This window comes from Martes martes, assembly GCF_963455335.1.
Source record: "Martes martes genome assembly, chromosome: 15".
Lineage (NCBI taxonomy): Eukaryota > Metazoa > Chordata > Mammalia > Carnivora > Mustelidae > Martes > Martes martes.
Genome location: NC_137903.1, coordinates 40,357,111 through 40,584,411, shown reverse-complemented (window position 1 = coordinate 40,584,411; position 227,301 = coordinate 40,357,111). Strand labels below are relative to the sequence as shown.

Below are 227,301 nucleotides of genomic sequence, written 5' to 3'. Positions count from 1 at the left end.
GACTTATTTATTAAATGCACACCTTTTGCATGTAACCATCCCTCAGAACAATGTTCTGACCAAACATGCTTAAACATGTACTAGCAGCAGGCTTCTGGGGGAAAGGATGATACACATCCAAGAAGCTCGGCAGCTGGGAGCACCCAGTCCACTCAGGGTGGAACTCCGCCTGCTTCTTTTTTCTCTTATCTCTCCTTCTGCAGAGATCACCTGTAGTTAATTAGATGATCCCTTTAAAATGTTTACTCAACCACAAATCCTATACTACTTGATCAGACATATCTTGCTTATCTGTAATCTCCTTCAACTCCTTTGTTGATTGCTGTCTTCTATCTAATAAATTCGGGACTGGGGAGTCGTTTGGGGCAGCAGTCTTCTCAACTGCCAGCCCCTGCTCAACTGCCAGCCCCTGCTCCCTTTCTCTTGTAGCTGACTTGTTTGTGCCTCATTCTTGTGCCGTTGGGAAGCAGCAATTGCATGCCAAGTACTACTCTAGGCTTAGGGAATACGGTCACGAATGAGATAGACAACATCCTGAAGCTCTACTGAGGACTTATGTGGTTATGGTGGTTCACTTTCTAATTACTCAGTACTAACCAATGAAAAAATCAGAGAAAATCTAATGGAGACTGTGGAGAAAGACTTCCTCCCATTTTTAGAAGAGCTGTAGGAAGAGATTGCGTGTTTTTTCTCTGGCCATTGTTGTGTCTGTATGTGATACCTGGGACCACTGCAACCATTTCACAAACACGAGGGAATCCAGAGGAGAAAGAAGCTAGACAATAAAGATGGCAGAACGTAGAGACTGAAAGAATTTGGGTCCTTGAATGTCATTTTTAAAAAAATGATTTATTTACTTTAGAGAGAGAGTGGGGGGGAGGGTCAGAGGGTGAGGAAGAGAATTTCAAGCATACTCCCCAGTGAGTGCAGAGCCTGACTCAGAGCCTGACTCACGACCTTGGGATCATGACCTGAGAGGAAATCAAGAGTTGGGCACTTAACTGACAGAGCCACCCAGGCACCGCTTGAATGTCATTTTTAAACTTCTCATCTTCCCTTGCCCAGAAACTTCCTTATTGTTGGACATCTGCTTATGTGAGATAATAAATTTCACATTGTAAAGTGAGTTGGGGGTTTCTATTACTTGCAGCCAGAAGCATACTAATTCATATAAAAGAATATAGACAAAAAACAAGTAAACAAATAAGCAAAATAATTTCATTAGGTGGCAAATGCTCCCTAAGAAGATAAACAGGGTGATGTTACGGAGAGTGACTTAGTTGGGGAAAGGAGAGGTTTACTTTTTTGTTTTTATTAAAAATGTTTTATGTGAGTATAGTCGGCACACAATGTTACATTAGTTTCAGGCATACAACATAGTAATTCAACATCGCTATATATTATGCTGTGCTCACCACATGTGTAGCTACCATTTGTCCTGTTCAGTCACTTTCATTGTACCACAGATTATAAAAGATCTGTTATCCTGCAGATGGATATTTTGACTATTTCCAGTTTTGCCTATTGTAATGCGACAATGTAAATTCTGGCATATGCTCCCTTGTGTACATCTGTAAGGGTTTCTCTAGGATAGGAAGTATGAGTAAAATGGCTGGGTTGTATGCTATGTATATCTTCAACTTTACTAGCACTAGCCAAATTGCTCTCTAAAGTGGTTGTTTTGTTTTACAATAACAACTACTACTATGCCTGCTACAACTACTAGCAAATACTTACGTAACATGAACTACATGCCAGACATTGTTCTAGGAGCTTTTCTTAACTCATTAATACACACACTAGTCCTCCTGAGTTAGGATCTATCATGTTATCATCATCATCATCTCGATGTTTGATGTTAACGAACTTGCTCAAAGTCAGGGTAAGCTAAAGAGGCAGAGTCAGGACTTGAGACCATATACAATGGCTCTGGAGTCTGTGTTTTCAGCCGCGGTGGCATGCTGCCTCTCCTACTAGCAGAGTGTCAAGGTCCTTGTTTGTCTACCTTATCTTATGCTTGGTGTTTCCCAACTTTAAATTTGTTTTGCCAATCTGATGGGTCTAAAATGGTAATTCACTGTGGTTTCGATGCACTTTCCTCTGATGGCTAGTGCAGTTAAGGCATCTTTTCATATGTGTGGCTGGCATTCAGCTTTCTCTTTTATGAATCGCCTGCTGTAACAAACATCTTCAAAGGTGATCCTTAGATTCGTTCATAACATGAGAAAATGATAATGAAGGAGGTATTAAAATATAAGGAGTGCTGCTAAGCAATGACTGAACTTTCAAATCCTTAGCTAGGATAAGAGCAGTTCCTCCTACTTTTGTAAAGCTGTGATTCATTCTCCAGCCCACTATGATCTGGTTTGTGCTTCTGCTAACTCTGTTTCTTTTTAAAGTGGAGGAGTTTAGTATGAATCAACCCTTTCTATATACATCAAGGCCTAGAGAGCTCCATTTAGAAATACGAGTACAGGGGCACCTGGGTGGCTCAGTGGGTTAAGCCACTGCCTTCGGCTCGGGTCATGATCCCGGGATCCTGGGATCGAGCCCCGCATCGGGCTCTCTGCTCCGCAGGGAGCCTGCTTCCCCCTCTCTCTCTGCCTGCCTCTCTGCCTACTTGTGATCTCTGTCTGTCAAATAAATAAATAAATAACATCTTAAAAAAAAAAAAAAAGAAATACGAGTACAAAAAACCTGGCATTTGCAACAACTGGGGGATTTTTGCACCCTCAATAAGTGTGCCCATGGGGAGACTGCATTTCTTTTCTTTTTTAATTTTTTAATTAATTAATTATTAATTTAAAAAGATATTTTATTTATGTATTTGAAAGAGAGGGAGCACAGCAGGGGCAGGAGCAGAAGGAGAGGAACAAACAGGATCCCCACTGAATGGGATCCTGAGATCCCAGGACCCTGGGATCACGAGCTGAGCTGAAGGCAGATGCTTAACTGACTGAGCCACCCATGTGCCCTGGAGCCTGCATTTCTAGTTGAAAATATCCTAAAATAGATATTTATCTGGACTGGGTATGAGGCAGTAGCAAGAGCCAAACAGTTCATCAAGGGTTGCTTATAGTCTTTCAAAAATTAGAAATTACACATTGTTTGCTGTGTATAAAATGTTGTGCTTGGACCCAAGGTTCAGCAGTAAACAAGACGCACAGGTTTCCTTGTTTTATGGAATTTCCATTCTTGCAGAAATATTCTACAACTAAACCATCAGTTGTGCAATTAATTGTTTAATTACTGGTGGAATAATTGTCTGAAAGAGACCTACCACATGCTAAAGAAACTATGTAGTAAGGAGCCCAGACCTTGTCTAGAGGATATGGGGAGGTGGGGTGGGCAGTCTCTAAGATGGCTCCTGTCTTAGTTCCGGCTGCCACAACAAAGCACCACAAACTAGTGACTTATACAACAGAAGTGTATTTCTTACAGTTCTGGAGGCTGGGAAGTCCAAGATCAAAGTGTTAGCTGATTTGGTTTCTATCGAGTTTTCTTCCTGGATTGTTGATGGCTGTCTTCTCACTGTGTCCCTAAAGAAAGATAAAAGGTTGGGGGGGGAAGAAGGTAAGGGAGAGCTCTTTTCTGGTGTCTCTTCTTATAAAGACATGAATCCTGTCGCATTTGGGCCCTACCATTATTATCTCATTTAATTTTAATTACCTCCTTATTGGCTCTATCTCACAATGAGATTTAGAGCTTCAACATAAGAACTGGGAGTGGGAGTGAGGCACACAGTTCTGTCTATAATAACCCCCAATGTTCTCTGCCTCATGGTATTCATGCCCTTGTGTAATTTCCTTATTTGAGGGTAGGCGACACCTAGTAACTAACAAATAGAAGACAGTAAACGTAATGAAATGTCACGTTCAGGATTAGTTTGCCAAAGGACTGTAGCTTTGGTTGCAAATGTCATTTCACTCTTGCTGACTGTTGGCCAGAAGCCTCTATCATTTCCTTGCCATGAGAACCTCTCCATAGGACACCTCATAATACGGCAGCTGACTTCCCTCAGAACAAGCAAGTGATTGAAGCTCTCAATCCAATTGCCCATGAGGAGCTGAATCTTGCCATCAGCAACATGAGTGAGCTTGGAAGAAAATCCTTTCCCAAATGAGCCTTCAGATGAGATTGTAGACTTTGCCTACAGCTTGAAAGCATGAGAGACTTTGAGGAAACAGCATCTAGCTAAGCCATGCCTGGATTCCTGATCTACAAAAGTTGTGAGATAATACATGTTTGTTTTGGGGGGATATATTTTTAAGGAGCAAAAACATTTTTATGTTATAACTAACGCAAAAGATTTCCCTGAGGGTGTGCCCCTTCGGCTGAGACGTGAAGGATTATGGGGGTTACTAGGTGGCAGAGCTGGAAGGGAGGAGGAGTGTTCTCAGCAAAGACAATAAAGCCAGAGTGGCAAGGACAACTTGGGCAGAAGTGCACTAGAGACAGTGGCAGGAGACAGAGCTGGCGAACTGGGAAAATGCTTTGGGAAGTTCAGGAACAACGCAGGAGGACGGAGCACAAATCAGACAACAGCAGAGCATCTTCCCAGTTCTCTAGATGTATCCACAGGGTAAGAGGGTGGGACAGAGGAGAGCACTGTTATGGGTGCCAAGTCCCAGGGCTAATTCTGTGATCTCAAGCAATCACTTGGTCATTCTTGTCTTCAGTTTTCTCAGATAGAATTTGAATTCTTTACAACTCTCTGTCAAGGTTTATTAGTTAAATGAAACTATAAGACACTCCTGAAAGAAACAGAAGTAACCCCAAGCAGGTAGAGAGACATTCCATGTCATTAGATAAGAGGACTCAAGTTCACAAAGATGGTAGTGCTCCATAAGTTAATTTATACATTTAGTGCAATCCAAGTAAGTCACCGTCAGAGTTTTGACAGAGCTAAATAAACTGATTATAAAGCTTATATGGAAGAACAGACATAGGCAAATACCTAGAAATAGTCTAAAAATAGAAGTGGCAAAGGAGTAGGCTAACCCTGACAGATATTACTAAAGCATGTTCTGAAACTGCTATAATTAAAACTGTGGTTTTGGTGTATGAACAGACAGACAAACTGAGCAGGGTAGGAAATCCAAAAATAGACCCAAGAAATATAGGAATTTAGTATGTGATAAAGGTGGTTTTTCACATACCACCTTTTATATGGACTGTGATTATGTGACTATGGCTTAAATGATGCTGACAGGGGTGCCTGGGTGGCTCAGTGGGTTAAGCCTCTGCCTTCTGCTCAGGTCATGATCTCAGGGTCCTGGGATCGAGCCCCACATCGGGCTCTCTGCTCAGCCGGGAGCCTGGCTCGCTGCCTGCCACTCTGCTTACTTGTGATCTCTCTCTCTGTCAAATAAATTCTTAAAAAATCTTAAAAAAAAAAATGATGCTGACACAGCTATGGAAAAAGACAAAATCCATATGGAAAAAGACAAGATCTATTCCATATAAGGAACTACATCCCCTGCAGTCTCACCAAAGGCCTCTTGAAGACCCCATGGGAATCTTGGAGGCTAGGATAGCCCTTCAGAATTGTCACATGTTGGGGTGAAGAGCTTGGGTCCTTTATACCCCACAACAACCAGATTATCAGAAGTCTAAATGCAAATAATAAAAGCATAAAAATAGGACAAGAAAACATAGATGAATTTCTTTATTAAGAATGGAGAAAAACTTCCCTATGACTCAAAATCTAGAGGCAAAAAGATTTATAAATTTGTATTTTAAAATTTTCCATGGTGTGGGTGGGTGCCTGGGTGGCTCAGTGGGTTAAGCCTCTTCCTTCAGCTCAGGTCGTGATCTCAGGGTCCTGGGATCTCTGCTTGGCAGGGAGCCTGCTTTCTCCACCCCCCCACCCTCTGCCTACTTGTGATCTCTGTCTGTCAAATAAATAAAGTCTTTTAAAAAAAATTTCCATGGGAAAAATATTACAAGTGAAGTAAAAAAATGACATGAAAAATATTAGCAGTACATATCACAGAAGATTCATAACCAAATATATACATGGGAAAAAACATATAATATAGATAATTAGGCAAAATACATGAACAGGCAGTCCTCAAGAAAAGAATGGCCCTTAAACATTTGAAAATATGTTCACTCTTGCTGATAATAAGAAAAATGCACACTATAGCTATATATATATAGCTATATTATATATAATATAAAATATATAATAAAAATATAAAATAAAAATATAATAAAAATGCACACTATAGCTATATATATAGCTATATTATATATAATATGAACAAAACATATATATATATTAGCCTATATGTATTAGCATTTACCCTCTGACCCAGCAATCCTGCTATCCCAAGGAAACACTTGCAAAAAAAAAAAAAAGTTATACATAAGGTTATTAACTGCAGGATTCTTTGTAACAGGAAAAGAATGGAAACAACCACAGAGCCTCTCAGTAGGGGACTGATTGAATGAACAATGGGATACCCACATAATGAGGATTATGCAGCTATAAAAAGAAACGAGGAAGATCTTGGAACACTTACATGACACTTCTTCAGGATATATTGTTAAGTGAAAAAAACTAAGTGCGTGGTGTGTATAACATGATAACTTTGATTAAGTAAGGCGTGGAAATATGATATGTAAGTGTATGTAGGTGTATGTGTATTTATATATTTATATATATATATTTTAAAGATGTATTTATTTTATTTGAAAGAGAGAGAGAACATGAGCAGCAGAGGAGGAAGCAGACTCCCTGCTGAGCAGGGAGCCCAATACAGGGATTGATCCCAGGACCCTGAGATCACGATCTGAGCTGAAGGCAGACGCTTAACCCACTGAGCCACTCAGGCGCCCTGATAAAGTGAAACTTAATAAAAATGGTTGGCTAGAGGAAAAGGAGATAACAGAAAGGTTAGGGATAGAAGTCAGATTTCTTTGAGAGTATTGCATTTTATATTTTAATTTATTAAATGCTTTTTTTTTAAAGATTTTATTTATTTATTTGACAGAGAGAGATCACAAGTAGGCAGAGAGGCAGGCAGAGAGAGGGGGGGAAGCAGGCTCCCTGCTGAGCAGAGAGCCCGATGTGGGGCTCGATCCCAGAACCCTGGGATCACGACCCGAGCCGAAAGCAGAGGCTTTAACCCACTGAGCCACCCAGGTGCCCCTATTAAATGCTCTTAATAACTAAAAATTCATTTAAGTGAAATCTACTTTTATTTAAATAAAATTTTATTATTTACTTAGATAACATTTTTATTTCAATAAAATTAAAGGCATTTTATTTAAATGTGTTCAGTAATTTCAAAACAAGATTTAATTGGGGAAAAAAAAGCAATATCTGAATACTGAAAAACAGATGGATGGAGCTGCATGTCAAATTGACGGCATATAGTGAGCCGTGTAACACGCCCCCCGGGCACCCTTCAGAAATGATGGATGTAATCCACCAGTCACTGGAAGTGCTGTGGACAGACAGATCTCAGCTGTTAGCCTTTTATGGGAAGCACCCTGGTGGAAGAGAGCTGCCCACCCAAGGCCTTCCTCCCTTCCAGTGATAGCCTTAGCCAGTGACTAGTTGATACAGGGGTATAAAGACACAGCTCCCTTGCCCCATCTTGGGACAACTCTGAGAGACCATCCCAACTACAGAGTTCCCCAGAGAGTCTGCACAGGCCTTGGTTGAGATAGCACTGTAGCCTAACTTCTCTCTCTGACCTGCTTCCTTACCTTTCTTTCTAGGTCTTGATCCCAAGTCTAATTTCCTGCATGCCAAACTCCATCTCAGAATATGTTTCTGGAGTAGCCTCACAATGACAGTTGGCACTAGGAATGTCAGGAGTGGTTTAGGAAGCAGTAAGAAGACAGGATTTTTGGTGTTGGAGCACCAGCTTGCCAGGCTATTAGAGATATATACTCACTGGTGGTGGAAAGAAGGTAATTAGTCCCTAACACAACAGCAGTGCAATTGTGAAAACCTCCACTATTAGCAAACTTGTGTATTTCAGTGGGAGGAAACATTCTTATGGGTCCAATGTATCAGGTGTTAGAAATATACAGAAGAAATAGGGGTGGGTTGTGGCTAAGTTCATTTGATGTCATCTGATGAAATGCAGAGTAATTAATTATCTATTCAAAACAAAGCATGAGGGGCGCCTGGGTGGCTCAGTGGGTGAAGCCTCTGCCTTTGGCTTAGGTCATGATCTCAGGGTCCTGGGATTGAGCCCCGAATCGGGCTCTCTGCTCAGCAGGGTGCCTGCCTCCCCCTCTCTCTCTGCCTTTCTGCCTACTTGTGATCTCTGTCTGTCAAATAAATAAAGTTTAAAAAAATACAATAAAAACAAAGCAGGAAAACCAAAGGATTTCCTAGGTAACAAATATGTTCTCATCTTCTGCAACTAGAGGGCAGGAAAATCTCGAGACCAGTTCCAGGACTTAATCATAAGAGCAGCGGAACCTATCAGCAAGTCTGCTGTGCCAAGAACAGGGTACTAGTTGGAAAGAGTGGGAACTTGACATATGGGATGAGGACATCTGGGTTCCTGCACCCCAAAATATTTAATTCCCAAAGATTCCTGAACCTTTTGAGCCAAAGAAGTGGCCCCCTCTTCCCTCAGGCTAATGTTCCTTCCTTGCTGTAGGACAACATGAACCCTTTGAAGATCAGCCCTATCTTCCCTTGTCTAGGCTTACCAGTAGGCTAGTAAATAGAAATAAGGCACTAAGTTACCCAGCTGGGAATACATTAGGCCTGATAATGTAGGAAAAGTACAATGTATACCCTGAGGAGCTCAGGATATGGAAGAATCCACATGATGACAAAGTAAAAGGGACTGTATCCCAGGAGCTCAGGATCTGGGTGAGTTTACATGGGACTGAGTTCTGGGGATACTGGATCTGGGGAGACAGAATACAAAGTTGAACAGGGGGGTTAATTAATTTTGAAGCACTCTGCTGGGATACAGAATTTAACCTGGCAACGATCTCAGGAGATGGTGCAAACATGCTGTAGAATGGCTTCATAAGCATGGAAAGTGATGACCCATACTAAGTGAAGGAAAGGTGCCAGAATTTCCGTGGAAGGCAGTAGAATAAGAGATCAAGAAGTTCAAAGAAGGGGCGCCTGGGTGGCTCAGTGGGTTAAAGCCTCTGCCTTCGGCTCGGGTCATGGTCCCAGGGTCCTGGGATCTAGCCCCGCATTGGGCTCTCTGCTCAGCGGGGAGCCTGCTTCCTCCTCTCTCTCTGCCTGCCTCTCTGCCTACTTGTGATCTCTCTCTGTCCAATAAATAAATTAAAAAAAAAAAAAGAAGTTCAAAGAAATGAGCATGCTACAGTCAATATCCTATGTAAACCCAGAAGACCCACCAAGCAATTATATTCTATGGGAGGGACTGAAGGACAGACCATTTACCAAAGTAATAAGGAAGGTGCTGTTGAGAGGGGTACCCAGAACCATTAATAAATTCAGTATTGGCTCTCTTCTTGTCAACCAGATTGACGGTAGGAGATGCTGACACAGAACTGGGCTCCCTGATTACGGTGAGGATGTCAGGATGGCCCCATTTCCCTCATATACAGAAGAGAGGCTAGATGATAAAACTTAATCATCAGAGGCCAGGTAGATACAATTATTATAATGAGCAGCAGGGTCAGAGTGGAAGGAAGGCATCTATAAGAGTTAGAGAAATGGTTAGTCTCCAGCTGAGGCATAGGCTGAGCTGATGCTGCATGGTCTCAGGTCCCAGTGTAAGTCACATTGTTAGCATAGACTTTTGCAGCACGGTGTAAGGGCTCCAGGTAAACAAAGCCAGGCAGTTCTTTCCAAGGGCTTAGAAGTTACCTCCCAGGAGCTGAGGGAAAAGGGCCAACTTTTCTGCCCAGCACTTTTCATCCACACATACCTGCCTAATCTGTCGTACTAACTTTTTCTCCCATCACTTTTCATCCACATGCACCTGCCTACCTCTGTCTTACTCACTTCAGACCAAACTGGGTGTCTGAGCGTTGCTGGGGAAGATCACTCAACTGGACAGATTGAGCGAATTCATAGTCTTCAACCTCAATCACCTCTTCAGTGCAACAAAAGTGTTTACTTGTTTTGACAAATCTTCATGCTATTCTCACCCTTCTCATGCCTTTCTCCCTCAGTTTAAGCATTCTTAGTCCAAGGTCATCAAGCTGGGTTTAATTTTTTTTTTAAGATTTTATTTATTTATTTGACACAGAGGGACAGCTAGCACAAGCAGGGGTAGCGGCACACAGAGGGAGAGGGAGAAGCAGGCTCTCTGCGGAGCAGGGAGCCCAATGTGAAGCTTGGTCCAGGACCCTGGGATCATGACCTGGGCTGAAGGCAGGCGCTTAACCAGCTGAGCCACCCAGGTGCCCAAGCTGGGTTTTCTTTGACCATGAATTCCATAGGATGAAAAATTAACTGCATCCAAGCTTCTATTACTTTTTTGCACTTCAAAATTAGAAGAGCAAATAAAGTTCCTCCTATTTGAGGCCGTCATTCCATAGATATTTTAGCCCTTTACCCTTCCATTTCCCTTAGGATTTTACTTCATTGGTCATCTTTTTTCTTAATCTCCTCTTTTAGCAAGTTCCTTGCTGTCACACTATAGATACTCTTAGGCTTCTGTGATCCTCTCTCTGCCACAATATCTCCCTTGATACTTTGTATTCCTTTAACAACTGAGCCATTTCTTATTTCTCAATGTCTTATTGGAATTTCTCAAAAGAACAGCAGATCTTCTCGACCATCACTTCATTTCAATCATTGTTGTTAAACCAATTACGCTGATGTTATGTCTGACAAATGCCAAACCTGTCTTACATTAAAAATAAAGATACTTCCTGCAAGGAGACAGTTTTCTTAAAAAGCTTTTTATTCTACCTTCTTCAAAGCTAGAATATTCTATTCCTAGTGGTCTACTTCCTAATCTCCCTCCTTCATTCCTCAGTCCACTGTACTCTTGATTTTTGTCTATTACCCTTCACTAAAACTGATCCCATAAAGGTTACCCCGAAGTGCCAAATCCCATTGTCATTTTTTTCCCCAAGTCTTTCTTGAAACGATTTCCTTGGCTTCTATGCTGCCACGCTTACCTGGGCCTGTTCATTCTCTCCCTATCTTCCTCTGCCTACTCCTTAACGTTCCTGTTCCCATCGCTTGCCCTTAGCACTCTGGTCTTTTATGCATCACCTTGGATAACTCTTTGAAGGTTTTCAATAACATTTATATGCCAATGACCCCCAAATCTATATTTATATTCCCGTCTTGTCTATTGAGCTTTTTTTTTTTAAGATTTTTATTTGAGGAGAGAGAGAAAAGAAGAGAGCATGTGACGATGCACAGGCACAGAGAGAGGCAGAGGGAGGGAAAGCATCTCGAGCACATTCCCCGCTGAGCTCAGAGCCTGGTTGGGGAGGTGGAGGGGCTAAATCCTACGACCCTGAGATCACGACCTGAGAGCATGACCTGAGCTGAAACCAAGAGTCAGACGTTCAACCAACTGAGCCACCCAGGCGCCTCTATTGACCTTTAGATTCAAATGTATGTTGGCTGGAGGTACACTGATATTTCTGCCTCTGCTTGTCTAAGACTGCACATCATCCTGATTCAAACCCTCTCTCTGAATTAGAAGACCCCTAGCCACCTGGTCACCCAAGAGAAACCCAGGAGTCACCCTGGGCTTCTCTTCGTGCCTGTTGTCTTATCGTCCTCCAAACTGTTCTCCATATTGCTGTCTGACCTCTTCCAATCCCTTTAACTACATCTCCTGCCTCTTTCAACCACATATCCTTGGCCTGTTTCAATCCACATATGCATTTATTTCTCTATTTTGTGACTCCATTCTTTTTTACAAAAAAAAATTTTTTTTTGGAATGCTTTTTCCCACTTCTTTGCCTTTGGAATTTCTATTTACCCTTTGGTTTTGGATTTTCATTCTGCCATCCTCTATCATATTATTTATTATTCTGAACATTGGATCATTCGTTAGGTGTGCCTTATAGGGCTATAGTTAAGTCACTGACACAAAGTTGTTAAAATGGAGAGGGTGAGAGAGTACTAGAGCATCCTGCTAGAAACCTGTCTCCAGGTTAACATTGATCCTCTAACTGATAATATTCATGCACAGTTTTTCATCTATAAGCAAAACACCTACCTGCAGTTTTATCCTTTCCAACTTTCATTTTGGGAATTTATCTCGATGGACAGCATCTTTCTAAAATAAAGCCATACTATATTTCCCCCTTTCCATATTATGAGACATTGATGTTACAAGTAACAGAAATCTAATCCTTTTTTTGATTACTTAGAAAAAAGTAGTGTTTTAAAAGATTTTATTTATTTATTGGACAGAGAGACAGAGAAGGAGCAGAGGGGAGGGGTATAGGGACAGGGAGAGGCAGACTCCCCACTGAGCAGGGAGCCCAATGCAGAACTCAATCCCAGGACCATGGGATCATGACCTGAGCAGAAGACAGACACAACCAACTGAGCCACTCAGGTGCCCCTATAAAAAAGTAATTTATTGTAATAATTGAAAAAAGAATAAAAATGGGTTCAGGCATGTCTACTTCCACTTTCAATCAATTTGGAAACCTCCTGCCCACTATAATTTCCTGGAGCTGACCTAATTTTGAGGGAGCTTAAATACTGTTTAACTCATCTGCTCCTTAAGCCATTTGTACACCAGGACTTCATTGTCATATCTGGACCTCCATCATTAGTACCCACAGGTTGTTGCTAAGATTTGTCTCTTCTGCATCCATTTGGCCCCTTTAGATCTAATGGCTCTCTTCAATATTCTCATGCCAAACTTGGGGGGCAGGGGATGGGAGTTAGAGAGGATCAGAAAATTTCTCTACTGGACCTGGGCCACTCCTGTGCCAGAATTCTTCTCAGCAAGGCTGTTTCTCACCTGGTCTGCCTAAATGAATCATGCAGTTGTTTCTGACACGGAGTTGAGCAGAGAATAGGGCCCCTTTGCTTTTAGGTTTCTCGGACCTACTTAAAGTCTTCCCATCCTTTCTAGCATTCAGAGCACTAAAAATAATCTTTTATGAATTCTATTTAACTTTCAATATTGGAATCCATTTAAGACTTTCCATAAACAGTTGTATTTGAGAATTCTTCACACCCAATGAAGACAAATTAAAAACAGATTCAAGCGCAATCATGCATCAGAAGTCATCTCCCATCCACATGCTATCCAGACTATGAAAAACATAGTACATACATATAACATATTAAAAGTGAAATACCTAAAATATCTTGCTCTTCCAACAACTTCAGTAGGAAATGAGTGCTTAGTAGAGCAAATGTGCTATGTGTTGATTGCAGGAGTGAGCTAGCAGATGACAAAATTTCTAGACTATTGTTCCTATCTATAATGTCAAACTCTAATATTTTGACTATTACAATTACTTTGAATAAGAGAAATCTAATAATTAAATTTTTTTCTCAAACTTATTTTTTATTCCAGAAGTTCAGATCTATGGTAGCGATATTTCACTTGGATCTTAAGCCAAATATTTATTTTAAAACTAAGCTATTCAGCCTTCAGCTCAGATGTTCTGAGCTCTTCTAAAATATTACCTCCTCCTTAACTACTTCCTTGTAGAAATCGTAAATAAACAAATGCTTTCCTTCACTCATGAATCAGCTCCAAAACTTCCCGGTCTTCCCTCTGTGATTAATGCGGAGTTATATAGTTTCCGGGTAAGCGCGGCACTGTTCCACTGTCTCCTTTTGATGCCCCTGCTCCACCCCTTCCCATCCTCCCTTTTAAAACGTTGTCTGTTTTGGATTTTAAATTCCTCAAGCAAGCTAGATACTAATTTCCTAGGCCCTTCCACTCCTGACATAGTTGGCACTTGTGAGTTCTCAGGAAACGGACTTGGTGACAATGACCATAAACCATAAGAAAAAGACTTCAAACAGCCTAGAACATTAAGCAAGCTGTCGGTTATATTACAATGTTTCGTAGTTTTCAGAACGCATCCTCGTATTTCTGGAAAAATTTTTTAGTTCAAAAGCCAAAGATAAGGGGCACCTGGGTGGCTCAGTGGGTTAAAGCCTCTGCCCTCGGCTCAGGTCATGATCCCAGGGGCCTGGGATCGAGCCCCGCATCGGGCTCTCTGCTCAGCGGGGAGCCTGCTTCCCCCCCCACCCCCGCCCTCTCTGCCTGCCTACTTCTGACCTCTCTCTCTCTCTCTCTCTGTCAAATAAATAAAAAAAATCTTAAAAAAAAAAAAGCCAAAGATAAGACTTAAGACGGACCTGCAACCAATGCGCACGCCTTATTTTCAAATTTTATTTTTTAAACTGTAGAGTACATACAGCCCATACGGCAGAAAATTTACGAAATAAAGAACCCCCCCGCCCCCACCCGAACGCAGCGATTTAACGCAGGGGGATGAATTCCTCTGGGTTTCCTCCCGCCCTCTCGACTCGCACCTGCCGACCTCGACCCTCGCGCGCCGCCGGAACCGCGGCGCTCGGGGCGGTGCTACCGCGCGCGGGTGCGCCGTCGCCATGGTAACCGCGGAAGTCGGGGGCCTGGGGAGCGGTGAGTCGGGGTCTCGCGCAGAGGGCAGCGGTGGGCGCTCCGGGTTGGGTCGTGGTGGGGTGGGGAGAGGAATGGGCGTCTCGCCGTGTGGCCGCAGGGGCCGAGCCTAGGGGAGTGGGCGTCAACCGCGGCGTCTTCAGGCTTTGCCTCTGCCCAGAGCTTTGCAGAGCGGCTCCCGCCCCGCGGGCAGCCTCGGAGATCCCCGAGTGTCCCCCAGGGATTCGGGCCGGAAGGCGAGCTCCGCTGTCCAGAAGTGACTGGTGTCCGCCCCGCCCGGGCCTCTTGGGACTGCCACTCTGCGCTTCCTCAGGCCTTCCTTTGTTTAACCCCAGAGGCCCAGGGCTGCTCTTTGGGGCCCCCTCCTTGAGCTGGGACTTAAAATCCTCGAGGGGCCACGTTTTTTTGAAGAAGAATTCAATTAGCTTAAAAGGGCCTTAAGATCTATTCATCATAACGTCGAGCTTGTCTGCCTCCTTGCCCTTTGTGTCAACTTCTCATGACCTGGGTTGCCCTTCTCGTTTTAAGACTCCTACTCCTCCATCATGGGGTGTCCCCACTTCTGGGGAGCCTTTTCCCAACCTCTTCGCTGCCAGTCTAATTTAAGTGTCCAGTGTCTTTACTCTCAGAGTGCTCTTTGCTTGTAAATCCATTATATCCCTGTCTAACCGTCATTGCTGATTTACTGGTGGCTTCCCCAGTGGACTGGGGAATGGCCTACGGGGTAGGACCGTGGCTCCTGTGATGTTCTATTATTAGTGCCTTAGCAACCTCAAATGAGTTCGCACTTCATGGTTAAAAGGAAGAGTTTGTAGCCCTGCTTTCCAACACGAATTAAGTAAAGCCGAGCAGGTGCTGTTCTCATTTCATGAATAAAGAGTGAGAGTTCAGAAAAGTCACGTGATTATTAAATACCAGAATTAGGACTAAAGCATGGGCCTTCTGACTCGCAGACTGCTCTGCCCTGCCTTCATAGTTCCAACCCTGTCTCCCCTCTCTGTGCTTCATTCTCTATGAACTTTTGGTTATAGGTACCTGGGTTGCAATTTTGATTTATGTTGTAACTTCTATGGGCAAAGAAAATAGAATTTATTTTTGTCTGTAACCTAGATTCTTTTGTGAGCCCTCACTCATTATCAGGAAAAAAATAATTAAAATGTTCAGTGGTTTTAAAGTTTAGACACATCTGTAACTGGCTTCTTTGTCAAATGTTTAATTTCTCTTATGCAAAGATATTTAGGTTCTCAGATAACTTGTCCCCTGATACTGTCCTTGAGGTGGTGTTCTGGTGTGTGGATATATGGGGATTCACGAGACTTTTGGGCAACTGTCTGAGGTCCCTTTGTCATGTTCGAAGTCATGTACCTTGTGAACAGATCTCTCCTGGTTTGATCAGTGCCCTGAACCTTCTGTGACTTTCCTTCCACTCTGGTTCCAACGGCCCCTACAAGAAGACTCTGCCATTTCTGGATCTCATCCATGTCTTAGAACAGTGGTCCTCAAACTTTTTGGTGCCAGTACTCCATTACACGCTCAAAAAATTACTGATCTGAAAAGCTTTCCTTTAGGTGGGTTTTATCTAGCCATAAAACGAGCATTAAAAATATAGTAAGAATTAGAAATTAAAACTGAGAATTAAAAACATGTTACTTCTTTTAACAATAATAATAATTCTATGTTAAATATAAATTACATATTTCTTGTGGAAAATAAGTATTTTCTAAAACAAAAATATTAGTGAGGAAGTAGAGTTAAACATTTTCAGTATAGGTGTACCTCGGTGGTTCGGTCGGTTAAGCATCTGACTCTTGATTTCTGTTCAGGTTGTGATCTCAGGGTAGTGAGATCCAGCCCTGTGTTGGGCTCTGTGCTCAGTGGGGAGTTGGCTTGAGATTCTCCCTCTCCCTATGCTCACTCTCTTTCTCTCTCAAATAAATAAATCTTTAAAAAAAAACATTTCAATATATAGAATATTGATAACAGGAAGGAAGGAAAAGCTATGTTATTATGATCATCCTATTAGTACTTATAGTCACAGTAAAAATACTTTAAAATATTCTAAAACGTCTATGTTATAAGAAGAAAAAACCATAAAGAATAGAATTCTTTGCTCTATCTTCAAAAAAAAAAAAAAAAAAAGAACAGTATGATGAAGGACACAATCAACAATAGACCACCAAACATATGACAGAAGAGTTTACTTTTTTCCTCCAGCTTACATGTCTTTTAAAAGGAGGGCTTAAGGATAAATGCCCTGGAAGGCTTCATTTTGCCCTTTTATTTTGGAAAGGCTGATCTCAATTTAGTCTAGATTTGGAGTAGAACAGTCTTGTAGGTTTGACCATAGACCAGGGTGACTTAAGTGCTAGGACTTTGTCCTAGTCCAGTGGCTCTTAAAGTATGGTCTGAGGATTCCCTGGGGGTCCTTACGACATTTTTCAGGGAGTTCACCAGTAAAGCTATCTGCATATTCATTCTTACAAATCATTTGTCTTTGTATTCTCATTCTCTCACGTGTTATGGTGGTTTTCTGGAGACTCAATGACAGTTGCTATCACAACATCACACATCATGGGAATGAACGCAGAAGCAGGAATTTGAACCCATCTCTTTTCTATTAAGTCAGACATTAAAGGGATTTGCAAAAATGTAGAATAACACCACTTTTCTGATCAAATTTTCCTTGTAAAATATATTTTTCATAAACTATAATTTGTATGTTAACATGTAATTATTTTAACATGAACTAATACATACCTTAAAGATTTTTAAGTTTTAATTTCTAATATGGTAAATGTTTTTTTCTAATATGGTAAATACTGATAGATATAACCCACATAAAAATTTTGGGGGCTCTCCATTTTTAAGAGTGTAAAGAGCCCTGAGATCAGGGAATTTGAGAAATGCTACCCTAATCATGTTAATTCTGGGCTGATATGGAAATTAAGCTCCATTCAAGGGTATGTGAAAGTAGCTTTGAGTATTCTGGCTTGAATCATATTTCCAGATTTGATCTAGTTTATTTATCAATCTCTGAATTAACTTGGGACCACACTGATCTCTAGATGCAAAATAATCTGTCTGTAATCAAATGTTTGGTGGTGGTAGAGTAGAAAATAATTTACTCACACCATGCATAGGACAACTGTGTATTAAAGAAAAAGAAAAAGTAATAGTATTACCATCTTTTCTTTTATTTCATGAATGCTCTTGCTGGAGGAATTATGACATAATGACGATGATAGGTTTTGTTTCCTGAGTGCTCACCATGTGCTTGGCATAGGCAACATCAAATTTATTAATTCTTAGAACAATCCTACAAACTAGGTCTAGTGGTATTCCTACAAGAGATTAGGTAAATCACCCAGTACTTATGCAGCTAATAAATTGCAGGACTGGATTGTAAACTCAAGTCTTTTTGACTCCAAAACCCATTGTTCTTGGCTGTGAAGAGCAGCAGTAGGAATCGCAAGCTTGATGTTAAGAGTTAATTGAAAAACATACTTCAAGAATTGTGGTAAGTCTGAAAGGGACACAAGAGAAATCTAAGGCTTGATCCTTGCCCCCATCCAGTTTATAATCTAATTAAGTAAATGTCTTCTGTATTTGAAACAAATATAAAATAATATAATACCATACTTGGTAACTTGTATGTTATAGACTACATATAATGGCCTTTGAAGATCATAGGAGGAAGAGGCCCATGTGCATTCTAGAGAGGAGTCAAGGAAAGTTTTAGGAAGAAAATAGGTTGATAGCTTGGCCTAAATAGGATTTGGATAGTAGGAATGGAGGAGGAAAAGAAACATTATTCTAGACCTAGTAACAGGAATATATATGAGATGTAAATAGGATTTTCTCAGTATCTTTAAGGTCTCCTGTCTGGGCCCCCACTAGGCCGGTGAGGAAAGGCATTATAAGCATATTCTGCCTCTCTTCTCTAAGGTTTGAATATGGATATCTATAGTGGATACGTTCCAGAAGATCACACTGTTATTAATAGGGTGACAAAATAACTTATTGTGTGGTAATGATAGACACCTTTGAGAGTAAGAGAGGGTGCTATTAAAAATTACAGCAGGGGAACAGATGGAACTGGAACTGCCTTGGGCACATTGAAACATACGTCACCCAAGCTATTAACATAAACACATGCTGTCTAACTTCTGTTAAATTCTCTCTTGTTGATTTCCTGGTATAGTTCCATAGAGGTTATTCAAAACTAATGTTTTTTCACAGTGTGGCTTGTATCAGTTTGGTGGGTGGCACCAGCCTTAAAAAATATAATGGGAATAGGGATGCCTGCCTGGCTCAGTTGGTAGAGCTTGCGACTCTTGATCTCAGAGTGCTGAATTTGAGCCTCACGTTGGGTGTAGACATTACTTAAAAAAATGAAAACTTTGGGGCACCTGGGTGGCTCAGTGGGTTAAAGCCTCTGCCTTCGGCTCAGGTCATGATCTCAGGATCCTGGGATCGAGCCCCGCATCGGGCTCTCTGCTCAGCCGGGAGCCTGCTTCCCTTCCTCTCTCTCTGCCTGCCTCTCTCCCTGCCTGTGATCTCTGTCAAATAAATGAATAAAATCTTAAAAAAAAAAAGAAAAATTTTAAAAATATAATGGGAATAAAGACATCAGTGTATTATATATGGTAAGGATAAATGGTATTTAGGTTAATGATATACATGCAAGTATATCCCATATATGCAGTGTACCCAGGACAAAAGTGTTCAAGTGTCCATTACCACTGATAATAAATTAATTGGTTGGTTAACCTATTAGTAGAAGATATATATATATGTATATATATATATAAATATATATTTACATATGTAAAATTGAAAGAAGATATCATAAACTAATATATACTATATAATGTATAAAAATTATTTATATATACTATGTATAATACAATATATATGTAAACAGTATATATGTGTTTGGACAGGACAGCCACCTCATGGTCCAAATTAGCTGTGCAAGCGCTAGCAATCATGTCCAATCCAGTGAGAAGGAACCACACTTTCCTAGAAGTTGCATACTACATGACGATTTACATCTTAGGTCTCCCATTTGGACATATGGCCACATCATGTTGCAGAAGAGACTGGGAAGCAGTTTTATTCCAATATAAATATTGGTTTTTTAAAAATGTGTGGTTAAAAAAAGAGTAGGGTTCTGTTCCTAAAGAAAGGGGAGATCCGATTTTAGGGACGACAGCTGTGTCTGAGTACTATATCAGGGACTCGAATGATCATGCAGAGCCTAGAAATGAGCAGGAACCAAGGGAGCTCTGGAGAGTCAGACCACAAGAACCACAGCTTGTTCTCATAGCAGGAAGTTTGATCAGTACGCCCTTGAGTCACTGTGATGAATGACCTTCAACTAGCCTCATATTCCTGTGTCCCCTGTTCAAGTGTCAAGATCCTGGTCCCTTATTTTATTTTTTTATTTTATTTATTTATTTATTTATTTATTTTAAGATTTTGTTTATTTATTTGACAGAGAGAGATCACAAGTAGGCAGAGAGTCAGGCAGAGAGAGAGGGGGAAGCAGGCTCCCTGCTGAGCAGAGAGCCCGATGTGGGGCTCGATCCCAGGACCCTGAGATCATGACCTGAGCCGAAGGCAGAGGCTCAACCCACTGAGCCACCCAGGCGCCCCCTGGTCCCTTATTTTAAAAGCTAAAAAAATTTAATCCACAGATACAGAGAACAGATTGGTAGTTGCTAGAGGTAGAGTTAGGGGTAGGTGAAATGGGTAAAGAGGGTCAAAAGGTAAAAATTTCCAGTTACAGGATTAATACGTTCTGGGAATGCACTGTACAGCATAGGGACTATAGTTAACAATACTGCATTGAATTAAATACAATACTGTATTGTATTATTGTATTTGAAAGTTGCTGAGAGATTAGATCTTAAAAGTTTGCATCACAAGAAAATGTTTCTTAATTATATGGGTGATGGATGTTAGCTGTGGTAATTATTCTATAATAGATATATAAATCAAATTATTATGTTGTATTAATTAAACTAATACAGTGTTATATGTGAATGAAAAAATGAAATGATTAAAAACAACAGCAGAAAGCATCAAGATCCTAGGATTGAGCAGCTGAGTGGCAGAGCCTGATTTATACTTTTGTCCCCAACCTTGTGCTGAGACGGAGAGGAGGAGGATCTTGCTTCTGTGGCTTATATAGTGGAAAGTTAGCTTTGTCTTCCACTAGAAATCTCTAAAATGGTGATTGGGATTCTTTAAGAAGGGGTGTGTGTGTGTGTGTGTGTCTGTCTGTCTGTCTGTCTGTGTGTATGTTGGGAGGGTGGAGAGTTAGATGCTAGCACTCAAAAGGATTATAAATTTTTTCTATATTTATCCTGTAAAATGAAGGAGTTAAATGAAACGGTTTCAAAGATCAGCCTTAGGGGGCGCCTGGGTGGCTCAGTTGGTTAAGCATCTGTCTTCAGCTCAGGTCCTGATCTCAGGTCCTAGGATTGGGCCCCCGCATTGGGTTCCCTGCTCAGCAGAACCCTGCCTGCTGTTCTGCCTAATTCTGCTCACTCTTTGTCTCTCTATCAAATAAATAAATAAAATCTTTTTTTTTAAGATTTTATTTATTTATTTGACAGACAGAGATCACAAGTAGGCAGAGAGGCAGGCAGAGAGCCCGATGTGGGGCTCGATCCCAGGACCCTGGGACCATGACCCAAGCTGAAGGCAGAGGCTTTAAACCACTGAGCTACCCAGGTGCCCCAAATAAATAAAATCTTTAAAAAAAAAAAAAAAGAGAGATAAGCTTTGGGCCAAATCTTATGGTGGGGTCATGGCTGATCGGCTAACAACTCCCATTCCCAACCCCGTCTACCTTGTTTGCTTCTATTATAATAGAAATAATAGAGATATAATAATATAATAGAGGAACTTCCTTTTTTTTTTTTTTTTTTTTGCTTCTTTTAAATATAGGGATACAGTTTGGCCTCTGTTAGGGGTTGTTAGGAAAGATTTTATTTGGCTTTCCTTTTAAAAAGATGGATGGCATAGCTATCCTCTCAAGGATTCCCTCTTTTGCCTGCCACAAATGCAGATGTGATGCCAGGAGTTATGACAGCCCTCTTGTCACTATGAGGCAACAGCCATGATATGAAAGTCTTACATAGTATGGTGGAATAGAAAGATAGAAAGAGCTTGCGTGTGTATTTTTGAGCTGCTAAACCATCTCCACCTTTACATTTCTTGTTATGTGAAAAAATAATCTTTTACTTTTGAAGGTCAGTCTTATTATTTTTCTGTTATCTGTTATCAAGGAATTCCTAACTTCAACAGCTTACAAGTATACACATTTAGTGAAGGTAGAGATTAATGTAGGGCTATGGTAAATAGAGATATTATTCTAATTACATTGCCCTTCCTTCTGACTTCTGAATGGCCAAATCTTGCCCATTTTTTATGGCCCACCTTAAACGCTGTATATTTTACTAAATATATGAATCTATTTATCCCATTTCCTGTGTCTTCCCCCTACCCTCCTGCCACAAACATGATCCTGAATCTTCTATTGCATCTTGCTTTTCTTCTTTTTTTTAAATATATTTTTTAAAGATTTTTATTTATTTTATGAAGAGAGAGGAACACAAGCAGGGGGAATGAGAGGGAGAAGAAGGCTTCCTGCTGAGCAGGGAGCCTGACACAGGGCTCCATCCCAGGACATCAGGATCATGACCTGAGCCAAAGGCAGACACCCAATGACTGAGCCACCGAGGGGCCCCTGTCAGCTTTTCTTCTTTTTTAAAAAATAGTGTTACTGAGTCTATTTGCATTCCTAAAATGTCAATTTTAATTGCTTTGAACTTTATAAAAATATATCTTGATATATATAATCTTTTTGGATCTACTTTTTCCCATTAATATTGTATTGCTAAGATTTATTCATTCATATTATGTGCTTCAGTTATTTACTGCTGGGTGACAAGACACCCCCAAACATGTAAAATAGTGCACGTGCATTATCTCCAAGTTTCTCTGGCTCAGGAACCAGGGCACAGCTTAGCTAGATCTTTCACTTTGGCATCTCTCATGAAGCTACAATCAAGGTGTTGCTAGTGACTGTGGTCATCTGAAGGTTAACTGGGGCCGATCCGTTTCCGAACTCATTCAGTGGTTGTTGGCAGAGTTAAGTTCCTCATGAGCTAATGGACTGAGGGCTTCCATTCCTTACTGGATGTTGGCCAGAGTTGCCCTCTGTTCCTTGAAAGGTGACCCTCTCTGTCATACTGCATGAGAAGAGCCAGGGAGAGACTACCAACAAGACAAAGTCACAGTCTCCTATAACTGAATTGTGGCAGTGACATCCCATCACTGATGCTGTATTCTCATTAGAAGAAAGTCACTGCATTCAAGGGGAGGGAATTACACAAGGGTGTGAATACCAGGAGACAGGGTGAGAGTCACTGGGAGCCATGTTAGAAGCTGCCTACCACAGGGTGTCACTATAATTTATTCATTTTAACTACTATATACTATTTTGTGTGACTTGCTACAGTTTATGCTTCTGTTCTTGGGCTTCATTTTCCTGCCCAGGATTTTTGTTGCTATGAACAGTGATGCTATGAACATTCTTATACATATGAAGGGGACTATGCTACTCTTCTCTGAATCATTACCAATTTAATATGTGTTCTGCTAGATTGAGCACAAAGAATTCCTTGATTAATTGTGCCTGGAATTAATCTCATCCCTTCTTATGATACTTAGTGCTTGTTACCTTTTATCACACTTATTTTGTGCATGTCATATTTTCTCCCTTAAAATAGTAAGTCGTTGAGGGCAGGAATAAATTTGATTCTTCTTCATAATTTACATAGTGCCCACACAGCACTTAGTATATTAGTAAGCTTTTAGTAACCATCACTGAATGAATAATTCTATCTAAATGTCATTGCCTAAGTTTTAAAGTTTTAATCTGGCTCCGGTTAATCCCTCTGTATTTCTCACTTTTCCCCAATATGAACCTTGTTTAGGGAGGTGACTCTCTTTTGCATTCTCTTTCAATCTTTTCCTGATAAATCTAGCCACGTTGATCTGTTTCTTCTTCTGTTCCTGTTGAATTTACTGTTTACATCACACATTCAGCATTTTAGTGTATATTCAGGCAGTGTAGTGACTTATAGTAGGTTCACAGTAAACTCTATTGATTCTATGGATGAAATGTCTTATTCTATAATTATTTTCAACCAGTTAAGTATTTTTATCCCATCTATATTGTCAGTTGACTGATGAAATAAGCAGATAAACAAATACTGATTAGTTTGAGTAGATTACTATTACTTTTTCTTGGCCTCAGGTGTTTTTGGAATTAATGGAGCCAGAAGGACCTCCAGAATCAGAGAGTTCAGAAAAAGTATTTTTCTCACAGCAAGAAGACGATGAAGAAGAAGAAGATGAAGAGGAACCAAAAGAACCAGAGGAAACAGTCCCTCTTAATCCCCTCTTACAACCTGCTCTCACAGGGGATGTAGAGGGTTTGCAGAAGATTTTTGAGGATCCTGAGAACCCTCATCATGAACAGGCCATGCAGCTACTCTTGGAAGAAGACATCGTTGGGAGAAATTTGTTGTATGCAGCTTGCATGGCTGGGCAAAGTGATGTGATTAGAGCTTTGGCAAAATATGGTGTGAATCTGAATGAAAAAACCACCAGAGGTATTTTGTCTTTTTCGCTCATCAGTATTACTTATGACTATATAAAGACACTATGTACTATCCCTAAAGCTGGATAAATTTGATGTGCCTGCTCTATGTTTTGCATATATTATATATGCATACATATATATGCATATGCGAGTATGTGTATACATGTTGATAGAGTATTTTATAGTAAAGTACACAGACTTAATGCTTTTTTTTTGAGAGAGAGCGAGCCTGCATGTGCACGTGTGAGTGGGAGGAGGGGGGAGGGGCAGAGGGAGAGAGAGAATCTGTTTTAAATTTAAATTCAGTTTAATTAACATATTGTATTACTAGTTTCTGAAGTAGAATTTAGTGATTCATCAGTTGCGTGTAACACCCAGTGCTCATTACATCACATGCCCTCCTTAATGCCCATCACCCAGTTACCCCATTCCCCCATCCACCTGCCCTCCAGCAGCCCTGTTTGTTTCCTAGAGTTAAGAGTCTGTTATGTTTTGCCTCCCTCTCTGTTTTCACCTAGTTTTATTTTTCCTTTCCTTCCCCTCTGTTCCTCTGTTGTGTTCCTGACCTTAGGGGAAAAGCTCTGTTTTTCCTATCGAGGAGGATATTCACTGTGATTTTTTTTATATGGCTTTTATGATATTGAGGTATGTTCCCTCTATCCCTACACTATGGAGAGTTTTTCTCAAGAAACCATGCTATATTTTGCTAAGTGCTTTTTTCTGCATCTATTGAGAGGATCATATGGTTCTTGACTTTTCTTTTATTAATGTGGTGAATCACATTGAATGATTTGCAGATGTTGAACCACCTTGCAGCCTAGGAATAAATTCCACTTGGTCGTGGTGAATAATCCTTTTAATGTTTTTTTTTTAAGCTAGTATCTTAGTGAGAATTTTTGCATCCATGTTTATCAGGGATAGTGGTCTGTAATCTCCTGTTTGGTGGGGTCTTTATCTGGTTTTGGGATCAAGGTAATGCTAGCCTCATAGAATGAATTTGAAGTTTCCCCTCCATTTCTATTTTTTGAAACAGTTTTAGAATAGGTATTAATTCTTTGAATATTTGGTAGAATTCCCCTGAGAAGCCATCCAGCCTTGGGTTCTTGTTTGTTGGGGGTTTTTGATTACTGATTCAATTTCTTTGTTGGTTATGGGTCTTTTCAGGTTTTTTATTTCTTCCTGTTTCAGTTTTGGTAGTTTATGTTTCTAAGAATGCATCCGTTTTTCCAGATTGGCTAATTTGTTGGCATATAATTGCTTATAGTATTCTCTTATAATTGTTTGTATTTCTTTGGTATTGGTTGTGATCTCTCCTCTTTCATTCATGATTTTATTTATTTGGGTCCTTTCTCTTTTCTTTTTGATAAGTCTGGCTAGGAGTTTATTGTTGTTGTTGTTGTTTTAAGGATTTTTTTTTTTATTTGAGAGACAGAGACAGATCATGAGCAGGGGAGAGGAGGTGGAGGGAGAGGGAGAAGCAGATACCCTGCTAGGTTGGGAACCTATTGCAAGGCTCGATCCCAGGACCCTGGGATCATGACCTGAACTGAAAGCAGACACTTAACTGACTGAGCCATCCAGTCACCCTGGATTTTATTGATCTTACTAATTCTTTCAAGGAATCAGATCCTAGTTTTGTTGATCTGTCCTATTATTTTTTTATTTCTATGTCATTGATTTCTGCTCTTGCTTTATTATTTCTCTTCTCCTGCTGGATTTAGGCTTTATTTGCTGTTCTTTTTCCAGCTCTAGATGTAATGTTAAGCTGTGTATTTGAGACTTTTCTTATTTTCTGAGAAAGGCCTGTATTGCAATATAGTTCTCTCTTAGGACCACCTTTGTTGCATCCCAAAGGTTCTGAGCTGTCGTGTTTTCATTTTCATTTGCTCCCATGGATCCTGGTTAACTCATTCATTCTTTAGTAGGATGCTCTTTAATCCCCATTTATTTGTGGTCCTTCCAAGTTTTTTCTTGTAGTTGACTTCAAATTTTAAAGTATTGTTGTCTGAAATTTTGCATGATATAATCTCAGTCTTTTTATACTGGTTGAGATCTGATTTGTGACTCAGTATGTAATCTATTCTGGAGAATGTTCCATGTGCACTTTGAGAAGAACGTGTACTCTACTGCTTAAGGATGAAATACTCTGAATATATGTAACAGAATATATCTGCTAAGTCCATCTGGTCCATTGTGTCATTCAGAGCCCTTGTTTCCTTGTTGATCTTCTGTTTAGATGTTTTGTCCATTGTTGTAAATGAGGTGTTAAAGTCCCCTACTATTATTATATTATTGTCAATGAATTTCTTTAATTTTGTTATTAATTGATTTATATATTTGGCTGCTCCCAAGTTAGGGGCATAAATATTTACAATTGTTAGATCTTCTTGTTGGATAGACACTTATGATATAGTATCCTTCTTCATCACTTATTAGTCTTTGGTTTAAAATCTATACAGATGGCTACTCCAGCTTTCTTTTGATGTCCATTGGCATGATAAATGTTTCTCTACCCCCTCACTTCCAATTTGGAGGTGTCTTTAGGTCTAACATGAGTCTCTTGTAAGCAGCATATAAGATGGTCTTGGTTTTTTTTTTTTTTTTTAAATCCATTCTGATACCCTATATCTTTTGATTGGAGCATTTAGTCCATTTACATTCAGAATAATTATTGAACGATACGAAGTTAGTGCCATTGTGTTATCTGTAATGTCACTGTTCCCGTAGATTGTCTGTGTTCCTTTCTGGTCTTTGTTAATTTTGGACTCTCTCTCCACTGAAGGGATCCCCTTTAATATTTCTTGCAGGGCTAGTTTAATGTTCACAAATTCCTTTAGTTTCTGTTTGTCCTGGAACCTCTTTATCTCTCCTTCTATTCTGAATGAGAGCCTTTCTGGATAAAGTATTCTGAACTGCGTATTTTTCCTGTTTAGCACATTGAATGTATTTTGTCAGTCCTTTCTGGCCTGCGAGGTCTCTCTACACAGGCCTACTGCTAGTCTTAGGTTTCTACCCTTGTAGGTTAAGGACCTCTTGTTCTGAGCTACTTTCAGGATTTTCTCTTTATCTTTAAACTATGCAAGCTTTATTATTATATGTCAAGGTTTTGACCTATTTTTATTGATTTTGAGGGGTGTTCTCTGTGTCTCCTGGCCTTGAATGCCTGTTTCCTTCTCCAGATTAAGGAAGTTCTCAGCTATAATTTGTTCAGTTAAACCTTCTGTCCCTTGGAAAGAGAGAACCTTAAGCAGGCTCCACACTCAGCACAGAACCCACTGCTGTGTTTGATCTCACGACCCTGAGATCACAACCTAAGCTGAAATCAAAAGTCAGATGCTTAAGCAGCTGAGCCACCCAGGCGCTCCCACAGACTTCACTCTTAATTAGCTGTATGACTTGGGTAAGTTACCTAATCTTTTTGTGCTTCTGTTTCTTCATCTGAAAAATGGGAGTAATAGTTGTATTTTCCTTACAGGATGTTGTAAGGATTAAATAAGACAGTAAATATAAATATCTTATCATATAGTTGACACATAGTAAGGTGATATACAGTAATTACTTAATAATAATATTGTTATCTCTTTCCTTTGAAGATTTTTTAGTTTTGCAGTCATGATCTAATTAGCTCTTTTTATTCAGTCACTTTTTTTTTTTCAATTGCAAATATATTACATGGTCATTGTAGAAAATAAAAGAAAATAATGACATACAGGAAATAGAGAATATACATTTTCTTCATGCTCACATGGAATATTTAAAAATATTGATCACAAGTAAGTCCATAAAGTCTTAACAAATATCAAAGGATCTACAGCATGCAGTCTTCGTTCTCTGATCACGATAAAATAAGATTAGAAAATAGTAACAAAAAGATAACTGAAAATCCCCTGTAATTTTGGAAACAAAAGCATACTTTCAATCATCTGTTGGTTACAGAAGATACACTAGAACTTATGAAATATTTAAGTGACAGCATGATCACTTTATGTCAGACCTGTGGAATAAAACTAATTAAAATTCTAACTTAATACATATATTAGAATATAAGAAACATTGAAAATCATAAGCAAGGCATTTAACTCAAGAAGTTAGAAAAAAAGAACAACTGAGTAATCCAAAGAAAGTAGAAGAAAAATAGGAAAAAAGTAGTAGTGAAGTAATGACATTGAAGATAAAGAAACAATAGAAAGGATCAATAAAACCAAATCTGGTTTAGTGAAAAAGACAGAGTTGATAAATCTTTGATAATATTTGATAATTTTTGGTATTTGATAATATCAGAGAGGTAGAAAGCATAAATAATATTTAGAATTTTAAAGGGTGGAGAATACACACAGGAAAAACTAAGACTTAAAAAATCATTACATTCAGGTGCCTGGGTGCCTCAGTTGAGCAACTGCCTTTGGCTCAGGTCATGATCCTGGAGTCCCAGGATTGAGTGCTGCATTGGGCTCCCTGCTCAGCAGGGAGTCTGTTCTCCCTCTGACCCTCTCTCCCCCTATGCTCTCTCTCATTCTCTCTCTCTCAAATAAAATCTTTTTTTAAAAAAATAATTACATGGGCGCCTGGGTGGCTCAGTGGGTTAAGCCGCTGCCTTCGGCTCAGGTCATGATCTCAGGGTCCTGGGATCGAGTCCCGCATCGGGTTCTCTGCTCAGCAGGGAGCCTGCTTCCCTCTCTCTCTCTCTGCCTGCCTCTCTGCCTACTTGTGATCTCTCTCTGTCAAATAAATAAATAAAATCTTTTAAAAAAAAAAATAATTACATTACATAATGTAATTACATTACATAATTACAATAATTACATAGACTGATGAATGAATAAAGAGGATGTGGGGGGTGTGTGTGTGTGTGTGTGTATGCATATATATGTATATATGCAATGGAATACTACTCAGCCACCAAAAAGAATGAAGCCTTGCCATTTACAATGATGTGAGTGGAGCTAGAGTGTATTATGCTAAGAGAAATAAGTCAGAGAAAGATAATACCATATGATTTCACTCATATGGAATTTAAGAAACAAAACAGATGAACAAAAGGGAAGGGGGGAGAAAGAGAGAAAGAAACAAACCATAAGAGACTCTTAACCATAGAGAACAAACTGAGGATTGATGGAGGGAGGGGGGTGATGGGTATTAAGGAGTGCACTTGCGATGAGCTTTGGATATTATCTATAAGTAATGAATCATTGAATTCCACTCCTGAAACCAATATTACACTATATGTTAACTAACTAAAATTTAAATAAAAATTTGAAGAAAAATTCATTAGAAAATATTATAAATAATTTTATGACAATACATTTGAAAAGTTGGATGAAATGGACAATTTTCTTATAAAGTATAAATTACCAAAATTAATTCAAGAAAAAAATAGAAATCTTGACTATATCAATGGTTATTTTGAAAAAATAAATAAGTAATAAAAATAGGCATCTCTCCCCTACCCCCACCTAACTCTGGGCTCAGACGTTTTAAAAGGTAAGATTTACTGCACTTTTAGGGAAAAGGTAATCTCTAATTTTTACAATGCTCACGGAATATAAAGAGAGTTGTAAAACTGCTTAACTTATGAGAGAAGCAACTTTTATAGCAAAACGAGTTAAGGACAGTAGTAGAAAGGAAAATTATAGGCCAATCTCATTTAATAACAAAGATGCAAACATCTTAAGTAAAATACAAATTAAATCTAAGATTGTATTTTATAAAATGTAATATACTAGGTTGGGTTTATCCCATTAAGGAGAGGTTGATTTAACATTAGGAAAAAGATTAGTGGGGTGCCTGGGTGGCTCAGTAGGGTCCCAGGGTCCTGGGGTTGAGTCCCCCAATGGGCTCCCTGCTCAGTGGGGAGCCTGCTTCTCCCTCTCCCACTGTCTGCTGTTCTGCCTACTTGTGCCTACTTGGCTCTATCTCTCTGTCAAATAAATAAATAAAATCTTTTTAAAAAAAGATTAGTATAAGTGACTATATTAAAAAACTGAATGAACAAAAGCACTTGATAATTTCAAAAGATGTAGAAAGTCTTTTGAAAAAAATCTTGCATTCAGCCACGATGAATGCTCTTAGGGAAATAGAGATAGAAGAAACCTTCCTTAATTCCTTAATTAAGGCTCTCTATCAAAAACCTGAAGCAAAATACCTTGTATTGAATCTTTATTTTTTATTTATTAATTTTTTTCAAAGTAGGGCATGAAGCCCAATGTGGGGCTTGAACTCATGACCCTGAGATCAAGACGTGAGCTGAGATCAAGAGTTGGACACTTAACCACAGCCACTCAGGCACCTCAGAATTGAATCTTTAGAAACATTCTTTAAAGTCAGAAATGAGGGGTGCCTGGATGGCTCAGTAAGTTAAGTGTCTGCCTTTGGCTCAGATCATGAGATGGAGCCCTGTGTGAGGCAACCTGCTCCCTGCTTAGTAGGGTGGTTTTCTCCCTCTCCTCCCAGCTTGTGCTTTTTCTCACTATCTTTCTTGCTCTCTCTGTCTCTCTCTCAAATAAATAAGTAAAATCTCTCAAAAAAATAAAGTCAGAAACAAGGCTATGATATTCACTATCATGACGTTTTTTTTTAAAGATTTTATTTCTTTGTCAGAGAGAGAGAGAGAGAGCGCGTGTGTGCACAAGAAGGGGGAGACGTAGGCAGAGGGAGAAGCCCGGTCCCTGCCAAGCAAGGAGCCCTATATGGGACTTGATCCCAGGACCCTGGGATCATGACCTGAGCCAAAGGCAGACACTTAACCAACTGAGCCACCCAGGCATCCCTATCATGACTTTTATTAATGATTACAGTGGGAGCCCTAGCAAGTGCAGTAAGATAAGAAAAATAAATAAGAGACGTAACACAGTACTGTGCTGGAGCTGGCTTTTACGAGCTCTTGCCAGCTGATTGTTGAAATTTTAGGGGTTTTGTAAATTGGTTGACGTCACTTTGGTAGGTTGAAGTTGGCCGTGTTAAGAGTATATATCATGGAAATCGCTAATGGTACAAATCAGGGCTTTTCCCCCAGAGAACTAGTGGTAAACATTCACCAGCAAACTGCTGGATATAAGGATTTGATTGGAAGAAATAAAACTCTCATTATTCATAGGGATACAGATTTAAATCCAAAGGAATCCACTATTAGGACTAACAGAATTTAATTTAGCAAGAATATGGACATAAGATCAATACCCCAGATCAGTAGCTTTCTGTGTACCATCAACAATCAGGAAATGTAATAAAGAAGCATTCATTTTGAGAAATTTCTTGGAAGTACCCAATTGTGAACTTGATAGTGTAATATCAAAAGTAAAATGTATCGTAGTAGACAGTTGCTTATTTTTTCTTACATCCTCAATAATCTCACGAACTCATCTTTTCACCTTGTGATCTACCTTCTGATGAATTTTTAAAGTTCTTTATGTCTTCTGATTTTTTTATTTGAATAAACATTGATGCAAGAAAAATAAAACAGGAATTAAACAAATCACAAAATTATATATAGTAGGGTGGTGACATGTAAGCATAATATGTTTTAAAGACCCAAATGTGTAAATACCACTATCACATAGAATGAATATATATAAATTTATAAATAATATATATAAGTAACATAAAATAACTGAAGTAGAAAAGAAAAAAGGAAATGTAATAAAAATACAAATCTTATTCACAGCAAAACTATACAGAAATTAGGACTAAATCTGACAAAAGAATTGCAAGACATTTATGGCAAAATGTTTAAAACATTACTGAGTTACATCAAAGAAGACCCAAATTGTGAATGTTTTACACAGTGAGACTGAATATCATAAAGATGGAACTTACTTCCAAATTAATTTATCAATCTAGTTAATATCACATTAGGTTTTTTAAAAATAGAAACTAAGAAGCTGACCCTTAATTTCAGTGGGGAAATGATGAAATATTTAATGTGTGGAGAACGGTGGTTATTAATTTGGAAAAAAATTAGATACATTATACCATGCACGAAAATCAGTTGCAGGTTTATGCAAGATGTGAATGTGAAAAGAAAAAGCTTCGAACTTTGTGAAAGATAGAGGAGGACCGTTATAGTCTTGAGATATTATTCAATATCTTAAAAGAAGACATAAGAACAAAATCATCAAAAGAGAAGAGATATGTATTTTATATATATAAATTTAAAATTCTATGCAAAAGATACTATAAAACAAAGTGCCAAGATAACACACAGTCTACAAGAGGATATTTGTAATATCTTTTCAACCCACAAAGGATGTATCTACTTAAGATCGTCTACTAATTAATAAGAATAATTGAACCCAATAGAAAAATAGAAAAAGGATAGGAACAAGCAATCAATTCATGGAAGAGAAATGTTGATGGCCAATAAGTACATAAAGTGTCAACTTCACTATTAAAAATGCAAATTTAAACAATGAGTTATCACTATTCACTTGTTAGATTGGTAAACATTTTAATATCTGGGGACACTTGGGTGGCTCGGTTGGTTAAGCCGCTGCCTTTGGCTCAGGTCATGATCCCAGGGTCCTGGGACTGAGTCCCACATTGGGCTCTCTGCTCAGCGGGGAACCTGCTTCTCTCTCTGCCTCTGCCTGCCACTCTGCCTGCTTGTGCTCTCTCTGTCTCTCTGACAAATAAATAAAATTTTTAAGATAAACACATTTAATATTTCCATATGCTGTAAGAAAGTGGCCTAGTTTTCATTCTTTTGCATGTCGCTGTCCAGTTTTCCCAGCACCATTTGTTGAAAAGAGTGTCTTTTCCATTTGAACATTTATTCATTCCTGCAAATTAATTGCCCATATACTGTGGGTTCATTTTTGGGTTTTCTGTTCTGTTTTATTCATCTATGTGTTGATTTTTGTGCCAGTACCATACTCGGTATTTTTGTTTGTTTGTTTGTTTTTTAGATTTTATTTATTTATTTGACCAACAGAGATCACAAGTAGGCGAGAGGCAGGCAGAGAGAGAGGAAGGGAAGCAGGCTCCCTGCTGAGCAGAGAGCCTGATGCGGTGCTTGATTCCAGGACCCTGAGATCATGACCCGAGTGGAAGGCGGAGGCTTAACCCACTGAGCCACCCAGGCGCCCCACACTGTTTTGATCACTACAGCTTTGTAATATAACCTGAACTCCAGAATTGTGATGCCTCCAGCTTTGCTTTTCTTTTTCAAGGTTGCTTTGGCTATTTGGGGTCTTTTGTGCTTCCATACAAATTTTAGGATTATTGGTTCTAGCTCTGTGAAAAATGCTTTTGGTGTTTTGGTAGGGATTGCTTTAAATGTGTAGATGGTTATGGGTGGTATAGACGTTTTAACAATATTGGTTTTTCCAACCCGTGAGCATGCAGTGTCTTTCCATTTCTTTGTGTCATCTTCAGTTTCTTTCATCAGTGTTTTATAGTTTTCAGAGTACTGGTCTTTTACCTCTTTGGTTAGGTTTATTATAGGTATCTTACAGTTTTGGTACAATTACAGTGGGATTGGTTCCTTGATTTCTTTTTCTGGTTCTTCATTATTGCTGTATAGAAATGCAACAGATTTCTGTATGTTGTTTTGTATCCTGTGACTTTACAGAATTTGTGTATCAGTTCTAGCAATTTTTTGGTGGAGTCTTTAGGGTTTTCTACATAGAGTATAGAGTATCATGTCATCTATATAGAATATCATTCATCTGCAAACAGTGAAAGTTTGCCTTCTTTTGTGCCAATTTGGATGCCTTTCATTTCTTTTTGTTGAGTGACAGTAGACATCCCTGTTTTGTTCCTAACCTTAGAGAAAAAGCTCTCCATTTTCCCATTGGGAATGGTATTAGTTAGGGTTTTTCCTTTTTTTTTCCTATGAACATATAATGTATTATTTGCTTCAGGGGTACAGGTCTGTGAATCATCAGTCTTACACACTTCACAGCACTCACCATAGCACATACCCTCCCCAATATCCATAACCCAGCCACCCTATCCCTCCCTGCCCACTCCCTAGCAACCCTAGTAATCCTGAGATTGAGACTCTTATGGTTTGTCTCCCTCTGGGGGTTTTTCTTATATGGTTCTTAATATATTGAGGTATGTTCCCTCTAACTCTACTTTGTTGAGAGTTTTTATCACGAATGGATGTCGTACTTTGTCAAATGCTTTTTCTGCCTCTATTGAAAGGGTCATATGGTTCTTATCCTTTCTTTTATTAGTATGGTGTATCACATTGATTGATTTGTGAATAGTGAACCACTCTTGCAGCCCAGGCATAAATCCCACTTGATTCTGGTGAGTAATTCTTTTAATGTACTGTCAGATTTGGTTTGCTAGTATTTTGTCGAGAATTTTTACATCTGTGTTCATCAAGGGTATTAGCTTGTAGTTTTCTTTTTTGGTGGAATCTTATCTGGTTTGGGTATCAGGATAATGCTGGCCTCGTAAAATGAATTTAGAAGTTTTCCTTCCATTTCTGTTTTTTGGAATAGTTTGAGAATAGGTATTAACTCTTTAAATTATTTAATTTTTTATTTGACAGAGAGAGAAATCACAAGTAGGCAGAGAGGCAGGCAGATAGGAAGGGAGAAGCAGGCTCCCTGCTGAGCAGAGAGCCCGATGTGGGGCTCGATCCCAGGACCCTGGGATCATGACCTGAGCCGAAGGCAGAGGCTTAACCCACTGAGCCACCCAGGTGCCCCTAGGTATTAACTCTTTAAATGGTAAAACTCACCTGTAAAGCCATCTGGTCCTCAGGTTTTGTTTGTTGGGAGATTTTTATTACTGATTCAGTTTCTTTGCTGGTTATCAGTCTGTTCAACTTTTCTATTTCTTCTTGTTTCATTTTTGGTAGTTTGTATGTTTCTAGGAATTTGTCCATTTCTTCCAGGTTGTCCAGTTTGTTGGTGTAAGTTTTTCATGATCTTCTTCATAATTACTTGTATTTCTGTGGTGTTGGTTATTATTTCTCCTCTTTCATTTGTGACTTTATTTATTTGAGTCCTTTTCTTTTTGGTAAATCTGGCTAGAGGTTTATCAATTTTATTAATTTTTTCAAAGAACCAGGTCCTGGTTTCATTGATCTGTTCTATTGGTTTTTTTTTTTTTTTTTTAGTTTCTATATCATTTACCTGCTATAATCTTTATTATTTCCTTCCTCCTGCTGGCTTTGGGGTTCGTTTGTTGTTCTTTTTCTGGTTCCCTAAGGTGTAAGGTTGGATTGTTTGAGATTTTTCTTGCTTCTTGGGATAGGTCTGTATGGCTATATACTTCCCTCTTGTGACCACTTTTTTTGTATCCCAAAGGTTTGGAACAGTTATATATTCAATTTCATTTGTTCCCATGTATTTTTAAAATTTCTTCTTTGATTTCCTAGTTGACACATTCCATGTTTGGTAGCATGTTGTTTTGCCTCTGGGATCAAGCCCGGCATCAGACTTCCTGCTCAGTGGGGAGTCTGCTTCTCCCTCTGCCCATCACCCTGCTCTTGTGCTCTCTTTCAAATAAGTAAAATCTTTTTAAAAAATTAACATCCTTGAGATTAGTTTATAACCACTTCCAACTAATGTTGAGTGAGAAAAACTGTAATAGCTAAAAAAAATTGTATAAAAATGTCTTGGTGATACCATTGATACACTTGGAAAAATTAATGTTTCATTTGAAATTTTCATGATTAATTAATTACATTTCTTTATTTTTATAGTGTGTGTTTTTTTACTCTTAATTTTTTTTTAAGATTTTATTTATTTATTTGTAAGAGAGCACAAGCAGGGGGAGCGGCAGGCAGAGGGAGAAGCAGGCTCCCCCTGAGCAAAGAGCGTGATGTGGGACTGAATCCTAGGATCCTGGGATCATGTCCTGAGCCGAAGGCAGATGGTTCACTGACTGAGCCACCCAGGCGTCCCAATTTTTGTCAGTTTTATCTGATAATTTTTATGGCTAATAGAATGAAAATCTATTCTTAACATTTCTATTTCATACTTGGGCTTTTTTTGATATCTTTTGTTTGTACATTTTCATAAATATATTAACATTAAAGTGTATTAAGTAGTTTCACAGATTAAAAAAATGAATTCTTGGGGCACCTGGGTGGCTCAGTGGGTTAAGCCTCTGCCTTCAGCTCAGGTCATGATCTCGGGGTCCTGGGATCGAGCCCCGCATCGAGCTCTCTTCTCAGTGGGGAGCCTGCTTCCCCCTCTCTCTCTGCCTATTTGTGATCTCTCTCTGTCAAATAAATAAATAAAAGCTTTAAAAAAATAAATTAAAAAATGAATTCTGAACTCCATTTTATAAAATACCAGTATTAATACTAAGTAAACATTAAATTTGTACTGGAATTACTTTATTCCATTACTGTGATTACTATTTTAGGTCAGAAAAAAACAGCATATGCAAAGTTGTAGAGGATGAAACATGATTTGGGGAATTCAAAGAGTCTGGTACTGGGGTGGGAGGCAGGTTGTGAGAAATATTCTAGATAGGTGAGTGTTTTGCTCCATGGCCTATTATTTGTTTTTGACTCATCATCCCTGTTCCTGGACTTTGACCTCACCATATACCTTCATTAACTTACAGCAACCTTGAGAAAAGTACTTATCTTCTCTGTGCTTTTGTTTTCTTATAAAGGAGAACATGCTAGTACCTACTTCATAGGATGGTAATGAGTTCATAGCTGTGAAGCATATAGAACGGTGCCCACATAGAGGAAAAGATTCCTTTTTCTGTCTGATCTTTTGCCTTACTATGAACTACCTGCTCAGTTGACTCACTCTGTATTCAGTAACCAGTAGTCCTCCACAAAGAGATTATTTTTTCTCTCAGAATTGACCCCAAGCCTTCCCAATTCCATTTATGGTACCATTCTTCCTACTGGGATTTCTGTCATGTGGCCCTCTGTATACCTCACCTGAGATCCAACACTCATTGCCAACATTATGGGAGAACTTTAGGAAAATCCCTTTCTCTTCTGGTTACTTTTGAAATCATCTTATTTAAATGTTTTTCTTCTGGGAAGGCAGTGGGGTTAATGTACTACAAGGATCTGTGTGTTTCTCTCTAGAAAACAGACCATCCCCAACAAGGGGAAAAACATGTAACGGTGTTTTTAAAACATCCAAATTTTTTGTTAAAAGCCTCTGTTTAGAAATCTTGTTTTCTTGTTTTTAAGCTATGTATGTTAAATAGGAAAAGAAAATTAGGTGTTACCAGTGGTGTGGAACTTCATCCTTGAGAAAAGCAATATAAGGAGCCAGAGCTCATTTGGAATGGCCTCTTGCTCATGCTGCAGTGTCTTGTTTGTAGACAGTGTCTCCCACCTCCAGCAAATAGGGGCTCTAGACCTTTTTGGCTCATTGAAGACTTCCATCTTCAGGCAGAAGGCAAGAACAATGAGGGTCATATCAGGGTATTTCTCTCTCTCTCTCTCTCTTTTTTTTTTTTTTTGTAGAGGATAAAGGCACAGTGAAATTCTTGGGCCAGTTTCTATCTCTTCATTTTTGAAATTTCTCATTTGCTGTGATATTAAGAAAAAAAAAAAGTTGGGCCAAAGAGGAGAGGTAATTCCAATTTGGGCTGATCTTGGAGTAGTTCACTTGATGCTCCTTTTGATTCCCTTATTAACCCTTCAAGCTACGATATCCTCAAGACAAAGGTAGTTTACAACCTCGTGTAAAACAGACCTGGGATTGTGGGAATGTGGCAAGTAGGGAGCCAAGAAGAGGTTTCTGGAAGGAAGTGGAGGAATCACGATTCTTTTTCCCTACTCTACTCAGTGGCAAGCATTTAAGTACAGTTTCCTACTCCTTACAAACCCTTTATTTGGCAACAGACCTGGGTTTGAATTTTGCTTTGGCTACTTACTACCAGTGTGGCCATGAGCAAGGGATAACCTCTCTGACCTTCACTTTTCTTTGTGTCTTTTAATGGGGTTAACAGTACAGACCTCAGAGGTTCTTGAAGGGGTTGAATCAAGTAGTAGTACATAAAGTGCCTGGTACATAATAGAGTCAACACATCAGTTCATTCTTTTGCTCAGTTCTTCTTGTGTTAGAAGTACATGCTTCTTTGGCCAGTTAAATGAGTCATAAATACATCCTGTGGGTAAGTTAAAAATAAGGAGGTTTTGACTTGATTGTTTTAAACCAGTGTGAAAAAATTTTAATTATGCCTCCCTTGTTTATCACCCTCCTAGTAGGTGCCATGGCAAGTCTAAACAACAACTTTCTAATTTGGTGAGTCGTGATTTCAGTTTTAATTCAAATGATTAATTTTCAAACCAAAGGCATACACAGTGATCATAATTCATACGATTGCATTAACAATAATGCCAGTGTAATTAGAGTTTGCTGAAAGTCCCTTAGACTAGAGTTGTGGGTCTAATTGTGTTCCAAAATAGGTTACTTCTGGGGAGGTTGCTGTCTTCCTTTTTAAAAGGCGTTGAAGAGCTCAGACTTAAGGCTACCTGTGTTGGTATCTTGCATCCATCATTCACTGGCTGCATTCCTTGGGTAAGCTTCTGGACCTCAGTTTCCTTCTTAACTTCTCTGGGCCTCAGTTTCCTTATCTGTGAAGTGGAGATTATAATAGTTCTGACATCAGGTTTTTTATGAACTGAATGAGTTTACTATGTATAAAGAATGTAGAATAGTGCCTCGCTCACAGTAATTGTTCAAGAGTTGATCTTCATTATGATCTTCTGTTCAGTAAAACAAGCCTGAAACAATATAGCCTATTTGACCTGACCATCTTTATTCTCTTGTTAGGTTACACACTCTTACACTGTGCTGCAGCCTGGGGCCGTCTGGAAACTTTGAAAGCACTGGTGGAGTTGGACGTTGATATAGAAGCGCTGAATTTCCGGGAAGAAAGAGCTCGAGATGTTGCTGCTCGGTATTCCCAGACAGAGTGTGTGGAATTCCTGGACTGGGCGGGTAAGGAAGCCCCAAGGTAGTAGTGTAACCAAATTAGCGCGAGTTCTCACGCCTTGTTAAGTCACAGATAGAAACTACCCCAGGTGAGCTGTCACATAAACGAAACTTTATTTGCAGCAAATACGGAAGAGAACTTCCAAAGCTGTGACTCCCCAAGCAAGGGTACTGCAAAAGGACTGAATGATGGATTTTTTCCCCTATGAGTTATAGGTTATACTATCAACAAATCAAGAGATAATTAGCATTTTCAGCTTTTAAAAAAATTTTTTAATTCCAGTATTGTTAATATGTTGTATTAGTTTCAGGTGCACAATATAGTGATTCAACACTTCCATACAACACCCAGTGTTGATCACAAGTGCACTCCTTCATCCCATCACCTGTTTCACCCATCTCCCCCCTCACCACCCCTCTGGCAACCATCAGTTTGTTCTCTATAGTTAAGAGTCTGTTTTTTGGTTTGTCTCTCTTTTTTTTTCCTTTGTTCATTTGTTAAATTCCACATAGGAGTGAAGTCATATGGTATTTGTCTTTCTCTGACTTATTTCACTTAGAATAATATTTCCTAGCTCCATCCGTGTCATTGCAAATGGCAAGATTTCATTCTTTTTTATGGCTGAATAATATTCCATTGTATAAAAACCACGCCTTTTTTTTTTTTTAAAGATATAGGTCTTTTTTTTTTTTAATTAACATACAATGTGTTATTTGTTTCAGGGGTACAGGTCTGTCATTCATCAGTCTTACACAATTCACAGCACTCACCATAGCACATACCCTCCCCAATGTCCATCACCCAGTGACCCCATCCCTCCCACCCCCCTCCACTCCAACAACCCTCAGTTTGTTTCCTGAGGTTAAGAGTCTCACATGGTTTGTCTCCCTCTCTGGTTTCATCTTGTTTCATTTTCCCCCCTCCCTTCCCCTATGATCTTCTGTCTTGTTTTTCAAGCATTTTCAGCTTTTATCAAGTTTTATTTGCACATGTAATCACGGCTGCTGATAGTGTGTGAAATCTGCTTTTTTTTCTATTTTGCTATTGACCTCAAACATTGTACTCAATAGAAACCGTACGTATTGGAAGTTAGTTGATTGACTAATTTCTGACAATTTCATCAATAATTTCTTATAAGGATATATGTATGCTATATGTTCAGGGCCATTTTCTGAGAGACTTAGGCAGAGTGGACCATTCCTTTTTTTTTTTTAATGGTGTATTTGAACCATATATTGCCTTCCCTGGTAGATACAGTTATAATAATTAAAAATGACTTTCCAGGGAAAATTATAGTGCTAGAAGTCAGAATAGCAGTTATCTTTCTGGCAGGAAGGGAATTTCTAGGATGTAGTGTTCTTTTTCTTGATCTGGTGCCTGGTGTGTTCATTTGTGAAAGTTTATTGAGCTGTAGATTTATAATTTTTGCACTTTTCTGCATGAATGTTAATGCTGCAATCAAAGGTCAAAAAGCTATGTTTTATTTTGAATTTTAGTGATTTTGGGGGTTAATTCATTTCCACAGCCATGTAGAACATAGCTTAGGGATTCCAGGGAGATAATACCTGTGTAATTATGAATGTATACACACATTGGTTAAAAAACTAGTATTTGTGAAGTTCCTGGCATTCATTTCGCATGGTTCTCTTGCATTTGTGCTCAGCAAGCATTTATTAAATGTCCACTACAAGTATAGCATTGTTGCAGGCACACCTGGTTGTTCCTGCCCTCTGGACATTTGTTAGGTGGGGGATGATAAGCTATAGACATAAAAATATCAGAAAGCCTACGAAGAAGGGTTAAAATCAGCAGGGGATGTGGTCCATGCCATGGGGTGGTCAGAGAACGTGAAGTTGGAGCATGTTGGACTGGAGCTAGGCCTTGGAGAATGGGTGGGATTTTAATACATGAGAAGGGGACAGGGTGTGAACACACCCTGAGGGCTGGGAATGAGAGTGGCATATCGGGGGACAGGGATGAGATTGTCTTACTAGAATATTAGCAAGTCATAATTTGCAAAGGAGGACTACAGCACAAGTGGAATCATAAAAGCGAAAATACATAGGTACTTCGCTGGAATTCAAATACTGGTGTCTCCATTTTGAAACCTATGTGACCTTGGACAAGGTACTTAAATTCTTCATACCTTAGTTTTATTTTCCAGAAAAGGAAACCAATAATAGTTCCTACCTCTTGGGGGTTGTGAGGAATGAAATGAGACGATACAAAGCACTTCCCGCAAGACCTGGTCTGTGATTAGCACTTGAAAAATACTACCTTGTTATTACAGCCAGTTAAGACCCTGAAATGCCAGGCTAACGTGTTTTCATTTCATTTCTATTGGAATGCTGTCAGGACAAGTCTCTAACTTTCCCAATTGCTAGCCACAACTCCCCCTTTGCTGGCCTCCAGGCATCCTGTTAAAGCCTGTCTACTCCAATACCTACCCCTAAAAGGGTCTCCTCCATACTGTTGAAAATTCCACTATCAGAGAGCAATTGCTTTGGATTTTTGGGTTTTGGAGACCTTTCAAGAGTTTTCATTAAAAGAAATTTGTATCAGTGTTTTCTTAGAGGGAATTGGTTGACAGGTCAGAACTCTGAAAGGACGGAAGAGACATTTTTGGAGATGCAAGAGTAGGGTTGTGCTAAGGGAGAATGGAAGTGAGGAGGAAAGTCTGGAAAGTGGACTCATAGATAATGAGTTTTATTTAATAATATTTAATAATATTTTGATAATTTAATAATTAATATTAAATTTGATTTAATAATTAATATTAAATTTGGTTTAATATTAAATTTAATATTTAATAATAATTTAATAATAATCTAATAATTTAATAATAATTAAATAATTTTATTTAATTTTATTTTATTTAATAAATTTATAAATAAATTTATAAATAAATGTTATTTATTTAATAAATTTAATAATCCACAATCCCAGAGCAGGCACTATTCTGTTACTTGTAAAGACTATAGAGTTATATATTACTGTTTCGAGAATTGTTTTTTAAAAATTTTAAAAGTTTTTTTTTTTCCCTCCCCCTTATATTGATGGGAGGTATGTTACAAAGCTGGCATGTTTTTCTGGCATTTTTCAACATGTTTTAAATAAAATCTTCTATCCTGGTCTCAGATAGGTCTCCCAATTTTTTTGGAAAATATGGTAACCATACTTATAAAAATTGAGGTGGCTGATCAACAAAAGCCCAGAGTACTTTCTAAACACTGAGGTATCTCATCAACCAAAGCCTGAATTTTAAAAGTGTTGATACTTAATCATTTGTCATAATGAAAATGGAAAAATTTATACTTTAAAAAATTATCCTATTTCTTAATATTTCCATACTATTTTAGCAATCTGATATGGGAACCTAAAGTCTCTGTGTGGCCAAAAAAATCTACTCAAGAAAGTGAGAAAAAAATCACTAATTAACTAATTAATTAATTAAAAGTAGCTTTCCATACCCAGGGTGGAGCCCAATGTGGGGCTTGAACTCATGACCCTGAGATCAAGATCTGAGCTGAGATTAAGAGTCAGACGCTTAACCAATTGAATCATGCAGGCAACCCACAAATATTTTTTAAATCAGATTTATTGAAACACTTAATCAAGATTCTATTCTACATATTGGTTAATGATTAATTATTTAATACACTAAAAGGAAAAAACACTTAAATATGAAGAAGTAATTGTATACAATCTTTTTCTAGTAAGTATGGATGCCTTTTTAGCAAAAGTAATTTTTCAACCCATACTTCTTTGGAAAGATTCAGTGAAGTATGTGATAAAAAAATTACAAAGGCTCTCGAAGAACCATTTTTATCCTTGCATGAGTTGTTTCAACAGATTTCTTATGTAACCTCCATGTTGGACTGGGCTACATTTGCATACAGATGGGTCTAGTATCCTCTGGCTCCTTCTTCACTCTTCTTCTTCTTCAGTTTTCCGTACTTGACTTTCTTAGCTGGAGTATGCTGGGACATCTGATTCAGGTACTTGGTCATCATTGATGTTGTGGCCACCAGCCGGCAGAGTATTTGATCAATGTCATAGATGGACGGATTTTCCAGGTCATTAACAAATTTATCTGAGGAGGCTGGTTTTTTCAGCTAAAAGAAGACAGACAGATGATATTACAGATTTTTTTTCCTACTGTAATTCAAATTACATTTGTTTTCTGGATATGTACACTTAAACTCTAAACACTACATATGATTTATCTATACAAAAGAAAGGTTACTATAAAAGAAAGGTGTGAGCGCAGAAGAAATGCTCTTTTGTATATGATCTCATATAAGATTACAGTGATCATTATCATGATCAGCGAGCATTTAATATGTGCTTTTTATGGTTAGAGCATTCTGCTGAAAGAAATTACTTGAATATTAGTAGAATATTTTCCTTTACTAACATATCATCAACGTGCATCAACATATAATGCAATCAAATCCTAGTAATGTCATAAATATCTAATTGTTGTGAAAGTCAATGAGCTTTTTTTTTTAAAAGATTTTATTTATTTGACACAGTGAGAGAGAGCTCACAAGTAGGCAGAGAGGCAGGTAGGGGGTGGGGGAAGCAGGCTCCCTGCTGAGCAGAGAGCCTGATGCGATGCGGGGCTCGATCCCAGGACCCTGAGATCACGACCTGAGCCGAAGGCAGAGGCCCAACCCATTGAGCCACCCAGGTGCCCCAGTCAATGAGCTTTTAAGATTGCCTCAAAATACAGTTCCATTGGCAAAGTGGGAAATTAGTTTAAGAGCACCATTTCCCAGAATATTATCCTTACCTTAGAAATGAGTTTGCAGTCTATTTAAAAAAGAAAAAATAATACATGACAACTTTGACATACTTAGCTTTCTTAGGTAGTTCTGCAAGGGACTTTACAGATCCCTTGTCCAGACACTTCATTTATGGGTGAGACAGCAAAGATTGAGTGACTAACCTATGGGCCCAAACAGATAACTTCATCTCTTAACCATTCTATTCATTGTAGCTCATTACATTCCTGATATATTTTGTAACTTGAGAGGATGAACTAGATTATTTTAAAGACTTTCTAATTCAATACACATTATTGAACCCCAAGTATGTGCAAGACAATGTATTACATGTTTGGGGGTGAGTGGGGGGAGCAAGGAGATGTTACAAAGAGGAATAAGACATGGTACGTTCCCTCAAAGAAGCTGATAATCTTATGTTTTAAAGTCTATAGTATTTACAACTATTACTATTTGCATCACTAATTCACCTTTTTTTGGTGTTTTTTCCATTTCATCCACAGGTAATGCACAGATAAAACAGACAGTATTAAAAAGAGAGCTTGTACTAAAATATAAATGAGATGTAAAGAACCCTGAAATAGATCCATATTAGCAAAACTGCAGCATAGTTTGTCCAGAGGGTAAGGTAGACAGTGAGACGGAGAAGGCTTAACTTTCAGATAATGCATTTCTTCTGGAAAAATCTCCCATCCAACCTTTGTCCAGATAGTTCCATCACAAATGCAGCAGCTCTCCCTAAGGAAGCAGATAAACAACAGAGAAAAAGTTAGGGATAGTCCTTGAATGGACATCTTTCTGAATTGGGGAAAAAAAAATCTACAGCCAAAAAATTGGTCACAGAGCAGGATCACTCTGGGATCAGTTAATATGGTGCTCCACTGGAAGCATCGTCAGCATAATATACACTGAGGACCATTATAACATCATCAGTCATAGTGATTCAGTAGAGATTCAGTGATGTCATAAAGGACCACATGAGAACAAAAAGGTGTCATCCAGCCAATTACTGGGTTTCTTTCTTACTTACTTTTTTTTTTTTTTTTAAGATTGTATTTTTAAGTAATCTCTACACCCAGCATGGGACTTGAACTCACAGCCCCAAGATTAAGACTTGCATGCTCCACCAACTGAGCCAGCCCGGCTTCCCTACTGGGTTTCTTAGGGATGTTTTTCCTTGCTTTTCATCAGAATGTTTTGAACTTTTTCCCTTTCCTGAAAAATGAAGACTTTCCTAATTTTTGCTTACTAATAACTTCTGTAATCACATTAACAGATTTTCATGGAAATAATTTACTTATATCTCTTCCAAGCCTTCTGAGGTATGGCAGTTTTATATCTCCTTAAAAAGTTGCTAGAGCCATACCTTCCACACAATTTAGCATCTGCTTCTGTTTTTTTTCACTCTTCCCTTCAAATAGCTAAGCAAAAATTGAGTTCCAACCGTCTTTTAAATTATATCCCTATGGTGGCAATGTGGTACTGTCCGATAGCGAGTGAGGGGTGGGGAATTTGGCATGGAGTATGATAAAAAGAGAAGACATAAATCCTGCCTTTAAAAAGCTTACTGTCTAGAGATAGAAGCGAAAAATAAGGTCAGAAAAATTGTAAGACAGACTAAAATGAGAGCTAACTCAAATTATAATCATGTAACAGTTGAGAGAGCAATGAGCTCTACTTGGGAGAATCAGAAGTTTCACAGAAGAGTATTTGAGTCAGCTTGGAAGAATGAATAGAATTTTGGGGGTGCCTGGGTGGCTCGGTGGGTTAAGCCTCTGCCTTCAGCTCAGGTCATGATCTCAGAGTCCTGGGATCAGGCTCTCTGCTCAGTGGGGAGCCTGCTTCCCCCTCTCCCTTTGCCTATCTCTCTGCCTACTTGTGATATCTGTCTGTAAAATAAATAAATAAAATCTTTTTTAAAAAATGAGTAGAATTTTGGAAGATGGCAATGTCAAGAGGGCATCTTAGGTTGAGGAAACATGATAGAGAAATTCTATGTCAAAATTCATATAATAAATATTTATCGAGTACCTCTATGTGCTAAATACTCTTCCAGGACCTGAGAATATATGTACAACTTGGCACAAAACAGAATCTTTATGTTCCTGACGTTTACTTTCCGGGAGGAAGACCCATAAATTTATGTCAAAATCTATAAATCTATGGAGTGCTTTCAAGAAAAGTAGAGCAGCAAGGGGGTTATGGAGTCTCCAGTAAGGGAATGAGTGAGTGTGCGTTCCCTTAGAGAGGGCGAGCTGGAAAGGCCTCTCTGATAAGCAAATGTCTGAGCAGAGACCTGAGGAACTGAGAGAGGGTGAGGTTGGCAGGCGGGGATGTTGCTCTGTAAATAATGGTTAAACTCTCCAGATGAATGCTGGAAGGGATGAAGCTAGCTAGACAAGTAGTTTGTGGCTAGATGGGTGTTAGACGGATCTGTGTTTTATTCAGTAGTCAGTAGGGGGTCATTTAGAGAATTTTGAGGAGAGGAGTGACATCATAATAAACTTACCCAGTGCTTTACTCTGTCCCAGGCACTGCGCCAAGACACTTGCATGCATCATAGTACATTTTGTTTAGTTCTTATGACAGTTCTGTGAGGACTGTACTATAATACTTCCCTTTTATAGACGAAACTTAGAGGTATTACTGTGTCTCCCCCACCCCCAACTCATATGTTGGATACTAAGGCCCGGAGTAATAGTTTCAGGTGGAACCCTCACGAATAAGATTAGTGCCCTTGTAAGCATTCCCACAGAGCTCCCTGGCCCCTTCCACCACGTGAAGGCATAGTGAGAAGGTGCCAGCTATGAAGGAAGAGGGCTCTCCTCAGACTGCAGCCATGTTGGTGCCTTGATCTTGGATTTCTCAGTCTCCAGAACTTTGAGAAATGAATTTCTGTTGTTTATAATCTACCCAACCAGTGATGTTTTGCTATAGCAGCCTGAATGCCTTACACAGGTTGTATTAAGATGAAGCTTGCAATATACTCCTTTCTCTACCAAACCACCCCAAATAAACATGTGCTCTCGGTAAAATCAGTGCGCTTATTATACAAATGCAGTTTCATGACAAGTTCTTCAGTCCTGTCTTCTAATTCCTCCATCCTGTACTGGAATTCTGGAACTACCACTGCCTCCAAGTTACCCATAGTGTAGCCAAAATCTAGACCTTGGATTCCAGTTTAGGGAACTAATTTTGCTTGTAGCATGAATGATGAGTTTGAAGCTGTGAAGGGCTGAAAGCAAGGATACTAATTAATTGGTCCCTGTACATTAATACAATTCCTGGAGCACCTGGGTGGCTCAGTCCATTGAGTGTCCAACTCTTGATCTTGGCTTGGGTCTTGATCTCAGGGTCGTGCATTCAAGCCCTGTGTTGAGCCCAGCACGGAGCCTACTGAAGAAACAAACAAACAAACAAAACCCCCCAAAACTATTCCAGACGTGGGTCTGAATTTGACCTCTCTTATTATGTCCACTTTACAGATAGACAAATGAAGCTTAGGAGTTTGTTAGGTAGTACAGATGACACAGTTGAGTATTACAGTGATTTTTTTTTAAGTTTCTATTTCAATTCCAGTTAGTTACCATGCAGTGTAATATTAGTTTCAAATATACAATTTAGTGATTCAACACCTCCACATAACACCCAGTGCTCATCACAAGTGCCCTCCTCAATCCCCATCACCTTTTTCACCCAGTCCCCGCCCCCGTAACCATCAGTTTGTTCTCTATAGTTAAGAGTCTGTTTCTTGGTGTGCCCCCCCTTTTTTCCCCCTTTACTCCTTTGTTTTGTTTCTTAAATTCCTCATAGGAGCAACATCATATGGTATTTGTCTTTTTCTGATTGACTTATTTTGGCTTAGCATAATACTCTCTAGCTCCATCCACATCCTTGCAAATGGCAAGATTGCATTCTTTTTTAAGGTTAAATAATATTCCATTTTATATATATACCACATCAGAATTGATGTCCTTCGGTTGATGGACACTTGGGCTATTTCTGTACTCTGGCTGTTGTAGATAGTGCTGCTATAAACATCAGGGCGCACATATCCTTTGAATTAGTGTTGTTGTATTCTTTGGGTAAATACATAGTGCTGCAATTCCTGAATTGTAGAGTGGTTCTAGTTTTGACTCTTTGAGGATTCTCCATACTTACCCCAGTGGCTGCCCTGGTTTGCCTTCCCACCAGCAGTGCAAGAGGGCTCCCCTTTCTCCACATCCTCGTCAACACCTGTTGTTTCTTGTGTTTTTTATTTTAGCCATTCTGACAGGTGTGAGGTGATCTCATTGTAGTTTTGATTTGTATTTCCCTGATGATGAGTGATGTGGAACATCTTTTCATGTGTCTGTTGGCCAGCTGGATATCTTCTTTAGAAAAAATGTCTCTCCATGTCTTTTACCCATTTTTTCATTGGATTATTTGTTTTTTGAGTGCTGAGTTGTATGGGTTCTTTATATATGTTGGATACTAACCCTTTATCAGAGATGTCATTTGCAATTATTGTCCCCCATTCCACAGGTTGACTTTTAGTTTTGTAGTTGGTTTCCTTCTCTGTGCAGAAGCTTTTTATTTTGGTGAAGTCCCAATCCTTTGTTTTTGCTCTTGTTTTCCTTGCCTCCAGAAAAGAAAAGAAGTTGCTGTGGCTGATGTCGAAGAGGTTACTGCCTGTGTTCTCTGCTAGGATTTTAGTAGTTTCCTGTCTCACATTTAGGTGACAGTTATTTTGAAGTTATTTTTGTGTGTGGTGTAAGAAAGTGGTTCAATTTCATTCTTTTGCATGTTGCTGTCCAGTTTTCCCAACAGCATTTGTTGAAGAGACTCTTTTCTATTGGCTATTAATTCCTGCTTTATTGAAGATAAATTAACCCTATAGTTGTGGGTTCATTTCTGGGCTTTCTATTCTGTTCCATTGATCTGTGTGTCTGTTTTTGTGCCAGTACAATACTGTTTTGATCACTACAGCTTTGTAATATAACCTGAACTCCAGAATTGTGATGCCTCCAGCTTTGCTTTTCTTTTTCAAGGTGGCTTAGGTATGTGGGGTCTTTTGTGGTTTTATACAAATTTTAGGATTATTTGTTCTAGCTCTGTGAAAAATACTATTGGTAGGGATTGCATTAAATATGTAGATCACTTTGAGTAGTATAGAAATTTTAACAATATTTGTTCTTCTAATCCATAAGCATGGAATGTTTTTCCATTTCTTTGTTTTTCATATTCATCTCTTTCATCAGTGTTTTATAGTTTTCAGAGCACTGCTCTTTCACCTCTTCGGTTAGGTTTATTCCTAGGTATTTTATGGTTTTTAATATAATTGTAAATGGGATCAATGTCTTAATTTGTCTTTCTGGTTCTTCATTATTGGTATATAGAAATGCAGCAGATTTCTGTATGTTGTTTTTGTAACCCATGACTTTACAGATTTTGTGTATCAGTTCTACAGATTTTTGGTGCAGTCTTTTGGGTTTTTTATATAGAGTATTATATCATCTGCAAATAGTGAGTGTTTGGCTTCTTTTGTGCCAATTTGGGTACCTTTCATTTCTTTTTGTTTCTGATAGCTGATTCTGATATCTGATAGCTGATTGCTATCAGTGTACTGATAGCACTTCCAGTATTATGTTGAATAACAGTGGTGAGAGTAGACATCCCTGTCTTGTTTCTGACCATGGAGGAAAAGCTCTGGTTTTTTTTTCCCATTCAGAATAATATTAGTTGTGGGTTTTTCATATATGGACTTTATTATGCTGACATATGTTCTTTCTAACCCTACTTTGTTGAGAATTTTTGTCATGAATGGATGTTGTACTTTGTCAAATACTTTTTCTGCATCTATTGAAAGGGTCATATGGTTCTTATCCTTTCTTTTATTAATGTGGTGTATCACATTGATTGATATGTGAATATTGAACCATGCTTGCAGCCCAGGAATAAACCCCACTTCCTTTATTCACAGACGATTCCACCAAACATTTAAAGAACAGCTAATACATATTCTTCTCAAACTATTCCAAAAAATAGAAAAGGAAGAAAAATATCCAAAAGCATTCTATGAGGCCATGATTGGTGAATGATTCTTTTAATGTACTGTTGGGTTCAATTTGCTGTTGAGAATTTTTGCATCCATGTTCATCAGGGATATTGGCCTGTAGTTTTCTTTTTAGGGGAGTCTTTTTCTGGTTTTGGTATCAGGGTATTGCTGGCCTCATAGAATGAATTTCAAAACTATTCTTTGTAATAGTTTGAAAAGAATAGATGTTAACTTTTCTTTAAATATTTGGTAGAATTTGTCTGTGAAGCCGTCTGACCCTGGACTTTGGTTTGTTGGGAGATTTTTATTATTGATTCAGTTTCTTTGCTGGTTATCAGTCTGTTCAAGTTTTCTATTTCTTCCTGTTTCAGTTTTGGTAGTTTATAAGGTTCTGGGGATTTATCCATTTCTTCTAGGTTGTCCACTTTGTTGGCACATAGTTTTTCATAATCTTCTCTTAGGATCGTTTGTATTTCTGTGGTGTTGGTTGTTGTTTCTCCTCTCTTGTGCGTGATTTTATTTGGGTCCTTTTTCTTTTCTTTTTGATAAGTGTGGCTAGGGGCTTATCAACTTAGTTAATTCTTTCAAAGAACCAGCTCCTGGTTTCAAAGAACCAGCTCCTTTCCATTGTTTTTTTTTAGTTTCTATATCATTTATTTCTAATCTTTATTATTTCCTTTCTTCTGTTGGCTTTGAGCTCTTTTTCTTGTCCTTTCTATCCTTTAGGTGTAAGTTTAGGTTGTTTATTTGAGATTTTTCTTGCCTCTTAAGGTAGGCCTGTATTGCTATATACTTCCCTCTTGTGATCACTTTTGCTGCATCCCAAACCTTTTGGACCATTTTGTTTTCATCTTCATTTGTTTCTAAGTATTTTTAATTTCTCATTTGATTTCATGGTTGACATATTCATTGTTTAGTAGCATGTTATTTAAGCTCCATGTATTTGTGGACTTTTCAAAAAAAAATTTTTTTTTTGTGGTTGACTTCAAATTTCATAACATTGTGGTCAGAAAATATGGATGGTATGATCTCAGTCTTTTCGTACTTGTTGAGGCCTAATTTGTGACTTAGTATGTGATCTGTTCTGGAGACCATCCCATGTGCACTTGAAAAGAATATGTACCCTGCTGTTTAGGATGGAATGTTCTGAATATGTTTGTTAAGTCCATGTGGTCCAGTGTGTTCTTCAAAGCCATTATTTCCTTTTTGATTTTCTGTTTAGATGATGTATGCATTGATGTAATACAATATTATTGTATTATTATCAATTAGTTCCTTTATGTTTCTTTATTATTTAATGTATTTGAGTGCTCCCATACTGGATGCATAAATGTTTATAATTATTAGATCTTCTTTTGGGATTATCCCATTTATTATGATATAATGCCCTTCTTTATCTCTGTTACAGTCTTCATTTTAAAGTCTAGTTTTCCTGTAAAAGTATTGCTACTCTGGGGGCGCCTGGGTGGCTCAGTGGGTTAAAGCCTCTGCCTTCGGCTCAGGTCATGATCCCAGGGTCCTGGGATCGAGCCCCACATTGAGCTCTCTGCTCAGCGGGAAGCCTGCTTCCTCCTCTCTCTCTCTCTGCCTGTCTCTCCACCTACTTGTGATCTCTCTCTCTGTCAAATAAATAAATAAAATCTTTAAAAAAAAAAAAAAGTATTGCTACTCTGGTGTTCTTTTGACATCCAGTAGCATGATAAATGGTTCTCTATCCCTTCACTTTCAATCTGCAGGTAAAAAATGAGTCTCATGTAGGCAGCATATAGATGTCTTGTTTGTTTGTTTTCTACTCTGTGTTTTTTGATTTGAACATTTAGTCCATTTACATCCAGAGTAATTATTGATAGATATGTACTTAGTGCCATTTTATTACTTGTTTTGTCATTGTTTCTGGAAGTATTCTCTGTTCCTTTCTTGTCTTTGTCACTTTTGGTCTTTCCTTTCTACTCAGGGAGTTCCTTTTAATATTTCTTGCAGGGCTGGTTTAGTTTTTGTTTGTCTGGGAAACTTTTTCTCTTCTTCTCTTCTGAATGATGGTCTTGCTGGGTAGAATATTCTTGGCTACAGATTTTTCCCATTCAACACTTTGAATATGTCATGCCACTCCCTTCTGACTTGCCATGTTTTTCTTGAGAAATCTGCAGCCAGCCTTATGGGTCTTCCCTTGTAAGTTAAGGATTTATTTTGTCTTGCTGCTTTTAAGATTTTTTTCTTTATCACTATATTTTGCAAATTTAGTTACAGTATTTTTGGTGTTGGCCTGCTTTGGTTGATTTTGATGGGAGTTCTTTGTGTCTCTTGGATCTGGGTATTTGTTTCCTTCCCCAGATTAGGGAATTTTTTTGCTATTATTTCTTCAAATAAATTTTCTGCCCCCTTTTCTCTCTTCTTCTTCTGGGACTCATAATACAAATGTTATTACTTTTTATGAAGTCACTCAGTTCCCTAAGTCTATTCTCATGTTCCATAATTCATTATCTCTTTTGTCCAGCTTCCTTATTTTCCGTTATTTTGTCTTCTGTATTGCTAATTCATTCTTCCTTTTCTTCCAGCCTGGTGTTCATTGCCTCAAGCCTGTTTCTAATCTCAGTCATTGCAATTTCATTTCTGACAGATTCTTTTTAACTCTATTATTTATGTGTGATGGGTCTCCCTGAAGTCTTCCATTCTTTTCTCAAGTTCAGGGAGTATCCTTATGATGCCTTAAATTCTCCATCAGGCACGTTACTTATATTTGTTTCATTTAGATCTCTATCCATAACCTTATCTTATTCTTTCATATGGTCTGAATTCTTCCATCTTAGCACTTTGTTTAAGTCTTTTCTGCCTCCTCCCACTCCCCCTCCTCCCCCTCTTCCTTCATCACCTCCTTCTCCTTTCTTCTTTTCTTCTTCTTCTTCTTCCTCTTCTTTGTGTCTTCCTCTCTCGCTTTAGTTGTAGAATTTGTTCAGGTTCGTTTCTGGGAAATTTAGTATGATCATTACCTACTTGTGTCTGTGGGACAAGATGAGCCTACAGTCCCCCTATCCTGCTTCCATCTTCCTCTGTAGAGTGATCTTTTTAACTCTCTCAAAAACTCCCATATGGACTTTCATGAGACTGTATGATGATCATGGTAGGCTGGATAATGGCCCCCAAATATACCCAGGTCATTAACTGGAGTCCATGAATGTTATAGGGCAAAATGGACTTTGCAGATATGATTAAGGATTTTGAGATTGAGAGATTATCCTGGATTCTCCTGGTGGACCCTAAGTGTAATCACAAGTGTCCTTACAAGAAGGAAATAGATGTTTGACACGAAGAGGAGAAGGTGATGTGACTGGAAGCAGAGAATGGCATGATGTACTTTGAAGGTGTTGGGAGGGACCACAATCTGAGGAAAACAGAAAATTGCTGGAAGCTGAAAAAGGCAAGGAATAGTTTTTCCCCTTCAGGCCTTTAGAAGGAGTCAGCCCTGTCTGTGCTTGACTTTAGTCCAGTGAAGTCAATTCAGACTTCTGGCACCCAGAAATGTAAAAGAATACATTAGCGTCTTAAGCCATTAAGTCTGTGATAATTTATTATAGCAGCCATAGAAAACTAAGACAGATTTTGGTACCTGGAATTAAGGTACAGCTATAAAAAATATCTAAAAACATGGAAGCAGGGACGCCTGGGTGGCTCAGTTGGTTAAGCAGCTGCCTTCGGCTCAGGTCATGATCCCGGCGTCCTGGGATCGAGTCCCGCATCGGGCTCCTTGCTCGGCAGGGAGCCTGCTTCTCCCTCTGACTCTGCCTGCCACTCTGTCTCCCTGTGCTCTCTCGCTCTTTCTCTCTCTGACAAATAAATAAATAAAATCTTTAATAAAAAAAAAAAAAAAACATGGAAGCAGCTTTGGAATTGGGTAGTGAGTAGATGGAAGAATTTTGAGGTGCAAAATAGAAAAAGCTTAGATTGCCTTGAGCAGACTGTTGGTAGAAACACAGACAGTAGAGATGCTGCTGGTTAGGGCTCATGTTATTGGAAAACAGAGGAAAGACAACAATGGCAGAAAGCTGAATTGTGTCCTGTCCGTATATCAAAAGCAGAATTTGTAAGTGGGGAACTTGGACCTTTCGCTAAAGGGATTTCCAAACAAAGTGTTGAAGGCATGACCTGGTTTCTTCTTGTTGCTTATAGTAAAATGTGAGAGGGGAAAGATATACTGAGGAAAAAAACTGTTATGTAAAAGAGAAATGGGACTTGATGACTTGGGAAATTCTCAGCCTATCCAGGTAGCAAAAGTGCTAAAATTAGGAGATTCACTGTTAGGAAAGTGTGCTCTGGAGAAAAAGCAAGGATGTGGCTGAACAGTGTTTTGTGGGTGCTGAAGAGATTGGGAATGTTACTCATGGCTTCCCTCAGCCATCTTAGCAGAAGCGAGAAATAGAAATAAGATTGTCTAAGAAGGACCCATGGAGGAGCCTGTTGTTTAACGTAATGAGTCTCTGTGGCTTGCAGGGAGACTCGCAAGGTTTTTGAGAATGTTATACCAGTAGGAGCACTGTCAGTTTGAACAAAAGGAGATGAGAAAACAAAAAGTAAAAAGGCTGTTTGGGGCACCTGGCTGGCTTAGTTGGTTAAGCATCTGGCTTTGGCTTAGGTTATGATCTCAGGGTCCTGGGATAGAGCCCCGCATCGTGTCATCAGGCTCCCTGGTCAGTGGGGAGTCTGCTTCTCCTTCTCCCTCCGCTGCTCCCCCTGATTGTGCTCTCTCTCTCAAATAGATAAATAAAATCTTAAAAGAAAAAAAAAAAGGAAAAAAGGCTGCTGGACTCCCAAAACCCTACAGGCAGGAAACAGACTGATGAGGCTATTCAGCTGTGAACACATGCTACCTTTCCTTAAAAAATAAAATGACTCAGTCTGGAGCGCAGGCCAAGAGGATGGAGACTTCTGCCACATAGGATTATTCCTAGGTCTTGACATCTAAGAGGATTTGCCCTGTGGGATTCCAAAATTGCTTGGGACTGGTGACTCCTGTTTTCCTTCCACTTCCTGCCTTTCTGAATGGCAGTGTCTACAACTCTTACACTGCGTCTGTCCCACCATTGTGTTTTGGGAGTAGAGAACTTGATTTCTAGTTTCACAAGTCTGTAGGTGGAGTGGAATTTTTACTCCAGGATGATGGATCTCACCAAAGTTTCACCCATAGCTTGTTTAGATGATTTAGATAATGAGATTTAAGACTTCTGAGTTGATATTTTAGATGAGCATTTGGACATTGGGTTGATGTTGTAATGTGTTGAGATTTTTGGATGTTGGGATGAGGTAAATGTATTTTGCATGTGGGTTAGATGTGAATTTTAGGGCAGGCTGTGATGAGCTGAAAAATGGCTACCAAACATATCTAGGTCCTTATACCTGGAAACTGTGAATGTTATTTCATATGGCAAAATGGATTTTGTAGATCCTTCAGTCAAGCATGGGGAGATTATTCTGGATTATCAAGGTGAGCCATAATGTACTTTGAAGATGTAGGAAAGAGCCACCAGTCATGGATACAGGCTACCACTAGGGCAAGAAAATGGGTGTTCCTCTTAGGTCCCTCAGAAGGAATCAGCCCAACACCTTGACTTTAGCCCATTGATACCAATTTTAAACTTCTGGATTCCAGAACTGTGAGAGAATAAATTTGTGTTGTTGTAAGCCATCAAAATCTGTGGCCACTTGTTATAGCAGCCACAGAAGGTAAATACACCAACCTTCAAATTAATTTGGGGCTTATCTACAATTTGCAATATTCAGTTGTTCCATCTAGGAATATGGTAAACCTTTCCATTTATTTGAGTCTTTTATTTCTCTCAAGGTGTAATTTTATTCAAACAGGTTTTGCAGATTTTGTGATGACTTTACTAAGGGTGCTATAGTGAATGGCATTATTTTAAACACTTGAAAGAAGGAAAGACAGGAAGAAAGAAAGAAAGAGAAAATCTGGGTGCCTAGCTGGCTCAGTTGGAGGAACATGCCCCTCTTGATCTCAGGGTTATAGGTTTGAGCCTCATGGGTGTAGAGATTACTTAAATAAATAAATATTTAAAAAAGAGAAAAAATATTTTTGAGTTTATTTTGAAGGACCACAAAGGGTAAAAGCAAGTGACAGCTTATTTATTGGAAATGAATTTTTGTTCCTTTCTCTAGAGTAGATATTTTAATGGAATATGGTCTCTTTAGGATTAGGTGTCACATTTAATATTTATTTGTCTTCAAAATTTTAGCATCATTTTAGGAACACAATGAATGTCCCAAAGTGCTATGCTAGTTAAGTATTATCTACTCAAAATTCAATGAAACAACCTTAACAAATCTTCTACACACATTTTTTTAAAATTTTTTACTTTACTTGAGAGAGAGAGCAAGCAAGAGAGAGAGAATGAGCCCGGTGGGGGGGGGGGGTGGGGGAAGGGGCAGATGTAGGGGAAGAAGCAGATTCCTCACTGAGCAGGGGTCCCAACATGGGGCTCAATCACAGGACCCCAAGATCATGACCTGAGCTGAAGGCAGACACTTAACCAACTGAGCCACGCAGGTGCCCATTCTATTACATAGTCTTTATAAACTCCGGATATATAATAGTACCTTGTAAATAATTGAGCGTATTTTTTAGTCTTTGTCTTACTATTGTGCATTTTATTGTCCTGTTCCTTCAGAGGCAAGGCTGGCTCTGAAAAAATATATTGCAAAGGTCTCTGGAGCTGTTACAGACACAGAAAAGGGACCAGGGAAGCTCTTTAAGGAAGACAAGGTACTGCATTGTGATTATTGTTCGTTCTGAAGTCTTTTGAGATTTTTGCCTTCCATCTTTAATTTCTATACCAATACTCTAGAGGTAGGTGGTAGTCCTTACTGCTGTCTTGTCCCTCCCTTCCAACCTTCCTCCTACCTTCCTTTCCTCCCTCCTTCCTTCCTTTACTCCTTCCTTAGTAAACTACTAGTAAGAAATAGACTGATAAAAATTAAATGAAATAGTATTAAGGAGTGACATAGAGATGTATGTACTAAGTATCACACTCAATAGCATGATACTTTTTCAAAAAAATAAATTTATTTATTTTTTGAGAGAGAAAACATGAGCATGCATGAGCAAGGGGGGAGGGGGCGGGACAGAGGGACAGGAAGACAGAGTCTTAGGCAGACTCTGCATGCTGAGTGGGGATCCTGATGCAAGGCTCAATCTTACAACCCTGAGATCACCATCTTGAGATCATGACCTGAGCCGAAATCAAGAGACAGGTGCTTAACTGAGTCAGCCAGGCACCTGAACTTGAATATATTTTTTAAATGTATTGTTGAGCGGGAAAGAAAAATCAGGAAAGACTACAGAGATTTTCATAAACTTCAAGACTAAGCAAAATAAAACTGTATTGTTTAGGGATACCTACGTATAGCATAAAACTATTAAAAAAGAAAGCAAAGTTATAAGCACAGATTGTCAATATCTCTTGGAGGAGGATTGGGAGATGAATTACAGGCAGGGCACAGAAATAGCATTATTCTGGCAATGTTCTGGTTATTCTGTTGATTAGTGGGGTCTACTGATACTCATTTCATTAAGTTTTGCTTTAAAACTTACATATATATCATATTTTAGTTTCTTTGTATACATACATTGCATATTCAAAGTTTACATAATGGTAAAAAAAAGATACACAAATATAAGGAGAGCTAATTGTAAAGCCAACTTCCCACATTTAACATATGCTAAGTTCTGCATATAGAGTAGTTTATTGCTTTGGATATACACTAAAATAAGAAAATGTGCTCCAGGTACCAGAAATGTGTTTTGGTTTTAAATTCTCTCTCTCGGGGTACCTGGGTGGCTCACTTGGTTGGATGACTTGATTTCAGCTCTGGTTGTGATCTCAGGGTGGTGGAATGGAGTCCCACATAGGGCTCCTCACTTAGTAGGGAGTCCACTTGAGATTCTCTCTCTCTCTCTTTGTATGCCCCTCCCCCTGCTTGGGCTTGCACTCTCTCTCTCAGATAAATAAATCTTTAAAAAAATAAATTATGTCTTGCATTTCTGTGCAAGATGTTCTGTGAATTCCTTGTAACTTAAAATTCTGATGAAAAGGAATTACCTATTGCTCAGAATGTAATACATCCCCACCTCTGAGAACATGAGAAGTTACACATTTTACTTGTGGTTTGTAAAACACTTTACAAAAATCTCTTTTGAGACCAACAAAATATAGGCAAGATTCCATTAGAATCTATTGGATTCTAATTCCCAGCTATTGGATCTGGGAAACAAAAATTTCCTGCCACAGACAGTATACCTTGTCTAACAAGTTACTATAAAAGCTTTTTTAATTTCAATTTTTAAATATTTTGTTATTTGAACTAGAAAATACTGTGTACATGTAGTAATAATTAGAATAAAATTGAAATGCCTAAAGCAAACTTAACTTTCTTTCTTCCATTTCCAGTCTTACTACCTTACCCTGTGGTTCTGATAACAAGCTTGTGTTAATTTCACCATACTTGTCCCATCACTTCTATAAACATATGTATGCACACATAAACATACATACGTTTTATAAGGTTTTGTTTTTATATCAGTGGGATTACATTATACATTTTATTCTTTTTTTAAACTACATATAATTCCTTAATTTGCTTTTCTTTCTTTTAATAATATATTATGAACGTCTTTTCAAATCCACTTGATTCTACCTATGTCTGCATATAGTACTGCTTATTTAATAATATTAATATTATTAATTAATTTAATAATATTTAATAATATGGCCATACAATAAAGCATTCATTTCTCTTTCTTATTACTAACCATAGAACAAGTAAACATCTTATTTTTTTTAAGACTTTATTTATTTATTTATTTATTTGACAGACAGAGATCATAAGTTGGCAGAGTGGCAGGCAGAGGGAGAAGGAGAGGGAGAAAGAGACTCCCTGCCGAGCAAGGAGCCTGATGCGGGGCTTGATCCCAGGAACCTGGGATCATGACCTGAGCCGGAGGCAGACACTTAACTGACTGAGCCGTCCAGGGGCCCCCAAGTAAACATCTTAAAGCAGACACTCAGTTTGCTGTGCATGGGCAGAGTTAGCTTTGCAGTGCAAACTGAGACGTTTTCAGTGAGGTGGAGCTCTTCTGGAATTTCTTGCACTTCCTCTCCTCTGAACCATCTGAGAGGGAATAAAATGGATGGTCATACCATCCATCTGTTCTTCTCCAACCTTTGCAAACACTTCTCTTTATCACAGGGCCCACTGAAACTAAAGAATTAGGGAGAGGGTATACACTGGCTATACACTAGACTCTAGATTATGAGTTTTATTATATACAACATTCCACTGATGTTAGAGCTGTGTGTCCAACATAGCAACTACTAGCCACATGTAGCTGTTTTAAGCTAGAATTAATTAAAATTAAATCAAATTAAAAATCCAGTTCCTCAGTCAGACTAGCCCCTTTTCTAGGACTCAATGGCTATAAATGTCAAATGGTGACAGGTTTGGACAATGCATATAGCACGTTTCCATCATCCTAAAAAATTGTGTTGCACAGTGCTAGTTTGGAGATACTACAGAGTTTTATTTTCCAATAAACAAAAAATAAACTCTTTGTTTCTGTCTGTAGAATACTATCCTCACTGCATGCCGTGTAAAAAATGAGTGGTTGGAAACCAATCTGGAAGCTTCCATTAACGAGATTTTTGAACAGAAACAACAATTGGAAGATATTGTGACTCCTATCTTCACAAAAATGGCAACACCGCGTAAGTTTTGCATGAAAGTGGTTTGAATGTCAGAAAAGATGAATATGAGGTTCAGTGTTGTTATTTCTGAGATACTTTGATTCAAACAATCTTCATTAAGTAGCCATTAACCTTTTACCAGCACATATACAAGTATGAACTCCCTAGGTTTGTTATTAGTTTCAGTAGTAAGAATAACTAAAAATAATAACTGAATTATTTTTGCAGAGAATGTCTAATACTAATCTTACTATTGTCACCATTACTCATTGTTTAATTTTATATAATTTACTGTGCCTTTGATTTTCAACTAGGAAGGCGTGTCCTCCTAGGAGATAGAGTGGCAGAATTTGAAAAAACACTTTCAGTTTTATAACTGTATTTTGGTAAAGCCTGTTGGGGGAATACTCTTCTGTCCCTGGGGAGGGTGCACTATCAGAATCTTGGTGGCAGGCATACCTAAGAATTTGTAAAATATCAGCTTTATTGGGATATAATCCTTAGACTATAAAATTCACCATTTAAGAATGTACAAGTCAGCAGTTTTGAGTATATTCACAGAGTTATATAATCATCACCACCATCTAATCTCAGAACATTTTATCACCCCAAAAAGAAACGCTATTGGCAATCACCTCCCACCTCCTACGAGCCTCCGGCAACCACTAATCATTCCTATTTCTGTAGTTTTTCCTGTTCTGGACATTTTCACGAATCATACAATCTGTTGCGTTCTGCGTCTGGATTCTTTCATTTAGCTTATTGTTGTCAAGGTTCCTCCATGTCGGAACATGTTTCAGTGTTCTTTTTTTTTCCTGAATAATATTCTGTTGTATGGATTCAAATTTATCCATGCATTAGTTGGTGGATATTTGAGTTTCCATGCTTTTGGCTATTATAAATAACAATGCTATGAACTTTTCTGTACAAACTTGTGTGACTGCTGGTTTTCATTTCTCCTGGGAGAATTGCCAGGCTGTGCCTAATCATTTGAGGAACTGCTGAATGTTGCCAATAGTCAGTATATGTGAAGATTCCATTTTGTCCACAACATCATCAACATTTGTTATTGTCCTTTTAAAAAAATTTAGCCATCCTAGTGGGTGTAAAGTGATACCTTAATGTAGTTCAAATTTGTATTTCCTTAACTACGGATGATGTTAAGCATCTTTTTATGTGTTTATTGGCCATTTGTATACTTTCTGTGGAGAGGTATCTATTTGAATCCTTTGTCCATTTTCAAGCTGGGAAGTCTTTTTATTGTTGATTTGTAATTGTTCTTTATGTATTTTGTGGAGTCAAGTCCCTGATCAGATATATGCTTTGCAAAGATTTTCTCCCATTCTGTGGATTATCTTTTCATTTTCTTGTGTTCTTTGAGACAGAAAAGGCTTTAAGTTTGAAGTCAAATTTATCCGTTTTTCCTTTTGTTGCTTATGTGTGTCATGTCTAAGAAACATTGCTTAAGCCAAGGTCACCAAGATTTACTCCTTTTTTTTTTTTAAGAGTTTTGTAGTTTTAGCTCTTTTCTTTTAGCTTTATGGTCCATTTTGAGTTATTTTTCATATAGGATGTGAACTCATTCTTTTGAATGTGGACATTCAGTACCTAAGATTTTTTTGTTTATCAAAAGGTGCTATGGTTTTTTAACCATATGGCAGAATATCCCTTGCTGTCTTTACCCAGTATCTGTAGAGCTTATGCATAGCCCATGCTAGTCCCCTGAAGGGAGACAGAGGCTTTACACTGTCCTTGTCTGTAAGCAGCCCACCACCCAGTTTATGACTGAGCGTGCATACCTGAAAAGTTAAACTCAGTGCTGTGTATGTTCAAAGATGCCTAAGTATGAAGTGGAAGCATCATGAAGGAAGGGGAATTGCCTGAACGGACGGGTAGCAAGCGTGGAATATGAAGGGGATTCTAGAATGAAAGCCCAGTATGATGATGAAACGTTCAAACACGGGAATAGAGAAGTGGCCAAGATCCATTTGGCTGATTGTGGTTGAGTCTGTGAGCAACAGTAGAAAACAAAGTTGGAAAGTTAACTGGTGCTTACTTCATTAAAAGTACTGAATTATAAGCTTGGATGTTTGGTCTTTATTTCCAGAGGGTTGCCATTAAAAGCTTTGGGTAGCAGAGAAGAGGAGTTTAGTAGGGGAGAATACTATGGCTTTCCTTATAAAATGGCTGAAGAAGAGATTAGAGGGAGTGAAACCAACACAATCCAGGAGGGAGATGAGGCCTGAATTACTGATGGTACCGTTTGGTTCCCACTGTCTCCCTCTGGTCCACCACTGCCGTTAGCCTGGCCCGTAACCCCTCCCTGCTTCCCTTCCCATCTTCCAGGAAGATCACCTCAACCCCCACGTCTCCTACATGCCCTCCAAGCACCCAGTATCTTACACTTTCATGTTATAGAAGTGTTAGGTCTTGATGGAACCTCTGAAATGCCCCCCTCAGTTTACAGTGAAGAAAGTGAAGACCAGAGAGGGCAAGCAGTTTATTCAAAGTTATCCTATTCATAGCAGAATTAGGAAGAATAATACCAACTCTATGGGAAATGTGACTTCATAGCTTTAAATATTAGAAAAAAGAGAGAGAGAGAGAAATGGGTAGGGGAAAATTCTTGACTTGACATAACACCAAGGCTTAATTAATGACTGGTTCAGGCTGGGGCATACTCATTTATTTCATGCCAATTACTTTTAAAAATGGCTTCATTTTTATTTTATAAGACAAACTAATTGAGTGTAATTTTAAAATCTGCTTCCTTTCAGGTCATGTGAAAAGTGGCAAATCTGTAGCCTAAGCCATGGTCAGAAAAGAAGTCAAGATCATACCTTCTACTGAACATATATTTTATAAAAGACCACGCTTCCTTCTAGTATTTATAAAAGCAAACTTAATATGCCAACTGAAGTTAAGAAAATCGATGTGGGGTTTTATAAAAAGGTTTAAGTATGAAATTAAATCACCCTTTTTAAAATTTTACCCTATTCAGCATGCTTACATCCAGACGCTCTGGCCTTGCCTCTGCCGCAAGTGCAGGACCGTGTGAGTCCCACATGCTCTTTCCAGAGAGCACGCGGGTGCAAATCACTCACCAAGGCTCTCCGCAAGCCCTTCCGTCTGCACAGGAAACCTAACAATTTTCTGTGTAACTGAGGCAGGACATTTCCATTCAACTGAGGAATTCTATTAAAAAAAAATAAAGAGGGGCGCCTGGGTGGCTCAGTGGGTTAAAGCCTCTGCCTTCGGCTCAGGTCATGATCCCAGGGTCCTGGGATCGAGCCCCGCATCGGGCTCTCTGCTCAGCAGGGAGCCTGCTTCTCTCCCGGCCTCTCTGCCTGCTTGTGATCTCTGTCTGTCAAATAAATAAATAAAATCTTTAAAAAAAAAAAAAAAAAAAAATAAAGATGTATTAGTTAGGAAAAATTCGTTCTTCCTCTCTCAAAAGGAAACTATAGAACGCCATTCTAGAGCAATGAAATAATAAGCTATTACTTTTCACATCCAAATGAAAATTTACCTGTGAGGCGGCATTTAGTCTGTTAGTGAAACCTTGTTTCTTTATCTTTAACTTCCACCTCCTTGGTCTCTCCCTTTCTCCCTCTCTTTCTACACACACACACACACACACACACACACACACACTCATATTTAGATTTACCCTAATCTGTAGGTTTGGCGATATAGAAATTTTAGCAGGACTCCATGGTATCTTTCTTTCTGTTCTGTTTTATATTTTTTAGGTTTTAAATATCACTGCTGGTTTCATGTTAGTGATTTGGAATGTCTTTTTTTCCTAATTTATCTGAAAGCCCCTGAACCTCCCATTATTCTGATTTTGTGAAAAAGTTTTCTAGAAAGAACATAGAAACCCCTATTTATTTGTTGTCCTTATGACTTTCTTTTTTGTCCTTCCCTGAAAGCTGGTTTTTCCTTATAGAGGGGAAAGAAAAGAAATAAGGAATTTAGTAATTCCTTGTCGGTTGACACTTTCTCAACCATGATTTTTTTGTAACACTTTTAAATTTGTGTCACAGATTTTTAAGTTTTGAGATCATTTTTATGCATGAGCACTTGAGTTTCAGTTGCCTTAAGCAAAAGAACAGGGCAGTAACTGTCACTCCCCTCTGGTAGGCCCGGTGGTGTTTTGGGAGCCCTACAAAGGAGGTGGTTCTGTGTTTGCTCCGTTTGCACTACAGCAATCTGGGACAAGGCTAGTTGCCATTTTTACTCTTTCTGCTCTAACTCTCTGTTTTCTGAGACTTGCTCTTGAGTATGACGTGACTTCCCAGGCATGTGGTCCTGGTAATTAGGGGAGGATTCCTGAATCTCACTTCAGAGATTCCTAGGTGAGACTGAGGCACTTACAGAGATTCTGGTACAAAGTAAACCCCTCTCTCCTTTATCTTTCAGTCCTTATGTTCAAACTTCCTAAAACTTTTAGTGTATATGGTCATGTTGTCTTTTGGAATTCCTTGATTGGCACCTTTATGTCATTTTGGTTCCTTTACTACTTCTTTTTTAAATTATTTATTTATGAGAGAGAGAGAGAGTGTGCGCACAAGCACAGGTTGGGGGAGGGGCTGAGGAAGAGGGAGAAGCAGGCTCTTCACTGAGCTGGGAGCCTGATGTGGGGCTCAATACCGGGACGCTGGGATCGTGACTTGAGCCATTGACAGACACTTAACTAACTGAACCACCCAGGTGCTCTTGGTTCCTTTACTTTTTTTTCTTTTTTAAAGATTTTATTTATTTATTTGACAGAGAGAGAGAGAGATCACAAGTAGGCAGAGAGGCAGGCAGAGAGAGAGGGGGAAGCAGGCTCCCCGCTGAGCCGAGAGCCAGATGTGGGCCTCGATCCCAGGACCCTGACACCATGACCCGAGCCAAAGGCAGAGGCTTAACCCACTGAGCCACCCAGGTGCCCCAGTTCCTTTTCTTTTTTAACAATCTCCTTTTCTAACACCTTCACTAGTTTTTGCAGTCTGAATGTGCTTGTATCCCCCAAAATTCATATGTTAAGACCTAATGCCTAATGTGATGGTGTTAGGAGGTGGAGCCTTTCGGAGGTCTCGTCTTATGAAAGAGACCTTCAAACAGTTCACTTGCCCCTTGCACCATGCAAGGTTATAGTGAAAAGACATGCATCGAGGAGATGGTCTCTCACCAGACAGTGCATCTTCTGGCACCATGATCTTGGACTTCCCAGCCTCTAGAACTGTAAGAAAAAAATGTTTGTTGTTTATAAAGTATCCAGTTGATGGTCTTTTATTATAGCAGCTTGAACCAACACGCCAGCTCCTGTTCTTCATCTTGCCTCCAGCAACGGAAACTTCTCGAAAGTCAGTCCTAGCTTACAATTTTATATACCAGTTATACCTCAATAAAGCTGTAAAAAGAAAAAAAAAAAAAAAAACAATTCTGACCCTTGGCAAAGAAGTCTGTAACTCTCCACCCCATGACCTTCTCTGTTCCCAGTGTTAGGTTCCCTCCTCCTTTGGGGCACCCATAGTGCTAATAGCTACATATATATTCTATTTAATCATTCACGTTTGTCTCCCCATGTGAATTGTGAGCTTTTTGAGGGTGGGGGTTATGTCTTGTTTTTCTTCATACCTTAAGCGCCTCTAAGATAGTAAGTTAATAAATAACAGTTGAATAAATTCTCTTTTGGTGCTACCTTATTCCTGGAGCTCACTAGTCTTCCTTCATTTACAGAACTTATTCACCTTTTCTAAAAATGACTCCTGAACTCTCCTCTGCATATCTTGTGTGTGCCAGTGCCCCATTTCTACTCCCACTCTCCCAGTAGACCAGCCGCATGTACACACAGCATCATGACTATGTATCTAGTTTTCCCCATAACTTTCTATTTTCTGACCTTTACCTTGGATTCCACACGACTTTGTAGTCTTGTGAACCTGGTGATTACTAAGGGATTCCTGGATCTCACTTCAAAGATTCCATTGATGTGAGGATCTGAGTTTTGAGAGCTATAGTACTTCTTGTGATCTGTCATTGCATTGAATTATATGTATATTCATAGGAGAGTTAAAACACCCTTGTGTTTTGAGTTTGAACTGTTACAGGTAGCTGCAGATGTTTTCTGAACACCCACAGAGTAATTTCAGTTTGCTTACTAGTAAATTAAATCACATTATTTGAGAAGGGGTCAAGCAAAGGCTAAATTCAGTGCTGTGATAAACTCTAGACAGTGGTTTCTGAGACTTCTGTATTTTCACTGGAAAAAAGGTGAAAAAATGGAGGACACTGAAATGACATCACTAAGAAAACAACTACTATCTGCTATCACTGTTATTTAATAAGAAACATTTTAACATCAGAAAAGAAGCAAAGGTATGATTCATTGTAAGGCTCTGCCCTTTAAATTGAATAAATTAAGCTTTATTATGGACTTTTATATTTTTCTCATTTTGCCATGTATGCTGGGACTTTTGTCATGAATCACCACTGGTTTATGGTCCAGCCTTCGAGAACAACTGTCTAGACCGAGCTGAACCAGACAGAATGCTATTTAGGTTAACATGATGTCCCGAGTTGTAAAGGACTGACAATATATTGACACTTGACCTGTGATACATTATATTCTCCAAGTTGGCCACATCTCCTGCCCCACATGTTCTTCTTACAATGTGGTCATGACCTTCCTCACAGAGTGGTGGGTCTCTGTTTTCTCCTCTTGAATCTGGGCAGGCCTGTGATTATAGTGGAAGTAATACTATGTGATTTCCATAGATCATAAAAAGGGATGCAGTCTCCAGCTAGTTCTTTTAAGATGCCCAGTCTTGGGAACCAGTCTGTATGGAAGGACCCATGTGGACAGAAACTGAGGCCCCAACCCGAAGCCCTGTCTGAGCTCCAGCTATCAGTCCCTGCCAACCTGCCAGCCGTAGGAGTGAGCCATCTTGGAAGTGGATCCTCCAATCAAGCCACCACAGCCAATGCTATATGGAGCAAAGAGAAGCCTTCTCTGTTGAATCCTGTCAAAATTGTAGATTTCAGCTAAATAAATGATTGTTGTTGTTTTAACCTACGAAGCTTTGTGTCTGTTTGTTACGCTGCAATATATAACATACCAATTTTGGACTCTGGAAGTGAGAAATGGATGTAACAAACCCTAAAGTATGTGGTATTGCCTTTTTGGGATTGGATGACAGACAGAAGCCCAAAGGGTCTAGAAGAGAGTGTCAGTGAAAGCCTGCAGAATGTTTAAAGGCCCCTCGAGGTGATTAGTGGGAGTTATAAGAGAGGAAAGTGATAGTAGAAGCTGGAGAAAAGGGACCCTTGTTAGGTGATGGTGGTAAGTTCAATCACACTGTTGTCTAAGTAATGAGCTTAATGATCATGCTAAGGATTTTCCTAGATAGTAGTCAACTGCCACTCGGCTTCTTCTACTGCAATATGTGAAGAGAGATGAGCTGAAAAGAACAGTTCAGTTTTCAAATGAATATTAAAAGAAATATAATGCAGCCAGTACTCACTGGGTTTAAAAATAATATTGTTTCTCATGCCTAGCCTTTCTAGATGGCAAAAAGTTCTCAAACTAGGAAATGGATTCTCAGAAAAGATAAGAATCTCAGGTGGGATTGTGAGGTCATAAGACCTCAGAGATATCTAAGGTGGTGCCTCCTGGAACTTCTGAGCCTTGAGATAGGCTTTATCAGTGCATCTAGGAAGATGACCTCTATCTGCTGGAGGCAAGCGTTGTCATAGCTAAAGCAAAATGCAAAGAGAATAGCTCTCTGTCAATTATGGTGTATATCAAGCTTAGAAACCATCTAATTTGCCCTATATGAGTCCTGTGCCCATTCCTGAATCAACTATTACGTAGGGGGATGAGAAAATATGACTAACCAGCCTTGTCTCAGCCAGATAATATAGTCTATTTTCAGAATATGCGGTTGGGGGAAACATATTGGGCAGCCTCTCAACCCTCAGCTCTTAAAGCTATCATAGTCTATTCAGCTGGCTCTACCAAAACTGGTGAAATATGATTTATTATTGCTTTTCTTTGAGTTCTATGGGAAAGATTATGAATTAAAGAAATTTGATTATCTCTATATTTTAGTTATATTCTATCTCTAGAAGAACTATGTAATCTAGAGCCAACTACGAATTTTGTCCAATTTTTCTCAAGGTATGAAGATTTTTCTAAAAGCCATGGAGAATCCGAATTTTGAAATGTAAAGCTTCATGAGACTTTCCTGTAGGGTCTAGGTGACCCAAGTGAATCTGAGGGAACAGCAGGATAGAAACTAGATAGAAGGTGAAAGGACATTACTCAAAATGATGTGAAAGCAGTTGAGAGAATTCAAGGTGACCAGCGGTACAGATAACATAAAGACGAAATGGGAGAAAGAGTAGTGAACTTGATAACTAGGAAAGTTAAGGGCGGGCATGGGAAAGAGAAGGAATGGGTATCTCAAGAGACAGCCTGTGAATAAGATGGCTTTATTGGCTGAATGGTTTAAAAGAACCATACCAGACAACAACAAAATGCTGAAGGAAAAATTTTGGAGAATGGTATATGGGTACCAAATGTGGTTGCTTCAATCAGGGCCAGACATAGAGCTGTTGACTAAAACTCTTTAGTTACAAGTAGGAATTGGGACTTTGAATTGAAATGTTCTTTGATATATAGTAATGGAGAAGATTGGTTATAGATTTTGTAATCTCACTGCTGTGGTACTATTCTTGGTGCCCTAGGGAAGAGTATTATACTAGTATGACATAAGAATGAGTAGAATTTCATTGTCACAAAACAACCTCCTTGGAAAGAAACTGTAAGTTGATTAGCTGTTCATTTGTTTAAATTTGTACCGTGTTTTTAGTGATTAGATTTGAGGCAAAAATATTTTAATTTTGGCATCACAGAATTTGGGATACGTTTGTCCTCCTGTGAAGAGTGAGTAATGTTGTTTCTTCAAATTAAGGGCCAAAAGTGAGAAATTCCCATCGAAAAGGAGAAATAGGTAGAAAAAGAAAAAATGGGAGAGGAGGAATGAAAAAGTCAGATGGGAGAGCAGGTAGTGTTGAAGAGGATTAGGGCCAGAGAATGAAAAACAGAATATATATTTAAAAAACATATAAGAGGATCTTCCGTCTACTTGGTGAATGACCATTTCAACTATTATGTCAGGCAAAGAAAATCAGTTAAAACAGTTGTGGGTGAAGAGACAGCTCCAGGATTAGGAAATGCAAGCTTCTCTGGAACTGGATCACTTAGCTGCTTCTGGGTTGGGGGTGGGGATGTTGTATGTAAGCCAATCAGAGTGAAAGTAAGTTGGCAAGCAACCAATGGGACTTAGGCATGGAAATGACTTTGGGTGTGATATCAGTTGGCAGTACTGTCCCTGGCAAACAGCCAGTAGAGCTGAGCATTTTTCTTTGTGATTTTCAAGAGTCTTCATCTTGATTTCAACTCTGAACCAGCTTAGCCTTGGAAGACGGTAACTCTGGTCTTGGTAGTTTGGAGAACTTGATTTGAGCGTGATTGCTGTAATGATAGGTGGGGATGGCAGGAGGTGAGGATGCCAATGACGTGAAGGGCTATTTGAGAGAGAGGTGAAGTGATTTGAAGATGTAGCATTTTGAATTTCATTTCTGGCCCATTTCTGCTTCACACCAGAATCATTGTGGCTTGTAGACCAAACAAGTACAAAACAAAGGACCAAAGATTACTGGGGATACTTCAGGAACCTCTAGGAATTTTTAGGTTAAGGTTATATGCAGGGAAACATAAACCCGAATGAGTCCTTCTCAGGACCACCACGTAGATTTTTGCAGGCTATGTTCTGCACAAGGACGCCAGCTGAGGGTAGGTACTGGGACTGAAATCAAACCTATTATTTATGTGCCAAGCCACATGCCCTGTCATCGGGAAGGGGAACTTTTTCTAATTCACTTAAAGGCATTGTATGATAAAACCACAATTTTAGTCTTTTCCTTTGTTTTTAGGTTATTCATCCCACTTCTCCATCCCAACCTTATCTGGTATGACTCAACTTTGACCTCATTTCCCATTTGGAGTTTGGAGGGGCCCAATAGAGGGAAAAAGGGACATGGGACTGAAGTAGTAAAGGGGAATTCCAGAATGACTTGTACCCATAGAGGAAGAGGTACTGCTCAAAAAAAGTTCAGTTGATCGAATATTATGGAGAGCGTATTATGGGCCACATACTGTGTGCACAGCCTTAAGGAAAAATAATATCCAACCCTGGGCCTTGAGAAACTCACTATTCAATGAGGAAGGCAAGCACACCACTCATACAATGGTTACGTGCAGAAATCAGTGCTGTTGCTCCCCCAGTATATGTAGAAGTGTGGAGGAAGAACTACTAATGCTGCTCTTGGTGTTCCTATGACATGCTCTTGGAGCAAGAGGTAGAAAGGAAAGTATCAGTGTGTGCTCCGTGGCAAGAAGAGAGGTGCTCAGATCCGAGTGTGGTGCCATCTTAGGTAGAAGGAATGTGGATGCCCTGCTCATTTTCTTCTTTTTTTGCGTATCCTAACAGGTTAGTCTGTGGTGGTGAAAATAATAACTCCTATGTAAATTCATCAAGTTAGGACTGAAAAAAAGCAATGCCAAACACAAACTCTTCCTCCTGGATGCAAAGAGAAGGTAACAGACCTGACTTACTCTGTGGGCGCTCAGCCACCTACACCGTTGTAAATGGGCATTTCCTGACGCTTGTGTGTTCCATTGTTGTTTTGGGAGGTAAGTGCTTGTTTCTAAATTTCATCTTTCCTCTGCCCTCTGAACCTTTCTCAGGGCAGAAAGCTATCACAACGTCATCAAAAGAAGTCTGGTGGAACTGTAAGATGTGAGTGAACACTGGCAGGGTAGCTTCATTTAATTATCAGTAGCATCGGGGCACCTCGGTGGCTCAGTGGGTTAAAGCCTCTGCCTTCAGCTCAGGTCATGATCCCAGGGACCTAGGATCGAGCCCCACATGGGACTCTCTGCTCAGCGGGGAGCCTGCTTCCCCCCCTCTCTCTGCCTGTCTCTCTGCCTAGTTGTGATCTCTCTCTCTCTGTGTGTGTCAAATAAATAAGTAAATAATAAAATCTTTAAAAAAAAATTATCAGTAGCATCAATACTATGTTCCTTCCTTCAGTGGCATGTGCCGAGCACAGCAGAGTGGTAGGCAGAAGGGGAGTCAGACAGTCCTTAACCTCAAGGAGTCCTCTCACTGGGAAGACAGGAATTATGATGCGATGGGGTTGGTATAACTGTCCAGTGGTGGCCCGGAAAGCCTCCTGCTGCCTGCCTGCCAGGGCCAACCTAACCAACATGTATCTGGGATGAGGAGAGGGTGATGGGGGCAAATAGGACCCAGACATTTGTTCCACAATTTGCACAGTTGTTGTAATTAGTTTTGTCCATTTTATTATGGCTTTTGATGTGATTTTACTTCAGGGAACATCCCCCGACTCCAACCCCTAGTGGGGAATTAGGAGAGACTTCACAATTAAGGGACTCTTCGATGATCATTAAGAATTCAATAGGAGGGGCGCGTGGGTGGCTCAGTGGGTTAAGCCGCTTCCTTCAGCTCAGGGTCCTGGGATCGAGTCCCGCATCAGGCTCTCAGGGAGCCTGCTTCCCTCTCTCTCTCTCTCTCTCTTTCTGCCTGCCTCTCTGCCTACTTGTGGTCTCTCTCTGTCAAATAAATAAATAAAATCTTAAAAAAAAAATAGAATTCAATAAGAGGGGTGCCTGGGTGGCTCAGTGGGGTAAGCCTCTGCCTTCAGCTCAGGTCATGATCCCAGGGTCCTGGGATCGAGCCCTGCATCAGGCTCTCTGCTCAGCAGGGAGCCTGCTGCTCTGCCTACTTGTGATCTCTCTCTGTGTGTCAAATAAATAAAATGTTAAAAAAAGAATTCAATAGGAATGGTGAATGATAGTCACATGGATGAAATACCAGATTGAAAAACACAGGTACTTTATTCTCCCAGTTCAATGCTAGTGATGAGGGAGAACTTTCTAGTCCTTTTAAAACATTTTTCTTCGGGGGAAAAAAGGTCAGCTGCTTTAAAATCCTTTCTGGAATTGGGAAGACTATAAAGAAATGATGAAGCAAACACTCATCTTCCATTTTACTTGTCAGAGAATAAAATCACACACTGATGACGTTGGTCCCCTGTGGTACTAGGAGGTGCTGGTGACCGTGAATCTCACCAGCTCTAGATCCTTAATGATTACATCGAGATAAGTGCTCAGCAGTAAGGGGCATTGCAGAAATAGTTGGAGAAACATTTCTTCAGCCCTACACAGAAGAAGTATTCAATAAATATGCACTAATTCAGCTAGAAGACAGGAAATGCAGAATCTGGAATGCCAATGAATCTTGCCCTAGGCATAAAGTGATCGGATTATAGTCCATACATTGCTTCTGGAGGGAATGAGCTGAATAATATCGGGCAGAGGAGAGAGTGGCAAGGTAAGAAAATGCACGTAGACAGAGAGTAACACAGGTCTCCTGTGACATGTCTGGTGAAGACAGTTTTCCCTCTAGTTAGAGCTCAATTGAAAGTATTTCTGGCTTTTAGAAAAACTACAGAATATATGTTGCTGTAGTTTAGGATAAGTTATTACTAATAAAAGGTATACCAGGTAGATATGATGTTTGACTTTTTGTAATCTCCCGTCATCAGATCCATAGATCCTCTTGTACAGTGATCATAATGTGCCTGTCAGTGGGCAAATGGGAGATTGTTGGAACTTCAGTATTTTCCAGATTCACCTGTAAAAGAAGCTTCATTATGTGTTTCTCAAGAGACAGCATTTGTAAGAGCTGTCAATTGTTTTTTATATGATGTGACACTCAGGAAGTTTAAAATGAAATAGAGAAAGGGGATATGAAATGTTTTGAAACTATACATTATGTCTAAATAACACATACATGTATTTCTTCAGGATTTTTGAGGACCCATTTAAGGCGTTCCGAAGTCACTGTCTTGATAATTCTTTCAGCGTCAGGATTTGTGATAGGACAACTGGCTCACAGTTCTGTTAAGGTATGTATGTACCTTATGTATGTATGTACGATAATAAGTTAGTAAAGAGCAAAGACCAAAATCAAGGTCCACTCTCACCCCATCCGTGAATGTATGGAATTAAAAAAAAAAAAAAAGGAACAGCTGGTGTTCCTGGGTAGTTCAGTTGGTAAGTGTCTGACTCTTGATCTCGGGGTTGTGCGTTCGGGCCCTGTGGTTGTGCTCCACACCCACCTTAAATAAAAAAATAAAAATTAAAAAAAAATGGGAACAGCTACTGAAAAAATTAATTTGGTATTATAAATTTTGAAAATGAAAAACCATATAATAAAAGACATATAAATTAGAGGTCCTTAAGATAAGACATTAGTATGGAAGTGAGTAAAATTGAATTGCATTTTGGGTTCTGCTTTGGGAGCCTCGCTCTTGTTTCTTTCCCATGTCTGTACACAGGCTTCATCTGTGCTATTGTCTGCAACACAATGCAGATAATGATAATGTGGAGGCATTATCAAAGGCAGCTGTTATTGTCATAATGAAACATGGTTACCCTTTCCTAACTGCTAGATCCAATTCAAAGTGTGTCATATAATATATAATACAGATACAAGAAAATTTTTCTTAATTTATTAACTCTGGATTTCAAATGCATAACAGTGTGATCAATAACAATTTGTCTCCACTTATTTTTTTATTTTTTAATTTAAAAAAAAATTTTAATGGAGATGATGCTTGTATCTGTCTAGGATTTTAAAAGCCTCTTGTTACTCTTCTGAAACACCCGCATTACTAGGAACATCTTTTGAGTGTTTACTATATGCCAGGCTCTCTTTAAAGTATTTTGTGTTTATTAATTTATTAACTTATTATTCATTCTTTTTTCCAGTTAAAAATGGAGCTGTTTAATTTAAAAAATGTGTTTTATTTGAGTATGGTTGACACACCATGTTACATTAGTTTTAGGTATACAACATAGTGATTCGACTTCTCTCTGTGTTATGCTATGCTCAACTTCTTACTAATTCTTGAGTTAATTCATTCACCTTCACAGAAACTCAGTGGAAGTAGGTATTCGATACCATTTTACAGATGAGGAAACGGAGGCACAGGGAGGTTAAGTAATGAAGAATAAAATATTAGTTGAGCCAAAAACTTTTAAATGTACAACCTTCATGATTTATGTCTTACATATACAATATTTGCTATTATCTATGTGTTATTTTTCTCTACTTGATTCACTGAAGGACTTTATTATTTTCTTTAAAGATTGATTTATTTATTTGAGAGAGAGAGCACCAGTGTGAGGGAGTGCAGGAGACAGGAGGGCAGTGGGAGAGAATCTTAAGCACACTCCCGACTGAGAGGGATCCAACCTGGGGCTCAGTCCCACAACCCATGAGATCCCAACCTGAGCCAAAACCAAAAGTCAGATGCTCAACCAACTGAGCTGCCCAGGCACCCCAACTCACTGAAGGAGAAATGAAAAATCTTAAGCAAATGTTTGTGAAATCATAAGTACCTGTGCAAGTTTCTCTTTTCTGTTTCTTAATGCAAATTAGAATGAATATCTAAGAGTCAAATAAAAAAATACTTATCTGTGGATACCTAAAGTCATGTCAGGGATCACCAGTGGCAGGGGTATCACTTGTGAAAATGCTGATTACAGTACTTATCACAAACAATGTTTATGTAGCCCAAACTCACACAATTCTCTGGTGAATAGAGGACTGTACATGTAACTCATCTGGACAGTCAGATCAAGAAATCTACAAAACCCTCAGGACTGCTCTTGTAGATAATTGCTCATTAGTTGCAGGTTAGAATATACTAAAACTTACAATGATTGATATCACATCCATTTCTAATACCTCAAATTACCTAACACTAATTTTTAATACCTCAGAATGGCAGCCAACTAATTTCTTATTTGTCATTGTTACTTTAGGTGTACCAAATTGTCTACCCTCTTCTAAGAACACCAAGTTATTCACTTTATTGTTATTTTGCACCTATAATTATATTTATGGCTGCTTTGGATGTGGACTTTTATATCCTCAAGAATGTGTTTTGGCAGGTAAGGACACATTTAAAAAAATTATGGTCAATCTTGCTTGCTTATTTATTTATTTATTTATTTATTTGACAGAGAGAGAGGGGGAAGCAGACTCCCTGCCCAGCAGAGACCCTGAAATCATGACCTGAGCCAAAGACAGAGGCTTAACCCACTGAACCACCCAGGCGCCCCAATCTTGCTTATTTATGTTAGCAGAAAATATGTTTGTCTATAAAGAAGATTAATTTTCATAAATCTCACAGTTTAGTTGTTCTATCCTTATTCTATGAAACCACTAATTAAAAGGGAGTGAGGGGGAGGGAAAAGGAATAAATATTTGCTGAGTGACCACTATGATGAGGCACTGAACAAGTATCTTTACTTTGTATGTAAACAAATTACAGTTCAGAGGTCACAAACAAGGCTGATAAATGGCAGAACCTAGATTCTGATCTCCTATCTGACTTCATCTCAAATATATCAATAGATTTGCCTGTTGTCACTGCTGACATTGTTTTATTTGTGGCTTCTCTTAATCATGGCTTGTCAGATGATTTTACTTTTTCTTTCAAAGAACACATTTTATTTTCTTTAGTTTTATTCTGTACTTTTTCTAACACCTTGAGTTAGAGGCTAGTCGATTGATGTTTAGCTTTCTTATTTTTTGTATTTTGTACACTTAAGGTTTTAAATTTTGCTGTAACTACTCTTTTAGCTTCACCATGTTTTGATTTTTAGTGTTTTTTGGTTTTGTTTTGTTTAGAGAGGCGAGGGGAGTGCACACACACCTGTGGGTCTACACACATGGCACTGGGGGAAGGGCAGAAGGAGAACCATAAGCAGGCTCCACGCCCAGTGCAGAGCAGCAGGGGGCTCTGTCTCCCAATCCTAAGATCATGACCCGAGCAGAAATCGAGTCGGATGCTTAACCAACCGAGCCATCCAGGTCCCCCATGATTTTTAGTGCTCTCATTATCATCCCAAACCTACCTAAAACTTTTGCTATACTTTTTCTTTGGCCCGTTAATTATTTTTTTCCCTATGTGTGGAAGAATTTTGTTTGTTTTATTTATTTATTCTTGAAGTAGAGTTGACATACAATATTATATCAACTTCAGGTGTATATCCTAGTGATTCGATAATTATATGCATATGAAAAGCTCACCATGATAAGCGTAGTTATCATTTGTCATCATACAAAGTTTTACAATATTAATGACCATATTTCCCATGCTGTACTTTTATCCCTGTGACTTATTTTATAGCTGAAAGTTTATACCGTTTAGGCCCCTTCTACTATTTTGCCCATCCCCCACCCCTTTCCCTTCTGGCAACATTTAGTTCATTCTCTGTATTTATGAGTCTATTTCTGGCTTTTGTTTATTTATTTATTTTTATTTGTTTGTTCGTTTGTTTTAGATTCCACCATGAATGAAATCATACAGTATTTGTCTTTTTCTTACAGACTTATTTCACTTAGCACAATACCCTCTAGGTTCATCCATGTTGTTGCAAATGGCAAAATTTCATTTTTTTATGGCCGAGTCATAGTCCTTTAACTATATGTGCCATATCTTTATCCATTCATCTATCGATGGACACTTAGGTTGCTTTCATATCTTGGCTATTGTAAATAACGTTGCTATAAACAGGGATGCATATACCTTTTTGAATTAGTGTTTTGTTTTCTTTGGACAAAAATACCTAGAAGTGAGATTACAGGATCTGATGATACTTCTAGTTTTAGTTTTTTGGGGAGTCTTTATATTGTTCTCTAGCTTAATAAAAAATAGAAATTAAATAAATAAAGGGAAGAAAGAATGAGAAGCAAAGGTAAATGCAAAGTGCAAAATTATATTGAGAAACAAGTCCAAATCTATTTCTTTTTATTTTTTATTTTTTTAGATTTTATTTATTCATTTGATAGAGAGAGAGCACAAACAGGGGGAGTTGTAGACAGAGAGGGAGAGGCAGGCTCCTTACTGAGCAGAGAACACAAGACCCTGGGATCATGACCTGAGCCGAAGGCAGATGCTTAACCAACTTGGCAACCCAGGCAGTCCTATTCCTTTTGCTTTTTTATTTTTTTTTTTTTTTTGCTTTTTTAAAACTAATTTTTAATTTATGTTTTGAAGCAGACACTGCTGATTGCCTATCTGATATGCATTCTCTCTTTCTTTCTCATAACAGAAACTTACTAGATTTTGCTTGGTATGGTAATGGGCCCAGCGTGAATTATTCTATTTCCCAGCAAGTGGTAGCTGGGTAGCCTCAGAAAGAGAGTGTGACTAGTGAAATATATACAAACATCTGTTGAATAAGGCTTCTAGAAAGCACTTAATAAGGGGCCAAATTGGGGCCAAATTGGGGCTCAGTGGGTTAAAGCCTCTGCCTTCAGCTCAGGTCATGATCCCAGGGTCCTGGGATCGAGCCCCGCATCGAGCCCCACATCAAGCCCCACCTCGGGCTCTCTGCTCAGTGGGGAGCCTGCTTCCCCCTCTCTCTCTGCCTACTTGTGATCTCTATCTGATAAATAAATAAAATCTTAAAAAAAAAAAATAAGGGGCCAAATCAGCCAGAATGTGCTTTTTGCCCTTTGTTTTACCTCTCTTTCTGCCTAGAGCCCTGTAAATCAACACTGAGGAAACCAGGCAACATTTCACACAGAAGCAGGAAAAATTGGCATTCCATTTTAAGAACATTTTGATATTGGGAACTATTAAGCTGGACTAACAAAGAGAAAGATTAGTGAATTGCTCTTGTAACAATAAGATAGAATCTTTTTTGTTTGGAAGGGATGATTTCTTTGAGGCAGGCAACCTAGAATACCTTTTAAAGTTATTTTTCATAGTAGTCATATAAAATATATAACTAAGATCTGATTCTTCCATAAGTAAATGCAGCCATGCCATCTTTAAATGTTGAATCTAACTGTTATGAATTGGTTTCACAGGTCTTGTTAACAGGATTAATTAGCTTTGTTGTGTCATTCATCATAATTGGATACGTGGTTCTGAAATTCAATAGGGATTTCTGGGATTTGCAGTCTTCCCTACTCTTTAGCATGACCCTTGGCATGACAGATCCTATTCATTCTGTGAATTCACTGAAAACTATCGGTATGTCAGATTTATTTCTCTCTCTTACTTTGGAGATATAGAGATAAGTTAATTTTTTTTATTTTGGTTTTTCTTTTCTTTTTTTTTTTTTGCATGAATTATACATGCAGCAGAGTAGATATTTATACTATTTTTCTTGGAAATGGGACATTGATGGACTTGAAAGATGCCATGCAAATAAGGCAACCCAAGATCTGGGATAAATAGCACCAATTATAATCTCACAGAATTTTTTCAAGAAGAAAAGTAACTTTTCTAGAAGGTGATAAAAATTAGCATTCTTATTCCACTCCACTGAATTCTAAGTCTCAAGGTAGAAACTCTGCCCTATCCTCAGTTAAAGTTTTCCAAGGTCTTGCTACCTTTTGTTAGAACTGCCTCCCTTTCGATGTGCACTCCACTATTACTATTTAACATAGTACTGGGAGCCTTAGCCTTAGCAATCAGACAACAAAAAGAAATAAAAGTTATCCAGATGAGCAAGGAAGAAGTCAGACTTTCAGACTTTAACTCTTTCCAGATGACATGAAACTCTATGTAGAAAACCCAAAAGACTCCACCAAAAAAGTTGCTAGAACTAATACATGAATTCAGCAAAGTTGCAGGATATAAAATCAGTGTGCAAAAATCTGTTGTATTTCTATGTACCAATAAGGAAGCAGCAGAAAAAGAAATCAAGAAATTGATCCCATTTGTAATTGCACCAAAACAATAAGATAACTAGGAATAAACCTAACCAAAGAAGTAAAACATCTGTACTCTGAAAACTACAAAACACTTAAGAAAGTAATTGAAGAGGACACTAAGAAATGGAAAAGCATTCCATGCTCATGGACTGGAAGAACAAACATTGTTAAAATGTCTATACTTCCCAAAGCAAGCTACACATTTAATGCAATCCTGATCAAAATAACACCAGCATTTTTCACAGAGCTGGAATAAACCATCTAAAATTTGTATGGAACCACAAAAGACCCTGAATAGCATCCTGAAAAAGAAAAACAAAACTGGAGGCATCACAATTCCAGATTTCAAGCTCTGTTACAAAGCTATAATCATTAAGACAGTATGGTACCAGCATAAAAACAGGCACATAAATCAATGGAACAGAATAGAGAGCCCAGAAATTGACCCACGACTATGTGGTCAACTAATCCTCAACTAAGTAGGAAAGAATATACAATGGATAAGAAACAGTCTCTTCAACAAATGGTGTTGGGAAAAACTAGACAGCAACATGCAAAAGAACAAAACTGGACCACTTTTTTATACCATATATAAAAAAAACTTCAAAATAGATGAAAGATTTAAATGTGAGACAAGAAACCTTCAAGATTCTAGAAGAAAACACAGGCAGAAACCTCTTTGACTTTGGCCATAGCAACGTCTTCCTAGACACATCACCAGAGACAAGGGAAACAAAAGCAAAAATGAACTACTGGGACCTCATCAAGATTAAAAGTTTCTGCACAGCAAAGGAAACAATCAACAAAAGGAAACCTATGGAATGGGGGAAGATTTGCAAATGACTTATCTGATAAGGGTTAGTATCCAAAGTCTATTCAGAACTCAACAGCCAAAACCCAAATAATCCAGTCAAGAAATAGGCAGAAGACATGAACAGACATCTTTCTTTCTTTCTTTCTTTCTTTCTTTCTTTCTTTCTTTCTTTCTTTCTTTCTTTCTTTGACAGAGATCACAAGTAGGCAGAGAGAGAGAGGGAAGCAGGCTCCCCGCCAAGCAGAGAGCCCAAAGTGGGGCTCGATCCTAGGACCCTGAGATCATAACCTGAGTGGAAGGCAGAGGCTTTAACCCACTGAGCCATCCAGGTGCCCCTGAACAGACATTTTTCCAAGGAAGACATCCAGATGGTTAACAGGCACATGAAAAGATGCTCCATCTCACTCATAATCAGGGAAATAAAAATCAAAACCACAATGAGATACCACCTCACACCTGTCAGAATGTCTAAAATTAACAACACAAGAAACAACAGGTGTTGAAGAGGATGTGGAGAAAGGGGAACACCCTTACACTGTTAGTGGGAATGCAAACTGGCACTCCGGAAAACTGTATGGAGGTTCCTCAAAAGGCTGGAAATAGAACTACCCTAGATGCAGCAATTGCACTACTAAATATTTATCCAAAGGATATAAAAATGCTGATTCAAAAGCATACATGCGCCCTGATGTTTATAACAGTATTATCAACAGTAGCCAAATTATTGAGGGAGCCCAGATGTCCACTAACTGATGAACGGATAAAGAAAATGTAGTATATATACACAGTGGAATATCATTCAGCCACCAAAAAGAATGAAAATTTGCCATTTGTGACAATGTGGTGGAACGAGAGTGTATTACACTAAGTGAAATAAGTCAGTCAGAGAAAGACAAATACAGTATGATCCCATTCATATATGGAATTTAAGAAAGGAAACAAATGAATACATGGGAATGGGGGGGAGGGAGAGAGGGAAATAAACATAAGAGACGCTTAACAATACAGAACACCTTACACCAGTTAGAATGGCCAAAATTAGCAAGACAGGAAACAACGTGTGTTGGAGAGGATGTGGAGAAAGGGGAACCCTCTTACACTGTTGGTGGGAATGCAAGTTGGTGCAGCCACTTTGGAGAACAGTATGGAGATTCCTCAAGAAATTAAAAATAGAGCTTCCCTATGACCCTGCAATTGCACTATTGGGTATTTACCCAAAAGATACAGATGTAGTGAAAAGAAGGGCCATCTGTACCCGAATGTTTATAGCAGCAATGGCCATGGTCGCCAAACTGTGGAAAGAACCAAGATGCCCTTCAACGGATGAATGGATAAGGAAGATGTGGTCCATATACACTACGGAGTATTATGCCTCCATCAGAAAGGACGAATACCCAACTTTTGTAGCAACATGGATGGGACTGGAAGAGATTATGCTGAGTGAAATAAGTCAAGCAGAGAGAGTCAAGTATCATATGGTTTCACTTATTTGTGGAGCATAACAAATAATATGGAAGACAAGGGTAGATGGAGAGGAGAAGGGAGTTGAGGGAAATTGGAGGGGGAGGTGAACCATGAGAGACTATGGACTCTGAAAAACAACCTGAAGGTTTTGAAGGGGAGGGGGGTGGGAGGTTGGGGGAACCAGGTGGTGGGTATTAAGGAGGGCACGGATTGCATGGAGCACTGGGTGTGGTGAAAAAACAATGAATACTGTTACGCTGAAAAGAAATAAAAAATTAAAAAAAAAAACAAGTAAAATTTAAAAAATAAATAAATAAATTGGGGGATATATTTTCTAAAAAAAAAAAAACAATACAGAACAAACTGAGGGGTGATGGAGGGAGTTGGGTGGGGGGTTGGGATAGATGGGTAAAGGGTACACAGGAGGGCACTTGGGATGAGCACTGAGTGGTATGTAAGTGACGAACCACGGAATTCTACTCCAGAAACCAATATTGCATTGTATATTAACAAGTAAAATTTGAAGATTTAAAGCCACACAAAAAATTTTTAAAATATATACACCAGAAGAAGAAGGAGGAAAGGAAGAGGAAGAGGAAAGAAGAAAAAAGGAACAAAATGAAGAGGAGGAAGAAGAACAGTCTCCTTTTGAACCAGCTACCTTTAAAGCAGGTAGTGGAAGTGGGTGTAGTTTACTTAAAAGAAATGGGTAGGAACATAGTTGGGCAAAAACATGTTCAACAATAGCTAATTCCCAAGAGGGTTTCAAGTCCTGCAGTACTTCCCTCTTCTTGGGTAAAAGATGATTTTACTCTGAAACATCCCCCTGTTGTCATGTTTTATTAACACAGCAGTAAAAACATGAAATGATTAGATGCTACGGTTTCTGTTTTTGACTTGAAAATATTTTCCTAACCAATTTTAAGGTATTTATATTGAGTGGAAATATATTGCCTTATGATTGGAATGGGAAACCTCCAACCTTGCCCACAAGTGGGATTCCCAATTTTATACCCATTTATATGTGCAGTTGGGAAAACATAAGTTTTAAGACACTTTTGGTAGTGATATCCTAAATTGTCATACTTCTCAAAGAGTCTCATCCTGTCTCTTTCTTTTTTCTCTCACTCTTTTTTCTTTTTTTCTCTCTTTTTTAAAGTACAATTTTACCCTATTTTCCCTTCATCTGCCTTTCTCATTTAGTCATTTGTATTTGCCAGCTGTTTTATTAATCTCATTTTTTTTCTGCTCCCTTTTCTGAAATCTCATGACTGTAAGTGACTATGAACATTATTTATTGCAGTTTCTATATCCAATTTTTTTTCAAAAAAGAAGTATAATAGAAAGTTTTCTATTTCTTTAAAAGAAAACTAGTGAAGCTATTTAGCTCTTAGTTGATATTTCTTTTTTTTTTTAAAGATTTTATTTATTTATTTGACAGAGAGAGATCAGAAGTAGGCAGAGAGGCAGAGAGAGAGAGAGAGAGAGAGGAGGAAGCAGGCTCCCTGCTGAGCAGAGAGCCCGATGCGGGACTCGATCCCAGGATCCTGAGATCATGACCTGAGCCGAAGGCAGAGGCTTAACCCACTGAGCCACCCAGGCACCCAGTTGATATTTCTTTATGTCAGTAATGCTCAAGGTGGTATGTGGATTCTGGATCCAATAACATTTTTTCCTTGTAAAACAAATTTTGGCTCATTTTTAGGGGGGATATCATTCTTATTTATGGTATTCACAGAGTCATCATTTAGACTCTATGTGTGAATTAGATAAATGGTCCTTTCTTCAAAAACAGTTCATTTCTGTCATAATACATTAATTTTTTTAAGGAAAGATAGTTTTGCCACGTGCCTAAAATTATTGTAATACACAAAACTACAGTTCCTATAAGCACTTGAATAGTGCTTCTTTTCTTTTTTCTTTTTTTGAATAGTGCTTCTTCTGATGTGGTGCCCTTGTGCCGTGTAAACTCTGCAGTTTCAATGGCCTGAGCCACTGCAAAAAGTAGTGGGTGTTCACATGCAAGAGAAAAGGAACTTGTTGGGGCACCTGGGTAGCTCAGTCATTGGGCTGCCTTTGGCTTAGGTCATGATCCCAGGGTCTTGGGATAGTGTCCTGCATCGGGTTCCTTGCTCAGCGGGAAGCCTGCTTCTCCCTCACCCACTTGCCCTGCTTGTGTTCCCTCTCTCACTGTCTCTCTGTCAAATAAATAAATTAAATCTTAAAAAGAAAAGAAAAGAAAAGAAAAGGAACTTGTCTATTTATTACCTGTTTGAAAAGAATGCACTGGGCTGAAATTTTTACTTTCAAACAAATCTGGAATACGTCCTTATAAAGGAGTAATATGTTAAGTTTTAGTATGATCTCAATTGAGGAAAAAGTTTATTATAAGCTTAGAAAAAGACCTCAACATTAAGGTTGTATCTGAGTTGTGAAATTGTACGTGGTTTTTGTTTTATTCTTTCCTTATCCAAATTTCACAATGAATTAGAGAACATAAGTTAGTTCCACATTAAGCCAATAAAGAATGCGGAAGTAATTCTTGCAGTATTTTGCTATTAAACACTGTAAGTCAAGGTCAAAGCTTCATACTGGGGCATGTGGGTGGCTCAACCAATTAAGTGTCTGTCTTCTGCTCAGGTCATGATCCCAGGGTTCTGGGATCCAGCCTCAGATCAGGGCTAAGCAGGGAGCCTTCTTCCTCACCCTGTTCTTTCTTGCACTCTCTTTCTCTCTCTCAAATAAATAAAATCTTAAAAAAAAAAATCTTCATACTTCAGACCTCATATTTTACCTATTCCTGGTTGATTCACTGAATTTGGTGAAGGATGAAAGGATTTCATGACCAACTGAACCAAATGTGCCAATAGCTTCTACACCTCTTTGACCAGTATTTTTGTGCCTTCTGTCACAGTGAAAGCTAGCAACAGGTAGTAAGCTGACGATTGGTTAGCAGCCCTCCTGGGAGTTTCCTGGGTGTGATTTGAAACTGACTCGCATACATGGAGGGCAGGGAGAGACTAAAGCAAGAGGCAGGTCGCTGCAGGTTAGTAGTTGACAGTTTTTGTAAGCAAAAGAAACTTACGTACAAGGCTTAGCTTGGGCTAAGATGAAACATCCCTGCACCTGTCCACCAAATCTGGAAAGTTTATCTAGAGAAGTTCCCTGGGTCCAGTCACGTACACGGTGCAGGTGTTCTGAACACCACATCACTATCTCAAGGCTCTGTCCTTGGAGCAACCTCTGGGAGCAGGAAAGGCAAGTGGAACTCACATTCCAGGGACAGGGGAGGGGCTGAAGGGCCTTCAGTCACGCAGGACCAGGTCTCGGGTCAACTGCCAGTCATATCTTCTTGGTGGTTTCAAAGAAGCGGGAAAATATAACCCATAAAGCGTACAAAAAGAGTAAGTAGAGGGAGTAGTGAGGCAGACGGTAGAATTAGTAGACAAAAACATTAAAGCAGTTATTGTAACTGTATTCTATATGTTCAAAAAATTAGAGGAAAGATTAAGGCTGGGGTAGAACTTACTCCTATCAGCAGTAAAAACTACCCAAAATGAAGCACACGGAAAGAAAGACTAAGAGAAGTGAACAGAACATCCGTGAGCCACTGTGGGACAACTTCATGTGGCTTAATATCCAAGTCCCCCAAAGAGAGGAGACGGGAAGAAAGAAAAAATATTTGAAGAAATAATGAATGAAAAATTTCTAAACTTGATGAAGATTTTATAGCCACAGATTTCAAGAAGCTCAACATACCACGAGCCCAAGAAACAAAAAACTACATCATGGCATGTAAAAATCAAGTTCCTAGAAAGCAATGATAAAGAGAATAACTTAAAGGCAGCCAGAGGGGGGGAAAGAGACACACTATATGCAGAGGAACAAAAATAATAATGACTTCTTTTCAAAAACAATGCAAGCCAAAAGATGGTGGAGTGACATTGTTAAAGTACCAAAAGAAAAGCTTGGAATTCTCAATGAGAATATCTTTCAAAAGCAAAGGTGAAATACAACTTTCTTAAACATATTGAAGTTGAAAGAATTTATCACCTGCAGCCCTGCACTATTAAAAAAAAAAAATGTTAAAGGAAGTTAGGCAGAGAGAAACTGGCATTAAATGGAAATTTGGATCTACGCAAAGCATCAGGAAGCACTGTAATTGGCAAACGTGGGGAAATATGACTTTTTTCTTATTTTAAATCACTTTAAAAGATGAAGTTTAAAGCAAAAGTGATAGGAATCTACTGTGGGGTAGATTTATCTGCTCCCGCATTCTTTGTGTATGGTTTCCACTCTCAGGATCACAAGTTGGTGATTAAAATTCTGGCCATCACATTCCACATTTCAGGTAAGAAGAGGAAGAAGAACAAGGGACAAAAAGATGCTCCTTTCAACCAAGTCACCTCTCCCTCCAAGAAATTTTCTTGAAGTTCCAGTTGGTGACGTCCCCTTATTTTTATCTCAGTGGGCACTCTTAGAAGCCCAGGCTATGAGGAAAAGTGGTCATTTAACAGGACACATGTTACCCTGGATAAAACCAGTATTGTTACCAAGATCAGAGGATGGATACTGGTTGAACAAGTGCCAGTCACTCTCATCCTATATCTGTATATCACAGAGCAATTAGTTTGATTATATTTACCATTACACTAAGCTGTTTGTGAATGCTAAGTACCAGTAAGATTTTGTATTTAATTTTTATTAACAGCTTTATTGAAATATAATCCACATACCATAAAATTCATCCTTTTAAACTACCGGGGCGTGTGGCTAGCTCAGTCAGTAGGGCCTGCGATTCTTGATCCTCAGGGTCATGAGTTCAAGCCCCATTATAGGGTATGGAGCCTACTTAAAAAGAAAAAATTTAAAAATATTTAAACTGTGGATTTCAGTGACCTATATTTGCAGAGTTATACAACCGTCATCACTATCTAATTTTAGAACATTTTTATCACCCCAAAAGAAATCTCCTAGCCATTAGCAGTCACTTCTCATTCTTCCATTTGCCCAAACCCTTAGCAACCCTGAGTCTGTTTTCTGTCTATGGATTTGCCTATTCTGGACATTTCATGCAAATCAAACCATACAACATGTTTTCCATGTTTGGCTTCTTTTACTCTGTATAATGCTTTCAAAGTTCATCCGTGTTGTAACATGTATCAGTTAGTACTTCATTCTTTTCTGTGGATGAATAATTCAATCGATTATTATGAATAATGCAGCTATGAACATGCATGTACAAATTTTTGTGTGGACATGGGTTTTCAGTTCTCTTGGGCATATATGTCTATGAGTAGAATTGCTGGGTCATCCTTTGTACTTCTTTCTTTTTTCCTTTTATTATTTGAGAGAGAGAGAAAGTGTGTGTGTGTGCGTGTGTGTGCGTGCACGCATGCGTGTGTGTGCACATGCGTGCACCAGGGGAAGAGAGCAGGGCAGAGGGAGAAGGAGAGAGAGAATCTTTATTTATATGTCAGAGAGAGAGAGAGTACACACAAGCAGGCATAGAGGCAGGCAGAGAGAGAGGAGGAAGCAGGCTCCCTGCCAAGCAAGGAGCCTGATGCGGTACTCGATCCCAGGACCCCAGGATCATGACCTGAGCCAAAGGCAGCGGCTTAACCAACTGAGCCACCCAGGCGTCCCGGGAGAGAGAGAATCTTTTTTTTTTTTTTTAAAGATTTTATTTATTTATTTGACAGACAGAGATCACAGGTAGGCAGCGAGGCAGGCAGAGAGAGAGGAGGAAGCAGGCTCCCTGCTGAGCAGAGAGCCCGATGTGGGGCTCGATCCCAGGACCCTGAGATCAGGACCTGAGCTGAAGGCAGAGGCTTTAACCTACTGAGCCACCCAGGCGCCCCGAGAGAGAGAATCTTAAGCAGGCTCCACACCCAATGTGGAGCCTGATGCAGCGCTTGATCTCACAACCCTGAGATCATGATCTGAGCCAAAATCAAGATTGGACACTCAACCAAAGGAGCCACCCAGGCACCCCTGTACTTATTTCTAAAATGTGATTTTTGTGGAGTCTATTCATGTTTACTCAAGCTAAATATTGTGTCCTGAGAAGTGCTCTGTCTCATTCCAAAACTCAAGCATGGTTCGTGGCTGTGGACACTTCAAAGAATGCTCTTGTTCTGTTCCTTTATCATTGGAGAGATTAAAAATGGTGATTGTGGGGTACCTCGGTGGCTCAATGGGTTAAGACTCTGATTTCGGCTCAGGTCATGATCCCAGGGTCCTGGGATCAAGCCCCACATTGGGCTCTCTGTGCTACGGGGAGTCTGCTTCCCCCCTCAACCCACCTGCCTCTCTGCCTACTTGTGATCTCTCTCTCTGTCAAATAAATAAATAAAATCTTTTTTAAAAAATGGTGATTGTGATTGTCTCACAGACCGATCCCAGTCATGGCTTTTTTGGTTTTTGTCTGACATATTCATTCTCTTCTATTTTTGTGTTTCTTGTGCAAGAGCATCATTTTCATGTACCAAATTCAGTTATATTTTTTATTTCCCTTTCCAGGTATTTCCAAAATGTATACTGATATCATAAGAGGAGAGTCAATGATCATTTGTAGCTTCACATCCATTTGTTTTGGAGTATTTCGGAGCAACAATCTCCACGAGGCTGTATTTACAGGTAAGAGCATCTTTTTTGTCTTATTTTCTAAAAATCATTCTTTTATGATGCATTTCAGTTCACACTGAAATTAAAATATATTAAAGGGTGCCTGTCTGGTTTGACCAGAGGGCATGCGACTCTCTATCTCAGGGTAATGAGTTCGAGACCCATGTTGGGTGTACAGATTACTTAAATAAATAAAAAAATCTTAAAAAAAAATAAAAATAAAGTCAAACACATTCAAGATGTCTTAACTTTACTGCTTTCTCTATACTTTACTTTTGGACCAATTAAAATAGCATATCAGATAACAAGAAAATAATTACCATCTATGTGTTTTCTTGGACAGTAAGGGGTAAAGTGTGTTATAGAAATCCATTTCATCTCTTTCCTTCACACCCGAACACACACAGGCATACACATCATCTGGCTCAGAGTAACTTCTTGCCTGGATCAATCCGGATCTCAGTGAACGGATATTAAGAGTTGGCCTGATCCTGACTTGAGCCTGCGGGCGAAGGCAGAATGTTTCTGGCAGCACTGCAGAGTCAGGTCCTAGAAGCCATAATAGATTCTTGCGGTTGAAGTTCACTGCTTTGCAAGGTTTCCAGATGTGGTTCTACTAGAAGAGAAAGCAGGCAGGGGAGTCACAGCATGAAAAGGGAAAAGGTGACCTCCTGATCGATGATAGTTTTAGGAGAGAGGAGCTAAAAGGAGGAAGAATATTGGTGATAAAAGGGCTTTGCAGGACTTCTCAGTAGGGAGCTACAGGCATTTGGGGTGGGACAGTCTGTTATTTAGGACTACCCTTGGCATTGCCTGAAACCTGCTCACTCCTGCCACTGTTGCCCTCACTTATTGTGACTATGGGAAATTCTTCTTCTCCATTTCCCAAATGCCCCTGGGCTGGGGGCAGGGGTCACAAATAGACAGCAGGTTGATGGGGACTCTGGGCATGATTTGCTTGGCCCTAACACAGTTGTAAAAAATATGAATTCGGATGTCCTTTGGTCAGACATTCACTCCCCAGTTTGTCACAGACTTTTCACATTTATGCTCCCTGCCTGGCTTCTGAGGACATTCGAGTCTGCTGTCCCCGGAGAAGCGAACCTCCAACAGCAGACTGTAAGCGAAATACACCCCCCAGAGTGTCTGTTTTGCCAGGCTTTCCTGGGAAGCTCCCACGTGCTGAAGAACAAGGCCCCATTCAAAATCTCAAAAGCAAACCAAAGTGCATAGACCCAAATGCCATCCGTGAAAGAAATGAAAACTAGAGTTCAACTTCTTTTTTTTCTTATTTTCTTTTTCCAGAGTTACATATAATCTTGAGCCTCTGCTTGGACATCTTGGGAAGCATAATATGTGGATATTCGTGTGCAAGGATCATTCAGTTTATACTGACTGACCTCTTTAGCAATACACTTACCAGTGTCATTCTTTGCATTTCAATGGTGTACATGACTTTCTACATTGGTAAGGCAGAAGCAGATACAAAAACTGCTGTCCTTAAAGGGAATTTTATATATCTTTGGTTTTCATTGATCTTGAATCCAGTTGCCTCTTCTCATTTGCTTCCTCCTTGTGATGGCCCCTCTGTGCATCTTGTCATATCATCCTTCTACCACTTCTAGCTCTTTCCCTGTCTCTCCTAAGGTCCCCTTAATTCCAAGTCCACATCCCTTCCCTCTGTATTTCTTCTCCATGTAAATACTCTGTTATTCTTTTTGAGCTCCACCTTTTGACCTTACTTTTTTTTTTCAAAGATTTTTATTTATTTATTTGACAGACAGAGATCACAAGGAGGCAGAGAGAGAGAGGGGAAAGCAGACTCCCCGCCGAGCAGAGAGCCTGATGCGGGACTTGATCCCAGGACCCTGAGATCATGACCTGAGCCGAAGGCAGAGACTTAACCCATTGAGCCACCCAGTGCCCCTTGACCTTTCATTTAATCACCAGCAGTCCCCTGCAAGAGGAATCAGCATTGAGCTGATTCCTGTTCTGACCCTTAGCAGCCCATTTCTAAAATGAGTTTGCTGGGAGAGATGCCCCTGACATCTTTCCAGCCCAACCATCTTTCATTCAGTGGGTACCAGACTGAGGAGACTGTAGGAACGGCAGCCTTTACCAGCGGCTAGGAGGCAGGGAAAGAGAGGGAGAAATCAGGTATACCTGTGTCTGGAAGAGAAGCAAGGAGTGAAATAATCGCAGGAAGCAGAGTGCCTAGCCCTGCTAGCCCGGCAGTGATCATTTGTTGGTTTAGTCTAGTGAGATGGGCAGTTAGAGTTTTTACTGGCCTGAAGGAGGTAGCCAGTCCCCAAGAGCTGTAGTAACTGCATCGAGACAGTCAGATCTTGCTTCTGCTCTCACGCCACACAGTAGAGCAACTTGCATCTGGGAAAGACCCAGATATCAAGAGCTTAATTACTCCTCCTGTCACCTCCCATTACCTAAAAGTGCTACTTCCTCTGTAGGTAAATGTAGGTAAATGGCCACCCAGGAGCCTTCACTGAAGGGTCATTTCCTTCTTTCTTTTTTCTTCCTCCCTCCTTCCCTCCCGTTCTTCCTTCCTCTCTTCTTTCTCCCTGTTAACCTTTATGGATGCCTTAAATATCTGAAGGGAAAATTTTCAAAATTAATATTTCCATTTCTTCTACTAGATCATGGGTTCCTTGAGGCGTGGAGGCTGTCTTTTATTCAACTTTTTATTTATTCTCTTCTCTGTGTGTCTCCCCCCCGCCCCCAGCCAGGCCCAGTGCTCCCCATATGCCTGAAAGTAATTTAACACATGTTGGTCAAATAAACTGATGCTAGGTCTTGAAGAGCTTTGGAGTTAGGCAGACTTGAATTCAAACCCCAACTTCACAGTTTATTAGCTTGTTGACCTTGGGATTTTACTCACCCTCTCTAAGCTTTAGCTAGTTTCCTCATCTATAAAAGTGATATAGAGATACCTAATTTATAGGGTTATTATTGCTGGCACCAGCGAGATAATGGGTGTTAGGTGACTTGCTCATGCTGATGTGCTGGAGACAGAACTTACCTCCTTGCAGGAGCTGATGGCACATATGTCTTCACAACTCTGTGCAGGCAGCATCATTTGAAATTGGCCCTATTGGGAGCATTTACACCATGGAAATTGGCAGACATTACCCAGCAGGGATTGATTGATTTTTTTTATTATTTTTTTTATTCATTTATTTTTTTACCTCCAGAGAGCTGATTTTAACATTTACCAGCTCGCCACTGGACTCAAGTTAGGGCAGCCAACAAATGTTGGTTCCTTTCCACTTTCCTTCTAAAAGATGGAGGTGCTTCCAGTCAGTGGTTGGAAAGCCTGGAACAGATCCTTCCTTTTAGTCTCAGAGGGAATCACTGCTGAGCCTTGATGTTTGGACCTCTAGCCTCCAGAACTCTGAGACAATATAATTCATGCTGTTTAAGATAGTTTGTGGTACTCTGTTCCAGCAGCCCCAGAAACGGATAGTCCTCTCTCCTCCGTTGCATTTTCCTCTGCTTCAGAAATTAAAGAAACACTTTGGGCAGTCCTTTCCTCTTATATTTAATAAGTTCCTGGCAGCAGAAGTCAATAATAGACATGTTATCAGGAGAAGTTCCATTGCAAGAAATTCCATTGTCAAACATAGATAAAATTCTAATTCACACATTCTCTAATGTTACATTTCTGTTATGTTGCCTAATTCTGCTTTCTTCCCTCACTAAGGAACACTCAGCCAACTGGCTTAAGTCCAGAGAACATCTGATTAAAGTTAGAGCATCACCTCTTTGAGCATGTGCAGTAATTTCCTTTTTTGTCTCAATTGTGTTCAAGTCATGAAATCCGGACCTCAAGAAATCACTTGTACTAGCACATTCACTCTTTTTCATGAAACAGAACAAAAATAGCACAGACATTGCCTCACAAAGGACACAAGGCTTCAGGAACATTGTTTGGTTGACAGGTAGTACAGTTGAAAATATTAACGTATCAGCCCATGGAAGAAAATTTGATGGAGGGGACAAAAGGCACTTGAAGAGTCAATGTATAATTCATGAGACACGGTGGGTTTTATAATAGTGTAGGCCAGAGGTATACCTCTTGCTTATAGAAGCAAGAGGAATATTTTATCGATGTGATTCAGAATTTCTGGGGAATGGAGATAATGAAGAGCAGAAAACTTTTCATTAGTTTTATTGTTTTAAAACTCCTACAAACAGTGCCTCCCCTTCCTCCTCATGTCAGTGCTGATGGCTCCACTGTCTCTTCACTGTCATCGTTGGTCTAGGTGATAAATGTCAAAATTCCACCATTATCCAAATGTATTTGGATAGAAATAGATAGTTAGAAAACATCCAGTTGTCAATCCTGTTGATTTTAGGGAAAACAATCCCCTTGATTTTATGAGGAGGACCTTCACTTTTTCTACACCAGAGAGAGGAGGAGAGAGACAAAGACTGAGAGAACCACTTGTCTACAGCATCGATTTTCTGTGATGGTTTTCTCCATTGAGTCAGAAAAACTATACAAGTCTATTTTTAACTACTCAGCTTTATGAAGATGAAAATTACTTCCTTTATTACATGGTCCATGACTTTTTCCCCTTCAGAACATTTAAAATACAATTGAATAGAATGGCATTTATAATTTTGTAAAAACTTTGTCTAATTATAAAAGTAATACATACTGATTATAGAATTTTGGAAATATTCTGAAAAGTTAAAGAAGAAAAAAAATCACCTACATACCAGTGTTATAAATTAGACCATGGACATGTTTTGGTGTATGTCCTCAGCCTTTCAAAAAACACATGGAAACATACATACATATGTTAATGTATGCCTTCATAGTATGCAACATTGGGATTATACTAAATAGGATGACATCATTTCTAAAATGAAGTTATTTACTGGTTTCCTCATAGCAGATGTTGTCTCTAAGTACTGTCTGTTACTGAGAAAGACTTATGATGAGCTTCAAAATCCAGTAATACTAATTATAGGAAAGTGGAAATAAGATTTCAAAAGACAGTTTCCCTATCCTCATAGTTCCCAGCACTCCTGGTTTTACTGTCCTTGGTTATTTATATTAAATTCAGTTAGAAATGTAGGTAAAACTAAATAAAAAGTGGACTTAAGTGATTAGATAAACCAAAGGCATAGTAATAAAATAAATATGGAAAATATTGAAAAAAATAAAATTTAAATAAACAGTATTAATTTACTAAGCAATGGCTTAGTAAATAGTGACTGTATAAAGTGAATGTATAAAAGCATAGTCATAGTGACTATCACGCATTCATTGATTTAAAAGTGTGCCAAGCACTTTTCATGTTATTTAGTTGAATCTGCACAACTCTGTGGAGCATTATTCTTTTACACCCATTTTACAGATGCAGGGATGCTAAGAGAGAAAAGGGAGGTCACATTCCCAGAGCAGCCAGCTCTACCCTGCTCCAAAGTGCTTCAGCTCTTAGTGTCTATTATTTAATACACACACATTTGTTGGCAGGCTATCTGTGGCTGTTGTTCTGCTACGACAGTTGAGTTCCATTGTGGTGACAGGGGCTGTGTGGCCCGCAAAGACTGAATATTTACTCTCTGATCCTTTACAGATGAAATTTGCCAACCCCTGATCTACAGGATTAGGCCGATCCTTGGAACAACTTTCCAAGCACTGTGACCCTTAAGTCTCTCACCAATTTCTTCACTCAAGATAAAGTACCTTAGTGTGCAGATTTGAATGCAACTAATTTTACCCATCTTTTTCCTCCCCAGTGGAACTTTTGGGAATGTCAGGAATGGTTGCGTTAGTCACTGTAGGACTGAATTTAGACTCCTTAAGCTTTAAACCGAGGATTGAGTTAATAATTACTAAGTAAGTCTCCTACTGTGTGCTTGGTATAGATATCATAGAAGTTTTGTGCTTAAGTGGTTCTGCCTTCTTGGATACATAAGACACCCCTTTTGTAACTTTTTTCTGCCTTTTAATTCTGAATTTTACTACTGGTTATATTTGAAAGCACTTAAGGTACCAACAATTATTGACATTGATTGATATTCTTTTGTTACAAATTATGTAGGTGTGGCTCAGAGGCTGTGGTCTTCTTATACATAACTCTGATAAAAATTTACTTTGGATTGTGAGAAATTTAAAAAATACCTCATTCCTTTGTTTCCTTCATGACATCTATGAATGGCAGCATCCTAATATGGGAAGAGCTGGAGAAGAAAAGTAGCAGAAAGATGCCACACCAGCCAAACTCTTACCTGCCCTCTACATTTGGTAATGCAAGGTGTCATGTGACTATCTCTGCATGGAGGGAAAACCATTTGCCTGTCTTCTCAGATAAATAAATTAGGCTCTGCAGAGAGCTGTACTAAATTATAGGATTGTTTCAGAATTACTTCATAAGTGCTAGCCCAGTATAGATCAAATGAAAGCAAATGCTAAAACAAGAAGCCATAATCCTGAATTTTCCCAGGAAGATTCATTTTTTTAAACATAGACGACTATCCATGGTTCTGAAATTATGGTCTGTCTCCTTTTTTGGTGTTTAAAACATTCTTTCTTTTATGAAGTCCCAGTGATAGAACTTCTCTTGGCAAAATTAAAAAATTGGCACCTGTAACTCTTTTAATGTTGTGTCTATGTGAATATGACACTTGTCTATGGCCATACCACCCTGAATGCACCCAATCTCGTCTAAATATGACAATTACCTGGTTTTTAGACTCCAAAAGCTTGGGGATAAACAGTTCATAGAACTTTTTGTCTGAAATTTGGACAGTTTCCTGGGCTCAGTCATGCTGTCTGTCAGCATCACTATATATTACTCATCGTATTCATTTAATTGTTTATGCTTGAACCTGTTCAACTTATCCTTTCTTAATGTCTACTGTGACCTGGATGTTGTATCTCAGTTTGGGGCTACATAAGTAAGTCCCCTTCTCAGAAGGCACTCATTAAGTGATTGGGCGTGTTTATGTAAGAAACCGATATGAATCATTATATGTTTATTGAGATCCTGCTATATGTACGGATTTTTTTTTTTTTTTAAAGATTTTATTTATTTACTTGACAGAGGGAGAGAGATCACAAGTAGGCAGAGAGGCAGGCATAGAGAGAGGGGGAAGCAGGCTCCCCGCTGAGCAGAGAGCCCGATGCGGGGCTCGATCCCAGGACCCTGAGATCATGACCTGAGCCGAAGGCAGAGGCTTTAACCCACTGAGCCACCCAGGCGCCCCTATATGTACGGATTTTTTTTTAGGTCCTGTGGAGACATTTGAAAAAGTATTCTCAGTTATTCCATCATTTCTGAATTACAGACAACTAAGCATTGGGGGCTGGGAGGACCTCAAACCCTTCCTTTCTCTGAGTTCTGAATCTAATGAAGCAGGAGATGGGAATCAGATAGAGAATCAGACCATCTACTTGATGGGTGTAATGCTGTGTCACAGAACATGGTTTTCCTCTGAAGCCAAAATGAGGCTTCCTAATGCTGCTTTCCAAATGTAGATCTTGGGATCCACCTGTGAAGAGGCTGGTTTGTGGAACAGGCACACTCACCTAGTTAGCTGAAAGGGAGAGTTCCAGTGGAGGGGCCCAAGAGGAGGCGATCTGCTTATAGAAGTCAAACCTGGAGTGGGTGCAAGCATGTCACCACATGGTACCACAACAGCTCTAAGCCCGAGCCATTGTGTTCTGTCTACTCAGTAAGACCCTGGGGACAGGCCAGGTGTATAGCTATATGGAAAGCAATACGGGTGATTCTAATTCACTTGTTGCTTAACGAACCATGGTGGTATAGACAATTGGCACTGTAGGGATTTAAAGGAGGGTCACTTCCAATGAGAGTGCTTAGGATGGTTTTATGAAGAACATGGGATTAGAGTTAGCCTTATGAGATTTTTAGGAATTCAGTAGATGGGAAAGCAGACAGGAGAGATTTTCAAGGTAAGGGACTTTCAAGCAAATCATGAAGGAAGAAATCCTGCAGAGGACAGTGAGGTGATCCAGTCAGATGTTGAAAAGTCAAGGTTAAGTAGGTGGTTCTGGGCTTACCTGTGGCAGACCCAACAGTTTGATATGATGCCAGCTAATCTCAGCAAAACTGTCACATCACCGATCGGGGAAGAGGTGGAGAGCTTTATTTTTCTGCCTCGCTCCTCCTGTTCTCTGAGAGGCAGCCCACGGGCATGGTGTGATGAAGAGTATTGGAGAATATGGAGCCGGGTGGATTTTAGTTCCAACAAAATACTTTTTTTTTTTTTTTTTTTTTGGGAAAGAGATCACAAGTAGGCAGAGAAGCAGGCAGAGGGGAAGGAGGGGAAGCAGGCCCCCTGCTGAGCAGAGAGCCTGACGTGGGGCTTGATCCCAGGACCCTGAGATCATGAACTGAGCTGAAGGCAGAGGCTTAACCCACTGAGCCACCCAGGTGTCCCCCAACAAAATACTTTTAAATGTTGATTGCAACAGTGCTTGGAGGCAAGGACCTCTGCTAAGACAAGAATGATAGATACGTGATACATACTTTTATGCAAAAAGGCAACTATTAAAAAACCCATTGCTTAAAATGTGATTTATTTTCCATTCATCCAAGGTTCCTAATAATGTTTTCAGCTGTATTCCAACAATTATTATATACTTTCTTTGGTATTATAATCGGATGTGGAGAAACCAAGTATTTAAAATTTCACACTGTGGTTTTCTTGTTCATCTTATTTGCAACAGTAAATTTTGTAAGGTAAGAATTATATTTTAAAGTTTGCTTCCTTGACTTAGGTTCTTAAGCCCAGAATTAGCATTGGGAGGTAGTGAGTGATAGCAAGAAGAGTTCTGCATGTGACGTCAGAAAACCTGTGTTGTTTCAAGGTCCTGACAATAGCTTGCTGTGCGACTGGGGGAAGTCTCTTCACGCTTCATAGTTACATCTAGAAAAGGAGAAGGGGCAAGGATAGCAGCAGCAGCATCGTGACCCATGAGCTTGATAGAAATGCTCACTCATGGGCCCATCCCAATGTATTGAATTGCATCTCTAGAGATGAGATCCAGGAAACTGTTTCAACATGCTTGTTAATGTTTGTGCAACACTGGAGTGGGTTAATGGCTCTTAACATTTTTGTTGACTTTCATCCTTATTTCTATGATAAAGCCATTTATTAAGCACCTACCATGTACATTATACTATTAATACCAGTACAATCTTATGAAGTAGGTGTTATTGCATCATTTCACAGATGAAGCCCAGAAAGGTTAAAAACTTGCCTAGAGTTACCCAATTTGAAGGGCAGAATTGGGGTTTATTATTTTTTAAATGATTTTATTTATTTATTTGAGAGAGAGGGAGGAGCAGGCTCCCCAGTGAGCAGGGAGCCTGATTCAGGGCTTGATCCCAGGACTCTGGGATCATGTCCTGAGCCAAAGGCAGACACTTAACCAACTGAGCCACCCAGGTGCCCCCAAAATTGGGATTTTTTTAATAATATTTTTTATTTTTTTATAAACATATAATGTATTTATTAGCCCCAGGGGTACAGGTCTGTGAATTGCCAGGTTTACACACTTCACAGCACTCACCATAGCACATACCCTCCCCAATGTCCATAACCCCACCACCCTCTCCCTACCGCCCTCCCCCTGGCAACCCTCAGTTTGTTTTGTGAGATTAAGAGTCTCTTATGGTTTGTCTCCCTCCCGATCTCATCTTGTTTCATTTATTCTTTTCCTACCCCCCAAACCCCCACGTTGCATCTCCACTTCCTCATATCAGGGAGACCATATGACAGTTGTCTTTCTCCTATTGACTTATTTCACTAAGCATAATACCCTCTAGTTCCATCCATGTCATCGCAAATGGCAAGATTTCATTTCTTTTGATGGCTGCATAGTATTCCACAAAATTGGGATTTAAATCTGAGCCCATGAACATGTTTTCTTTTAAATGCCTTTGCCCACTCATGGTAGTTGTGTCTTTGATAAGAATTCATTACAGTGTCATTTCCACTGAGGATAGACCTGGCCAAGGGAGCTTCCTTTATAAGAGGTTCTCAGGGGACATTGCTTTTGCTGACTCTGAAGGCCCTGCATGCCACTCAGATAGTCACTCTCACACACAAGGATGTGTGTGCAATTTACACTTCTTTGTACGATGAAAGCTCGCGTGCCAATTGAGACTGGTCACAGAATATGAAGAGAGAATATGATGCACATTGTTTGGCTCAGCTACACTTCTGGTGTCTCATTTCATCTTCATAACAACACTAGGAGATGGGAATTTTATGGATGAAAAAACTGGCCAACAAAGGCAAAGTACCTTGCCCAAAGTCAAATGGCTCGGGAGTGCCAGAGATCTGAGGTGAACTGTTGGATCCACCTGACTAGAGGAAAGGATAGGAAGGAGTCATCCTTAGGGGCCCTCAAAATATGGGTGGGCTTTTCATAAGAGACTTGTTGAGAAAAACATTGTAGAGGATGAGCCAAACTAAGGCCTGGCCACGATAATTATTGCTAACATGTATTGAATGCTGACCACATTCAAAACATCATTCTAAGTCCTACGTATGTTGCCTCATTTAATCGAGTCTTCACAATAATCCTTTGAGGCAAGTGTACTTATTATTATATATCACCTCCACTTTACAGGTGAAGAAACGGAGGTTTAAAGAGGTTAAAGAGGGTGCCTGGGTGGCTCAGTTGGTTAAGCCACTGCCTTTGGCTCAGGTCATGATCCCGGAGTCCCGGGATCGAGTCCCGCATCAGGGTCCCAGCTCCATGGGGAGTCTGCTTCTCCCTCTGACCTTCTCCCCTCTTGTGCTCTCTCTTACTCTCTCTCTCACTCTCTCAAATAAATAAATAAAATCTTTAAAATAAATAAATAAATAAGTAGGTTAAAGAACTTGCTTAAGTTTACATGGTTAGTAAAAGCAGCCTCAATTTGAACCCAGGTAGACTGACTCCTGAGATTTTGCTATACTGCCTTTCTGTTTTTGATATCAGGAAATGATATGAGTTGTTCTATTTTGGCTGGACTCCATGGTATTTCACAGAAAGACCATTTAGTAAGGCTGAAAATGTTGGTAAGAATTACTTTGCAAGGCAGAGGATTTTTCTCAAATTAATTATATATGTTGCAGATGGTAATTGCAGATTTTCTGTTTCTCAATGATAGAAATTCTCTAAACTGTCTTGTGAAATTCCCAGCTGAGCAACTGATACACATATTTTTTGAGGCTAAGAACATGTCAATTTTATTTCTGCTGAAATCTCCTTTGAGGGATAGTACTGATATTCTTTTGGTGCAGATCCCCTAAATACAGATTCTAAATTTTTGGTAGAGGGTCTTATAGAAAAATGATCTGTAGACACTTGTGGAGAGCATAGCATAATAATAGAGTTGTGGAATCACTGTGTTGCTCATAAAACTATCATTAACGTTGTGGGTCAACTATTCTCAAATAAGAAAAAAGAAGAGAGGGGCACCTGGGTGATTCTGTCAGTTAAGCGTCTGACCCTTGAGAGCCTAGGTCATGATTTTAGGGGATTGTGAGATTGAGCCCAGTGTCAGGATCTGTGCTGGGCATGGAGCCTGCTTGAGATTTTCTCTCTCCCTCTCCTTCTGTCCCTCCCCACTCTAAAAAGAAAAGGAAAGAAAAATGTTCTGTAGAGAAAAAAGGCACAAATTGAGATTACTTATGTGACATTTAGTTTATGAGTCTCATGGGATCTCAAGAAGACTTTGGTTAAGCCATTTACTAATGTGCCTACAATAATTTTTCCTTTTTGACCATCATCTGCATGTCCTCTTGACCCAATTTCTGAATCTAGTCATGGCCCTCCATGGAATAGATGAGCTTGTCAATGTTTTTTGAAGAACTTTCTTTCAGAAATTTACTACCCAAATTCAAATAGTGCCCAATAGTGTTAATAATAAATCCTTGTAGGGGTGCCTGGGTGGCTCAGTGGGTTGGGGCCTCTGCCTTCGGCTCGGGTCATGATCCCAGGGTCCTGGGATCAAGCCCCGCATTGGGCTCTCTGCTCAGCAGGGAGCCTGCTTCCTCCTCTCTCTCTGCCTGCCTCTCTGCCTGCTTGTGATCTCTGTCTGTCAAATTAAAAAAATTTTTTTGAAAAAAAATCCTTGTATTTGTACAAAACTTCTAGCACTGTTTTTCAAGATATGAGTATTATATGCAAAATTTAGACAGTAGATTTGATTTGTCCCAAAAAGTTTGAACAACTTGTTAATAAACTGATTATTTTCTTTTTCCTGAAAAAAATCTGATATGAAATGTAGTATTCAACCATGAATAACATTGATACGTCAGGTGTGATTAATAAAAAATTTTTTTTCTTTCCACAGGTTGCTTACTGTTGTGTTAGTGAGCCCCATTCTGATGCATGCAAATTATGAATATAATTGGAAATGGGGAATTGTTATAGCATGGTCTGGAATTAAAGGAGTTTTTAGCTTACTCCTGGCTCCTGATATTCATAATCTGGCTGAAAAAAAAATAGAGTCACCACAATTGGTAGGAAAAAATTGTATCTCATATTTATTCATACTGACTCATTTTTATTTATTTTGTAGTACTTGTCATAGTTCCCAATAATAGAGCTAACCATTTTTTTGAAGTTTTCATTTAAATTCCAGTTAGTTAACATACAGTGTAATATTAGTTTCAGGTATACAATTTAGTGATTGAATATTTACATACAATACCCATCAGATCAAGGGCCCTGCTTAATCCCCGTCACCCCTTTTACCCCCCCCCCCACCTCCCCTCTGGTAATCATCAGTTTGTTCTCTGTAGTTAAGAGTCTGTTTCTTGGTTTGCCTCCTTTTCTCTCCTTTTTTCAACCTCTTTGTTCATTTTGTTTTTTAAATTCCACATATGAGTGAAATCATATGGTATTTATGTTTCTCTGATTGACTTATTTTGCTTAACATTATACTCTCTAGCTCTATCCATGTTGTTGCAATGGCAAGATTTCATTCTTTTTTGATGGCCGAGGAATAGTCCATTATATATATATACCACACCTTCTTTATTCATTTTTCATTCGATGGACACTTGGGCTATTTCCATAGTTTAGCTATTGTAGATAATGTCGCTATAAACATTGGGGGCCATGTATCCCTTTGAACTGGTATTTTAGTGTTTTTTGGGTTAATGCCTAATAATACAATTGCTGGATCATAGGGTAGGTCTATTTTCAGCCTTTTGAGGAACCTCCATACTGTTTTCCTTAGTGGCTGTACCAGTTTGCGTTCCCACCAAAGTGCAGGAGGGTTCCCCTTTCTTCATATCCTCACCAACAGCTGTTGTTTCTTGTGTTTTTTATTTTAGCCATTTTGGCAGGCGTGAGGCGATATCTCATTGTAGTTTGGATTTGTATTTCCCTGATGATGAGTGGTATGGAGCATCTTTTCATCTGTCTCTTAGCCAGCTGTATATCTTCTTTGGAAAAATCTCTATCCATTGTCTTTTACCTATTTTTTAGTTGGATTATTTGGGTTTTTGGGTGTTAGGTTGTGTAAGTTCTTTATGTATTTTGGATACTAATCCTTTATCAGATATGTCATTTGCAAATATCTTTCCCCATCCTTCTCCTATAGGCTGACTTTTAGTTTTGTTGATTGCTTCCTTCCCTATGCAGAAGCTTTTTATCTTGATGAAGTCCCAGTCCTTTATTTTTGCTCTTGTTTCCCTTGCCTCCCGAGACATAGCTAGAAAGATGTTGTTATGGCTGATGTCAAAGATGTTAGTGCCTATATTCTCCTCTAGGATTCTAATGGTTTCCTGTCTCATATTTAGGTTTTTCATCCATTTTGAAGTTATTTTTGTGTATGGTGTAAGAAAGTGGTCTTGTTTCATTATTTTGCATGTTGCTATCAGTTTTCCCAACATTATCTGTTGAAGAGACTGTCTTTTTCCCTGGAATATTCATTCCTGCTTTGCCAAAGATTAATGGACCCTATAGTTGTGGGTTCATTTCTGGGTTTTCTATTGTGTTCTATTAAGCTATGTGTCTGTTTTTGTGCTAGTACCATACTGTTTTGATCACTACAGCTTTGTAACATAACCTGAACTCCAAAATTGTGATGCCTCCATCACAGTTGTGATGCTTTTCTTTTTCAAGGTGACTTTGGCTATTTGGGGTCTTGTGTAGCTCCATACACATTTTAGAATTATTTATTCTAGCTCTGTGAAAAATGCTGGTGTTATTTTGATAGGGATTGCATTAAATGTGTAAATGGCTTTGGGTGGCATAGACATTTTAACAATATTTATTTTTCTAATACATGAGCTGGTTATGGTTATGGTTGTGTTTATTCCTAAGTATCTTAGAATTTTTGGTGCAATTGTAAATGGGATTGATTCCTTAATTTGTCTGCAGCTTCATTATTGGCGTATAGAAATGCAACAGATTTTTGTACATTGTTTTTGTATTACAGAATTTGTGTAACAGCTCTTTTTTTTCACTTTTTTAATTTAAATTCAATTAGCAAACATATAATACATCATTAGTTTTTGATGTAATGTTCAATGATTCATTAGTTGCGTGTAATACCCAGTGCTCATCATATCACTTGCCCTCCTTTGCCCATCACCTAGATACCCCATCCCTTCACCCACCTCTCTTTCCACAACCCTCACTTTGTTTCCTGGAGTCAAGGGTTTCTCATGGTTGGTTTGTCTCCCTCTCTGATTTCTTCCCATTCAGTTTTTCCTCCCTGTCCCTATAATGCTCTGTGCTATTCCTTATATTCCACAAATGAATGAGACCATATGATAATTGTCTTAAAAATATGGAATGCTTCATGAATTTGCTTGTCATGCCTGCTTAGGGACCACACTAATCTTCTTTGTATTGTTCCAATTTTAGTATATGTGCTGCTGAAGCAAGAACTCATGTATCAGTTGTAGCAATTTTTTGGTGGAGTCTTTGGGTTTTCTTTTTTTTTTTTTTTTAAGATTTTATTTATTTATTGGACAGACAGAGATCACAAGTAGGCAGAGAGGCAGGCAGAGAGAGAGGAGGAAGCAGGCTCCCTGCTGAGCAGAGAGCCCAATGTGGGGCTCGATCCCAGGAGCCTGGGATCATGGCCTGAGCCGAAGGCAGAGGCTTTAACCCACTGAACCACCTAGGTGTCCCAGTCCTTGGGTTTTCTATATAGAGTATCATGTTGTCTGCAAATAGTGAAAGTTTGGCTTCTTTTGTGCCAGTTTGGATGCCTTTCATTTCTTTTTGTTGTCTGATTGCTGTGGCTAGCACTTCCAGTATTATGTTGAATAACAGTGGTGAGAGTAGACATCCCTGTCTTGTTCCTGACCATAGAGGGAAAGCTCTCCGTTTTCCCCACTGGGAATGATATTAGCTGTGGATTTTTCTTTTATGGCTCTTAACAGATTGAAGTATGTTCCCTCTAACTCTACTTTCTTGAGGGTTCTTATCATGAATGAATATTGTACCTTGTCAAATGCTTTTTCTGTATCTATTGAAAGGGTCATATGGTTCTTATTCTTTTATTCTTTTATTAATGTGGTCAATCACATTGATTGATTTGTGAGTATGGAACCACTCTTGCAGCCCAGAAATAAATCCCACTTGATCATGGTTAATGATTCTTTCAGTGTACTGTTGGATTCAGTTTGCTAATATTTTACTGAGAATCTTTGCATCCGTGTTCATCAGGGATATTGCCCTATAGCTTTCTTTTTTAGGGGAGTCTATCTGGGTTTTGTTATCAGGGTAATGCTGGCCTCATAGAATAAATTTGGAAGCTTTCCTTCCTTTTTTACTTTTTGGAATTGTTTGAGAAAAATAGGTATTAACTCTTCTTCAAATGTTGAGTAGAATTCACCTGTGAAGGCATCTGGCCCTGGACTTTTGTTTGTTGGGATATTTTTTATTACTGATTCCATTTCTTTGCTGGTTGTCAGTCTGTTCAAGTTTTCATTTCTGCTTATTTCAGTTTTTGCAGTTTATATGTTTCTAGAAATTTATCCTTTTTTTCCAGGTTGTCCATGTTGTTGGCATATAGCTTTTCATGATCTTCTCTCATAATTGCTTATATTTCTGTAGTTTTGGTTGTTATTTCTCTCTCTCATTTGTGATTTTGTTTATTTAAGTTCATTTTCTTTTCTTTTTAATAAGTCTGGCTAGGAGATTATCAATTTTATTAAATTTCTCAAAGAACCAGCTCCTGGTTTCATTGATCTATTCTACTGTTTTTTTGGTGTTTTTTTTTTTAAGTTTCTGTATCATTTATTTCTGTTCTAATCTTTATTATCTCCTTCCTTCTGCTGGCTTTAGGCATCCTTTTTGTTCTTTCTCTAGTTCCTTTAGGTGTAAGGTTAGGTTGTTTGAGATTTTTCTTGCTGTCTTGCTATATACTTCCCTCTTGTGACCACTCTTGCCTCATCCCAGAGGTTTTGGACAGTTGTATTTTCATTTTCATTTGTTTACGTGTATTTTTAAATTTTTTTTCTTTGATTTCCTGGTTGACCCATTCATTGTTTAGTAGCATGTTGTTTATGTATTTGTGATCTTGCCAAATTTTTTTTTCATGTGGTTGACTTTAAGTTTCATAGCCTTGTGGTCAGAAAATGTACATGGTATGATCTCTATCTTTTTGTACTTGTTGAGTTCTGATTAGTGACTTAGTATGTGATCTGTTCTGGAGACTGTTCCATGTGCATTTGAACAGAATATGTATTCTGCTGTTTCAGGATGGAATGTTCTGAATATATCCATTAAGTCCATCTGGTCCAGTGTGTCATCCAAAGCTATTGTTTCCTTGTTGATTTTCTGTTTAGATGATGTGTGAATTGATGTACATGGGATGTTAAAGTCCCTTACTATTAATTGTATTATTATCAATTAGTTCCTTTATGTTTATTATTGTTTTATATATTTGGGTGCTCCCATGTTGGGTGCATAAATATTTACAATCATTAGATCTTGTTGTATTATGATGGCGTGCCCTTTTTCATCTCTTGTTAGAGGCTTTATTTTAAAGTCTAGTTTGTCCATATATATTTTTTTAACAAAAACAAGATAAAATTATTTATTTGTAACACACCCCAGTCTCCATCACTTCAGCACAGCATAGGAGTAGAAAAGAGCCACAACTATAAACATCATTTAGTCTAAGGCAGAACTTTATGCCTCCCTGAATAGCAAGCCCATCTCTCCCCAGAATCCAGCCCAAAGCCAAACTGAACACACAGGCAAGCCCAGAATGAAGTTGGCCCCAGGTCTCAGAACAACTCACCCTTTCCCCATAGCCCTTCAAGCTTCCTGCCTGTAACCTGTAACTTCTAACCCTCCACCCCCAACTGGGCCAACTCCTAACCTCTGAGTCACCAGAGGGCTTTCTTTGTGGGATAATTAACAAGGTTTTAAGTGTTATAGAAACAATGCCCTGTGAAATCCATTGTTGCCTGAAAATTCAAAAGGATTCCCCCATTCATAATCCAGCAGTGGCAGCTCTTCCTCTCTTCACCATAGATGCAGACAGTTTTAAAGTGATTATTCTCACAGCTCCATACTCAGGGTTTCTTATCGACTTTATTAAAGGCTATTCTCCTCACCCCAGGGTAGGAAGGAATCCCAGGTATTTTCCCCAGGTTCAGAGACTGAGAGGAAAAGCCCTGATATCTTAGAAAAAGATTCCTTCTGCTTCCTTCTGAAGATTTTGGAGATTATTGTATAAATATTTTTAAATCAATTTGAGAAAAATTAGTTTTAGATTCAGAGGGCAATGCAAGCACAGAAGCTTGCATGAGGTAATAGTTTTGAGAATACAGGAGGCAAGATAGAAGAGTATAAAATCTCAGGTGGGTTTCTTCACCTAAAATTTTCTAGAAAGCCTCAAAAGATGGATACTAGGAGGATTTCACCTTTGCAGGTCTTGGTAAGGCAAGTCCAAAAGTTCTACCATCTTGGACTGGTGACTTTTGACAAGGTCACAAAAACAAAAACAAACAAACAAACAAACAAACAAAAAACAACAACAAGAAAGCAGGGCATCTTCAGAGGAACATCTTTAAGGGCTCTGGTTAGTGATAGCACTACTCTGGCTTTCTTTTTACATCCATTTGCATGCTAAATGTCTCTGTACCCCCTCACTTTGGATCTGCGGGTGACTTTAGATCTAAAATGAGTCTCTTGTAGCCAGCATATAGATGGGTCTTGTTTTTTCTACCCATTCCAATACCCTGTGTCTTTAAATTGGAACATTCAGTCCATTTACATTCAGAGTAATTATTGATAGATATATACTTAGTGCCATTTTATTACTTGTTTTGTCATTGTTTCTGGAGATGTTCTCTGTTCCTTTCTTGTCTTTGTCACTTTTGGTCTTTCCACACTCAAAGATACCCCTTTAGTATTTCTTGCAGGACTGATTTTGTGGTCACAAACTCCTTTAGTTTGTTTGTTTGTTTGTTTGGGGGTTTTTTAAAAAAAAGATTTTGTTTATTTATTTGTCAGAGAGAGAGAGGGAAAGAGCATAAGCAGGGAGAGTGACCGGCAGAGGGAGAAGCAGGCTCTCTTCTGAGCAAAGAGCCTGATGCAGGACTCGATCTGAGGATGCTGGGATCATGACCTGAGTTGAAGGCAGCCGCTTAACTGACTGAGCCACCCAGGCATCCCATCCTTTAGTTTTTGTATGGGAAACTTCTTTTCTCTCCTTCTCTTCTGGATGATAGCCTTGCTGGATAGAGTATTCTTGGCTACAGATTTTTCCCATTCAGCACTTTAAATATGTCATGCCACTCCCTTCTGGCTTGCCGTGTTTTTGTTGAGAAATCTAGAGTCAGCCTTATGGATCTTCCCTTGTAAGCTAAGGACTTCTTTTGTCTTGCTGCTTTCAATAGTTGTTTTTTTATTATTATTATATTTTACAAATTTAATTACATATGTCTTAATGTTGGCTTGCTTTGATTGATTTTGATGGGAATTCTCTGTGTCTCTTGGATTGGGATGTTTGTTTCTTTCCCAAGGTCAGGGAAGTTTTCTGCTATTATTTTTTTAAATAAATTTTCTGCTCCCCCGTTCTTCTATAATGTGATTGTTATTACTTTTGACAGAGTCACTCAATTCCCTGAATCTATTCTCATGTTCCATAATTCTTTCTCTCTTTTGTTCTGCTTCCTTATTTTCCATTATTTTGTCTTCTATATCACTTATTTATTCCTCTGCTTCTTTCAGCCTTGTGTTCATTGCCTCAAGCCTGTTTCCAAACTCAATTACTGCATTTTTCATTTCTGACAGATACTTTTTAAATTCTATTATCTCTGTGGTAAGAGTCTCCTTGAAATCTTCTATTCTTTTCCCAAGCCCAGTGAGTATCTTTATGATTGTTGCTTTAAATTCTCTATCAGGCATGTTACTTATATCTGTTTTGCTTAGATCTGTGGCTGTGACCTTATCTTGTTCTTTCATGTGGGATGGATTCCTCCATCTGGACATTTTGTCTAAGTCTCTGCTTTCTTCTCCATGTTAGAAAAGCCAGTTATGTTTCCTGCTCCTGAAAGTAATGGCTTTATGAAGAAGAGGTCATAGAGTGTTTAGGGCCTGGCACTTCAGAGAGTGTCTGAGGCATGCTGTGTGCACTCTGCTGTTATGTTTGACTGCTGTATCCTCAGGCCAGGTGTCAGCAGAGACTCTCCTTGCCTGCAGTGGGCACTGTTTGGTCCTTGGCCAGAGAGTGGTGAGTTTTAACTAGGTGTGCTCTGGTCTATTTGTTAAAAGAGACCTGATACTACTTCTACTAGAACTGAAGTCCAGCAGAACTCTGGTCAGGAGATATGGTATGGGCAGGGATTTCTGCTGGCCTTCTGGGGAAGCGGCTGGCCATGTTGGGACAGAGGCAAGCCTTTCAGAGAGCAGGTGTTCCAGAGAACGGGGGACTTGGTGTAAGCATCTTAGGCAGCCACTGTGGGCACTGTGCTGCCTCCTGAAGGTGACTATGTGTATGCTGAGGGGCAAGGGAGGGATATGGCACCTGCTGGCTCCTTTGTCTCCAGAGAGAGGTAAGAATCCTACCTCTCAGGTACATGCTCCAAGAAGAGTGAATGATCTCCCTGCTGTGTGCCCCAGGCATTCTTCAGATGCTATTTCCATGCCACCTGCCCCCCAGGTTATTTGTCTGTCTTCTCTCCAGGAGTAGGGCAGGTTCCTCAGGGCTCTATCCCAGCCAAGCCGGCTGGCCTTTAAAACTTGTCTGTAAGTCCCACTGGTTGCAAAAACTCACAAAAACCAACCCCTCTTGTTTTCCCAGCCAGTGGCTTTAGGGAAGTGTTCTCCTTGTGCATTCCCCTGTGTGCCTCTCTCTCTCACCTTTCTCCGTGACCAGGACTCCCTCCCTTCCGCAGCACTTGCCATCTGTTTCTTCCCCAAACCACCTCTGTGTACTTCCCACTTTCCTTGATGTGGTTTCTTCTCTTCCTTTAGTTATGGAGTTTGTTCTGTCAGTCTTCAGGTTGGTTTCTGGGGGGTATTTAGAATGATTTGATAGTTATCTAGTTATGTTTATGGGGACAAGATGAGCCTAGGGTCCTCCTACTCCTTCATCATCTTCTCTTCCTTCTCCCAAAGTTAACCATTTTTTTAAAAGATTATTTATTTATTTATTTATTTGACAGAGAGATAGAGAGCCCAAGTAGGCAGAGTGGCAGGCAGAGGGAGAGGAAGAAGCAGGTTCTCCACGGAGCAGGAAGCCCAATGTGGGACTCGATCCCAGGACCCTGGGATCATGACCTGAGCCAAAGCAACCTTTTAACCGACTGAGCCACCCAGGCACCACCAAAGTTAACCATTTTAAAAATTAGATATGAAAAATGCGTTCTTTTAAGTAGAAACGAACTTTCAGAAGAAAGTTTATGTTGGCAGTATGAAAGGGACCAACAGTCAAGAAGTGGTTAATGGTGTGGGAATCAGATAGACTTGAGATCAAATCCTGGTTCTACCATCACAGGCTGGGTGACCTTGGGCAAGTTTCCCAGATTTGTAGAACCTCAATTTCCAGTTGAAGATTGAGATGATACTTAGTAAAATACCTGCCACTTAGCAAATGCTCAATAAATATTACTCTCCCTCAAAGCCTTTTCTCCATAGGCTAGCTGGTGGATTTCTGGGCAATCTGATGGTGGCAGTGTCTGTGGTACCGAGACTCTAGGGAAGATCCAAAGAGCCCAGTGCATCTGCTGACAGTGTTAGGGCCCCTCGTCATTTGTGACTATGGTGGGAGCTAGCTGGAGAAGTTGATAAAAGTTGCTAGAAATCCCCAGGACATCTCCAACCACCTCCCAGTCAGATGAATTCCAAGCCTGCTGCTGGAGGGAGAAAAGCCACTTGAATAATGTGAATTAAGAACACCTGCCCACCTCCCAAGGAACTTTAATCTACAAGTAGATGTACAGGGTTTCTTGATATTGGCTGATTTCTAGCTCAGGGTTTTCTCTTTGTCATTTTGCTCCTGTTCCAGAAGACTCCAGCAGTACAATATTTAAAAAATTTCTTTGGGGAATCAGTTATCACCCTCTCCATCTTGCCTGTAGAGACATCAAAACAAAGAAAATAGCATGTTAGAGGAAGAACTCGGGTGCCCTAACTCCTCCTAAAGGAAGAAGTTCTTTTTAAAATGGAGTATTATATTCCTTACAGTCTTTCCTGAGGATCTGCACTTCTTATCTATAGTTATCATGTGGGAATTTGGAGTTCAAACTAACCAGTGGTTTTGTAGAGATTTAGGGTCCTTTCATGCCCCAAAGGAAAAGTATCATAACAAACATCTGAGCTCCTTCAATTATCTTTTGTGCAAGGAATCAGCCTAAAACCAAGTCAATGGAATGCTAACATTGGAATATCATTTACAGTATTTCCCAAATCTATCTGATGTTACACCAATCCCTTTAGCACCACTCCCTACCTGCACAATCAGAACCTTCGGGGAAGAAACCTGGAAGTCGGTATCTTTTAGATGTACTTCAGGTGTTTAGTGTTGTTAGTCAAATTTGGGAAACACTCTCCAAAAGACATACTACTTTTAACTCCAGTTTCCAGTGAAGGGCACTGGGGCTCAGAATGGTTAAGTTAACTGACTCCAAATTACATGGCTAATAGGGGCAGAGCTAAGACCTGCGAAAGTGATCGTATGTTTGCTTCTGCACCGTGCCTCTCCAGACCCCATCATGGTTCCTGCAGGTTCCTTCCGAGCCTCCTGAGGAGCTGTAGTAAATGCTGGTGGCAGATACCCTTTCCCCTCCTGCTGTGTCACCACTGCCTGCAGTTGCTGGGTCCCCACCCCGCCCCCCGGCCCTGCAGGCTCCAGAGCTGTGTCTGTGATGCCTACCACCTTGCTGGCTTTGCAAGGTTGCTGCCAACGGTGGAGAGCTCTACGATCAGTGTTCTTATCCCTCCCAGAAATTATAAACTCTTTTCCCATTCACATTGAAAACTAATTTCTCCTCCAGTGTATTATATTCAAACAGTGTCTACAAAACAACCCTTTTGCCTAAATTTACTTCTCAGAAGTAGGATTAAAAATGTGGATTAAGAAAGAATTTTGTTGATGTTGGTTAGTTGAACAATGATGCCCTTTGGAGAACTTATTCATTTTTTGGTTCTAACTACTTGTGTGTTTTGTTTTTTAGTTTATATTGTATGTACAGGTAATATCACTATTGACTATGGGAATAAATTCGTACATGATGACTCATTCAGCCAGGACATTAGGTAAAGTAAATCTGTCTTTCATTAATTAACTGGGGAAGATAATGCAAATAGATTATTGTTGGGGGTCATAAGGACATTTCTCATGAAGTTCAAGGAATTGACTATGAAATCATTCATTTTCATTCACTTATTACTTATTGATGCTGTATTAATTGGGGGTATTGGTTCAGCCAGTTTAACAGAAACCACATTCACAGTGGCTTAAACAAGATAGAGGACATTCTTTCTCCACCCCCTACCTAAATGTCCAAAAGAGTGGGATAGTTCTGTTTCTCTTTTGTTTCTCCTCCATTCCCCGGGGTGTTGTTTTTGTCTGCAGGGTAGAAGTTGGCTCACTTCAATCCAACCGACTAGACAGGGGAAATGAGGAGATAGGTGGCGATGGAGGGTAAGCCATTTCCTTTTAAGGGCAGAATCTAGAAATTGTATGCATCATTACCACTCACATTCCATTGGCCAAAATTTGGTCACATAGTCATTCATGGGTAATAGAAGCTGTGAAATATTATCCCTATATTATATTATATATTATAATATATAATATATAATAATATATAATATATAATATTAATTATATAATAATAATATATTATATAATATATATTTAATAATATATATTTAATAATATATATTATATAATATATATTATATATTATTTATATATTATATTATATTATATTATATTATATTATATTATATATATTATATATACCATCATTACACACAGTGTCCCACAGAGAATACAGTAAAGTTAAGCTAAACATTTAAAACTCATTTTAACTATGAGCTCATTCATGCACAATTATGAAGAGAGAACAATTTTATTGAGATGTAATTCCAAGTGAGCAGACTAAGTTCACCCGCTAATTAAATTCTTTTGGGGGGCACCTGGGTGGTTCTTTCGGCTAAGCATCTGCCTTTGGCTCAGGTCATGATTTTGAGGTCCTGGAATCAAGCCCTGCATCAGGCTCCCTGCTCAGTAGGGAGTCTGCTTCTCCCTCTCCCTCTGCCTGCCACTTGCCCTGCTTGTGCTCTCTCTCTCTCTCTCTCTCTCTCTCTCTCTCTCTCTGTGGAATGAATAAATAGAATCTTCAAAAAAAAAAATTAATTCTTCTTTTCAGTGAGTGAGCCTCATAGCTGTAACTTCAAATTCATACCTCAAGAAAATACAAACGGCTACAATTTTTGGAGCACGTAGATTTGCTGGCCAGGAAACAGATATACTAAATTTGAGGGATCTCTATTGCAGTGACCTTTTTACTTAAAACTTTTTAAATTTTAAAATTTTTATAAGAATCAGATGGAGAACTTGTTCAGTTGCAAATTCCAAGGCCAATCTGATTCTCTAGGTATGAGGTGAGCCAGGGAATTTGCACAGATTAATAGGCAGCCTTCCTACCTGTAGAAGACATGAGTAATTTCTTATACTTCAAGAAATACTGATTGGGGACCTTGAAGTAACAAGTCACATCTCTCGCTAATGGAAATGGAAGGAAACTAATAAAGCATTCCTTAGCAGCTGAGTCAGATAAAGTAGAGCTCTGCAGCCAGAAGAAACAGATAGTTGGATAATTTTCTGGAAGACTTTGGACCAAAGGTTGTCCTTGCTCTAAGCACTGTGGTTTGGCTGTGCAGGTGATTCACTACAGCAACAAGATTTCGCACTTGCAGGATTTTGCCTCTTCTTGCAGTCTTCACTGTATTCTATTAAGACACTTGCTTTTTTTTTTGGTCATAGGTTTGTGTGCTATTTCCCTCCCAAGGCAAATGGCCATGCAAAATGCCATTAAGCACATTCAAGAGATAATACAGAACACAATCACACTATTCAAAACAGAAAAAATTTTGACAAATGTTAATTGGACCTTAGTAGAAGAAAAAACAAAGATTGAATACAACTTTCCTGTGAGTTGATACCCGGCAAAAAAAAAAAAAAAAAAAAAAAAGTCCTCTTCTGGGTCTGCCTCTCTTGCCTCTCTTATAAAGAAATTTGATCCTGCAAATGAAATGTCAGAAAACTGAGGATGGGGGGATATATTTACTAGCTTTGCTATCTTGGTGAAAAGACTTTGAATTCTCTCTAAAGAGAAGGTCTTAGTTATCTAGGTTTATTTGTCAAATAGAGGAGAATTGGTATTTTTACACACTGGCTGATTTAGTAACTATGAATGGCCTCTGGCAAGCCCCTGTTTCCAACCATTTGAGGAGCTGAGCGATTTGTCCTCACGTTATTATAAAAAGCAGAGAACACAGGTTGCTTCAGAGAGCAGTCAAGCATAAGTAGGTTTGGGGAGAATCTGACTTGCAAATCTCCCAAATGAATTGTTACTTTACCACAGTTAAAACCCACATTTTTCATACAGAGAGTGAACCCAGTTATACATATCCCTTCATGATAGCAGTTCCGATCAGAGTTATTTGAATCTTTGCTGAGTGAAGTGTTTGGGAGCTCCTATGTATTTTAACTTATTTTTAATTTAATCTAATTATGTTTTTAAACTTAGTCTGATCCTTATTATGTTTCACCTGATAACAAAGAGGAGGAGGAGTCCCCAACAGAAGAAGTTTTAATAGAAGAAGCCAGATTGCATGTCGCTATAATCCAAATGGTTGGTATAGTTCACATAATCTGCTTTTTATTTATTTTTAATTCTTATTTCTTATTTCTTAAATAATGCTCTTATTTCTGAAATAAGGCTTCCAGGTGACTGGAAAAAAATGTTTTCACCTTTTGATAGCCTATTGTTATTAAAGTTTGTTTGCTTTTTTAAAGTTAAAAAATAACAATAAATGTCTTAAGCTTTAAGTTCAAGTCACCTATCTTATTATTCTGTTTCTAAGTCTAGTAATTTTTAGCAGTTGGCTTTTGAGGGGTCTTTGAATAATCTTTGGTGCCCTTTATGTACTTATCTAACTGAACATCTTCAAATATCTGAATCTACTTTTGTAAATTTAATGTATTTGAGTTTCTTTTATATAAAATTCTCTTAAGTGCTTTTTTAACTCTTGCAAATCTAATACATTAAAATAAAACTAACGAATCCAAAATTCTCTTAAATATTTAAGATTTAAGATTAAATGTTTTAATATAAGGAAGATTATATTTTAAATAAATATACTTGTATATAATTATATATTATATAACATATTAAAATTATATTAAAATGAAAAATTATATATTATATAACATAATTTAAAATAATTTTATGTTATATAATATATTAAAAATATGATTACTAGGTAAAATCAAGTTTAAATCAATTTATCAAATTGCACATTTTAAATTGGGGTTATAGTCTAATAGAACGCATTTTATTCAATATTACAAATACACAAAAATATGCCCATATATTATGTCCAGAGTACATTTTTTTAATTTAATTTTTTAAAATTTTTTATAAACATATAATGTATTTTTATCCCCAGGGGTACAGGTCTGTGAATAGCCAGGTTTACACACTTCACAGCACTCACCATAGCACATACCCTCCCCAATGTCCATAACTGCCCCCCCGGCCCCCCTCCCCCCAGCAACCCTCAGTTTGTTTTGTGAGATTAAGAGTCTCTTATGGTTTGTCTCCCTCCCAATCCCATCTTGTTTCATTTATTCTTTTCCTACCCCCCAAACCCCCCATGTTGCATCTCAACTTCCTCATATCAGGGAGATCATATGATAGTTGTCTTTCTCCAATTGACTTATTTCGCTAAGCATAATACCCTCTAGTTCCATCCATGTCGTCGCAAATGGCCAGATTTCATTTCTTTTGATGGCTGCATAGTATTCCATTGTATATATATATATATATATATATATATACCACATCTTCTTTATCCATTCATCTGTTGATGGACATCTAGGTTCTTTCCATAGTTTGGCTATTGTGGATATTGCTGCTATAAACATTCAGGTGCACGTGCCCCTTTGGATCACTATGTTTGTATCTTTAGGGTAAATAGTAGTGCAATTGCTGGGTCATAGGGTTGCCCAGAGTACATTTTTAAAATTTTATTTTAAAACTTGCAATGAAGAATTTTCAACATATACAAAAGTAGATATAATGCTATAATAAGTCCTTATGTACCCATCACCCAGCCTTAAAAACCAATATGACTAACCCTGCCTCATCAGCAGCCTCATTCACTACTCTACCTTCCATATTAATTTAATACAAGTCCCAGATATATTCTTTCATCTGTAAATACTTCAGTATGTATCTCAAAATTTTAAAGCCTTTTAAAAAAACATAGTAAAATATTAATATTGTACCTAGAAATTAATAATAGTTCCTTAATAATAATAGTTCCTTAATCAAATACCGAGTCAATGATCAAATTTCCAATTGTCTTGTTAATGTGATCAATGTGTATTTTTACAGTTTACATACATATATTTAAAAATTTATTTATTTAATTTTTAGAGAGAGAGAGCACAAGAGTGTGGTGGGGACCAAAGGGAGAGGGAGAGAGAGAGAATCTCTTGTAGACTCCCCGCTGAGTTTGGAGTCCAACTTGGGGCTTGATTTCACAACTCTGAGATCATGACCCTGACATCACGATCCTGAGCCAAAATCAAGAGTTGGACCCTTTACCAACTGAGCCACCTAGGTGCCCCTCACAGTTTATACTTTTAAATTGAATCTGTATTTGTATTTGTAAAAATTACAGTTACATTTTAATTAATGGATATGCCCTTTAAGTCTCTTTAACCTATAAATTCCTTCCTCTCTTTTATTTTTTCTTTTGAAGAACGTATTTCTCCTTAATACAAAAGAAAGTAATAATACTATATTTTCCCTTTTTAAAGCATTTCTAAGCTTAATTTAAAATTCTCAGAGTTTGAAAGTTTCTTACCCAGAGCAGTATAGTATGGTCACAATTTGTTTGTAGAGCCTCCATTAAGAGGTGGTGCCTATATCCCTCCCTGCTACCCCTACCTCATTGAATTTGGGCTGTTCTTGTGTCTTGTTTTGACCCATAAAATGTTTCAGAAGTGACTTCAGGAATGTTCTGGAGCCTGTGCTTCGAGAAGATTTACAGTTTCCACTTTCTTCTACTCTGGATACCAACCTGTGATTATCATGTGAGGAAACTGGCTTGCCTCTGAAGAATGAGATATCACATAAAAATAAACTGAGACATGCAATCAAGAGTTGGTACCCTACTACCAGACTTGTAAATAGGGCCATGTTAATTCAAAAAATAGACCCAACCTCTCAATGGTGGTGGGTTAAGCCTCTGCCTTCGGCTCAGGTCATGATCTCAGGGTCCTGGGATCCAGCCCTGCATCGGGCTCTCTGCTCAGCGGGGAGCCTGCTCCCCCCCCCCCGCCTCTCTGCCTACTTGTGGTCTCTGTCTGTCAAATAAATTTTTTTTTTTTAAATCTTAAAAAAAAAAAAAAGATGCAAAGATCTTGCAACCATATTTTGTTTGTTAGTTTTTTCTTGAATGCTTCCCCCCACTCAGTTTTGTTGAGTAATAACTGACATACATTGCTGTATCAGTTTAATGCACACAGTGTGACAGTTTGATTTACATATATTGTGAAATGATTACCACGGCAGGTTTAGCTAACATTCATCTTCTCCATATAGATACAAGAGAAAGAAAAAAAGAAGAAAAGGAAAACAAAATTTGGATATAACCATATTTAATATATCACTGTGTGCTTGCTGGCCACAAATAGTTATATCCGTCCTATACACAAAATACACTCATCCTTTTCTAAGAGCCCCCACCACCACGCACACATACCAAGCTTCATCCTATTATAGTGTCAGACTCAAAGTCCAGTATCTCATGATCTGCATTTGGTCTAAGTATGCTGAGGCTCCTGACCGCATCTCTTTAAGTATGATTCCTCTTGATCTGGACAGCTATGAACTAAGAAACGAGTTATCTGCCCCCCACCCCACTCCCCAACATTTAGTGCCAATCAACAGACACTTCTGTTCAAGAAAGGGGCTAACAGGAAGTCCTTATGAATCACTGGTCCACGGCAATTCTGAAATCCAGCTGGGACTATGCACCAGAGCACCTTATTCTTTACATTGCCACAGGAAATAATCTATGTTTGTGCTGACTGGCCTGTTCAGCCTGATTTCTGTCAGTTGAAACTTGGGATGTTTTTATTCATTGAGGATAATTCCTGTCTTCCTTAAAAACGTGTGTGTTTTCAACCAATCTGATTATAGTCAGATTGGGCCACATATTTTCAGACGGGCCACATGTCTGAAGATGAGTCTAAGATAAGAAAGCCTTCTGTCTGCTTGAGAAGACAGACTGACTGCCAGCTTTAATCTTTCAGTGGACTTAACAAAGGGTCTTCAAGCACATCCTTTATTTGATCTTTGAACCCAAAGGCATATTTTACTGTCAGCACTCTAGATTCGATCTTTACTTTTAGGTCTTTTGCCAGCTGGAGAGACTGCAGATGAGAGAGTTTAGTTAGCAACCTGGCAAATCATGGACTCTAATTTTTCTCTAATTTCTGCTGTAGAGTAAACTGTTTCTCTTTGGTTTCTCTCTCTCTTCCTGTACTTTGTCATAAGTAGCTTAAACATTGATAGTTTTAGTATTTCTTGAATATTAGAAATCTAGAAATACTCTTAGCTGCCAGATTCATAAGTTCATTGGGCACATTTTTCACCTTCCAAGGGGCCTCAGGTAACAGTATTGCCCACTGTGGTGCCTCTTCATTAGCACGGCTGGCTCCCTCCTGTACCTTAAATCAGTTTTTGCACTGCTCTCTGACTCTACCCACCCCTTAGTCCCAAAGCTACTGTCACATGTTTTAAGCTTTTGTTAGGGAGGCTCTGCACAATTGATACTGATTTCCATTTTGGTTGGCCTTTGCTCTATATCAAACCAGACCAAAATTTACAGGCTTAAAACAATGGCTTATTATGTCTCATAGTTCTGTGGATTGGCAATCTGGATGATTCTGTCATCAGTCTTGGCTGGGAGCATTCGTGTGTCTGTGGTCATCTCATAGTCAGTGGGACTGGAGGGTCCAGAATGTCCTCATTCAGAGATTTGGCAGTTGATGCAGGATGTCTTTCAGAGCACTTTGGTTGTCTTCCATATGGCCTTCTATTTTCCAGTAGAGTGGCCTGGGCTTCTTCTCAGCATGGTGGATTCTGGATTCCAACAGGGTAAGAGGAGAAGCTGCAAGGCCTCTGAATCCTATGTTCTGGAACTTGAATAACATTATTTTTATTCCCATTCTATGAGTTAAAGCAAATCACAAAGCTAGTCCGGAGACAATGAGTGAAGAAATAGACTCCCTTTCTTGAGAGAAGCAATAGGGTCAGTTGCAAGGGGGCATGGACACAGGAAAGCATGGATACATCGGGGCCATTGCCATAATGACCTACCATATTTACTTTTTTTAACCTAACAAGCCCATGTAATGACCACTCCCACTCCCATTTTCTCTCTCTCTCTCTCTCTTTTTAAGTAGGCTCCAATGCCCAACAAGGAGCTTGAACTCATGACCTGAGCTGAGATCAAGAGTCCAACACTTTTTTTTTTTAAGATTTTATTTATTTATTTGACAGAGAGAGATCACAAGTAGGCAGAGAGGCAGGCGGCGGTTGAGGGGAAGCAGGCTCCCCTCTGAGCAGAGAGCCCTATGCGGGGCTCAATCCCAGGACCCTGAGACCATGACGTGAACCAAAGGCAGGAATTAACCCACTGAGCCACCCAGGTGCCCCAAGAGTCCAACACTTAACCAACTGAGCCATCTAGGCATTCTTCCATGTTGTCTTTTTTTTTTTTTAAGATGTATTTATTTATTAGAGAGAGAGAGGGAGGAAGAGTGTGAGCAGTGGAAGGGGCAGAGGGAGAGGGAGAGAATCTTCACACAGACTCCCCACTGAGCATAGAGCCTGAGTGAGGCTCAATCCCAGGACCCTGAGATCATGACCTGAGCCAAAATCAAGTCTGATGCTTAACTGTCTCAGTCACCTAGGCTCCCCACCAGGCTCCCCACCTGTCTTTTAATGGCTTTTCTGAGAGTGCTCTCTACTGGCATTCCTCCTATTTTTTGACCCCTTTCTTTCTGGTCTGTTCCATGAACTCCTCTTTTTATCTCTTTAATGTTAGTTTTTCTTAGAAGAGCTAACTCTCTCCATCATTTTTACCTTACAATCTCTCCATCCTTCTTCTCAGCTGCACTCACAGTTTTAATGCTATCCATGGATGCTCCTCAAATCTGTAATCTTCCTTCCAAAACTCTCAGTACCATGCCTTGAGACTCATAAATTCAAGTGGCTAGATATCTCTTAGACTTATCACTGGTACCTAAATCCCCTTGAACTCATCCTCTAAAACCTGCTCTTGTAGTCCTAGTTTCAGCGAATGAGCTCATTACCCCTGCGATCAGTCAGGTCAACCCGATTTCTCCCTCTTTTTCCAAGCTCTATCAATCTTACCTTCTAAATATTTATCAAATATCCCCCTTTCCATTCTTGTGTCTATTAATTTAGGACATTATAACCTCTTGCCTAAATAATAACCTTCAACTGGTCTTCCTACCTCTAATATTTCCATTATCAAATCACAGTGACTTATCTAAAAGACAAAGAGAACTATACCATCTTCCTGCTTAAAATGGCTCCTCAGGTCCTACAGCATTTTCCAAAGTGAGTTCTAAAGAACACTTGCTCTACAGAATGTTAATAGTAACTGCATAACAACAAAAGAAGTTTCCATGCTCAAATTTTTTTGGGAAATGATAGTTTAAAGGAAGTTAAATGGATATTATGGAACCCTTTCTAGTAGAATATCTCAGAATTTTTAACATACTGATACGTGTCAAGACTCTGTAAAAGGGAATATTGAATATTCCCACCCCCACTTCCTCACATAGCACATTTATGATGGGGGTAGTGGTGGTGGTGGTGGTTAATTCTAGTAGTATCTCACAAGATTAGCTTATTATCTTCCAGGAAGAGTTTATCTATGAGATCAAGTCTATATATAAGTACAGGGTCTTTTGTAATCTGACCCGTACCCATTTCTCTAAGTGTTCTGTCACCATTCTCTGCCCCACAACTTGTCCTTCCTTTATGGCTCTCACCATGCTGTTTCTCATCTTTGTGAATGCACTGATGATGCCGCTCTCTGCTCACCTCCTTCTCCACTCTGCTCCCCCACCTCCATTTTTCATTTGGATAATTATGCTCCTCTTTAAAACTCAGTTGAGGTGTCATCTCTTTCAGGAAGTTTTTTCTGACCCCACCCCATATCAAGTTTAATTAATGCCCTGTAGTTATTTTTATCCTTTCACATTTACACCCTGTTTTACAGGTCTATGTGTCTAATTTTCCCCCTTCCTCCACTTGGCTATGAACTCCTTAGAGTATATCTGCAGTGCCTTGGCATGGGGCTTGGAACCGAGTAGACATTCAATAAACAAATTTAATTTAAAAATTCCATCATAACAGTAAATCGTAATTTTCTTGAGCCAAACCTTTTCCTGGATGGGCAGGACTGAAGATACTATAGGTGTAATAATTATATATGTGCTTTAGAACTGAACTCTGGGACATAACTTCTCTTACAGTGGATGTCTTCCCAGGGCTATCAAGAAAGCCTACAAAATGGAGATATCTGTCAACAGCCTCAGTGGTCTTCAGAATAAGGAGAGCCTGGCCATTGCCCCTCCACCCTTCAGAATCTAACTTCAGAGTTCATGTGCTTTATCTACCCACAAGTTATGGGTGGATCATTTTCCTATTTCCTGGAAAAAAAGCTGGTGAATAGATGACTATTACCTCAAGAAATAAGTAGCATGAATTCCTTGTTTTTCTGTAGTGACTAGCATCCTTACAATTGCAAAACTTGAGAAAATATGCTAAGTGCAGTGGAGTTTGGAAACAACATTTATAAACATGGGTAAGCAAGAGTACCTTGTCAGCATCAAGGAAGTAAGTTTAGGCAGTAGTCTTAGAAGGTAACTTTAATCTTTACTATTAGTGGCACCTAAAAGGTGTGATTTTTCTCCTGAATTTAGTTGGGTGGTTGACACAAGAATACAGTCTACTTATATTTATAAGATGTTTTATAGAAGCCTCATGGTAATCACAAAGAAAAAACATACAGTAGATGAAAGATAAAGAGAAAGAAATTAAAGCATACTACTACAAAAAATAAATCACAATGGATGTTGGTGGGGAACAAAGGAACTAAAGAAACAGTCAGAAAGCAATGAACAGAGTGGCAAGAAAAGTCCTTATCTATCAACAATTACTTTAAATGCAAATGCTTAAATTCTCCAATCAAAATACAGAATGGATGAATGGATTTAAAAAACCCAGATCCAACAATATGCTGCCTACAAGAGACGCACTTAAGGTTTAAGGACACATAGAGGCTGAAAGTGAAGGTTTGGAAAAAAGATCCCATGCAAATGGTAACCAAAAGAGAGCAGAAGTGCCTATAGTTATATCAGTTAAAACAGACTTTAAGGCAAAATTGGTCTATGTGTCTAAGAAGGTCACTATACAGTGGTAGAGGTACTAATATATCAAGAAGATATAACATCTGTAAATATATATATCCATACCACTGGAGCATCTAAATATTTCAAACAAATATTAACAAAACTGAAGATTCTTGAGAAATAGATAGCAATAAAATTATAGTAAAGGACTTCAACATCCCACTTTCAACACTGGCTAGATAATACGAATGGAAAATTAACAGGGAAACAGTGGATCTGAATAATACTTACAGATCAAATAGACTGACAGACATATATAGAACATTCCATTCAATACACCAAAATACATATTCTTCTCAAGTTCACATGGGACATTCTCCACGATAGATCATATGCTGGGTCACAAAGCAAGCCTTATAAAATCTAAGAAGGTTGAAATTATATCAAGAATCTTTTTCTTGGGGCACCTGGGTGGCTCAATGGGTTAAGCCTCTGCCTTCAGCTCAGGTCATGATCTCAGGGTCCTGGGATCAAGTCCCACATCGGGCTCTCTGCTCAGCAGGGAGCCTATTCCTCCTCTCTCTCTGCCTGCCTCTCTGCCTACTTGTGATCTCTCTCTGTCAAATAAATAAATAAAATCTTCTAAAAAAATCTTTTTCTTTATATCATTATAAAGATGGCATAAAACTAGAAATCAATGGTAAAAATAGTGTAAAACTAGAAATCAATAACAGGAAGAAAACTGAAAAATTCACAAATGCATGGAAATTAGACAACACACTCCTGAACAACCAATGGGTCAAGGAAGAAATCAAAAGGGAAGTCAGAAAATATCTTGACAAATGAAAATGAAAACACAATGTATCAAAACTTACAGGATGCTGGAAAAGCAGTTTTAAGAGGGAAATTTATAGTGATAAATGCCTACATTAAGAAAAAAGGAAGACCTGAAATAACCTAACATCACACATCAAGAAATTAGGAAAAATAACAATTTGTTCTTTGGGCCCATTTTTGTGGGACTAAAGTTAATAGAAAGAAGGAAATAATAAATCTTCAAGTATAAATAAATGAAATAAAGACTAGAAAGATAATGGGGAAAAATTTAATGAAACTAAGAGTTGGCCTTTGGAAGTATAAGCAAAATTGCCAAAACTTAACTAGAATAACCAATAAAGAATGAGAACTCAAAATTATAAAAAAGTAGAGACAATACAAACTGACATCACGGAAATACAAATGATTGTAAGAGGTTACTATGAAGAGTTATAAGCCGAAGAGCTAGATAACCTAGATGAAATTGATAAATTCCTAGAAATTTAGAGTCCACCAGGACTGAATCATAAAAAAAGTAGAAAATCTCAGCTGACCAATAATGAGTAAGGAGATTGAATTAATAACAAAAACTTCCCACGATCCTCTTAATAGATGCAGAAAAAAACATTTCACAAAATACAGCATACTTTCATTTTTATTTTTATTTATTTTTCTTTTAAAATTTATTTAATTGTCAGAGAGAGAGACAGCAAGAGAGGGAATGCAAGCAGGGGGAGTAGGAGAGGGAAGAGCAGGTCCTGCCAAATGGAGCTGGTTGCGGGGCTGGATCCCTGGACCCTGGACATTTAATGACTGAGCCACCCAGGTACCCTTTCTTCTTTAAAAAAAAAAAAAAATTATTTATTTATTTGAGAGTGAGAGAGCACAAGAAGGGATGGGGGAACAGCAGAAGGAGAGGGAGAAGCAGGCTCCCCACTGAGCAGAGAGCCAGATGTGGTGCTCAATACCAAGACCCTGAGATCATGACCTGAGCTGAAGGCAGATGCTTAACTGATTGAGCCACCAAGATGCCCCTACAGCATCCTTTCTTGATAAAAACCCTGAAGAAAGTAAGGATAGAAGGAATATACCTCAACATCATAAAGGCCATATACAGGGGCACCTGGGTGGCTCAGTGGGTTAAGCCTCTGCCTTTGGCTCAGGTCATGATCCCAGGGTCTTGGGATCGAGCCCCACATCGGGCTTTCTGCTCAGTGGGGAGCCTGCTTCCCTTCCTCTCTCTGCCTGCCTCTCTGCCTAATTGTGATCTCTGTCTGCCAAATAAATAAATAAAATCTTTTAAAAAAAATAATAAAGGCCATATACAGAAGACCCACAGCTAATATCATACTTAATGGGGAAAAACTGAGAGCTTTTCCCCTAAGGTCAGGAACATGACAGGGATGTCCTCTCTCACCACTCTTGTTCAACATAGTACTGGAAGTCTTTGCCTCAGCAATCAGACCCCCCCCCAAAAAAAAAAAAAAATTAAAGTCACCCAAATTGGCAAGGGAGGAGTCAAACTTTCAGTCTTTCCAGATGACATGAAACTCTATGTAGAAAACCTGAAAGACTCCACCAAAGAATTGCTAAAAGCGATACGTGAATTCAGCAAAGTCACAGGCTGTAAAATCAATGTACAGAAATCTGTTGTCTTTCTATACACAAATAATGAAACAGCAGAAGGAGAAATCAAGAAATCAATCCCATTTACAATTGCACAAAAAAACCATAAGATACCTAGGAATAAACCCAACCAAAGAGGGAAAAGATCTGTACTCTGAAAACTATAGAAAACTTATGAAAGAAATTGAGGAAGACACAAAGAAATGGAAAAGCATTCTATGCTCATGGATTGGAAGAACATTGTTAAAATGTCTCTCCTACCCAAAGCAATCTACACATTCAGTGCAATCCCAATCAAAATAACACTAGCATTTTTCACAGAACTAAAACAAACAATCCTAAAATTTGTATGGAACTAAAAAAGGCTCCAGATAGCCAAAATAATATTGAGAAAGAAAAGCAAAGCTGGAGGCATCACAATCCAGACTTCAAGCTCTATTACAAAGCCGTAATCATCAAGACAGTATGGTACTGGCACAAAACAGGCACATAGAGCAATGGAACAGAATACTGAACACAGAAATGGACCCACGACGCTATGGTCAGCCAATCTTTGACAAAGCAGAAAAGAATATCCAATGGAGAAAATACAGTGTCTTCAACAAGTGGTTTTGGGAAAACTGGACAGCAACATGCAAAAGAACAAAACTGGGCCACTTTTTTATACCATACACAAAAATAACTTCAAAATGGATGAAAGACCTAAATGTGAGACAAGAAAACTATCAAGATCCTAAAGGAGAACACAAGCAGAAATCTCTTTGATTTTGGCTGTAGCAACTTCTTACTAGACACATCATCAGAATCAAGGGAAACAAAAGCAAAAATGAACTATTGGGACTTCATCAGGATAAAAATTTTCTGCACAGTGAAGGAAATAAGCAACAAAACTAAAAGGCAACTGACAGAATGGAAGGAGACATTTGCAAATGACATATCTGATAAAGGGTTAGTATCAAAAATCTATAAATAATTCATCAAAATCGGGACACCTGGGTGGTTCAGTCAGTTAAGACATCTGCCTTTGACTCAGGTCATGATCCCAGTGTCGTGGAATCGAGTCTGGCATCAGCCTCCTTGCTCAGCAGGGAGCTTGCTTCTTCCACTGCCTGCTGCTCTCCCTGCTTGTGCTCACAATCTCGCGCTCTCTCTCTGACAAATAAATAAATAAAATCTTTTTAAAAAATAAAGAATTCGGGGTGCCTGGGTGGCTCAGTGGGTTAAAGCCTCTGCCTTCGGCTCAGGTCATGATCCCAGGGTCCTGGGATCAAGCCCTGCATCGGGTTCTCTGCTCAGCGGGGAGCCTGCTTCCTCCTCTCTCTCTGCCTGCTTCTCTGCCTATTTGTGATCTCCGTCTGTCAAATAAATAAATAAATAAATCTTTAAAATATAAATAAAAAATAAAAAATAAAGAATTCATCAAAATCAACACCCTCCCCAATAAATGATCCAGTTAAGAAATGGGCAGAAGAGGTGAACAGACATTTCTCCAAAGAAGACATACAGATGGCTAACAGACACATGAAAAAATGCTCAACTTCACGCATCATCAGGGAAATACAAATCAAAATCACAATGAGATACTACCTCACACCTGTGAGAAAGACTAAAAATTAACAACTCAGAAAACAACAGATGTTGGTGAGGATGTGGAGGAAGAGGAACCCTTTTGCACAGTTGGTGGGACTGCAAACTGGTATAGCCATCTGGAAAACAGTATGGAAGTTCCTCAAAAAGTTAAAAATAGAACTACCCCATGACCCAGCAATTGAACTACTAGGTATTTACCCAAAGAATACAAAAATGCTGATTTGAAGGGGTACATGCACCCCAGTGTTTATAGCACCAATGTCCACAATAGCCAAATTATGGAAAGAGTCCTAATGTCCATCAACTGATGAATGGATAAAGAAAATGAATATACATCTACAATGGAATATTACTCAGCCATCAAAAAGAATGAAATCTCACCCTTTGCAATGACGTGGATGGTGCTAGAGTGTATTATGCTGAGTGAAATAAGTCAGAGAAAGACAAATATATGATTTCACTCATATGTGGAATTTAAGAAACCAAACAGATGAACATAGAGGAAGGGAAGGAAATAATAAGAACAGATAGGGAGGCAACTATAAAAGACTTCTAGCTATAGAGAACAAACAGGTTTGCTGGAGGGGAGGTGGGTAGGGGGATGGGACAAATGTGTGATGGTCATTAGAGAGGACATTTGTTGGGATGAGCATTAGGGGTTATATGCAACTGATGAATCACTAAATTCTACTCCTGAAACTAATATTACACTATGTGTTAACTAACTCAAATTTAAATAATATCAAAAATAGTAACCTCCCAACAAAGAAAAGCACAGGACTAGATGGGTTCAGTGGTGAACTCTAATAAACATTTTTTTTTAAAGATTTTATTTATTTGTCAGAGAGAGAGAGAGTGCACACAAGCAGGCAAAGTGGCAGGCAGAGGCAGAGAGAGAAGCAGGCTCCCTGCTGAGCAAGGAGCCCGATGTGGGACTCTATCCCAGGACCCTAGGATCATGACCTGAACTGAAGGCAGCAGCTTAACCCCCTGAGCCACTCAGGCATCCCTCTAATAAACATTTTTTAAAAAATATTTTTATTTATTTATTTTTAGAGAGAGAGAGAGAGCAAACAGGGGGAAGGGTAGAGAGAGAGGGAGAGAATCTTAAGCAGATTCCCTGCTGAGCATGGAGCCTGACGTGGGGCTCAATTTCATGACCCTGAGATCATGACCTGAGCCAAAATCAAGAGTTGGACACTTAACCCACTGAGCCACCCAGGCACCCCCCTACCAAATGTTTTAAAGAAGAAATTTATGCCAATCCTTCTCAAAGTCTTTCAAAAAATTGAAAGAAGGGGACACTCCCAAACTCAAGGACACTACAAGAAAAGATAAATAAAAGTCAATACCCTTAAAAAATACGGATGCAAAAATTCTCAACACAATACTAGCAAATGAAATTCAACAGCACATTAAAAGGATTATGAACCATGATAAAATGGCATTTATCCCTGGGATGCAAGGGTGGTTTAATATCTATAAATCAGTCAAATAAGGGCGTCTGGCTAATTCAGTCGGTAGAGCATGAGACTCTTACAAATCAGTCAAATACCACATTGGTAGAATGAAGGATAAAAAATAATATGATTTTCTCAATAGATGCAGAAAAAACATTGACAAAATTCCACACCCTTTCATGATAAAAACTCTCAGCAAATTGTGTACAGAAGAAATATACCTCAGTATAATGAAGACCATATGCAACAAACCCACAGCTAACATTATACTCAATGGTGAAAACTTGGAAGCTTTCCTCCAAGATGACAAACAAGACAAGGATGTCCACTCTTACCACTCCTTTTCAACGTAGTAGGAAATGTTCTAGTCAGAGCGATAGAAAGGAAGGAATAAAACTGTTTGCAAATGACATGGTCTTATATATAGAAAACCCTAGGGGGCGCTGCGTGGCTCAGTTGATTAAACGGCAGCCTTTGGCTCAAGCCAGGATCGCAGTATCCTGGGTTTGGACCCCAGAAGGGGGCCCTCCCTACTCAGCAGGGAGTCTGCTTCTCCCTCTCCTTTCGCACCTCCCCCGATTTATGCTCTCTCATTCTCTCACTCTCTCTCAAATAAATGAATAAAATCTTAAAAAAAGAGAAAACCCTAAGGAGTCCACCAAAAAAACTGTTAAAACTAATTAATGAATTCAGTAAAGTTGCAGAATACAAAATCAACATACGTGTATTTAAATATATTAAAATGCATTCTGTGATAAAGAATTAAAGAAAATAATCCCATTTACATAGCATTAAAACCAATAAAATACTTAGAAATAAATTTAACCAAGGGGGTGAAAGATCTATAGGCTGAAAACTATGTGACACTGATGAAAGTTACTGAAAAAGACACAAATAAGTGGAAAGATATGTTCATGGATCAGAAACATTATTATTAAAATGCCCATATTACCTAAAGCCATTATAGATTCAATGCAATCTCTATCAAAATGCCAATGGCCCTTTTCACAAAAATAGAATAAACAATCCAAAAATGTGTATGAAATCACAAAAGAACCTGAAGAGCCAAAGCAATTTTGGGAAAGAACAAAGCTAGAGGCATCACACTTCCTGATTTCAAATTATACTACAAAGCTATAGTAACCAAAACAGTATAGTACTGGCATAAAAACAGACACATAGACCAACAGAACAGAGCTGAGACCCCAAAATAAAACCATGCATGTGTGGTCAACTAATATTTGACAGGAGAGTGAAAAATATCAATGAGAAAAAGTTAGCGTTTTCAATAAATTGTGGGAAAACTAGGTATTCACATGCAAAAGAATGAAATTGAGCCTCTATCTTATACCACTTACAAAATTAACTCAAAATGGATTAAAGATTTAGATATAAAACTGAAACCATAAAACTCTTAGAAGAAAGCATAAAGAAAAAGGTACTTAACATTGGTCTTGACAACCAATTTTAAAAATATATTTCCAAAGACACATGGAACAGAAGCAACTGTAACTAAAAAAGCTTCTGGACAGTAAAATAGTCAACAAAATGATAATGCAACCTATAGCATGGGAGGAATTATTTGCAAACCATATGTCAGGTAAGACGTTTAATATCCAAAAAATGTAAGAAACTCATAAAAGTCAATAGAAAAAAATGCAAATAATCTGATTAAAAATAAGTAGAAGACTTGAATAGACATTTTTCCAAAGAAGACATGTGGTCAACCACATGTAAATGTACTCAACATAACTAATCATCAGGGAAATACTAATCAAAACTATAATGACAACCTACAGGATGGAAGAAGATACATTGCAAATGACATATCTGATAAAGGGTTAATATCTAAGATATATAAATAACTTATTTTTTTTAAGATTTTATTTATTTATTTGACAGAGAGAGAGAAATCACAAGTAGGCAGAGCCTCACGCAGGGGTGGAGGGAAGAAGTTTCCCCACTGAGCAGAGAGCCCAATGTGGGGCTCAATCCCAGGACCCTCAGATCATGACCCAAGTCCAAGGCAGAGGCTTAACCCACTCAGCCAAACAGGCGCCCCAATATAAAGAACTTATAAAACTCACCCCAAAAAACAAATAATCCAATTAAAAAATGGGCAGAAGGGCACCTGGGTGGCTCAGTCGTTAAGCATCTGCCTTTGGCTCAGGTATGATCCCAGGGTCCTGGGTTTGAGGCCCATGTCGGGCTCCCTGCTTGCCGGGAAGCCTGCTTCTCCCTCTCCCACTCTCCCTGCTTGTGTTCCCTCTCTCTCTCTGTCAAATAAATAAATAAAATCTTTTTTAAAAAATGGGCAGAGGACATAACAGACACCTATCCAATCTTAAGACATACAGTTGGCAAATGGACACATGAAAAGATGTTCATCATCACTGATCATCAGGGAAATGCAAATCAACAGAAATATTACCTCACACCTGTCAGAATGGCTAAAATCAACAACACAGGAAACAACAGGTGTTGGTGAGGATGTGGAGAAAGGGGAACCCTCTTACACTGTTGGTGGGCATGCAAACTGGTGTGACCATTGTGGAAAACAGTATGGAGGTTCCTCAAAAGTTAAAAATAAAACCACCCTCTGATCCAGGAAACGCACTACTGGGTATTTACCCCAAGAATACAAAACCCTTAATTTAAAGGGATACATGCCCTCCTATGTTTATAGCAGCATTATTTATAATAACTAAGATATGGAAGCAGCCCAAGTGTCCATCAATTGGTGAATGGATAAAGAAGTGGTACAACGTTGCAATGACGTGGATGGAGCTGGAGAGGATAATGCCAGTGAAGCAAGTGAGTCAGTCAGAGAGAGACAAATACTATATAATTTCACTTATATGTGGAATTTAAGAAACAAAACAAGCCAAGGGAAAATAGAGAGAGATAGAGACAAACCAAGAGCAGAACTGTAGAGAACAAACTTGGGGGGGGGGGGGGGGACATGAACGTAATGGTGATGGAGATTAAGGAATGCATTTGTGATGACTGCCGGGTGACCAAAATAAAAACTTGAAAAGGAAAGTATAATGAGATATCACATCACATCTGTTAGACTGACTCTCCCCCAAACACAGGAAATACATGTTGGCTAGGATGTGGAGAAAAGGAAGCTCTTGTGCACTGTTGGTAGGAATGTAAATTGGTAATGTCACTACAGAAATTGATATAAACATTCCTCAAAGAATTAAAGCTAGAACTATTATATATTCTAGCAACCCCACCTCTTGGTATATGTCAGAAGGAAATGATAATAGGATCTCAAAGAGACCCATGTACTTCCATGTTTCTTTCAGCATTATTCACAATAGCAAAGACATGGAAAAAACCTAAGTGTCCCCTGACGGATGAATAAAGAAAATGTTATCTTTTATCTATCTATCTATTATCTATCTATCATCTACCTATCTAATGGAATATTATCCAACCACAGAACAGCCATCTGTGATTTGAGGACCTTATGCTAGGTAACATAAGTCAGACAGAGAAAGACAAATACTGTATGATTTCATGTATGTGTGGAATCTAAAAAAAAAAAAAAAAAAAAAGCCAAACTTACAGAAACAGAGTGAAATGTTGGTGTCCAGGGGTTGGGAGGTAGGGGAGTGGAGGAGATATTAATCAAAGTGTACAAACTTTGTTTTAAGTTATAAGATGAATAAGTTCTGGGGCTCTAATATACAGCACGGTGACTATAACAATTCTATATTATATACTTGATCGTTGCTAAGAGAGTGGATGTTAAATCACACACAATCACACACAAAAAAGTTGTAATTATGTGAGGTAATGGATGTGTTAACTAATCTTGTCATGTAACCATTCTGCAATATATACAATGTACAAATCATCACATTGTACGCCTTAAACTTACACAATGTTATATGTCAATTATATCACAATAAACCTAGCAAAAAGAAAAAACCCACAATTTACTTTTCTCTCTTGGTAGTTTTTTAAGAGGGTGAGATGATTAGTTAACCTTTGAATTAATACTTTGCACTATCCTGCTGCAGAAAGATGATGCTATGATGCTATTTCTATTACCGAAGAAAACTCTTTGACTTGTACAGATTTTGAGTTTCTGAAGCTAGGAAACTTGGTATCTTTTATTGCATCCAGGATAGGACTTTGCAAAAAATGAATATTCAGTAAATATTTAAATTGAATGAATTTGGGGGTTTTTTTGCTGCTACAAGATTTTTCTGGTAAAAGTATATTTTCCTGTAATGAATTCAATAATAATAATGAGGCCTATGTAAAGGTAAAGCAGAATATATTATGTTATGTATTTTTTTGGTCCTTTTTAATGTTTGTTTAAAATTGTGTGTTTAGAGCAGCTTTGAAAAACAGTGTTATGATGGAATCCTCAGTGTAGAGGCAGCCCGGATATTAATTGGTGCAAGCAAAAGCTATTGCCCCATCCAAGGAAAGTAAGTATAATACTTCTTAAATTGTTATTTCCAGAATCAAATGGGTATATGGTAGAAAAAAAAATCAAACTGAGAGTTAAATATCCAGATTGATCAATCTATTTATTTCACCTATCTCCATCCATCCATCCATCTGTCCATCTATCCATCCATCCATCCATCCATCTACTTATTTTACTTATTTACATTTTTCCCCTGAAGGTCCATAACTTTGGTGTCATTAGGAGATTCTGGTGGAAGATCTGACTACAATGTAATTAGATAAGAGACTAGGAGAGCCATGAAAGACAACCTATGTAATTTCATACACTGTTGTATTTATCTTTTCTTTATATCATATTTACTAAGTTACTGGATAGGGTAGGTAGGGAAGCCTGGAACCTGCCATTAGTCAGGGGCAGCCAGTCTTGAAGGAACTGATCCTTCTGATGGACCTGGGAGATACAATTAAATTTGATGGGAAAAGTTCAAGTGTCTTGGAGATATGTCTATATCCGGTCATAGTCCTGGCAAGCATTCCCTAATGCGTGATCCAAGACAAAGTTTGTGGGAGCAACAATGATAGGAAATCCTGCCAGGTGGTAGTCACATTTCAGCAGTCTGATAATCTCTCTGGGAGATCTAACATCAGTTCCTAAAGTTTGGGATGGGTGAGGCCTTCAGGGCCTTGGAGAGGCTGGAGCTAGGGAAGGCATGACTAAGGGGAGCTTGATTCTGAACCCCAAAGAACTGGTCTGGAGAAACTTTAATTATGTTCTATGTCAAGTCAAGAATGGTTCCAGGAGCAAAATAAGTCAATCGGAGAAAGACAACTATCATATGATCTCCCTGATATAAGGAAGTGGAGATGCAATGTGGGGGGTTTGAGGGGTAGGAAAAGGAAAAATGAAAGAAGATGGGATCGGGAGGGAGACAAACCATAAAAGACTCAATCTCAAAAAACAGACTGAGAGTTGCTGCGGGGAGGGGGAACGAGAGAGGGTGATGGGGATATGGGCATTGGGGAGAGTATGTGCTATAATGAGTGCTGTGAAATATGTAAACCTGGCGATTCACAGACCTGTACCCCTGGGGATAAAAATACATTATATGTTTATTAAAAAATTTAAAAATTAAAAAAAAAAAAGAATGGTTCCAGGGACAGACAGCAGGGGTTTCCTGTACATGGCCATGGGTGGGTTGATAGATCGATATAGAGGTTCAGGACAGAGCCTTTTTAATATATATTTTAATATAAAAGGGAGTTCCCTTTTTATATTTCCCAGAAGTATAGCACTTGATTTTTATTTTAACATATATGTATATTTTTCTCTGTTAGATTCATGAGTATTTACGATGTTTCAACTTATGTAAGAGCTAGAAGTTGGCTTATGAAGTTTAAAAACATGTTAACTGTCTTGGAATATCATAAAGATAAGGCACCTCTTTTTCTGTATGGGTAAGTACTATAAACCTTTAATAGCAATATACCTAAAAATATAACTGCTTCTACCCTGTCAGCATTGATTACATTGTTTCCTTATTAAAAAAAGTAATTAATATCATGGTCAGCTCTTATTGATCAAGTGGTGAGGGAAGGAGCAGAGCACTTGCATCTCTCTCTTTGTTGAGTTGTTTGAGCCACTTTGTTGATACCTCTGTTAGGGAGTGAGTAGGAAAGGAGAAGCAAAGACTGGTCATGTTTGGACTCTTTTAAGTGGTAATTGCCGTATCTTAGGGTCATAGTACAGTAGACTGCTTTCATGTTCTTCTGGGTATAACATTGAGCAGGGAGGGGAAAGAAACATCAAACTCATGGCCTATATTTTCCTCTCCATTTCATCTGTGCCATGGGACAGCTCTGTTGATATCCATAACTAGGAAAAACACAACAGGGCCTTAATAATACCTGTAACCAATTTTCCAAATTATTGCAAGATACGGATTTACTTAACTTGTGAAGTTTTACTTCACTTATTATGAGTTGTGAAGTTATATACTTTTTAGAGCAGGAAGACAAAGTTTTTCTATTAACAAAAGATATAAAAATGAGAAATATGAGAAAAATTCATGCTACTAAATTTTAAGTGGGCGCTGACATACCTTTCATAACAAATCCTGATAATTTCTTAACTTTTCCCCATGTATTAAGTTTAAAGAGAAATATAAGGAATTAAAACCCTAGGGTCTTGACATATATGTAGATAACCACTTTTTGCTAGGCTCTACTTAAGATGGATTGGAAAATTAAGAAAGAAAAAAAAATACAGGGGCACCTGGGTGGCTCAGTGGGTTAAGCCTCTGCCTTCGGCTCAGGTCATGACCCCAAGTTCCTGGGATCGAGCCCCGCATCGGGCTCTCTGCTCAGCGGAGAGCCTGCTTCCCCCTCTCACTCTGCCTACCTCTTTGCCTACTTGTGATCTCTGTCTCCGTCAAATAAATAAATAAAATCTTTTTTTAAAAAATACATCATGGTAATTACTCAATAGAGTATTTTTTCCTGTTCTTACTTTTAAGTGATGCTGATGTTTTTCTTTGTATTTATTTGTTTCTTGCTTTTGATGAATGAATCTTTGCCTTGTTTCTTCTGTGCTATTAGCCTTGATTTTAAAAAATGATCCCCATCCTAATTAATTAATAAGAGCTACATTTTTATCTTTCTCTTTGATGATTATAATATACAGAAAGTATGCTTTAGGTTTCTGCTTATTTATTTTATATTTTTATATTCTTCTTCAAATTAATGTTAATGATTTGTTAAAGCAAATGTTGAACTTCAGATCTCAGTTGTTATATTTTTAAAGTGATCTAACATTTTATTGATCTCTTTTTTCCCCAGGAATAATACATTTCTGCTTTTTGTACATCACATAGTATTTTCAGAAGAATTTGAATATGCGGGACATGTTATAACAGTAATGTACATTTATCCTATGATAATACATCTGTGGCCAATGGCAAGAGAGTTAAATGTGTCAGCACTTTTATCAGTAAACTACTATTATGTATTTTTATACATATTTCGAACAGCACTGAAGGTACTATTTAAAATAAGATGTATCCAGTGAAAAGAACAATTCAGATATCTTTGAATCTATCTGTGTCATATTGAAATAATTTGATACTAGAAGCCATTTGAAGTAATAGTTGATAGGATCCTGGAATTTTAGTAATCTTCTTTGAATTTTCTGAGTTTAATAATGAAATCAGTATAATAGTCATGGTCTTGGGTATCAGGTAAAATAAGTATCATTAAAGCGGAGAGAATCCCAAAGACATGAAGAGAAATGGGAATCCAGATGGAAAATACAAAGAGTTATTTCTCTCAAATACTTTCTGTAATGATGCAAAAAGCAAGTAAGTGAATAAATCCAAACGGGTTTGCTAGGTCCTTGTCATAAGATGAGAACTGCTTTTTAGGATAAATTGTTTGAAGATGATTTGTCAATGTTACTGTTTTCATATTTCATTATTAATAGTGTTGCAATGACTCTGTTTATTGCTATTTTTAATTGCTTGTTTCCAGCATTTCAACTTCATTATAGGTTATAAGTGAATTATTTTAATAAATAATAATAAATAAAAGATTATAAATGAATTATTTTTTTAAAAAATTTATTTATTTATTTGACAGACAGAGATCACAAGTAGGCAGAGAGGCAGGCAGAGAGAGAGAGGAGGAAGCAGGCTCCCCGCTGAGCAGAGAGCCCAATGTGGGGCTCGATCTCAGGACCCTGGGATCATGACCTGAGCCGAAGGCAGAGGCTTTAACCCACTGAGCCACTCAGGCGCCCCATAAATGAATTATTTTGAATCAAATTATGATTTTGATGTTGGAGATTAAAAAAATTTTTTTGAATTCCAAATGAATAACTTAAAACTCAACTTTTGGAGTACAACTCATTTGTAGTTGAGGATTGAAGTGTTAATTTTGAAGACCCATCCCCTCCCCCATCTTTGTATAGGTGCTATGAAATAACATACGTTCTGTTTGTCTTCTAAATAGATAATAATTTTGAAAAGGAAGTATTTTGATCAATATTGGAATACTTTGGACTTTCTTATCGTGCTTCTTGGAATCATTGACCTCTTTTGTTTATACTTTGTCAAACTGAGACCAGACAACTTTGTTCTTATTCAGATTACAGTAATACTGGGATATTTCAGAATAATTAGGTTTATTCCTTTCATTAAGGTAAAACATCACGCTTCCAAATTTTTTTTTTTTCCCCACACTGTTAAATGTGTTAAGAAACCTCATTATTGGGGAGGGTATGTACTATGATGAGTGCTGTAAAATGCGTAAACCTGGCGATTCACAGACCTGTACCCCTGGGGATAAAAATACATTATATGTTTATTAAAATTTAAAAAAAAAGAAACCTCATTATTTTGAAGGAAACAAGAGAAGGAGCTGTCTTTCTGGAATGCTGTCTCTATAGGCGTCTGCCTGGTTTACCCTCTCAGCTTCTCAGAGAGAACGCCTTCCCTGACCACCCTGTGTGAAATGACAACCTGCTCCCTGGCACATACCAGCTTCCTGACCCCCCTCCACCTGCTTAAGGTTTAGCTTTTCCTCATAGCACTTACTACCTTTGAACTGTTGTGACACGTACTCTCCATGAGGCAGCGATCTCTGTTTTGGTCACTGAGGCAACCGATGGCTCTAGAATGGCGCCTAGCATATAGTAAGTTCTTAATCAAATATTTGTCGAGTGAAAGAATGAAAATGTTGGTGCCACTTGAAGCACGGTGACTCAGAAACAAGCTCTCCGGGTTTTAGTAAAATTTGCTCATAAAGGCCTAACCGTGCCAAAGCATGAAAATATTTTCTCTACAGGCCACTTCTATATTGCATACTGCCTATGGAACTTAATTCCGCTGTGGCCTTCAATCTCTGTAACAGCTACTATTCCTTCTTTCCACAGTTTTGATTCTGAAGGTAGGTTTTCAGATTTCCAGTCAGCTCTTAAACATCCTTTCTTCCAATGAAGTAGCCTTATATAAGCTTTTAACTTGGGAGCTTTAGGTGGTTTCATTTGCCACTCTATTTTTTTGTGTGTGAGTTGTTTAATTCCTATTATGTCGAACAAGTTTATTGGTATCAGTTGAAGTTATGAAGGATTAATGTTAAAAAAAACAACAACAAAACTGCTGACAACACTGGTGACCAAAGAATCCTCTATTATCTTTCTCCATGAAATTTCATAGTCCTCCTAAAGGCAGACTTGTTTGAATGCTCAGACTTGCACTTATAGACTTTATTGTCAGTTCCTTCCTTGATTCTATATCGGTGTTACCAAGCTTTGGTGTTCAAAAGCGTTACTATACAGAGTTGTATATAAAAAATGTTGTTTTAAGGGGTAATTTTGATCATTAGTGATTTTTGCTTTTTTTTTTTTAAGTTTATATTTACTGATTTGACAGACAGAGATCACAAGTAGGCGGAGAGGCAGGCAGAGAGAGAGAGGAGGAAGCAGGCTCCCCACTGAGCAGAGAGCCTGATGCGGGGCTCGATCTCAGGACCCTGGGATCATGACCCGAGCCGAAGGCAGAGGCTTTAGCCCACTGAGCCACCCAGGCGCCCCGATTTTTGCTTTTTTGAGCTTAGAGCCAAGGGTCCACATAAGGCATAACCCTTCCATAACACAAAGTACGCTAGAAATCAGGATGTGTAGTATGAGGCTGCCTTAAAATGGAAGGGAGAAGCTTCTTTGGTAATCAGTTTTTATATAGAGATTGATCGCAGATGAAGGTAAAATAATTATTGTAGAAGTAATACTTTGTGAAGAATCTCCCTGAGGGAAGTAAAGAGTGTGAACCAGTTGCTACTTCTGTCCAGCACTTTGACAAATCTCCATGAAATATACGTAAGGAATTAATATAATCAGGATTAACTTTTTCTATTGAGCACTTACTATGTTCCAGGACTGTGCAGAGCCCTTTACATACATTATTTAATGAAATTATTGCAATAGCCCTGTGAACCAGGTGTTCCCACTACGTAAAGTCAGGTGCTCTAATAGCCAGTCTCAGCGCAGTGTGACTTTTGAATGCAATCTATATTGGAGAGCTTGGAAGAATATTGGAGATTTTTACTTTAGATCCTCTTAGAAACAGCTCAGGGGACCTCAGTGCATCATGGAATAACACTTTGTAAAAATCCCCTTTACTATCTCTCCCTCTAACCAAAGTGACACAACCATAATAGCATAATAGCAGCTAAAAATCTCTTCTTTCTCTGCTCTTGTAATTCCTTTGCTATGACGTTATTTTGCTCTTCTCACCTTCCTCTTCTGTGACCTGTTTCCTCACCATCTGCCTTGCATTCTGACCTGATTCTGTTTCTGTGATTGACTGTATCGGTTGTGAGGGGCTGCTCCATTGGACTTTGAGTACTTAAATATTATTTAAGTACAGATGAGGAGACAGAGTCCTCAAGGTCACAAGTAACTTCCTCAAGGTCATAGAGCGGTGAATAGGAGAGCTAGTACTTAAACCTCAGTAAATTTGTACTTAAAACTCCCTTCTCTTCAATCACTACACTCTCTTGCCTCAGCTTATGATTTGAGAAATTTCGAGCTAAGAAGTATCTTTAATATCCCATTTTCCTTATCTTGCAAGTCAAGAAACTGAGGGGCGGAGGGATGATTGATTTGGTCGGTGACTATCATGCAGGTTATGGGACCACCCCTCTAGTCTCCTGAAATCTGGGGGTGTGGAGAATGGGGGGGTAAAGGCAGCAGTGGGGACTCCCCCTTAAATCTGCAGAGCCAGTTAGTGAGTCATTTCTTGAAAGAATGGCTCTCAAACTTGAGTGAGCACAGAATCACCTGGAGGACTTCTTAAGATGCCTATTTCTGAGCCTCGCCCCCAGAATTTCCGGTTCAGCAGGTCTGGGTGGGGGGAGAGGCGGTGGAAAATTTGCATTTCTAACAAGTCTCTGGGTAGTGCCACTGCTTCCCAAGATGACACTTCGAGAACGCCTGCCTTGGAGGGTGTTTTTCCACATCAGACTTTCAGACTTGTTTTTCTCTTCCTTGTTCCAGATAATAATCCCACTACTGATAAATATCGTAGATGTGCAGATTAAAAAGCGTCTCCGCTTGATGTATGGCATTACGAAAGGTTATGTCAAAAGTCAAGAGGATACCAAGTTTTTAATAAAACATATTTCCAGCCAAGAATCAATATACCAGGTGAGAGACAAGATTGGGAAAACAATCCCTTGAGTGAAGTCATGTATCTTTTTTTTTTTTTTTGAAGTCATGTATCTTTAAAGACTACTTCTGTGGGGCACCTGGGTGGCTCAGTGGGTTAAGCCTGTGCCTTTGGCTCAGGTCATGGCCTCAGAGTCCTCGGATCAAGCCCCTGCATTGGGCTTTCTGCTTAGCGGGGAGCCTGCTCCCCCCACCACCCCGCCTCTCTCCCTACTTGTGATCTCTCTCTCCCCCCCCACCCCCGTGTCAAATAAATAAATAAATAAATAAAATCTTAAAAAGAAAAAAGAGGACTACTTCCGTATGTATTTGGCCCAACTCATCAATTGTGGTAAGTGAAGGGGATTCAGTTGCTCATTACGTGTGACAGGTGTTACAGAGGACAGTCTTTGCTCTCTAAATGCCAGGTATCTTTATCAAACTCCTCTATAATTGGCACAGAAGCAAATCTACCCTGTGTTTTTATTTTCTGAATGCAAACTAGAGATTCGTCTGCCTTTGCAACACTCTCTGAAGGGGAGGGCAAGTTGGAAAAGGCTTCATGCAGGGATCAGGACTCACATGAGTCTTCAAAGAAAGCGTAGGTCTGAAGTGGAGAGGAAGAGAGGGGGGAAAGAGAACAAAGATTTGACAGTGAAAACTTGCAATGCTGGTGATGAAGAATGGCTGAGTAGTAGTATTTGCTTGTTTGTTTGTTTGTTTGTTTAATCATTCAAGATCCTCCTTATTTCCAGGCAGCACGAGGTAAGTACCAAGTGGGAGATCAGGACATGAGCATTCCAGGTGCTCAAAGATGGAGTGACTCACCTCCTGACTCAGTTCCCTCCTGCCAGGCTGTCCAGACAGGACCCTCTGCAAACGAGCAGTGTTTCAAGATTCATATGTGACTTTCTGCTTGAGAATATTCAGTAGCTGGGCACCTGCGCAGCTCAGTTGCTTAAGCTGAGTCAGATTCTCCATCTCAGCTCAGGTCTTGGTCTCAGGGTTGTGAGTTCAAGCCTGCGTTGGGCTCCACATTGGATAATGGAGCCTACCTAAAAAAAAGAGAGAGAGAGAGAAAGGAAAAAAAAAAAAAAAGAACATTCAGCAGCTCTTCATGGCCTGAAGGAGTAAGGTCTTTGAATCCAAATATATATATATATATATATATGTGGAGAGAACCCAGAAAAGATGTTAAAAGAAGAATCATGCAGAATTTTACAACTCAGAAGTAATAAAATGCAAGAAGGAAAGTATCCCTTCTTGCCCTCCATGCTCCCACTTCCCAGAAACAGCCACAGTGTAACCAGTCTTTTTTTTTTTTCTTTTTTAAGATTTTCTTTATTTATTTGTCAGAGACAAAGAGAGAAGAGTAAGCTCAGCAGGCAGAGGGAGATGTCGGCTCCCCGCTGAGCAAGGAGGCCCGATGCAGGACTTGATCCCAGGACCCTGGGATCATGACCTGAGCTGAAGACAGGCATCCCTATAGTAACCATTCTTGTGTTAATTCCTCTACTGTTTGCCATAATAGTTTTAATAAGGTGCACATATATTTTATTCTTGATTTATTATCTCTAAACAGCCTTTATTTGCTCTCTGCCATGAGGTATAAAGAGATTAGAATATTGCTTTTAGGGCTAAAAGCCATTCTTTTTCTCCCCATCTTAAATTTTTGGAGCTATTATTTTTACAAAGAAAAGGTTTATAACATTTATATTTTATTCTGTAAGTGTAATTATGTCTTCATTCTTTTCAATGACTCCATACATGGAAAACCAAAAAACGTTTACTTTGTTCTGATTATATAAATATCATTCACTGTAGATCTATCATTTGATTCAACCCATCACAAAGAAAATAGATGAGTATCATTAAACACCTACTACTTGAGACACTTCTAAATTAAACAGTCAAATGGATTAATTAAAAAAATGTTTTTTAAACTACCTTCCTCTCTTCCTTCAGCTTTTAGTCCCCATCTACCCTTTCTGGAGTTCCATGTGAGTCTCCTTTTTGCTTTCCTTTTTATCATGCTAGATTATGCCCATAACTAATTTTTTTCCATAGGAGATGTATGGGCTTACACATGCAAAAGTCTTCGTATTTTGCTCTCGTAATGAATCTTTTCACTGTCCAAAACTATTTTCTTAAAGATATTGCCATCTGTCTTCAGCATTGATGATACGAGTCTGATTTTATTTGTACTTCTATTTTTTTTTAAAGATTTTGTTTGTTCATTTGACGGAGGGCAGGAGAGAGAGCAAGAGAAAGCATAAGCAGGGAGAATAGCAGAGGAAGAGGCAGATGCAGGCTCCCCGCTGAGCAGGGAGCGAGATGCAGGACTGGACCTCAGGACCCCGGGATCATCGCCTGAGCGGAAGGCAGATACTTAACCGACTGAACCACCCAGGCACCCCTTTACTTGTGCTTTTGTAGGTGACTTTTTTCTCTCTGTTTAGAGGCTTATAGGATTTTCTCCTCAGAGTTCTGAATTTTTGCCAGAATGTGTCTAGGTGTGACTTAAAAAAAAAAAAAAAATGGGGGAGGGCGCCTGGGTGTCTCTATCAGTTAAGTGTCTGATTCTTGGTTTTGGCTCAGGTCATGATCTCAGGATTGTGAGACCAAACCCCACGTCCAGCTCAGTGCGAGGGTTCTCTTATTCTGCCCCTCCCCTCACTTGTGTGTGTGCTCTCTCTCTCTTTCTCAAATAAATAAATAAATCTTTAAAAAATTATCGGGGTACCTGGTTGACTAGGTTGGTAGAGCATAGAACTCTTGTTCTTGGGGTCATGAGTTTGAGTCCCATGTTGGGTGGGAGACATAACTTAAAAAATAAAAAAATTTTAAATATAAAAACAATAAAAAAATTCTCCCGTCCAGCACTTGTTGGAGCTTTCGTGATCAGAAGATTGCCGTCTTTCTTCCATCACCTCTTTGATTATTCTCTCCCCTTGGTTTCTCTTCTCCTTTTGGCACCCTTTTAAACAAATTTTTGAAATTCTGGGTTTAGTCCTTGTTTCAAGTTTTCTCATAACTTCCAAGTCTTTCCTCTTTGCAGTGAGAATCCCCCAGCTTGATTTTCCAAGTTCCGAATTTTAGCTGAATTTTAGCAAGGCATCTAACAGCTTTCATTTTTTTTTTTAATATTTTATGTATTTATTTGACAGAGAGAGAGAGCACAAGCCAGGAGATCAGCAGAGGGAGAGGGAGATGCAGGTTCCTCGCTGAGCAAGGAACCCGATGTGGAACTCGATCCCCAGACCCTGGGATCATGACCTGAGCCGAAAGCAGAGGCCTAACCATCTGTGCCACCCAGGCGCCCCATCTAACATCTTTCATGACATCTTTATAAATAGGCTAGAGAACTATTCTCTAGATTTATCAAAGTAGTATTGATTATTAGATCAAATGTGCAACAGAAGTCTATCTTATTGATTTACCTTGGATGTTAGAGAAGACAAAAGAAGTACAGAAAATCTAAATGGTTCTACAATAGAAAGAAGATAAAGGTATTCTAGAAGAAAATATTTCAGAGACTGGAAGAGAAGGGAAGAAAATAGCAGTCAGGGGTGGGAAGTAATAGGTTTTGAGGAATTTGGGAGAAGGCATTGGTGTGTGGGGTGCTTAGCCTCAAAGTTGAAGAGATGAAACGAATTCCCCTTTGGCATTTTTTTTTTTTAAAGATTTTATTTATTCATTTGACAGACAGAGATCACAAGTAGGCAGAGAGGCAGGCAGAGAGAGAGAGAGGAGGAAGCAGGCTCCCCGCTGAGCAGAAAGCCCGATGCGGGGCTGGATCCCAGGACCCAGGGATCATGACCTGAGCCGAAGGCAGAGGATTTTACCACTGAGCCACCCAGGCGCCCCTCCCCTTTGGCATTTATAAAGGAACTTCAGTAAGGATTTAATTTTGTTTTGAGATGTGTTTAGATATCAAACTTGTGTTTGGGGCACCTGGGTGGCTCAGTGGGTTAAAACCTCTGCCTTCAGCTCAGGTCATGTTCCCAGGGTCCTGGGATCGAGACCCGAGTCGGGCTCTCTGCTCAGTGGGGAGCCTGCTTCCTCCTCTCTGCCTCTCTGCCTACTTGGGATCTCTATCTGTCAAATAAATAAATAAAATCTTAAAAAACAAAAACAAAAAAACCCTTGTGTTTATTCTGAAAGTGACATGGTTCAAAAACTGACCAGTGGCCTCTCACTTAGAGGAGACACAAGTGTGCCTGGGCTTTCATGATTCTGTTCTCTGTGTGAGTCGGAGTTTGTTCCTCTGCTCTCTGGTGCAGGTCGTTCTATAGCATTTTTACAGAGTTGTTACCAGTCCAGTTTGATTTGAAGGGGTCTTTGCAGCAACCTATGCACCTATGCAAGCAGGGAGGGACCACGGTGTGTGGGTGCCGTGGGCAGGCCATTAATTTGACACCTTCCCAATACTGATTCAGTGTTATCAAGTGAGAAGAAACAATTTTTAAAAATTGTATACCTCATTCTTATATTCAAATGAGGGATTTGTTACATGTAATTCTTCTAGGCCAAAACAACAGAAAAAACTTAACTTTAGCTACTTAAATTTTAGGTAACAAGCCTGTAGGGGCGCCTGGTAACTCAGTTGGTTAAGTATCAGACTCTTGATCTGGGCTCAGGTCATGATCTCAGGGTCCTGGGACGGAGCTCTGCATTGGGCTCTGTGCTCAACGGGGAGCCTCCTGGAGATTCTCTCCCTCTGCCCCCCCCCCCCCACCGCCCCATGTGTGTGCAAACTCTCTCTCAAATAGATAGGTAAATCTTTTTTTTTTTTTAAGGTTTTTATTTATTTATAGGAGATAGAGTGAGACTGAGAGAGAAAAGCACAAGAGGGGCTGCAGAGGGAGAGGGAGAGAGAGAGAGAGATCGAGCTGGGAGAGGGGCCAAAGGAAAGGGAGAAGCAGGCTCCCTGCTAAGCACGGAGCCTGATGTGGGGCTCAGTCCTAGGACCCCGGGAACATGACCTGAGCCGAAGGCAAACACTTACCTGACTGAGCCACCCAGTGCCCCTAAAATGGGTAGATAAATCTTAAAACAAAAACAAAAAACAAAACACCACAAGTCAGTAAAGTAGCACCGTGTTTGTTACTCTTCCCGTGAACAGCACTATGCTGTGTGTTATTCGGGCGCAGGGTTTCAGTTATCTGTCCCTGACAATTCTCGGGAACTGCTGGTTGTTGGCTGCCAGGGCTGTTGGTGTGGCCAAGGGCAAGCTCCAGAAAGACTGAAAGCTGGAGAATAAGCTCCACAAAGAGCAGAGCCCGGGACATGGGCGTCTGACCAGCACCCACCGCATGACTGAGCGCTGCTTAAAGCACCATGAGCCCGGGCATAGAGCTGTTTCTTATGGCGGGAGTTACCCGTAGGAAACATGAACCAATCAGTACCATCATTTCTCATTCTTCTGCTGGTTTTTATGCTCCGGATAGACTAGCTGTCCAAACAGCTGCTCAGTTGGCTCTCTCTTAACAGAGCTCTGTCTGTGAGAATTCTCCTTGGTGCACAGTGGAATGCACACTCATTGTCTCTGAGAAAAGCTGGGTCCGGTGGTTAGGCAAGCTACCAACCGCAGACTATTCATTGTAATAGGAGTAGGAGCACGGAGAAAGCAGCAGAATCCGCCCAGAGAAAAGAATTGAGCTAAACCTCTCTCCCACATCATAAATTAAGTGGGATTGCTTCTTTTTCTCAGATTTTAGCTTTTTTTTTTTTTAATTTATTTGACAGACAGAGATCACAGGAGGCAGAGAGGCAGGCAGAGAGAGAGGAGGAAGCAGACTCCCTGCTGAGCAGAGAGCCCGATGCGGGGCTCGATTCCAGGACCCTGGGATCATGACCCGAGCGGAAGGCAGTGGCTTTAACCCACTGAGCCACTCAGGCGCCCCTTTTTCTCAGATTTTAAAGGCAGACATGCACTTGCTGTAATAACAAATTAATGTCTTTCTTAACTTCTTACAGAAATTATATGAAATTTTGGAAACCAACAAACGAGATGCTGTCAAAGAACTAGGTAGGTAGTTGGGAGTGTCTGATTTCCTGAAATCACATCTTATTATCCATAATGTAACCGAGGGAAGACAAGTTCAAACTTTCCTTCTATTACTCATTTATTCATTCAACAAGCATTTACTGAATGCATGCAGAAGGCCAGGTATGCTGAAAATGCAGAGCCTGGTAGAGGGTATGAGAATACCAATGGACAATTGCAGAAAGTGAGAGGAAGTCTTGTACTTGCTGTGGGAACATAGAGGAAAGAATGAGGAGTGTAGAAAGTACATTAAAGTGGCAAGATCAGATTCCTTAAGGCTGCAAGAGTAAGACACATGAGAATTACATTTGACAAAGGGTGCTTTTGTTTTGTTCTACTTAGCTTGCAAGGATGCTCAGGAATGTGGGGCTACAAGGGAGGTTATTTCTTGGGCATCTATTATCACTCTGCTTGAGTTGAAGCATACAGCAGGAGCCCCAGGAGTCTACACAAAGCTTCTTGGGTCTGTTTTCCTTGCAAGGAGCTATAGGCCAGGCTCTCAGTGTATGCAAAAGTATTTGGGAGAGAGCCTGGCAGAAACGGAAGTTATTATAAAAGAAATCAAGTAAAACCACTTTGTGTTCATAACCATATTATAAGCTGCCATATGGATTTATGAGGATCAGACTTTCCAAATCAAAATTGGAAGAATGTGGCCTCATGAATGAAATTGTGGATTTGGAGACAACATGCCAGAAATGTTGGTGCTGTCTCAGAAAATCCAGGACCCATTGTTGCCTTTACACGTAGGTAGATTTTTATTTCTGTGCTTTTAAAGATTAGGGGTCTAGGAGCTGCTGTCTCATATTATGCTTTTAGATTAGTAGGGATTATTAGAAAGTCCTCTTGATTCAGTCCCATAAAAGGGAGTGCCTGTTTCCAAATAGTTACTGCAAGTGCTTGTTAAATGTTAATTATATCAAGAACTGTGTTAACAGGTTTATGTGCATTATCTCATTTAATCTTTATGATTACTCTATGCGGCATATACTATGATCATTTTCATCTTATAGATAATGAAGCTATAAGATTTAAGGTTTAGAAAGGTTAACTTGCCTGAAGTCATATGGGCCATAAGTGGTGAGCTGGATATCCAGGCAAGGTGTACTGGACATTGAAACCTAAGTTCCTTTTTTAAAAAAATAATTTTTTTTAAATTTTAAGTAGATTCTACACCCAACATGGGTCTCAAACTCATGACCCCAAGGTCAAGAGCCAAGTGCTCCACAGACCTATGTTCCCAATCACGCTATCTTTCATTTTACCAGCCAGTTAAAAAAAAGTTTGACATCAGGGATTTTGCTCCATGTTAGGAGTACAAAGATGAAAGAGATGCCGTTTTGTTCGTGAGTCACAGCCCAGTTCGTGACTTCCTGTGTTCATTAAACAGGACAAGATACGTGATCTGATCTCAGAAAGCTGAAGTCCAGGGGCTCTTTCGTTAAGTCATTTGATATTTAGGATGAGACAATTAATAAAAATCAAAATGCCACAATGTAATAAGTTCCGTAATGGAGATATGTAGGACATGCCATGGGACTAAGGCAGAGAAAGTGAGTTTCTCCTAGTTGGTGGGGGAAGCCAGTTTTCAATGTTTTCATCCATCAAATGGAGTTGAAGATAGCTCTAGACCCCCAATCTCACAAGCTCTGTATGGAACAGGCATGACTATAAACTATAGTTTATAGTATTTATAATATAGTGTAGTATAGTATAGTATAATATTTATAGTATAACTATAAGCCACTACACAGGTATTAGTTATCATTGCGGTCATTGCACTGTTTGCTTACAAACAGTTTTATTTGCTTCAGGACTCATCGAGCACGAGGGTCGCGACGTTGTCATTGCTTTGAAGACCAGGCAGGCAATCCGGAGTGTGATTGCTAAAGCTCTGAAAAACCTCACCTTCCTTTGGTCAAGAGGCATTATTGATAAACATGAGGGCATCGAGATGAATAAGGTAAGAAAGCGATTTTCCATTTGGCTTGATTCCATGAGCCCAACACCCATGCCCGCATTGCAGCTTGGGCTGACTGTAATAAGTGAGGGGGTTAAATCAGGTGTTAACTCTGTCCTTTGCCTAAAGTCTTTGTTAATACCAGCGGCAGCGAGCGCTAACGCTACCTGGTACATACCTACCATGTCAAAACTGTTTGGCGGCAAGTAACAGAAACCAGCCTGAGTTAGGCTTAACCAAGAAATGGAGTTGGAGGATTTATTATAAAGACACATGGTGGGGGCGCCTGGGTGGCTCAGTGGGTTAAGCCTCTGCCTTCAGCTCAGGTCCTGATCTCAGGGTCCTGGGATCAAGCCCCATATCAGGCTCTCCACTCAGCAGGGAGCCTGCTTCCCCCTCTCTCTCTGCCTGCCTCTCTGCCTACTGTGATCTATCTCTCAATCTCTCAATCTCTCTCTCTCTCTCTCTGTCAAATAAATAAATAAATAAATATATTTTTTTAAAAAGCCACATGGTGTCTTACAGAATCCACGGTAGCCAGACCATGTGGTCAGGCCTGAGGAAAGGACTTGACTACAGAACTGGAAAGCTTTCCAGATTCTCCCATTTCCTATCAAGGTTGCCCTCTGTGCCAATATCTTGTGGCTCCCTCCAAAAACTCAACAACATTTTTCTGCTTCTCTGTCTACTGGTAAATGTGCAGTGCCCAGTCCTAGCAGCTGTGATGAGGGAGGTGGGAATCACATAATGTTAACACGATAGGGAGAGGATCAGCTTGTGTGTGTTGGTGGGGATCAGGGAGGTGGTAGTTCTGAGAGGAGAGGAGCAGGGAAGACACCACCATGGGTTACTGATGAGTAGACTTTTGAAAAATGACATATGTGTTTGCAAAAAAATAGGGACATAAGACAGAGGAAAACATTGTTAATATTTAATGCTATCACTCTATCACATCTACCATCTAGACCATGTATTTGTGCAAATATGATTATTCTTTCTATCCTTTGTAAGAATCTGTTTCCTAGCATAAGGTAGAAACGTGGAAGTTCTGGTCCCACATTCTGTCTGTGTTGCACTGATTAGCTGCTCTGGAGTGTCACATGCTTTTCCTTACCCCTGGCAGATCCCAGCCAAGTGTCATGTGCACTGTGCTTCTAGTCATTCCCAAGACATAGTCCCCTCTCCACTGGCCCCAAAGGGAAATGAGTGTGGGGCAGGCCAGCTTTCTCCTTTAAGGTTCTATCTCTTTAGGCTAATATCATGGTAAAGGACTAAATGGGTAATACGATTTCTCCTTAGTGTCTGACAGACCGAAGAAAAGAACTACATTACAGTAGTCTTCAGGTTATACATCTACACACACTACGTTTTCTTTCTTTTTTTTTTTTTTAAGATTTTATTTATTTGAGAGAGAGAGAGAGACAGAGTGAGAGAGCATGAGAGGGGAGGTCTCCCCATGGAGACTCCCCATGGAGCTGGGAGCCTGATGTGGGACTCAATCCCAGGACTCCGGGGTCATTACCTGAGCCGAAGGCAGTGGCTTAAGCAAGTGAGCCACCCAGGCGCCCCCACACTACGTTTTCTATTCTATTTTTTTTCACTTATCACTTTGAAGGCTAGATCAGATTCAGTTGAATACTTGATACCATTAACTAAAATAAATAAATAATAGCCTTATGAGGAGATTTTTTTCCTATAGTTTTGTTTAGAAATGTAATGGGTAAATTAGTCATCCCATAGTTAATTATTGAATGCATACTGATGCCTAACTGTCAGCCAAAGAGCTATAATTATCTTCCAAGGCATAAAGAGTTAGCTAGCTAATTCAATTTAATTGAGTAAATACATACTGGATACCTACCATGTGCCACAGACTCTTGAGGAGATTAAGACGCTCAACACAACATTGCCCACAAAGTCCATGGGCTTTTCCTTGTTCTTTCATTTAGTCCTTTATTCATACAATAAACAAAAGTTGGGTGAGGGTGAGGCAGATAAGTAAAAATAATAATAGTATAATGTTATCAGTTGCATAGGGAGATCTGTAGGGGATGCCATGGGAATAAGGCAGACAAGTGATTATCTCTTACCGAGAAGCCAGAGAAGGTTTCTGAGAGCCCACAAAGCTAGAACTATAGCCTTCAAAACTAGAAGAATTTAGAAAAGCAAATCATACACATGAAACAGATTTGAGAAAATGTGGATTTAAATTGGACAGTGATCAACTGTGAAGTTTAGATGATTTGAAATTAAGACACAGTATCAGACAGTGTTAACTGGATTATAAAGGTAATAAACTCAAATTGAGTTAATATATCAATTCAGAAATTCAATGAGTAAGGGAAGAATAAGGACCGATAAAGGTTAGAGGGTAATTTCAGTAGGGTAAGAGCAACCGTGAGTCAAAATCAAAATGAATTTACAGAACAGTAGTTTTGTTAGAGTTCCTTAATTTTTACCTACTATCCCTTTTCCATCACAGAATCTGATCACCATTATTTTGATTGTTTGTTTTCAGGTACTCCTTGCAAAAATAAAAGAACTGAATAACTTTCCAATGGCAATCCCACCGCCTACTCCTGACAAATATCTTCATAATATTGTTTGGCTGGAAAATAAGGATGTTCTCATTGAGTTCTTCAAGGTAAAGATTCTGTCTTCTATTCTGACTCAGGTTTGATGATCATTATTTTCCACTCTCTAAGGCAAGACTAACACGAAGCATGTTTAAAGCAAGAATCCAGTGACAGCCAACGAAGGGTAAGCCAAAACGGAGGCCCAGCAAAACCCAGAAGAGTAGATTTCACTTTGAGCCTACAAGGCAAAGATGGTTTTTCACAATGTCTTATCTACTTAGGATAAGATGTCTGTGTGACCTGATTATTACCAATCCATCTTATTTTGTGTTGTAGAGTTCATACTTCTAGATACACCCTCTGGAAAGGACTTTTTTTAAGAGTAAGGGTCTCAAGTTTTAATTACTATACAGGCCAGGCAGATGATCTAAAAGTAAAATAAGCTGTGTATAGTATAATAGGGAACAATGAGATCTGGGGTATAATCCAGAGTTCGTGGTCTGTCTAAAGTCAGCTGAGTGTTTTTATTGGAATTTGGACTCTTTCAAGAAATATTTATTGAAAATCCTCTTTGTGCCAGAGACCATTATAGGTTTGGGGATAATGCCAGTGAACAAAGTAAATGAAGTCCTTGCTTTGCACTTTATATTATTTGGATAGAGATGGACAATAAACACACCAACACACAAATATACGGTCTAGTAGATGATTGTCAATGCTATGGAGAAAAAGGAGAAAAACGAATATAATTGGGAAGCTATTTTATATGGGGTGATCAGTGAAGCCTGCTCTAGTAGGTGACGGTTGAAGAGAGATCTGTAAGCAGTAGCATAACAACGGTAGATAATCTGGGAGAAGAGCATTCCAAGCAAGTGCAATGGCTGGCTCAGTTTGTTCAAGGAACATCCCCAAAGCCCCTGTGGCAGAACTAGCTATGGCAGGAGCCAATGAAGTTGGAGTAGGTGTGGAACCTGAGTTCATACAACTCTGTAGGCCAGGAATTTGGCTTTTACTCTGAATTAAATGGGAACTTATGGAAAGGTTTCAAACAGAGAAGTGATATGATCTAACCCATATTGAAAAATGACCACCTTGGGGCACCTGGATGGCTCAGTGGGTTAAAGCCTCTGCCTTCGGCTCAGGTCATGATCCCAGGGTCCTGGGATCGAGTCCCACATCGGGCTCTCTGCTCAGTAGAGAGCCTGCTTCCCCCTCTCTCTCTGCCTGCCTCTCTGCCCACTTGTGATCTCTGTCTGTCAAATAAATAAATAAATTCTTTTTAAAAAAAACCAAACCTGCTCTTAAAAAAAAAAAAAAGAAAAGAAAAGAAAGAAAAAGAAAAATGCCCACCTTGGTGCTGTGTGGAGAATAGGCTATAAGGTGACATGGGCAAGCCAGGAAGATGATGATTGTAATGGAGGCAAGAAGTGATGGGGACTTGGATTAGAACAAGTGGTCAGTGGTCAGACTCTTGACGTGTTTTGAAGGTAGAGCTGTTAGGTGCTGATGGAAAGAGTGTTAGAGACAGAGAATGCCTTCTGGGATTTGAGTCTGAAAATACGATGGAGTTCCTGCTGACTTAGATGGAGGAGAGAAGATTTATATGGAGGGCACAGGCATTCGATTCTGAATGAGTTAAATTTAAGAAAGCTGTTAGACATCCAAATAGAGATCGAGTGGGCAGTAGGATATGTGACTGGAATTCAGGTGGGAGGCCAAATGGGAGATAGAGATTTTGGGGTTGTCAGCATAGAAACTTGATGAGATAATTTAAGGAATTACTATGGATATCCAAGACTGAGTCCTGGGCTATCCAACATTTAGAGGGGAGATGAGGAGGAATTAGTGAAAAGAATAGAAAGAGCGATCAGATTTGTGGTTACCAGAGGCAGAGGATGGGGGGAGGGGGAATTGAAGGAAGATGGTCAAAGGGTACAATCTTCCAAGTTAAAAGATAAAGGCGTGCTAGGAATGTGCTGTACAACATGATGAGTATATATATAACATTGCTGTGTGGTGTACTTGAAACTTGCTAAGAGATTAAGTCCTGAAAGTTCCCATCACAAGGAAAAGAATTATTTTTGGTAACTAGAAGGTAACTAGAAGAGGTAATTGATGTTAATTAAACTTATGGTAATTGTTTCATAATATATGTATTTTTTAAAAAGATTTTTATTTATTTATTGGCGGGGAGAGAGATCACAAGTGGGCAAAGAGGCAGGCAGAGACAGGGGGAAGCAGGCTCCCCGCCAAGCAGAGAGCCCAATGCGGGGCTCAATCCCAAGGACCCTGAGATCATGACCTGAGCCGAAGGCAGAGGCTTAACCCATTGAGCCACCCAGGCGCCCACAATATATTTATGTTGAGTCATTATGCTATAAACCTTAAACTTGAGCAGTGCTGTATGTCAATGACATCTCAATAAAACTGGGGAAAAAAGAATAATTGAGGAGTAATCCATTAGGTGGGAGGAAAACTAAAAGAGAGTGCATTCCAGAAGCCGAGTGAAGAAAATATTTCATAAAGGAGACTGTAAGCAACTATGTCAAATGAGGCTGAGATCAAATAAGATGATGATCAAAAACTGACTCTTAGATTTAATAATGTGCAGCTCAGATTTTTAAAAAGCCCATAGATCTGAATTTTTATGTGAAATTTCCAAATTAAAAAAAATTGGCACAAATTCAAAATTTTTCAAGTATCATGCAGGGCGAACAAAATACATCCTTGAATTAGATAAGACCCATAGACTGCCGCTTCCGGTCGGCGAACGGGAGAAGAATTAGGCACAAACAAGTCAGCTGCAAGAGACTGAGAGCAGGGGACAACAGTCAAAAGGACTGCTGCCCCGAGCAACTCCAGAGTCCCACTTTTATTAGATAGAAACAATAGCCAACAGAAAAACCAATGAAGGTCAAACACTAGTCACAAGTCTCGTGGACACGCAAGGAGGAGGATAAAGTTTATAGTTAATCAAGCACATTCAAAGGACTCATTTAACTAACAATGGGCGCTTCTGGGAAGAGAAAGGAGAGATAACGGAAAAGGGAAGCAGGCGGTATTTCGTTCCACCCTGAGCTGACCGGGCGTTCCTGGCTGCCCAGCTTCGGTGAAGGGGCGGTGTTCTGCCCTGAGCGAGCCAGGCTTCCCCAGCTGCCCAGCTTCACGGTCGTATATCGTCCTTCTCCCCAAAGACCTGTTGCCAGTATGTGTTTTTCTTAAGGCCATATCCAAATGTGCTTGGTAACTAGTAAAATCCTCCAGGGGCTATAGTTTAAGTAACACATGGTTCCGAGGGGCAGTAGCAATAGACCAGTGTGTGACTTTGGTTTTAAACTGCTATTGTATGAATTACAAGGTTTATAATTTTTCATCAACCTGTTAAAACCTCTGTTAGATTTTTAGAATTAGGAAAACTCTGTGACAAGGAATGGTGTTTGCTTTACCACAAATTTCTTTGTACCATACTTTGTGATCTAGGCACGTGGATATATAAGGCATCTGTTTGTCCATAATGAGGACATTTTCCTTGTTTTCTAGAAAGACAGCAGTCTTTTTTTTTTTTTTTAAAGATTTATTTATTTATTTGATAGACAGAGAACACAAGTAGGCAGAGAGGCAGGCAGAGAGAGAGGAAGAAGCAGGCTCCCCGCTGAGCGGAGAGCCGGATGCGGGGCTCAATCCCAGGACGCTGAGATCATGACCTGAGCTGAAGGCAGAGGCCTTAACCCACTGAGCCACCCAGGCACCCAGAAAGACAGCAGTCTTAATGAGGTTCTGCTGAGTTGATTCCTTTCTTGCTATACTAATGTTTTCTTCATGCCAGAAATTTTTGAGTTTTTCTTTTGAAATTGATTTCAAATTTACTTGAATTAAGACTCCTTTGGTTTTGGGGCACGTGGGAGGCTCAGTTGGTTAAATGTCTGCCTTTAGCTCAGGTCATGATCCTGGGGTCCTGGGATCAAGGCCCGAATTGGGCTTCCTGCTCAGCAGGGAGTCTGCTTCTCCCTCTGCCTCTCCCTCCCTGCTCATATTCCTTCCTGCTCTCTCTCAAATAAATAAATAAAATCTTAAAAAAGAAAAAAAAAAGACTCCTTTGGTTGCAAGTAACAGAAGCTTACTTGAACTAGTTTAAGCAAAAGGGAAGTTGACTGAAAAGACAGTGGGATGGTGTGTAGAAGATGCTAAGAAATGGTTAGCTAACTAATGGTGGGTACGGTGGGATTCAGGCCAGCTCAGGAATATCATTGGTGGGCATCTGTGGATCTTTTTTCTAGCACTTGGATATCATGCTCAGTTCTCAATTCCCAGACTCCTTGTCTCTCGGTTCAGATTCTTGAGAGAGAAATCTAACTGGCTTGGATCTGATGTCCTGCTTTGGGGAGGGCAAGTGTGGCTGCAAGGAGGAGGAGGAAACCTGATGGGATGGCCAGGGGCCATAGGGGATAGTTTAGAGAATAGAGCTCAAATAAATGGGAGTGGGAGGTAGGAGGTGGGCTTGGACTGGGAAGAAGATATCTCAAAAATGTTTCTTATAATTTGCATTCTGCTCAGTTTTGTTAAAATCCAATTTAAGATAAAATTAGAATTCAGTTCTTTATAGGTAGTAATTTTCACAAGTGTAATTAATTAACTGACCATCCAGCAGTGAATGGGGAGGAATGGGAAACCGGTGAGAAGAAGATAACTCTATAAATTAGTGATTCACACACACCTGAGGTGAACCCGTCACTGGGACACAACCTCCTTCGGTCCCTAACTTGCCATACCTCTGCAAGGCTGTTGGACTTTCTTTACCCTCTTACAGGCTTCTCTCAGTCTGAGTGCCCTCTTTCCTTCATATGTTGGTTTTTGATAGACATTTCAATTGATTTGACCAGGATAAAAATTGTGATGAGTTGGGAATAAACAGGCATTATTGTCATTAGGGACCGCCCAGGGATTATTTGACTAACAGTGAACTCCACACAGCAGACAAAAGAAACACCCCTTATTGTAGACTATAATTTCAATCTTGGTTTCCATCACAGCTATAATAGTTTATTTTAAATACTCCTCCCTTCTTTCATCCTCCAATTGGTCTGGTTAATTAAAAACATAAAGGTCTATAATGATAAGCCAGAAGTCAATGGTAGAAAACCAAGGTCTGAATAATACATAAGCTGGATATTTGGCTTTAGGGGACTTAAAAAAAAACACTGTGAAGTCATCATTGCCTGTTTCAACGCTGTCAAATAATTCAGAAGAACATGAAGTGAAAAGTGAAAACTTGTCACTTAGCCCACACTTAGATATAACCACTACGAATGATTTTGAAATATGTTTCCTACATATCTTTGTAAATTGCAAATCTATCCCTCTGATTCTCCAGTTACAAACCCTTCAGTGGCTCCTTCTTGGTTTTGGGGAAAAGCCCAAACTCTTTAAAGTGCCTGTGAGGACCTTCAAGGTCTGACTCTGGGGTCACCTCTCCGGTCCTTTCCCTACTGCAGCTGCGTGGCAACTTTCACGAGCCCTGGCACTTTTGCCTTAGTAGGCCTCTTGCCCCATCAAAAAGTACAAAAAATTATACTTTATGACCGTGTTAGTATAAAGATGAATATATTAGTGTTAGTATACGTGCTGCCGAAGTGAGCACAAAGATGAATATATTAGTGTTAAAACATTTTCCTCTATCAGAAGTTGTTTTATTCCCTTCTGATTTTAAAAGAAACCAGAATGTTGTTGTGAGTCTCTAAAGTATTGTGAATGCTATGCACTATGCCTATTGAGGCCTAATCCATAACTCAGTCTTGGTCTCCACCCCCCCTCCCACCCCCACCTCCTGTCTGAGACATACTGGATCTTCTGTGGCTACCCCAAGGGCAGATGTTCTAATGGCCTCTGGGTCTTTGCATGTACTACATCCTCTGCCCTGAATGATATTCAGCTCATTGTATCCTGGCCCTCTGTCGTCCTTCCTTCAGCCCTCAGACTTTACTCTTTAAAGTCTTCCCTGGACACCCAAGACAGGGTCCCTTGGCCTTTCTGGACTTCTCCAGAGCATCCTATCTTTGTCTCCGTTGTTGGAAGTATCACACTTTATTAGAAACATCTACTCAACTGAACATTTATTTATTGGGTATTTCCACCAGTCACTGCCCAGTGCTAATCACAAAGTCGACAGTTTGCTTGCTGGTCCCTTTCTTTCAAAAAAACTGATGAAGCATGTCCCTACGTTATAATTCATTAATAAACCAGAGAATATAGTCAGTGCGTTGTTTTTTTTTTCTACTTGGAAACCATTTTAACTTTAAAATCTTATTTCCATTTAGAATCTTTGTGTTGACTCCCTTTTTATTTTTCTTGCAGGAGAGAGCCAAACTTGCTTATTTTGACTACGGAGATGTCATTTGTAGAGAAGGTGAAATGCCACAAGGAATCTACTTAGTTATTTCCGGAATGGCAATTGTGAGGGACTATTTATTCTTTGCTGAAAATGTATTTTTGAAATATATGATTTTAATATAAGGAGACATTAAGGAACCAGGAAAGTTTTCAATTCTTTTTAAAAGATATATTTATTTATTTTGAGAGAGAGAGAGAGAGAGAGAAAACACGAGTGTGAAAGGTGGGGGGGGGGTGCATGCAGAGGGAGAAAAAGTCAGAGTCTGTGCTGAGCGAGGAAGCCCAAATGCCGCTTCAGGACCCTGAGATCATGACCTGAGCTGAAATCAAGAGTCAGACGTTTAACTGACTGAGCCACTGAGAGGCCTTGAAAGTTTTAAATTTTTAACATAATTTCTGAATGAACATTTTTCTGCTCAGAGTGAAGACTACAGCTGAAGGATAAGACCCAACATCTGAAAGGTGCTTCCCATTTAGCAAAATGCTTTTAGAGTCATTACTCATTTCTTGCAGTAGTCCTGGGAGGAAGTGTTTTTTTCCATGATGTTCGGATAAGGAATGCAATACTTGGAGTGGCTGATTATCTAAAGGAAATGAGAGTCATGAATGATGCTTATCAGTGACAAACCATTATTATAGTGCACATAATGTATTTGGCTTTCTTTTTTTGAAAGGGGTATTTCAGGCCTTAAAAATATCCAATTGATTATGGAAATAAACTATTTTGATAAATATTTATTTTGATATAAAATTATTTTGATAAATATAATACACATGTATAGCATTTTTAAATTTTTAAACGTTCATTCATTCACTTAACAAATGTTTACTTCATTACTACCCTGCCACAGGCACTGTTCATTCTAGACACTGGGAATTGACGAAACGGACAAAAATCCCTGCCTTCTTAGAGTTCACTTTCTAGCAAAGGCATGGAAGGCGATGGGACAATGAGCAAAATAAATAAGTTAAATGTACAGTATGTTAGTGTTAGGGTCCGTGATCAAAGGAGCAAGACTGATAGAAAGCGAAGGGCAAGCAAAGCTTTATTTCGTGCCAAGCATCGAGAATCAAACCGACCGGTCGGGGCGTCTCTTAAAGAGAGAGCGAGCCACTCACAGCCTCACAGACTAACTTTTATAGAGCAAAGACCATGTGGTTGAGCCTGGCCACACACAGGTGGCCAATGAGATTGCAACACACAGAGAAAGCTGCACAGTCATGCTAGGTCACACACGGGTGGCCAATTGAATTACAATTCACCCCATGGTAGCTATTTGAACTAGCCTATCACCTTGGTCAGAATTGGCACCCAAAAGGCAGGGCCCACACTCCTTGGTAGCTGAGACAGTATGTGGGCTCCACTAATTGGATGTCTCCACCCGACCCGACTCATCCCTGCATCTGGGCTCTGTTATCTCCACCTGACCTGCCCCGCCCTCTGTTGTCAGGGACTGGTGGACCATATTTTACTGATTTCCCAGACTTGCTTCCCCCCCTCACTTGCTTTTAAGTAAGTTCCCCCCGGGGGGGGGGGGGGCAGAGTCAGTTTAAGTTTTACTGCATAAACAACAAAATCACTGTTTAACCGAGAGGAAATCACTCTGGCTAAGTAGGCCCTTACATTAGAAGTGATTGACAGCTGAAGAGGTTAGCTGTAATTTTGTAAAGGGTGGTCAAAACGGCAATATATTACGACATTTAATCCTTATAATAGCCTTATTTTTCACATGGGAAAACTGGTGCACAGACAAATTAATTCCCCTTGTCTCCCAAGGGCACACAGTAAGAATTCAAGAAGGGCTTTGAACCCATGGAGTTGGCCTCAGTATCCATGAGCTTAGACATTATTTTATGCTAAATAGAATCCTTGTGCTATGCTCCCTTTAGAATCAAAACAAAAATACACTGCTACCCGTATTTTTTAGATATGTCAACTCGAACTTTCAGAAGCTGCAACATACTTTTCCCTTTGGGGAATCTTCCTGCAATGACTGACCTAGTTAATTCTTCTTAAGGAGTGAGTCCAACAGTATTTGGGCTGAAGATGTCATATTGGTGTTCAACTGATGCCATAGCAATGCAGAATACATTTAGTGGCTTCGACTGGTTTCTCAGAGTTCTTAGCTCAGCAGTCCTGGTTTCCCTGCTTGAGTCTCACAAGGCCAATATCAGAGGGTCGGCAGGGTAGTGTTCCCTTCTGGAAGCTCCGAGGGCAGAACCCATTGCCAGAGTCTTTGAGGTTGTTGGTAGAATCTTGTTCCTTATGGCTATAGGACAGACATCCCTGCTTCTTTGCAGGCCGTCAGCTTGGACCGATCTCCAGCTCCCAGAGCTGCTGCTCCAGCCTTGCAGGCGGCGCCATCCCAGAGCCGGAAGTACAGCCGATCCCTCTCTTGATGCCCCCTTCTCTGATGGAGCCTACTTCCTTTTCTACCTTCGAGGGCTCTTGTGACTGATTCCATTAGCCCACCAGGATTATCCAGAGCCGTCTCTCCAAAGTCTGTTGATTAATGACCTTCATTGCATCTACAAAGTCCCTTCCCCCAGGGCACCTAGATTAATGTTTGATTGAATAACAAAGAGACAGGAATCTTGGAAGGACTCCTTTAACGTCTGCTGGTAGATAATATCTTCTTTTCTTCTCTGGTTTGTAAAAAGCAGAGACATTGTTCATTACTCAAAGAGTCTTTGAACTGCATTCAAAATCAAATTAGAAAAATGTCAAAGCCCTTTGGAAGCATGAATGCCTCTAAATATCTCAAGGGTAATCACTGGCAGGGGGCAGTTTCACAGCAACTTCTTCAGTGACCCTTTGTTCCCTGTTTCTTGTGTCCTGAACAATAGCCTTCCTCTTAGATGTTTACAGCTAAACTTTCTGAAAAATTCTGTAATCCTTCTGGTTGATTCCAGGAGCTTCCTCCTGAGATCTGATAGCGTTCTTATCTCCCCATCCATACCTATCCATTCTTTTCCCGAAGTGATTCAGTCATACTTCATTCACCCTAAAAAGTTTTTCTGTTGATGGCCCATGGAAATTATTATTATTTTTGTAATCTCTACCATCAACATGGGGCTCAAACTCAGGACCCCGAGATCAAGAGTTACAGGCCCTATGGACTGAGCCAGCCAGGTGCCCCGCCCACCACCTTGGAAATCATTTTTGAGGATTTTATTTATTTATTTATTTATTTATTTATTTATTTTTAAAGATTTTTATTTATTTATTTGACAGAGAGAGACACAGCGAGAGAGGGAACACAAGCAGGGGGAGCAGGAGAGGGAGAAGCAGGCCTCCCACTGAGCAGGGAGCCCAATGTGGGGCTCAATGTGGGGCTCCATCCCAGGACGCCGGGCTGATGACCTGAGCCCAAGGCAGATGCTTAACGACTGAGCCACCCAGGCGCCCCTATTCTTAAGCATTTTAAAGGGTGGCAAAGTTGATGGAAATCATGGCTTGGTTTGGAGGCGTATTAATTTCTGGCATCTGATTTCTGCATCCATAAAATCAAAGGTCTTCTTCCACCCCAGACACTGGCCCATTATGATAAGAATTTCTAATAATGATGAGGGAACAGAAGGCAAGTTGAGGACAAAGCAGAAGTTGACACCCCTCCACCAGGGGACATATGTGACATTCCTCATGCACTTCTGACTGCCCTAAAGCTAAGGAAAGGAAAAACAAATAGTTAACCGATAGAGATCATAATCCGGGAAGACCTGAGTCTCCCTCAGTTTACAAATGTTTTAGCAATCTACAAGAATAAAGCATTTCTATCAATAGCCTAGCTTCCCGAAGTAAATGTAGATACAATTAAATGTCCTTAAAACCTGCAGCTCATTGACAAATACTTGAGGTGGGCCCAGTAGAAGCTCCAGACTTATCTTAGTATTGGAATGAATCATAATGCCTTGCTAGAGGGGAAAACAACTTTAACTTGACAATGGCAAGTAATCCCGTGAGTCTTCTTTAACATATGAAAACCCTTTTGAAACCTTCCTTTCCTTACCCCTCCAACCCGGTAGTATATTATCAGTCACCCAGCACAGCCCCTTGCAGCCCCTCTTTCTGCCCACAGGTCCTGTCCCTGTGCTTTAATAAAACCACCATTTTGGGGACGCCTAAGTGGCTCAGTTGGTTAAGCCGCTGCTTGGGTCATGATCCCAGGGTCCTGGGATCGAGTCCCGCGTCGGGCTCCTTGCTCAGCAGGGAGCCTGCTTCTCTCGCTGCCTCTGCCTGCTTGTGTGTACTCTCTCTCTGACAAATAAATAAATAAAATCTTTAAAAAAAAAAAACCACCATTTTGCACCAAAGACAAGCTCAAAAATTCCTTCTTGGTCATCGGCTCCTGACCGCACCCCCACCTGTATTCTAAACCTCACCTGTATTCTAAAACCCCAGCTAATAGACTCAGAGTGGATGGCTGCATTGGTTGCAGACTGCAGTCAGTACTTTTGGTGGGATTTTTATAGAAGGAAGGTACGAGTAAGTAGAAGTATTGTAAACGGGGTCATCTATAAAGATGAAGATTGGAAACAATCCTTCCCTTCAAGAATTGAAATGTGAAAGAAACTGTGACTTTTTGGGGAAGGCTTAATACCTTGTTCACACCTGAAGGCCTTCATAAAGAATCTTTTCCCTCCATCGTTAATAATTGCAGCAAACAGTGGGAGCTCCCACGATTTGATCAAGGATTTTTAATTTTGTATTTCCCTTTTGCAGTTGCATAGTTTACCTCCTACCTTCGGAATAGACAGTAGCCTAAGGTCTGATAGAGGGTCCAAAACGATGTTCACAGAATACTGTACCAGTGGGGACGTAATTGGAGAGCTGAGCTGTCTGCTTAAGCGTGAAATTGAATACACCGTCATCTGTGAAACTATTTTACAGGTAAGAACCTGGTTCTGTCTGTATTGTGGGCTATTAGTTAATTCTTCCTGAAGTACATGATAAATGCCAGCAATCTTTCCTTCCTCTGGGTTCTGATATCTTACGCAGTCCACCCACCCAGCCATTGTGAAGTCCCATGGACTAGCTGAGCAAAGATTCGGTGTCTCACATCTTGGCTGTGGGACCTAGAGAGCTATTTTAACCTCTTTGTGTCTTAATGTCCTTGTTTATTAAAAGAGAGAATGTCTAACTTTGGGCAATACGAAGATGAGGGAAATTTCTAAGTGAAGATCCTGACATGGATAGACACCCAGTGAAGGACCATCGCGTTCTGGGAGCAGTGTTTTTAAAGAACACTTGTTTTTAAACTCCCTTTCTTCCATTTCTCACTGGCTTAAGTAAGAAGTTTTCTATTCACCAAATAAGTGGCCTGATATCCCATGACACGTGGGGGATTCAAACAGAAATGAGCCAGAGTTGCTGCTTACAAGGAATTCTCCAGCTTTGGGGGCTGTTACATGCAATCCAGCAGGGTCCAGAGTCTTAGGGGTGCGTGGGACAGAAGGCAGTGTCACTTTGTCAGTTTCATACCGTTTCATTTCCGGAAGAGGACAGGAGGCATAATTGAGTCACAAGGCTGAACTGAAGTCATTGAAGTTCATGTAGCTTAAATTCTGGAGGAGCAGTCTTCCTTATTCAGGGAAGTTGACCTCTGGAGATGAATACTGTGAATCAGCCTGTGTCCGGCACACAGGGGTCCAAGAGCACTGGCTCCGGGGCTTCCCAACAGACCAGGTTTGGCCACTCACGCCTGACACAATCCAATGGCAGAGACACTAGTGGTGGTGAAACAAGACAGGAAATTTATTTCAATGATGTCAACGCTGGGAACACAGCAAGTGAGAAGCTCAAAGACTCTCCAACGTGCTGAAAATACTACCAGCTTTAGGAAGTAAGGAAAATGTGGGGCAAAGGTGGGTACATGTGCAGGTGGGCCGCGAAGGTCAAATAGATCACTATTGTGGAGTCACTGGCAGGGTCCTGCTGGCTTAGGGCAGTCCTCACTGTTTGCAGAGATAGTGTCCTTTCTGTCCAGGGATGCTTTGCCCTCAGGGTCTTCTGCCCAAGCCAAGAGACAAGCTGGAAAGCAAAACCCAACTAGAAAGTTTGAGGTCAAAACGGAGGCAGCTAAATCCCACTTTTGAGCCTACTTCACCTACTGTGGCAATAAAAATAAGTTTATGTGGCTTAGTTTGTGAATCATACCTTGTCCTGTATCATAGCTATTGAGTGGTATAAGTTTTCTGGCTATTACTAAGTGTGCGCTTTATTCGAACTGTAAATTTTATTAAAACAATTTCTCCATAATGCAATGCTTTTAAATGGTGGAGTATTAGAATTGAACCAGATTTGATAGTACTAGGGGAGGATTAAATCTTACAGGCACTTTGTTTTCTGATGGCCTTGTAATTTAGTTTTGAATCAAGTTTGTTGTTTGATATCTTGTGGTTTTAGGCTTGTTTTATCTCCCTGGAGGATTTGTATGAAGGTTTTGATGTCTTCTGGCCATCCTTGGAATATAAAATATGGCTAAAGCTTGCGCTCGGTATTGCCTATCAGTATTTTGAATCAAGTCTCACTGATGAGGTAAGTTAAATGATTCATGTATGAATGAACTTTTATTTACTTTTTACAAAATTCATTTCATATTTTTGAGACAGAGAAGGAAAGACTGTGTCTGACATTTAAAATAAGATTCTATGGGCATCTGGCTTGCTCGGTCAGAAGAGCATGTGACTCTTAATCTTGGGGTTGTGGGTTTGAGCCCCACATTGGGTGTAGAGATTACTTAAATAAAATAAAATAAAATAAGATGGGATTCTAGAATTTTAATCACTCTTGTCCTGACTTCCTGCAGATCTTCCAATCCTCTTGTCACAGCTAATTTTCCAGGCTACCTGAAGTCATACCTTTAAAAAAAAGGAGTAAATTCAGCAAATATTAAATAAGTAGATTCCGGGGAACCAAGTTAGTATTAATCAGAATGAATTGATGAAGTTTGGTGTTTATTCATTGTCATTTTGTGTGTGTGTCTGGGCTTTGGCATTTTTTTAAAAAAAAGATTTATTTATTTATTTATTTGAGGAGAGAGAGAAAGAACATGAGCAGAGGGAGGGGCAGAGGGAGAGCGAGAGGGAGAAGCAGACTCCCCACCGAGCAGGGAGCTTCATGTGGGGATCGATCTCAGGACTTGATCCCAGGACTCCAGGATCCTGACCTGAGCCAAAGGCAGCTGCTTAACCAACTGAGCCACCTGGGTGCCCCCAGGAGCCCCCTGGATGTTTTTAATGTGTATCCAATGATGAGGACCACCACGTCTAAATTCTGTCAATAGGAAATACAAGAGGAATAGCAGGTTTCCAAAGGAAATAAAGATCCCTTTTCACTAATATGCAGAAACATAATGACTTTTGCTTTCAAGCTGAAAATCCCCAGGATTTTGGTGTAGGCCCAGGTAGATGCCAACTGAGTTTCCTCTTTGCGGGGGGTGAAGGGAGGGCTTTTGGCTGTTTCCACGACCTGAGTGAGGACTGACTGGGGACATGTTTATTATAGTCTACTCTACCTATGTTAATATAAAGCTTGTGCCTTTTCAAAATCTTAATTGGGGTGACTGAAACTCTTTTATGAACTTTCTAAAAACATAGTAGCTCAAGTCTGTTCTTAGGTTGGCATAATTTACCATCCATATTTATATCCTATTTAATAATTATTTGAGCCCCTATTATAAGTTAGGAACTGGGGAAGTAACAGACCTGGAGTTCAACAATATTCATTGCATTGAGAGACTGGATATGAATGTTGGGTTAAAAAATTAGCAAGTCTCAAGAGAATGAGGAATCAAGTCACAGAGTAGGAGACTATATTTGCAAAAGACACATCTGATAAAGGACTGTTACCCAAAATATACAAAGAACTCTTAAAACTTAACAATAGGAAAACAAACTACCCAATTAAAAAATGGTCCAGGATTCCACCTGCCCCACCCCCAAGTGCCCTTCCAGCTGTGTGGAGCTCTCTCAGAGCTCCTGACTCCTACTGAGCTAGTGCCCCTGATATCTCTCTCCAGCCATCATCATGATCATCTACTGGAACCTCATCAACCATGATGAGATGTTCTCCAACATCTACAAGATCCGGGAGATCAAGGATGGACTGTGCCTGGAGGTGGAGGAGAAGATGGCCAGCAGGACAGAGGGTAACACTGATGACTTGCTCATCAGTGGAAACGCCTCTGCTGAAGGCCTGGAGGGTGAAGGTGCTGAAAGCACAGCCATCGTTGTTGATACTGTCATGAACCATCATTTGCAGGAAACCAGCCTCACAGAAGACGCCTACAAGGGGTACATCAACGATTGCCTGAAATCAGTCAAAGGCAAACTTGAAGAAGAGAAGCCAGAAAGAATAAATCCTTTTACAACAGGGGCTGCAGAACAAATCAAGCACATCCACACTAGTTTCAAAAATGACCAGTTCTTTATTGGTGAAAACTGGACTGGAATCTGCTGTGACCCCAAATAATTATTTTCTTTAAGGATGGTTCAGAAATGAAAAAATGTTGGCTGTTACTTTGGGTGTATCACCTTGTCATAACTGACAGCTGCCCTTCATCCATAGAACGCCAGGACTTAGACAAATGGGACTAATGTCACCTTGAGCTCTTCATTTATTTGACCGTGACTTATTTGGAGCAGAGGCATTGTTTTTAAGAAAAAAACAAAAACAAAAACAAAAACAGAACAGGTCATATAGGTTGTCTAAAAATAAAATGCATTTAAACTAAAAAAAAAAAAGGCCAAAGATCTTTTTTTTTTTTTAAGATTTTATTTATTTTTTTGACAGACACAGATCACAAGTAGTCAGAGAGGCAGGCAGAGAGAGAGGAAGAAGCAGACTCCCTGCTGAGCAGAGAGCCCCACGTGGGGCTCGATCCCAGGATCCTGGGATCATGACCTGAGCTTTAACCCACTGAGCCACCCAGGTGCCCCAAGGGCCAAAGATCTTAACAGACATCTCACCAAAGAAGACACATAGATGGCAAATAGGGGTACCTGGGTGGCTCGGTGGGTTAAGGCCTCTGCCTTCAGCTCAGGTCATGATCCCAGGATCTTGGGATTTAGCCCTACGTGGGGCTCTCTGCTCAGCAGGGAGCCTGCTTCCTCCCCTCTCTTTGCCTGCCGCTCTGCCTACTTGTGATCTCTGTCAAATAAATAAATAAAATCTTTAAAAAAAAAAAAAACAAAGGGGGCACCTGGGTGTCTCAGTGGGTTAAAGCCTCTGCCTTCGGCTCAGGTCATGATCTCAGGGTCCTGGGATCGAGCCCCGCATCGGGCTCTCTGCTCAGTGGGGAGCCTGCTTCCCTTCCTCTCTCTCTGCCTGCCTCTCTGCCTACTTGTGATTTCTGTCTGTCAAATAAATAAATAAAATCTTAAAAAAAAAATCCTTTTAAAAAAAAATAAAAATAAAAAAAATTTTAAAAAAAGGAGATACATAGATGGCAAATAAACATGTTCTACAGTCACATATCCTCAGAAAAATGTAACATGTGATCCCATTACGCACCTGTTAGAACAGCCAACATTTGGAACACTGACAACCCCAAATGCTGGTGAGGATGTGAAGCAGCCAGAATTCTCATTCGTTGCTAGTAGGAATGCAAAATGGTACAGCCACTTCAGAAAGTTTGGAGGTTTCTTAGAAAACTGAACATACTCTTACCATATATAATCCAGTAATCCGTATCGTTGAGATGTATCCGAAGAAGTTGAAAACTTGGGGCGCCCGGGTGGCTCAGTCGGTTAAGTGGTTAAGTGTCTGCCTTCCATTCAGGTCATGATCTCAGGGTCCTGGGATTGACCCCTGGTCGGGCTGTCTATGCAACAGGGAGTCTGCATGTCCCTCATCCCCTCCCCTCCCCTCCCCTGCTTGTGCTCTTTCCCTCTCTCAAATAAATAAATACAATTAAAAAAAAAAAAAGTTGAAAACTTATGTTCATGCCAAAATCTGGGCACAGATATTTTAGCGGTTTTATTCAGAATTGCCAAAATTTGGAAACTACCAACAAAGATGTCCTCTAGTAGACGAATGGATAAATAAACTGTGGCCCATCCAGACAATGGAATACGATTCAGGGCTAAAAAGAAATGAACTATCAAGCCATGAAAAGACATGAAAAAAAAACTTAACTGGATATTCTGAAATGAAAGAAGCCAATCTGAAAAGGCTCCATACTGTAGGATTTCAACAATAGGGCATCGAGAAAAGGCAAAACTATGGACACAATAAAAAGATTAGTGGTTGGGGCAAAAGGAATGAAGAGAGGGAGCACAGAGGACTTTCGGACGGTGAAACCGCTCTGCATCATGCTGTAACAATGGATACACGTCATTACACATCTACGCATAAAATTGACAACACCAAGAGTAAACCCTAAAGTAAACTATGGGCTTTGGGTGATTGTGATGCGTCACTATAGGCTCATCACCTGCAGTAAGTGGAGTGCCATGCTGATAATGGGAGAGGCTCTGCACGTGTGGGGGATGGAATCTACGGGAAACCTCTGTACCTTCCTCTCACTTTTGCTGTGAACCTAAAACCGCTCTAAAAACATTGTCTTAAAAAATGCATGTTGTACTAAGGAAGTTGTGTTTCTTTTACCACGTGGCGATAATTTTCAGAAAAATTTTAGCAGAGGGCGCCTGGGTGGCTCAGTGGGTTAAGCCTCTGCCTTCAGCTCAGGTCATGATCTCAGGGTCCTGGGATCAAGTCCCGCATCGGGCTCTCTCCTCGGCGGGGAGCCTGCTTCCTCCTCTCGCTCGCTCTCTGTGTGCCTCTCTGCCTACTTGGCATCTCTCTCTGTCAAATAAATAAATAAAATAAAAAAAAATTTTTAGCAGAACAGTAAAAGGATTTAGATTCTTCCCTTTGCTTCGCCTCTTTCTGAGAAGTAGGACACATTCAGTATGTCTAGTATGAGTGTAGTGAAAAACTCCAGGGGAGAGAATTAGGACCAACAGGCCAAAACTGTATGGAGTCAGATTTGACTCAGTAATAAGGTGAATGCCTTTTCATTTTTTAAAAAGATTTTATTTCTTCAAGAGAGAAGGAGAGAAAGTGCACATGCACACTGGTGGGGGGAGGGGCAGAGGGAGAGAGAAGCAGGCCAACCTACTGAGCAGGGAGCCTGACCCTGGGACTCAATCCCAGGACCCTGAGATCATGATCTGAGCTGAAGGCAGAGGCTTAACCCACTGAGCCAACCAGGTGCCCCACTTCCCCATTTTTAAAGAAGCTCTATGCCCAGTGTGGGAATTGAACTCATGATCCTGAGATCAAGAGTCCTGTGCTCTACCGACTGACCCAGCCAGGTGCCCCCAAATCTCCCCTATTTATTTATTTGAGAGAGAGAGAGCACACTAGACCACAAGCAGAGGAGGGACACAGAGGGGAAGCCAACTGCCCACTGAACGTGGAGCCCCACACGGGGCTCAATCTCCTGACCCAAAGATCATGACCTGAGCTGAAATCAAGAGTCAGACGCTTAACCGACTGAGCCACCCAGGCACCTCTTCCCCTTTTTATAAGGACTAAAGTCATATTAGAATATTTGCCTACCCTACTCTGGTATGACTTCATCTTAACTTAAACAATTTCGTCTGCAATGACCCTATTTCCAAATAAAGTCACATTCTGATGTACCCGGGCTCAGAACATCAACATATGAATTTTTGTGGGGGGGGGGGGTGGGACACAATTCAACCCATGCATAACCGCTTCCTTCCTGCTCTGAAGACTGTTATTCTGAGCTTTGAAGTATGACTCAGACTTGGTGTGTTGCTTTATTTCGTTTTGGCTTTTGCTATTGTTTGCTCACTTGCCCAGTGGGGTGTTTGCTTACTGCCAGGTAAAACCAAATCCACAGGCATGGCTGACCACCTGCTGACGCTGACTGAGAGCTCCAGCAAACCTGGAAATCAGGCTGCGCATCCATAACCAGGGCCGCTAGGAGAAGCAACAAAAAACCTCTTGAGTTCATAATCTTGTCTGAGATCGTTCTGAACTCTAAATATATTCTGTCTGTCTTTCCTAGGGTCTACATGCCTTTTGACACCCGCAAAGAACTCAGCTCAATCAGTGAATGTGCCTTCTTCTTGATTCCATGGGTCATTTGCACGATTTATAGAAAAAAATGTAATTTTATTGTAGGACTTGGACTTTCAGAAGTGTGTGGCATTCAATCTGGCATACGTGGAGACTTTATCCAGCTATAATGAAATGACTATTGATAACGTGACCATGAAATTCGTCATTATTGTGTATGGCAGTGTCATTGATACTAAGACAGAGGTACCATATCTTGCACCTTGCATTTTGCCTAAAACCTGTGAGCAGGTAAGGACAGTTATTTCTAAAGTGTCATTTGCTTTCCATGGTGCCCCATAAGTGACTTGAAAACTCAACTGACCACCTTAAAAAGAGATGTAACCAGGAAGGACCCCATAGTTCCCAGCACCATTAACAAAACAGTCAACACATGCCCAGGGCTTCTGTACCATTAAGCAGTGTGTGCCCGACACAGGAGTGAGACACAGGGGGCTCAGGGGCCAAGAATCCACCTGCCCTCTGCTTGCCAAGCCTTTTGTCTTGGAGTGGGGCCGTGCCTCCTGGGGAACAGGGGTGCATTTGTCCCTTTTGTGGCCTTCCTATCTTTGTATCTCTCAGTAATTCAGAGGATGATGGTAAATCTAAATGTTTTTCCAGTAGAAAATGAAAATCTCTTTAGCTTTGAAGCTAGGGGTCGGGGTGAGGCTGGAAACAGCACGAGCAATGCTCACAGTTTGGTTTAAGACACCAGGGCTTGGAGTCAGGCCTACTTGGGTTAAAAGCCTGACCCCTGTGCCCACTGGTGTGTGAGCAACGGCTAGCTGCCTTCTGACCCTCCGTTGCCCATTAGTGCGATGAGGCCAACAACAGCAGCCATCTGGTAAGGTTCTTGTGAGAATCTGGGGAGACGGTATGTGGTCTCTAGAGATGAGAGTTATAATTGTTACTTGTACCCTATGTGCCTTCCTGGAGGGCAGATGTTGGTGAGAGACACAGGGCAAAAGTTCTAAAAAAAGAAGACAGTCCTCCCTCCTGGGAAGGCTGGGCCCAGAGCCCTTGAACATCAGTGTAGAGGGGGAAGTAAGCTTGTGGATTTTGGGAATTCCCTGTTTTCCAAATTGGGAATGTCCGGTCTGGTTACGAGTAAGGTGGAGAAGGTTCCTTTCTGAAGTCTATACAGATGCAAAAGGTGATTTTCTGGTCCAAGACTTCTTGAAACAACATTCAAGGGAGTTGAAGTGAGAAAGACGAAGATTTTAGGCTGGAAGCCCAGTTCTGGGTTTCAGCTCATTTCTTACATTGTTTGAAAACATTAGGAATGAGGCAGCTTCACCATCAAAGGGTGCTCTTCTGACTGATTTCAAATTTTCCCTTTTAGGTTCAGGGAACTTCCGATTTAAGCAAGCTGCTGGTTGTGCAAGCATTCGAGCCTGCCAAAAATACCAACTCCAAAGTCATGGGTAAGGGGCAGCCCGTTAGTGATGGGAAAACCATGAAACATTCCCTTAATGCTAAGAAAATGACTTGAGGGTACTGTGTGGGTTTGTTGTCAGACCCCATGCTTGGGCCCATCCTGGCTGCCATACTGCTTCTGGGAGGCCATCTACCAGCGTCTTCCAGACCCTGAAATCCAGGTGGCTCCTTTCTCTCTCACATCCCTTCCTTCACACTTGTGCTGGTAGAGAGGAGCGTCTCTGTTGTACCCTGTCCTGGTCCTGGCAGGCTGGAGTCACAAAGTGCAGGGCAAGAGCAGGGAGGGCAGAGACCCTCTCACAGTGGGCCCTGGTGTGGAAAGCTGGTGTGATCCCAACAACCAAAGGGAATATGGAACCCCACCTGTGCTCTTTGAATATTGTCTTGCCCGAGGGACACTTTGATAGTTACTCAGTAATGACCGTCTCTAAATGTGTCTTAGTGCCCCACGTCACATCTCACCATGCTAAGCAGTGCACGGAGAGGATGAGGTAGGAAGGCCTTGCTCTAGAGAACACGCATTCCCTTCTTTCATTTCATGCTCAGTACCCCTGCTCTACCAAGCCGTGTTGTCATCTCCCCAAGTGCCCCAGCTGAAAACAGTCAGCCTTAGCATGCTTCTCCAATGGGCACCATCCTGGCATTTCCCATTCATGTGATCGGCCAGCTTAGATGTCATGCAATTCTCCGTGAATTGTTAATTCCAAGGGTGGGGGGGGCTGGGTTTACATGATTTCAAATTGTGTGCAGAAAGTGACATTTTATTAATATTTTATGTATCATTTCTCATTTGCACAATTCCTCTTTTTTTTTTAAAGACTTTATTTATTTATTTGACAGAGAGAGATCACAAGTAGGCAGAGAGGCAGGCAGAGAGAGAGACAGGGGGAAGCAGGCTCCCCCTGAGCAGAGAGCCTGATGTGGGGCTCAATCCCAGGACCCTGAGATCATGATCTGAGCAGAAGGCAGCGGTTTAACCCACTGAGCCACCCAGGCGCCCTCATTTGCACAATTCTTATAAAATGCAGCCGCACTGTGTGCTGGGCTCCATGCCCAGTGCTAGATGGGAAGCAGGCCAAACTATGTCTCTGCCCTTGTGAGCAGGAAAGACATTCAATAAGTAATTCCACTTCTCCCCGAGAAAAGCAAATTCAACCTCAGACGTTGCTGCAGCTTATTCTCTAGGCTCTGTTCTGGGGTCATGTGCAGCATCTGATTTGGGGGAGCTTCTCTTCAAGCCGGTGAACACTGAAAGAATCCTGACTCCAGCCCTCAGAGGCTTCACTCCGCCACTCCGCACCTTCCACAGCACCGGGGTCTATGGCAGGCCTTAGAGCTCAGGGCCTAGTGTCAACCCCATTGGGGCACCCTGCAGGCTGCTGAGTCAGAGATCTTAGCACTGCCAGGAAGCAGGACACAGGTCCCCACTGGTCCTGGGCCTGTAGGCCTCTCTCCTTCTTCAGGCTCTCTGCAATCTACCATTTTTAGATGGATGGTCCTGTATCACTCTATATTCCCCAGTGAATTTGGGGCAAAAGTCACACATGGTAGGCTCAAGGACTGGATTCAGCCAGTGCACTGGGTATGATCCACCTACATGCTTTGTCTGCAAATTTTAAATATTTTATTTATTTATTTGACACACACACACACACACACACACACACACACACACACACACACACAAGTGGGCAGAGAGGCAGGCAGAGAGAGAGGGGGAGGCAGGCCCCCAGCCGAGTAGAGAGCCTTGATGTGGGGCTCGATCCCAGGACCCTGAGATCATGACCTGAGCTGAAGGCAGAGGCTTAACCCACTGAGCCACCCAGGCGTCCCTGTGTGCAAATTTTAAAGTAAGTTGCAAAGTAGGAACATTTAAACATTTCACATGTAAGAAAAAAATCCGGATTTTGAGCTTTTCTTGAAAAACTCAAAGCGTGCCAACACTCGGTGCTTGTTCCTATATGTGCTAACATGTGGAGCTGAGCATAGGGGGAAAACATGCTGTGCAGTTGGCCACAGTCCACACCCTGCCCTCTTGTCTTAGCTACAGCCCGCTGCCTTATCCTTGTGATCTGCCTGTTCTCATTTGAGTTTGTCAGCCCTTGCATGGGGTTCTTGGGAGCCTAATAGCAAACCTCCCTGAGGAAAGACGCTAAAGAGCCCATATGAAAGGGGCTAAGGGAAAGAGGAGACCTACTGGGAGAAAGCAATTGATATTTCAGAATAGTCTTCTGCTACCTTTACTCTTAAACCCCTAACTTAGTTTTTCTGTCTGATGCATGTTCAGTCAACACTGGTCTTCGAATGACCCAGAGAGAATATAATTGGAAGAGAAAGAACGAGGTAATAAACTTGACACTTGGATTCAATTTTTCTTACTGTGAATAGTAACTAGCTGTAAGGAGCTGTGTAGCAAAATATGGGTGGTATGCGGGTGAGAATAGAGACCCTTAGTGGCAGGTCGTGGATTCGAAAAGATTGGGATAAAGCACATCTGAATTATTTAACAATTAAAATGATGGAATTTTTTGGAAAGATGTGATTTTTGCCCCAGGTCCCCCGTCCCAATTTCCCCCCTCTCGACCTCCTTCCCGCGATCATGGGAATCTATAGGGCACTTTTTTTTTTTTTTTTAGATTTTATTTATTTGAGACAGATAGTGACAGAGGTAGCGAGAGCGAGCACATGCAGGGAGGAGAGGGAGAAACAGGCAGGAAGACCAACTTGGGGCTCGACGGCAGGACCCTGGGGATCCTGACCTGGGCCAAAGGCCCACACTTAACCGACTGAGCCACCCAGGTGCCCCTACAGGCACATTAAGGATGGGGAGGGTCAGGCCACGAGCAAGATTAGACATTAGTGTCTGAATGGCTGTGCCTCCCTTTAGAGGTGGGGTCCCGGGGGCATTTGGAGCCACAGGCGGATTCCAGGAATCTTGCTAGAAGATCACTTTTACTTGATGCTCTTTTAAAGGGAGGTAACTCATTTAACCATTAGGTTATTTGAAGTATTTTATATTAAAACAAGCGTATTATGGAGTAGGGTGACAAATTTGCATGAATTTTTAAGATAAACCAGGAGACTTGAAACCATTTTGTTATGAGAGTCACGGAAGTTTTGCCCTGACATCTTTGCCTGCTTTCCTCAGCAACCGGGCCAATTTGGAAAAGCTTGAGAAGTGCTGGAAAGCTTGTGGAGTGGGAGAGGGGAGGGCTGGTCACATGGGGCCAGGACAGAGTGGAGGTAAGTCTGGGGAGTGGGGACCTGCTAGGCCAGTTACTAGAGGGGTTTCTGTGAGGGCCACTAACACAGCTCCTTTGGGCCCAAGCCTATAGCTGAGTGAAGACGGCGCTGATGGGTCATGAGGGCGCTAGGCAAATGCACAGGTGGGCGGGGGAGCTGTAAATGGTGCCAGGGATGGGCTTTGGGCCCTTCAGCACCCTCTCTTCCCCAGTTGTGAAGTCACCCCAAATATGCTTTCCAAGGGAAAATGGTGTGCCCTCTATGCGCAGTTTCAGAAGTCCCGTGACCTATCGCAGGCCCAACCAGTCACCCTAAGACCCTTTTAATAGAATTGTGGGCCTGCAGAGTCATCTGTGATAGGGTGATGTAGTGTTTGTTGGGGGAAGGAAAGTTGCATTGACCAAATGTATGATTGATGATAGTTCCAATAAAGTCACTTGGTTCTTTTTAGGCAACCTTCTTAGGGTCCACCTCTCCTTTCTTAAAAAGGACACTTTTTCACAAATGGGAACCTAATTGGGAGTCAAATAATTGACTTAACTGACTCCTCATTGTCTCTGTCTTTTCCGGGCCCCGTTATTTAACCAAAATTCTCATTTTCTTTAGGAAAGAGGTTTCCAGTTATCCTGGAATCGGTCACAAATTTAACGGGGAATTCAACTCACCTGACATTTTTCCCGAGGCGCACCTTTGTTGGACTACTCTTCCTGAGTTAACACAGTATCTCTTCACAAGAGGATGTCTGGTGGTCTAGAGATGCAGATGTCTCTCAAAACCCTTAATATAGATTTTTTAGAGGGAATGTTCCAGATGATAAAATAGAAACTTCTAAGTTTTTTGATGGCAGTTAATACTTAAAAACGTTTCTCCTGAAACGCTGTTAGTATTTTGCTTTTGAGTTTCTTGTGTCGTTGGAAAGTGGATCCCATTTTAGGAAGGAATACTAACGCTGCTAATGTGATATGCAGAGTTAGGGTGAAGACTGAGCTAACCTCCTGGTCCAAGTGCTGAAGGATTACCTGATAAGGTTAGCTAGAAGTTGCTGGAACAGTGAACTGCTCTATCTATTTCAGAACTGATGGACTGCTGTAAAAGCTCTAATTTGAAGCAGTTGCATCATACCTGAGATGTTCAAAAATTAGTCAGGATCATAATACAATTCATGGCCTACTAAACGAAACCAAAGAGCTGTAGTAATTTACGAGAGTAATAAAACTTCGGAGTATTGGTATTAGACTGAAGCATAGGGACCTATAATTTGATATGCTGTCAGTGCCTCCCTAACATTTTCCAGAGAAGTTATTCCCTCCCTCCCCGACTTAGTAAATGTTGAAAAACGGAACTATGTTCCACCATCTTAGTGAAAGCAAAGTTAAGGAGAAATTAACAATTTTACATTGCATAATACTGTTTGGTATCACTTTTCAATTTCTTTTTAAAAGTCAAATAAAGTTCAGTTTTATGGCCTGGTTGTTTATTATTTGGAATCTGTTATCCCTCTTCATTTTAACAAGATTTTGAAAGGATATTCGGTTCTCAACTTTAGGGAAAACCAGGATAGAGGTAAGAATAGAAGAAAAGGTGAGAGAAAAAGTCAGTCCTCTCAGAACCTCTGGGCACCTCGCATGCTAGGCCAGCATTTCAGTGCAGATGACCAGCGTCAGCAAATTCTGGATGTGGCTGCACATGCAGGAACCCGGCCACCATGACTGAACCACAAAGGCTTCATTTTCCTTTTTTTCATTATATAAACATGTTGACACACCATGCTACATTAGTTTCAGGTGTACGACCTACTGATTCAGCTTCTCTAAATGTTATGCTGTGTTCACCCCAAGTGTAGCCACCATCTGTCATCCCATAATGCTATTATAGTAGCACTGACAATATTCCCCTATGCTGTACCCTTCGTGCACATGACTTATTCTATTATGGTAACAACATGTCTGGAAATGGGGGCAGGGGAGGGCGCGCGGGAGCGCTGCTTGAGGAGGTTACCATGAAGTTAGGCTGCAGCCTCTTCCCTCGAGGTTGGGCCTGGGACTTTGAGCCTCAGGTTGGCAAAATGACAGCCTACGTTTTCAGTAGGGCAAGGAGTTCTTCTCTGTATGAGGTTTTTGCCTTATTGTCAGGAATGGACCTCATCCTGGGCCAGCACTGTTAGGTGCCCACACCTATCAGCGTAAGATGAATTTTAACTGGCAAAACATACTATTACTTGAAGAGGCGAAAGCAGGAAAACCAGTCTTCTGGTCTTTCAGACGGCATTCTTCAGGATATTGGGTAACTTGGGAATTTTCACTCCATTCTTAACCTTCCTGGTATCACTAGAATTTTACATGTGGAGAATTCATGGAAACTAAAGACTGAATGACCCATCTAACACCTGGCTCCAGGCATCACCTTTTATATTATCAAACTCAATAAAAATATAAAGGGCTACAGGCAAGCCCACGACCCATTAGCACAGTCTGTCAAAGTCTGAGAGACCACGAGCTCAGGGTAGTTAGTATCCTTTCCAGAAAAGCGCAGACGAACTATTGTCAAGATTAAGCCTAGTAATCCAATTAAGAGCTCTTCACAGCGGGAGTCACAAACTCAAGGACCCAAGGGAAGCAACAGGAAGGAGCAAAGTGGGCCAAGAGCTGTGAAATCCCTTGTCCGTCCGTTGCTCCCGGACTTTCATTGTATGAAATTTTATGGATCTGCCTTTGGAGAAAAGTACCAATGCCAATTCAGGCAAGCAGACCTCTGCCCTACAGGACAGAGTCTAAACTAGTGCTTCAAGACGTAACGACAGAATTCTCTGCTCCAGTTTTAATAAAGAATTTATTTGCTGATCCCCAAAAGGCAAGAGTCAGAAAACAGCCCACCCGCCTCACTGCAAGAAGTGTTCTAGAATAAAACATTTGCCATCATCTTCTCCTCTCTTCCCGAGGTGTGCCCTTGCTGGCGTCCATCAGCAAAGCGCAGACTGACAGACGGAAATACTTTGTATGAAAGGCACAGGGCACCAGGTACACCTCCCCCACAGGCAAGCCACCTTTCTCTTTTTTGATAGAAATTTACCGAAACATTTTCTTTATAGCAGAATACTTAAAAGATCCTTTCCCTCTTTATCCCACTTGTTATCTCCTGAAAAATTAAGAGAATTGAAAGGTTCTCTGCCCCTGCTGTGATCCAAACACTGAACAGTGAAGATACATCTGGGTACGCTCAGTTCTGGGGTTGTACGCACGCTTATCACAGAGGACTCTGAACCTCAACTTCTGGATTTGATCAGAACAGCTGAAAAACAGAGAGTCATTCTATGATGGAGCAAAGCAGGCTTCTCCAACACTACCTCACTGATCCCAAATCCCGTAGAGATCCAAGATCCGAGCCTCTCCTATAGACCGTATTTCAAAGAGAGTCAGCGCAGGAGTGCGCTAAGGTACACGAACGGAGTTGAATGCTGGTGAAGGCACAGAGTAAAGGATCCCGAGAAATTTTTAGTGCCATTTTCATTTAATAAGCCAGTAGTAGAGCAACCTAAAGACCTTGGCTGTGATCACACCAGGATGTTTTTATGAAGAGTTGCAGGAGAACACGATTGGCAGCCGGCATCGTCTGGCTCACTGAGCTAAGCCAACAGCTCCAGCACCAGCTCCCCGGAGACTATGGCTGGAGACTAAGGCTGGGGCGTGTAGCGGAGATACTTCTTGCCCGAGGGGAGCTCTTTGGTGAAGACTCCTTTAGGGAAGATTTTTTTGGCTTCATCTTCAGGGATGGTTGGAAGAACCATCACGCTGTCTCCGTCCTATTCAAAGACATTGAGAAATGGTGAAATCCGATCTTAGAGGGAAGCTTAAAGGCAAGAGTTGACTTTAGAAAAGTAGCTACAGGTGCTCGTGAGAAGAACTCAGTATTGGTTACTCTCTCCCCCCTGAGGAATTTTGTTTGCACAGGGTGACATTTCTGTGAGGGAACTATTTCCCTATGTGAACAAGTAGTAGTCTTATTTTTTTTTCAAGATTTTATTTATTTATTTGACAGAGATCACAAGTAGGCAGAGAAGCAGGCAGAGAGAGAGAGAGGAGGAAGCAGGCTCCCTGCTGAGCAGAGAGCCCGATGCGGGGGCTCGATCCCAGGACCCTGGGATCATGACCTGAGCCAAAGGCAGAGGCTTTAACCCACTGAGCCACCCAGGGGCCCCAGTAGTAGTCTTATTTTAAACCCAGTGATGGCTTGGCATCACACTTTAAAATGTTAATTCTAAGTCCTTATTGCGGCCCCGTGTCAATGATCCCTGCCTCCACTCTCATCCCCGGCTCTTCACCCCACTTCCTGCTCCTTCTCTCCCAGGCACCCTGGCTTTTCTTCTGTTTCTCAAACCCACCAAGCTTACTTTCCAGCTGTTCCTGCTGCCAGCAGGGCTCTTCTCTCATAAGTATGTGTGACTTGGTCCCTTGCTTTGTGTCCTTCCCAAAGGTCCCTTCAGAGAAAGGCCTTTCTTGACAGCCAGTTATAAAACCAACCTTCCCACCCCTGCATTCCCATTCTCGCCACCTCTGCTTGATTACTCTGCCACACTCATTGTCACCTAACACACAGGGGACTTGCTTACTGTTTGTCTCCACCCACTGGAGTGTGAGATCTAGGAGGGGAGGGACTTCTATTTACATGTCGATTTATACTGTTTGCTGCTGTATCCCAGTGCCCACCGCCCCGGCTCAGTAAACACATGTTCGGTGGATGGATATACAGAGTTTAAGTGATTTGCCTGTCAGGAAAAACAAAACACAACCTGGTATTCAGGTTAGCGTATTTTTAAAAAAATGTAGCTACATGAAATTACCCTTGGGATATCCCTGTCCTACCTTTTGCAGAAATCCTAGACATTAAAAATTTATGAACAAGATTCCAAGAATTCTACATGAGTTTAAAAGACTGAATGAAGCTTAAGAGAAATGAAATGCTCCTTGACATTAATACACCACAGCATTTTAGAGCCATGTCTGAAGTGGCCAATCTAAGTCTAGCTATAAATATTTTGCCATCATTTTGCTAATTTGGGGAAGGGTTAAAGGTTTTTTTTTTTTTTAAATTCTCTTATTTTAAAAGGCATCATTCTGACCAATTAACTTGATCAAATGATCTAGAAGTTAGGAAGTCAACTTAGGGAGTGTGCACTTTATATCAACGGTGTGAAAGATTTTGGCAATGGCCTCACAGCAAATCGGAAACTCAGCCCTGACAAGTCCAGCCAGTGTGTGTGCATGTCAGAAAAAGATCCCCAAGTAACAATGACCCTGAAGACAGCCACTGAGAGATCAGCCCCTAGGACCATACAGACAGCATGAGCACCTGCCCTTTTACCATCTTTACCTTCCAGTCAACCGGGGTGGCAACCCTCTTTTCCGCCGTTAGCTGGAGAGAGGTAATTACTCTGAGAATCTCATCAAAGTTCCTGCCGGTTGTGGCTGGGTAGAGGATGGACAGCTTCAGTTTCTTGTCAGGACCAAAAATAAACACCTGCAAAGCACACAAATGCATAAATAGAGGAATTCTTTAAGTGTTTTTTGATATTACAGCCTCTCTGAAAGTTCATCAGTCATTAGAAATGTTCAAGGGTGTTTAAAAAATATATTAAACAACCCTCTACCCACCCCCTCCCGGAACATCTAGAAGGATACAGCAAATTGTTAATCTAGGTGGCTGGAGTTTAGATAACTTTATTCTCCGTGGTTTTTTTTTTTTTTTTTTTTTAAGATTTATTTTTTATTCTTTATTTTTAAGTAATCTCTGCACCCAACACGGGGCTCGAACTCACAACCCCAAGATCAAGAGTCACATGCTCTACCGACTGAGCCAGCGAGGTGGCCCCCTCCAAGTTATTTTTCTAAACTTAGAAGGGAATTCTATTGGCTCTGGCTGTCTCAGTAAGAACACCTGATACTCAAATTGAATCCAGAAAGGCCCTGGGAAGGTACTATGTTAACTGAGGATGATTATCTTAAAATATACTAATGGGAGTTGATCCTCGTCCTTAAATAGTTGTACAGTTTTGCAGATGAGGGACTAAGTTTGTTCTCTAGTGGGTAAGGACAGAACACACAGAAATTCCAAGCCAGAACTGCCTTATGGGAAAGGGGATAGGCCACCACTTTGGAGAGGGCTGTCAGGAGAGCTGGAGAAGAGATTCCCCACTTCTAGATGACATCTTAGGATAACTACTTATTTTACGCAGATTTTAAAAGCTGTCAAATTCAGCAACTTTAAAATTTAGCTGAAAATTTTACTTTGCATTAGCAGTAGAGATGCTCAGTGAGATCGCCGCTAATACCGTTATTTTGCCATCAGAGATATTCCCCTATTTCCTGGAGTTGGTGCAAGGCCTCAATCAGACGAAGAGCCTGGCCAGTCGTGAGGACTCTGTAATGGATTTCTACACTCACCACACGTGCTGTCACAGGCATGCCCTTTTCGTCCTTCTCCGCGGGGTCCAGCATGCCTAACAGGATGGCAAGGTCCCGATTCTTATCATCAATGATGGGGAAAGGTAATGTTTCTGTGGGCTCCTGACCATTGTAAGCATTGATATCCTGAAATGCAGGTGAGAGAGGAAAAAGAAATCTAAACCAAGCACATCTTCTGAATTCAATCAGTTAACAGCTATTATCTTGCAAGATAGGGAAGAAGACCACAATCCTAATTTACTCTAAGCAATTTGAGTAAGAAAATGAATGAATGAACACCCCTTATCCCAATCAGTCACTGATAGAAAGAACAGTGTGGTACAGTACTTAGGTTATAACTGTAGACCCTTTTCATGGCCAGTCCTCTTAAAAATTGGCATGCTTTTACTGCTTGAAGCAGCAAGAAAGAAAGGAGCAGAGTTGCATACTGTGGAGTTAGATCCCAATCCAAAGCACCACCAGATTCCCAACAAGTAAACACCATCCGAAATAAGGGGTTCATTAAGTCCATCAGTTCTAGAAATAATGGCACATGCAGAGATAATTCTATAGATCTGGTCCCTGCCCGCTAAGTACCCCGACCCAGACACAACACTACTAGAAGGCAGATTATTAAGAAATGGGAAAAAAAAATCACAAAGCAAACCCAAGAACAGAGCTGAATATATATACTTTAAGGATAAGTAACGGATAAAATTTTTATGGGTGAAAAAGGCAGAGACATCCACACAGAAACAAGGTATTTCAGGTCTGAACTGAAAGACAATAATGTATGCTCCTCCCTACGCTGTTCTCTTCCCTTAGTTAACTGCACTCATTCACTTCTACTTTTCTGGTCCCTAGAAGCCTTTGGGGGAAAAAAAATCGAGCTTCGTTATTTGATCAAGCGTCCGTATGGCACTCAAAGTGGGGCGAGCAGTGTGGACGAGTAAGACACAGTTCCTGCCTTCAAAAAAACGTCTCTCTGGTTCAAGTGATTCCTCTACGAAGTCACAGCAAATGCAGGGCTGTGACAGGTACATGGCAGATTGTGAATGCTGAGTATACTAAGGTCCCCATTTACAGGTCTGCTGAGCTAGCTGAGACTTCAGGAAAGACTCTGACCCTGGGCCTTGGAAAATGGATGAGCTCTTCACAGCTTATGAGGAATAGTATTTAATGAAACAGGTGGGCAAGTCTGAGCATAAAGAATTGAGAAGAGAGCGAGTCACTTAGCTGGGCAGGGTTTTAGGAAGTAGCAGAAAAGAGGATTTAAACTTAGAATGAGGTTTGTGTATTATTTGCGGCCTTGAAAGTGAAGTGGATAGAAGTCATGGTAGTCACAGACTCTTTAATTTCTCCACGGAGACACGACAGGATAAGAGTTGTATGGATGAACTCTGAAAGGGGTAGCAACACATTTTGACATGTTCCTTAGTTTTATTATCTTATTTATTTTATTATCTTAGCTTCCCCTCTCTTGTCACTGGCTCCCTACCAAGTCATCACACCTAAAAAATGATCCATATTGATTCATGCAAGAGGCACCATGAAGTTTCCTATTTAATTAGCTGAACGTCAAGGTCTGGTCACTATTTCTGACAGTTGGGACGTGTCTCCTACTGAATGCAATCCCAACTGGGAAAATTCTAAGGCAGAAGCTCACCAGCCACAATGCTTTAAGAGATGTTATACAAGAGGTGATAAGCTCTTCCTTCAGTGATTTCTCGATTTAACGATCGCTATACCATCAACTGTCAACACTGCTGCTTGCCCAATCGGTATTCCGTGACATCCATGAGCACCAATGAACCACATACTTTGCTTCTGTTCTATCCTAAATCGGGCTAATGCCTGCCCTCTAGCACCTCGCGTCACAACAGCATCGGTGTGAGGTTCCAACAGGCCACTGCCATCATTTTACAGCAGGACAATCCTGAGTGAGTCCCTCCAGCTCTGTGGGAGGAAAAGGTATTCTCATTGGCAAACACGAGGGCACGAACCACATACCTCCCTTAAAGGGCTGCTCCTGGAAACATATGAGAAACGGCCCGTGAGATCGCTGTAGAAAGGCAGCCGCTATTCACAGCCATAAGTAAGGAATGAGAAAGAATTCCACCCCAAGAAAGAGCAATGTGCTTCTCGTTTCTCCTGCATATGGTTCTTCTCATCTCAGACACCGAAAATCAATGAGCATGAAATGGTCAAGGGATACAGCCCCAGGTGGCCAACTCCCAAGTCGGTACATCTTTTATTCAGTTGTACAGTGAAGTGCTTGGCACAGTGCGTGGTACATGGTCCATCCCTCTGAGCTGACCTATCAGCATTATTCAGTGGCACATCACAGCGAAGCCATCAGAATGTTCTTCAGTTAAGCCTAGATCACCACATTTATTGGCCAAGTACATCCTTTGTTGCAAGCAGGCAATTCCTTCAGTTCCTGCATTCTCTATGTACGGACCAACCACGGAGGACGTACCGGGCATCAAGCATGGTTCAGCAGTACACAGAACAGGAGCCTGCCTGGCCGAGCCTCTACTCCGCTGGATGCAGACAAATAAACAAACGAAACCAGCGATGTGCAGAGCATTTTCTTTTAGATGGTGACAAGTGCTAAGGAGAAAATCAATCAGAGGGGGCTAGGGAGTGTGGAGCAGTTATAATCTTAGATAATGAGGCCATGGGAGGCTTTAATGAGTCAAGACCAGAAGGACGTGAGGGCAAGCCACAACCTGGGTAGAGAGTCTTCAAAATAGGATTAAGGATAATTTTAAGGCAGAGGAGATGAATTTACTGATGACTCGGACACGGGTATGGAAAAACCAGAGGCATGAAGGATGATGCCTGGCTTTTTGGCCTGAGCAACTATGAAAATACAGTGTCCATTTTCTAAGATGAGTAAGACCTTGGATTAAGAAAAGGAACCCCATGTTAGCCATACTAGGTGTGAGATGACAGGACATCCCGGGGAGAGGCTGAGTTGGCACGGGTTGTATCGGTCTGGAAGCCAGCGGAGTCTAACTAGAGATGGAAATTTGGGAATCACAGCATTCAGAGGTAAGTGGATGACCTCACCAACAGGAAAGGTGTAGATAAAAAGAGAAGGTGTCCAAGAAATGTGTCTAAGGAAACTTCAGCATAAATTAGGAGCTGAGAGATGGAGCTCAGTCTGAGAATAAGCAGAACAGCTACGGATGTGATGTCTGGAAGCCAGAGAGGAAAATGTTTCAGAATATAGTGATCACTGGGTTAAAGGCTGCTAGCAGGCCAAGAAAGAGCAGGGCTAAGAACCAAGCATTTCATTTAGCAAAGGCAGAGGTCACAGTGTGGTCTAAGTCAGACTTCCGGATTATCAGTGAATCTGAGGGGCACCTGGGCGGATCAGTCAGTTAAGCATCTGCTTACAGCTCAGGTCATAATCTCAGGATTCTGGATCCAGCCCCACATGGGGCTCTCTGCTCGGCTGGGGGTCTGCTTCTTCCTCTCACTCTCCATGTTCTCGGTGCCCACCACCCCCCCCCCCCGCAATAGATAAAATCTTAAAAAAAAAAAAAAATCAGTGAATCTAAGGTCACTTGTACCTTTACCTCAAAAAACCAAGATACTCTAAAAATTAACATCTCAGGAAACAACAGATGTTTGTGAGGATGCGGAGAAGGGGGAACCCTCCTACACTGTTGATGGGAATGTAAACTGGTGCAGCCATTCTGGGAAACAGTATGCAGATTCCTCAAAAAGTTAAAAACAGGAGTACCTTGTGACCCAGCAATTGCACTACTGGGTATTTACCCAAAGGATATAAAAATAATGATTCAAAGGGGCACGTGAACCCCAGTGTTTATAGCAACAACGTCTACAACAAGGAAAATATGGAAAGAGCCTAGATGTCCACTGACGGATGACAGATGTAGTACATGCGCACGTACAAACACACACACACACACACACACACACACACACACACACGACTATTACTCAGCCATCAAAAAGAATGAAATCTTACCATTTGCAACAATGTGGATGGAACTAGAAGATATTATGCTAAGTCAAACACGTCAGTCAGAGAAAGACAAATACCATATGACTTCACTCATAAGTGGAATTTAATAAACAAAACAGGAACATAGGGGAAAAGAAGGAAAACTAAAGTAAGATAAAAACAGAGAAGGAGGCAAACCGTTAAGAGTCTCTTAACTATAGGGAACAAACTGGAGGTTGCTGGAAGGGAGGGGGGTGGGGGGATGGGTAACTCAGGTGACGAGCATTAAGGAGAGCATGTTGTAATAGGCACTGGGTGTTCTATGCAACTGATGAATCACTGAACTCTACCTCTGAAACTAATATACTATATGTTAACTAAAGTGAATTTAAATTAAAAATTAAAAAAAAAAAACCAAGCTATTCTATATAATTTTTAACTTGATCTGTAATTTCAAAGCACATGCCAATTGGTACTATACCTTGCTCCAGGCAAGATGGTCTTCAACACTGTCTACTGAAAGGGCTATCATCTTAACGTTCTTCTTGGCAAATTCTGGTGCCAGCTTTGCAGCTCTGCCAAGCTCCGTGGTACACACGGGGGTAAAATCCCGAGGGTGGGAGAAGAGAATGCCCCATCTGAAAGAAAGGAAAAAGAAGTCACAACTTACTGGAGAAGATTACAAATCCTAGGTCAAAAATGACTTTCTTTCTTTTTTTTTTTTTTTTAAAGATTTTATTTATTTGACAGACACAAGTAGGCAGAGAGGCAGGCAGAGAGAGAGGAGGAAGCAGGCTCACTGCTGAGCAGAGAGCCTGATCCGGGGCTCAATCCCAGGCACCCCAAAAATGACTTTCTTTTTTTAAAGGAATGCGCTTATGAGGACAATTACTTTTAGATTTTTGTTGAGGAATGCTTTGATTTTCTTACTTCCAGAATAGCCCATGTTCAAAGCCCAATTCAACCAAAGATATGAAATTCCACATGATATAAGTCTTAAAAGACTCTAATTTAAGGGTGTCGCCTCCTTTAATAAACTACAGGGCCACCCTGACTCTTTTTCAGCTCGTAAAATCTGTGCTACTCATACCAACAAACTTACTGAAGTAACTCCCCACCACCCCGCCCACTTACTCACTTCTATTTTTTTCCTGGGCACAGAGACCCTGACATTCAGCTTCAACAATGGACGTCCCAATGTGCCCCAATCCCAACAAATCCCTGATTGCAATAATAAGCAGGTTATGTAATCTGAAATAAATAGGCTTCTATTCCCTATTTATATGTAAAATTAAAGTTGACACTTGGCTTCTTTGTAGTGATTGGATATAAAAACTTTTGTTAAGTGGACTTTACTGACCCAGCCTGCCAAACAGGACACCCAATCGCTGCACCCTGACAAAACAGTTCTGCCTGTCTCTGCAGTTTCTTCTTCTTGTTTTAGACCAAGTGGGCAGAACGCTAAGAGCCTACAACAGATTTTCACTACCACAGATTCTTAGGTAAATCCTACTATCTAAATAATCATCATTAGCTAAGGTAAAACTCTGTATGGATTTTAAGCACATTTCAAGCTAACAGTCACCAAGAACTTTTGGACTACACTTTCCCTCTCCTCTGCAACCGAAACTACTCCTCTGACTGAAAAGGAAAATTTAACACCCGGTTTCCCACAATCCTTGCTGACGTTAAACCAGGATCCTAAACTATTAGATTACTAAACGTAGCCTAGATGTCAAGCTGACCTCTCAAAAGTTCGCCAAGTTTCCTGAAGCGCAGAGAACAAAAGCAGAGACAAGGGTACCTCCTCCTTCCCACCTACATCTGCCACTTGGATTCCCAAGGCTTCAGGAGAGGAAAAGCCTTCCCACAAAAAGGATAGACGGCCCTATGGCAAGACTGGGAAGAGAGAGGTAGTATTTTTAAGATTCTGGAGGATTGCGGTAGGTTTACTTTTCTATAAAGGGCAGTAAGAGGGACATACATCTTTTGAAAATAATCTAGGCATGGGTAAAATCTAGGTCTTAGATTCTGCTGAAAAGGATCGGCTTAAGTGTCAGATGATACTCAAGAGAAAGTCTCCAGGAGTTGAGAAAAAAAATAAACAGGTGGGGCGCCTGGGTGGCTCAGTGCTGGGTGTCTGCCTTCGGTTCCGGTCATGATCCCAGGGTCCTGGGATCGAGTCCCATATCCGGTTCCCTGCTTGGAGGGGGGCCTGTTTCTCCCTCTCCCACTCCCCTCGCTTGTGCTCCCTCTCTCCCTGTGTCTGTCTCTGTCAAATAAATACATAAGATCTTTAAAAAAAAAGTTAAAGAAAAATAAACAGGTCATTTCTTCCTGTGTTGTTAATGGTTGATGAAATTTTAAGTGTTAGACATACAACTTTCCGTTGTGTGTCGAGAAGGTTTTTGCTGAATCATGCTAAGGAACTGAGTATTTAACCCACTTCACATCCTGCCCCCCTCAGAAGTCACACTCCAGTCTGCCAAATAGGATAACTCTCGAGACTGTCTTATTACAGCCTGCCTTCCCTCCAAGTCTCCTTACTGTGCTCTTAAGAGTAAGAGTAGTTCAATTACATTATCCCATTTCCTTCCTCATTTTCAAAAGACAAAAGGTTTCATCCTTTAAAGGGAAGGGTCCCCACTCACCTCCGGAAAACACCAGGAGAACATGCTTTGTTTGGTAAAAATGTACTGTAAAGCAGCTGCTTCTACTACATACATACAAAAATAGTGGTAAAATTCACCAAATGCAGCACCCAACCCCCTTAGTTGTTTCCAATTGTCAGAGGTAGGGCTCTAATGTTTGGAATTATTTTTTTCCTCCAAAAAACCCCACCTGGATCAAAAAGTACCATCTGAACTGAGATCACGCACAGAATGGAGTTGAGAAAAACTGTATTAGGCAAAATCCTTCTGTTGTAATTATATAAAGAGCTCAAACTTCTTTTTGGGGTAGGGGAGGGATCATGCCTGATCCGAGGCAGCCCTTGTAATATTACTTGTTTATAGATGCAGGTGTTTTTCTCATCTTCCTCCTGGTGGCTCCCTGAGAAGGTACCACTTTCAATGAATCAAGATAGATCCAGGGGCCAATAAACAACAACAAGAAGAAACCCAAAAAGTAGGGTTAGTTTAAAAAGTTGCAACATTTATAATTATTGGCACAGTATGTTATTATTTATCTTTAATCTATACAATCTAAGAGTTCCGGTAAGATTTTGCTGTACGGGGGTGAAGGTTATATAGATGGGAATAGGAAGAAACATATATCCTGAAAATCGCATGGACTTTTGGGAGAACACTAATACCTAGATTACGAGATTGGACACAATCTATGTATCTGAGGTCTCCTCCAACATTTAAGGTCTGAATGTTCCACTTCTCAACTTTTTTTCTAGCCTAGTCCTCTCTTTCACAAAGCTTAGCTTTTCCTGTAATCAGAGGCTGGACAATGGATTTAAGGGATTTTTAAGGCGATGTGTAGGCCTAAAATATAAGAATCTCTCCCAGATTCTCTGCATAGCCCCACCGCGTTACTAATTAATCTCATAAACTTCCCTCTGTCTATACACACATATACTTGGACGCTGTGAATAAAAAGTATACAAACCATGGAGGAATTGTTAAGCCGTACAACCTCACAGTGCAAAACCCACACACACACACAAAAAGCCAGGAACAGACTCATAAATACAAAGAACCAGTGGCTGCCAGAGGGGGTGGGGGGATGGGTGAAATAGATGAAGAGAATTAAGAGGTACAAACTTGCAGTTATAGAACATCTAAGTCATGGATGAGGAAAGTACAGCTTGGGGAACAGAGTCAATAACATCGTAATGCATGGTGACAGACGGTCACTACACTCACTGTGACGAACACAGAGTAATATGCCAAATTGTCTAATTATTTTGTTATACACCTGAAACTAATGAAATACTGTGTGCCAATTATCCTTCAATAATTTAAAAAAAAAAAAAAGGAAAACCAGTGTGGTGGGGCTGCTGGAACTCCAGAACCATAGTATAATGACACATCTCTGGGATGTTTTCAGGTTAAAACTAATCAACCTGAAAGCTTGCTGATTCAGGAACTATAAAATGTAAAACCTGGGAACACCGATTTACTCCTAGTCGTAATGGTACTGCCAGGCCTGATTTGGCTATCACCAGCGAGGCCACGTGCGGGAAGCAAGGCAGCAGGGGACAGGAAGCGGTGAGGGGCACACACTGGGAAACAAAAGGGTCTCCAAAGCCGGGAGGTACACGTGTGTTGAGGCCCCAAGAGCCTGCGGCGGCGGGAAGGCAAAAACGGGCCACTGCAACGCAGCAACCTCAGAAAGCCCTCCCCCGCACAGTGTTGCAAGTTCTGGAATGAAGGACACACCTACAGACAGAGTGTTCTTGGTTCCTCCCAGAGCTGTTATCAAATCATAGTCCAGCCACTGCAGGAGGCTCTGGACAACAAGTCTTTTAGCCAGTTATTTGGCAGCTGGTGGTTTTAAGTTTACGTTTTGTGTCGAAAAGCCTGCAAATGCCCCTGCAGCAAGCGGGACTTCAGATAACGCGCTGGGCCGTTCCGAACCTTCAGCCAGCAGGAGTGTCCTCAGAGCATGGCCTTTAACACCCACCTTCCCCTGGAGCAAATTCCAGAACGGAAGGAGGGAGGGAGGTGCGACCCTGGGCACGAATCCCGGGACGTGACCGCTGATGCCGCCCGGCCCTTGCCCCCGCCGGGCCTCGGCCTGACCGCGCTCCTTGGCACCGCTTACTAAACCGAGTGCGACAGGCAACCAGGCCTGCACCCGCCTCGGGTTCCCGGACCTGCGGGAACCCAATTTCGTCCCCCTCCCCCTTTCCCGCCGCGGAGCTCGCTCAGCCACGAGGGGGCCGCAAGCGGGAGCGGATCCGGTGGCCGGCCCCCAGCAGCGCTCGGCCGACGCGGGGCAGGGGCCACTCGGCCAGAGGCACGTGCAGGAACCGGTGCGGGGAGGAGGCGGGCGGCGAGCTGGAGACTGAGCGGGAAGGAGGACCGAAGGGAGAAGAAATAGGGAAGGCGCCTCCGCGGTCGGGCGTAACCGGACGGCGGGGCTACGAGGTGGCCACTTACGAGTCTCCCAGATAGTCGTGGAAACGGATGCGGCCGATGGTAGTATTGGCCTCGAAGTTGGGGGCCTCGTCCCCGAGAAGGAGACCTCCGGGCATGGCGGCAGCGGTGACGCGGGAAGACGCGGACGAGCAGCAGCGACAACCACCCGCTTGCCGGCTCTGGCGGTGTAGCTGTCTGCCGCAGAGTAAGCTCGGCCGCGAGGGGCGGGACGAGGGCGGAGTCAGAGGCGGAGTCTAGGTGGGCGGGGCCGTGGCGGAGCTAGGGGCGGGACGGGACCTGGCCGCGGGCTGGGGGTAACGAGCTGAGGTCCGTGCGGTTGCCAGGGAGAGTCCCGACTGCCCGAGCGAGGGGCGGGGCAGGGGTGGGTGAGCTCTGGGCACTGGTCGCTGCGTCTGAACCTTCCGGGAGTCTGCTGACCCCGGCGCGTGTCTCCACTCACGTGACGTGGGATTCGGTGACCTCGCCCCCTGGAGGCTCGGGGGTGAGCAAGGTTTGATCCTGCAGTGCGTCTGGGGTCTGAAGGTGAAAGGAAGCAGCGGAACGCGGTAGAAGGGGAACCCCAAGGCGGAGAATCGAGGTGGGGGATGACGAATCCGCGGAGATCCTCCTGTACACACGCTTGGTCGTCTGACCGCTCCACTTACCCCTTTTTAAGTGTGAGCTTCTGGAATCCTGACCACCCCAGCCAACCTAGCCATCATGAACTCTTTATCAGAGGATGTGGCAATAGCCACACTTGGCAGTGGACCTTATGTCAGAGGAAGTGGCTTTCATATTGCAGCAAAAATTCCAGCACCTATGTCATCAGTCGCTGCTTGAGGGAAAGTGACTAAACTTTTATGTCGCTCCCCTCTCCCAGTATTGTGAACCATAAAATATTCAACGCAATTATCCCGAAATCTAGATATACATTTTTTTAAAGATTTATTAGAGAGAGAGGGGAGGGGCAGAGGGAGAAGGAATCTGAAGCGGACTCCCCGCTGAGCAAGAAGCCCCCACCCCCACCCCCAACCTCCACCCAACCCTCCCGACCTCCCGGGGAGGAGCTCTGTCCCCACAATCCATGAGATCATGACATCAGTGGAAACCAGGAGTTATTTGCTCACTGGACTGAGCCACCCAGATTCCCCTGAAATCTGCATGTACATTTTATTTTATTAATTAATTTAATTTTTTTTATGTTAGCATACAGCGCATATACATTTTAAAGCATACTTACTGCGATCTGTGTGCAAATCAACTCTGCCACCCAAGGAAGTGGGAAGTTTAGATTCATTTATTTGCTCTCTATGTGCCAAGCATGACGGGGACAAAATGGCTGTTCTCTTGGATCTTTCCTTCTAGTTGGGGAGACATAATGAAATAAGAGTATATTAGATAGCAGTAAATCCTATTTAGGGAAATAAAACAAGTTTCCATGCTAGAGGGTGACTGGGAGCTGCTTTGGATCAGATGGTCTGGTCTGGGAAAGCCTCTAGGATAATGTAGGTAAACTACTTAGCCCATAGAAAGTGCTCTGGAAATAGTAGCTATTATTTGGGTGATGATAATGGCTTATGCAATAGGTCATGCTTAGCCAACTGTGTGTAAGGCACTGTTCCAGGCCTGGTAATACAGTCAAGAGCTACAGTCCCTGCTCTTACAGGGAAGGCAGATGTACATACAGTTGGGATAAAAATGCAGAGTAAATGCTGATGGGGGAGGGTGCTAAATGGTTGGAGTTCAGAAGTGGGAAAATCCTCTGCTTAGAGCTCCTTAGGCACATGTCAGTGCTAAGTGACTCACATACTATGATTTCAGTTTTCATCACAGTAATGTTTGTGGGGTGTGTGCATGCATGCTAACCATACCGTATTTACTCCGTTCTCCCATGAACAAGGATTTATAGTAAGATTACTGGTAAAAATTCTAGAAACTCTAGAGAACTCTATGAAGCTACTGTAATTTAATATCTAAACTAATTTGACTCCAAGCTTTGGTTTTTAAAAGCACTATGTCTTAACTCCTTTTGCAGGGGAGGGAGAAAGAGAGGAGGGAGAGGAGGGTAATTTGACTTTAATACACTATTATTAATGCCATGGAAATAGGGTAGGAAACGGATATGCCACAACTATGGAGAATTAATACAGAAATAGACTATTGATCTTTGGAAAAATCATAGTTATGGAACTGTTGTAAGTTGGGCAAATGTAATAAAAGAAGATAAATGCCTGTTGGGCTTGGCAGTGCCAGAGACTGTCCCCTGGGAAGTCTTCTGGCACCCTGCATTCTTTTTGGGATTCGCCTCTGCAGCATTTTAAGTTCTTTTGAATTAAATGACAGCCTTTGAAAAACAGGATTTTTTTTAGAAAAATATCTGGATTTCTGTCTCTTGGAAGGTCAGAAGATCTAGCCACACTGGGACCATGTTGCATGTGGGAAAGCAGTGGCTGGAGAGTGGACTTCTAAGAGTGCCTGTGTTCCCTATTATTCAGAAGGTCCCTCACCACTTACAGACATTGGTGTCTATTGTCACTTGAACCCCACTTTTGCACTGTTAGTTGTTCTTATAATAGAATTAGGAGGAAAATGAGTCTTATCCTAATGTATCCCTATCTCTCAAAATTGTGAAAGTGAAAGGTTGACCAAGGGCCATATGCTTCAAGGAGGAATAAGAGCATATTTCTTCATCAAAGTAGAGAATATTCTCTTATACTTAATGTGCAGAATTGAAAGAATACTGTCTGTCCTGCCTGGCCCTTGTAGGGAGTTAGTTTAACCTCTACTACCCTGAAGGTAGGTGTTCCATGGGGCTGAGTCCATCCCAGATGGAAGAAGTTAGAGCTCTTTTCCCAAAGGGTAGCAAGAGGTGCCATGGGAAGGAGGTGAGGGGAAGGGGCAAGGAAGGCGTTCCAGGGAGAGACCAGAATGTGGAAAAGGGGGACTAGGCTGAGGGAGGGATTTGCTTTGCAAAGACGGTAGAGGCTCTGATATCAGGGAAAAAATGTTTTCTGGCAGGTGGCAGGGTTGGGGAGAATCTTGAAGTTCTTAGAAGTAACTCCTGGGTGACAGGAAGGATGTGATTGTTGGGATTTTCAGAGGGCTATGACTCCTGCCTGACTGATAATCTCTTCTTCCTTTACGTCTTCGGACAGACTGAAGGAAAAAATGAAAGGATTGGCAATGGCCATTTGTAAGACCAACGGTGTGTTTCTCTCTCTCATTGTCTCACTAGGTTGTGAACTCCTCAAGGCTTGACCATATTTTACTGATAAATACTTGTGACCTGTTAGACAGGGTGGGCATGGGGCTAGGTTGTACACAAAGTATTGGAGAAGCAGTTAGCTTCCTCCTGCAGCCACAACAACAGAGTTTGTCTGCCGACAGCTGGGGATAAAAGAGCCGTGTGTCCCTGGTTACAGCTGTAGCTAGGGAAAAATCCTTATGCGTGTAGGAGGAGAAATATAAAACTTGAAATTAATGTTAGGAAGGTGGAATTAGGTTTTTAAAAGCAATTCTTATAAGCTTTCTTGTTAAATAGGATTGTCCTTTCAGAAATAAAAATAGAGGGGCACCTGGGTGGCTCAGTGGGTTAAGCCTCTGCCTTCAGCTCAGGTCATGATCTCAGGGTCCTGGGATCGAGCCCCACATCGGGCTCTCTGCTCAGCGGGGAGCCTGCTTCCCCCTCTCTCTCTGCCTGCCTCTCTGCCTACTTGTGTTCTCTCTCTCTCTCTCTCTCTCTCTGTGTCAAATAAATAAATAAATAAATATTAAAAAAAAAAGAAAGAAAGAAAGAAAGAAAAATAGAAAGAAGGCCAGGGCACAGGAAACTGTGTGCTGATTAGGGCAGACTTGCCCACCTGCTCGTGTGAGTGGGGCCGCTCGTCTCCCCACTGCTCTTCTCTATCTTGTGTAATGCGGTCACTCCTCCCTGTTGTATCTACTACAGGACATCTGCAGTCTGGAAGGAAACCAGTGTAGGAGTGAAAATGAAAAGATAACAGCTGTTAAAATGCTAGAATGATGAATAATAACTCAGCAGGGTTCTGGAGTCATAAATTCTGACACTTATTTTCCCAAATCAAGCACCCTGAAAGCTTACTGTTTACCCTGAAAGAGACTGCTGATGAAGTTTCACCAATAATGATTTTTTGGGGGGTGGGGGTGGGGGGTGGGGAGTGGTAGAATTCGTTCATAAGAGCTTAAAGGATTAGATTTAGAGACATCCTGTAATAATTGGGTAACTAAAAACCACAAGCCAACTTAGAATTGTTTGAGGGGTGGTGAGGTAAGTTAATCAGTTCTTTTACCTGCTTTTAGTTAAGTCTAAGAGGCCCTGTGTGCTAACAAAAAGCATAAATTTGTGAGGCTCCATATGGGTGTATTAGAGAAACTGTCAGAGGGAGAAAGAGGGGACACGGGAAGAGGGAGAGAAAAGAGGAAAAGCAGAGAGCAGAGAAGTCACAAGAGCTGGCTGGCCAAAGAAAGAAGGAAACAGGGAGAAAGGGAACTTTGGAGAGGAACCCATTTGAATGCCTCCCTGCCTTGCCTGGGCTCCCTCCAAAGGAAGGCTGACCACATGGTCCTGCCACTCTGGCCATCGCTGATGGCTCAGGTCTGGCTGTTGGCCCACGGGCAGTTGGCCTCGAGACGGGCTAATAGCCCCTGAGGGAGCCTGGCATGAAGTGTTTTATTATGGGATCCTCTCTTGGTGATGGGATGCAAGACAGCAGAGTTGGTCAGCAGTTCACAGCAGGGGTAGAAGCTGAAAGATGGTTGGGTAAGGCCGAAGGGAGCAGAAGCTGTGAGCCGACTGTGAGAAGAGTGGAGAGTACCAGGAACTCTAGAAGCAGAGCATCAGGTGACCCAGGCTGAAAGCAGCAAGATAAGCCCTGATCACTAAAGCTAGACTGGGGACTAGTGGCTGGCTAGCTTCCAAAGTCAAACTCTTGGAGGCCTAGTGCCAGGAGGGAGCTAAAGGTCAGTGGTGGGAGAAGTCCTTTCCAGGTACAGGGAATCCAGTTCTGCATTTCCTGAGAATTGAAAGACGACGACGACAACAGCAACAAAGATAGCAGCCTGCATGTTACTACCAACAAAATCTGGTACTTCTAAGCAATGTTAGTAATAAAATACTCCTCCTAGAAAAATCTTGATATTGGTCTAACTTATCAGTGAGTGCTACAGTTCTTGTGGAATTTTTAATAACTTATGCATAAACTCCAGCTTAGTACCTTTTCATTATCCTGTAGGAAAAAAAGTATTCTGGGGGCACCTGGGTGGCTCAGTGGGTTAAAGCCTCTGCCTTCAGCTCGGGTCATGATCCCAGGGTCCTGGGATCGAGCCCCACATCTGGCTCTCTGCTCAGCGGGGGGCCTGCTTCCTCCTCTCTCTGTCTGCCTCTCTGCCTACTTGTGATCTCTGTCTGTCAAATAAATAAATAAAATCTTTTTTTAAAAAAAATATTCTGCATACAAGTTAACTTAGAGAATTCTCCATTACAAAGTCAGCTTTCTGTATATGTGGACCTCATTCATCTCAAGAGTGAACTGATGATGGTCAAGGTGTCTTCCAGCACAGTTTCTATCTTTAATTCCTACATGTAATAATTGCTGCATTTAAATAGTAGACTTGAAGTAAATGACAAAAGCTCAGTGGTTATAAAGTTAGAGAACTTAAGTTATTTTCTGTGAGTGACTTCTTGAAATTTTTGTCTAAAATTTAAAACACATGTACAGTGGAAACTATAAAACATTACTTGAAGAAATTAAAGAAGACACAAATTAATGGGAAAATATCCCCATATTCATGGATTGGAAGACTTAGTACTATTAAAGATGTTAACACTAACCCAAAGCAATTTACAGATTCAGTGTAATTCCTATCAAAATCCCAAAGTTATTTCTTAGGAAAAATCTATTCTAAGATTCATAAGAATACCAAGGAACTCTGAATAGCCTCAAAACTACCTTGAACTCTGAATAGCCTCAAAACTACCAGAGGTCTACACTTTTCTGATTTTAAAACACATTACAAAGTCATAGTTACCAAAGCAGTGTGGTACTAGCATAAACAGACATATAGACCAATGAAACAGAATGGACAGCCCAGAAATAAACCCTTATGTACATGGTAGAATAATCTTTGACAAGGGTGCCAAGGCCACTCAATGAAGAAAGTCCCTTCAACAAGTTGTGTTGGGAAAACTGGACATCTGGACTTCCGGATGCAAAAGAATGAAGTTAGACCCATACTTACACCACATACAAAAAAGGGGGGGCAGCTTTTAGGGGGGAAAAACCTGCTATGAAAACTTCCTTGCCCAAAATTTAGTCCACAGCCTCCAGAAGATTACCAGTAGAGGGCAAATACGAATCCTAAAAGTCTTCTGCACAAATGCGTAGTGAAAAAGCTTTAGCCATCGAAGTAAGTATCCTTAACTTGTTCCATCTGTCAGAAATGCAATTGGATTCAACTGTTCTTTTATAAACTAGTGAATTTTGTGTTATCATACCTGTCTGATGGCTAAAGTTTTCAAACAAGTATTATAAGATTTCTGTTTGTGGGGTGCTGCTCACCTGGTGGCCCATCCTGGGCTCTGAAACCTGACCCAGTGAATCACTTGTGACTTGAACTGCGGAATTTAGGAAGAAAACCAAATGAACCCTGGAAGGTGCCTGTATCCTTTGCACTGGGACAACTCCATGGAGCAGAGGAACTCATCACCCAGGAGGCCTGTCAGGATCCCTGAGGGTGTGGGCTTTGCTTCACGGGAGGAGGTTGTGTCTTCATCCTTATCTGAACCAGAGCCATGTTGTCTGGTTATGGAGACCCAGACCTTTACGTGAGCACGTCATTATTCTTCTTGTTATTTTAAGAAAGCAATCTAGACATTGACTTCGGGAATCAAATATCTAAAGGAAAAACACAAGGTCATATATATATATATAGGATGACTGAACTTGTGGTGCCTCTCATTAGTATGGGCAACGTAAGGCTGCTCGTATGAGAAAGGACAAGGAATTCTATTTGGATAGAAGTGTGCTGTGCACACAGAGTGCTTTATTCCAACCTTTTCCTTACTTCTCTGAAGGGAAAACAGGGTGGTGACTGGAGCTTGGTTTCTGACTTGAAGGACTGGGAGACGAGAGATTTGAAAGAACAGTGTTCATGCTGACGTGGTGTTCCATGCCCAGTGTGTGAGGGTTTGAAGCTTGGACTTGGAAGCGCTGGTGTTCAGGGAGGATGTGGTCCGAGTTTCCCGCACACAGAGTCACTCAGCTTGTCTGCCTAAAGGGACCCATTCCTGCCTTTTGAAGGGCAGCTTGAAGGTGGCTTGAAACCCTAGAGCACTGGAGGAATGATCTGGAAGGGACACCTGGGTGGGCCAGTGTAGACAAACCCAGGGAATTCCAGAGCTAACGATGAACATGTTTCTGAGGCTTCTCTGTGAGTAGCATTGAGCTGGGGTGGAAAGCAGTCTCTGGGTCTTTGGAGTCACCGTGTCAGCAGGTATGAGCCTGGCGGGCAGTCAGATCAGATGGCTGGGAGACGGTGAGGCTGTGGTGGTGGCCTCCGCTTTTGATGCACAGGCCAGCTTGCTCCAGAGACCGGGCCCTGCTCCCCAGCCGACACTCCTGCTGCAGATGTGATAGGAAACTTGCTTCCTGTTGGGTTCTCAAGGCCTCATCTCAGCAGAGGGCTTGGTGGGAAGCAGCCCACAGGCAGCATTCTGGATTCTTGCCCAGTGTGCCCCTTGCTTCCTCGGACGAGGCACTGCAGGTGTCCTCTGCCTGGTGTCTGTGAATTCAGCCGGCAGAAGCTCTGCTTTCAGAGCCACAGCCCTGAGGAATCCTCCCCTTTCCCGTGCTGTGTACAAGAGGCCAGTTTTCATTTGGAACTGAAATCTCAGCTCCTGCATTAGGTTCCAAGACCAACAGCACAACAGTCTCCTTGAAGCTCTAGTTCCTGATGTGCGGGACTGAGGCTGAACCTGGGCAGCCTCCTGCTGCTGCTGCTGCGGCTGCTGCAGGTTCCTTCTGAAAACTGCAGCACAGCCTGGTTTGTGATGACGTCCCAGGAAAGAGGGACAGGTGCACCATTCTGGTCCCAGCACAGGAGGATGCTGGACATCAATCATAGGTGGCTGGTGCAGGGACGAGGAATGTCTGTTTCCCAGGACTTTGGCCAGAGGGAGATTTGGACCCTGGGATGCTTCTCTGCTCAGCTTCTCGGATGAGCACATCAGGCAAGGGGAGGACGTGTGTGTGCTCACCTGGAATCGAGGAAGGTGTCTGGTTTCAGGTTTCATGTGCAAGTGGATTCCTCTTATGGCTCATTTTCCTGATGGGGACCTATTGTCCCGGGCATCCTGGCTGTGCAAGAGCTCTGGTCACCTGTTCCCCCAGGGCTCCGGGCTAGGAAACCAGAGGGCGTCAGTGGTGAAACCAACTAAATAGGCCTCTGTTTCTCCCTTGCCTAGGTGGCCTGGTGACTGTGATAACTGCTCTGGAAATAGAAAGCAGGAGACAGGGCTGGGTGCTAAAGGCAAGGTGGAAGTGGTGCTTGCTATTCACCTAGGGTCCAGGTGGGACTTCACTACAAAGGTTATGTTTGAGTCCGATCTAAAGAAGGTGATTGATATACATCAAGAGCCTTCTAAATGGAAGGGAAAGCATATGCAAAGGCCCTGGGTTAGGAACATACCAGGTATGTCCAGGAGCAGCAAGAAGGCCCTGTGGTTACAGGAGACAGCTTAGGAGATGACCTTAGGGAGGTGACAGTAGGGTGACAGAAAGCCATTGCAGAGCCATAACCCCACGGGACCCTGTTACACAGTGTTGAGAACAGATGACACAGGTTTGACGGTGGGCAAAGGGGGTCAATGGTCAAGCTTTTCCGGGAACTCAGGGAAGAGACGAGTCCCAGTGTGGGCCAGACGGGTGGCCTTGGAAGGAGGGATAAGTCCTATTCTGGGTACCTATGGAAGATGGAGCTCACAGGTTTTGCCAGTGGGTTCGATATTGGGAATGGGAAAAAGGAGGAATTCAGGTAATTCGCAGCTCTGTCCTGAGCAAGGGGAAGTAGGAGGTTTCTGAGGGTAGGAGGTAGTCCATGTTCTACCTGCTGAGGAAGGTGCCTTTCACAGTGGACGTGCTAATGTTTGTGTCCAGGAGAACTCTGAACTTTTACCCCCTCTGCAACTTTCAAGTACAAGTCTTCCCCACTTTTCTCAAATTTCAGTGGTAAGACACTTGGCTTTTTGGAGAGATCTACGTTATTACCCATCTCCAGGAGCAGGAAGAAACCTGAAGGGGATTTCACTCATGAAAAAAGTCAAGAACTAAGCATTGCATTCAGCATCTGTTTTGTGGGGAACCACAACAGAGGTGGCGTGCACCTCAACCAGCTCCTTCCTGGGCACTGCTCTCCATGTCCAGCCACCGGCACTTTGAATTGTGTCTGTGAGCATCTGCTGTGCTTCATCTCCATTTACTTTGGGCATCTCTTAGGATGTTGTGTCCTGAGGCCTAAGAAGGGCCAAAGAGAAGGGATGTTTGGTGTCCGAGCATGCTCACTCATTTTTCTGTAGAAATGAATGGTCATTCCTTTTTCAGTTGACACCATTTCTGCTGCGAAAGGTTTCCTAGGAACACTGTACTTTCAAATAGCAGGGCAGCCTGTACCGCATCCTGCAGGGTTAGCCTTAGTCTCCACGCTGCACAGAACGTACTGTGACTTGCGGATTTTATCATGCAAACATGGCACCTTGGACCACCTTCACCCCTTTCCCTCCTTCCCTGAATCTGGCAACCCCCAATCTGTTCTCAGTATGTACGCATTCAGTACTTTTTGGATTCCACGTGGAATGTCCATGAGAGTCTCTGGTGTTTGTCTTTTTGTCTTTGAGTGACTTAGCATAAGGCTCCCAAGGTTGATGTTTCCATGTCTGATTATTGTGAATTATGCTGCCGTGAACATGGGAGTGCATCTCTCTTTTGGAGGGAGTGTTTTAGTGTTCTCCGAAGAAATACTCAGTAGAGCACTGACTGGGTCGTGTGGTACTTGTATTCATTTTTTTCTGGAAACTCCATAGCATTTGTCACAGTGGCTGCACCAATTTCCATTCCCACCAACAGTGCACAGGGTCCCCTTGTGTATACACCCTTGACCACACCTGCTGTCTGTCTCTGGGATGATTGCTGTTCCAACAGTCGTTAAGGTGATAACTGATTGTGGTTTTGACTTATGTTTCCCTGACGACAATTAGTGATGTTGAGCAACTTTTTCTGTTGGCCCCGTTGGCCACCTATTTGCCATCTATGGAAAGTCACATATTCTCACATATTCAGTATCTAGTCACATATTCTCCCCGGTTTTTGTCCAGTCCAGTTTTGTTCAGGTCCCTCCTGCACCATCCTGGCAGCCCGTATCCACCAAACCCGGGACACAGGGCTCAATGCTGAGAGGGTGGACAGCTTTAGGGGTTGTTAGCACCACTCAAGATCCTGGGGAAACAGAGACTACAGCTCACCGCTGCCTCCTGGAGAATGAAGCCACCATGCGTCGCCTCTCAGGGTCTCTCCACCAGTACCTCACCACTGCCCTCAGTACCAACAGGCCGCACTGACTCACCTTCCAGCATCTTTTGCACCACAGGCCTCATGCTCAGTGCCACATTATGATTCACAGGTCGGTGGTGATCTTTTATTTGCAGGTAAAGGGGAAGAAAAAGGAAAGGAAAGGAAGGAAGGAAGGAAGGAATAACTCTGGTTCCTTTGGTGACCTCTTTTCCTCTGTGATTCCCTCAGCCCCCAGCTTGCTATAAACACATTTTACCACTACATCTGGGTTTCTTATAAATTCTTGGGGGTTTCTGTCTCCTGTGAGTTGCTGGGTAGCATAGGAGGTGAGCTCCCCGGCCACCAGCAGGCCTGCCTCTCCAGGCATCTGATGCAGCTAATGGGAGGACCTTTCAGAGAGATGGTCCCATCTGACCGGTCCACAGGAAAAACTGAGTGGAAAAATATCTCCCAGCTTGTTCTAGATGCAAAAGAAGATTTTTCCCACATCGCATAATTAGCACTCTCCACCCTCTGAGCAATGAATATCCAGGAAAAAGAGTTCTGATTCATGAAACTTTCCTGGAGTTATTATTAGGGTTCTCTCCATCTCTTTTACAATTTTATCTGTCCTGCACATTACACTTAACTATTCATAAAGCAGTTTTGCAAACATGATCTCACCTGGCTTTTCCTTCAGGATTCTAGGGCAAAACTTGCTCACCAAGCTTCCCTAATGTACCCCAGCACTTCTAGGAGGGAGGTGCAGGGGGTACCAGTCAAGTTCCAGGCCTGTCTAGTGCTCGCCTCTCTCCTTTGACCTCAGATCTTGAGATTTGGGGAGTGAGGGAGTCAGGCCTGGCCAGCCTTCCTCCCACCCAGCTGGGCCAACCACCCCCTCTGTGTTTCATGAGCCACCCATCAGGCGGCAGATGACGTCAGAGGTGGACGAAGGGCTGGGGGTGGGGGGACAGACACCAGGATATCAGTACTGACCCCATCATCTCTCCATGATATGTGCACTTTCATACCCGTGCGTGGATTCACTTGTCAAAATTTTATCAAGTGGACAAAAGAGGAGGAGGAGGAAGAAAAAGAAGAGGAAAATCAGCCTGTTACTGCTGTTTCATAGGTAAGGAACCTGGGACGTAGAGAGATTTGGTGATGTTTCCCTGGACGGCACAGCTAGGGAACATCTCCATCCGAATTCATACTAAGCCCTTCTGATTCCCAAAGCCCACAGTCTTGAATACACGATGAGTTTTTTTTCTTCTTTTAAAATATAAGAATCTGCTGTCACGGGCATATTTGATCTTTTAAAGCAAGAACTGGGAGGAAAGCTGGCAGAAACATTGTCCACATGCAGGATATGTGGTTAAAAAAAAAAAGATTTATTTGTTCATAGAAATTGCATGACGCTGACCATGGATTCACATGCTTTAGGGGTCTGTATGTAAAAAGCAAATGGGCTCAGATTCCTGATACTGATACCCTTACTCCCAGCTTTGTTAACCAGGATGGAGATTTCTAATTTCTGCTCATAACTAATTTCAGGGTAATGCTAGCTGCTGTAACACACTGTTTCAAGGCTCCAAAAAGTGACTCCCTTAGGCAGTTTATGTCTCATTCACCCTGAGTCCTGAACGGTGGTCTGAAGCCACGGGGGTGGGGGTGGGGGTGTTCCTCGACGCTGTGATTCAGTGGCCCAGGTGTCTTCCCTCTGTGACTCCTCCAAGGTCACTGATTTTTGTCTACACCAACCCAGGGCACAACTGGTTCTGAATAGGGCGACCATATAACATACCTTCCAAACTGAGGCACTTTTGAGAGTGAAAGGGGGCCTTATTAAGAAGTAGGGCAAGTGGATTTGCAACGACATGGATGGAACTGGAGGGCATTATGCTGAGCAAAATAAATCAATCAGAGAAAGACAATTATCATGATCTCTCTGATATGAGGGATTTGAGAGGCAGGGTGGGAGGTCGTGGGGGGCAAAGAGGGAAAAAATGAAACAAGATGGGACCAGGAGGGAGACAAACCATAAGAGACTCTTAATCTCACGAAACAAACTGAGGGTTGCTGGGATAGGGTGGCTGGGTTATGGACATTGGGGAGGGTATGTGCTATGGTGAGTGCTGTGAATTGTGTAAGCCTGATGATTCACAGACTGTACCCCGGGGCAAATAATACATTATATGTTAGTTTAAAAAAAAAAAAAAAAGCCCAAAGCTGAGACACACACACACACAAAGAATTAGGGAAAGCAGGGTACCTGAGTGGCTCAGTTGGTTAAGCGTCTGCCTTTGGCTCAGGTCAGGATCCCAGGGTCCTAGGATTGAGTCCTATGTCAGGCTCTCTGCTCAGCGGGGAGTCTGCTTCTTCCTTCCCCCCTGCTCCTGTGCACTCTCTCTCTGAAAAATAAAATCTTAAAAAAAAAAAAAAATTAGGGCCAGGAGCACCAGGTGGCTCTGTTAGTTGAGCATCCGACTTTTGATTTTGGCTTGGGTCATGATCTTGGGGTCATAAGATCGAGCCCCGCATTGAGCTCCACACTCAACGAGGAGCCTGATTGAGATTCTCTCTCTCCCTCTGCCCTCTCCCTGCTCTCGCACTCCCACTTTCTCTTTCTAAAAATAAACAAGCAAAATCTTAAAAAAAAATTAGGCCAAGACAATAGGCATAACCGAGTCTGCACAAACCGGGCCTTATGGTCTCCCTTCTTCTCAAACACCTCGATCGGGAAATGACCCATTTCACTCCCCTTTTTGTGGTATTATGGTTATCTGTTTTTGTGTGACAAGCCACGCTGAAACATTGGCTTAAGACAATAATGGATCATCTTTTGCTCACAAAAGCAGGGTAATCTAGGATCAGCAGGGCAGTTCTGTGGGTGCAGTGGGTGTAGTGGCAGGCAGGGCAGGGGTTGGGGGGAGGGTTGTCGAGAAGGTTCTCTCACTCACATGTTTGGTGCAGGGCTGGAAAGAGTCAACAGGGCCTGTGTGCCTTGATCTCCATGTGGTCTCTCCAGCAGGCGGGTTGCCCGACCGCCCAACTCAGGCACTGCGGCTCAGGACTCCCGAGAACACATGTCACGAGAGAGTGAGCCGGGCGCGAGCTGCGTCACCTTCTGTGCTCCCGCACAGAAGTAAGTCGTAGAGCATTACATCTACTCACTTCTGCTGGATGAGGCTGTCACAAAGACCCTTCTCCCCGTGCAGGGGGCTCCCCATGCAGGGAGATGAACACAGATTTCCCTTCTTGATGGAAATACAGCAAGAACAGACGAGACCAGAAATAGTGTTGGCCAGAAATAGTATTTTTGGAGAAAAATACAACCTGTGACACCCACCCCACCCCACCCCTGCCAAAATATAAGGGGTGGGGCGCTGGTAAATGGAGACCAGCTGGGCAGTCTCTTGAGCTTCATTTGTATAAAAATGAAAGCGATCTTCCTGGTTTCTGATGCATTCCACCTGTCTCTGTCTCTCCTGCCGGCCACTGTAAGGGAAGTAGCCCAGACCAACAGACTTATAAACAACAGCAACTTCTCACAGCTCTGGAGGCTGGGCAGCCCAAGGTTAAGGTGCTGGCAGGTTCAGGATATGGCGAGGGCCTGCTTTCTGGTTCATGGATGTCATTGTCCCTCCTGCTATGTCCTCACATGGCCGAAGGGGTGAGCGAGCTCTTTGGGGGTCTTTTCTTGAAGGACACGAATCCCATTCATGAGGACTCCACCCCTGTGACCTAATCACCTCCCACAGGCCTCACCTCCTCATACCATCACCTCAGGGGTTAGGATTCTGCATATGCGTTTGGGTAGGGAGTTGGGGGCACGGGTGCTCAGCGCACAGCACCAGCCCTACTCTGAAGTCTAGAAGGAAGTGGGATTGCCATGCCCACTTGGCTATCTTTCCCAAAGCAGCCCAGAGAGGATGACCAGGTCGTGCCATGGCTCCTGTGAGACATGGGCCTCACAGGTGGGAAGGAGTGGGGCCGGGGGAGCTTAGTCAGCCTCGGAAGCACATTCTGCCCTGGGGTCAGATGAGGCAGCGCCTGGCCTCCGAGGGGAGGAAGACTCCAAAAATGTGGGTGACAGCTCAGCCTCGGCTGAGTATTCTGCATCAGGCAACCCAAGGCTAGCCGTTCATGGTTAGCCCATTAGGAAAGGACTTTTTTTGAAAGACAGTGAAACTGTTGGTGACTTGAAGTGATTATTAAATGAACCGCTTTGTAAAGGAATCATGGGAACATTTTAAAGCTTCAGTTTAAAGACAACCAACCATTCCTGCTTTCTAATTCTATTGGGACCCCATGGAATCGTGACAGAGCTTGAAGTGTGCATTTCAGTGCCAAGATGTGCTAGACCATAAGCTGAGAGGAACCGTTACTAGAAGGTTCTAGAAGGACCCACTAGTTGGGTCCATAGGAAGTCCTCCTATGCAGCCATTCAGGGCTTTTTTCCCAGCCTCAGCCCAGGGCAGTCACCCATCCTCTGTGGCCACTCCTTTTTAAGGTCAAATCACATCTTATCTCACTTAGCAGACACGGTTTCTGCAATGGTTGACTTTATGTATCAACCTGACTGGAACACAGGTGAGAGTGTATAGATGTGTATCTCCGATTTGTTCTGTTTCTCTGGAGAATGACTAACACAGTTTCCTTTTTGCCTAAAAATTCCTCTTCGAGAGATCTTTTTCCTCTTCCCCGTCATCATGCCATCAGTATTCAGTAAATATTACAAGGTGGGAAGCAATTAATTCTCTGGCAAGAAACAGGGAATTCATACTTGGAGATCAGACTTTTGCCCTCTTTTTTAACTGGAAGTTTCTACAGAGGGAAGCTCTTGAGCTTCATTTGTATAAAAATGTCAGCGATCTCCCTGGTTTCTGATGCACTCCACCAAAAGGTCTGTCTGACACGTGTCCCACGGCTCTGGAAATGAAAGTTCTCACCAGCAAACCCAGGTCTGGCCTGTTTTATCTGCATTCTAATGAGAACGTCCAGTCCCAGTGGATTGCTACATAAAAATAGACAAAACCCCAACTTCCCTCCTGAGGCCCACAGAGGACAGCTTTCTCATTAAGCATTTCCCTCAGGTCTAGCTTAAATGAGTCTGGCCCACACCAGAGAGGTCCTCAGCTTCTGACAGGTGGAGCCTTCCCTTTGCGCTTCCTGGGGGCTCTGTCCCCTCCTGCCACCTCCAGCAAGTCACAGGCAGTGGGAAACGGCCCCACCAGACTCCCAAGGCCAACCGCATGCATCTCTTCCCAGCTCCTAACCACATTGGTGGCTTGGCGTCAGCCACGGCCTACCTGGGAAGCCTGCCGGTATAAGACAGCAGGACTGCACATAAGAGGAATCAGGACATCCCCAGACCCTGACAGTTCCAACTCACTATCTCTGGGACTCCAGGAAACCAGACTTCGTGGCCCATGTCATAGGCAGAGGGGACAATACCCTTCTGAGGTGTCCCCACCACCACTGTTCCACACAAGCCCACATGGCTACCCAAGATGGGCCCAGCTAGACCCCAGGGACTTGAGGGCCACGCCTGGATCTCTGTGGGAGCGTGGTCCCCAGCATGCGGGAGGTTTCTTTTCCTTACTACTCAGGACCTCGGTCATGGTCCCAGTAAGGAGTGGCCTTCCCACTTTTTCTAACAGAACATTGTTTCTGAAGGGCTGTGAGACCCAGGAAGGCCCAGGGCTGTGAGCCGCACCCACTGTGGGTCTTTGCCGGGGAGCCTTGGAGCAGAAGGCTCAGGGACGTTCCCCTCGTGAGTTCGACAGGGAGGGCAGAGCAGGGCTGAGGGCTGAAGGCATCATGTTGTGTCTCAGTCTGGAGCCACGACCCACATCAGCTCGGTCCCATGCCAGACCCCACCCCCATATGTCTGTGGGCCCCGCTTCCCCCCCACCTCCCCCACTTCCCCCCCACCCCCCCACCCTGCCACAGATAACCCTTCTGATGGGTTCCACTGTACACTTTTATTCAACAGTGTTCTGAAACACCTGCATTGTTGTGTTGTATTGTTTCAATGTACACAAATGGTGATGGGCTTCCTGGGCTTCCTCCCTGTGTTCAGGAAACACTGGGCTTGGAGATGCTGCCATGTGCACATGTAACCCGTTTGCCCTGACTTCATGTGCACGGTATTCCGCTGTGTGTTTCTGGCCACCTTGCTTACCCCCCCCCCCCCCCCGCCGCCAAGGAGGGACATCCAGGGCACTTCTCTATCCCCAGCGTGACTGATGATGGGAGGAACATCCTTGGATGGGCTCGCTTAGGGACCCGTGTGGGACCCTTCTGGAAGAGCAAGGTGCTCTCCACTTACCATCTCAGTATGTCCTGCATGGACACACAGGTGTCCCTTTTTCACCTGCCGGTGGCGGGATGATTGAACTGGGCCAAGGGTTGGATGAGGACATGGCGGGAGAGTTCCCAGATGATGTTCTGTGTCAGAACGCACTCCTTCCAGGAAGCCACCCTGAAGAGGACATGCATGGATCATAGACCAGGGGTCAACCTGCAAGACTGTGTACCAAGAGTAGACCTCCCACCCCCCAACCCTGCTCCAATCCTAGCCATGTGACAATCAGAAAAATTCCCCTTTACAGAAAGCTGAGTGACACGGGGTCCCCCACTAAAGAGCCAGTTCCTCACCCTCCAGTGAAAGCGTCCTGTTGACAAGAAAATGGGTCAAGCCAGAGCAAGCACGAAGGGATGGGAACCCCAGCTGGGATGAGGGGGCCGGGCAGCTGCCTTCCTAGGGAGAAAGCACAATTCTTCCAGGATTCTTCCGCCTTGATAGCAGGAATGCAGAGAGGTTCAGATGGGGGTAGGAAGACAGAGAGCTCACTCTGCTGGCTTCGAATTTCTCCACCAAGTCAGATGTGGCTCCTCGGAGCAGAAGGGTGGGAGGGTGGGCGCAAGGGCGGCTCCAGGAGATGAGGAGAGGAGGTACGAAGTCAGACAAGCAGAGAGTGGGGGCCAGCAGTGGGGCTGCCCTCAGCAGCCCTAGGTCGGTGAGCATGAATTTAAAGTGGAAGTCGTGCCCGGATCAAGAGCTTTCCCTGGGGGATGCCAGCTGCCCTGGGAGGGGAAGTGGGTGCAGGAGGGGTGAAGGAGCTTGTGGGTGTCCGCCACTGGGGGAGAGGGAGGAGGGCGGTGATCATATAGAGGCAGAGGGAGTCTGCCAAGGGAGCTGTGGATGGGCTGGTAGACTGTGGGGGCAGGTGGGGGTGCAAGAAGTCTCCCTCCCCGCCCTTCACCCCCCCCCACGTGGGCAGGGTCCTGGGGCTGCAGGAAGTGGTGAGGGGGCCAGCATTGGCCGAGATCCTTGGAGGTGAGCAAGACAAAGTAGCAGGAGGCCAGGGAGGAATATGGCCATCTGTAGGGTCGTTGAGAAGAGGACAAGTGGAGCATGGAGGAAACTGCAGAAGGGGTCTTCGGTGACCCCGAGACCAGCGGACCGGCAGCCACCGGGACTGATAGCAGGTGATGTGGCTGGGTCTTGAATGAGAAGGGAAGAGAAGTGTCTTAGAAGCAGACTTGGCAAGCATGGAGGAGGCTGAGCCCACCTTAGGCTCCGGGCTTGGTGGGGCGTCAGGGAAGAAAGACCCCCAGCCCCCGCGGAAGGCACCAGGTGAGGCGGTGAACCAGGTAAGAGTGAGGAGAAGCTTCTCAGAAGAGGCCGAGGCTGAAGCTCGGGGAGTTTGCCGGCTGCAGAGCATGTCATCAGCCCGCTTGGGAAGGTGAGAAGGATAGGGGTAAGGAGGTGCACTGAGTCAGATTAGAGAATGCGCAGATCTGGAAGGAGGGTCCATGGCGCTTGGTTCTTTGCAGGTGACCGAAATAAGAGGGGAAACAGAGCACGGCGGGAATGGCTCTGCAGGATCCCGAGAGGGACACACAATCAAGCCGAGTCTGGGTTTGAACATTGCAGGAGCTTCAGGCAACTGCTGGGGTGAGCGCTCCCCCTGGTGGCTGAGCCAAGAAGTTCTACAGAGAGCGTCCGGGCGCCAAGTGCCTGCCGCTGAGGGGCTGGGGCAGTTCTAACAACAACCAAGCCCAGGTGCACAGCCCATTCCTTTCCCTTTATTGTTACCTGTGGGAAGATGCCACCCCAATAGATTCATCGTCAGGAATAAAACCCAGCAATCTCCCGATGTGTCTCATCTCCCTGGTATATCTATACACCAGTGGCTTAGAACCCTTGAGAAAGGAATGTATCTCCCTCCAATGGTAGAATTTTCAACTTAGGAAAGATCCTGGTTTAATAGATGTGAGTGTGGGCACCAGCATCAGAATTTCCCTCCAACATTTTATTATAAATATGTATTTAAAAATCTAATGAAAAATTCAAAGAATTTCACTGACCCTCCATTCCTCGATCCATCCGGCAAGTCATCTTATTTTTTGATGCATTTCAAAATGAGTTGTAACGTCAGTGCATTGCATAAATACTTCAGCACAAATATTATTTAGAGTCCAATATTTGTTTACAATCCTTTTCTCCCCTTTGAGGCAAAATATGCAGAAAATGTACCATTTCAAGGGTACCATGCAATAGATTTTGACAAATGCATACACTTCTGTACCCCCTATTCTCATCAAGACAGAACAGTACTATCACCCCAGAAAGGTCCCTCCTGCCTCTTCCCAGTGAACCCACCAGTCCTCTGCCCCAGGCATGTTGTGATTTTTCCCATCATAGATCAGTTTTGCCTGTTCTAAAACCTAATATTAATAGATTTATTCAGTGTGGATTTTTGGTACAGTAGCATTGGAATTTAAAAGGCAGCTCAGGTGATCCTACTGCCAGCAGGGCTGGGAACCTCTTCCTCATATTACAGATGGGGAAAATGAGGCCCGGGGTGAATTTTTTTTTTTTTCGACATTATGTGACAGTTAATTGGCTATAGATGCGGACTAGAACTCAGATCTTCTTGCTGATCGCCTTCTGTTTACTGCCCCAAAATGTGCCACCATTCTAGAATAGTGGTTCTCAAACTTCAGCACGCTTCAGAATCCCTGGAGGGCTGGGGAGACCTCATTGATCCAGGGTGCGGCTCAAGAATCTGGTTTTTTATTTTCTTTATAGTTTAAGTTTTATTTTGGAGCATCAATCCTGTGAGAAATACATGTCTTTTTTTTTCCTTTTTAAAAATTATGTTATGTTAGTCACCATAGAGTATATTATTAGTTTTTGCTGTAGTGTTCCATGATTCATTGTTTGCATATAACACCCAGTGCTCATGATTTATTTTATTTTATTTTATTTTATTTTATTTTTAGAGAGAGCATGCACACGAGCACAGGGTGGGGAGAAGAGGGAGAGGAAGAAGGAGAGAGAATCCCAAGCAGCATGGAGCCCAATGCGGGGCTCGATCCCACAACCCTGAGATCATGACCTAAGCCAAAATCAAGAGTTGGACCCGTAACCAACTGAACCACTCAGGTGTCCGCACTAGAATCTGATTTCTAACAAGTTCCCAGGTAGTGCTTATGCTGCTGGCCCAGCAACCACAGTGGAGAGCCCATGCTCTAAAAGCAGCTGTAAGACTTATGGTCAGAAACGCAGAATGTGTTTCTACAGCGAGCCAACATGGGTGAGCACCGTAACAACTCAGAACTGGAGATGCACGGATGCTGATGGGGGCCACATTACAGCGGGGTGTCCTCACCCCTAGCCGGCTTCCTCAAGATCTTCCTCAAGGTCTGTATTCAGCAGTCACACTCAGGACTTCCTTGTGTGTGTTTCAGCAAGAGCGTCCCCACCTCAACTCATTTTCTCTTGAATTGGGAGGAGTCTTCTCTCCTGGCTGAGTCATTTTTATGAGCAACTCAGCTGATGCCAGGGCCCCTCTTCCCTTCAGCTGAAGTTACTGAGTTGTTTGAAGACCCACTGCTACTTCCAAAGGCTGGGAGCAGCCCTGGATGGAGCTACCCTCTATGACAGAGCCCCAACATGCCATCTGGGCCTTGGGACTGGAAGAGGTGCTTAAAATCTTTTTAAAGATTTTTCTATTTTAGAGAGAGAGCATGAGAGAGCTCGAATTGGGGGGATGGTGGGGCAGAGGGAGAGAGAGAATTTCAAGCAGACTCGCCACTGAGCGCAGAGCTGGACACGGGGCTCGATCTCCCAACCCTGAGATCATGACCGGAGCCGAGAAACCAAGAGTCAGATGCTTCAATGACTGCACCACCCAGGTGCCCCACACCATGTAATTTTTAAGTCTCATGTTTATGAATTGATTTTAATGGGCCTTAAGAAAGTAGGAGACCTAAGATTGTATACCACTAGCAAATTACTTACACCTCTTTAAATAAGTGTAAGCTTAGAAAAGGAATTGAAGAAGCAATATTGACGGGCTAATAAGACAGGTGTTTATAAGGAGCTGAAGGTGTAGGAGGCGGACTGAAGTCTGAGAAGCCCCACTTCAACAGATTCCAGAAAACACGGGCTGTGCAGTGTCACAGAACAGCATGTCCTCTTAGGAAAACTCATATCCTTCCCTTGCAACTTTTAAACCATTGGACTGAAACAAAAATGACTCCAGTTCTTTTGCAATTGTATTTTACCTCTTTTGCATATTCTTCTCAGTATCTTCAAATAACTTGCTTTTTTGCTTTAAAATATGTGAATTTGGGGCGCCTGGGTGGCTCAGTGGGTTAAAGCCTCTGCCTTCAGCTCAGGTCATGATCCCAGGGCCCTGGGATCAAGCCCCGCATTGGACTCTCTGCTCAGCAGGGAGCCTGCTTCCTCCTCTCTCTCTACTTGCCTCTCTACTTGTGATCTGTCTGTCAAATAAATAAATAAAATCTTTAATAAATTCACATATTTTATTTTATTTTATTTTATCTATTTGCTGCAATTTAAAAGTGATTCTTATAACATTTAAGGACTAGTGTCCTTTTTCCTTAAGGAACACATTTTCAATTTTATAATGAAAGTCAGCTGTAATATATGACTGCACATAGAAAATTACTTTAGAGACTCATTTTCAATATCTTTTTTACTTATAAATGATTTGTATTGTTAATAAAAAGCAACTTTATTCAATTATGCGTCTTTCTTTTTTTTTTTTTATACTCCCCCTTATTCCATAGAGATGTGAGACAATTCTAGCAAGAACATGTGTAAGGTAAAAATTTTAAAACTAAGACTGGGAATTAAAAGTAGGAAGTCAAGGTGGGCGAAAGTAAAAACACAAATATGTAGACCCTATAGACCCAAGTGGTTATAATGTATTACAGGTGAGTTTCTAATTTGACTTCGAGCTCCCTGGCAGCTAAAGTGAAAAGAGACACATGCTTTTTTCATAATTTTCATTTTGGGGAAGGAGGAAGCATATTCAGTTCCTCAGGGAAAGCAGAGCTTTTCCCAGGATTTAGAAAAAGATGAAGGGAGCTGCCTGGGTGGCTCAGTCAGTTAAGTGTCTGTGTTCGGCTCAGGTCATGATCCCGGGGTACCGGGATTGAGTCCCATGTTGGGCTCCCTGCTCAGCAAGGAGCCTGCTTCTCCCTCTGCCTGCCACTCCCCCTGCTTGTGTTCCTGTGCACTCTCTGACAAAATCTTTTAAAATTTTCCAAAAGAAAAAGATGAAGGGATGGAGGGAGCATTGCATGGTGTAATGGATCCTGCCCTTGACATTCCTGAAGCACAGAGAACAAAACTCCTCTGACACCATCAAAGTAAGCTACCCTCATCATCCATAATTTTCATCTGAAGTCTTTAGAATCAGCCCTGTGTATATAGATAAAGGTGCACGTAAAAGTTTCTCTTTATAACCAGCCGAAGTGTTTTAAGTCCTTAAACTGTTGATACCATCTTTCCATCAACTCTTCTCAAGTTTGTACCCTCCCAGCTCCCAGTTCATACGTTCAGTGCTCCTCCCACATCCTCACCTGGGCTCTAATGGGCATTTTAAACTTAACATGGCCAAATTCCTCCTCTTCCCCTGAAGAACTCCTCCATCCACAACCTACCGCACCCTTAGCTGATGGCAATTCCGTCCTCCTATTTGATGATGCCAAAGCCCTGAATCCCTCCCATCCCTCATCCAATCTATCAGGAAATCTGGCTCCTTCTTCAAACTGTCTAGGATCTGTCATCTGACCACTTCTCACTGACCACATGAGCCACCAGGAACATTCCCCTACAATACTCAGTAGCCTTATAATAGGCTTCCCCACTTCCATCCTGCCCCACCCCCACTCACAGTGGGGTCTCAGCCCAAAGGCTGACTGATTCTTTGAAAATGTGAATCATGTCATGTTGTGTTTGAGCTCACACCCCACGAAGGTTCCGCTTTCACTCAGAGAAAATGGCAAAATCCTTCCATGGCCACAAGGGCCCATGTGATGATGCTCTGTTACTTCCCGGACCCTTCCTCAAAGTCTATCTCAATCACATCAACTTGTCGCTGCCCCTTGAAGCCATCAGATATGCCTCCAGCCTTTGTCCTGGCCATTCCCTCTGCCCAGTACACTCTTCTCTGCAGACACCTGCATGCCTTGCTTCCTTCTCCAAGACCACTTTCTCAATGGATCCCACCTCATTTGTCCCTCCATCTACCCCCCCGCCTCCAATACCACTTATCCTACACAATTTTTTCTTTTCCCCATGGCTCTGATCTCCTTCTGGCGGCCTATGTAATTACATTTCTTCCTTTTTTTCATTGTATCAGAATAGATGAGGTCATGCTGTGGCAACAAACACCCCCCAAATCTCAATGACTTAGGAAAACAAATGTTGATTTCTCACTCAGGCTGCACGTCTTGGGAATCTGGGCTGAGTGTGCAGCCTCAGTGCAAAATGTTTCCAGTTGCCATGTTAGAGAGGCAGAAGGAAAACTTTGAAGAAGGAAAGCTTTGAAGCTCACACCCACCGTCAAATGTTCTGGCCCAGAATAACACACCACTTCTCACAAGTAATTGGCCAGAACTGGCCACACGGTTTCACTCAACCCTAGGAAGGCCAGGGAGTAAAATCCAACTGCCCAGGCCAAGGAGAACTAGAACCATTGAGAGAATGACAACAATGGCTGTGACAATTTTGTCAATGTTTACCATGTCCCCTCCCCCTCTAGGACAGAAGCTCCATAAAGGCACCTAGAACAGTGCCTGGCACATAGTAGATGCTCTTGAATGAATGGGTAACATACATGGCTAGATTTGTATCAGAAACCAAAAGTGAGGAATTAATTATAAACCCCTAATCAGCCTCACCTACCGCAAACACATAGGAAAGAGGTTCTTAATCTATTTCTGTGCTCTTCTTGAAGCGTATGAAACTACTTTCAAACCTTTTCCAAGGAGGGTCCCTAGAGCTTTCGCCAGGTTGTCAAAAGATGCCTCTAAAACAGATCAAGAGCTACTGATGCAGGAAGAGGGGAAGTTGGGGCGTGAAAGGTAGAATGCCAGACCCCCCACGGCTGATAGTAATTAGGGACTAAGGGCTGGGAGGTGAGTCATTTCGCCTCCCGGCCTCAGTTATCCTCCCCTATGCGTTGGGCTTGCGGTGGACATCAACAGAGCAGGTGCCCTCCACGGCGGCAGGCGACTCACGGAATCCCAGCCCCAGGATGCCGAGCCGCGCTCACCTGCGCTGCCTGCGCGCCATCTAGTGGACACGGCGGGCAGTCCCGGCTGCCTGCACGCATTTGGCCCTCCAGGATCGCCCGCCGCAGCTGGCATCAGGAAGGTTGAAGGGGCTCCAAGTCTGTGCAAACTGTAAAGCCAGAGAGGCCTTCCCTGAAGGGGAGAGCGGAACTGCAGGGCTGCGCGGCCTGGGACAACCCTCCTGTCCGTCCGTATCTGTCTGGTTCACAGACACAGCGCTGCGCACATGAAGCGAGGGAGGAAATGGACCCTGCACAATATTTAAGGGAATGCCGAACGATTCCATAGTGAAGTTATCCTCGTGCCATGTTTTATAAAGTCGAATGCAAAAAAAAAAAAAAAAATCCACGATAAACAAAATAGCAAATACTCAAATATAGATAACAGGATCAGTTTCCCGATCTTTCTACCCATCTCCAGGACCCGAAAGTGCTCATGGGACATGTCATGGATCCTGTGTGCATCAGCCTGGTCTTAGGGGAGCCCCCGAGGGATGAAGGGCCCCTGCTGCACCAGCCAGGTGACCAGGCTGAGGCAGAGCCTGGGGACCTGGGGCACCCCATAACCAAGAATCACCTGACCCTGAAGGAAATGGCAAATTCCAGTCCCAACGGGAGCTCTTCCTTTCGACAGGGAAGGAGATTGGTTTAAATTCTCTCTTCAGTGATGGAGGCAGGCACCGAGCTAGGGGCCAAGCCTGCGCTCAAGACGCCCACCATCTTTTGGCTGAGACAGGTATGGACAAGAGCAGAATGTCAGGAGCTTCTCTGCTTGGACTTTGGGGGGAAAAAAAAAAAACCCAACCATCAAACTAATACTTTACTGGAAGTAAACGCTTTACAGTAGCAAAGTGACAGGATGACCCCTGGGGACTTTTCCCCACCCTGAGATTCTCGCTGCCTCCACAGACACACCATGGCCCAGAGTGAACACTTCCAGGCTTGGTGTCCTTCACCCTCTCCCCAGGGGCCCAACCAGGGTAGGGGCATTTATCTCCAAGGCAAACAGAGCTGCCTCCTCATCTATCTGTGTTTACTCGTGATGTCACATCCCTCCCAGCTTCCTGATCGATGTGACTCAGGGGTGAGCTGCTGGTCAAGGTGAGTCAGGCCTTGACCCACTGAACAGGCAAGACTCTGGCTCCCAGGAGGGCCCCAGTCATTGGGGAACTAACCCGGAGTGAGACCCTACAGGTGAGATGTAACGTCTGATGTAAGGAGCATCAATGAAGGGGGGTCTCAGCAGCCTACACCTACCTCTGTCCATGCCAATGTATATGGAGCTCCTAGTATCTCATTCCCATTTCTCAGATGGGGGGTGGGGCAAAGACTCAGTGAGGTGATGTGTCTTACCCAAAGACACACAGCAAACGAGACACAGAGGAGTTTGCTTTCTGTCTGGCAGCCGAAGCAGCAAAGCCAGGCCTAGAGCAATGACTTCAAAAGGTGGGGGGTGGGGATGGAGGTAAGGGCCCGGCCACAGAAAGGTGGGCCAAACTAAGTTGGAAAGAACCAGGGAGCCGAGATCGGAGATTGGGGTGTGGGCCCAAATTCCAGCAGCTGGGTAGCTTCCTCCAAGGCGGTTTTCTGCAAAGAGTGGCTTGGGAGCCCCAGGAAAGCCCAGCATAGTTTCAGCCTCATCACCTTCTCGACTGTCACACTGCTAAAAGTCAAAGAGTTAAACCAAGAAGGGTTCAACCTTTAAAAAGTAATAATGATAACAACAACAACAAAACTTGAGATGCACCTGCCCATAAGGGGTGTGGAAATTCCATGTGATTTTACACCCAGGCTCGGAGCAGGAGCTGGGGGCGAAAAGCAGGTCACCTGATCTCAGGGTGAACTGCAATCTGTTGACAGTGAAATGGAATGATCTGGAGATCAAAGGCAGCTGTGAAGTGGGCGGGGTGGGCATGCTACAGTCCCAGAATAGGGACCAGCGACCTTCCCTCAGCCACCAGTAAGGCAGCTCTAGCCCTCCCCAGCCTCCTCCTGGCCAGTGGCCCCAAAGCAGGGCGACTGCCTGGTCTACACCACTGCTTCCCCCTCCCTTCGGATGGGGAGCCTGGCCGGGTAGTGGCATCTCTGGAGAAGGGCCAATGAGGAAAGTGTGGCCCCTCACCACCCTCAGGGTCATCTGGAATACTGTCTACCCACCCACTCCTATTGATTAGGACACACAGGGCCAGGGACACAGCATGACACCCTCAGGGTCATCTGGAATACTGTCTACCCACCCACTCCTATTGATTAGGACACACAGGGCCAGGGACACAGCATGACACACAGGGACCATTATCACCGAGACTAGAAGCTAACATTCCCACCACACTGTCGTCACACCCTATCCCACTGCAATGGCAGCAGGACATCTGAGTCAGCACATTGCAGTGGGGACAGGCCCCAGGAGCCCAGGGCTACTCCAATACCAAGGTCAGGCTTCCAATGGCCTGGGAATGCCACAAGGCACGAATGCGGCTCCTCTTTCCCAGCAGCTATTTCTACAGGAAGAGGCATTGAGTCTACACTTGAGTCTACTCAAGAACCCAACAGCTAGCTCAACCAGAACAGGAGGAAATGCAGACACCCAGATATTCGGCCTGCTTGATAGCAAAGATGCAAATGTTTTACCCCCCAAGGAGCTTCCAATGACACTTTGCGCCAAAATCTCATCTCCTTTCATGTTTGGAAGAAAGCCACTGGTATAGGGGAAATCTTCTGAGACTTATGAGCTCAATTATAGGCCAAGAGATGGATTATCTTTTTTAGCTAATAATAATGCATGAATACTTTAATTTTTGTGTCCTCAGGGGATATTGTCATTGTTGTTTTGTGGGAACAATGACTGACTCAAAAGCAAAGTAGATGATTTATCTCTACAAGACTTTTACTTGCCAACTTTGAAAAATGATTCAGAAACATATTTCTTGGAAAGTGGGTGTAAAATTACATTCTCTGATTAAAGTAAAATAAAAGTGCCTTTAAAAAGTGGCTTAAGGAAATAAACTCAACAGACAATTTTCTAGGATTTTCTAGGAGAGTCCCAATTTTAATAACATTCCCCACTCTGGTTCTCCATAATCACATTCTTATGTGGCAGTCCATAGATCTTTCCATTTTATCTGCAAAATATGGTCATCTCCAAAATGAAGATATTTAAATGTTTTAAAAGTTTCAAAATGTGTTTTCTCGCTTTTTGGATTTTTCGTTTGAAGATTCATCATGTTTTGTATACGTTGACATCAACACAATCACAAATTTTCCCAGATTTTCATTACAATATATGTCACTTAGGAATGCTTTCTGCCGTAAAGAACAGAAAACCCAGCACTCACGTGGTTGGGGCCCGATTCTCTCTTTCCATACACCTGTCAATTCTTTGACATCAGTTTTGTTGGTGCTTGGAGCTTGCAAGATGGTGACCACTTTTTGCATGGACATGACCATCTGCTTTTTAGGAAGTTATGGCGGCGGCAGGGGGGGAAGGCTTTAAAGAAACAATTGTCCGAACCCTAACTACTTTGCTTTACCTTCTCAGCAGAACTTTTATTTACTTTGTCTCTTTGGTGAGGATGGTGTCTATTTTGTCACTTCTAATTGCAAGGGAGACCAGAAATTCAAGTTTCTTGCTCTCCACACCCTATAATAGAAAAAGGGGCATTGAGTATCTGACATCGTATGCCTGCTTTTTCCTTTACGAAGACTATAGCGACTGAAGACTTTAAAGATCTCTAAAAATAACAAATAATGCAAATAATAAATGTATGCTTTTAATTGGTGAGAGTATTAAAATGGTGAAGTGAAGCTCTTTCTACCATGAATTTGTGACTCCTACTTCTGGGCCCAGAGTACTGCTTGACATCATAGCCAAACGCATGCTTAAAGTTTTATAGCGGTCAGATACTAATGGGACATTACAAACTGGCTTACGTGGCAAAATCTGCCTTTTGGACTCAGCAGAGTTCCCATTGATTCTTCAGCCTTCTTTTGCTTCTTGGCCAATGTCAATGTGAGGGACATTTAAAAAAAATTTTTTTTTAATTTTTTAATAAACATATAATGTATTTTTATCCCCAGGGGTACAGGTCTGTGAATCGCCAGGTTTACACACTTCACAGCACTCACCATAGCACATACCCTCCCCAACGTCCATAACCCCACCCTCCTCTCCCTCCCCCCTTCCCCCCAGCAACCCTCACTTTGTTTTGTGAGATTAAGAGTCACTTATGGTTTGTCTCTGTGAGGGACATTTTTAAAGAAACACACAAATTACTAGTCAAGGTTTTTGCCCAATTATTTATAATTGCACGCATTTGCCTAATAGAAAATTTCATTTTATGGTGAATTTCAAGATCCTCGGGGCTGCTACTTCCCCTTTTAGTGAAACGGTTGCATTTCTCTCTTCATTTATTTCTCTCCTAGATCTATGAAAACTCAGATTCAGAGTGGAGGGACAATGTTAGAAAGGTAACAGATGGTCTGAGCTGTTCTGGAAACAAATTCACTAGATATGCCTGGGTCCAAGCTTGAAGGGGCCCATCTGGTGAGGTGGCACCTGGCAGGTCCGTGGACACAAACGTGGGTGCATAGTAAGGTGGAGGTACAGGCGAAAAGTTCATCAGAGACAGGCCTTTGCTCTCTCGGAAAGAGAACTGAAGTGTTGAAAGACAAATTGTCCTAGTGGAGAAGAATATTCCAGTACATTCCACCTGCTCAGCACCCCCTGCTGTTCACTCTGGGGAATTACTTGACAATCCAGTGTTCCGGCTTTGCACAGGCCACTGCAGCCACAGGGAAGGACGTGAGAATTGTCTGTCTGGCTCCATAGATTTCTATAAAGGCCCTTCAGAGTGTCTTTCCCCAAGTCTGTCCTCCCAGAAAAAAACCTCAACTCAAGGTAAAATTGTTCCAGACCTTATCGCGCTTATCATATTGAGATGAGGAAATGTGCAGACATGGTTGATGTTTGGCATTCATTAAATACAGAAAACAAAGCTGCTTAGGAAAAGGAAGTTTGGAATTTTCTCTGCTGATGTTTTCCCATGGGAAAAAAAAAAAAAAGACAGGGCAAATGAAGGCAGGCCAGGCTTATCCACTCCCACAAATGCAGCCATTTCCCCCCATGAAGCCAAATCACTGAGGGATTTTTAGGACAACAGACAAGTGTCTCTCCCTTTCTGCTCTTGGAAAAGTAAAGACTGTTCATGTTATCTTGGCCTCTGGCAAACAGCCTCTCCTCACAGAAGCCAATCTGTGCCTAGAGAATAAGACTTCAGAGTAAGGGCTGTGGACAGAAGTTTGAAAAAAAAAATCAGACAATTTTAGAACTGACAGTAACCTGAAGACCAACCACCGTATTCTGGGGGTGAACGGACTGAGACCAAGAAGTGGAAAATGCCATGCCTAGTCCTCCATACTGATAGAGGCAAACTGGAACGGGATCCTCTGTCTCCTAGCCCTGTGCTTATCACTCCATAAGCAGCTTCAGATGTCCCTTTCACCCAATTATAAATATTCAAAATTACATATAAAATGTAACAAAAATATTTTAACACGCAGCTGAGTTTGGGGGAAAAATAAAGGAAACACCAAATGCCAAAAACACAAAGGGAAGCAAAACGAGCCCCTGGGACAGATGATATGGCAGCCATTGGGTGTGGGGTTGGGAGTGTTGGAGCTGGAGATGGGCCCCAATGGTCAGAATTTTTGAATGTTTTAAGTCCTGCTTGTATAAGGACTTGTGACCTGTACAAGATGGAGAGTAGACACTAAGACCTATTCACACTGGTGGGACCCTAGGAGACTGCATGCCAGTTAGAGGGGCACTAGAAAGTACTTTTGCGTGGGCGGACAGAGGAATTTGGCTTCATTGAGGTGTTTCGTAGAAAAAAATACCATCCTAAGAGAAATTAACCTACCAAGCCTGTGACATGGGGCAGGAGCAAAGTCTGAATTTTATACTCTTCCTTGGTAATTTTTTTTTTTTTTCTGAAGTAAGCTCTCCACCTAGTGTGGAGCCCAATGTGCGGCCTGAACTCAGGGCCCCAAGATCAAGACCTGTCCTGAGATCAAGAGTTAGATGCTTCACCAACTGATCCACCCAGGTGCCCCACCCTTAGTGATCTTTTTGGAGTGCCTGGCAGGAACAGATGTAAAGCTTGTCTGGAGGAACACTTTATAACCCAGGACACATGAGGGTTTTGTAAACAAAGTGGATCACCACTAAAGATGACCTCGTGATAATTACCGGAGCCACCAACATGGGCTCCATTCACACCAAAACCATGAAAAAGGAAGCCTGGGTCACCACTGAGAAATATCACATGTACCTAGACAATGACTCCCACACCAACAAGCAGGTGTGCGAGGAGATTGCCATTATTGCCAGCAAGAAGTTCTGAAGCAAGATCACAGGCTATGCCACACATCTGACAAAGCGGAGTGAGAGGGGCCCAGTGAGTGGTATCTCCATCAATCTGCAGCAGGAGGAGAGAGAAAGGAAAGATGATAATGTTGCTGAGGTCTCCATCCTGGATCAGGAAATCACTGAGGTTGATTCTGACACTAAGGAAATGTTGAAACTCTTGGATTTGGACAGTCTGGCAACATGCAGGTCATGCAGCCTACAGTTGGGATGAATTGCAAAATACCATGGAGAGTCATTTGAATCTTCCTGCTGTGCTGTGATATCTTCAATAAACCTTAAACAACAACAACAAATTCCCAAAACAGATAAGGAAATGTTGTGATGTACCATGATAGAGAATCAGTAAACACAATTGTGGCTAGATGAAATGATAAATAACCAAACCAGACAAAAGAAAATCAGTAAACAGAAACTACACAGAACTATCTGGGAGAGACTATAAAACAATATTTTAAATGATTACACAGATGAAGGAATAGAAACCATAATGAATAACATGCAAAAAAGAAACTGGAAGATCCTATAAAAAGAGATTAGATTAGCAATTTTGAAACTTCCCACAAAACAAAGTTCAGACCTAGTTGGCCTCCCTGGTGAATGTTACTAAACAGTTAAAGAAAAATAAATACCAATTCTTCATAAACTCTTCCAAAAACAGAAGATGAGGGAACACTTCCCAGTTTGTTCTGTAGGGTCAGATTTTGCCCAATTATCAAAACCAGTCAAAGATATTACAAGAAAGCAACACATCAAAGTTCTTTATGATATAGATGTGAGAGTCATCAACAAAATACTAGAAAACTGAATCCACCAGTAATAAAAAGGCTTATACACCATGACTAAGTGGAATTTATCTTAGGAATGCAAGCTTGATTCAACATACAGAGGTTCAATCATTGTAATACACCAAAAATCCCATGATCATCTCAGTAGACACAGAAAAAGCATTTGACAAAAGTCTAACATTTTCATGATAACAACATTTGACAAACTAGGAGTAGAAGGGAATTTCCTCAATCTGATGATAAGGTTATATCTATCTATCTATATAGATATCTATATAGAAATGTTTTATATATATATATATATAGAGAGAGAGAGAGAAATATATTATTTATATATTAAATTTTATATACAGAAATATATCAATATATTTTTAAATATATATAGAAATACATCAGTTATATTTCTGTATACTCTCAACAGACAATTGGAAAATGAAAATAAGAACACAGTTCAATTTACAAAAGCATCAAAAATACTTAGGAATAAATTTTTTAAAAAAGAACTGTAGGGGTGCCTGGTGGCTCAGTCAGTTAAGTGTCTGACTCTTCATTTCAGCTCAGGTCATGATCTCAGTGTCATGAGATGGAGCCCCATGTTGGGCTCTGTGCTAGGCATGGAGTCTGCCAGAGATTCTCTCCCTCCGCCCCTCTCCCTCCTTGAGCTCTCTCTCTCTCTCTCAGATAGATAAATAAATAAATAAATAAAATCTTTCTTAAAAGGAAGTGTAAAACTTACATTTTGAAAACTACAAAACATTGCTTGAAGAAATGTAAGACCTAGGTAAATGGGAGGACATTCCAAGTTCATGAATTAGAAGAGCTAACATTGTTAAGACAGTAATACTTCCCAAATTGATCTACAGATTCAACAAAACCCTTATCAAAATCCCAGATGCTTTTCCTGCATAAATTAATAAGCAAATCCTAAAATTGATATGGAGTTACAAAGTACCAGCAATAGCCAAAAACAACCTTGAAAAAGTCAAAGGACTCACACTTCCCAGTTTCAAAATTTACTACAAAACTATGGTAATCAAGGCAGTATGTATAACAGTTCAGTGGTAGGACAGACATATCGATCAATTGAATAGGATGGAAAGTCCAGAGACAAATCCTTACATTTATGGTCAATTTTTCTTTTAAAGGATTTTATTTATTTATCTGACAGAGAGATAGAGAGAGAGAACAAGTAAGCCGAGCAGCAGGCAGAGGGAGAGAGAGAAGCAGACTCTGCTGATCGGGGAGCCTGATGTGGGGCTCGATCCCAGGACCCTGGGATCATGACCTGAGCCAAAGGCAGCCACTTAACCAACTGAGCCACCCAGGTGTCTCAGTCAATTGGTTTTTGACAAGGGCGCCAAGACAATTCAAATGAGGGAAAGAATGATCTTCTCAACAAATAGTGTTGGGGCAATTGGATAGCCGCAAGCTGGAGGATGAGATTGGAACCCTTTCTTATGCTAGATCCAAAAATTTACTCAAAATGAAATGTAGATTTAATATAAGAGCTTAAACTATAGTACTCTTAGATGAACACACAGTGGTAAATCTTTGTGACCTCCGGTTGGGCTAGGTTTCTTAGATATGACACCAAAATCAGAAGCAACAACAGAAAAAAAAAATAGATAAATAGGATGTAAAATTCAATTTTGTATGTGTGTTTCAAAGGACAATGCACAGATTGGAGTGGCAGGGATCTGCTGGGTTTGGAGACACCAGGCAGGGCTGTGTGCCAGAGACAGAGACACTTGGTCACAGGCTGGGTGAGCTCAGAGTGCGGCTGGAGGACAGGGAGATAGAAGTGATTGAGTACTTTTCTCTGAGGGTGCACTGAGGAGTGGGACCCCGAGCTCTCGGCTCCTCTGGGCCAGATATTGGGAAGCTGCCATTTTCATTCCCGTCCTCCAGAGCTCTACGGAACGCGTTCAGGGAATAAAAGTTCCCAAGAGCAAACCCGAGCAGATTACTTAGCCTGGCCCCTAGCAAGGGTGGTGTAATTCTGCCTTGGGCAAAGACACTTGAGAATCACTACAACAGGCCCCTCCCCCAGAAGATCTGCAAGAAATCCAGCCAAGACCAAGTTCACTCATCAAGGAGAACGGCGGAATTCCAGAGGAGGAGAAGGCAAAGCATGGAATTCATGGCTTTCTCCCCATAATTCTTTAGTCTTGCAAAGTTAATTAATTTTTTTAATTTTATTTTTTCTATTCTAATTTTTAAACTTTTACTCTTTCCCCTTTTAATGTTTTTAAACTAGTTTATCTTAACAATACCTTTCATAAAAAATCTTTTTAACCTTCATTATTATAGTCATATGTTATCCTTCATTGTATCTAACTTTTTAAAAAAAGATTTATTTATTTATTTATTTGTCAGAGAGAGAGAGAGAGCGCACACAGGTAAGCAGAATGGCAGGCAGAGGCAGAGGGAGAATCAGGTTCCCTACCAAGCAAGGAATCTGATGTGGTACTCGATCCCAGGATGCTGGGATCATGACTTGAGCTGAAGGCAGCCGCTTAACCGATGGAGCCACTCAGGCATCCCCATTGTATCTAACTTTATTTTTTGTATACACATAGGGATTTTTCTTCTAAAAAATTTTGGGATACAACTTCTTCTAAGAGGTCAAAATACACCCTAAATCTAGCACAGAGCGTTGTTCTAGTCTCCAGCCCGAGCAAATTCTCTCTACTTTCTTTTTCTTTCTTTTCCCAACCAACTTATCTTAACAACTTTTTAGAATTTTTAAAAAATTTTTTCATCTTTATAGTCATATTCCATCCCTTCATCGTGTTTACCCTTATTTTTGTATATATACATATATGTGTGTGTGTGTGTGTGTGTGTGTGTGTGTGTGTGTATTTTTCTTTCTTTAAAATTTTGGGAGGTAGTTTCTTCTAAGAGACCAAAATACACCCAAAATTAAGTGGGTGGCTCTGTTCTACTCACCAGTCTAATATATGTTTTTTCTTTTTTTCCTTCTTTTTTTAAAAAGATTTTATTATTTATTTATTTGACAGACAGAGATCACAAGTAGGCAGAGAGAGAGGGAAGCAGGTTCCCTGCTGAGCAGAGAGCCCAATGTGGGGCTCGATCCCAGGACCCTGAGACCATGACCCAAGACAAAGGCAAAGGCTTAACCCACTGAGCCACCCTGGTGCCCCTTTAATTTTTTCTAACTTTTTTTTTTTTACCCCTTTTCTATCCCCCATGATTTGGGGTCTCTTCTGATTTGGGTAACGCACATTTTTCTAGGGTCTTTGCCACCCTTTTAGTATTTTATTCTATCCTTCATATATTATTATCTGGATAAAATGAAAAGGCAGAGAAACTCAACACACACAAAAAGAGAACAAGAGGCAGTACTGAAGGCTAGGGACCTAATCAATATGGACATTAGTAATATCCAGATCTAGAGTTCAGAATGACGATTCTCAAGGTGCTAGCTGGGCTCGAAAAAGGCATGGAAGATATTAGAGAAACCCTGTCTGGAGAAATAAAAGCCCTTTCTGGAGAAATGAAAGAACTAAAATCTAACCAAGCTGAAATAAAAAAAGCTAGTAATGAGGTACAATAAAAAATGGAGGCTCTTACTGCTAGGATAAATGAGGCAGAAGAGAGAATTAGTGATATAGAAGACCAAATGACAGAGAATAAAGAAGCTGAGCAAAAGAGAGACAAACAACTACTGGACCATGAGGGGAGAATTCGAGAGATAAGTGATACCATAAGATGAAACAATATTAGAATAATTGGGATTCCAGAAGAAGAAGAAAGAGAGGGGAGCAGAAGGTATATTGGAGCGAATTATTGTAGAGAATTTCCCTAATATGGCAAAGGGAACAAGCATCAAAATCCAGGAGGCGCAGAGAATTCCCCTCAAAATCAATAAGAATAGGTCCATACCCCATGATCTAATAGTAAAACTTACAAATCTTAGTGATGAAGAGAAAATCCTGAAAGCAGCCTGGGACAAGAAGTCTGTAACATACAATGGTAAAAATATTAGATTGGCGGCGGACCTATCCACAGAGACGTGGCAGGCCAGAAAGAACTGGCATGATATATTCAGAGCACTAAACGAGAAAAACATGCAGCCAAGAATACTATATCCAGCTAGGCTATCCTTGAAAATAGAAGGAGAGAGAAAAAGCTTCCAGGACAAACAAAAACTAAAAGAATTTTTAAACACCAAACCAGCTCTACAGGAAATATTGAAAGGGGTCCTCTAAGCAAAGAGAGAGCCTTAAAGTAGTAGATCAGAAAGGAACAGAGACAGTATACAGTAAATAGTCACCTTACAGGCAATACAATGGCACTAAATTCCTATCTTTCAATAGTTACCCTGAATGTAAATGGACTAAATGCCCCAATCAAAAGACACAGGGTAACAGAATGGATTAAAAAAAACCAAACCCCATCAATATGCTGTCTACAAGAAACTCATTTTAGACCCAAAGACACCTCCAGATTTAAAGTGAGGGGGTGGGAAACAATTTACCATGCTAATGGACATCAGAAGAAAGCTGGGGTGGCAATCCTTATATCAGATCAATTAGATTTTAAGCCAAAGACTATAATAGGAGATGCAGAAGGACACTATATCATACTCAAAGGGTCTGTCCAACAAGATCTAACAATTTTAAATATCTATGCCCCTAACATGAGAGCAGCTAACTATATAAACCAATTAATAACAAAATCAAAGAAACACATTGACAATAATATGATAATATTAGGGGACTTTAACACCCCCCCTAACTGAAATGGACAGATCATCCAAGCAAAAGATCAACAAGGAAATAAAGGCCTTAAATGACACACTGGACCAGATGGACATCACAGATATATTCAGAACATTCCATCCCAAAGCAACAGAATATACATTCTTCTCTAGTGCACATGGAACATTCTCCAGAATAGAGCACATCCTGGGTCACAAATCACGTCTCAACTGGTATCAAAAGATTGGGATCATTCCCTGCATATTTTCAGACCGCATGCTTTGAAGATAGAACTCAATCACAAGAGGAAATTTGGAAAGAACCCAAATACATGGAGGCTAAAAACCATCTCTCTAAAGAATGAATGGGTCAACCAGGAAATTAAAGAAGAATTGAAAAAATTCATGGAAACAAATGATAAAACACAATGGTTCAAAATCTGTGGGACACAGCAAAGGCAGTCCTGAGAGGAAAATATATAGTGGTACAAGCCTTTCTCAAGAAACAAGAAAGATCTCAAATACACAACTTAACCCTACACCTAAAGGAGCTGGAGAAAGAACAGCAAAGAAAGCCTAAACCCAGCAGGAGAAGAGAAATAATAAAGATCAGAGCAGAAATCAATGAAATAGAAACTAAAAAAAAAAAAAAAGAAGAAGAAGAAAGAACAAATCAACAAAATTAGGAGCTGGTTCTTTGAAAGAATTAATAAGACAGATAAACCCCTGGCCAGACTTATCAAAAAGAAAAGAGAAAGGACCCAAATAAATAAAATCATGAATGAAAGAGGAGAGATCACAACCAACACCAAAGAAATATAAATAATTATAAGAACATATTATGAGCAACTATACGCCAGCAAATTTGACAATCTGGAAGAAATGGATGCATTCCTAGAGACATATAAACTACCAAAAGTGAACCAGGAAGAAATAGAAAACCTGAACAGACCCATAACCACTAAGGAGATTGAAGCAGTCATCAAAAATCTCACAACAAACAAGAGCCCAGGGTCAGATGGCTTACCAGGGGAATTCTACCTAACATTTAATGAAGAATTAATTCCTAGTCTCCTGAAACTGTTCCAAAAAATAGAAATGGAAGGAAAACTTCCAAACGCATTTTATGAGGCCAGCATTACCTTGATCCCCAAACCAAAGATCCCATCAAAAAAGAGAATTACAGGGGCACCTGGGTGGCTCAGTGGGTGAAAGCCTCTGCCTTCGGCTCTGGTCATGATCCCAGGGTCCTGGGATCAAGCCCCATGTCAGGCCCTCTGCTCGGTGGGGAGCCTGCTTCTCTTTCTCTCTCTGCCTGCCTCTCTGCCTGCTTGTGGTCTGTCAAATGAACAAATAGAAAAAAATCTTAAAACAAAAAATTTTTTAAAAAGAGAGAATTACGGATCAATATCCTTGATGAACACAGATGTGAAAATTCTCACCAAAATACTAGCCAATAGGATCCAACAGTACAATAAAAGGATTATTCACCATGACCAAGTGGGATTTATTACAGGGCTGCAAGTTTGGTTCAACATCTGCAAATCCATCAATGTGATATAATACATTAATAAAAGAAAGAACAAGAACCATATGATACTCTCAATAGATGCTGAAAAAGCATTTAACAAAGTACAGCATCCTTTCTTGATCAAAACTCTTCAAAGTGTAGGGATAGAGGGTACATACCTTAATATCGTCAAAGCCATCTATGAAAAAACCACAGCAAATATCATTCTCAATGGAGGAAAAACTGAGAGCTTTTCTGCTAAGGTCAGGAACATGTCAGGGATGTCCATTATCACCACTGCTATTCAACATAGTACTAGAAGTCCTAGCCTCAGCAATCAGACAACAAAAAGAAATTAAAGACATCCAAATCAGCAAAGAAGAAGTCAAACTATCACTCTTTGCAGATGATATGATACCTTATTGGAAAACCTAAAAGACTCCACTCCACATCTGCTAGAACTTGTACAGGAATTCAGTAAAGTGTCAGGATATAAAATCAATGCTCAGAAGTCAGTTGCATTTCTATACACCAACAACAAGACAGAAGAAAGAGAAATTAAGGAGTCAATCCCATTTACAATTGCACCCACAACCATAAGATACCTAGGAATAAACCTAACCAAAGAGGCAAAGAATCTATACTCAGAAAACTATAAAGTACTCATGAAAGAGATTGAGGAAGACACAAAGAAACGGAAAAACGTTCCATGCTCATGGATTTGAAGAACAAATATTGTGAAAATGTCTATGCTACCTAAAGCAATCTACACACATTTAATGCAATCCCTATCAAAATCCCATCCATTTTTTTTCAAAGAAATGGAACAAATAATCTTAAAATTTATATGGAACCAGAAAAGACCTTGAATAGTCAGAGGAATGTTGACAAAGAAAGCCAAAGTTCGTGGTTTCACAATTCCAGACTTCAAGCTCTATTACAAAGCTGTCATCATCAAGACAGTATGGTACTGGCACAAAAACAGACACATAGATCAATGGAGCAGAATAGAGAGCCCAGAAATAGACCCTCAACTCTATGGTCAACTAATCTTCGACAAAGCAGGAAAGAATGTCTAATGGAAAAAAGACAGTCTCTTCAACAAATGGTGTTGGGAAAATTGGACAGCCACTTGCAGAAAAATGAAACTGGACCATTTCCTTACACCACACATGAAAATAGACTCAAAATGGATGAAGGACCTCAATGTGAGACAGGAATCCATCAAAATCCTTGAAGAGAACACAGGCAGCAACTTCTTCCTAGGAACATCGCCAAAGGCAGGGGAAGCAAGGGCAAAAATGAACTATTGGGTCTTCGTCAAGATCAAAAGCTTCTGCACAGCAAAGGAAACAGTCAACAAAACCAAAAGACAGCTGACAGAATGGGAGAAGATATTTGCAAACGACATATCAGATAAAGGGCTAGTATCCAAAATCTATAAAGAACTATCAAACTCAACACCCAAAAAACAAATAATCCAATCAAGAAATGGGCAGAGGACATGAACAGATATTTCTGCAAAGAAGACATCCAGATGGCCAACAGACACATGAAAAAGTGCTCCACATCACTTGACATCAGGGAAATACAAACCAAAGCACAATGAGATACCACCTCACACTAGTCAGAATGGCTAAAATTAACAAGTCAGGAAATGACAGATGCTGACGAGGATGCGGAGAAAGGGGAGCCCTCCTACACTGTTGGTGGGAATGCAAGCTGGTGCAACCACTCTGGAAAACAGCATGGAGTTTCCTCAAAAAGTTGAAAATAGAGCTACCCTACGACCCAGCAATTGCACTAGTGTGTATTTACCCTAAAGATACAAATGTAGTGATCCGAAGGAGCATGTGCACCTAAATGTTTATAGCAGCAATGTCCACAATAGCCAAACTATGGAAAGAATCTAGATGTCCATCAACAGACGAATGGATAAAGAAGATGTGGTGTATATATATATGTGTATGTATGTATGTATGTATGTATATATATATATACATGTATGTATGTGTGTATATATAAACATATATATATACACATACACACACAATGGAATACTATGCAGCCATCAAAAGAAATGAAATCTTGCCATTTACGATGACGTGGATGGAACTAGAGGGTATTATGCTGAGCGAAATAAGTCAATCAGAGAAAGACAACTATCATATGATCTCCCTGATATGAGGAAGTTGAGAGGCAATGTGGGGGGCTTGGAGGGTAGGAAGGGAATAAATGAAACAAGAGGGAGACAAACCATAAGAGACTCTTAATCTCACAAAACAAACTGAGGGTTGCTGGAGTGAGGGGGTAGGGAGAGGGTGTTTGGGTTATGGACATTGGGGAGGGTATGTGCTATGGTGAGTGCTGTGAAATGTGTAAACCTGGCGATTCACAGACCTGTACCCCTGGGACTAATAATACATTAAATGTTAATGAAAAAATTAAAAAAAAATTTTAAATAAAGGTTAAGTCTCCGCTCTCTTCCTAGCTCCTGGGTTGACTGGCTTGCAGCAGTGAGTGAAATGACCCATTCATCAGAAGGCAGAGAGGTGAGTGCTAAGACAAAAGGTGGCCTGCAAAGTTAAGGTAGGGATTTTCTTTTCTTTTCTTTCTTTTTTTTTTTTTTTTTTGTTGT

General features: G+C 41.0%; 4 protein-coding genes and 2 pseudogenes across 6 annotated transcripts; 4 read left to right on the top strand and 2 right to left on the bottom strand.

The window, feature by feature from the left end:
- Nucleotides 1-14,509: 14,509 nt before the first annotated feature.
- On the top strand, nt 14,510-63,083 carry ANKRD45 (ankyrin repeat domain 45). Its single transcript, XM_080824782.1, has 6 exons — nt 14,510-14,564; nt 23,896-24,253; nt 38,961-39,128; nt 56,622-56,716; nt 59,576-59,714; nt 62,471-63,083. The coding sequence occupies exons 2-6, from the start codon at nt 23,911-23,913 to the stop codon at nt 62,500-62,502; spliced, it is 777 nt and encodes a 258-aa protein (XP_080680908.1). The 5' UTR covers nt 14,510-14,564; nt 23,896-23,910; the 3' UTR covers nt 62,503-63,083.
- Nucleotides 43,029-44,704, bottom strand: TEX50 (testis expressed 50; the record flags this gene model as incomplete). Its single annotated transcript, XM_080824783.1, has 2 exons — nt 43,029-43,238; nt 44,381-44,704. 2 exons carry the CDS (start codon nt 44,702-44,704, stop codon nt 43,029-43,031), a joined length of 534 nt encoding a protein of 177 aa, XP_080680909.1.
- Nucleotides 63,084-70,304: 7,221 nt separating the features above from the next.
- On the top strand, nt 70,305-173,273 carry SLC9C2 (solute carrier family 9 member C2 (putative); the record flags this gene model as incomplete). Its single annotated transcript, XM_080823810.1, has 27 exons — nt 70,305-70,440; nt 72,640-72,740; nt 74,665-74,793; nt 77,726-77,891; nt 87,378-87,494; nt 88,788-88,949; nt 93,249-93,348; nt 96,074-96,217; nt 99,830-99,998; nt 110,136-110,217; nt 111,956-112,122; nt 112,722-112,826; nt 130,507-130,604; nt 131,923-132,042; nt 133,423-133,621; nt 134,590-134,778; nt 137,633-137,782; nt 143,762-143,813; nt 145,646-145,794; nt 148,310-148,435; nt 154,719-154,817; nt 159,478-159,645; nt 161,161-161,292; nt 166,912-167,097; nt 168,188-168,269; nt 170,570-170,625; nt 172,132-173,273. The coding sequence occupies 27 exons, from the start codon at nt 70,305-70,307 to the stop codon at nt 172,171-172,173; spliced, it is 3,426 nt and encodes a 1,141-aa protein (XP_080679936.1). The 3' UTR covers nt 172,174-173,273.
- LOC308355561 (translationally-controlled tumor protein-like) lies at nt 162,784-163,363 on the top strand (annotated as a pseudogene). The gene has a single exon. The product of its transcript is annotated as a translationally-controlled tumor protein-like (transcript).
- A 1,062-nt stretch (nt 173,274-174,335) lies between the features above and the next one.
- On the bottom strand, nt 174,336-187,677 carry PRDX6 (peroxiredoxin 6). Its single transcript, XM_080823811.1, has 5 exons — nt 187,053-187,677; nt 182,423-182,579; nt 177,963-178,109; nt 176,893-177,039; nt 174,336-175,324 (listed from the first exon to the last, which is right to left on the bottom strand). The coding sequence occupies exons 1-5, from the start codon at nt 187,145-187,147 to the stop codon at nt 175,196-175,198; spliced, it is 675 nt and encodes a 224-aa protein (XP_080679937.1). The 5' UTR covers nt 187,148-187,677; the 3' UTR covers nt 174,336-175,195.
- Nucleotides 187,678-217,478: 29,801 nt separating this feature from the next.
- LOC308355940 (small ribosomal subunit protein eS17-like) lies at nt 217,479-217,885 on the top strand (annotated as a pseudogene). Its single transcript has one exon. The product of its transcript is annotated as a small ribosomal subunit protein eS17-like (transcript).
- Nucleotides 217,886-227,301: the final 9,416 nt, after the last annotated feature.

Coding starts and splice junctions, on each gene's coding strand:
- ANKRD45 (XM_080824782.1), top strand. CDS start 23,911: ATGGAGCCAGAAGGACCTCCAGAATCAGAGAGTTCAGAAAAAGTATTT. Junction 39,129..56,621: donor GGAATTCCTGGACTGGGCGG/GTAAGGAAGCCC, acceptor CTGTTCCTTCAG/AGGCAAGGCTGGCTCTGAAA. Junction 56,717..59,575: donor AGCTCTTTAAGGAAGACAAG/GTACTGCATTGT, acceptor TTCTGTCTGTAG/AATACTATCCTCACTGCATG.
- PRDX6 (XM_080823811.1), bottom strand. CDS start 187,147: ATGCCCGGAGGTCTCCTTCTCGGGGACGAGGCCCCCAACTTCGAGGCC. Junction 182,580..187,052: donor CACGACTATCTGGGAGACTC/GTAAGTGGCCAC, acceptor CCTTTCTTTCAG/ATGGGGCATTCTCTTCTCCC. Junction 178,110..182,422: donor ACCATCTTGCCTGGAGCAAG/GTATAGTACCAA, acceptor CCTGCATTTCAG/GATATCAATGCTTACAATGG.